The 288358-nt window shown below is 38.2% G+C and overlaps 2 protein-coding genes and 2 long non-coding RNA genes across 15 annotated transcripts; 2 read left to right on the plus strand and 2 right to left on the minus strand.

Moving 5' to 3' along the window:
- The first annotated feature begins 3654 nt into the window (after positions 1 to 3654).
- Positions 3655 to 47202, plus strand: LOC143694450 (uncharacterized). Its single transcript, XR_013182934.1, has 6 exons — positions 3655 to 3732; positions 24687 to 24804; positions 31666 to 31730; positions 35632 to 35891; positions 42791 to 42909; positions 47035 to 47202. It is a non-coding gene; the product is annotated as an uncharacterized LOC143694450 (long non-coding RNA).
- Positions 47203 to 47715: 513 nt separating this feature from the next.
- LOC143694493 (uncharacterized) lies at positions 47716 to 70731 on the plus strand. The gene is made up of 5 exons (XR_013182993.1): positions 47716 to 47853; positions 48824 to 48864; positions 60745 to 60805; positions 66516 to 66650; positions 70360 to 70731. It is a non-coding gene; the product is annotated as an uncharacterized LOC143694493 (long non-coding RNA).
- CALCRL (calcitonin receptor like receptor) lies at positions 49862 to 116421 on the minus strand. Of its 2 annotated transcripts, XM_077181132.1 has the most exons (15): positions 116107 to 116421; positions 115495 to 115599; positions 115241 to 115377; positions 79575 to 79674; positions 78422 to 78566; positions 76853 to 76963; positions 75823 to 75935; positions 73651 to 73742; positions 68483 to 68609; positions 66943 to 67096; positions 65708 to 65768; positions 65532 to 65598; positions 59857 to 60075; positions 59464 to 59505; positions 49862 to 53659 (listed from the first exon to the last, which is right to left on the minus strand). In XM_077181132.1, the coding sequence occupies exons 4-15, from the start codon at positions 79623 to 79625 to the stop codon at positions 53444 to 53446; spliced, it is 1398 nt and encodes a 465-aa protein (XP_077037247.1). In that variant the 5' UTR covers positions 79626 to 79674; positions 115241 to 115377; positions 115495 to 115599; positions 116107 to 116421; the 3' UTR covers positions 49862 to 53443. The 2 variants fall into 2 exon arrangements, with proteins under 2 accessions (XP_077037247.1, XP_077037246.1); XM_077181131.1 differs by lacking the exons at positions 115241 to 115377; positions 115495 to 115599; positions 116107 to 116421 and adding an exon at positions 112214 to 113177.
- Positions 116422 to 117864: 1443 nt separating this feature from the next.
- On the minus strand, positions 117865 to 239061 carry TFPI (tissue factor pathway inhibitor). 11 transcript variants are annotated; one of them, XM_077181134.1, is made up of 13 exons: positions 197618 to 197713; positions 195420 to 195569; positions 183465 to 183556; positions 175415 to 175530; positions 175043 to 175149; positions 142377 to 142496; positions 134920 to 135120; positions 129597 to 129635; positions 126107 to 126295; positions 124874 to 125032; positions 124313 to 124408; positions 118586 to 118768; positions 117865 to 118226 (listed from the first exon to the last, which is right to left on the minus strand). In XM_077181134.1, exons 4-13 carry the CDS (start codon positions 175420 to 175422, stop codon positions 118114 to 118116), a joined length of 1215 nt encoding a protein of 404 aa, XP_077037249.1. In that variant the 5' UTR covers positions 175423 to 175530; positions 183465 to 183556; positions 195420 to 195569; positions 197618 to 197713; the 3' UTR covers positions 117865 to 118113. The 11 variants fall into 11 exon arrangements, with proteins under 11 accessions (XP_077037249.1, XP_077037250.1, XP_077037252.1 ...); XM_077181135.1 differs by lacking the exons at positions 195420 to 195569; positions 197618 to 197713 and adding an exon at positions 238979 to 239061 and having other exon boundaries at positions 175415 to 177640; XM_077181137.1 differs by lacking the exons at positions 183465 to 183556; positions 195420 to 195569; positions 197618 to 197713 and having other exon boundaries at positions 118548 to 118768; positions 175415 to 178464.
- Between the last annotated feature and the right edge of the window lie 49297 nt (positions 239062 to 288358).

Raw genomic sequence — 288358 nt, forward strand, 5'->3', positions numbered from 1 at the left:
TAGGACTTTATCCTGTTTTCATTGAGATAACAGAAATTCCTGTTGATCTCAAGTGTTTCCCAGTGTGTTTCCACAGTGCTTGTAGGAATATTTTTGTAGCCTAAGACAAGTTGTTTTCCATAGAGAGGAATGTGTTTTATCTGTGACTTCACACATGGAAGCATTTCATGATGTATTTGTAGATTGATTGAGAGTAGGTATTGACAAAAAGAGGCAGATAGATTCAGGCCATTAGAATATGATTCCCAGAGCTTCAAACAGTTGAACTCTGTTCCTGATGGTGATTTCAGGAGCTGTCAGACTGCCTGCTCTCTGTGCTGTACCAAGCAGTTTAAATCATTACACAGTATTTATCAACAAGGATCTCTTCACAGGGAAAATAACACTTTCTCAGAACACTGTGAACCTTACAATATCTTTACAGGCACTCTTTTTGAAATGCATCTTTCAAATAAAACTAAGAAAAATAAAATGGCAACCTGGAGATTCTCCATAACTTGAAAATGTCAGGTATAATTTCACATGTTTACACATTCTGCATCTCTTTTTGTCAAGCATCAAAGCTTTGATACTAATAGAATAACCCCACTGTCAGTGTAACTTACCAGTAACAATTTTGGAAAAAAAATGTGGATAGTAATAAATTTTAAAAACCTGTTTCTGCAGCTTCTGAGGAATCTGTAATTCCTCTTTGTCCTCCTAGGCAGGAATGGAATGTATAATGAAAGAATATAGAAGACTTTTCCAGAACAGAGGTTATTGAAGTGAGCCTTAAAATTAATTATTTCATTCATTAGCACTGCTTCACATTAGTTGGAAAACTGGTACCTTAAGAAAAAAAGCCTTTTGTGATTCTGCTGTGAACTCTAATGCCTTTTAATATAAATGTGAAATGCTGCATCTAAGAAGCAGCATCTGATCCTAATCCTCCTTGAAATCATCTGCCTGTGACCTGCTGCTTTATTATCTCAGAGGACAGCTAGGAAGAAAATATCAGAGTAAGGAATGGGAAATGTAAAGCTTTGCTGGCAGGATAAGCCTGAGGCTTATTGATGACCTCTGCCTTTTCATTCAGGCTCTGAGCTGAAAGTTTCAGTTCCTAAGAAAATACATATGTTTCTAAAACACTTCTTGAAAATATTTTTTTTCTGAAATTGAAGCATTTCCTTCCCATGTTTGCACTGTTCCCTCTCATAGAAAATCAACTGGTCAGGTAAGTACTTTTCCTCAGAGCCAGATTTAATATTAATCAGAGGAAAGCATGGTTCTGTGAGCTCAGCTGGGTTACCTGGGCTCATTTCGTGCCAGGCCTGCAGCAGTACTTTGCCTTATGCTTCATTTTATCACAAAGGTTTGTCCAAAAATATTCACTTCTTATTTTTCTTTGCTGCTTCAAATTAAAAAAAAAAAAAAGCCTCCATGAGCTGGATGAAAGGGGAAAAGTTTTTTAAACCACTTCTTCTTAATTATTTTAATGGAAATCCTTATAGTAGACAGTAGGGAGAAACTGGGTTCTCTCATCTGCCTTTTTTCCTAGAGCATTTCCCAATATATGGGCAATTAATACTGCAAATTAATACTTCATTTCCTCATCCTATAGGCCAAATATGAACAGTGGTGCCACAAGTCTTTTTTGATAGTACCACTGTTAGACAGCAGAGCTTTTTTATCTTTAAATTTCAGAAGAGGGGCACCAGATATCACTGAGGGGACAGTGTAGTTTTGATGAAACTCCTCTAACATCTTAATTTTGGAGGTTTAGTCATCTTGTTTCATAGCCATTGTGCCTGGGGGTTTGGAAATACATCTCTGTGTCACCTGTTACACTGAAGTCATTGTCTCACAGGTGCCAGTGTGCTGACCTAAGGCTTTATTCAAGGCTGGAGTTAGAGAATAAATGTTGCATACTTGTCTGTTATCTGTCTCATGTTTCTGTAGTGATGAGACTTGGAGACATTTAGTACTCAGGGAGGTCACCTGTGGCTGCCCTGATGTTTAGAATACCTCTGAGGCAGTCTCATGATGACTTTTGCATTATTGTTATTAGCAAAAGCAAACAAAAAATTGTACTGCTATGAAGCTGAATGAATATTAAAGGCATATTTAATCACAGGTTAACATTTAAGAGTACAGCTAACTGTTGAGAGCCTGTGGTTGTGCAGTTCTGGTTGGGAATTCAGCAGGATTTCTAGAATTATTTTTTTCTGCCAAAATCAGACATACACCGAACACCACCTCTCTCAAGATATTGCACTGCTGATACTGTTTGGATCCAGTAAATGTGAAAAGTATGGTGAAGTAACACTCAACAGCACTTCTGTACCTTGCTGTCTTTTGGGATTCCTCAGTCTCACTCAGACTGAGTTGATTTCTCCAGATAGGGAAAATTATTACTATCAGAAAAGGATGAGATACTGGTGTATTTTTCTGTGCCCCAAAACCTGGTCTTATGGGAATTTGGTTTGAATATTTATTCTTTGGCCTCTTGGCTTGGTACTTTTCCCTGTGAAATTGAATTTGCAGTTGATAAATCTTTCAGAGATCCAAACAACAACCTAAAGTTTCAACAAACTTAGTATCTAATTTAGCAGTTGCAATCTTGAAAGGCACAACAAAGTATTAAGGATTTATCTTTCAGACCACAGCTTTATAATACCCTGACCATAATGTTCAACAGTAAATAAAAAAAAAATTTAAAAAACCAACAAAAAAAGAAAAAACCAACAAAAAACTTGCTGTAGGCATTATCTTTCTGAAGCTGATTTCTGACAAGATGTTTTGTTATTAATGCTCTGTTTGGAGAATTTTCTGTTACATCAGTTTGACTTGGATTTGAACTGAGTTCCAGAGGTGAATATTCAGTGCTGCAAAGTGAGTGCTCCACCCAATGCACTGATTATTCAGGTTCAAGAGATTTCTTTTCCAAATTTTCCACCCAATGTGTAGGGACAGAACACTGGGGATGACACAACTACTTTCTGTATTTGTGGGAACTGTTGCTATGAGCAGATCTTAGTCCCATATGTAATGTTTCATTTTCAGAAAACAAAAAAAACTAACAACTCTTCACACACCACCCAAATAACAAAGAATTATTTATGACTGGGGTTATCAAGGTATCAAATTTTCTTAAATGATTTTAAAACAAAGTAACTTGAAGATGTTAATTTATTTGATAACATGTACAAATGCTCTCATCTCAGACTGAGCCCTCACAGCAAAAAAAAGTTGGTCCTATAAACTCACATAATTCCTGCTTTATCTGACAGATTTAGTAGCCAGAGTAAGAGAAATTTCCTTTTCTCTCAGTACTTAATCCTCAGATCATGGTTGTGAAGTTGTGTCATTGTCAAAACTTTGAACCCAGCTAAGCAAAATGCTGAATTATAGGAATCTTAAATCTAAATTTGTGTCAGGTCCAGGTGAGTTTAGCTGAGTAAAGTGAAGTCTTGAATCTGTGGATTATGCAGCCTTGGAGGTGGGCAAAACCCAGCCAGACAAGGCCCTGGACAGCATACTCTGTTTATGTTGCTTTTATGGGACTATTGAACTTAAATGAACTTCATAAGTCCTTTCCAACCTCAACCATTCTGTACATCTGTGTGTGTTTTTTTTTTTTTCTGCATAATTAAATTATTATTTTTCCCTTCACAGGAATATGTGAAATTACATGTGATCCTTGCACTGTGCATCTGGTGTTATGCATAAAAGAAATGTGACAGAGATGGAAAAGTAAGTGAAAATTTCATTGGTAAAACATGGTAACATTTTACCGTCCAACTGCTTTACCTTCACAGTTCCCATGTCCAAGATATTTGAGGTGATATCCTCTCAGAGGGGCCTTTATAGAGACATACTTGCATGAAGGCCGCAATTCCTCTTTTCATACACCCTATTTTAACATGCTTAGCCTTGAACCTGAAATACTGCCCTAAAAACATAATTAGTGACTTACCTTTGTACAAAAGGAGAGCCTGTAGAGATGCCCTTGGAAATTGCAATAATGGACAAGTCTTTTAGTAATGCTTTGGAAAGCAAAAGTGTGCTAATAGAGGGTGCTATTTGCTAATTGTCATAATTGGTCTAATTTTGTTCGTTATTTAATACTAAATCCAGGAGGAATAGAACAAAATGGTTGATGCATGTAATTGATGGACCTGAACCTAAGCATTTAAGTTGTCTGAATATAATGTTTTATTGTGAGATCTTGATGTTAGTATTTTTTTTAAGAATTCTGTTATTAAAAGTTTGACAAGTTACCTTGTGAGTTGGCTGTCTCAGTGGAAACACTGTGACCTGTATAAACATTATTAAAAGAGGGAAATGACAGATTCTCACTAGTCACTAATGACAATAATTTAAATATTCCTTCACAATGTGTCTTTTGGCCACTGGTGTAATTTTAATCTTGGGATATCCTTCACTCTTCTTTCTGCATGTGTTTTAAATGGTCTCTTCAGTTGAAGTTTACTTTAGCACTGCATCGATTAAATGGCCATTAAAAGTAAGAGTTGCACTTAGGTATTGGAATAATTATTTTTAAAACAATAATTGCTTGTCTTTAGATTCAGCTAAATATTAATTTTCATCATGCCTCTTCTAGAAGTGTCACTGAAATAAGAAACATATTTCATGGTGTTTTGCTTTTTTTTAATTTTATTTTTCTAAAACTCCCCCATTCCAAGCTCCTATTTTCAGTATCAGACTGTGGGCAAAATGAGAGCAGTACCAGAACTCATGAGGTAAGACAAATAGACTATTCAGAAGTATTTTGAATTTATTTTTGATGCCTGGATTTTCAGGATTAATGTTTAATGTAACCCTCTTGCTTCTGAGTCTTGTGTGGGTTTGGTTGGGCTTTGCATGAGAGGTTTGCACAGATAAAGAGTGAGGGTTTGCACTGATTCTTAGATAAAGGTGGTGTTCCTGAGCTAAGCTTAAATTTCTACCACCAGGGACTGACTGGTGTGGAATAGGGCTGAGAAATGTCTCTTCTAATTGGAATGAGAAAAGTCTAAGGAGTTGAAACACAGAAGTTAGGAAGAGGTGCCTTTCTTCAGTTTTTCATTAGTTTCTGAAATGTCTGATATATTTCTCTTCAGATTACTTATAAATGGGGAAACATGGAGACAAATTTAAATAAAGTTACTACAGAATTTTCAGCCTGTTGCAACAGATTAAGCTCAGACCTTTGCCCAAGAAGTTCTGCCAAAGAGTGCCTGAGGCTTTGCTCAGGGAAATATTGGCTGATGCCAGCAACAGCAGAGTGGTGGGAGGCAAAAGTTAAAGAGAGTGGGGAAAAGGCAAGTTATCCCTGCAAAATCTCTTACAATAACATCCTACAGATCACACTCCCCCACCAGAGCCTGGAGCTCTGAGTGCATCTTCTTGGTATCCTTACCCAAAGTGAGTATAGTGAGGCAAATGAGGATACTTGGAGGGAAGGAGTTACAGGAAAAGAAATATATAGCTGGCTGGGGTGGGCTCCTCTAGGTTTGATACCAACTGCTGAAACCTGACAAAAAGTGTGAAATAACAATTAACAGACAAGTTGGTTTCTTTCCATCCCATAACTGCAAAGAAAAGTGACAGCTTGAGGCTTCACTTTCCTTGTGTTGCTTAAGATGGCAAGAATTTTTGCTGGTCTCTTGATAAGTCAGTTTTCAAATGCACTTAATGCTTTCCCTTTTTCTAGTATATTAAAGAAGGTGGGCAATCAAGGAAGGAATGAATTGTGCCCTATATCCTGTGTCTGTAGAACACATCTAAAATACACTTTGAGGAATATAAACCACCTAAAATTCAAAGTGAAACTAGCAGTTTCACTGGAATTGGACAGTTGGACCAAGATGGGTTGTGTGGGAGAGAAGGAACAGTTCTTTTGATCAGACTTCACTATATCTTTTAATTTACATAATCTAGTATTTTCCAGATTACAGCAGAAAGTGTGTGTGTATATATATATATAACTATATGGTTATATAGTATTTTTCAGATATTTTCCAGGTATAACTGAATGGTTTCAGCTCTACATTTTGTTAATCATATTTTATTATTTGTTGTGTGTGGAGTCATTGTCTCTTATGCTGCTGCTAATGTCTCTCGTGGTTAATTTCAGAAGTGATCTTTGAATGACTTCTGATCTTGTAGTAAAATCCTCAGGTGCAGGTGCTGCTCTGGTCACTGATGTGACTCATGGGGCTGAGCTCCCTGATTCATATCAACATTCCTGGTGGTGACTGCTCATGGTGGGATGGACTGCTTGATAAGGGAGCAGGTATGGGATTTAAGCAGCCTTAGTTAGTTGAGGCATGGCTGATTTGTTGATGCCATGGCATGACTCTTCCAACCTGTGTCGAAACTTGAGCCTCAGACACATGTATTTCATAAACAATCTCAACCTTCTGTTTTCTGCTTCCATGGAAGTTCTTCAAATGAAAGTGAATATCCCTAGACACACGTCCAAAATATTACATCCTATTCTCCTAGCATCCTGTTTTTGACAGTATCAGAAGTGTTTTGTTCTTAATGTAGATGAATAAGTTTCCTGCATAGAGACAGCCTCCATGAATAGAATATTTTTATTGCCTATCTCATTTGCTTTGTAATAGATCATAAGACCAGTGGGTCTATACCTTTGGTCGTGCTAATTTGCTAGTAAAAATGGTTTACTGGGTTACTGAGTAATAAGAATGTCTGAAAAAATAACTTCAAAAAGTGCTTTCTTGTACAGAGTTGTGATAATTTATGCATAGTTGTATATACTGGTTTTCTGCTTTGACTATTTTAAGTTACTTGTATAGTTTCCTCTTAGTTTGCAAAAATCAGCCACTCTTACTAAGAACCAAAATTAGCCATTCTTACCAAGAACCAAACTTGAATCCTTCAGATACTTAAAGCTGAACCCACCAAGTCAGAGGTAGAAAGCTGTAAGTTGTTTGCTGTTAGTGTGTCAGAAATGATATGGTTATATAAATAAAATTGGCTATCAGCTACTAAACTGAGTTCTGAATTGCTGATCCATGAGCCTCTTCTACTCACAACACTTGAGTTTAAAAATATTTTAAGAGAATCCCTAAATGCTTCTTTCTGCTTTAACTACTTGCCATTGCTTTTGACTTTTGGATCATTAACTGTCCTTTACAATGACCTTTGCTTATTGGTGAACAGGAATGGGCAATAGAGCTTCCCATGGACTTTTAAAGAGCATTTTTGAAATCAGATCAAAAGTTAATGATTTATAAAGCTAAGTCATATGAGTGATATTCACAATGGAGAAGAATCAGGGAGTTCTTTACATTTTAGAACCTTTAAGTCCTTACCTTGTATAGGTTATGTATATAAAAAGCTGAGAAACTCCTACAGCTGAACTGAACAATAAGGAACTTATCTCTTAATCTTCAGCTCAGCTATCAGTTTGTGATGAAATTAAAAATATTCTTTGACCAGCACCAGAATTTTACCAGTATCTATAGATAACTTATTTTGCTCGGCATTCTGAATCACAAGGAAATATTTCTTTTGTTTTAATTTTCTTGAATAAAAAAATATTCTTAAGCCATAATTATACTTGCTCCTTCAGCATGGGGAATCCTCACTATTGAGAAGAATGCTTGTTTCATCTTCTGCCTGACATGCACCAAAGGAAAAACTAAATCAGAGGTTTCATATGCTTTGAAATATTTCTGTCAGTGTGACAGTCAATCTACCTGGAGCACTGTCATGTCATGGGTCTTCTTTAGGTTGATACTTCATCTAGAATGCATTTTTAAAAAAAAATTAATCTTAATATTCTAGATATAACTCAAGATGAATATATATATAGAGAGAACTGAATATATACATAAAAAGTGCGGGGCATTTGTATGTGTGGAATACATCAGTTTTGAGGATTTAAAAAAGAAAAAATGCATCTAGAAAACTATAAGAGTAAAATCAGACTACAAAGGTACATTATTTATCCTCCCCAATAATAAGAAAAATTTTATCAGTAAATGTGCTTATTTAAGTCTGATTATAACATGGGAAATTCAAGGTCATGTCAAGCTTAGTGCTAAAAATGGAAATGTGAGAGGAGCCATTTCCTTCATGTTTTGTGTTTTGTTTTTTCCCCAACATGGAGTTTTTTAGAAAAATATATTTTCACATGTACTGTAATGCATGTCAGGTCATTTTGAGGTCATAAATGAAGATAAAACTATCATTATAGTAGGCATATCAAATACAAAGATTGGTCTCACTAGGTTTTTATACTTGTGTCTAGAAGTTCTAGTTCAAAAAGAGCCAAAGGGAAATGGCAGGGGGGGAAGAGGCTATATTAGCATTTTTAGGACTCAGTGAAACATAGAAGTCTCCACTGTTCTGGATTTGGTGTCTGAGAGCCCTTCCTTTAGAATTGCAGAGCGGTTGAGGTTGCAAGAGACCTGTTGAGATTACTTGGTTACATGTCCCTATTCATAACGCAAAGATTATTTTTTACCTTTTCTTTTATATAACTTTCATGTATCCTCAGTATTCTTAGCATGCATACTTGTTATTTGTTAAGTCTGATAATTTAGCATTCTCCTGGTATTCTTTTAGACCAGGAGACCAAACATCCTAAAGGCCTCCTAGTAGGAGGCTGGAAAACCCTACACTAACTTGGGAAACCAAGGTTCTCTCTAGAACATATCCTGTAAACCAGAGATTTGGCACATCCGGGGGGAATTCCATTGATGGGGGAATGTCCTGCCATTCATCCAGGCCTCCCATTGGGGCACCCTTGTTAGATCTGCTAATTTGTGAGGTCTATAAGTTGTAGAGGTGATCTATCGTGTGCATGCATTGCGGTGCATCCCACCTTGGCCAAGAGTTGCATCAAGAAGGACCCTTGTTAAAATCCTGAGATAAAAAACTCCTTATCCCTTAACCATGTTTGGCTCTCAATTTTTTAAGACCAGGGAAAGGCATCACTCAGAAGCATCATCAACCAGAGCAAGTTGTGCAGGGCCAGCCCCTCTTTGTGTCGAAGGATAGAGACTATAAACTCTCTGAGCAGCCTGTTCCAGTGTTCCGGTGGCTGAAAATAAGGAACTAAATCTAAATGAAATACTGGGAGCTGGTCTATCATCTGTGACTCTCTTGACAAAGAACATAGATTCTGCACCACTCAGCACATATTTGTAGCAAAGCTCTGTTAGTTTTGCAGTTGAACAGTACGGTGTAGATCAAGCAGTGTATGGCAAATATATGCAGCCAGTAGACTGGCCTAAGTTAAATTGTTTTACAAGCAGCCATTTGTAGCCCTTGCATCAATGATAAATTCAGTATTTAAGTATTGTTTGAACAATATTTCTGGGTTTTTAAAAATTTTTCATCCTGCTCCAGCTTGGCCTTGCTTTACTAGCTACAGGAAGTTGAATTCAATTTCCCAAAAGCACCCGATTTTGCTGTTTATTTGTACTTAGTCATTATGTGAACTTTCCAAGTATCTTGAGATTACACAGTTGTACTATAAACACGGGAACTGGTTTTGTTAAGCTTTAATATTTTGTCCTGATATGATAGGAGATGAGAAGTCCTTAATGTGTGACTGCTGTGGGGCTCACTTGTGTGGCCCCAGACAGAAAGAGGGTTGGAATGTCCCAGGGGAGGGCCTTGGCCTGGGAAAGCTTTGGGTGGCTCTGCTCAAGAAGAGCTTGAGTTGTTGCTGTGCACTTGAGCTCACCTGGCACAGCCTGGGGAAAAGCAGGGAGCAGGGAAGAAAGGGCACTTGTCCACCCTGTGGGGACTGGCACACGGCAGGCAAATCATGGCAGTGATTTGATAAAGATCCAGCAATCTCCATCTCTCTCTCCCCTCATTCCTCCCTTCTCCTTCAGCAGAAAAATGGGAAGTGTGTAGGGCTTTGTGTCACTTCTAGGAAGAAACTCACCCTTTGTTGTCAGAGCTGTGGTAACACACTTCAGGGATGGGTTTTGGAAGATATTATTGCTCCAAAGACAGTACAGATCTGAAGGCACTGAGTCTTTTTTATGGTTGTTCTTCCCTCTGGCTATAAATGTAATAGAAAGTAATTGAAACTAAACCAAATCCCATTTTGATTTTACGGCGTAAGGGATGCACAACTTCAGTGTTTGTGTTACGCATGCAAAAATTACACTGGGATATTAAAAAAAAAAGAAAAAGCAACTTCATGATTTAATTTAAGTGCATTTTTAACAGCATGTGCTTTTTGGTCAGCACACTCTGGTTTAGATAAACACTGTGCTGGCAAATAGTGAGTGACAAGGAGTGGCCAGTTAGCATTTAGCATGTAATCACTGAATGAGTCATGAAACCAATATTGTAATTATGCCACTATGAGATCAGGTTTGCAAAGCCCCACATTTGCAAATATACAAACCAGTGACTGAGAAGGTTTGTTGTTTGTTTGGTTTGTTTTTTTTCAAGATAAATGATTTTGAAAAAAGGCCCCTGCAAAATAAATTAGTCACAGCAAACTGGGAGATAAAATTCAAGTTCTGCAGGTGATAGATTTGTTAACTGTTAGTTTTGTAGGTGTTATGTGAAACAATGAGACATACCTGTTGTATTTTGTGGTTAAAATATGTTACTAAGGTTGTAATGTCAAGCTAGGATTTTCCACCAGTTTGTGCCATCCTGGTAGAGGAGAAATTTCAGAAATCTCATATATGTGTAATTGGTCTCTTCTTTCCCTGGGGAAAATCCCTTAATGGTAATAGCCAACAAGGCTTATGACATGGTTGTATATGCTGTCAGCCTGCAGTATAGAATTACAAATGAGAAGGACAAAAGGATGTATTTAAAGGACTAGTGAGCAGAGGAAGGGACAATTGAGCCCCTCAGGACTGTGAGGCCTCAGTGGCCTCTCTGGAATGGTGGTTCAAGAATATTCAATCAGGATTTGATCACCCTTAGCATGGCGGTTTTATAATCACAGATCATCACACTGGGTGCAATGCCCTAAGAAAGGTCCCAGAAGAATAGCTGACTGTCTCCAGACTGAAGAATAATCTAAAATCCTGAATATTTGGAAAGAGATGTTTGCTGTTCTGACCTGAAACTTTATTTTTGGGTCTCTGTATATTTAGGAGAGCGTTTGACATGTATTTTGATTTTACTTCAAATGGGACATGCCTTTTCAGAATCCAATTCTGATTAAATTTCTATAACTTAGAATAGAATGCTAAAGATGAAAATAGAAGTATATAGATGCAAATAGAAGGAAAAAGTAAAGGTCTCCTTATTCATCCTCCTATTATTATCCAAATTTTTAAAAAAAAACAACTTATAGTGGTGAGGGGGTGGATTTAAAACCTTCACCCCACTAACATTTCAGTTTAATTTATTATATGTAAGCAAATCTCTGAATTTCTAAAATATGCCCATTCTGTGCTAGTTATTGCCAATGCACGTTTCAATATTTAGTAATCCAAATGTGTAAAAAAGCTGTTGGAGCTTTTAAAAAAAACTCTGAAAATCCATTTACACCTAATTTTAATTTGGTAGGGCTTCTCTGTACCTAACTCTTATCCCTGGAGGGTATAAGTGAGATGGAGAATAGTTAAATAGCAAGCACAAATGTTAGATGTGAAATAAAATTAGGTATTCAGATTTAATCCTTCTTTTTATGTTTGGTTGAATGAAAGTTATGTCTGTTTACAAAGAAGCAATTAGTTCTTGAGGACTACTTATTCCCCTCATTAAATCATATTTGTCAAAACAGAATCATTTACATAGTAATTAATTTTAATACAGCTTATCGTGGGCTCTTATTTTGGTTGAGAAATAGGCCCCCGGAGCAGATGTGCTCTTGCTGAGAAAAAAAACTCCTTTTGGAACCACAACTAAGGCACATGTGGAAAAAATAATGTAGAAAAGACTCACAAAACAATTGTTATTTAATAAATCCTTTGACTAATTTGTTTTGAAATATATGAAGAGCAAGTTCACCAGCTGCATCTTTGCTTGTTTAATCAAGGGTTTCATGGCCTCTTGGCTGACAGGTCAAGTGCCTATTTTTTCTTTATCTTAATTCAGAAAAGCCCAAAAACCTCATACCAAGCAAGAACTTGCTGTTAGAAAAGTGACTTATATGCTTGGAGAAGTGTCTGCATCACATTATTTGTAACTTGTGGTTGTATTTCATGACTGATGATTAATTGCATAGACAAGGGGTTATCAAAGGAAGCAGTAAATCAAGGAACAGTAGTTTTTGTTTCTTTTCCAAAAATTACATAAATTGCATATCATTGGAAATGCTGGCATAGTTATGCATTGGTTGCAGACATTAAAACCTCAGTTACTGAGCACAGTTTTTGAAGATTATGATCCCAAGAGCTGCCATTATATCTGCCATTTGGAATAAATAGATCAGTTCCTGTCGTGGTGAAAGGTTTCAAACCAGGAGGAGTTCATCAAGGAAGGCATTCAGAAGCAGACTGTAGAATCACACCAGTTTGTCTGGGGCAAGCCATTATTTAAGGAATAGTTGATTGGTAAATATGAAATTATGTGGTCAAAAATAACAAGCTTGCAGTGATTTTTGCAAAAAGGCTGTACAGTAAACATCCCCCTGCAGTTTCTGGGGAAGCAGAAGGACAAAAGAGGTGCTCCAGTGAGTAGGAGACAGAGTGAAAAGGCTTCTCCAGCATCAGTGCCTCAGTAATCCAGCCTACTTTGTTCTTCTGGGCTGGGTTCTGTATCACATGTGCTAGAAGCCAACAGCTATGAAAGCAACTTAACTCTTTTGCGTCCCTCTTTGGTCAACTGATTCCCTTTCTTACCCTGTGAGGAAGTGCCTCACAGTGCCACATTTTCTGACACAATTAACCCCATCCTGTGATCCAGCCAGAGGCAGAAAGCAAGTCTGTTTCCTGGTTTGGGACTGATTTTTATTCTGCTGCCTGGCCCTCTTCTTGCCCAGAGTGGAGAGCTTGGCTTTCCAGCACATCAGCTGATTTATGCCACGTGCTTAAAGTTGGAAATTAGAACTGTCATTCTTCACTGCTCGATTTTTACTCTCCAGGAATCTCATTTCAGAGAAAGAAACTATTATTTCTTGTGCGTTTTCCATCCTAGTTTGAAATAATAAGGACGTCAGAATGTGAACAATAGAGACTTTTGTCTGGTTCAAAACATCCTTTGTATAGACATGTCATGACAATCTGAAATTTCCTCTTCCAGTTTATGAAATTTCCCTTTTGTTCCTAAGGAATATTAGGACTCCTCCTTTCCCTATAATAAGAAGAAAGAAAAAAATAGCTCTGCTGTCGAAATATTTTGAGATGTTCTAGTTGTGAAGTGATCCAGAGAACATCAAGGCAGTCATTTACTTGGCTAGGAAGGCAAAGAAAAATAAATAAAATGACTGTAGCAACAAATAAAAACTCATGAGCAAGCCTTTCCCAAGATAATTCCTAGCTCATAATCCTCTCTGTGAAAGGAGAGGCTCGTTTGCTGAAAGAGAAATGCTAGGCTGGGCAGCCTCACATGCAGCCTAATAATTTATGAATATTGCCTTTACACTTCAAGTAAATATTTAGAACAAGTCTTCTTAAAATTCATACTGAGACTTAGGAAAAGAGCTAAATACATAATTTTATTTCTTAATTATTTCTAACATTTTTACTCATCATATTATAAAATTTTGGAAGTTTTTTCTTGTCTGGATTTTAGTTTTGTTGTTCTAACATGTTTTAAGCTATTTTGAAATGTGGAATACTGTCAAGTTGATTGTTTTTCAAAAGATGTTTTACACTTGACTATAAAATGATAATAATGGATCACATGGAACTGAGCAAACCATAGAACTCATCTCAGAATATTTTTATCCAGGCTACAACAGAAGACAATTATTGGGATGTGAATATAATCTGGAATTTAGTGGAATATTCAGTTGAACCAACTTTCTCATTAACTTGGAAATGTTCAAATAGCTTATTTCAATCACTTGCTTTTAGAGCTGAAGAGGCAAATACATTAGTGTTTTTCAAATCAATTCTCATGAACATGTTTGCTCTGCATGTAAATGAATGAGCTACTTTGCTTAAAAGTCTTTAAAAATATCTAATCCTGGGAAGCTGGAGCCTGTAATTTTCTGTATACCAGCTTTAATAATGATGAATCAATTCTGGCTCTGGTGAAGCAGCTTGTCTTATGTAAGCAAGATATCTTAATATAAACAGCTCACTTTTCTGATTAAAGTAATTATTGAATCAAAGCCAAGGCAATTGTTTCAAATATGTTGCAGTTCTGCTCTTGTGTGCTGCTCAGAATCAATGCAGCAGAGCACTGAAATATACTTACCAATGAATTCTCAAAAGAATTTGGAGGCTGCCTAGAGAATCCTTATATGTATCAGGACATTTGGACAGAAGTTTTGTTTGCAAGTTACCTTCTTCCTTTGCTGGTTACCTTTGGTTCCTTGGGGCAGAGATCCTGGAGGGCCATGCAGCAAGAAAGTTTCCTGCTGCCTGCTCCAGGTATAATTCTGTCTCTTTGGAGGACATGCAGAGCAAACTGCAACACTTCAGGTAAAATTTCCTCAGGTGCTGAATGCAGACAATTTGGTAGGAAAACATCCTGTGAGGGATGGAAAAAAATTGGCTGTTGTTCCTCTTCAAAACCAGCCAGGTAATAGGCACAGGATCCCAGCAAAGGGATACCTTTAAAATGATGGGAAGAGAAGGCCAAGGACACTGATGGACCAATCTTTTTCACTGCTCTGTTTAATTTGTACAGCAATAGAAAACTATGCCTCTCCACACAAGAAACAAAACAACTTGCTCCTTGACAACAGAAATCAGCCTCTCCCAAAGCACACTGCTAGTTCAGAAATTGACACCCAACAGCAGCATGTGCAATTAACTCATACATTTTCAGATTTATAGGCAATATTGAAAGAGATCAAGAGTCTTAAAACAAGTCATATGTAGAAAAAGCAAGCATGTTCACAAGAAAGGAGGGTTTAGTCTTTGAAATACCCAGACATTTTCTGTCATTCATTAATCCTCCTTTTTTGATAGCAGCAGTCTAAAAACACTTCTTTCCAGTTGCACATAGGCAGGCTTATGTAGATTGTGCTTTTTATGGCATAACTGGAATAAGAAATTATCTTAAAGATCTTTGCCATCATTTGAATATCATATATGCTTACTGCTGAAAGCCCATTGAAGGCAATAGTAAGTATCCTGGCTTTCAGTATGCAAGTAATATCATCAGGGATGGTCTGGAACACAGGAGGGTAAAGATACTAAAGTAAGAGATAAGTGTAGCAAACCACGACATCTGGTAGCTGACAAGGGAAAAAATAATAGCAAAATTAAATGCAAATTAGGAACAGCAAGGAACAATGAAATAGCTTATGAGTAATGATTTCTCCATTCACTTGTCTCTACAGTGCAAGACTTGCTGGGATTTTTTTCTGTTGGAACACACTTTTTCTTGTTACAGAAGTAAAACTACAGGTATTCAGCCATGGAAATGTGTTAGTGATCAATGTGCCCTAAATGCTAGCCCACAGAGAATAGCAAATGTATGTCTGGTTCTTGTGGGCTCTGTTGCCTGTGCATCCTCATGCAGGGTGGATGACAGGTCATAGTTAACCTGCATAGCTGCAGTAAAGCTGGCTTCATCACCTCTTAATTTAATTGAATCTGAGATCTCTTCACAGCATTTGGAGAAATCTGAAGAAACATTATTTCTTCACAGCTCAGATTCAGCCAGATTTCTCCGAGAACAGAGTGACCGTGTGAATGTTACCAAAGTGACGAATGAGAACAGCGTGCTTGAAATGTCATTGGATGTTTAATATGAGAACTGAAGTGTGAAAATCAGCACAGGAGTGGGTGCTCTAATGCACCTGCACAGCCCTGCCAGGGTAGAGATGGGTATCATGTTGTTCTGTGAGGTTTCAGAGACTGCAGCTCTGTGTTGGCAGTGCCGAGCAACTTGGGAAAAGCCATATCTGCTGTCCTGGTTCAAACGGGTCATTATTATCCACGAACAAATATGTAGCTGACAATTTGTGATTGCTAAGCTTCCTTTCAGTTATGCTTTTGGCCTGCATCCTAAAGACACTACATTACCAGTGCAGAAATGGAAATCTTGGGGATTGTTTTAAGTGCTGAAGAATCCCTCCCTTAACTTACTTCCTCCTTTATCAGAGGCACAGCTGATTAGATAGGAAGGCCTGCTGGCTGGCGCCTTCCCATCCCCTTTGTTTTTGTACCTCACTGCTCTGTGCTGCTGGGTCATCATCCTATTCATTTTTCATGACCTTACCTCATTACACCCTTTCCAATTGCAGCTTGTTTCTCTGACCTTGAAGTCCTACAGGCTGATCCAAAAGATCTAGGACTGTGTTTTTAAGTTACTTTCTGGAAAGGCTGGAAACATGATGACATTTTTCAGCAAAGAAGCTTGTTTGTATGTGTACACTTTTACTTGTGTATTTTTTTACTGTTTTATGATGTAGTATTTGGCTCAGTGCTGTAGACTTCTTTTGCAGCCTACTAGCACCTTCATGAATTCTGGTGTTGAAGGATTTTTGTTTACAAACATCTTATACTTGGTAAATGTTTATAAAAACAAGTGGATAATCAACAAATATTGTGGGACTATCTGTCTCTATTTCACAGGTTTTTAGTCCCACTGCTTTGTTGCTTGTTTCTATATTGACTTTGTATGTTTCTGCCCATCTGAAAATCATACTGCTGGAAATCAGAGCAGTTTTTGGGTTAAGGTAGAAGGACAGTAGTCATGTGAAATAGGGATAGAGATATTTGTTTTATTCTGTGTGTGGCTCCACTTTCTAGTTATAATGACAATACTTTGAATCATAATAACATGATAATCATAATATCATAACGATAATGTGAATCATCATAACATCATAATGAGTAGTAGAGTACCTAATAATAAAAATGCTTTGAATAAAACCTTGCTGCTCAGTGTGCATTAAAAAAATATGCTCAAAAATGAATTCCAATATATTTGAAAGTAAGAACTTTCATTTAGAAGCATGTAGAATTCTAGAATCATTTAAAACTTGGCTTCTGTTAATTGTAGCTTTACTTTCATGTGGTGGTTTTAAAGGTGAAACTTGTTATCTAGAAGGACATGGTTCTTAAAAAAAAAGTAGATGGGTGCAGACTTTTGACACGAAAAGAAGTTCTGAGAAAGGCATTTTCTGGGGTTCAGTTACTCTAGAATAAAACACAGGAATTCATTTTAACAGAAAAATTAACTGCAGTCCAACCTAATATTTATGCCCATTAGTCTTTATAGTGTAAAATTGTTAAATATTAGTATATCCTATATATCAACTTTGTTTCTTAACATAATATTGGCTCTTATTACAGTACATGTGCTAAGTACCTGCTGGCCCCAAAAGATTCAATTCCACTGACTCAGAGGTTTTGTTACTGCAGCTGCAAAACATTGCTTGACCTGTAGCTAAGGCACAAATATAAAATTACAGGCAGAATATTGAAGAGAATTTAGGGTTAACAAAAATAACTGCTACTAAAGCTGAAAGGAAGTTTGTCTCCTATTTCAGCTGAAATGTAAAAAGTGTCTTATCAACAGCTTTTGAAAATCTCTCTGGAAAGATGAAAAGAAAATTATTTAAAAGAAATGGAATTGTATGTTCTGTCAACCCCTCATTTTTTTCCTTTTCATCAAGTCTAATAGGTTTTTCAAGTTGCAAAACAACAAAAGCTTTGGTTCATTAAGTGCCTTCAGTTCAAGGTCCTTCACTGACTGCCTAGGCACTGTTGCAGGCTCCTACTAATTAAGCATGTAAAGAACATGTGATTTGTGCTTAGAAAGTATTTTTTACAATTAATTAAGGCAATCCTATAAAAAAGTGTACTATTTCTAGCAGGGGATCTCACTTTTTGAAATGTTGGCTAACTAAGGGAAATGAGTAATGTTTGATAAATCTAATTCTTATCCATTTTTGCAAAAATGATGTAAAAAATATACCTCTTTCTTTAACTTCTCTTATAACACTTGATTTGGTGTAAGCCAAGCTTATGCTGAAGCAAGAGATGGTGTCTGCTTTAATGTTATCAAAGCTTTATTTCTTGTAATGACATTGTAGAGAAGGAAAGAGGCTAAAAATGAGCAATTACCTACTGCTTAAGATGCTGTGCCACGGCAGCCACTGCACCAAGGGATAATCCAAACAAAGGCTTCCTCAGCATTCCCGGAAACTGCTCCCATTGTTCTTGCTCTGCTGCTGATGTCAGGTGATGATCATTGGCACTAAGGCTTGTCAGGATGAACATTTTCAAGAGCCCCACATTTGTAAGAGACTGGAAGGTCGTAAGAAAATCCAAAGTTTTGAGGATTTTCTCACACAGTCCCCAGCATGGCTGAGCACATCTCTTGGGCAATCAGAATTAAGACTAGGTTTGATCTCTGCAGGAGACATAAATGCTAGGCCTAAGTAAAGTGGGCTGGACATTTGCAACAGTGAGACCTGAGAGTAACTTCCTTTAAGTGAGTGGGCTGTAAAAATATGACTTACTCCCACAGACTGATTTTGTTTTAATGAAAGCAAAGTTTATTTCCCATAAAATGTTAATGTTTTGCCCAAGTTTCTATGTTTGTTAATGCCCAGTTCAGCCAGCTGCAATAGAACTGAAGATGCTGCTCAAAACCCAGCAGTCAGGGGCACTTCCTTCTCTCTTAAGTGTGGAACACATGTGGTTGATGGGATGGTTGGGGTGCCTGAGACTTGGTGTCTGCATTAATGCTCCTGCTTTCATTCTTTGGTGTAATGAATGTCTTTTCATTTTATCTAAAATAGAATAATTTCTTCAGGAGGGATTGCATCTTTGAGTGTGTACTGCAGAGTATAAGAATCTCCTGTAGGAGACCAACAGCTCGAGAGGATTATTTTATTGAAATATTTGTTCTGACTCATGTGCTGAGAGACACTGACCTGAGGTCCCAAATATTCTGCCTGTGCCATTTGATCTTTGAGTTGTAATGTGCAAGGTGAACACCAACACTTTGCTTTCAGTTTTTAAAATAGTTTTGTGAAATTACTTCCTCAAAATGAGACACATTTCAACACTTTCCCTACACTCCTCCTCTCCTTTCTTCCCTCCTTTCTCTCTTCTCTCTCATTTTCTTTACATCTTTCTTTATATTCAGCAAATAAAAATCAAACACATTAATATTTTCAGTTAAATTTTTGGCCTTTTAGCATTTATATTCAGCTGTTAGATTATTGTGAGAAGTTGGATATAAGTAATATTTATGAATATATTATACATACCCGTAGTGAATAGTTAATTTAATAAAGGCAGGCATTGTAGGCAGAGTTACCCATCTCTTCTATTGCGTCATTTATATTTTTATATTATTTTATAGTCTGTTTCCACCAATAAAAGTGGTCACTGCTACACAGTACAAATTGTCTATTGTTCAGATTTTAGGCACTACAAGATTTGATTGATTAATTTAATTGAAATGCATGAAACTAACAACATAAAAATGTTGTTTGCTTTTCAGCATTAGATGCTTAATTAGTGATTTGGCAGATAGGACAAGTAGGGAGGGTATTTCCTGATGGTGGATAATTCATTAAGTTGAGTGCCAACAGAAAATCTAAAATCCCTTAACTGCCATTAATTAATTACCAGGAAATACCTGGCTCGGGTGGAGGGGGTCATTAGGCTTGTATTCCACGTAAAACTGTGAAAGGTGAAAAGAAATCAAAATAACACAGGCAGTGCATTGTGCAAAGCCAGTGGAGAGCCCCAGCAGTGTCCAGTCACCGGGGCTGTGCAGTGACACAAATGGGCTACCACGTCTGTCCTGTGACCGGCACAGCTCAGACACACAGAACCAGAAATCGTGGTGCCTTTGGGTTCAGTGTGCACTGCTGTGACCATGATTGGTGCTTGGAGCAGGGCAGTGCTTTTATATTCATATTTAAGAACAGTTAGGCTTGTTAATACCTCAGAGAAAAGGCTTCTTGAATGGTCTAGGAATGCTTAGGCAGTGGCTTCTCCCCTAACACACATTCACACATGTTCAGGATATCATGTTGCTGAAGTGTGTCTCTGAGGTTTCTTCTTTTATGTTACAGTCTACAGGTGCTCATTTAGTACTGTAAATTGCTTTACTAATGGAGACAATAGGTAGTCCTTGGTAACAAATCATGTATTATTTTCCAATATATCAAAGGAAAAGGGAGGAAAACCCAATTTCCTCCTACCCCCCCCAACACTCCCTTTCCTGAGATGTCTATGTAATTATTAACCAAGAGAAGTCTTGTTTTTCATTGAAATAGAATCTCTAGTCTGAGGTGTGGTGAACGTGTGATTTGGAGACTTCATGACTGTGGAATACATTTATTTCTGCTCACACAAGTCAAAGTGAGAGGAGGACCAAGCCCAGAGAGGCAGCTTTAGTTTCCTTCTAATGAGCACAGTCATCCTTCTGATAACAATAAACACAGGTAAATAAAATTGGGAACTGCTGCTATTTTCTATCATCTCAAACTCTATCAAGATTTTTCTTTTCTTTTGTGGATGGTTTATTGACTACCTGAGCATTTCAAAGTAGGTTACAATTTGCAATTTTTAAATTTTTTTATTGGTTAATGTTATAATTGTCAGAGGAGATTTCCTCTCCCTTCTTCCCTCCTTCAACAGCAATTGGGAGTTATGTTTGGAAGGTACTCACATGCATGTAATCAAAGTTCAGTATTTCAGGTGCTTTGGGAGCACAAACCTATTTCAAGTTAGAGTAATAAAAGTTACTAAAGAGAAAAAACATAATCCCTAACATATTTCATATCAGGAGACAGTATATATGCAGTTATACTGATAAATTTCTTTCCAATTTTTAAATTTCCCATTAGTGTGTACAAACTTGCCTTAAATACAACAAATCCTGGAGTGTAATTAAGACAACAGAAACAGAGACATTCTAAATACTCAGGATTTTCACCTAAGTTTTTATTTCATAAAAATGGAGTTTGGTGAGGGTTTTGTGAGCTCAGTTTGTGTACACAAAGACTCTTAGAAGTAGATTTGACAGAACATTTGAATTTACTTTACCCAAGGAACGTTTCCACCACTTTTCTTCACCAGGCTGTGCAATAATTTTTTTCCACATCCTGACAGCATCAACACCTGGTGGGTGAGCCCTGCAATTTTTCCATCATTGGATTTTCAAGAGAATATGTGTGGCAGAGATAGGAAAATCCCTTTAGGCAGAAGGTGGAAACTCAAATGGGACTGAGAAAGAAAGGGGGAACTGTAGGAAGTGTACAGCAAAGAAGTTCATTTCCTTATATTTGTTAAATGAGTGAGTTCCCACACATTCATTTTGGCCAGACTTGTGTTACAATTTTAAGTACCCTTGAGAATCAGCTGATACCAGGCTTAGATAACTTATTGAGCCACTTTGCCTTTTCTTTAATAAAATAAATCAGATTTTTTTTTCCCCCAGGATGCTGTGTCTCAGCAAAATTTTAATGCCTTTAGGAAGAATAGGAATTCTAATGTATCTTAAAAACCCCTGCCATGGTTATTCAATGGCTAGTTGTTTAAATTTAAACAGTGTTCCCATGGGACAGGAAAAAACTGCTGATAAGAAACAATGCCGTCTAATGGTAAAGATCTTATGATTGTGATCATTCTATTAATTCATGTACTTTCATAATAGAACAAGATATCTTGTACTTATAAATGAGAGGTGGATATTACTGCATAAACTAAATACAATGCCTTTCAAGCTCTTTGTTTAGAGGCTGTCTAAATAAACAGCTCAAATCCCTCTATCACTGAGATGAGTGGTGGAACTTCAAAGGCAGAAAGAACATGCCCACTTTATCTGATCTAGCAGAGATACAATGGGACAATGACTACAAGAACATTTCTGTTTTTTTCAGATGTAAACCTAAGGACAAGAAAAGAATGTATTTTATTGCTCTGTTTTCCCTGTGGGACACACCTAGGAAATATTACAGTGTACTTATTTTTCTAAAGTGAAGATGAAATTGCAGATTATCTCTGCAACCAGATGCCATTCAAAAGACCCAGCTCTGTCTTTCCAGCTAGACAACTAAATTATATTTCTGCTGTAAAAGCTAATATCATATGGCTTAAAACTCAGAGCTGCTGATAGCCTTGTCCTAATCTTAGAATCACCAAAGTGGTTGACATAAAGCAGTTATTAGAAAACTTGATTTTTTGATGGAAACTACCTTTAGAAGTTCATATGGAGAGTAATTGCTATACATTCTTCATGAGGAAAACTGACCAAATATTTGCAATTTATTTGTTTCCTAGAAAATGTAGAGAGGGTTTCAATGCCGCTGGAAATCAAAAATAATTAATTGTTCTACTTAACTCAAGGCAATGTATTATGTTATGCATTACAGAAAAATAAATCCCCCAAGTTTCTTGTAGGTAGTAAATTATTTTTTTAATAATTCCTTGTTCGAAGTTGCTTGGCTCTAGTCACAATAGTGACTAGTATGTTGTGCCCTGATTACTTGATTCCAACAAAAATGGCCTTAAGGTTTGCCAGCAGAAGTTCTGATTAGAAGATGTCCTTAAGTTTGTAAATAATGATTTTACTGTGACATAAAAAACCTATTTTGAGGGTGTGAGGCTCTGAGGATGGAAGAGGTGTGTAGAAAGACATGTTTTGTAGCTCACAGCTACTGTTAGAGCAGGAGGAGTCCTTGCTGAGGCAATACACTGCAGAAGGCCCTGAAATTGCTAATGGGAATCTTGGAATTAGAGTTCTTACAGATTCCTTTGCTTGTCTTAGCATTTTATTTCATTATTGCACACTGAGGCTTACTAGGAAATTAGATAATATGTGGATTTTATTTATTATACTCATTGTAATGCAATTAAGTCTTTATGATTCAGCCTGCAAATATAATGTGGGGGGTTTTATGGGAAATTTCAGTTCAGCTTCCCCATGTAAGTGTGTGGGAGGAATATGAGAACATTATTTCATTTTTTTATATCTACTCTTATTCAGTACCTTTCCCATCATGTTGATTTTGTACATTCAATTGTACATTTGGTGCAAATTGCCCTGGCACTTAAATGAGTCTGTGGATATGAAGTTTTTAAGCCCTTTTTTATTTAAACATACCTTTGCTAAGAATCTTTATTAAGATTTTTCAGCTTTGACTTTCTCTTCACCAGTACCACCTGCTTTTCTATTTATTCTCTAGCACAAATGACAATAAATGCAGCAGAATGCTTGCTTTTTTAATAGTTGGTAAAGGACACAAAGTATATCTTTAAAATAAAAGCATTTTTATGAAACTTAATTTCATGCCAATGCTTCAATGTCTATCTAATACCGGGAGCTCCTACACCTATTAAAGACCAGAGAATAAGAATAATTATACTTTTAAAATAATTGACTTCCCATCTCGGGTCTTTAAATTTACCCATTATCTCTTCTCCACTGTAGGCCTGTGCTGATATATATATATATATATGTGTGTAAACATACATGTGTATATATACATGAATATATATATATATAAAATAATGCAGGTAGACAGAGCAGTGTGTGTTGTGTATATCCAAGGCAATGTAGGGTGGAGCAAATGTGAAGTTTGTTTTAATGTAGCTCATTCTAGTGCCAAATCTCAGCTGATAGTTGTTCTTCAGATTTTGTCATTTTTATTGGAATCTGTAGTGCTAGCAATCAGAACACACTGGGGATATTTCTATGAAAAACATTTTTATCTTCAGCACCTTTACTAGTGCTGAAAGACATGAGGCTGCACCCAGCTGGAGTTTCAGATCTTGGGGTGCTTGCAGAGTTGGAAGTGATGGGTTGTGTTGTTTTCATCAGTAAACCAGACAACCTGAACAAACATATCATTTGCACATGTTGTCAAGACAATGTCAAGGCATAATTCTGGGTACCAAAAGAAAATAATATAATACTTTATGAAATTCAATTCAGCCAACCATTTTAATGAATGGTACTATTGTTATACATTTTTAATGTATAAAATACTAATTTCTAAAAAACAAGGTTTCTGTGGCTTGAAATAATTTGCTGTTCTACAAATTAAATATGTTTTTCATTACTCTGCCTTTTTTGCTGACTTCCAATTCCACTGTCTTTTTCATCTACTATTCTTAACTCTTGTCTGAAGGAACTCTGCTTGCTTTAAAGACAATTGTAATTGTCTGGTATTACTTCTGACTTTTAAACAAAGCCAAGCAGTAGCCTTTCTCCTTCCAAAACACCATTGTATTTATTTTATGACAAATGATATGTATTAACAAAACTTCAGGACTAATCTGGAGCTCTATTACACGGGATTATGGGGTTGCATATGCATGTCAAAGTTAATCTCACTGGAAATAAAACAAGCAGAAGTAAGTCTTCACATCTCTAAATTAGCCTTTTAGCTCAAAGTAAAAAAGTTACAATATATTTCTGAGGAGATAAAAAGATTGAGACTTGCTTTTAGTACTAACTTACATGTGCAAGGGCTAGAGTGATCATGGCATAGTTCTGCCTGAGAGTTAAATTCTCAAAGTAGACTCTAGCCATAAGGACAACCTCCCACAAAATAAAAACATCTTGAAGAAATGAAAAAATGAAAGCCAAATGTCAGAAATTAGGAAAAAACCATTTAATTTCTGATTCCTAACTTTTGTTAGGTGCCCACTGTGTTGAAAGTGAGGAAGAAGCTGCTCTGAACTGTGGACATTCTGGAGCTGGACACAGAAACCTGTCACTTGTGTCAATGTGCAAACCCCTCTCGTTTCAGCAACAAAAGTGAGTATTTCCTACCTCAGCTTGAAATTGGAATGACTTGACTCCATATAGTTTAAATAGCATAGAAACTATCATGTTCTTGATGTTATTTGGTTTGTTCTGGCTTTACAAAACATCAGTAGCAGCTCTTCATCCCAAACTAGATCCTAAACTTTTTCTCCTTGATAATATTTCTGTTTCTAAATAACGAATCACTTATTCAGAACACAGAGACTTCCATTAAGGTGTGACAGTTGTTGTGTAATTGGAGAGCACCACTTCTCAGGTATTTTGACAAACACATGCAAGGTATGTGACTGAACTTAAATGAGAACCTGTGGAAATCTTTGCTTTTGGGGCAGGCTCCTTCTTGCTATGAAAAGGATCTGCAGCATTCCCTGATGATCTCCCAGCTGATAAATGTCCCATCCTATTGCCCATGTTTTCTTGTTTTACTTCATCAGTTATGTCACTCTTCGACGCTTTTCCTATTGCATTCTCATCATCACTTTCTTATCTCTTTCCACATTTGTTTCCTTGTGCCATTGCCTCATTCAGTACATTACATTCTCCAAGTTCCTTGACAGCTTCTAGATTGATTTCTCTTTTTTTCTTCTACGCAAAGGTTTTGTTTAGCCTTTGATTTATTTTCCTCTTGTACCAGTTCCTTTCCTGCAATTTCAGTTGTACAGCCCTCTTGCAGTGGTCTTAACAATTCTCTGCCTTTAATGGCTTGCACAAAATTAGGATTTTTCAGTCACTTTCTGGGATTTTGTATTCCTCTGTTTCTAGCATTTCTTATTACATCTGGACTTAAAATCATGTTAACCTCAGCTGCAATTGATTCAGCAGGACAAGCATGAGTTTTAACTATACTAAGTTTTAAATATACCAAGGGAATCAATCTAATCAAAACTTCTTTTTCAAATTATTTCTCCAGCAAAGTTTTTCTGCATCCTGCTTCAGTCTATCTTTCTCCACTAACACACACCCATATATGCTTTGCCCTTCTTAAACTGCTTTTTATAATTTCTGTACTTCATAGAGAAAAAGAGGAGAGTTTCCCATGCCACTTGTACTTTTAGCATAAATTATTGTCACTGGGTAGTTTTTGAGATTGCCCAAAGCATGTATAGATCGTGTGCTAAAAACAAGGGAAGAAATATTTCCCCCATGAAATTCTGTTGATCTCTGGAGAATTACTTTGAACTCTTGTTTCAGAAAATCTTTCTTTCCACTGTTCTAAGTTATATATTAACATTGTAATTTTTCTAGGCTTACTAGAAGTTCATTTGACTATTTTCATCATTTCAATGTTAAAGGAATTTTTCACATTAAAGATTAGGAAAAAAGCATATTTGGTCCAACCAAATATGTGAAAATATAGCAACATTTGTGTTTATTTTTACTATTGTGAAAATCCTACTATTTGAGAAAAAATTTCCTGAAATTAATGAATTATTCAAAGTAAATAAAACTTTAAGAAGATGCAGGTTTTGTTTGACTTGTGACCAAAATAAAGGGAAATCGTTTTCATTCAGAACTGCTTATTGCAGCAGTTTACTATCAGTGAGGTAAATATTTTACATTTTCTACAGCCTTAAAAATAACACAGCATGATTAATATTAATATAGTGTACTTTTCCATTAAAATATCATTTATAAAGCAAATTATATTTTATGATGATGTTAGATGATATTATGACCTTCTCCTTCATTAGGAAGGCTGAGGAAATTATTTAGAATTTATAATGTAGGTTTAAATTCAAATAATATTGTCAACTTTCTTATGATGGATAAAAACTTACATTTTAAACTGGAATTGCAGAGAGAAGTTAATTTGCAGAACTGAGTGGTGCTGCAACATTAAACCAATCTGTACCTACTGCCTGAAACTTCCTAAACAGAACAGACCAAGTTTTATGGATATCTTTTGTTTCTTTAATTTTTTAAATATCATGGCATTTGTTCCTATTTTTTTTTAAATCTAAATGTAGAGCAGGTGAAAAGGCAATGCAGAAGCTGGGGAGAGAGTTAAATCTTCTTTCTAGTTGCAGACACAGAATTTAATCTGTGGAAGGAACAGTTCCTTCCTTTGCCTTTTCATGCTCTGTTTCCTCACTCTGGAGACTTACTAGACCAGACCAGTCATGGTCTAAAAATGACATTAAATTTGGAATCTCTACTAGAGTTCACCGAGTTATCCTGAGGTACAGCTGTTTATTAGAAAATGTGCTGCTCTCAAAGTCTTCATTGCATTAGGTAGAATGAATTCTTTTTCCCCAGAATTAGATTTTTCTTCTGAAGTATTTATTGTACTCTGGTTTTGTGGTTCTTGGTTTGTATTCAAAGTTTTGGAAGAGAAGCTAATGATTTTATTGCTACAGAAAACAAATTCCAACAATTTTTATGCAACCATTGTTTTTGGATTTGTGGCTGATTTTAGCTTTTGTCATTTTTTCCTTTCTGATTGAATTTTCCCAGTGTGAGACAGACACTATACAGTAAGCTATAACTGCAAATCCCAGGGAAAGGCAGGGGCAATAAGGGATAAACACAGTATCCTGTTAGGAAACAGTGCTTCATAGACAAAACCCTCCTTCTCCTAGATTGATATTGGACAGAGAAAATTTGTTGTGCTTATATTTAAGACCAGTTTTTAGCAGGCCAGTTCACTTTTTCCTGCACTGGGCTGTATCTTATCATTTTATGTGCTGATCTCATCTCGATTCCTATTTAATATTTTATGTGTGGCAGTGAAGTCACATCAGCAGTGCTTAAATTGGCACGAGAGGACAAAAGTCAAATCTTCCCTGCTCCAAGCTGTAGTCCCTAAAGACAAGAATTTTGTGCCCTGTGAGGCAGGAGCCTTGTTCAGTCACAGAGCAGGGAAGGTATAGGTTGGATAGGAGGAAAAAAATTTTCACTGAAAAAATACTCAAGTACTGTAATGCTCTTCCCAGGGAGGTGGTAGAATCACCATCTCTGGATGAGTTTATAAAAAGATTGGATATGGCACTTGGTGCTATAGCCTAGTTGAGGTGTTAGGGCACAGGTTGGACTCGATGATCTTAGAGGTCACTTCCAACCTCCTGATTCTGTGATTCTGGCTCAGTAGGACAGCAGAGCAAGCAGTAAAATATAAACTAAAGTCAGGCCAAATGCACCCTGAAAATCCCAGTTGTGAAGGTTGACCCTGTTTTCTTCACCAAAAATAAAACTTGCCTGTGTGCTTGTGCAGTGTGAGAAACTGAGTGAATGTTCTCACAACAGAGGGACCAACATGAGCCCTTTTTCCTGCCTGAAAGCCACAATCTGTGTGCGTGGCTTTGTGCTGAAGCCTTGCAGGGCTAATCCTTGACGGCAGTGTCTGGCCCAGAATACAGATCAGGTGCTGCTCCACTGCTTTGGCTTTGCTTGTGGGCAGTGTGTCAGCTGTAAAAAGAGCTGATGTATACACCTCTACTAATCCCCTCAACAAGGCTCTAATGAAATATCTTAATTGGAGCTTCCACTAATTTTAATCAGATTTCCCACTGGGAGTGTTAGCCCATGAAGACACCGGTATTTTTTGTGTGCTCAGTCTGATGTTCCTTAAGGCTACTGACAGGATCCATAGTGGAGATACATTAACTGCAAGCAGAATTAGGATTCCTATGTGTCCTGAGGGGTCCTCAATTCTTTACAGGTTCTCAGTGCAGGCAGGAAGGCTTTACTAGGGTTCACATGAAGCAAAAGTAGGCATGCTCTGGAGAAAAGCAGATGATGAAGACAATTCTGAGAATGTGTTCTTGAGTGAATACAACTTTGTGTTTGTTTGTAATATGTGTAATCATGAAGGGATTAAAAAAAGAGGCCTGAATGAGAGCTATTGTTAGCAAAAGAAAAACTCACTGCAGAATAGGAAAAAACAACTAAAGAACCAAAACAAAATAAGAAACAAAGGGTAAGCAGGTGCAGAAAAAGAAAAAAAAAAAAAAACAGTAGTTTATTTAAACATTTTAAATTTTGAAAGTAAATCTGTTTGCTCATTGTTCTGAAGAACCAAATCATAATTGCACTGATTTACTGTCCTCTTTGATGCTTTGGGCTGTCAAGTTGCAACAGAAAGTGAGTAATTTTGCTGATAAGAAGGAAATTTTTCTCTAAGTTTGAATTCTCTCCTTTTTCTTTTACCTGTTTTTATGGGTATCTATTTCTTTCTTATTTAGGCAGCTTTAGGGACTTTATTGGAAGTTTCAGCCTTAAAAATGAATACTGCAATGAATTCCATTGTCATTAGTAAAACAAGAAATCATGTAGAAAACCCCAACAAAATCCAAGGCACAGGGGAGTCAGACATACATATATAGTAGGAATGGGCTTCTGTCATGGTGAACTTATACTTGGAAGGGACCAAATAATAAGAGAAATGTTATTATCTCATTTAAGAATGTGGGATGAAGAGCAGAGCAATGATGTGACTTGACTAATGGTGTAGGTCTGAGCTGGGAACAGAATCCAGACTGCCTGACTCCCCATGCAGAGCATTAAACAGATTGCCTTTCACTCCTCCTTGAGAAATAACTGAGGGCTACCTGTCTAACAGCCTGGATTTGGTGAAACACACACTGTGTATTTGATTTAGTGAATTGTCTTTTACCATGATGATGGTATTTTCTAAAAGCATCCATAGCGAAACTCACTGATTATAAATGATTTATAGGTTCAGTGTCACTACTGTACAGTGTCACTACTGTTACAGTGTCACTACTGTAATGATATTTCTTTCTAAGCAAAGTGACTGTATCATGTCAGAAGACACTGGTGTTTATCTTTCAGGGAATAAGCACCAGAAAATGCTGCACAGGATTTCTGTTCTTCCTAAGCCACCCTTGTTAACATTTAACCCCAAAACACATGGTCTAAGTCAGAAGGAGCAAAAATAAATCTGCTGCCTCAAAACTTATTTAAAATATATATGCAAAATTCCATTTTTTTGGACTTAGCATTATCTAGTGTGTACTGCAGAGAACTCCTTTAAAACCAACCACAGTGATATAGCAGTGCATGTCCTAAAGAAATGTTCTTACAGTCTACCTCTATAAAATCCATTCTTCATTTGTAAATTAGAATCCCAGCCCTGCTGGAGGCTGAATTGGGTAGACTTTAGTCTGAGAGTTACACAAGTTGGTAAAAGGAAATTACCTAAAATGAAACCAATCAATGTTTAGAGCACAAAAAGGACTCACAAAAGAAAAGAAATATGTTGCTTAACTCCGTAGAAGGTGTGTAGAAGGGTGAATGGTACAATGTGTAGGAATGGGGGTTGAAGTGGAACTTTCTTTACTTAGTACAGTAACTGTGACAAAAGCTGGAGCTTGCACATTATGCATTCCCAGACATGTCCCTGAGCTATCTTTAATGAATGCTCTTCTCATTAATTTAAATGCTGCGAACATGCAGCTAGCAATAAGATAATTGAAGTAGTTCTTAATTTAGAAGCAGGCTCTCTGGTTATTCCACATGAAGAAGCAGAGCTATAAATTGTTAAATTCAAGGCAGAGATATGAATTTTCAGAGATGCATTCAACAGCACTGGGTAGGGGAAGAAAAGAGAAATGCTTGCTGCTCTTTAAAGGAGGAAAGTGACCACAGGTTTGAAGGACTATAAATTTATTTTCCTAAGGCTTACTGTCCTCCAGCAGAGACTTCATCTCCATGGTAATTAAAGCTTCTGGGGCAAGAGCTCTCTTTTTGTTTTCTCCTTGCACAGCACTAAGGGCAAAAAAGTTCTGGAGCAATAAATTGAGGGACCACAGTAATTCACTAGGAAGAACATTGGGGAGACTATAACATTAATGCAGGTAATATATCATTTCAAGGGCATTATAGCAAAGGAGAAAAATTCCTTCTTTCTTCTGCTGGTGAATTCAGGAACTTTTCATATTTGTTACTAGGACACCTGCCACCCAAAACTTGGCTTTGTGCAGAGGGTTACCTCTCTCCTCATTCATTTGAACAGTTTCACTGGATTCAATCCTGACTTTACTGTCAGTTATCTCTAATTTCAATTTTAGCAGACATGTGAGAGTGACCCAGCATTGTAAAGCAGCTCATGTTGAAATATTTTTCTGTAAAAACTTTCAGATGTAGGGAAGTTCAGAGGCTTTAATCTGAAACCATAAAACCTGCCTGCTTCCTTACTGGAGGTTGCACCAAAGCATTATGAACTGAAGGTTAGAACTTCTACCTCTATGGAAGCTGAATTTAGCTGGCTTTGCTATTGTGGCATTTTATGTCAATCTTGTAGAGAAATGATTGAATAGGAATTAATTGTGAAAAATTTTGAAATATTTTAGCAGAGTATTTTATCACTTCTTCAGAAGAAGTGATGTGAACATGTAAGGTCTGATAATGAATTTCTACCTCTGTGCATCAAAATCAACAGTGTAGTGACCTCTTTAAAAATGTTTAAAATTAGAACAACTCTGGATTTTCTTTGATTTAAAAACAAGAAAAATCCCCATACTACTGTAATTTGTTTTTCTAATAAAGCAGGAAAAATACTTCAATTTAAATATTGTTTGATGTAAAATAACTGAATTTCAGCAAATCTGGCTTCTAGCCTGGCTTTGTATGACCATATTTGTCTAATACAAATTATGCAAAATTTAATATTGTACTGGAACGGCATTCTTAATTGTATAGTTCGTTGCGTCTAAGAAAAAATCCAAAATTTAAAAAAAAAATGGAAAAAGTCATATTTAATGTCATTAGTTTAATATCCAAGTGTAACAAGCCTATGGATAATAAACTGATATTTTAACGTACTGGGAAGCTCTTAGCCTGTACCTAAATCTGTACCTAAATCTGTTTCAGAATGTTCTGTTTTTTCTTTAGGAGTCTGCTTCCTCAGCTGCTGTCAGGAAGGCACTGCTGCCTGAACACTGTGTGTGCATGTGCAGGTGGGTACAACCCTGACCATTTAAATACAACTCTAAAGCTTTTCTTACAATGTGAGGGTAAGGAAGAGGAGAGAGACTTTTCTGTGCTCTTTAATGTTACTGCCATGAAACAATCTTCACACACCCTTCTGGCCATCCCTCATGGTGCTGGCTGGCACTGGGAGCAGAAGTCACCCTGTGGTAGCAGGAGTTCCACTCAGTGCTTGGCTGGAGGCTTGGTTGTGGAGAACAGTAGATGTGGAACAAGGTTCTCAGCAGGTAACAGGAGGGAGGAGACAATCAGGGTGTTAGAGCTGAGTCCTGGCTGGTTTGAAGAGGGAGAATGTGGGACACCTCTTTGAAAAACAGATGTAAAGACTATTTTGCAAACCACTCTCTGTGGTTTGAGCCAGGGTGCTGCCAGTTAGGAGCTCTCCCTCCTGCCTGCCCACTGTGTAGAAATTAGACCACAGTAGGAATCTATTTGCAGTACTTGGATTTTGATGAAGTTTCTTATGTTCTATTTTCCCCCTGTTCCATCAGCTCTCTCTCAAAGATATTTTCTCTGTTATTTAAGAATGGATGTTTTTGTTGTTTAGGATTATTCACTGAAAACTTACATTGATTTATAAGACTTGAAAATTATAAAAATGATAAAAATAAAACCTCAGGGTTCAAGTCTGCTATTCCAAGTGAGATTAATCTCTTATATATATCTATAGCAACCTAACATGAGCAGGAGTCACCTGTGAAATTTTTGCTTTCCTTCTTTTTCTTATTTTTAAACAATTCTCTTCTTTTCAGCAGCACATAAATGCCTTTAAATTTTATAATTTTAACTTGTCTTGGAGATTATTTGAAAAGTCTCCTGGATATACACAACTCATGCAGTGGGGCATTGAGCTGCTGCTGTAAAAATTAAAGGACTGAAGAAATCACAACAGTCATAGAATTCCCAGTCTTTTTGGTGAATGATTCAAAGGAAATCACTGTGATTATAATTCAAACCCACAGTGATTAATTCTCAGATTTTTTTTGAGATAATATTGTTAGCAATTTTCTCATTCTGGTGCGTCAAAATGTCTGACAATGGGTAACATAAACAGCAATACAAGAAATAACCAACCCACTTTAGCTTTCTTGAGTGTATTTGAGAGCACAGCTCCTGACCAACTGTCCAAAATCTCTTGTTTTCCACCGGGGTTTTTCTAAACAAATCTCTTTTCTCTCAGCATTTGATGCCACTTTTAGCTACTCCAACACTCAGGTTCCTCATCTGAGTCCTGTTCTCCCCAAATATATAGTAACTATTTAAACAGTAAATTAACACATTTATTAATGGATTACATGCTTTGGTGGCAGTGCATGAGATCCTGTAATTCTGTTGTTGTACCTTACTTCTTCTTTCCCTTACTCTTTATTAATTGGATCAACTAAGATTATAAATTCTTCTTTTATTCTTATCAGGAAAAATAAATTGATCTGTGGAATTTGTTGCTTAATAAATACTCAGGAGAATCAGTAAAAAGATTTTTTTTTTCCCTAAGAATTCTATTTTGGGCAGTTTTGAGTTTTCAAAAACATAAGAATCATCTGGTTCCTGGAAAAGTCTTGCAAATTTCTTCTTCAGCAAACAGGCAAAGTTTGCACAAAATAAAAACACTTTTGACAAAGAGAAATGAGTCCCAAAGTTAAATTCCAACATTTGAGAAGTGCATATTTTTAATATAACAATTCTGCTGTGAAAGCAAGTGGTGAAATTGGAGTTTAGAAACCATGGTGTTTTTCACAGCATTCCTGGCTTCCCTTTCACTTTACAGCTGGCTTCCAGTTGATTTAGTATTTCACATCAAGCATATTTCTAAATGAATTCTGAAGAAAGACTTGGGAATTGTCAGTTGATGGAAGATCAGTCTTCATCATATAAAATTAAATTTTCCTCTTTAAGTAGGATAGCAAATGAAAATTCACCTTGACTTTTGTTTAGTTAGACCTATGGCTAGGGAACAATTCACCTAAAGTCTTTAAAAATCCACAATTCAGTTGCTAAAAAGTCCATCTAGCAAACCCTACTGGCTTTTGTCAAAAAATGTGCTGAGAGCTTTATATGGCACATAAAGCCCTATTTTTCTGTGGGATAACTTTACTACCACAGTTACTAAGAGCTCACGAATGTTCACAGGCTCATCCCCAAGGTTACAGCAAAGGAGAGACTTTTCAGACATTGCTCAGTGCTATGGGTACATTCTTGGTCATCCTTTGACAGAAACAGTTCGTGCTTAATTTGGGTCTCATGACATATTGAGCAGTACATATATTTAGAATTAAATCCTTTGGAATCGCCATGTAAATATAAAAGGGTTAATGTAAGGCACTAACTCTGGCCTTTCACATGTTGGTTGGTAAAATCCACTGATCAGTACCTTTGAACCAAACCTTTTAAAGACACTTCCCTGAACATTCCAAAGCAATCTATGTTTGCACTGAAGGAGGTATTCTACACAGAAGAAAGTATTTTGGTGTGTTTCATGTCCTGGTGTTTATGCACACTGTGATCATTTTGGCCACAAACAATGTTTCCACTAACTGTGAAAGGAATGTGCAATTTATGCTGTGATACATCCTCACTCAGAGTGTCCATCATAAAATCCAAGTGTTGAGGGTTGAGCATTCCAACTGAGGAGAGTTTCTTCTCTCTTCTCAGCACTCAGTGCTGTTGCTTTGTGCTACTGTGGGGCATCAGAGCTCTGTGCTGGCTGTTTTTTATTTCTTTATTTTCTTTTTTTTTAAGAGAGGGTGGTGTTTGGGGGAAGTTTGTTTTCTGTTAAAAGTGTAAATCCTTCGGTGTAGCAGCAGTGCCTCTCCAGATTGCTCCTGCAGTTAGTCCTGATCCTTTATGGAGTTTTGAATATTGCAGAGTAAAAAGAAATCATTATATTAAATAATCTACTTGTTCAAGCACCAATTATCACTCTTAAGGTGGAGTTTTGTGTGAGAGTTCAGTCTGGGTGAAAAAAGATGGAACAATGAAAAGCACATCATCTCTTAGTGCAGCCAAATATTTGTAAACTGAAGTTGCTGAGCGTGTAAGTGGTAACAGTCATCTTGCAAACAGATGGGACAGTCCTGTGTTTGTGAACTTTTGCCCCAGGAAGAAAGAGGGTAAAGGAAAGAGGAGAAAGTACAAGAAATGCTTAGTAATTATTACTTATTTCACAGTATTACCTTGCAATGATTGTTTTGCTCAGGCATATGTGTATAATATTCATGGAAATGGTCTCAGAGTAATTCAGATATCACATGTAGGTGTAATTTTGAAAATTGCCACTGGATGTTTGTGTCATTTTTGGGTTGGTTCCTTTTTCTTAGTCACAGTACACAGTGTGACAGAGTGGTTACTAGACTATTCATGATGTCATAGATTAAACTGCATTCTATAAACAGAAATTTACACCCTGTACTTTCAACTGAATGGAAAAATCATTTAAAATTTGCCATAAAGAGTCTGCACTTTCTATATGTTAAAATCTACTTTGCATTCTTAGTAAATTAAATTCATAAGGTTTGTGAAGGTGTCTTAGAGTGGTCTGAAATTTAGATGAGAAGATAATGAATTCAAGGGTAATCATTTTTCCGTGCAGTGATGTTAAGTGCTCATCTGCTTTAAAGCATGAACTTGGTTGCAGAATATTTTAACTTTTGATGGTTTAGAATTCCCTGTGCACCTTGGCTGCCATTAATGCAGGATGTTGGTTTTCATTGGTAGAGTTTTTTTATATCCTGTTTCATACACAGTGAAATCATTAAGACTTCCACATGCGGTTAGGAAGGAAATTCTTTCTACAGAGGTTTGTACATGAAATCTATTGGTGGGTTTGTTCATTCCCTTATGTTCTCTGAAATATGCTTTATTACTTTGCAGCACCCTAACAGGGTCATCCTCTCTCTAAAACTCCATTGACACCATCCCCCAACCACTGCAAGCTGCCCACAGGCTTTCACCGTAACCCCTGAGGCACAGCCAGAACAGGGCAGCTGGGGATGACCTGAAATTAGTGCTAAAGGCAGAGACACTTCTACATTCAAATCCTCCAGCTTCCAGTACCAAGCTGGTCAGGTCCAGGACACAGCCCATGAAAGAAGCTGGAACAGCCTTTCCATCCTTCAGAGTAATCACCAAAAGTAAGTGCTATTTTAGGATAAGGCTTAATAACTTCACTTTGGGTGCTGCTGCCTCTTCCAGGGTTCAGTTTCCAGTACCAAACTCAGTGCCTGTGCTTGCTTCCATGCACTGTTTGATATCAGGTCCACTATACCAAATAGCATGAATATTGTAGGTTTTCCAAGAGCTTTATGCATAAAATTTTTTATGTTAGTGAAACCAGCTCCTTCATGGAATATCAGTTTTTTAGTTCTGGAAAACACTTGTTTAGTAGGCAATAATATGTATAAAAACTGTTGAGTCCTAATCATTTAGGGGCTTTTGTGACCAATGACCCCTAGTTGTTTTCACTGCAGCCTGATGCCATGGAGAGCCCCTCTCATGTTTGTGTTTTCATTAACAAAACCCCACATTTACGCTGTGAAGATTTCCAGCATTGCAGATTGCAATGAGAATGAAATATGTTGTTGCTGTACTGTGTCAAATACAAACAGCCCCTCCATGGAGCATTCTGCTCATGTGGATACCCTCTTCAAGTACTTCATGGCAAAGTCTGGTCACTTGTTCAGAAAAGGTAAGTTTAAAGAAGTTTAATTTGTGTAATCAGGCTCAGACTTTGGGGCTAAAGGCACTCAGGTAACCACTGAAACATTTTTAGCAGGAAAAGGGCCAAGAGGGTGGGAGGTTTGGTAAAGAACATTTGTAAATCTTATTACTTCCACTCTAGAATTCCAGCAGCACAAAAGTTGTTAATTTAAGGGTGCTGCCAGTAAAGGATAGACAACTTTTAAGGATTAGATTAATTATCAGTCCTAATTGTGTAGCTAAGAACTCTAATAGGCAGAAACAGAACAATTTCTAGTCAGCAGAACTTCTCAGAAAGTTTTCAAGCTTGTTGCTCTAAATTAAATGAGCATTTTTCAAATGCAACCAAATGTTCTGAATTAAGGTCATAACATTGAGAAAGTAGTAACTAGAAAAGTGGAACAAAGAAAGCTGCTTTCTATGGCTTGGTTTCTTATAGAAGAAAAAGCACTGATTACAAAGGGTCGTTGACATGGTGGCAGGACATGAAAGAACTGCATTAAGCATTGGAGCTACTTTCAATAACACAGCTGGAATGACTTTAATAGAACTCTCAAAAAAGTTTTTTGGGATATTTGGAACGTGCATTTCCTCTTGATTTAAGGTATATTAAAAGGTTCTGTAAATATATTCAGTACTGCTTAGACTTATAGTCTATAGATAGCATAACAGAACTCTTTAATTTCCATGGGAATATTCTTATGCTTATTTCATTGTGAGTTTCAGATGAAAGTTTGTGTTTCTTGGGGTTTTCATAAACAGATGGTTTAAAACTTTTTTAATGAAAATACAGTGTAAAAGCTGCTCATGTGAGCACTTGATTCTGGGAAAGAAAATAAAAACAAAGGTTGAGGTTTAAGATAGTGTTAAGATCTTTGACAGTGGTTTCTTATAAACGACTTTACCTTTTTGAATGTAGAAATATGAATGCTATAAGAAATTCATAATCTTTTTATTGGGCTGGTACATATTGTTTAAAAGTACACAACATATGTTGGTTTAGTATAATACTGCACCAGTTGTGACTGGCCATGACTGGGTTATTCAAGCTCTCTCATTCATTTTAGCCAATTAGTTTGGCTGCTTATCAGGAAGTGACTTCAGTAAGGAAGCACAGTAATTCAATTATCAAGCACTCCTTTTCTTACCCTTCCAAGAAAATGCATATGAACTCAATGTAAGAAAAACATTTATTTGCAGCTTCTTGTCTGTGATAACTCATTATGTTACATGCAGCATGATTCACCCCAGAATGCTTATCTGTCATGGAGGGTGGGAGGAGGAGAGTGAAAAATTCTAACATGACCTAAAATGTATCATTGCCTTGTAGGCAGTGAGACCATTTCCAGGAGGAATAGCTCAGTTATCTGTTTGGAGGAAATTCCTTCAGCCCCTGGGCCTTTTACCCTTTGCTCCTGATCACTTTGAGACAAGCAATTAGAAAATCTCCAGCTTAGGAACCATTCTGCCCTCGGGGCAGCTCCTGCTCTTTGTGAAAAACTCAATTTGGATTGCTGAAATTGTAACGTGTCCTCTGAATATTGTTGTTAATACATTTTAAGAAACTGAAATAATTATAAGGATTGGAGAGTGTTCAGAGCATTTCACAGTGACTGGTCAAAGTTCACACTCTTTTGCTCTCAGTGAGAAGGAAAAAATTAATATAAGACTAAATTCACAGCATTGCATGACAGGCAACTGAATTATCACTCCTAAGAGAAAATCTAGCTTTGGAGAAAACTTCAGATGGCTGTGAGATATTTTTTTATGGTCTTTACCGTCTTAATTTCACACATATAAATTCACAAAAAAGAACTATCCATACATTAGGTTGGAAAAGTCCAGTGTTAAATTCAGCTGTATTTTTATTCAGGAAGACAAGACATCTTCACTCTGCTTTGAGTGCTGTGCATGGCTTCAACATGCAACTACCTGATGGAAGATCACCATTTGTATTGCAAAAGTTGGAAAGAACTTCTCATTTTTTTAATATCAATTTATAGCAGAGGGACCCTCTCGTGTTTTTTGTGGTTCAGAGTACATAACCTCTCCAATGTGCTTTTCATGCATGCTCAGCAATGGGCCAGCAAGGTGTGTGAAGTAGCCATGCTGCAGGTAACATGAAGAAAGCTGTAAGCTGAGCCTAGAACTCCTGGGTCCACAGCTGGACATTGATCATTCTGGGCAGAAATACAGACAAACAAGAATGGGCACTTAGTTGTAGGAGAGAACAAATTTATCCAGAGGGCTGTGTTGTATGAACAGATTTAAAACAATTACATAAGTAAGAAAGGGAAGATTTTCCCTTGTGTAAAACTAGGATTTGAAAGATGGTATGTCAGATATCTTTCCAACAGTTAGTGGTTTTTTGTACGAATTTAAAGAAACAGGCAGAATACCAATTTGTGTCTTTTTGGACTCTCTCTTGCAGCAGGCTGTGATTTGCCAACTTCTCCACTTCAGATACGTTTGCCCTGTGTTCACCACCATGAGAGTGTGGGGATTTATTCAGGAACCTGAAAGAGGAAACAGATAACTGCAGAGGCTCAGGCCAACACTGGCAAGAAGCAGGAATGTCAGTCCACAGTGTGGGTTCTCTTCTTACTTTTTCTACCTCTGTTGGGGTCAGGATTGAAGGCACTGGAGACGATGGTTCATGTTCACACTCAGGTGCTTATTGTTCTTATCAGTGTCACAGCCTCACAGCCTTATTAAGTCTTTGATTAGCAAGGCATAAAATGCCTATCTCTTGCTACAAGGTCTTTTAAGGCTTAACTATCCAATTAAGAAATGACACCTAAATTATCTTCTCTTTTAATCCAATAACTGATCACTTGAAGCCCGCAGTGTGGACTTTTCTGTCCAATTACAAAATATCACCCAAACCCATGAAGAAGAAGGAAGAAGAAGGTAAAGAACAACCGTCTCCACCCTAAAACCTCTGTCTTGCTTCATATTTATTACTATATTCTAAAACCCCAAACTCTAAGTTTCCCACCCTGTGATATTACACACTTCTAACCAACTACACACCCATAATCCCAATGCTATCAATCTATTTTGGAACCCCTCTCTACAGCCCAAGGTCAAATGCGGTGCTCTCCTGTGAGTCTGCACCCCCCAGCACAGAAAGCTCAAAATTCTCAGCATCCAGGGTTCCACCAGGTAGCTAAAGGATTTGGTGTTACTGAATATCAGGATCTGGGGAAAGAGGTGACCCTGCAGGTTTGTGACCCTGCAGATTTCTGAGCATGCAGATTTGCAGGTTTCTGAGTGTGGAGATTTGCAGATTTCTGAGTGTGCAGATTTCTGAGCATGCAGATTTGCAGATGTCTGAGTGTGCAGGTTTCTGAGTGTGCAGGTTTCTGAGCATGCAGATTTGCAGATTTCTGAGTGTGCAGATTTTGAGTGTGTAGATTTCTAAGTATGCAGATTTGCAGGTTTCAGGGCATGTAGGTTTCTGAGCATGCAGATTTGCAGATTCCTGAGTGTGCAGATTTCTGAGGGTGCAGATTTTGAGTGTGTAGATTTCTAAGTGTGCAGATTTGCAGGTTTCTGAGCATGCAGATTTGGGAGTCTGCAGATTTGCAGGCATCTGAGTGTGCAGATGTCTGAGTGTGCAGATTTGCAGATTTGTGAGCATGCAGATTTCAGATTTCTGAGCATGCAGATTTCTGAGCATGCAGATTTCTTTACATGCAGATTTGCAGGTTTCTCAGCATGCCGATTTCTCAGCATGCAGATTTGCAGATTTCTCAGCATGCAGGTTTCTCAGCATGCAAATTTCTCATCATGCAGATTTCTGAGCATGCAGATTTCTTTACATGCAGATTTGCAGGTTTCTCAGCATGCCGATTTCTCAGCATGCAGATTTGCAGATTTCTCAGCATGCAGATTTCTCAGCATACAGATTTCTCAGCATGCAGATTTCTCAGCATGCAGATTTCTTTACAAGCAGATTTGCAGGTTTCTCAGCATGCAGATTTGTGGCGGTCCCAGCGGTGTCGCTGCCCCGGCTGCCGGCGCAGTGGTTCCCTTGGAAGGGAGCCCTGGTGGAGGTTTGTGCCCAAGGGAGCTGCATGAATCAGCAATCTGCCACTGCTGCTTTGGAGGGATGAGAGCTGGGCCGAGCTCCTGGTGAGCAGGCTGAGTGGTTTTGTTACTGGGACAACAGGGGTAAACTTCAGCTGTGTGCAGGCCTTTCCAAGGAGAATACTGGCACAGTCCAGCTGGGAGCAGAACTGGACTCGTGCAGCCTGTGCATCACAGACACGAACAAATCTTAGTGCTGTTGTGATCAGATGGAGAAAAATATTTGTAATCTAATTAGCTTGGGCTGGGGGAAGGAAAGTCTGGAGTCATGGACAAGCCACATTGTTTGAAATTGTCTGAAAAGACAAAAAAAAATTCTTCTGCAAAAATTATCTTGGCAAATTCCTCTCATTTCCAAGAGCAGACAGATGAGTGTTTTAGATATAAAGCATGACTCACAAATTGAATATAAACCTGGAATGTTTTAAGGATTTGAATGTACTGACTAAAAGGACAAAGCCCAAAGCATCTCTGCTTTGAGTGACATCAGAAAACATGACAAAAACCTGAAGCTTTCTTATTTTGCCCCAAATATGAATAGCATATTATTTTTTTTTTAAATCTAGGATTATTGTTCAAGGTAAGAAGATACAAAATAATATTAAAGATATTAAGTCAGTGTGCTGTTATCTCTTGAAATGTATTTAAAGTGAGAGAAGGCAAGATTAGATTAGATATTAGGAAGAAATATCCAATCCTTAGATTAGATATTAGGAAGAGAAGCTGTGGCTGCCCCATCCCTGTGGGCACTACAGGAGGCACAGAGGAGCCTCAGAGCTGACTCAACACCGCTGTTCCAGGCTGCTCCTAAAGCTCCAACAGGCCGCTGGAAGGAAGGAAGGGCAGGAAGCAGCTCCAGGCAGAGCCTCTGGAAGCTGAAGGAGGCAGCTGGAGTTTGTGTTAGAGCAGATCTGAGTTCTAGACAGGACCGTGTTGTTATCAGGGAGAGCCACACTGCAAGGCAGGGAACTAAAAACTGGGCTCTGCACCAGTAATTGGTGATGAGAGTAGATTTAATCCACTGTGCTTGAAATGATGCTGTGTGTTGACAAAAGGAAAATGTTAGGGATGAAAAAACCCTATATATATAGGTCTAAATGGCATATGACATATATTGGGCTAAATGACAAGACCAGAGAGAAAAAAATATGATAAATTTTAGCATTTCACAGTTTTGCTTTTCACATTCTGTATTTTGGATGTACAAAATATTTTGATTTTCTGTTCTGTATTTTATCCTAGCCTTTTCAAAATAATGAACCTTTTCCTTACAAAACAAATTCTTAATGAAAAATTTCTACTTGTTGTAAAAGTAAACAATTATTTCCTTCACTATTTCCTTAATATTTGGAAACTATAATTCTGTAAAGAATTTTAAAAAAAGGTGGTTGGCTGATTTTCTTAGAGGGGAGTTTAGTTACTGTATTTCATGGTAGAAATGGAGTTTAGTCTGTAGCATTTGTTTTATTGCCAATGTCTGTGCTTTTGTGCGTTTACAAAATGCACGTTCACCCACTCACACAGATCTTGAGTGAGACAGTTCTTGAAGGCTTATAAGCTTTCTCTACCACCTTTTTTTTTCATTCTTTCAAGATATCTTCAGTGTCTTTGCCTAGAAAAACTATATTTGTGACTCTTTGCTGAATTGTGGGCCATACCAGGTATGGAGGCATGTGGTAAGTGGACAACAGTAATTTTTGACACAAAATTATTAAACAAGGACCTAATACTAGAAGATGCTGATTTACAGATTCAAAATATTCCCTGGGCTGCTGGAGAGCTTTGTTTTACTTCCCCATTTGCTACTGATGGGACAACTGTGCTTGGGTGTCTGCCAGAGTACATATTCCAGAAAAAAGTACTTCATGGTTTAAAATATTTTCTTCCAACAGAAATAAAGCAATTTAAGTAAAAAACTCCACAGACCTATTTTTATTCTGGAGGAAGAGTGTTCTCAATGGGAGTAGCTAGTCTGGAATAGCTATTGTGCTAAACTGCCAGTGTATGAAGGGAGCACTTGCTGATGGGTACTGCTACAGATTTAAAAAACAAACCAAAATAATAAAAATTAAATTAGCTGCTGAAAAGGACATCTTGGCTCTTAGAACAGAGCCAAGATAGACCCAAAGCAAGCAAGATAGCTAAATAAAATAAGTATTTAAACAATAAAAGATCAGAATATGTTTGGCCCTGTTCAAATTCACAGGAGAAGTGAAGGTCTCAAGGAGCTTTTCTCTTGCAGATGTTCCTGTATGGCTTACGGGAAAGAAGAGAATAATCCAGTGTCAGCTAAAAAGGGAGCCCTGAACAAGTTTACTTCCAGGATGGCTGGGTGCTCAGAGACCTGCACTGAACTGACAGGTAAAAGTGGCTCTTGTCATGAGAGCTCAGCTCCTGCTCTCTGAGCTCTGGCAGGGCAGACGCAGCTCTGCGAGGCTGGGTGTGCCTGGGGCTCACAGCTCCTTGGCAGTGCAGCCTTCAGAGGCACTCAGGCTCATCTGCAGGTGAATTCACTCTGAGCCTCAAAGCAGAGTGCTGGGATTTTACTGACACATCCTTGGAGAGGCTAAAATATTGTCATTTCCCATCACATGACCATGCTGAGTATTTACAGATAAGAAAGGGAGCTAGCAAAAATATAGTGACAAGATCAAAGCAAATGGGGAGAAGAAAATTCTTTCTTGCTGAATTTTCTGTCATCACTAAAATGAGAACATGTTGTTCTCACCATGCATTTGTTAGTGAGAGGATCTTCCTGTTCTCAATTTTTAAACAGTTATTTACACTTCACATGAGGAAAAGTCTGTTGGGCCTTTGTCTGCAGTCAAAAGAACATACTAGATGATATTTCATGTATCTTTAGTATGTCCTTTGAACTGCCTTGTTTAAAAAATGGAGTATAAAAATGGTGATACAGAAATGCCTGCCAGCATCCTCCTTTAAATTTAAACATCTCTCTTATGCAAGGAAATGTAATTTTGGACCTGTAATTATCACACAGTGCAGATAATGCACTGGTCAAAATCACACTAGGTCTAGAAAAGGAGATTCACTGCAATACCCTGCTGATGATGGCAATGAGGCAGCAGTGATAAAAACCCTCTAATCTTAGCAACAAGGGACCCATTTTTGCTGGGTACCCCTGTGTTCTCTCCTATTGTGCCCTAAAGCCAGATGTACATGTAATGATTTCAGTACATCACATCTCTCAGTTCATTGTGGGCCTGAGAACATAACGCAAAAGCCAGGAAAAGGTGGTAATTTCAGTGTCAGTTTTCTAAAGGCATCATTAACTTGATTCTTTCATTGTGTATTTTAATGTACTTCAGAGCACATTTTCTCCCTTTGTTGTAATTCACATTCTCCTGTAGATGTCAATTATTTGAGACTTGAAGGAAATTTTGATTCTCTAAGTGTTCCTTGCTAAACGCACAGCATGTCCATCAGAGTGCACGGCTACCTTGCCCTTGATTAGAGGACACACCCCTATCAAGAGTTTTAAAACCTGATGGTTTTCCTGGCTGTAGGTGATAGTGCACTTTCAGAGGCTGCTTCAAATAAGTGCTGTAAAAGAAATGTATAGGACTTCAGCAAAGATATGGACAGAGCCCATACAGGAGAGTTAGAATGAACAGAGAGTCAGCTGGTCAAATGCAAAATAAGTGGAAAAACCACAGATTCTGACTCATTCTGCATTTGACCAGCTGACTTCACTTGTGGTTGTTAAGAAAAACAGTAATTTTCTTCTTCCCAGTAATTTTTAAGAAGCTGGTGAATGGAACATGCCAAAAGTGTTCCATGGGCAGACTGCATGGATACTGCTGGTTTGTGAAAATGATAACAGTGCTAGTTCAAGGAGTCGTGGAAGCAAGCAGGGAAAATTTGCTTCTTAAGTTTTACTTATTTAATGGTGCACACCCACCTGTATTTAACCCAAACTCACACTAGTCCTCTGCGATTTAGTTAGTTGCAGTTCAGAGGGAACCACTACTAGCCTTTTTATTCTATAGATTACTGCTTTCAGATGCAACCAAGGGAGACTTTATTCAGAAAGAATTTTCAACCTTTAAAAAGCTCATGCTCAGTTCAGGACTGTTAGGATGGTCTGGATGTCTTATCCAAACTGCTCCACTTAAGTCTATGGGAACTTTCCTATCTAGCCTAGACAAAAGAGATAGTATTTAATTCTACAGTAAATACCTCAGACAGTAAGTCTTGCTTTAACAAAATAAGAATGATTTCTTTGTCTTGGCACTCATTGTTGGGAACTGGGCTGGATGGCTAAGGAATTCATTGTGTAGAATCACTGTAGATAAGGCCAGATGATATCATGTTGAGCATAAAAGAAGGGAAATTAAAAAAAGAGAAGGTAAAAGAGATGTGTGGAGTTGCTGTCCCTTCCTTTCTGCTAAGTGGGTTGTGTCCACTGCTGCTAATGGAGGAAGCCCCAGGCTTAATTTTTTTTTTTTTTTTCCTCTCATCAGCATGTCTGTGTCTGGAAAACCAGTGGGCATTGTCTGCAACTAGATGGGTGTGCAATTTGTCTTTATTCTAAACTGCAATTCTTTTACAAGGACAGAAGAGAGACTGTTTTTGGAATTCTTCAATCAGAGACAGCCCCCTTCTGTACAAGCATCTCTTTTATTCACTTTCTCTTTGGTTTGTGCTTTTTTTTGTTTGGTTGGTTTGTTTTGTTTGTTTTTGTAACACTGCTCTATAAGCTTTGCATGCTAATGCTGTCTCTGGTCAGAACCACAGAATGTTCTGGGCTGGAAGGGACCCACAAGGACCATTGGGTCCAACTCTAAAGGGAATGGTCTGAGCAGGGATTGAGCCCATGACCTTGGTGTTATTTGCTCTCAGTGTGCTCTGTATTTCAGTAATTCTATGCTTTATTTATTTTATGCTTCTGCTGCATTGGGAACAGGATAAATTCCTAGATTTGCCTGGCTTTCAATTTGCAGCCATCACTGCATTAGGAACAGTTGGGGATTCCTGCTCCCATCAGTTGTTTCAGCAGCACTAAAAGGCAAAAGCAAGGAGTGCTTGAGGAGAAAGTCAGCTCAGCAGGGAGAGTCCAGCCAGAAGCCAGCTCTGTGCATTCTTCCCTGCAGGAAGGAGCAATGCCAGTTACTCTCAGTGCCAGAACAACTTTGCCTGGCAAATGAGTGAGGTAAAGGCTCTCTGAGGCTGCACTTCCTTCACCCCTGTGCCATGAAACTCAGGGAGTGCTGGTGACTGCCCCCCTGCACTGCTCCTGCACAGCTGGGAAAGGATGCTGGGCTGGAGCAGTTTCCATCTCCAGTTTCCATCTTTGGGGATGGCTGGTGGAAAGGAAAGCATCTTGCAGAACACAGATTACTGCTGGGGCCTGGCCTTTGGTGAATACTAAGAAATGGGAGGAAGATTTTATTTGAAATAATAAAAATCATGGCAGTGCTGGAGAAATACTGAGACCTGAGGTGCTGGGACAGGCAGTAAGGTGTAAAACTCAAAATTTTTTGCTGGAATTTAAAGTATATTTTACCACTTTAAATGCTTGTACTTCTAAAAAAACCCTCACTTTACGTGGCTTAAAAGATAAAAATCTTTTTCCATTATATAATGAAAACATAATTATATAATGAAAACATAATTATAAGTAGTGCTGTTGTTGTCTGCAACAAAAACACATTTAGAGAGTTTTGCTACTAGCATGTTTCTATTTTTGCTTTCAATATTTTCATTATTTCTGTGAAAGCTTCCTGATTGAACCTTCTTCTCTCAGAATTTTTTACACATGAATTGCAGATCATTCTAATAAGCTTTTTAATTACAGCTAGAGAAGACTATTTAGAGCACTCCTGACTGTTAGAAACAAGTCCATGTGGGGAAAAATAAGAGGTAATTAGTTTTACATGAAAAATAGCTGCTGTCATTTTCCACTGACAGAAGGAAAGGAAAACAATTTTTACACCTCATACCAAATGCACACTTGGACTGGAAAGGACTGTTTGGCTCAGAGTCCATACCTTGAATTTATCTGAAATTTAACTAGTTGTACTACAGGTATTTGCTATGAAAATTTCGAAGGCCTTGATATTCTAACTTTCTAAATTCTTGTAGCAAGTCATCATCTTGCATCATCTGGATAAAGAGTATCCCAGTTATGTTAAAATAGAGATGCTTTTTGTAAGAAGGCATTTTGAAGGCATTGATATTCTAACTTTCTAAATTCTTACAGCAAGCCCATTGCATCATCTGGATAAAGAGTATCCCAGTTATGTTAAATAGAGATGCTTTTTGTAAGAGGGTTGGAAATATGAAAATCAAGGCATTGTCAGTGCACTGTGCTATAACCCAATGGAATAGTATAAAAAAATAATAAACTAGTAAAATAAATAGTGAAAAAAATAGTAGAATAGTATAAATAAAGAAATAATGAACTTGAGGAATTTTCAGGTCGTCTCAGACCGAGAGCTCTTGCTGTGAATTTTCTTGTTGCAGATCCTGAAGTATCTCTGGTGGCTGAATGCCTGCAGGCTCTGGAAGCAAACCCTGGAGTAAGGAAATTTTTACTGCAATCAACTGCCTAAACTATGCCAGAAGGAGCCAGTGCTTGAGGACAGCTGCTGGAGGGCAGTTGGCATCCCAGGATGGGAGTTCCTGGTGAGGATCAGGTCAGGTATGGGCCCTGCTCTGTGGCTGCAGATCCCTCCAGGACACCCTGCCAAATGCACTTTGGGGATCTCTACTAAGTGTGCAGTATCTGCCTCCTGTTCAAGGTTAGCTAAGGAAAATGGGATTGAGGATTTGTGTTCCTAGCTCTTCTCTAATGTTTCAGGTCTACATCCAGGGCAGTGTAAGGGACAAAGTCATTATAATTTCTCTAAGTCTATAAATATGTGGTTTGAAAGGCAGGAACGCTCTGCTTTGAAAACTTTTATACCACATTAAAAAAATAGGCACAGAACAGTTTATTCTGCTTTTTGTCCCCTTTGCTCTAATGCCCTCATATCTAGCAATGTTTTTTTATCATCACCATATTTATTGTGTTAACTCTCTGATAGATATTACTGTTTAGTGCAATCTATTTTTTGTAGCATCTAAATATTGTTCCCTACTTATCCAGTATTTTGTTTTCTTTAATATTTATATGCAAAGGTACTGGAGATAAATGGAACAAAATGGAACAGCTGTCTATGGACTTCACTGTGTCAGACACCAGCACTTTACAGTGATCCCTGTCCAATGCATGGAGAGCCTTTGGGAGAAGTTTCTCTGCTACAGGCAAATGTTTGTCACCTTTCATTTGCAAATATCAAGGTAAGGAACCAAGCAAATACATGAATACTTGTGTTCAAGCCTGTTTTCTCCTTTGATAATTTGTGCATGGCTTATGATTATGTATTTGCTGTACAGCTTTGGGATTCCCTGCTGGACTCTGCCCCAAGCACTGGCCAAGGGCCCACTGGCTCCAAACCAGTTCTCTGCATAGAAGGGTTTGCTCCTGGCTCCTTCACAGGGAAGAACTCAATTTAGATTGCCTGAATCCACCAATAAAACTTGGATTCTCCAGACAGCACCAATACCTCTGGGCACTTTTTCCCTTGTGGTAATTTTTCATTTTGATACTGATTGTGAAATCTGAATTTCCAGGAAAGATCATTCATCTTAAATCAGGAATTAACAATAGTGTGCAAGCACTTTTCAGAAAACTGGCTTTAATTTTTTTTGTATTTGTAGTTAAGCTTCAAAGGAATTAGCAATAATCATATGATCTTTTCTCTTTCTAAGAGTTTGTATTTAGAGTGGTGAATCTTATTGAGGGGAAGAAAACTTTGAAGTAGTCATTAGAAGCAGTGGCTGAAAATATATTTAATATTTAGGGGGCAGTGATAAAACTGAATTTAATTTAAAAAGAATCTTGTATGTTATTTGCCTCAAATGAAGCATGAACTCCATGTGGATGAATTGGAATTGTTCATTTAGGGAGTATGGTTTAAAAGATGTTAAAGAGCTCCAGCTGTAGGGTGATTGATAGATAATTGTAATTATAAACAGGGGTCTGTCACTGCTGCACTTGCAGTCAGACTCACTTTGGAATGGATTTCTAGTTCACAATGAATTTTTTATTTTGTTGGCACATGGATGTTCAGAGTCAGATCATTTTAAAAAGCTAAAACTTTGGTTTAGAACTGTGACTTTAATGGTGACTGCCACAACAAGAATGTGCAAGAAACACTATTGGAATAATTGGAATATTTTCAAAGGCAGTAATCTTTGTATCTTGCAGAGAGTGGAACTGGATTCTGTGCCAATATTGATGGGATATTGGTAAGTTTGTTTGAATATCTTATGCTTCCTCTTTTAAAATTATATAGAAAGTGCAAGGATCACAGTTTAGTCTGGAGGAGTTAGTCTGCTGGGTTTAATTTTGCTTTTTAATTGCTATTGGGAACCTGCATATACTACACTGGAAAATGCTACTGTAACTGTCATTTATGTTCCTTTTCTACTGCTGTGTGTGAGTTACAAAAAAAATGTAAGGAGAAACTTTTGGATTTACTTCTTCTCTACAATTAATTGTATAACAGTACAGAATAATTGTTAAATGGACCAGTTTTAACTCTGTACCTACAGGGAATCAGTAAGGGGGAATATTGGTAGAGAACTGAAGGAACAGACATAACTTAGAGTCTGTAACAATTTCCACTGCCTGACATTTGGTTCCAGGAACTGAGAATCAGAAAAACCTACCTGCAATTACAGGTAGGAGTCATGAAGTGAGGCAGGAGATTGTGCATTTCTTGGATGGATATTGGCTCTTTAAATAGGGATAACAGGCACACAGCAGTATTAACACCCAGTATTTAAGATCCCCTGGTGTTGTTCAATATTCCTTGGGTTTTTTATTTGAGCTCAGGTTTGCTTATCTACTTCCTCCTCAACTGAGGAGATTAAGAAGACAGACACACCCAATTTAGTCTCTGCTGTTAGTTCCTGATGAAACAGACATTTGGGCTTAATGTAAGTAAGTATTAACAACTTTTTATTTAAAGGTGGATTAAGAAGACAAGAAATAGGAATATTAAACTTTCAGGTAAATAATTTTATGTCCAGTCATCTTATATTACCTGTACAAACTTCCTCCAGAAACTCAGCTCTCTAGTATTAAATATAAGTATTGAAAAACACTTTAAAGCACAACAATTGTTAGTAACTCTATGTAATTACTTTCTCCCTGGGTTAATGTTTAACTAGCACAGAGTTAAGACATCTGTGAAAGCCAATTTAGATCAGCTTTGTTATATTACAGCACAAGAGAGATGAATAAATTGAGTAATATTTTATTGATCAGAAACAATACTTTTCTCAGCAATTAAAATGCATGATTCATATGAACAAGGTGAAAATGAAACATCCAAAAAAATAACTTCACATTTTTTCCATTTTCTTCTTAGTGTAAGCAATAAATACAATGCCATAGCTTCTATTAATCTTATTTACATAGTACAATAAATGAATGTTGCCTGGTTGCCAGCCCAAATGTTCCTTGACATCAAAAGGAGTACATGTTGCAGCATTTCTACAGCCAAATACTCCTGTAGATCACCACCATGAAAAACTGAATAACATAAATGCCAACATTAAAAAACCAACTGAGGGACCCTGCAATGCAGCCATTTATTAATTGAAGACAGTAGCATTAAAAATAGACATTTTCTCTCATTGAATCATAACATGCTGGTGTTACAGATAAAAAATATAAGACAACTATTGCTGTAGCCCTGGTAGATTGATACAAGAAATCCTCACTAAATTAAAAAAAAAAGAAACAGCAAATAATAACAGGTACTAAACAAATAATAATCTGCATGTTCAAAGGAATCTCACAGCCCCACCAAAAGAGATTTTCCTTCCATCCCAGAGAAGACAGCCATGGACTACAACATTCTGTAAAGTAGAAGAGAGCCATGAGAAATCAGCATAAAAATTTGATTTTAACTTATGGTGACAGAAAAACATTTTAAGAATCAGACCCTTCTCCTAGCTATGTAGAAACTGAAAAAAGGTGAGGTAGGAAGACAAAATAAGTAATTGGTATTTTCCAATGCAAATTAGAAAACAGATTATCTAACCTCAGCAGGAGAAGGGAATACAGCTCTGCTATACCATGTGACCCTTCACAGCCAGAAAGATTTTCTTGCACCTCCAGCTGGCTGTATTTCTTTTCCAAAGTGAAAATGGGGGGGTGTGTGCCTAGAAGGAAGATGTGATTGTCCACCTAGAATTAGGGTTCTTTCTGAATAAAACCAATTTTCCCTCGTAAATTATAATTACACATTTCTCTAATAGAAATATATATTAAATGACAAAATCTGTAGTCTGTTAAATTTGAACTGCCTCTCTGAGATTGAAGCTTAATTAAAGTCTAATACTGTATCACACTCTAAACCAACATCTATGTGTTAATTACAGCAACAATCCACCAGGTACCATGAAATAATTGTCTAGTAATGTGCCAAAAATGGTTTACAGCACATTGCAATGGACAGACACCTGTCTGGGCTTTGAGTCTCAGCGGTACCTGCAGATTGTGCAAAGGGAACTCAAGACAGAATTATACCAGCTGATGATCTGGTCCCACAAATGTAAAGCTGCTACACTGGAGCAGGGCTCTTCTGCACCACTGATATCTTCAGAACATGGCACAAATGTTAAGTAACACTACAAAGATCAGCAAGCAGAGTTGTAAATAACCTCTAGTCATGTTGTAGCAGACATTGTTACTGTCACTCTTAAAATTTAAGAGACTGTGACATCTGATTGCCAGATCTCACACTACTCTACACAATCCAACAGATTCTTCAAATCATCTCCATCAACTGACCAACCAGCCCTGCAGAAAAGGAGAAATCTTCATTTGTGCATCCTAGCTGAAATTCTATATTGTGAAACAATATCATTAATAAAACACTTCCTATGTTCAATTTCCAGACATAAGAACTGTAAAAAAAAAGAAAGGTGCAAGTGGTAGGACCTTGCAATGTCCTCCTAATGTTTTCTTTGTAAGTACAAAGCATTAAACTCCTTATGAAGTCACAAAGTAATAAACACTGAAAATTACCTAGACACTTTTGAAGCATAGAGAAAAGCTACTGACAAAAATGTTTAAATGTCAAAGTCAAGGTGGCTTGTATACAATAATTTTGTATGCAAAATTATTTCAAACTGGTCTCAGAAAGAACTGTCTTCCAATTTTTTGACTGGACTACATGCATCAGAAATATGTTCATTAGCAAAACAGTCTGTTACAGTTCCAGCATCTACTTTTTCTTCTGCCTAATTTTGGTTTTTCAAGTAGATTTATCTGCAAATGAAATGTATAAAATTTTTTCTTACATTTTTAATTTTCAGTGAACTCACCTCGTTTCATGCCCTCATTCTTGAGCATTTTTGTCATTTCACTTAACAAAACTACTATTTCTTTAAAGCATAAAGATTTAAGAAAAATATAAGTTTCTATAAAGATACATTTTCTCAAGACCTTCCTGACAACCTCCTAGTTTTCAGTGAGACCTTTATGCACCAGCCAAACCCAAGAAACAACAGATAAAGTACTGTTCTTAGCTAATTAACTGAGATAGAGATTCAGAATCAACCAATCCAAAATAATATCAAAATTCTCAACCCATAAAGTTTTGAACCTTTGTAATACAAAACTTATACTGGATTTTCCAGATAATGAGAATAACTAACATTAGTTTGCTTGGTTAGTCTGAGTCTTATACTGGCTTTAAAGGTAGTATAACATGTGCACTGTGCTCAGTCTTGCACGCTCACCTCAGACAGCAGAAACAGCCACAAAATTAACCAAAACTTTGCCCCAAGAATGAAGGAATAAGTTATCAAGCATATGGCCAGAGAAATACATAAAAATAAAATCAGAACAATGCCACAAGGAATTCTGTACATGATCTTCTCCAGTTGAGTAAATTCCTTAAGCACACAGTGAGGTTCCACCAGCTGCAGTTACTACGAGTGTCTGGAGGGACTTACAGTGACTCAGGTTACTCCTTTGCTCTCTGGCAGTGAGGCCTCATCAGTCTTGTCTTTGTTAAATCCAGAAGAAACTTCCATACAATTCAGGAGAAGGAGATACTTCTGAATATCCTGAAATAGCTTCAATAGAATTGCTCAAATCTTGGTGCAAGATAGTACATTGCAGTACAGAAGTACATGAAGGCTCACACTGGAAGTGGTGTCTCTGTGCTTGGTGTAAAACAGTGGGAAGAAAACAAACTGGCCAAACCAAAGCAAAACATCAATCTCTTTAACCAAAACAGCAGTATCTATCTTTGAATCTGTTACCTCAGACTACCTGTCAGGATTTTTGACAGCCAAATGAATACTGGACCAAAAAAAGAACCTGGAAAACTTCTTGCTATTATTGCACCTACTTAAACCATTTTGCTTTGCTCTATTTTAGGTTGAATTAAGACAACAGAGTACGGTATTTACACTCTAAGATTCTATAGGCAAAAGAAGTGGCTTCAACACAGCACAGTCTTATACAAACTTCCAAGAAAATAAGAAATCCTTCATTGATTCCCTTTGTACAAAAATTTGCCAACTTTGTCTACACAGTAGAAACTGAAGAGGCAAAGTTTTTATCCTTGTATAAATGCACATACATATATAGATATATATGCACAGATGTCCATACTGTATAGATACACAAACACAAACAGCAGTATATATGCACGTGTGTACACACACACACACACACATACACATGAGAAACGTGTCGGTTTAGGAGAAGAACATACCCCAAGGTAGCTGAGATCTTCTGGCCATGAAGTCACTGGATCAGCTGTGGATTGGCACAGGGCATGGGAGAGGGGGCAGCCCCTCAGCCATAGAGCTTCTCAGTCTTGAGACTGTCCATGTCGTGGTAGCCCTTGCCGTTGAGGTGCTCGCTGGCGCAGTCGTGGCCGTAGCCGTAGCCCTGCACGTCGCTGATGGTGGACACGGTGTAGGAGGCCGTGCGCATGGCGTCCGAGTGGCTGAAGCTGTGCTCAAACTGGATCTTGTACTGGTTCCAGTGCCTCCTCAGCACTGCCTGCACCTGTGCCCCCACACAAAGCAAAATGCACGTAAACCACGGCTCAGGGGCTTGGTCGTTTGGCTCTTTGTTCTTTGTCTCAGCAAATGGGGCAGCAAGGCTCAGAAATCCTGGGCAAGGATACCTACCTACATGCCATTTAGCACTTGAGGCATTCTGAATTATTCACCACTTAGGTAAGCACAATTTTTCAGCAAATTTGGTGTGAAGTAATGGCACTTTACAATTGTAGTGTACTAGCTGCTCAGACAAAGCATAGGTTACAGGAGGAACAGCAGCCACACAATTTTCTGCTTCCTCCCCTGGGAACTGCAATCCAGTATAGGACTCTGCAATCCAGACTGGAAACAGAGGTAAAAAAGGTAATTTCTTTTCATCCTTATTTTCAAAAGGCCATATCCTCAGTATCTTTAAATTAATTTACTCTCAACAAACCATAATTTACATTTGCTGTAATCATTACATGATTTTAGCACGGGTCGGTCTTTTGGCATAAGTCATTACATGATTTTGGTCACAGGTCAGTCTTTCCCAATTTCTGACCATACCTTAAGCAAATGACAAGAAGGACAAATTCCTGAACTCCACATTTCTAGCAGAGTTAAAAATAAAGCTGATAAAATAGCTGAAGGCCCCATTGGTTTACATGTCTCCACTGAAAGGATGTGATGTTTGTCATGGCCTTCCTCCCCTCTAATATGGTTAAACACCTGTGCAGAGTGGAGCCATGAAGTGTCACATTCATGAAATTCCCACAGAATTAGTCTTTCAGGGCAGATGCCAAGTGGGGAATGCTAACAATGGTAATAGCTCCCATTGTTGCTTTTTCAAACATTTTTCTACCTTAAAAAACTGCCTACAGGTCATGAATATTTAATTTCCTTTTCAGCCAAACTTTGTACAGAAAGCAGTCCTATCTGCTAACCAGTGAACAGTGACTGCCCCAGTTAATTGTTGATATTGTGGATAAATATTTTTAGGATTTTCCATATGTCTTCAGGGTTTATGTTTGTTTTCCATTTCCCTCACACAATGGCTCCTTTTGTCTAATTTTACTCTGGCTTTAATCATGAAAAATAAAAATAAATACAAGAAAAGGGATGTAGTTTTTAGACTTCCTGCAGTCTGGTATCAGAAACCTCTGTTTAAAGGAGGACTTCATTATTCTCAAATCCTTCACAAGGAAATGTTAGAGTAAGGAAAGAAGTATCAACCAATTAACATTACAAATTAGCATTTTAGGGCAAAGGAAGTGCTTTCTTACTGTTCATAAAAACTTTCTAATCCACTCCAAACATCTAAACACAAATCTTCAAACACTGAGAAATCAATTATCTTAATAATTTTGAGTTTCAGATCTTACTGCTTTTCATATCAAAATTGTGTACTTCTTCAGAGCCTAAAGGCTGAGTTCTGGTTTCAGCATGGGAAGTTTTTGATTAATCAGTATATGTATTGCATAGAACCTTAGAATAGAGCAAATAGAGAACCTTAAGTCTTTGCACAATTTGAATCCATCTCCTGTAATCTATCATAAAGCCAAGACAAGGAGCATATTCAAAATTCCAGCTTTTCCAAGAGGGAAGTTTGGAATTTAGTTTGGAATCAATCAATCAGTGTTCATCACTAAGCTATGTGATATTTGCTCTCCTTTCACAGCTATTTCAATAAGTTCAGAGTTTGAATGTAGACACACATGCAAAAAATTACACATTGAGCAATTTTCACTTTAGACAAGACAGACTGGAAGTGGGGAGAATGCCAGCAACTGGAACTAAATGGCTTAACAAGGTCAAAGAAGTCTCTTGGCAGAGCTGGGAGATTAACTAGGCTTGCCAAATTACACACTCCACTCCTCTCTCACACTTCTCCTGCTTCCTTCAGTAACAACTGTTCATCTTATTTTTGCTTGTTAATAGCATTGGTTAACCAATCCTAAAGCATTCCATAGCTCCTGAGAGCCACCAGCATCCCTGCAAGACAAGTGTCTTGGGGCTAGTGCCAGGGAAAAGCAGTCCAGCTGCCCCATGCCAGGGACAGAGCTGTAAAAGGGTTTCCTGCATGGGCAAAGAGCATTTCCTCTCTGCCTGCCCCAGTGCCCATCATGCTCTCTCCATGCATTTCTGACTGAGCCCCTATTCCTGGCATTCTTCCCAAAGCCTCTCCATTACTGCTGAATCAGGACTGCACCCCTGCCCTGCTGGTGTGTCTCTTCTTGGAGGGTCTTGCATCCTTTCATCTGCTGTGAGAGGCTTTCAGTCTTCTCTAACCTTCCAATCATTTACAGAAAAAGATGGGGAAAATCACACTCTGTTTAACAACATGTGTGTCTGCTCACAAAGTGAGAATAGAACTTTTACCACTTTCTCCTCAGCTTTGAGCAGTGACACAGAGCTGTAAATTCAGCTCAGGAGGGGCAGAACTTTGTAAATTTGTTTCAAGAAAGGATATTAAGGAAAGCATTTAATGAAAAAATATTGTAATAATATAATTGTGTTTCTCAGTCATTAATAGAGATGCTGGTCCCAGCTGGAAGAGTCTTTCTTTCTTTCTCACCTTATAACTAAATAATGGCTGGATTTGATGAGTTTGCAGGAAGGACTCCTTCCAGTCAGCCCTATAACACTGGTAGCTTGATGCTGGATACCAGACAAATTAAACAGCTCAGTAGCCAACCAGGAAAAAAAAAACCAAACCAAACCACAACACAGCCTCATCTATCTCATCTATTGTACAACAGATTGTATAACCTTGCAAACCTGAGAATATGATCTTCATGGCAACATTTCTATGGAGCAGAAGGGAAATGAAGGGAAAAAAGCAAACAAACCCCACAAGGTTTACAGAGACCATGTAGGTCATTACAGCATCTGCTATTAAAATTTCAACAGGAACCTTCCTACTGGTTGATCAGAGATCTGGGACAAGCTTCTCCTCTGAGCACAGCCTGTATGACCCCAAAAGCCACTCCAGGCCATCTGAAGCTGGCAAACCTGATGTGTTGAGAGCATCTCACTGTGGGCTGCTGGCCCATGAGCAGACTGGCTGTGAGTGTCCTTGGGGAAGCCCTGCCACAGAGAATCCAAGCTGAAGGGCTTGCACATCCACCCTGGCTGGAGGAGCTCTGTGGCCAGCAGCTGCAGTGCCTGCAAGAACTGGATTTGACAGGCCATCCCTGGCTGCTCTGCTCAGCAAACTGGAGATGTTCCTTGGCTACAGCCCGCAGCACATACCAGCTATTTTTCTTACACTTCTTAATTCATCTTCACTGAAGTTCTATCCTAGCAGATCACTTCCTTTCACTTTTTAGCCAGAAGTGTCTTGCTTGAACAGGATTTAGCTGCTGATATCTGGTACACACTAAAATGTACAGTAACAGGCTAAGACTTAGAAAGAAACTAGTGCTTTTAGCATTTTTTAATTGCTAATACCCCCAGCCTGCAGTCCCACTTGCTGGGGCTGGAACCTTTTAGGAGAAAAAGGAGAAAAAGGAAAGACATTTTTTCTGTGCTGGGCATTTTCCCCTACCTACATTCTCCCTCTTTGCATTTCCTTACTGATACAGTTGTTCATAAAGCACTAAGTCCTTTCTTGAGCAAGGTGTACTGAAAATAATTTTTAAAAAAGCAAATAGTGATCACTGAATCCAAAAGGGGTTTAAAAAGAATAAATTTCCACTCTCTAGAGAGCAAATACAGACATATATTTTTAACTTAGTCAAGGTCTATGGTCTAAAAACTGAACTCCTAAATTAATAAATGTTAAAATACCTACATCTTCCTTTAAATATTATTCTGCCAGTAGATATTCAAGCAGTGATTCACTTATTAGCATTTGTAGGAGTTGTGGAAGAGCTCATCTTTTACCACTGATGAGCCCATGGTGAATTAAGGGCATGACTCAGGTTTGGTTTTTCTTACACAGCAGAATAGGATATGTTAAAAAATATGAGTTTGTAACAATGAAATATTAACAGCTACAGGAATAGATTCCAAAATCAATCATAATTTAAAATTAAAAACAGCCTTGGAAGAGGCACAAGGATGAAGATAGAACTGAGAAGTGGACAGTATTTTTTCATAAAAACTACAGAAATTTCACGGTTTTCCACCCCTCCTCAATTTTCTGCTGGAGCAGAAAAAAGTTATTTTTTTCAAAATACCTGTTTTTAGAAGGCATTCTGAACTATACTATGGCATTGTGAAGGCATCCTGAGTGAGGGCAAGTGATCAGATCCAATCCAGAACACTTAATGATGTTCTTGTTTTGAAATAAATGTATGAGTAGAGACTTGAACCTGCATCTAGTCTATGGTAAAATCAGATCAAAGCCCCTCCCCCAGACAAAGCCTATCTTCATCTTTTCTGGCTTCTTGGCAAAAAAAAAAAAAATAAATCAGTGAGACTCATGCATTTGGGTGGGGGGACGCACAAGGACACACAAATAAACTTTCAAAGCCCATGGTAGTCTCATTGCAATTCTGTCAGCTTTGGACTTGGGAAGAGAAGGAAGGGCAATCTACACTAATCAATTCTAGCATTAGTGAAATATTTACCTTTGAGTAAAAATTATGGCCTAATAACACTATAGAACCATACTGACACCATTTTAGAACATCTGATAAAAAACCCTAAGGTTTCAGTCTGAGGAAAACATCTGGTTACTCCCAAATTTCTGCTTACATCCTACACTGTAACCACACTAAATGTAGAACAAATGAGCAAACAGATGTGTAGGAATAAGTATAGGACTGTAATTGTTCCTCTGCCAAAAGTGTTGGCAAATTACCAGTTAGTTCTTTTGGTGGGGGTAGTTTTGTTCATTTGTTTGGGGTTGCTGAGATTTTTTTTTGCAAACAAGAGCAACATTAACAATTTCAGATATATTTTTTTAGCCTTCCCACTACTTTGATCTCTGACACTAAGCCTCTGAAAGTGTACTCTCTACAGCCTGGGGCAAGAGTTTCTACATGAAAGTCACCCTGTGCACTCCAGGGACCTTGAGCTAGCCAAAATAACAGCAAAGCTTGTTAGCTTCAATAGGATCAATACCATCTATTGCTGACACCTGGCACAATCCTCTAATTTCAGAATGAGGTCTGTCCTTGGAACTGGCTGATCATGGTGCCTTAAACACGCACTTGTGACCCACACAAATTCCTGCTACAAGTGCACCAAGCTGTTAAGGTCTGACTGTTGCTTTTCACTTGTGCTAAAAAACACTTTTCCAAACCTCAGCCTAAAATTTTCCCAGAGAGCTTCATAAAACAATCCCAGACTCATAGAAGGAGTTTGGTTGGAAGAAACCTTAGTGACCATCTAATTCCAGCCCCCTGCCACGGGGTACAGCCATACCCCAGCCCAGCAACACCTGTGCAGTGTGGTCCTGTTCCTGCTACAGAAGGACCAAGCAGTGATTCTCCAGGATAACATCTGTACAGTTTCCAACACAGACAAATACACCTTCTGGGTTTTTCCAGACCAAAAAAGCCTTCTGGGTGTTGAACTGCTTTTCAGTGTTATGATATCTATCTGGACTTTATAGCAAAGTAACAACTTTCTTCAATTTCTTAATCAAGACAAATGTGTATAGGTCAGCACCCAAGAATCAGTCCTAACACACTTAATGGTGCCGTGAATGATCCCACAGTCCTTTCCAAGCTCTGCTCTTGGCATCCTGATACTTTGCTTTCTTATTTTAATTTAGACATAAAATTAAAAACTAAAAAGAAAATACTACCACCTCCTCAATTGCTGAAACAAAAAAAAGAAAAAATATTATAGATATAGTAAAAGCTGTTACTCTACCTCGCCATTGAAGAAGCAGAAAATTGTAGCCACCAGTAGACCCTGTAAAATAAAACCAAAGATTTTGCTTTAATTCATATGCATATGGGCTATTTCAAGTGTGAGATAATTAAAGGTTTCTGATAAAATTCAGATATAGATAGCACAGCAATGCAGGACAAATCTAAACACGATGAACTACTTCTAAAAACAGACCACTAAAAACATGGGGCCATCTTTCTGCCACGATGTTTCCTTCCTTTGAAAACTGGAAGGCAAATACATGAAAATCCAGCATACCGAGAAATCAAAGACTACTTTAAAAACTGCAATAACACAACCATTTCTCTTTTATTTGATTGCCATGCCAGCTGCTCTGAGCTGAGGGGAGGCAGGGCTGCGTGCTGCTCCCACCTGGTAGTGCATGAGGATGTGCATGACGTAGTCGTACACCTCCTCGGCGATGCGGCCCTCGGGTCGCCACGGGAACAGCACAAACTCGATGCCAAGGAGGGGCACAAGAATCAGGGTGGCTCTCACTGCCTTCATGTACAGGTTGGACTCAGCCTTGTGGGTGTCTTTCAGCTTGGTTATGAGAACACGAACGATGTTCAGCAGGAAGAAAAGGTTCACCTGTCGGAAAAGGAAACGACACTGAGAAAGAGGTCTGGAAAATAATCCCACACACTGACTTGTGAGACTGGAAACCAGACAACACAAACTCACACTGCTTGTATAATCACCCTGTGATTATACAAGAGATATCAGATAAACATCTTTGAAAGCACCTTAAAGTAAGTGAGATGTGGCTCTAACTTCCACTATCCACACCCATTCCTCAAACTCTCTAAGCAAAGTACCTGCCAGTGGTAATAACCCACACACCTTTCTCTCTGATGCCAGTAACAGTGCATGGGTGAAGGATTGATTCTTTTCAAGTTGGTCAAGAAAGAAGGATGATGCTTTTCCCTCCTTGCATTTAAATATGGTTCTTCAAAAAGCTACTTTTTATTTTTCAAATGTGAATTCAGTAAATTTATAGAGAAGGTAAAATCAGAATAATAATAAAAAAAATCACCAAAATGCTGCTACAAGGAGCTGTATATTCCTCTAGCCAAACATTGGGTTTGGCATTCTTACAGTAGCCAATGGTTGGATCTTTTATTCTTTCAGCAGAGCTGCCCATGGGGCAAGCACTGAGATGATGCTCTATGTCACTCCCTTGCACTACTGAACTTGTTTATTTCCATAGCTACTAAGGCTTTGTTTTGTTAGAAATGGTCTATCTCTGTTTTTTTCCAGGTTTGACCAGGAAAAAGAATCCCAAACTATCATTATGAGCAAGCACAAAACAGATACACAGGTATGAGTATGGATACACACAGACACACCCCAGGGATGAGGCACCAGAGCCTCAGCAGCCCTGGTGATGATCCCAGCCCACCCTCATCTCCTGTGCAGCCCCTGGTGGGAGCTGCAGGCAGATGAGAGCCTGGGAGCTGAGCCAGTCCCTGCCCTTATCCCAGGCACAGACAGACAGAGGTGCTCTGGGGAGCTGCTATGGAAGGGACTGATGCTTTGTCTTTGCTCCTATCTCTGCCTCCATAGGATTGTCTGCCCTTGCCAACAGCTAGAGACAAAAGGGGGTAGGGGAAGAAGCTGGCAGGCAGACAGACAAATCCCTTCTAAAACACATCAGAATTCCTGGTCTAGGAGGAATTCTCTGTCTTGCTATAGCACAAGTGCAAGCAGGGAAGGCATTTCAGACCATGGCTGTCACGCTCCACCGCCCTGGCAGAATTCTTTCTGTCAGTTCAGGCTTTCAGAATAAATAGCTGTGTGCTATTATAGCAACATGGTCCTTTACAGATATGGGATGTTATTTATATTCTACTTACATGCTATTTAAATAACTCTAACAGGAAGCTGTTTTACATAGGAAACTACTGCATGAAGTTCTCCTGGAAGCCTCCAGCTACCTTTAAGCTTTGTTTAAACAGCCAAGGTCTTCTGATTCTTTCTCGAGGGATTTATTTAGATTTTATGTAGCCCACGATCCCTATCCAACTTCCTATAGTACATGCAGACAATGAGTCCTTCCTCCATTTCTAAATTTAATCCTTCTCAAATCTACTTGTTCAACATTAACACATCTCAAACACTGAATTTTCTCTCCTCTCATGTTTTGGTAGCATGGCCAATTCCTATAACACTGTTCTTAAGTGCTAACTGAGGATGAAAGCTGCAGCAGCCAGGCATAAATAGCAGCACCCAATGAGCTGTTTCTTTTACAATATGCACAGAGTTTTTCTATTTGTTTCACCCACCAAAACTAAAATGCACAAAATTAAGCATGCAAAGAGTTTGCAAATAGCAAAAAGGGAGGAGGCAAAGCAGAGGGCAGAGCTGAATAAAAGAGGATGAATGTCAGTACAAGTATGTAGCACCAATTTTGATGAATATCTCTTCTGTCAGAAAATAAGAGCGAGATCAGGATGAACTGAATTTTTAATTCAAGTGATGAAAGTAGCTCCTGGTTTTAAGTAAGGTGCTGAGTAGATTTTTGCATTTAAGCAAAAGTAGGGCAGTGGAACTCCTTGTATGCACATTATCATCAAAGTGACTGTGATGGTTTGGAAAAGCCCAAAGGAGATCTGTTGTGCTATCTGCACAATGAACACAGAGTGAAATAGCAACAGCTCCACAGTAACCTGAAAATTGAACAAGGCAACTGAGCAAAAATAGAAACAAAGGCAGAGAAGGCAATCCTAACACAAAAAATTGTGTTGCTGCCTATACTGGAAACTCAGGAGCATTTAGGGTCTGGCTTGAGAGTGGCAGTGAACTGAAGCAGAGTTCCTAAATCAGTAGGGGCTGCAGTTTTTCAATTAAACTCTCCTCATGTCCCTGATATTTCTACTTTTCTCCATGCTGAGTTTGCACTTAGTATAGTAATCCTTGTAGTTTAAATTCTGTTTCAATTCTTCCTAGGAGGATATAAACAGGTGATTCTCACTCAAGGCACTCAGATATTTTTAGATATGAGTTGGTAGCCACTGCCTGGCTTTTAGTACAGTTGTTCAGCTCCATATCTTTGCCTGCTTGGACACAATTGAGCATTCAGCTTCTAAACTCCTAAGCCTATCACGGAGTTCAGCTTAAAGTCATTAAACACAAGGACATGAAAGACAGGGGAGCACCTGAGCTTCATTCTAGCACACCTTCACTCAGAACTTGCATCTGTAGTGGTCAGTCAGACTGCAACACCAATAGATAACATTATTGCAGGGAGAAAGGAACATCCCTGTGACAACATTTATATAAAAAGTGGCATAGCTAAGTAATCCAGTGGCACCCAAACAAAGAAAACCACAAGAGCATTGGCACTTTACATGGAAATCACTACTGGTTTCACTGAAGTGCAAACCAATTCCTTTTCCCTCCCCCCTCAATTTTGATCAATATTTGTCTAGCATGCAAACTAACACCACCCTCTGCTGTCTCATTCCCACTCTGTTTCTTTAATTGTGATTGCTTAGGCAGACAGTTGTAATTTAATGGTCAGTTGAAGACAATTCCAATCAAAGTGCAACCTATGTCTGCTCCTGTTTCTTTGGCAGAAGAACTGACCACAGTTACGTAACAACAGGGACCATAAAAGCAGCGTTGTTTTTAACTTTATGTAATTGTAGGATTTTCAGTGGTGTACAAGAGTTAAATTCCCATTGGTTTCTGCCAATTCTCCCTGGCACCCACTTGACAGTCCCCTTCACTTTCTTTGAGATCTGCTCCTGCAAATAGAAACAGTGTCTTCCCCCTCGTTATCTAATTTGCAGTTTAATGTTGTTGCTTAAATGTCTACTAAAGCAGGTCATGCTTAGTAAAGTGTGGAAATTGTATCTGGCAAGCAAGCTGCTTAAGCAAATGAGGGTTCTGTTCACAAAGCCTAAACACATGCATTTAATCTAACATCTTTAGCCCTGCCTTGTCTTTTTTGAATTGAAACAAAAAAAATCTTTTTTTTGCTTCCAGAAAGGAAAGCAACTCCTTTAAAGTACTTTCACATTACAGGCAAGATGTACAGTTTAATCAGTCATTCCTAGATGATTTTCAAATAAATTTACTCATTGTACTGAGGCAAGAAAAATACAAGAGAAACACTTTTAGTTCGGTCAGGAAAAATATAGGAATATCAGGTGAACAAAGTTGTAAATTGCAAAGAGGATGGACAAAGACTCTGTCCAGACCAACCCCACGGAGATGATTATTATGCCTCCAGTAAAATCAAAGAACATTCTGAATGTGGCCTTGGGACTTGGTCATTTGGGATGGATCCAGAGCATTTGAATCCCACAGGAGTCTGGCCACTTTCAGTGTGATTTTGTGGAGGCCACTGCTTAGAAGGCTGAAAAAATGACCTTACATCCTAAAATGAGGTCACTTCATGGAAGATAGTACAGTCTTCTATAGCTTTTGCACAAATTTTTACGTTGCTATTTAAAGCAAATTCTAATACAAATTATTGTTCAGCTTGAAAGAGTTTTACTTAAGTGATGTATCTGTGACTAGACACCAGAACAATGGGAGCAACAATCCACCACAAAACCCCTATACTTTTCTGTGAAAACAGGTTTCCTCTTCTGTGTAAAGCAGAGAGAATAAAAACTGAAAGGATCTAGAACTGGGTCTAAGTTTACAGATTAGAACACAGCTGATCCTTACATGAACAGATAGAGCAGACCTGTCTGACAGGACAAGAGATTACCAGCAATAATTCACACCCCAAGGGTCACAGCTCTCCATAACTCCATGGGCATTGCTCTGGCTGCCTAGACAGAGGGGCTCAGGTGTGTCATGGTATTACCACAGTCTTCAAAATTTAATTTCACTAGTTAATTTCACTGTGAATGAAAAAGGGATTCACAAGAATACCAGGATTTATGCAATGGTCTTCTGAGAGAATCCTCCATGCACTGAATGCCCTCCAAAGGTATTCATTAACAAGTTAACTGAAGGGCAAAGTGTAGATCAGAAACTGGAATTATTTCCATAAAGTTAGGAAGGAATTTCCATAAAGGTTTTTTATTCCTAATCAACTTCTTTTTGTGAACTGAAAAGTGGGGAGCAAAGTCAGCACCCATGGACCCAGGAGTTTGGCCAGATCAGCTTGAGGTTTCTGCTTCAATAACACAAATGACTGTCATACACAGTCAGGGGCTAATCACATATGGAATGCTTCTATGCTAATTATGTTAATTATGATAGTTGTTTAAGTGCACACCTATTTCTATTTAGCAACAACCCCCTGCCTGAATTCCATAGGGTAAATCCAGTCCTAGTGCAACTGACCAACAAGATTGATTTTTATGCAGTAATGTCCTCAGTTACTCACCCAGAATTTCATTTAGTAGTGAACACTGAATAGAGCTGGCACTGACTTGGGGTGTCAGGCAGAACACCATGCTCTGAGATTTCCTGAGCACTCCAGAAACAGAGGAGCTGCAGTACCCCAGTGGCCAAAGCAGACAGTGCCAAATTAGTATCAAACAGGGCTGCCACAGGTACTGGCAGAACCATTTGCACTGGTTGTCTCACAATCACCTGCTGTGATTTCTCTCCATCCCATATTCCCAGCCACAGTCAGTCCTGGCACCCAAAGCCCTTCTCCCTGAACCTCAGACAGTCTGGTGTCTGCTTGGCCACAGCTCAGTGACACAGTGAGGCTCCTAGCAAGGTCCACCTGGCAATTAGTCTGGCCATGAGAAACATTCTCAGCTAAAGGAAGGATTTTAAATTCCCCTCCAGTACTCCAGGAAAGGTTTAGTCCTTCTTTGTCTCTAACATTTAAGTGGAATAATAATCAACATTGCAAACCCTGAGTTTCTCCAAGGACCAGAAGCACAGATCCTTAATAAGGCCAAGACTTCTTGTACCTTGTGTGTCTGAGGCACCTGCTGGGTTAAGCAGCAGACTCACAAGTGACAGTGACCTCTAAATTTTAGCTTAAGGCTCTTACCTTTGTAAGCTCATCAAGAGCAGCCAGAAAAACAAACACAAGAAAACAAAAATATTATTTAGAAAATGCTTACCAAGAGAGCAGCACAAATAGGGCCATGGATGATGTAAAGCAGATGAGTGTCAGAGCTGATCCAACAACTACAGCAAACAAACAGGAAAAGAAAAAAAAAAGCATTTATTAGCTTTGTTGGGTTTTTTTCCTTAAAGAAAATATAAAAATTTTGCAAAGCAAGCTGAAGCTACTTACTTGTCATTATAATATAAGCTTCTTGCAACAGCATGTATACAGGCAGGGATCAGTGGAAAACCTGTGAGAAAAAAACCAGCATTTTCTTCATTAGTAAAAAACTGGTTAATAACTAAGCAAACTTGCATGTTTTGTAGGAATCTTCTGTATTTTCTCCTCACCCAAACTATAGACCTGCAGAGAAAATAAACTAACATGGACCAATTTAAACATTCTGAGGGCTGTGTGAAACCTTATTCCCACCGACTTGCCAAGAAATCCACAGCAACACACAGGAAAGGCAAATCAACTTTTTAGAATACAACAAGTGATCTTCATTAACAGATGCTTTTCAGGCTGCAAACTGCAGTTACAGCAAATAGGAAGGTAATATTAAAATGGTGGTTGCATGCATGAGCACAGCTTTAACAGTGGTGAGCATGTTCTCACTGGTATGAGGATGAAGTATCAACACTTTGCTGTATTCAAAAAAAACTTTGAAATTAGACTCAGGAAATTAGGCCAAATGGAAAAAAAAATTAAAACGAATAAGCAAATTAGTAATCTGGGACCCTTGACACTGGTGGTGCCTGATCTTCAGGAGCTGCTGAGCACCTGTGAGCTTCCAGCTGTGCCTGCAGTGGGACAGTGGCCCAGGTACCCATCACAGTGGAGCTGGGTGTGCCAGTGCAGGGAGGCTGCCAGAGCCTTCACTTTCACTTTGTGAACAAGCCCTTGTGCACTATCTGAGGTGAGTAGGCTTGGCTTGTTGGTTTTGACACTGATACTACTCGAGACGTTCAGTTACAGCTGTTCTGTGTTTGCTTAGTGAACAATACAGGTCAAATGGAAGTGCTGGAAAAATAAATCCTCGGCCATCTCCAACTCAGCTCTGACCCTCCACCCTCGGCACGGCGAGACTTCTCTGAAAACAAACATTCACTCCTGAATAAACATCTCTGAGGTGAGGGACAATGAATAATTACTTCTTAAGATCTTTTTTGTAATAGGAGACTATTTTCTCTATACAAAGGAGGAGTCACTTCCTGACTGCAGAAATGCATAATCTTTCTCTCTCAGCAGAGGTACACACAACTTCCTACATTAATATTTCTAAGCTTGCTAAAATGCTACAGACAAAGAATTGGGGTGTGCCATGGTCACTCAAAGCTGCAGCTCAGAGAGGCAAAGGTAGGGGTGTTTGAAGGAAGAAGAGGCTGCATTGAGCTGAAAATGCACAAGGTGAAATCACATACCCCAGCCAAGAAGGTAATACCACATCAAGTGCTGCTTCTCAGCAAAAACAGCCACCACAATCAGTGTGTGCAGGTAAATGCCTTCACACAGCATCCAAAAGTAGTTGCAACCCATCAGGTACAGGTAGATGAACTGTGACACTTTGCAACTAACCTGCAGGAAAAAAAGAGCAGAGTATGACAGAAATTTTTGATTTGCAGAAATCTCAGAGCTTCATTTGCAAAGTGGAAAAAAATACCACTGGAAATAATGTTTATTCTGCTTTTCAATACAATTACATATTTATTTACTTTTTGGAATAGAATTTTCATGACATTGCAATCCCCTACTTTATGGTGACATAAAACTAATATCTGAGTCTGGATTTTTATTATTCCAACAAGAGGACCCTGAGATCCTCCAGTGTGACAGAATGCTGCTATGATATTTTGCCTTATTGCAAACATTGCCACACTTAACCATTCCAAATCCTTAAATTATCTGATAGTAACCTCACAAGAAATGTACTTTGATGTGGGTAATCCCCTCTCAGTTTACCCATCACAACATATAACTACCCCAGAGAACAATTCATGTTTTTAGAATGCTTACAATACCTCCAGTTTTAACCTACTCCTAACTGCACATTGGGACTGAGAGCTCACAGTAGGTTTTGGAGAAGCTTGGCATTTATTATTTCTACTTAGCTTCGTTCAAAATATATTCTACAGTTCAAATGCTATAAAATAATTTTTTGGGAAGTCTAAAATTTGAGGTTGTGAATGAGGAGCAACAGTTAACTTGCAGATTTGGTCACATTAAATCCTTTTTTCCCCCTCCTTCCAATATCGCTGACTGTTTGATTGTTCTATTTCTGCCACTTGGCTTAAAACAAACCAAAACCCAATATTGTTTTACCATTTTCTGCTACCTAACTCACTTGATGATGATAATTAGCAGCTATCTCAGGTATGTTTTCCAGCACATTGATGACTGCTTCTACAGGAGAAAAGGAAATTATCTTTTTATTCAATTCAGCTTCTGCAGTTTTTAACCTAACTTCCACAGAATTAAGATTTATCTCCCATGTCTAAATAACAATAAAGCTAGAGCTAGGGATTTCTTTATGTAATTCATATTTAGAATATTTTGTTGCAAAAATATTCTTAATTTAACTGAAGATGGCCAAGTTAAAGCCATAAGAAATTAGAAGACAGATCCAAAACACCTTGCAAAACCTTTTTTCCTGCCCTTCCTTGGTGAACTCAGCTGTCAGCCTCCCTGAACCTTATACTCTCACAATAAAACACCACCATCTAGAATAGGCTTTCCTGCAGTTGTTTCAGGGCAGAAGCCATTCTGTGAAGCTGGGAAAAGGCATCCAGTGAGCTCAGTCCCACTTTTACCATTCCACAGCCTGCAAAGTGCAGCGTGCCAGGCACTGTGAGACATCTGCTGCACAGAGCATTCCATCAGCTGAGCACTCCCACCTCTGCTGCTGCACTCTCTGAGCCACTCACCTACAAACAGACAGACTTTGCCAAACACACTTTCACTTACTGGGTTGGTTGCAACTAATTCCTGGTTGTTGGCAACGGCCGTCAGTGAAATTATGGTTACAACAGAGTTGCAAACAAAAGAGAAAAACAGATTTTTATGCAGGGTAATCCTTTGGCAACTCAAGCTCCTGGAAAAGAGAAACAAGAACAAATGAGTACATGGGAGGACAACTATGTGTACTTGGGGACAACTCTGACATTTGGAAATGTTAGAGCTCTTGATTTTACTAACAAGTCCTACATCAACCCTTTCTTTATGTCCAGAGCAAATTTAATACAGCAAAAGGAAAAAGAAAGTACATTTAGATTCCAATATGCTTATAGTTATGCTTATAGTGGCCAGCTGAAAATTATTTAAATGCTGATAATAATTTTCAGAAGATTTACTTTTCTTTTGGTTAGTACCTGAAGAATTTCCCAATTACCTATCACACCTGTGCTTGATGAAGCTGTCTTACCCTGTTTCCATTTACCCAAATCTGTTCAGACCTTTTGAGAGTAATTCCTGTTTCTCACATCCTTGTCATTTTTCTTCCTTCAGCCCAAAGTTAGAGAAGTATCTAAATAAGCAAAGTAATGCAAATCTCCCCCTGACTTTTGTGTATAACTAAGTTATAAACAATTTATAGGACATAATTATAAAATCCCTAGAGAACTGCATTTAATTGAGGTAATTTCTAAAATTTGCTTTTAATCTTGCAATAAAATGAAAGAGAGAATATCTCTGGAAGATAAACAAAAAAAACCCCCAAACAAACAGATATTCAAATATATCAAAGAATGTTGAACTTAGGTGCAGCAACTTTCTGTTTTCCTGCCATTCTAGAGGAAGCAGGAATAACTTAGTGTAATCAAGGAGGAGGGACTGCTTCTCATTCAAGTTTTTCAGTGAATTCCTGGGTTGTTTCAGAGACAGCACTGCGTTGCTGCAGAGTCCCCACACCTGCCTGTCTCCAGGTAATGGCCAGAGAGATGGAGTGCAGCTGATTGACCCTTGGGAATGACCAAGTGCGGGAGAAAATCTACCACTTACACACATGCCACTGAGAGAAATCAGAAATGCATTCAAAAGGGCAGCAGGGGACATGTCTAAACTGTCACCCAAGGGAAAAAAAAAATAAATCAAGTTTTCTGGCCTCTTCAAATAGCTTGCCTGGAAAAAAAGATAAAGGAGGGACATTGCTGATTAATTTTTAATTTGAGAGGACAGAAGGGAGACCTTTACACTTTTTCAGAGAGATGCAGATATGGAATCCTCACAAAGGCAGGAGGAGTATATTGACAGATGAAACAACAACCAAGGTGCCCCAAAATAAAAAAAAAGGACAGCCCCATAAGCCTGGCCACAGGGCAGACCTTGGCTGCCTCCTTGCAGCTCTCACAAGGGCAGGGTACAAAGCACCCAGAGACGCCTGCACTGAGCTCATGGTACTCACTGTGCAAGCCCTGAGACAGACAGTCCAAGCCCATGGCACTAAAAACAGGGGAAGGAAAAGGAAACCCCTCTAGAAACCAGTGCTGCCATTTAACAGGGACCTACAGGAAACTTTGGTTGCCACGTGTCATTTGGCCGAAGAAAACACAAAAGAAAAAGTTTCAAAATATGGAAAACGGGGTTGCATATGAGTTTGAGGAAAAAATATATTCCATCAGGCTCTTTAAGATTTTATTTGAGTCTTGTTTTAATGCCCCAAAAGGATAAAATTTAATTATTATAACATGTAGGGTCTTACATTCTTTGCAAATGTATTTTTCTATGTTTTTTTTTCCCCCCTGTATGTTTTATATATGAAAAGAGAGACAATGCTAGATTCCAGCGAAGGGCTTTGTGTAAACAAGTCCTGAACAGCTCTGGAATTCTGTCTGCTTATTGTTAAGGCTCAAGGCTCAGGCGAGGAAGAGCACGTACAGCTAATGGGGCCATCGCTCCGGGTCATCCCGCAGCTGTTCCTGTTGAATATTCACACACACCCATCCACACCCACCTCCACCCATGCATGAAAGGACTGAGAGGATCACCGGACAAGGAACAGAAAGCAAGACTGATGACATTTAAAAACTAAGAATGTTTTTGGTAATAAAAAGATTTTTCCTAAGCTTCCCCACCCTCTCTCTTCTGTTATCCTTCCTATAGTCCTTTATTCTCACTGTTTTTCTTAATGACATAATATCCTTTAATCACTTAATTCTCATGTTTATGATCTAAGTACATTTGAATGACAAACCCCTCAAATTAAATCTCAAATAAAAAGAGACTTCCTACTATATTATCTATTTCCCCTCTTTTTTATTTTTATTTTTTTACTCCTGTATATCTTGGGAACTAGGGAACAATTAATTTCTCCAAAAGAAAAAAGGGTGACATTTTCAAATGTCACCTAAGTGGGTTTGAGATCTAAGTTTTTAAGGTATTTCAATACTGCAAAACTCAACCAGTGAGATCCACGTAAGCACCTAAGGGGAATTATCAGTTCAGATGACATTAACTGAGTGATTTAGGTAGCTCTGTCTCCATAACAATCCAATAATCAGTGTTTTGCCCACTCTCTCTTTAATACGCTGCTGCTCTCCTGTGTGAATGCTGTCATGGGATTTGATATGACACCTGATCAAAAACTCCATTGTTTCAGGTGGGTTTGTTTGTTGGGGTTTTTTTTGTCTGCTTTGATTTTTAGGTGGGGGCACTTTTGAAAGTGCAGCTCCCTTTTATCCTAAATCACTGCTTTTTAAATTATTCTCTTGCCTCATTTTTCATTCTTTATGGCAACCAAGCAATTATTTTCACATTTGCATCACGTGCATGATCTCGAGTATGTTACAGAATGACAAAGCAGAGACACTGCAAGGAGTTACTTTTCTGTCTCATAGATGAGTTTTCAGAGATGTTCAGAGTTCCAAGCTTATGACCCATCTCATTCTGTTAAATCAAGAACTCCAATGCACTTGGGGAACACAAGTCACAAGCTGGACAAGTATTTCCAAGGAGAAAATTTTATGAAGAAAAAATAAAACTTAAAATGCAGAAAAATTTTAGTCCTAAAAAATAATTCAAATCCCAAACAGTTTATATTTCCTTTGAGGAAAAGTTCCAAATTCCTAGTCAGATCTAAAGATACCCTAATGATCAGAAATCCAGAAAATGTTGTCTGGAAACTGTCAGTTGACTTACAGATTAAATGTTTTGGAAATTCAAAGACACCCCCCACAATAGGAAAAAAAAAAAGTCCACCTGTTAAAGCTATGAATAATTATCCAAGCCTTAGCTGATACATAATACATCCTGGTATTAATCTAGGTCCTTAAATACCCTTCTGCTACTAAAAATACTTTATAGGAACTGTACATCCCAAGAGAACAGCTTGTAGAGGACTTTCTTTAGCTTCCTTTGAATTTTGTAATTTCCTTTTCCATCCCAACATAACCACAGTCTAGAAAATGTGGTTTGTGGGTCTGGATTCATTCCATGTGGTTCTCTGAGGATGGATGATCCTGCTCCCAGGGAAGAAAATCCCTGGATGGTGAGACAAACATGACACAGGATGGCAGCACAGCAGACCACCTGCTTTTGCTCTAAGTGCCACAAGCAAAGATGAAATTACTTTGGTTTTCATATTATGGTATAGAAAAATCATGCTTAACTCTCTGTGAACTTATAAAATCATCTCCTACTCCAAATCCTTTTCTTTTTCCATGTGTTAAAGCATTTTTCCTGTCACATCAGATATTTAGTCTGCTAAACTTTGTCACATATATTGCAATAGTACTGTCCATTTCTGTGCAAAATCAAAGCTCTTATAATGACTCAGAGCCATTTCACACATTCAGTTTGTGGAAGGAAAGTGAATTTGGAAAGGAGAAGCATTGTTTTTACAGATAATACAAAAAGAAAGTGATTGAAAACCAATTATTTGTGTTTTCCTCATGAAACCAGATCAGAAAAAACTGAAATGCCATCTTGAATACTGGATTTTCAAAGGAAAGGCTACGAAGTTGAAACCCTCCTGTTTATGGGGGATTTGCAGAAATGCTGTTGAAGCCTGGGGAAATAATGCACAGCTAGAGTGGAAGCACTGCCTTCAGAGAAAGCTAAAAAGAACTTTTGTTGTTTTTTTTTTTTTTAAATCAGCTATCAGCTGCCTCCACCTAATCAAAGCCCACAGCATGAGAAGAGCAGCATCCACGGGCACTGGCAGTACCTGCTATTGCTATTTAAATGTCAGGAGGAAATGGAGGCAGGCAGCAGGGGCAGGAGAGTGTGAGGAGCAGATGTGCAGTGCCAAGGAGAAGGTGTTTATGAAATGATTAAAGCAGGCTGACAAGGGCAGCCTGCTCTGGCCACAGCAGCAGCTGGCACAGGGAACAACTTGTCTTTCTCAGCTCTGCCCATGTGGCAACACTCCTGGGTTCACCTTTCCACCAGGCCTCAGCAGCTTCTTAAAGGAAGAAGAAAAGAAAAGGAGTCTTTCATAGGGAAGCAAAGAAAGTTCACCAGATATGAAGTAATAAGACTAATTTTAAAAGGCCTGTGTATTGTATTATGAGCTGTTGGGACAATGGTGACACTGCTCAATCTTCCTTTCAAGAAGGTGACATAATTGTTAGTCAGCAGATGACAAGCCTGTCATACACAATACTGTGAATCAAAAAATGGGATTATTGTTATTATTCCCATTTCTACTGTAGTTCTCAGCCTTACTTCCCTTACAGTTGTCATATTTTGTGAGTACCACTTTGGAATGTTACTGTACCTAGCAAATGTCATCACTATTTTGGTTTCCACTTGCTCTTTAGTCCAGTTGATGCTTGGCATAACACAGAATCATAGAACATCCGGACTTGGAAGAGACCCACAAGGATCACTGTGTCCAATTCCCAGTATCATACTGTCATTTGTCACTAAAGAAATCCAGACATCAAAAACCCAAAATGAACAAACCTTTTCCTATTTCCAATATATTCTACAGGTTTTGGCTTGCAGGTTTTTGATTTTAGATTTCTGAGAAAAGAAACCTGCATTTTTGTTACAATATAAAGTCCAATGGCAAACCTACATACTGGCTTTCTTCACCTTCCTGCTCCATCTAATTTTATTTGGATGGCTGGTGTTCCAAAGCACTGAACCACTGTGGCAACCACTGGGATTTGATGATGGATTTTAAATGTACTTACTTAAAATAAAAGAATATGCCAAGAGAAATCAGAAGTGATGCAATTGAAAGTCCATGTCCGATGATGGCCAAGTAATACAGGTTCAGAGCAGTCTGCAACACAATAACAAAGCCAAGTGATTCTGACAGAGCTACTGCTGATAAAGCACATATTTATACATCTCTTCTTGCAAAGTGACTATAGTACTGATAAGGAAAAGACAAACAAAACAAAACCCATTTCAGGTAATGATGGAACAAGTCTTTTCTCAGCATTTAAAGACTCTTCCTTCAAAGTGAGCTATGATTATGGTACTGGAAATTCAGTTTTTATTGAGCATTTCAGGAAGGGCATGAAAAAAATTGACAATGACTCAAAAATAGTGAAGACTATTATGTTAAATAGTCATAATTATGTTTCAATATTATGTTATGTTAAATAAGCCTGCTGCCTAATTATGGAATTATGAAAATCTGGGTAGGTACAAAAGGTAAAAAAAAAAGAACTGGTGATTTAATATTTGGAATATGTTCATGTTATCATTAATTCTTGTAGCTAATATATTAATTAACTAATTAGTTTTATCAGAACACAACAAACCTTTGCTCTTAGTCATGGAATCTGTCTTGCAGAAAAACCCTTGCTGCGTTAAATGTAAGGGTATCATTTGGCACATGAGGAAATGAAGATTTTCAGGTTGAACCTTATACTCTCACAATAAAGCACAATTTTGGGTTCCATAGGAAGAGTTAGAGCACGCATCCAAGTGCTCACCTACTGCAAACTCTGTGCATCCCCTGAACTTATCATTCCAAGTTAGAAGAGAGTAATTGCAGCTTGCTATATATACTGATTTTTGAGATTAACAAAAAAGATAAAAAGATTAGAGGTAAAGCTTTAAGTAGGCTGTAATATGACACAAGGGTAACTCTTGATGTGCACTAGAAATTTTCAAACTACAATTATTTTTTTAAATGAGATAGCTTCCTTAAAAAAACAAACCAAGCATCAATGCAATAGGTATAAATGGAACTTATTGTGAAATTTGAAAAGCAAACAATTTGTGAGTGAGAAAAATCGAGCGTTACCCCAAAATGCTAAAATTTGAGATGTATAAATGACAACAGCCATTCTAGGACAGGTCCATATCCTGTATCACCCCCTCACTCAGTGGCCAACCTAGGCAGAGGTGCATTGTCAGGACTTAGAGACTGCCCCACACTTTAGAACGGGCACAAGAGCGTGGCACAGCAGGGAGCACTGCTGAGGGCAGTAAAAATGAGAATTAACAAAGCACAACAGCCCCAGTTACTGTGCAGTGTCCCACCCACCTTCCAGGCACACTGAGGAGAAAATGCTGCTGCTGAGCAAAACAACACACAACTGCAGCAAAGCTGTCCTTGGAGCTGTTAGTCCATACAGTGGCTTCAGATTTGCAACAGAGTTGAAATATGCTGGCAAAACAGCCTGAGGGGAACTACCTCACTATTCATAAAAGGGGATTGTCATACATCTGCTCCTTTCTGAGTAATATCCTCCATTCTCAGCACAGTATTAGTAAGAATCAATGAATTATGGCAATTCTGCTAATAGAATAAAACTGCCATTACCAAAATCAAAGTCTCATGATTTGAGAAAAAGCAATAATAAAGTGCCTTATCCTCTGTAACCATCTTTTGCCCAATATGGTTTTTAGGTAAGAACCCTAAGTCATTTCAAGAGCAATGGTGCAGGCAGTTAGAAACTATTACAGGTCAGATTTCTTGACACAGTCTGCTACTAGTGAACCCTTTAAAACATGAGGTTCAAATTAATTTAAAGCCTCTCCTAGTCTGTGGTTTGTACTCCTGGTTCTTGGGAATTCACACTTTCAATTTACTGCTTCTTCCCATGACTGAATGTTTCATAAACATAAGGAATATTAGTGGACACAGAGTTGGGGAATGGTAAGCAATTTTGCCCATTGTATCCTCACATATCACAAAGTAACTCTAAGAGGTCATTAGAGATTTAGTTTTTCTTTTTCTAAATCTTTTAATGGATGGGCATGTTCAAGATAAACTGAAGTCTATAGAAAGAGCATCTATACACAGACCCACACAAGTACAGAGCCTACTTTTGATATATAGAAACTTATGAAGATTCTCAGTTCAGTTTCTTGATGTGAGTACCATGCACTCGTTCCTCTCCTACCTTCACTTTTTCATGAGTATAGCTATTGCACTGAGTGTAGTTTGTCCAGGTCCTGTTGCTTTCTGGGTGTCTGAACCAATTCCCATTTGGATCACAGATCTTCGTAACTTTTTCTGCAATCAAAGTTGACGGAACGAAAAACAAAAGAAGAAAAGTGAAAGAAAAACACAACAGTCAGCACTGAAATTCTCTTTCCTGATGCCAAGCATTTAATAAAGATTGGCAAACACATGACAGCTTTATTAATATGACTAGAGAGACTTTGCTTGTTACTATGAATTCTGAGAAACTTGAGGCCGTTGCTTTTGCTTGGCAAGGGCGACCGATGATGTGATTCTCCTTAAGAAAACAAATAGATTTTCCTTCTCCAATCCATTAAGTATCAAAATACATTGAACTAACTGTTAGAGAACTACCAGATGAAGTGACAAAAATATTTAAATGGCTTGCTTAATATCTAAGATGGAAACTGAAGTCTAATATCCTACCACTATAAATTAGTATTGGACAGGCGGGAAAACATAAATAGCAAAACTGCTCAAAGAACCCAACTGGAAAATTGCTGGAAACACAATGATTTCTATCATCAAATAGAGCATGAAAAGACCCTGGGAAATACAGAGAAATCCGTGACATTTTCCACATGCTCACAAAGCTTTGCCCACAGAAATAGGAAATGATTCAAAGTGGGAGAAACTCTTTGTCAACTTCAACTGTTAAACTGAGGTAAAGCAGTAAAGTTGTATTTCTTCTTGTCTGAGAGAAAAGCTCATCTCTAAGAAGAAAAAAGTGTGATCTAACTTAAATTCTGACTGCCTAATCTACAGAATCCCTCAGGGACACTTATTTTCTTTTCTCAGCTGTAACTTGTCCATTTTCTATGAGATAGAAGGAAAATGCAAATAATGAATCTTGAGTTTCTGAAATCCTGGAGCATTAATGACTTGAGTGAGGCAAACAAGAGACATCAAGCCCCCAGACTCTAATTTCAGTGAGAAATACATTGCTGTAGTAGTCCATGCACTCATACCTGATGGGTTGAAATCCTGAAAGTAGTCAGGACAACGCTGCACCGACACGGTTCCAGCAGCAACATCACTCCAGCACAACCAGCCATCCCAGGTCCTGTTGCAGTACGGACCTGCAAACAGAGAGAGACCTGGGAATCAAGAAGTAACTCTTGCTGCAGAATGGTCTTTCAAAGGTAAGATGTAGGATTGGGTAAGGTAGGTTTGCAGCAATGGGGAAAAAAAGAGAAAAGATTTGGCTGGTGGTTGATTAAAACTTCACTTAACAGAGATAGCAGTTCCTTATACATACATTTCTTTGAATACATTTCAAAATCTTCTATCCTTCAGCTTGAAATGGCTTACATCTACAACAGGCAAACCTCAGATCTAGAACATGGTGGGCAAAAAAATTGATTCATACTCAATAATGTACCTTAGCCAAGAACCTCACTCTTTGAAAGACAGCTTTACTGAATTTTACTACATTTTGGATGTACACCAAGCCTGTACATATGTTTGCTTGTTCACAGAAAACACAGAAGGCAGGAGAAAGCAGCCCCAGCTGCTCTGCCTCAGGCTGGGCTGAGCCTGCAGCAGCCACTGTGGAAAACACTTCCCTAAGTGCCCAGGAACAGGGAATCCAGTGTCCCTCAAGAGCCTGTTCCAATGCCTCATTGCCTACACACATTTCAACATCGAAATAAACCTCCTTGAGAATGAGCTGGCATTTTACAAACAGCTTCTTTCCGAAAAGTCAATGACGCAGTCATTCTGGTGCCTCCCCACAAATTTCACGATGTTTTTATTATCTCGCTGCAGTTTTCTTTTAAGGGCTGATTAATGTCTCCATCTCAAAGGCTGCAGCTCTCTAACATCGTGTAATTCCTCCTCATCTGAAGATTTTCCAATTTGTGCAGATCCTTCTGAAGCTGTGAGGGCCCCTTATGCTGTGGGCATGAGCTTACACTGCCATGTCTGTATCCATTCCTGACCTCCAGGCACTCAGCTCCTCCAAAGAAACATTTCAGAAGAAAAAATCTCTTTGTAGAAGAACCCAATTTCACCTTTCCTTGACTCAAAGGCCACTCAGCATTTCCAGACGCTTCCAAGTGAATACAGCAGCAGGTGGAGTGGCTGAGGTCAGCTCTGAGTGACTTATCAGGAAAAGCAGTAATGACACCAGCACAACCCTCAGAGCAAGGAAACTGTGTGGATTAAGGTACTTACAATTTTTAAAGGCTGATGTGACCAGGCAGACAGAGGTATAAAAAGAGCATGAAATGAAATAAGGTGGTAAGATTAATTAGTCATGATTTTTAATGTAGATATCTACTTAAATTAACATTTTCTTATTTCATCAGAAAGAAAAGCTTTGTGTTCTATCTGAAGTGGTGCTATGGGCAGATAGTATAACATATAACTTCATGCATCCCAAAGTGATGTTTATAAAAAATTGAGAAAATAATGTTAAAACCTGAAAAAAAATTGCTAGCAAGGTAAGAAATGAATATAACCAAAGGACCCTGAATTACTGTAATAATATCTGTTGACAACTTATTAGTAAAGCCTGATGAGAAAGCAATCTCTACCTTCTTTCTTGTGAATAGGGTCTTGCATGATCTTCTGGTAGCATTCATACTGTGCTGTCATGATTTTATTCCGTGTAACACTCAGCTGGGCAAAGTCCATTGTGGAGTTCTGCTGTCCCTCAGCTGGAGAAGCAGTGGCAAAAAACTAAGAGGAAAAACACCTCTTTTAGCAAACCACAAGTACAAGCTGCAACATAAACTTTTTCAACATCAATCTTTTCAAATACTGTACGTGAAATATTATTTTACCGAAAGAGAGTGATCTTTAAATCTTATTACTGACAATATGATTTTATGTTTTTCTGGCAATTCTTACTACTGAATCTTGATAAACATCTCCTGAATGAGCATAGGGTAGGAACAACTGGCAAGATTGGTAAATAAGAATGGCAACGTGCATAGAAAGCATTGAGATAGTCAGAAGCATATGAACAACTTTTCTAAAACCCAGTGAAATATATCAAAGTTTAGTCTAAAAGACACTTCAGTCAGGCCCAAAATGATCCTTTACAAAAAATGATCTTCCATATATTTTTTGCACTGAAGCATTTAGCTTGTCCAGAGCTATTTGGTTTCTCTGTAGTCAGGTGAACCGTGAAGTCAACCCTCAGAACAGAAAATGTTATTCAAAAGACAAGACATACACTTTGATAGTTATTAAAATTAAAAATTTAAAAAATCTTAGGAAAGTTGATCTTGACCAAAACCTGAACCTTTTAAGTGCATTTTTAATAGTAATTAAATATTTTATGGGAAGCTACTAAGCTTCACAGAAAAACAAGGCTGCAGATTGAAATACTGTACCAGTGCTGTACAAGGGATAAAATTTCAGTTTCTGAGGGTGTCTCTGAATCTCAGTTGTCTCCTCCTGCTCTTCCTGGGGTCTGCAGGGTACTGCCTCTGTGTCACTTGTCCACTGCTACTGTTCTGAGCCAGCAGAGAATATGCTGGATTCAGCACAGGTAAAAACTCTTTCTGTTCCTTTGCCAACGGAATTTAACAGATAACAGAAGATAGATAAAGATCCTGTTGTGCAGGAGCTACATCTGAACACAAGATTAGCTCTTTCTGTGCTTCCATGTTAATAATTTCTGTGGTACCCTCTACAGGGTTGTTAAAGCTGGAAGTGATTTTAAAAATTCATAAGACTCACCACAGTAACCAATGAGAAGAGCAGCAAAAATGTGATCCAGATTTTTGCCATTTTTATATCTGGTGCAGTCAATCTTATGTTGTAGCTGAATGAACTCAAACTGCAATAGGAGAAAAGAAAAAGGAAAGAAATTTAGGAGTTAATGAAAGCCAACACTGATAAAAGAGTTTCACATTTTATTTCTGAACTAATTGATGGAGGTGCTCTCCATTTCTATTCATGCACAGTGATGCCATGTGAAATACACAGGGATGCACCAAAACAAGGCACTCAGTTCCTCCAGTGCCTCAACCAACACCTTCAGAGGGCTTGTACCAGCCCCAGACACAAACTGCACTCTGGCCATCTCTGCCTTTGGGAGCCCACAGCAAACTGCACGTTGGCTCCCTAAAATACACTCAGGCTTTCAAACACACACATTTATTTCCCATTTTACTCCCATTTCCTCCTGATAGTTAATTTTGCCATTTCTGGAATAACTGATCTAGTGAGAAGCCACTTCATCCTGAACTTCCAGCTTTGCAAGGGTGATAGTAGCAATGCAAGAATTCATTGTGAGCTGTAAAATAGTTTCTGTATCTGCAGAATCTGTAGTTTCTTTACCTGTCATTAGAAGAAAACACAAATACCCAAGCCAGGTATGACCACCTTACACTGCAAACTCTTCCTGGAATTGATTCTTGAAGTGAAAAATTCTCCCAAAGCATAAAATATACACAATTATTTATGAAGCATGTAAATCATGCATTCAGTGTAACCCTGCCATAACAACTGCCTCAAAAGGAAGGGAAATGTCAATGAATTTTGTCTTTTAATATTTCAGTGTCCTGAGAAGATGACAAAGCTGAGTCTGGAACTGAGATAAGACCTTTTCTTCTGATTGCATCGTGGCAAAGCTCAGTTTAGTTATTACAACTGCACATTTCAAAAATCCAAGTATCTCACTGCAGCAGCATTATGAAAAGCAATAGCATGTGCATGAGCTTAGCTCCCTGGTACAGATGAATGCACTGCAGCTCTCAGAATGTGGTGAAAGACACAATCCTTGCACACCAGCCCAGAGACCCCACTGCCAGAGAGCATACAGAGGGCAGTGGGTGCTGTGCCACACACAAACCTGCACCCTGGCCAAGCCATATCCCCCTCACAGCACCCCTGCTCTGCCTCTGGAAGTTCTCCCTTCCTGCAGTGATGTGCTGTGAGAGAATGGGGGAGGACAAACAATTGGCTGTACACTGGCAGGCAGAGGTTATGGTACAAAAAGCTCATTTCAACCCTGCCCCGGTCACAAAAAGCAAACATTCAACATCAAACTCTTCTGCTTTTATGCTGGGACTGGGTCCTCCTAGTACAACTATAGTACAATAAACAGCTTCTTGCAGGACATAAGAACTACTAAATATGAAGTTATTGCTGTTTATTGCACAGCCTGCTGCAAAGACAAGAAATGTGCTGTAAAATCAGCTGTGCCTGTTTAACCCAGACTGATGTTGTATCCATAATCTTCCTTCTATTTTTACCAGTGGCATGCAATCCTGGAACACTGCTGCAAATTGCACAGGTGAGGCTCTGAAATTCAAATCTGAAGGATCTTAAAACACTTAGAGGAAAACCAATTAGCATATATGAAATATATCCTTGGTTTGAGCTACTAATTGCCTGGAAAATCCACATGATAAGAACTAAAGTGACTAGATAATTTTAAAGACCTTGATCTGCTAGCTAAAGAAAAATTTAAATACCTTTGTGCAGTGACTAAGGCTTGACTAAAACCAGATATCTAAAATATATCTAAATTAACAGAAGGGCAATATGAGCTCAGTTCTGCATGAAAACTGGGGCAAGTGTGATTAATTCAAACTTATCACATGTTTCATTCATTTAAAGCTGTGTCTGTTTTCCTAGGGGGAAAAAACCCTGACCTTCTAAGGAAATTGGAATTAATAACTTACTGTAAAGTAATTCACCAATATTTTCTCTCCCAAGTATGACAAAGCACATCTGTGCAGGGTTAAAACCCACAAGTGATGAACACAGGCCAAGCCAAGAGATGAACCACGACTAGAAAATAGCAACAATAATTTTGTGTATGTTTTTCTATACATGTATACAAGAGTACAAAATAATTTTCTCTACAATAGTCCCAAAAATCCTTACGCTAAAACAAATGTTGGATGAAAAATTTAAAATGCATGTTTGCATATTGCTCTCACTTAGCCTTGCTTATTTTAATTTATCTAGAAGATACAACATCATATAAACAAAGGCAGAAATGATCTGCTTTGATTCAGAGTCCAAGTTTATTTCTGTTTCCCAATATCAAAAGTCATCTCTTAGCTCAGCTCCTTTAATGGTCCAAGTCTTTTCATACCTAGTAGTTCTGCAGACATTTCCCATCAACTGCTCCAGTATCTGCTGCTAAATTATTAACTCTTCCCAGGAGATAAAATGTCAAGTCAAGCCTATAATGCACTCTGTGCTTTCCACTCATTCCTCTCAGTTGCTAACATATAGAGAGGAAAAAAAAAACAACCCCAACCACTGCCTTTTTCTAAACATCACTGCTTATGGACTTAATTACAAAATGCAGGAGGAAGGTCCTTCAGATGCCTGTTTGAACTGCAGGAAAGCATCTCTTGCATCACTACATGAATTCATTCACGCAACATTTATTCCAGTTAGTCTGGACAAGACCTTTCCAAGGAAAATGAAGAACTTTCTTAGGGATGGACAGAAATATATTCCATTGAGTGAGGCAGGAAGCCAGTACTGCTAAGTCAGGCTGCTTTTATTAATCATCTGCTCTGATGAGACACAAACCAAGACTAATTCTCTGGAAGTTCCTTCCCTCTCAAAGCTGGGAGGTATTAGGCACACAAGAAATTAATAGTAAAAAGAGACCATTCTTAGGGTTCCTCAAATAATGATGCTTCCTCAGCTGTTCTGCTGTTGTAAATCTGACAAGTCCATCATGGGGCAGAGAAAAGAATTGTATTGGATTGAGATTAACCTGAGTGTCCTGAATGAATCCACTCAGTGACAGTGGGAATCTGCACAAAAGCCAGCAGGGCTGGGATTTACAAGGCAGGTATTGACTGAAACTGAGTCTGACAGTCCTCTGGCTGAAGTATTTTCCCACTAAAAGGCATCGTGAGAGAGAATAGAATGGGGAATTGTAACAGTAAATCAGATCTTCCTGATCTTTGAAATATCATTTTTATTTCTGGTGCATGTTTGTGCATTTAGTGAAGACTGGGATAAATTAAACAAAGCAAAACAACAACAAAAAAGGAGCTGCCAGTAATGATACTGCCAAGGCCTAGGCTGTGTTTGTCACTGATTGCAGTGACACCTACTGAAGAACAAGGAATTAAAAAGGAACTGCAAACTGGACTTAGCCAAAATAGTCACTGGTATAGCTTTAACAGATGTTCCCATTTCTCTTCCTCCTGCTTTCTCTACAGAGCCATCCTGCCTCATCAGCTGTTTCTACTTTTAACTTTTCCCCATCCTCCCAGGAGTAAGTGGCACCCTTGCTGAGCCCCAGACACTTCCCCTTTCAACCATATAGTAAAAGGGTTAAAAAAAGCAGTCATTAAAAAGAAAAAAAAAAATCATTTTTTGAACTTGAAAACCACCACATTTTGTAAAAAACAAAAAACACAGGCAGCTTCCACCTCAAGCAGTTCTCAAATCTGACTTCAAGTGAGACTGCAACTCTGTGGGAGTGGGACAGGAGGGAGAGCCTACTTATGGCACTGCAGGCCTGTCCAAAAATGCCCCAACATTTTTCACTAATTGGTAATCTGTCATTTGCCCAGAAGCCAACAACACAACCATTCCCAATGACAACAAGGAAAAAGCCACAAAACTTGTGCAGTGTAAATTATTTACCTTGCAGCGTGCTGTAGCCTTGTAACACCGGACTTGAACATGTTTGCATACAGATATATAACCTTCATCTGAAAATGGGTCAGGATGGGTGTTTTCTTGACACTTTGCTACTTCTGGTTCTTTTTGGAGGCAGGCCTACAACTTAAAGTATTTAAAACCTCAGGAAGTGTTTGGTTGTTTCATCCCAGCATAAAGGCAAAACCAACAAGATGGAAAATGCCCAATACTTTTCAAAGTGTCCCTAATTTGAATTTCTGTTCAAACTGTACTGGTAATAAAACAACTCCCCCAAACCAACAAAACTAGTAGCCTCAAATGAAATTCCAGATAGAGCCTCCACATATTCACTCACATAAACCTTCTGGGAAATACTTCTCTGACTAAAAGGGCTTCACAAGTGGGCAGCAGCAGCCAAGCAATAACACACACCGGGATCCACTGAGTCCTGGACTGCAAAATCTCCACACTTACATTAGAGAACAATGCAAGGCAGTTTGGAAATCTTTCTATTTGGGTAATCTGCCTTTTTTCTGAGAGAATCACTTCTGCCAGGATTTGAACAAACTGCTCAATGGTATCCCATAATTGCTCACAGCTGTATGTGTGGGAATTACTCCATTCTCCTGATAATTATGGAGCTTTAAAGTAAAGGTAAATAAAATACAACATTCTCCCTCATGAAACACAAACATTCTTTCTCTACCTTTCTTTCCAGGAGTTTCCCTAGGAAGAAGTTGTGGCACAATGGCATTTACTGTCTTCTTGGGGACTAAAAGAAATAAAGAGACACAGTGGCACATCCCAAATTATCCCTGAGTTATTCTACAGCACCTTCCCTGTGCAGGTGGCAGCTCAGCTCAGCAGGAGAAAGTCCTCCCTGTTTAATTCCTGGGCCATGGCTGTGCTGGGCTCATGGTGCAGGTCTGTGCAAGCAGGAAATTTGGACTGGCTCACTGAGATGTTTCACATCTTGCATTCTCTTTATTAGCACAATTTTTGCTTTTGTTTTTGCATGGCTCTGGCTGCATGTCAGAGGCCTCACAGAGATTGCAGAACCATCTGCATATGAGATTACACAGATTAAATTACTCCTGGGTGCTTCTTCCCATGAATAGCTTTTGGCAGCCATTCAGATAAGTTTTGTCACCTGCACCCAACAGAAATTACTAGCAGTAATTGGCAACACTCATGGCCAGTTCCAATAACACCTAAAGTAGTATGAACCTATGACTGAGTGATGGTGGTGCTAGTTTTCCTCTATTTTCTAACACTTCTTTTGGGCAGTTCACAGGTGTGGATGACGCTGCAAGTTATTCTGAGGAGGTCCAGGCAAAATCCAAACCAACCAAAAAAAACCAACAAAAACCTGAGCAAAAAGTGCCACCACAACAAAGCTCTCCAAATAAGATTTTGGAGGAGGGAATGTCTACAAGATTCTTCCCCTGGCATATTCTGCAACTCCTGCCCTTGGTCAACCTTAGTCCTCTCCACACAGCAGACTGCAGAGCAGATTTTTTGTGGTTTTATCCATCACACCAATTTTGGCTCCTTAAAACAGGATTTCCACTGATAAAAACAGTAAGAGTATTTCCTCCTTGATTTTACATTTGAAGAGTCTTCTCTTGGCCCTTGTGCTTTCCATTCCATCCCTATAAATTATGAAGGCTCTGTCCCTCCTTGTCCAATATGATGAACTTCTTACTGACTTCAGGACATAGGAAGCCAGGAGTAGAGATGGTGCAATGCCATGTGGAAGAATGGCCAGGACTCACTGAGGGTCACTTTTACAAGCCATCAGGGTATCTAACCCTGCCAAAGAAATGCAGCATAGGAATTTTAAAAATATTGATGCAAAGTAAAATTATTTGTCTCTCCTGAGGAACTAGTTGTTAAAGGAAGGCAAGAGAGGTTCTGGCAAAATAAAATCTTTACCAAGAGACTGCTGGGGCTTTGCTGTCAAGAGATGCAACTGTGATTTCCAACAGTTTATAGTTCTTAATGCCTCCAGTTTCCAGTGCTATTTGACTACTATTGTGTAAGCACATTGTTATCCTTACTTTACAAGCTTAACCCTTTTCACCCCATAGCCCTAACCCAGCTGTATCTTGTGCCTAAAATCCATCAGTATAGCCACATATGCTGCCAGGCATAACTCACCATGTTCACTTCAGAGTTCTGGGAGGCACAGCACTGAAATTCCAGAGCAATCACTCAAGCACAAAGCAGTTTTAAAGGGAGGCTGCTCTGCTGAATGAAGTTATCTGTAAAAATCCACTATCAAACATCCTAGAAACAGCTATTAACAGAAAGGAAGAATAATTTACTATGGCAGAATAGTAAATTAATAAATTCTAATAGCTGATGGATAGAATTAATAAATTCTAATAAATTCTAATTAATAAATTCTAATAGCTGATCAAAGTGATGTAGTTTTGGCACTTCTCTTTTATAATTTTAAAAACTGTATTATATGCCTGTCATAGTAATTTTAAAAATGGGTTGAAATATATCCAAGTAAACTTCCCTGAAATTTTACTTCTTCCAAAACAACTGCTGTAATGTGGCATGGATGTTCCAATTAACATGCTATTTTAAGTAAAAGAGAATAAATAAAAAAATGTTCATTAGTTCTTTTCCATAGATTTCATGCTATGAACAAGCTGGAGAGCTCCCACCTTGTTACTAGGTATGCAAGTATTGTTACCTAGATACATTTATATATGGATGATACTCTTAGCCATAGGATTTAATTTTAAGGAGTCCTGGCAGAAGCAGAGGGATGCACTCAATGAGCCTCATGGTCCCTTTCAACATCAGAAACCCCACAATATATGTGAAAAACACAGTATAGTCCTCCAAAGAAAATTTCTCCCCCTTCAAGCAAAATTATTTCTGTTTTGAACTAAAGCAAAGGCAGCATGAATTTATGAATTCATCAGACAGACCTTGGGGCTTGTGCAACACCCCAGGTTGAGATGCTGCAGTGGGGTTTCTTCCCAGCCACTGCTGTTTCAAAGCTGCAGAGCTACTGCTGCTCTGTGTGCCCCTTTCAGGCAGTGCCTTTTTTATCTGAATGACTCTGCTTGATGCTGTTTACCAAGTAATGGTCCAAAAGGGATCCAAAGGTTTCTTTGTGAAAATGTTTACGACATGAAGTAATTTTCTCAACTGGCTGAGTTTTAAAAGTTTTTTTGTTATTTCTTCATTGACACATGCTAATTTTACAAGAACAGTATTGCCACAGTTCAAAGACTTTTCCCAAGGTCAGAACAAGGCAATGGGAAAATGGGCTAAGCAAAATGTACCAGGACTTTTGTTTTTTTCAGTTTGCCACTCAGGCTTTTTCTCATTGGCCCCAGCCCAGTTTGGCAGCTGAGCACATCCTATGAAACTCACAGGTTTTACACCAGTTTCCTTTGAATTCACATTTAGAATCTAAATGTGAATTCAGTAAACTTAGAATTTAGAAGTGTGAATATTTATGCATAAATATATTCTCATTCAGTTCTAAGCAAAGCGATAAAGTTTGAAAATTTGATTTTTTAATGCAGTTGTTAATTTTCAGGTGGACTGCGGCACAGCAGCAGCTCAGAGCAGGATGGGGAGGGAGCAGGTGGCCAGGAAAGGGAACTGCTTTTGCCAGGATAAACAAAGTGCTGGTGCAGCCACTGCATCAGAACTGGTGTCCCAGCTTTGGGTTCACCTTTGGTCAATGACTTGACCAGCACTGAGGAACAAAGTGCAGCAATAAAGTCTTCATGGAAACGTCAGAAGCACTATAGTCTTCTGACTTTGTGTTGCACTTCTTTCTTTTACTTAAAAATCCCAAACAACAACAACAAAACAAAACCCAAAAACACAGGACAGACAAGTAAAATATCCCCAAGGCAGCTTTCACTGGCAATAATTTTAGTCTGGCTAAGGATGAAACTTCAGATGGAAAGTTCATGCCAAATATTTAAATTTTCTCTTATTAGATATTTCTGATGCATTTAATAGTCCAAAAACCTTCAGGTAAATTTAAGGCAGCTTTAGAAAAATTCCGTTTGGTGTACTTATTTAAAACAAAATAAACCACCAGCTACTTCAAAGCCTTTACCAGGTCAAGCTAAGTCACCACAGTTCAGAACATTTCCTCTTAAATATAAAATTTCACATGCCAGAAGTCAAAAGTGCAAGCTCTGGAACATTTCACCCTTTGAATATTAGACAATACATGTTATACTGTGCTAAATTATCAAAACTTCTAATCCATCCTGTAGAAAAGCCAAGAACAAGCAGCAACCAAAACCAAACTTTTGAATTCTAGTGGTGTGCAGCTTGCCTCCTTTGCCTTAATTAGATACAGATATTCCCCATCTTTCCTATGTCTTTGCATCACTAAAATGTCAATTTAACAGCAAATGGTTTAAGCTGGGCTCACACAGGCTGTAAAGGAGTCTGTGAGACTCAAGAAAGTTAAACCACAGGTAGTTAATCTCAACAGTATGGAAGGAAATTACCTTCTGCATCCTTTTCTATGCCTGCATATTGGTATGTGCACCTGTTGAAGTCCACACAGAGGAGGGCAAAGGCTTGGGAATGATCTCTAAGGGAAGAAATGATGGATGCATATCCCCAAAGGGCAAACTAAGAACACAACAACAACAACAAAGCTTTTCTCTTTACATTTAGAACCAGAGCCTTCCTTTGTATCATTTATACAGGGAGATATTGCTCTTTCTCCTCACAGACTAACTGCAGAAAATCATCTTAAGGCAGCCATAAAGTGGGCAGTGATAGAAGGTTTTCCCATCCTCTGCCCACATTTCCTTCTGAGATATTGCTAAAGCAAATGGTATTTTGCATTAACATTATTTTCTGTCAATCAGAGTTAACATTAGCTTTGCCAAACTGAGAGAAGTATTACCCATGGTTGTTTCTAAGCCTTCTAAATGGGAATTACCTTCAGCTCCATCCACACCCACAGGAAAATCAACTTAAGCAAAACTCTGACACAGGCTGAAGCATCCAGGAGAAAGAAACACTTGGCCAGAGATGTTGTCAGTTTAAAAGTCAAATAAAGGACCAGGGCAAGTAAGTAACCAGCTTAACAAAATGAGATCCTTGGGACAGATGCAAACTGCTACCCAGTGGCTGCAGTAACCCCTCTCAGCCTATCTCATCCTGATCTGGACACAGAGGGCAAAAAATAACTGGCACCAGTATAAATAAACTTGAGACTCAGCTTGTTTTGCTACATACAATCCCCCAAAGGGCATTTATGACTGTTTGGACAGGCAATGCCATTTTCAACCACCTAGAACATTGCTGAGTGTTGATCTTTATGAACTATCATTGTCAACGTGCACTTACTTTTAAAAGAGTAATTTATTTTTTCCTGAGCTTAGTCTTTTAGTCTAAGTAGAAATCTTTAGCACTAAGCAGAAATCTTTAGCACTAACTGAAATAATACATTTCTATATCTTTTCTGAAATATCACTTAGGCAAAATTTCTTCTACCTGAAATTGCATATAATCCTTACCCAAAAATAGGAAGCTAAGCCTTTTCTAATTTTCAAATTTTTCCAGCAATTGCATCTTGAAGCCTTAATTCACATTTTGAAATACTAGAGAGCAACCATGCTGAAAACTGGACAGGCACCAGCCTATATACTTCAGCAGACACCCTGTTCCATTTCCATGCTGTGAACAGGGAAGTGACCCTGTGCCACTGAAACAATCCTGCTTGCAGAGCTTCTGCTGCTGTGCAAAGCCTGAACTAGCAGGAGCAGCGGCTGGGGGAGCTGAAGATTTGTCTGGCACAGTCTGACAGCCACAGCCACACATGTGGGGGCCAGCACGGCCCTCCCTGCCATGCCTGGAGCCACGGGCAGCGCCACATCCCTCGCTTGTGCTGGCCCTGTGTGCCTGGCTCTGCTCAGGCACATCCCGTCTGCATCCCACACTATCACAGAAATCCCTCTGCTCCTGCCAGGCACAGCTTCACAGACAGTGCCAGCTGCAATCTGTAGGAAGCAGTGTGAATGTTTCCATGAATTCAGTCGAAGATCATATGCTCAGGGTGTGGCCGTGGGAAAGACCAGTGTATCTTACACACGGTCCCTGAAGTGCAATTAGTGTTCCTTTAATTGCAAACAGACTTTTCCATATCCTTTTGCAGTATTCCGCCCTCTCTTACCTGAATGAAAACCAAAATAAAATGCTGTGGATGTTAAAAATGGTACATAAATCAGACACAAAAATCTCTGCCTTGATAAAGTGGAGTCTCACTTGGACAAGACTATGAAATACTACATATCAAATGTAATAAAACATTACAAGTTTATAATAGTTTGTAATAAAACATTACAATGTAGCTATTACAGGCACTATAGCTGCAGCAAAGGAAAGTGCATCAAGCACAGCAATTCTGGTCATGAATTGCATATAAATTTTATTTGCACACAAATGTTTACATTTAAGCACATTTTCTCCCCTCCAGATGTAATATTAACAATAATATAAAAGGCAGGAAATGTAATGGAAAAATCTCAGTTTTAAGCTTGTCAAAATTGCAAGCAAATGAAAATATTCCCTGCAAGCGTGGAAAATATTATATGGCTTTAAATAGGTGCCCATATTTTCTGCATAATCACATCCTGCATTTATTTTCCTTGAGAAAAATAAACCTCACAGAAGCCTCAGACCGATTTCACACTCCAGAAAAAAAATCCTTGGCAAAAACCAAATCCATGGAATTTGATGGGAAGCTTTTATAAGGATGTCTACCCAAATTAAGTTAAAAAAGAATCATTTGGGTTTGTACTTGTACAGAGCAGATCCTGCCATCCTTAAGTCAGTGTCTCAGATACCAGTGCAGAACTCACAGGCATTAGTTTGGCTTTGATGCACAGCTGGGACATCAAACTTGCAGGCATTACTTCCCTCAGACTGAGGTACCAAAAGTCACTAAGACATGCACTTGGAATGCATTTTTAATTTTTTTTCCCTGTATTTTTTAACTGAATAAGACACCTCAAAGGCTCACCCATTGCATGCACCTGCAGAAACCCTGGACTTGCACCCCTCAACTGCGACCCTCTCAAAGCTCTATTTGTGTATCCTGTCCCACAGAGCATGTGAAAATTCAAGTTCATCTTGCTGAGAAATTCTGCTCACAGCTGCTTGCTTGGCAGAGATTTGGCTGGGGAGGGAAGGGACAGAGGGAGGGAGGAGGGAGAGACAATTTTCCAAGCAATGGGGAAAAACAGTTCAGAACTTTCATCATCAATGGCCTTGACATTGCTGGAGCCAACGGAAACAACATCACCCGAGCGAGGGAACCATTCACAAATAAAACATCTCCTGCATTTATTTCTATCGTGGTAGCTTATGCCAAGCTTCCTTTGGTGAAATCCAGATTTCTCCTGCACTGGCTTCCTCCTGCTGTTGAGAGAGCAGGATATTTGCTGAAACAGGCAGGTGATGAATGAGATATTCTCAATTAATTGGCATATATGCTGGAGAGAGAATGGTGTTCTCTTCTGAAGCTCTAAGCACAACTGGCTGTGTGTTTTTCCAAAGGAGATGACAGGATTTCTGTACTGAATTCTAACTGGATACAAGTCTTGCTGGCAGGTGAATTCCCTAACAGGTACATCTCTTACTGACCCTGTCAGAGATTTTATGGAAGCAAAAATGCCTGGCAATTGATAAAAGCCCTACACCACACCAAGAACAGGTAACATTTCATGAGGTAACTTCTCATTGCTGTAATTCCTCCAGGATTCCAAAAGAAATACAAATTTTCAGGAATGAAGCCTGGTTGGTTTCCTCCCCAACCAGTAAACACATTTCCCTTTCTCAAGAGAGCATTAGAAAACAAGAACTGCACAAGTCTATTTGATTAGCACTCAGTGATGAGTATAGGGTACAGAAATCACAAAATCATTTTTATTCTTGGTGTTCCCTTGTCATATCCCGAGCCTTTACTGACTCTGCAGTGCCAAACACTTCCTGAACATCATTCCAAGCCTAGTGGCATTTTAATGATTACATTAGTCCTTCCAGATATCATATAAATGTTTTATAGAGCAGGAAGAAAAGTACTTTTGGCTTTGTCTAAGCCAAGAATGGATTACATAAAAACCCTGATTAAGAAGGACACTGAAAACTTTATGTGTATTTGGGTTTTCTATTCTAAAAGACATCATTTCCCAACTATTAATTCAGTAAGATGCTGAGATTTCAGAAAGCACTATTTGCAACCACCAGAATAAGTAAATCCACACTCATGTCACTGCCACCAGACAACTCCTATCTTTGTAATCATTGTTGATCCTCAGGCTGCTTCATTACACCACTTTACAAAGCTTTGGAGAGCAGAAGGAGATTTTTGATGAGTGTTTTTAAGGAGCAGAGAACTTTAAATCTGGAGTGGCCACCACCCAGAGATCTGAACTCTGAACCCCGCTTGGCTGGTGATCTCTGAGGGTCAGACTTCACATGAAATACGAGATCTGTTGGGAATCAGACTACCAAACTGATGGGAAGTCCAGCCTAATCCAAATGTGGAAGCCAAGTCAGCTACTGAAAACACATAATGCTACCAGTAGAATCATTATCCTGTGAAGAAAATGGTTTCAATTCTAGCAAGAAAATCATAAAAAATAGCCCTTCAATGCAGTTTTTCCTGTAAGGTCAAAGAGAAGCACTAGAAAAGAATATAAAGGAAAGACAAGAGCAAGAGAATTAAAAAAAAAACCCTGATCCTAAATCAAAGAGTTGAGAGTCATTTGATATATTCAGTAAGGGCTCTTTGAAAGAATTCTTGAGGCATGTGTGGCACTTACAGACATATCTGTTGTGGGTGGTATTTTAACCAGCCTCATGTCTGACAGACAGTCTGTGGAATATAAATAAATTTGAGCTTCTAATAGAGATATAATTTTCACTCTCTGTAGGAGTGAATACCAGTGCAAAGTGCAGTGTGTTTAGGATCAGTCCACTTGGACTTACAGTTTTTGAGAAGCCTACAAAAACTGACAGTTTTGAAGGCCATAAGTAATAAAACTTTTAGTGTGCTGGAGGAAAAAAAAAAAGGAAGAAAGGAATTTAAGCAATTTGCCCACCACCACTTTGCACACTGTGCCACAGCTGAGGTTTAAATATCCATTCAGCAATTAGCAATCGATTTATCATTCATTTCTGTTGGGATTGTCATCAGAAGGACTGCAAGCAGAGAGTAAAATTCCTTGGGTTAAGAGAAAACCCAGAGAAATGAAAAGTCAGGAAAATATAAACCAATATTTCTGCTAGTAAATAACCAGTCATTTATCATCTACACCGGTTTTTCACCTGGAGTTGTGCAGTACTGCCTCTGAGAACCAAACTGGTACAGCTTCCCATCATGTTCCACCTGCAATTCCAGCTCCCAGCTGCAGGGTGGAGATTGCCTACTAAGAGGAATTGGAAATCTCTTTTACACAAAATCACAAAGCAATCACAGCTCTGAAGCAGGCCACCCTGACAGGGGACAAGAATGTTAAGGAAGGACAGGAACCATGAGAAAATTGCTTGTCAGAGAATGTATTCCTAGACAAAAATGTGAAAAAACACTACAATGCAGAAATAGAATACAACTCACCTTAAAATAGCATGAGTAATATGTTAGTGCTAGGTATCCATTTAACACCACAGTACATTCAAAATCCAGCACCTGATAATTACCATTAGTGAGGATCAATTAAAAAGTCTGCAGACATCAGAGTCAAGCCTTCACTTAGATTTTGAAACACTCAAACTAAAGGTGATTTTGAACAACTGTACAGTCCTTTTAGTTGGGGAAATTTATACACAGTGGTCAAAGTACACCAAGGAATTCTCAAATCCCTGCACTCCAAACAAAACAGAGGAACTGAATGGGTGTTAACTTCGGAAGCTAAATTGAGCTTTTTAAGTCCCAGCACCATCAACTATTTTGCTTTCCAAAAAATACCCCAGAGACACCCACAACACATGGTGCTGCATGTGGAAATGGACCTGCCCAGCTAATCAGGATCACCCTTTGTATTTTTAATCGACCTTTTACAATAGCAAAAGGTGATCAACACATGCAAATATTGCAGAGAGCACAAAACCATTAGAAATAAACCTATGTCTCTCATTTTTCTTGCTCAAATCTGCAGGTGGGGTGTTTGAGACCAAAAGAGTCTCTAGTACAGCCTCCATTTACACCATGGTTGCACTCAGTTGTAGCTGCACACATTTGCCAATGCTGCCCCTCACCAGGGTGGGTCAGGAGACAGATGAAAGGCTAAATTCCCTGCCTGCCACAGAGCTTCCTGTACCCTCTGAGATGCCCTGAGGGTGTCCGAGACACTTGCCAAACCTGGCCCTGATGGATCTGCTGCATCCTGATGGACTGAGCCAGGCCTGGTGGGTTTCCCAGGAAGCAGCAGGTGCCTGAGTGCTTGCTGGGTCATCCCATCCAACCCTACACATGCAACACTACAAACCCTTCTCCTACAAAAAGCTGACCTGAAGGAACAGAAATAATAATAATAATTTTTTAAAAAGAGCCCCTCCTAACCAAACCCACACCAAAAAAAAAAAAGAGAAAAAAAAAATTAAAATTTGATGAAGAATAAAAAAAACCAAAACCCACAGCATGTTTGCATTCTGTTCAGTTTCACTGAAGTCACTGAGTCATTACATGCCCAGAGCAGAACCAAACAAGTCAGAAACAAAGGTCCTGAGGAAAGGGGGTCACACACACTGGGCCACCTCCAAGGACTGCAAATAAAGGGCACCTTGCTAAGCACAACTTTTAGAGAAAGCCCAGAAAGAGCCAGGAGAGCAGGATGAAAACTTTTGGTGAGCTCCCACCACAGAGCTGCCAGCATCTGGAAAACAACTGGAGCAGTCCTGCAGTGACTGCAGAGTCCCAGCCCCAGGACAGATGGGCACTGGGGGCTGCCCTTACTCTGTCCCGTTTACACAGCCCTTTCTGCAGGAAACAGCTCCTCCCAGGGCTGAAGGGACCCAAGAGTCAAGTGATCTTGAGTACAGAGAGGAGGTGGAGGAAAGGGTGGTATTCTTTCCCATCAAAGATCATTTTTTACTTAAATATCATTCCCTGTTGAACTTAGACTCCTGTTTCTGAGGCTGTAATTGACACTGATGGGCTTTGCCAAGCAGCCCTAAAAACAGCAGCTCTGAAGGTATAACCTTACAAAGGCAGTACAGGAGCCCCTTTCCCTGCTTCCCAAGGGAGCTCAAAGAAATTTAGCTTTGTAGAGACAACATTTGGCAAAGAGATTTATATACTTAAGGAGAAATGCTATTCTGCACTGAAATAAGACCAGGCTGTGAATCCAGATAGTCCCTTGAACAATTAATAAGTTCTCTCAAGTGTTTTCACCACGTCTGGAAGAGCTGAGAAACTCAAACAGAACATGCACTATAAATAAATAAATAATTAGATAAATAAATAAAGTGGATCCACATTGCTCTGTGAGGTTTAAGTTTTGCTCAAGGTCTCTTCCATGGGCCTTTAGGTGATGGTTCAGCTGGAAATTAAGGGCCCAAGAGATTTTTGTGAAAGCAGAAAGGGATACCCTGAGTCGCAGCCCAACAATGCAGCTTCCAACAGCCAGGACTGGGTGGACTGTGTTAGGAACATCCCTCATGGAACCTCCTGATAATTCCACTTTAGCTATTAAAGCTGTTCTGTTTATGAAAGATAATACACTTTAAGCGATGGATTTTCTATGACTTTTAATTACTTCTTATTTCTCAATTCAGGTAGTGAGCTTTGAAAGGTACACTGTGTAATTCTAATATATTTATTGGGAGAAACAATTTCCACAATTTGCACAATTTAGGCTGTGGAAAGTATTTCTAACTTCACTTTCATCTGTATTTGACCTCGACTAGTGTAACTTGAAATTTTCTTTATGACAGTCTGTTCTAGGCTTCGAGGCAAAAAAAAAAATTCCAAACCCAAAACAAAACAAGACAAAAACCCCACCCAGTTTGTATTAAACTCAAACCTATGCATCTCCTGCTGTTTTCTACCATAAAATAGCTCAAATGCATTTCTCTCAGCAGCATCCCCTCTCCTGCAGGACTGTGACAGAGTGGAGACGATCACCGTGGGACTGCACTGGTTTCTTGGCAGAAGTGGTTATGACGTACTTGCTGCTCCATCCTAAGGTTTGTCAGCATTCCTTGTCCCAGCTGGATCTACACCCCAGAGGGACAACTGAGGAATTATTGCAGTATCTGAGCTGTGGGTTTCAGACTCAGCTGCATTTATGTCCAAGGGATGAAATGCTTCAGTAACTTCTGTGTTATTGCACATTATTCAATTCCTATTTCTACTGAAGCCCATAAAAATAAGAAAGCAGAACTGCCTAAATTATAAAACTCTAAAATTTCTAAAGGCAAACCTTTACACTCTTAAGACAAATTTATGTCCCATGCAACAGTCAAAGAGCTATGAACTGTTTAAAACTGTGAAACACTCTAAGTTGTCTCATTTTTGGTACACCTGGCAGTTAATTTGAATTAAGGTATTTTAATTTAGCTGCAGAGACAGACTTGTTGAGACAACTACAAATATGAGTCTTCACACATTTTTCATTCTCCCTGGGCTACTTCTCACAGCTTGATGGCACATTGGGAACCAACTGCTCCATGGCATTTCTGCAGGGTTACTCCCCTGAAGTGCCTTGTGGCTTGTCAGCCCTCCCTGCCCAGAAGAAACCTGGGTGTGATCCTGGCTCTTCCCTGATAACCTTCTTCATTGCAGAAACTGTCATTTTATTTCATTTATTCTTTCCATACTTCATTGGCCTTTGCACTATCATGAGGCAAAACACAGTCACTGAAATGTAACTAACTTATTGAGGGCATCAAAAATTATTAAAATGCACAATGCTTGATGCTGACATTATTAATCCAATTTCTTGTGGATGAAGGAAGAAGGACAATTCGAGTAGGTGGTGAGTATTGATCCTGCCCTCAATAACCCAGATGTTCAAAGTGTCTTTGTGCACAGTTCCTCACCATTCCTGCAGAAGTGAAGTTGTACTCTTAGCAAATGCTTAGGGGGCAATTAAGAATTTTGTCACTGACAAAATGTTGTCACTTTGACAAAATCTGAGTCCATTTGAGCCACAAGTTTAGTAAAGTAAAAAAGAAAGTTAGGGAGTTGTTGTTGATCAAGACTTCAAACAAAACACAAGCATGCCTTCCTTTCTGTGCTAATTCTAGGAGGAGAAGGAAGTCAACACAATTAATGGCTGATAATTATAAAAATACTGTGTTACTTTATATAGTGCAGCATATGGCTTCCATAAACACTAAAGATGTCACATTGCACTCCTTTCAGACGAGTCTGGATAATATTATATACTATCTTTATTAGCTAAATGTGTAGTTAGATTTAAGATATGTGAATCTCAGAGTACTAAGTAGTTCCCAAGACCATTAAGGAGAAATTATTTTTTCTGTTAGCAAGTCATTGAAAAATAAATTCAGTTTCTTAAGGTATATATAGAAATTAAAAGCAGGATACTAAAGCTCACTGGTCTATGTCTGATTCAAGATGAGAAATCCAATGTCCTGAACATAAAGGTTGCAATTCAATTACACCTGTGAAACAACGTTAAGTATTCTAAAATAAATGAAAAGCATGAATTGCATTACGAAAATATAATATCCTGACCCCTGAAATATTCTGATCCCTGAAAACAACATGTCACTGCTAACAAATCAAAAACATCTGTTTCCACAACATTAATTGGTCCTAAGAGCAATTTGTTGTGGAGACAAATTCTGAAAAACTTAAGAGAAAAAAATCATCAGGATGGGACAGAAGATAACAATGGGGAAAGAGCTCAATCCCAGTATCTGGAAAAAAACTGGCACATTTTCTCCAGCTCATTGGAAACCTGGCACATTTGTCAGTTTTACAACATTCTCCAGCTACAGCTGCAAGGTACAAATATGCACAGGACATGGTATGAACGTAGAGCATGATCATATACAGACCCCTTGGAACCATTCAAGCCTGAAAATTTCTGGCCCTTATGTTAAAAAAAGTTACCTAATAGCCACTTAAAATTTGTAAAAGCTAAACTACTTACTCAGTTAGGTGCAATAGCCAACTCACAAATTAGGAGCAAAGGAAAACAAAATCAAGTTTATCAGCAAATACAACCACTTTTGACTTGAGACCAGATTATTAGTAGCAAGTCCTCTGTGACCTGATTTATTTTAGAGACACGTGGTTTCCATATGCTGTTTCTACTGTTGCAGATCTGCAGACTGGGACATAAAAATTCTGTACAAATTTATAGTAGGTGGGGTGAGATGGTGCTGAGGCTGGTGCCCAAAGACTGGGAATGGATCAACAAATTCAGCTCCTCAAAAAACAAGCTGCAATCAAATCCATATCTGGATAAACCAAGTAGCCTTCTGTATATTTAATGTTCTTGCAAGCCCCATCATATTGTGAACAGAGTGCACAGAGCCACAATAATTTATCTAATAAGAGCAATTTGAAACTAAGCTTAATAATGTTTGCTGAATTAAGGCTGATAGGAAGGTGCTAGTACAAAAACACTTACCAGTTTACCAAGAGCTGGATTTCCCCCCTCAGAAGTGAATATACTTTCCTGTCTCACCCAATGCAGGAATATTGTTAACACTTCTTCATGAGCCACTGCAACAGTATGTAGGTGCTAGAAAAATGCATTTTCTCCCCAGAAAAACACCTGCAAGTAAATAACGATAAATTCTAAAAGAGCACCCTAAACTGTTCTGTAGCCACAAGTTATGCTGACCAATGCTCTCCCTCCCTCACATTCATCACATAGATAAAGGTTTCCTCCTAAAAGGCTAATTAATTTAAACTTACTTACCAGATTATCAAACTTTATTTAAGGAGAGTATGGATGCCAATAAATAAATACAATTTAAACCATACATATCTTATTAGTTTACCTATTACAGAATGCAGGAGCCATAAATAGGAGTCAGCACTGGAAAACATCTATTTGTCCACACAGGTAATGTGTGGCAAATGTGTTTTTCTTTGAGTGATTATGTTTACTGATTCATATCAGTGAAAGATGACAAACATTTCCAGTGAGCTCAATCCTACTTCCCTGAGAAGAAAACAAAAACAAGGAGCAGCACCAGCTGCTTGGCAGGGCTGTGCTGGAATGATAACATGGTCTCAGGGTGCTCTTGCTCAGGCCATGGAATTAATTACTGGTGAGTAATTAACTCAGTCACAGCACTGACAGTTGCTTCACCTTGCCCAGCCTGTTTTGCTCGTGGTGCTCACTGCCTCCATGCAGAGCTTTCCAGAATTAGTTCTGCATGCAGTGCACATCTTGAGCAACATTAGAACTAAGGAGTGGACCCTGTCAGACTATGAAATATGTACATCTAGAAAAGATTTGTGGACAAGGAAAATCTGATATACCACTAGCATAAAACTTTGCACTATATCTACCTGAAACTAAATTGTAAACCCCATTTTATATAATAATACCCACCCACTAATTCAAGTGAATCTTCATTAGCGATCCAGTTATAATTAGAAAATTAGTATGAACTGGTTCTATAGTTCATTCTGCAGAACTTTCATCACTCTCCAATTTAAGAGATTCTTGTTCATAAGATTACGCTTGTTTATAAGAGAATGGAAAATGATAAATCTGAATTTAAAAAAAAAAACAAAAAACAACATTAACATCGGAAGGGGACAAAGAAAGAAACAAAAGTCCTTTTATACAAAGTGATAAAGGAAGAATAGCAACCAAAAGAAAAAAATTCAACCCAAAAGCCAAAAAAGAAAACCAACAAAACCACACACCCAACAAAGCCACACCACATCAAAGAAAGTCAACCACAAGCTCCGCTGTAACTGTGTGATTGTGTAGATTTCTACACTTCCTCGGATAATGTTCCAGAGTTGTTGGAAATCTGGACAGGACTCTCATGAGAACAGACTTTCTGATGATATTTTAGATACTCCCAGGTTATAAGCCTGCCAGAAAAAATGCAAGAGCAGCCTTTTTCCATAGTAGTTTTGTACTTGGATTCACACTGCGGCAAAAGAGGAGGAACTGCAGAGATGTGTAAACTTAGACAGGGAACAGTCACAAAACCCTCCATTTTCCTGACCAGGGCACAATATGGTACAGAATTTTAGGGGAGATGCAAGAGAAGTCTGATTTAATTCAACTCACTTCAGCCTTTTCCAGTTTTGAAAAAAGTATTAATTGATGTTGCTTAAAACAAACGCCTGACAGGACTCACAGTGCTATTCAGTTTGTTACCAAATGGTTTTCTAATGAAGAGCAAGGATTCCTGTGCTGAGCACTGTGCTGTGAGCTGAACAGGAAGGATTCCTGCAGCTTACAGATATGGCTGGTAAATAAAACAGGATGTTGCAAAGGTTACCTTCCTCACACAAAACAAGGAAAATACTGAAATTGTTGGAAGACTGAGAAAAGGGATCTTCCACCAGCAACAACAGTAACATGCTCACTACATTTTGGAGGGGGGAAAAAAGCAATGTAACAACTGATTTTCTGTTACTCCTTAATGCTGGCAACAAAACTAGAGGCAGTTTCATTCCTGAAAATAAAAACATAACCACAACTTCCACACATGTATCATGCACTTCTTTGCAAGAGATGCAACACAGAATCAGGCATTGTGAAAACCATGCTCTAGTGCAGTCAAGACAAAATAAGTTAAAAGGTCTTCTGGGAGAGGAGATTCCTGGCTCAAACATCTTTGTGTAATTGACATAGGTTTGCTTCTTTGACTTTGTTTTATTACAACAGATACGCTCTGTTTTTATGGGGAGAGAACAGTAAGTTCCTCCAGAGTGTTGCAGAAAAGTGGAAATCCTTTAACTAGACATTTGTGGATACAGACAGCTTTGAAATGCAGCTTTGCAAAGCCCACGACTCTTGGAGCACAGGAAGAGGAATGAAGACACATTCGGTTATTACACAGAGATTCTGGCAGATGAAGAGTCAATAGCATCTGAGGAACACAAAGCAGAATGAAAATAATTACTTCCATCTCTTGGGGTATTTACCTTTTCAGCTGGGAAAAAAGGTCTGGATATTAACAAATTCCCAGGAGCAGCACTGGTTTGTCTTTGAAAGCTCAGGTTCTGCAAAGTGGGGCAGGAAGGGCAGCTGAATCTCTTCAAACAGAGAAGTTGCCAGATAAATTGGTGCCCTTCCTGTTAAGCCAAGAGGGCCCCAAACACACAGAATCCATATGACCCATGACATCATCAAACACTGGAAGTTGTTAACCAAACGCCCAACGTCAGGAAACAACTATCTGTCTGTGACAAACTGAGTTCTTCCCTCTCTCTGGGACTGCAACTAATTTCTTTTCTATCAAAGTTTGTTTACAACCTTTCTCTCTCTTCTCTCATCAAAAGAAGCATTTTCAGCACTCACTTGCAGGTTTCCCCTCTGGAAACCCAAAAGAAATTGGTTTTAACCTGCTTTGTGGTCACCTTACCGGAATGATATTTACCAAAAAAAACTAGTGCTCTTTGAAATGGTCACCCTCTAGGAAAACTGATGAAAAAAATCACCACCTGTAATCCTTCTGTCATGCTCAATGCTCTGAGTATATAAATGTTTGTTTAAAAAGGTTACCAATGGATTCTGGAAATCCACGTGTATTTCTTGGAGCTTTTAAAGTTCAATAAAACTGCTTGCATTCATCCACGTAAGATCATGTGGTCTTTTAGAAGGAACACCTTAACTATTGTTCTGCAGTTAATTGAGACAGAAATACTGTTGATTGGCAGTAATTAGTTTCTTCATTTTTACACTAAAAGCAGTGCACACAGCCTTTCCTATACTAAGTCATACATCAATTTTTTTTTTAAACAGATACAAGTAACATTAGTAAATAACTACTGAGCACCCTCTGTATCTCACCTTTTAAAAGTAGGAGTGCTGTGCACCCAGTGTACAAGAAATTTAGCATCACATACTTACTTTTCAATATTTCCTGGTCATCCCTAGTTTTTTCCCCCCTCATTTTTAACTGCTTCTAAAGGATTTGCAAACCTTTGTGTGGCATTCACATGCTCTGAACATAATACCTTCGACCCAGGGTTTTTTTCTGCTGGGAAGCTGAAAGGCAGCGAGAGGCCCCAGAGAAAAAGGAAAACAATTCTTATCTCATTTGCTTCTCCTGTGTTGTGCTCATGTGGAATGTGTTTGGAGATTGCTTACCCACAGGTGATAGCTTGATTGGACTCCAGTGTGAGTTGTTTTGACTCATTGGCCAATTGGGGCCAAGCTGTGTCAGGACTCTGGAAAGAGTCACCAGTTTTCAATTATTATCTTTTTAGCATTCAGTAAGTATCCTTTCTGTATTCTTTAGTATCGTATAGTATTCTTTAATATAAAATAGTATAATAAAGTAATAAATGAGCCTTCTGAGAACATGGAGGCAGATGCATCATTCCCTCCCCTCATCAGGGTTGCCTGCATTTACAATACCTTTGGCCTTGCTTCGTGCTGTGAGCATCATCCACACAGTCTCACTAAGATGTGGACCCTGTAAGCGTGCTCCTTGTAACCTGAAGGATTTTGTAGGATTGAAGACTCAAAAGGAGTCAGAGAGCCGAAGAACAGTGATTGGTCTCTAACGAGCCATTTGTCAAACTGGACAAAAGCTGTACAGCTTACCAAAGCTTTCAAGGAGCAGCATTAATTCTGGTGTCCCCCGCTGTCACCTCGTGCCCGTGGATATATCCCTTGTTCCCCTGCAGGAAGGTCCCTGCCGCGGCTGGCTCGCGTGCAAAGGCGCAGCCACAGCCACGCCGAGGGATCCTCGGCTGCCAGACTTCCCCTCTCAGCCCTGCTAACCTCAGCCCTGACCTGCAGTACCCTCAGTTTTCCATTCCTCAGCCTCTCTTACGCAAATATAGCCCAGGATTCCAAATTGGGCTGTGTTTATTCCAGGAACACAAAGACAACCGTTTTCACAGCTAAGAAAGTGACGCGTCTTGATAAAAAATTGAGACGTTTTCATACAATGCCGAAAACAAATACAGTTTTCATCACCATCCCAAATCCCTGTGGACTGGTTTCTAGTCTATTCTACTAATTCCTGGATCCCTATGCCAAATTCATGTCTTCCCAAGTTTGACTGAATCCTGTCTTGCTTGAGCTCCTTATTTCACATTAGCTGGGAACCTTCTCCAATGTTTCCAACTGTGCCCATTAGCAGGTGTCTTTCAGGCAGAAAGTTAATTCAACTGCACACAGAAACACTCCACAATTGTTGCTTCAACTAGATGCTATTTTTCATCTTTGCCTTTCAAATAAAACTGAACTGATCTGGATTCCAAGTGTTGCAAACCATGGAGAATAGCCTATATGTCAAAAAAGCACCGCTGCAAATAAGCTGCTTTCCTTTCAAAATTCAAAAGCAACATATTTTTCTTTTAAATTATATACCTAAGTTTTCCAATTCAATAGCCCCATCACAAGATTCTGTGGTATCATTTTGCTAAGTATGTTAAGGTTAATTTGCAGTTTGATGGTGAAAAACTTCCTTTTGTCTTTCCTTTTTCAATGATGATAAATAATTACCCCATACTTTAAAAATCCATACATTTATCATAAATATTGCAAAGCAGCTTTCCACAGAGCTATTAGAAAAAAAAACTTCATTTCATCAAATTGACCTTTTCTAGAAAATGAACAGTTCAGAGCCTTACAACACCAATTAATAATAGGGTGCTGACAAATAAAACAAGCTGGTAAATATGAATCTTGTTCATAACAAGATTGCACAAGAAAATATACTGCAATGACCCTGTCCGAACATCCTGTAATAGCCCATTGTTCCTCTCTATTACTGTCATTCAGCAGTTTTTTTTAATAGCGGATGCGTGGCAGCGGAGGAACCAAGGCAACGTGGGACTGCACCTGCACAAATCCTGCCCCTCCTGGAGGTGAGGAGACAGCCCTGGCACTCCTGGATGCTGCTCACTGCATGTGGAGATCTGCACAACCACCCCACATCTCTGCAGAACTCGAATGAGACAAAAATATTCAGCTGTAAGCGTCTGAATGGTTTGTAAACTGAGAAGAGAGCAGAATCCTTTTACCTGTCAAGGGTAAATTACAGGAACAACAGGAATTAATAGTGGAAAAATCATAAATTGAGAGATCGTGGAGTCTTTCGGACAATACACTGTGGAGAAACAGGAGGTGTCCTGTTCCACAGATGAAGAGGAAAGGTGGTAATAAAGATCTTCCAAGTGTGGGAAGTGGGTATCTCACCTGCTCTCTGTGTGAGGAAAGATGAGCTAACTGAGCACTGCAGCTACTGACACCTTCACTAGACCGCGGACTGAAACCCAAGCATCTGGTTTTGCTGTCTAATTAAAACCCTGAATAGAAAACTGATTTCGTAACTATTCTGTGAATTCATGTCACAGATAAGCAGTGGTTTCTCACCAGTTAAAGGAATCTTGCTGTTTATCAAAGTCTGACTGACCACAGGACACCTGATTGAGCCCTGTCTCTGCAGCAAGAGTCATGCTAAAGGCAACATCATTCCATTTACTGATTTGTTCAGTTCACTTGCCTAAGAAAACAACATTTTAAGGTTCAGACTTTTTTTTTTCCCTTTGTGCATTTCTTATTCCTTCCATCACTTTGTCTTCCTTGCTACCAGGCTTCATTGTTTTACTGTTAATTAGTGCTCAAGGAAGGAGGAGTTGGACACTGTCCTGCTTAAAATCTGTTAATGTTTAGAAATAGAAAAGCTCAGAATTCTATGAAACACAAGGGATAAAGAAGTTGTAAAAATAAAACAAAACAAACCTCTGGCTTAACAATTTCCACATTCCTGTTTGGTGTAAAGCTATTTTTGAACACTTTGGTTTGGCACATGTGCATTCCCTGAGGAAGCTGAGTTATCACCCATAACTCTGTCATGCCAGTTGGTCTTCACTGGACAATATAAACTTCTCTTCCCTTGCCTATGCTGACTTAGAAAGGGGTTTGGTCCCTAAAATCTGCTTTGAACCAGGGCTCTTTTGGTGCTGTGTACCCTGGAGGTGTCAGCAGCCACTGCCATGCTCCGGTGCCCCAGTGCCCCCACAAAGACAGCACAAGTATTTTGCCAGCCTTCCAACAAACCCTGAATTACTGCCACGTCCTTCACTGGTCTGTAATGTGACTCTAGGAAAAGCTTAGCATGTCGGCAGACTATTTTATCCCTGCAGCCCTAAATAAAAAGTGTCCAGTTAAACTACATTGTCTGAATTCTCCCCCTGGATTGCATGCACAGTTTTCAGAAGAGGGATCTTCTGCGGAGAAAGAGTTCTACTTGTGCAAACTCTTCTGAAATAACTGAGGGAGAAAAAGGAGAAGAAAACCTAGGCCCAGCAGCTATCCCAGTGGATCATGCTGAAAGGTTAAAAACATCTGAGTGACTTTCCTAGGTACTCTCTAAATGCTAATATAGCACATCCAGCACACAGGGTTGGGGGAACAAAAGGCTCTGAAAGGACCATGCTGTGACTTCCATAATCAACCCAATAATGACACTTTAAAGAGTTGAAGATGGACCAAGATCACCTCCTTTAGTCAGAAATCAAGAATTTCCAGAATGAGAAACTAAAAATAATTTCAAATGAATACGACTGTACTCCAGACAGAATTGTTTGAGCTTCCAGTTGTAACCATTACTCCTGTTTTAGATAAAACCTACAATGTGACAGCAAATAAATATGAAACAAAAATCTGTTTTCACCGTTGTGTAATCTGTGGCAACGTTAATTGCACTTAGGACATAACACACAGAAAATTACATCTGATATAATCTTTCACACCTTCTCTAGGGAAAAACGATGGAGGGTGAGATCCTTAGGTTCTGTAGGACGAGGAGAAGACTGCAATAGCAGAGTTTAACTTGATGGGAATTCTTACTCTTATTTGCATATTGCTTTCTAAAGTTCTTCTTTTCTAGGACTATAATTTCCCGTTTGTTTTCAGCAGAAAGGCTTTCATTTCCTGACACACACACACACACAATTAACAGATTAAAACCATTTTTTTAAATCCCTCTTTACCCACTTCTTCTAAAACTGGAGAGGAAAAAGAAAAAAAGACACCAAAAAACCAAACCAAAACAAAGGAAAAAAACAAACCCTCCCCCGCAAGCCCCACACTGGGCTGGCACGAACACAACCACAAGAAAGGCAGCAGCTCAGCTCAGCGTTTAAGTGCCTACTTAGCATGTGCTTTCTTCCCAGCTGCTGCCAGCCACACACAAACCCAGCGCAGCCCCGGTGGCCCTCCGCGCATTTTAATGCAATAAACAACACTTTTAGTAAAGAATGAAGAATGTGCAGGGGTGGCCACGCAGAGAGGACTTGAATAGCGCTCAGGAAAGAGCCTTAATTTGGCTTTCCTGAGCTTGCTGAAGCTAACTTTTTGCCCAGAACACAGTGAATCAGTGCTGAAGAGGTTCCCCATGGCGATGTTATGGTACAAGGAAGATGACTCTGAAGTTCAACAGGGTCGTTTATGGAAAGGGCTCCCAGCCCCACCTTCCCCTTCCAAGAAACTGGACGTGTGAAGACAGACATTTCTTTGAGAGGAAGGATAAGGCAGAGGTTAATTTCATCTGCATGAGGCAGCATAGGATAAGCTGTTGGAAATACTGTCAGGCCACGTTCTTAATGCCTGGCAAAGTGACTCACTCGGAGTCATCACAGGAAAGGAAGTTGAATAGAATCAAAAACGGAACAGGATGGGGGCTTAAACAGGAGAAAGAAGTGAGAGAAAGGAAACTGGATTGTTTAAAGTAGGCTGAGGTTACAAGTTCTAGAATGAGATTATTTTTAAAATACATATATAAAATATGTATCTGCAAAAATATATACGCATATATAAAAATACATGAAGGTATATGCATGTATTTGTAAAAAAAGCTTCTTTCCATTTAAAGAGAGACTTGCATTTGTGGATTGCCTTCCAAAGATGCCTGCTGAGGTATTTGTTTCTGTTTAAGGTGGAAATAAAATGGTCTGGGAAATAAACAACAATCTCCTCTAGAAACCCATACATTTTTAAGGATCACATTCCTATTCCACACAATATGTAACTCTCAGAATATGGAGCTCCACACTCACATAAAAATCCACCACAATACAACATCCCTACATCATTCCCTAAAGAAACACTGAGCAATACACTAGTCTTTCTTTTTTTTTCCCCACACCAAAAAAATTCAACTTTGACTTTTACTCGAAACTCTGCGACACACGGCAAAGTTTCTCTTCTCCAAACTTTTTTACTGTGACACTTTGGATGATGAGCCACCTCACATATCCATTTCAGGTAAGTCAAACACAAACCGTATGCAGACTGTCTCAACACGTAAGCCACTTGCAGAAGCACCTCCTTGACTTCATCCCAACTGAAAACACATCACTCATGCAAGAGAACGTTCACCAACAAAAAGAACAATTTTGCTCCCCAAAGAAGATAATAAAAACATTTTTCTAATATCATCAAGGCAATGTTGAACTGAGTCACAGCTCTTTATGTTTCAGCCACGTCACCTGTGGGTACAAGTTCTGACTGTCCTTTTTCGTGTTCAAGGGGACACACAGAAAGATGAATAGACACATTAAATCATATAACTAAAAAAAACCAAATTTCAGACATAAGGAGGCATGCCTGGTCAAAAAATTATTCTGGAAAAACGAATTAGAATAAATATTTCTAAATTCTTCTTTAAAAGATTATCTCTGTTTGTGTAATATTTCTTATTTAATCCCCAGAGTGACACCTGCTGGATTTCACTAACTGAAACTAAAGGGCAGATATTGCCATTATACAGAATATCTCAGGATAATAATTGCAAAAATGTGCCATTTTAGTAATAAAAGGCTGTGGAGTAGAATATTTTCCCTCCATTTAGGGTACTAAATAAACACATGGCTGCAACCGTAGAAAAAAGGAAGTATAGTGTCCAAAAGTCTTACTCATTTCTGAAAAGTAAATTTTTAAACTTCTATCTAGGAAGGATTCTAGGACATAACATTTGGTGACAAATTATATTATTTCTGAAAATACTGATATGGAAAAAATACTTTTAAATCCTAAAACAAATTAGTTTGGGTATAACACAAATGTTCTCAGTACATCCTTTGTTTTACTTTAACGAAACTCTAAAATACTCTACCAGAATTGCCAGTACTGGGATAACATAAAATTTATGCCTTGTTTGGCAAGGTTTTACCACTGTAATGGGGGAGGAAAAAAGTAAGGAGAAAATCTAAATGGTAATTCCAAGAGTGATGCTTTGTGCCCATGCAGACATTCAAGGCAGTGCAGTTTTCAAGCTGAGAATATCAAAGAATAGTTGGAAAAGATGATGCAGTTTTTAAGAACCTAAGATATTCAGCCTAAACATTCAGTAAACAGTGTATGAGTTAGGTGTAGGTGCTTTGAACATAGTAATTAAAAGAAAAAAAATTACTAATTTCTGTGGTTGGCTCCCTGTTCATGGTGTTACAGGGGAAGTCAGATGGGTATTGGCTTCATTAAACAAAATCATCACTAACTTTTGGGGGGATATTTTTCCAAATGTAGCCTGTATGTCCCAGACATAAAACCAAAAATTCAACATTGTTTTATTTTCTAAAATCCAGTCAGAATGGTGAGCTACAACTTAAAAATGGCCAAAACTGCCAGAAGAGGCTTGAGTGACACTTAGGATATACTAAAAGGTAACAGCCTCAGACACGCATGCCAATTTACCACAAGAGTCTGATTTCTTTTCTTGAAGGAAGAACATGACTCCTCTCCTGGAAAGTCTTTTTTGGAGCATTAGAACAAGTTAAGTGCATTTCAAATGCATGTTTCCAAAGAAAAGCAACTCGAAATAGATGACTTTAGGACAGCATATACTGCAGAAATGATTGAAAGTGTTTGCACAGAGCTAGAGCAGAAAAAGGATGACTTTGCTGGGAAAATGTAAACAGTATAAACAAACTTGGGAGACTGAAGCATGAGAGACAACTGTTAAAACTTTAAAAATGTGAAAGTTTAGCCTTTCAGCTCTGCCCAGATTCTAAAATAGAACAAAAAGTGTAGCTAAAGAGAAATGGTCTCATGGAACCCAATTTCATAAGACCTTCTATTTTACCACACTGGCTGTGGAATTCTCCATTAAGGTAACAGGTAAGAAAAAGGCTGTTTTCTGCTGCTCTTTGTGCAAGTTGCTTGCACTGAAAACATCAGAACTGCTAACGTGAATACAAAAAGTAAAAATAACAGGTTGTGTCCACATACAGAAAGCTTTCTCTGTTTTATTTCAAACATTAGAAAGATGCAGCATTCAGATGTATGCAATTCAGAATATTAGCACATGTGATTCCCAGTTTTCCAAACAAAGGATAAGGTCTAGAGTGAATTTTCCTTTGAAAGTTTCTTTGTAAATTTAGGTTCTCTCTTTAATTGCTGCATTGGCAATAATGGAAGTCAGCATGAAATAGACCTGCATGCATTGTATGCAGAAATAATATACCAAATATGTTATTATATGTCTAATACACATAAACACATATTAAACCACACCTATTTTACTGCCTAAAAGTTATTTGTTAGCCAACTCACATCTGTTTTGATGGTAGCAGTATTCATTACTTCCTCAACACAGCAGTACCAAAGATATAGTTAATTCCAGAGCTCTGGAATTTTGCTACACCAAACACTGAAAATACTTCCCAGGGACAGAGCAGTTCCACGAGCAAGTGAAGGCTGTTTTCAATAAGTTTTCAATAAAGCTTGGCTGGGGAAAACTGCTGCACATGGAACTCGGTGACAGCGCTGCCCAGGAGCAGAGGTGGCCAGGGCTCTGAGGTGAGGCAAATGCTCTGTGTGTGTGTGTGTGTGCCACAGGGGTGGCAGCTGGGCAGCAGCACTGAAGGGATTTTGGTACCAAGGCAAGAACACCGTAAACACAGTGGCAACAGATGGGAACAGCTTCTAAAGGAGAAATCCTGCTTTGTTTTTTCCTAACTGTAGGCTTGGACTTTCCTCAGTGGCTTTAATAGATAGCTTATGCCCAACATTTACTACAGCAGTGGCTAGATACGCTTATTTTAAATGTCACTGAATACATGTTATTATTAAAAATGTATCAGGATAAAACATATAATTTCTTCCAAATGACCACAAACCCATTTTAATTGCATGACTGCATGGCTTCATGGACTTCTGTGGGACCAATCCTACCCAGCTCCAGCACAAGCCAGGAATGCTACTGGACAAAGATGATTATCTCAAATGCACAGAATATAGCAGCAAGTTAGAAATTATCTATGGGTGTCAAAGGAAATTTTTAGTGTGCTTTCTTACCTCAGTTTTATTCTTAATTCTATCCTGGTCTATAATCTGAACAGCAATTCCCAGCTAGCCCATGGAACAATCCTGTATAAGTGCCTTTACTGACCCAGGTAAGGCATCGGTCACCCAGAGAGACATATCCAGATCTGGTTTTCAACTGATCACATGCATGATCTGTTTTTCAGATCATCTTTTTCAACTGAAGTGCTCAAAAATTACACAAATTACCAAAAAAAAAAAAACCCTCAAAACCCAGCTGCCAACAGACAGCAGAATGTGCATGCCTGGATGGATGACCATCTATGTATAATTCCTTCAAAAGAAAAATACCCACATTTAGGAATGTCTTGCCCTTTGACAGTCGGTGGAAAAGTTCCCACAGGCTCTCAGTGGGCCAGGATTTCAACAGTTGTGTTCTAGCAAGAAAAGCCTATTCAAAGGGACAAGTGCTACATCTCTTAACACAGAGAAAGGCTCCAGCTGATCAGAAATTCAGGGTGCAGTAACATTTGAAGTTGAAAGGACACACATAATGCAATTCTTGGACCTGCAATCTATCTTAGATAGCCAGGTACTTCATTTTGTCCAGTGGAAAGTTCAGTCCCACTGTTCTATATCAATGCCCTGACTGTCTCTGCTTTAACCTGCAAACAACATAGATTCTGCCACCCAGCCTGCAACCATGCACATGCCTGCCACATCCCCTGTGGGCACACACGCTTCAACCTACACCAGCTGCTTGTGAAGAACAACAAATAAGAATCTAAATCATTTAGCTGGTGTACTTCTAAACACAGTTGATCCCACTGCACTGATCATTAAAATGACATAAGCACCTTTTGTGTGAAGTGCCATCTCCATTGACTTAGTGTCACCTAGTGCCTTTTGTGTGGAAGATTTCCAAAGTTGGATGAAGACTTTGGGATTGCTCCTTTATGCAGTGAAATAGATGAGAGTTTAAGCAAACTAGAGAAGAAAACACCATGCTAATGCAGATTATTATTCTTAATTAAGAATTTCAGACAGTACCACAGCGTGTTAAAACAAACACATGTTTTCAGATGTGGTCTTCTATTGATCTAGATCTAGAGTGCCTTCTTCCAGTGCAGCAAGAGGAGCTCAGATTCAGAGCACATCCCTGAACAGGTTTCAGCTGTTAGAAGCATTATCAGTGCAAGGGAAGGACAAGATCCCCAGCAGGCACAGGAAGACTGGGAAAACTGCATTGGCACAATTGTAAGAGCAGCAAAGTCCATTCCCAAGGCAACTGGAATAAGTTTATTAAGGCAAAGAGGAAAAAAACAAACCTCAGTTATTTTTATAATTATTTCATTCTCTTCCCTTATAAACTGCATGGATAACTGAAGGACTCGTTGTAGATCTTATCCAGGTGTGATTTATAGCCTAACAAGATTTATTTCTGGTTCTATGGCTCCACTGCTTACACACACGAGCAAATGACTAGAATTGGCAATCTCAGCACTGCAACCGCGTTTGTAAAACCAGAGGGTATCACATCTGTTTTGGAAAGCTTGAGGAGTGGCAAGACTTCTATCTGCCTATCAGCAGGCACTCGAAGGCACGGAATCACACACTTGCCACCATTCAGTAGTTTCTCGAGGAAAGGAAAAGTGGGCAATCAGCTGTCAATAAATCAGCTCGGTGTTCGCGGTTAAAAACCTCAAACAGCAACACGCCGGCACGCGTACAGGCTTCAGAGCAACCCAACTTTTCCTCAACCAAACAGAAAGCCCAAACAAAACAGTAGCTTTATCTTTTAAGTTGTGTAATTACAACACAAAACCTAATTATGAAACAACTCAAGTACGACCTCTTTCTGGTACAGTAAGTTTAGAGAAATACTCCGAGTAAGCAAACCTACACCACTTTATCACTTAATTCAGCCTCTATTGAAAGAGCTGCAGTTGTACTTGAATTAGTCTTAAGGACCCTTTTCAAGCCAATGAGCCTCTAATTCTCTCCAGATGCAAAGAGAAATTTGGTTGAGGTTTCAGGCAGAATCTTTACAGCGCGGGCATTCTATCTATCTATATCTATCTATGTGTCTATCTATCTATCTATCTATCTATCCTACCGTGCATAGACGATAACAAAACCAGTTATAAAATCAGCTCAACACCTCGCTCGCTAAAACTAAAGGAAGGTTTTCCTCGGAGCCCGTGCCGGCGCGGATTCCGCATCCAACGCCGAGGCTGAAAAGCCAGAGCACACACACACAGACCCACACACGCGTGGCTCCGCTGCGCTCGGGTGGCACCGAGGGTGAAGAAACAATGAAACCGCACTCACCAGCCGGGCTCCTGCTGCCAGCGCGCTTCCAGATACAGCTGTGCGGAGCTGTCTTGGATAAAACTGAGCGCGGAGCTGTCTCAGATAAAGCTGTGTGCGGATCTGTTTCAGATAAAGCTGAGCGGAGCTGTCTCGGTGTGCGGATCTGTCTCAGTGTGCGGAGCTCTCTCAGATAAAGCTGAGCGCGGAGCTGTCTCGGTGTGCGGAGCTCTCTCAGATAAAGCTGTGCGGAGCTGTCTCAGACGAAGCGCGTCCGGTGCCTCCCTATCCAGCGGAGCGCGGTGTGTGTATTCCCGAGCGGGGCTGGGCTGTCCCTCCCGGCGGAGCTGCGGGAGCGCCGGGAGCGTGTCCGAGGGCAGCGCGGAGCGGCGGCGGCAGCAGCGAAACATCAGAGCTTCCTGTTACATCACCGACCCCGCCTGCGGCCGCCTGGAGTTACTTTTCTCTCCCGAATGGCATGTCCCGGGGAAGCCGGGCTCCCGGGGCATCCCAGCCCCGGCGCTGCCATCTGCTCCCGGCCTCTGCCCGCACCTGGCCCCGGAGCGGCTTCGCTCGCCCGCCCGCCCGGGCTCCCGGCCGGCGCTCGCCAAACACTCACTGCCCTGCTGGTGAGGAGACGAGCACGGGACCTGTCCTTTCACGTATCGAGCCACTGAGATTCGTCCTCCTCCTCCAGGCAGACCCATAGAAACAGATTCGTTTGGACCTTTATTCAAGGGGCACTCGAGAGCTGCTTTCCTCCTCAGTGAGCCTGACCTGAGCCAGCACCTCTGCCAGCGGCTGCATGGCACCCCATACCCTAAGGGCTGAAAAGCTCTGCACAGAAATAGCTTTATTCCTCAGATGGAAAGCAGCTGCAAAGGTCGGATCCGAATTCATTTACAGTACCACTATCTTTTTCTTGGGTACAAAGCAATGCATTAAAGAAATAAGTCTTTGAAGTATCAGGAGTAGGAAAAAAAGCAACAGGAACATTGTTACTGCTATCTCTATGCTATCTTTTTCTAAACACTGGTGATTTGAAAGCACAAGTATGAATGGTTTGAAAACTGCCATGAGAGAGGACAAAACAAAATGAGTAGCAGTCTTTCTACAAGAAAGAATGACTTTCTTTCTTGAAAGAATATTCAAAGAATATTGTACCAGAAACTAAAAATGTTTTTATACAATCAATTCCAGCACTATAGACCAAATCTGTGCCTTCTAAACTAATAATGAGTTACTGTATGCACAGAAGAACACTATGCTGAAGAAATGGGGAGTTCATGGAGCATCAAACTCAAATTATATGAACACCTGTAACACCAGTACTCCTTAGGGAACACCACAAGAGCCTCCCAAAAGCCACATTGTGACAAGGATCTATCAAAACTATATGACTAAATTTGCTCATAAAACAACAGAAAATATTTTGTTTGCTTCTTGCTACCTGTCACTTATCCACTTTTTTTTTTTTTTCCCCCAGCAGAATCATTTGTGGAACACAGTGAACTGAATGAAAGAGTTTACCTGGGTATTGAAAACATTTTCCTCAAGAAGGAAAACAGCAAGAAATACAAAGCTAAGGGGGGAAACCCCCATAAAACAAACAAAAAAAACTTCAAACAAAACCCAGTCCCAATCCAGGGTCAGGAAAAATTGAAAGAGGGAAAAGAGGGCCAGGAATACTTTAAATCCAAATGGCCCCTAGACAATGAAATTTTTGAAATCCCACTGCAGGGTTACCAAAAAAGCAGGCTTGGATACTCATTTGGCACATGTGCTTCTAGGATCTCACATCAACAGGAGAATGTTTGAGTTTTATAATCAGTGAAGAACTAAGGACTGGCACTCTAAACCTCTAGGCAATGTAAACACATATAAACTGGGGATTAGCTCTGATTCTGAACAGTGATGGAAATTAACTTCTCTAAATGAGTGGTGTCATCTCAGGTACAGGAATTTCATCAGGAGTGATCCTGGCAGCATTGCTTTAGACAAATTCGGTCTAGGTTGTAGATTGCAACAAGGTACATTACACACTCTAGTTCAGAGAATAATCCATGTATCCCAGCCAGGCTCACAGCTCCAAGACAGGCACCTGAATTAGCTAGACACATATTACAGAGGCCCTGTTTGATTTGGCTGATCAAACTCAGTGGAGTTTTGTGTGAGCGTTTTGGTGGATTTTTTTTTTCACTTGGTTGCTTGCTCTGGGGGGTTTTGGGGTTTATTTTTACAAAGTTTTACATTCTACTGATTTAGGTAACATTAAAACTTACTTACTTGTACTCTACTGAGACCTCTCAGCTGGTGCAGTTTGCACTTCTGAACGCGGTGCCTCCCCTGCAGCTCCCCATCCCCTGGCTGCGAGGAGCGTAAATCACACCCTACAGGCTGCCCTGCTTGCTGACAGCGAAGAAGGGAGCAGTTCAAAGGGACCTAAATATGCCAAGCTACCTGCACTGGGAGCAAAGAAAGCTTAAAAGCGAGAAAAGAGAGTAAACCCAGGGAATTCCCCCTTTTCCATCAGAGCCAGCCCGCCCGGCGCTCGCCGCGCCGCCGGCGCCCTCTCGCGGCCACCCGGGGCATAAACACAGGCGCGGAAGTGGCGCACGAGGATTTACCCCCTTAATTAATTCAGGAATTAATTAATGCAGGAATTAATTGATTCAGGAATTAATTACCCTGCATGAACACCCCGCAACGACACGCGTACAACCCTGCTTTACCTGAACCTCGCTCTTTCTTTGAAGAAACACTGAAACAACCGGTAACCCTTAGGTCCCCGTCGCTACGTTTCAGAAGGTAGAAGCTAGAAAGATGAAGACTTGCTCAAAATGTAAATAAAAAACTATCAGTTTTGAAAGAATTAGTGGATTGGAGATGCAGGGAGAAATGCAAAAGTAAAACTGAAGCAGGAGGGAGAAAATAAAAAGGAGAAAAAGGAGGGCATAGCAGTAAAATCGTGAGAAAAAAATTGAACTAAATTAAATTATTTCTCAAATATATTTTGTTTTACCATGTGCATGGATTAAGGGCACATACCAAGTTATTGCAGGTCAGATGAGGTATAGAAACTCAAACCTCTGTGAAACTGCTTCAGCTTGTTGGCTGTTTTCATACAGCATGGGAGAAATTTCACAGCACTCTGCATTTCCTCTCCAAAGCAACTGGAGAAAATTCTGGAATGAAATGACTGGATGAATGGACTCTAGTCAAGTGGAACTGTACAGTCACTCTAATACCTTAGCACAGCCTCATGTTCTGACTGCTTCAGCATTGTGGCACCTGATCCATACCTTTTCCTGTGTGGTGCCTCAACTCTGCCCCTGCTCATCCTTTAGTTGTCTTTGGGAAATGCGTAGATCTTTTTTTTCTTAGTCTTGCATTTCATAGCTCTGCAGCTATGGGAGGTACAGGAGCAAAGAGAAGTGACTGAAGCAGAAGGGCACAAAAGAAACTTCTTGTTATGTTGAAGATCGTATCACACTGCTGTTTGGACTTTTTATGGGAAAAAATAGCTCTATGTACTGTAGAGCTAAACAAAACCAGAAACAGCTGGATGGCTGGTGTGGTGGCCAAACTGAGTGCACACACAGCTGAGAGCAGCCTGCACTCTCTGATCAAATCCTGATTATAATCAGGTTTTTACAGTCTGTGACACTGCAGCCTTGATTCTCATTGCACTAAGCAACAAGCCTGACAGATGAATCACTGTGAAATGTTTTCTTAGTCAGTTGAAACAGAGCAACTCTTGAGATGCTAGTGGTACAAATTCCCTTCTGTCTCAACAATGACACAACAGAGACCTCACTGGATCCCTTAATTGCTGTTATTACAGAATGTACCACAGCAGCACAAGAAGTTTCCTCAGTACAGTGTGAGTGGGGTAGGAGAGGATGGAAGAGTACCTGTCAGTCCTGTCCTAGCTACAGCAGTCCTGGAGGAGCCTCACAGTCCTGGGAGCAACTGATCCCTCTCAGGGAGGAGACCCTGTAGGTTGGCAGTAGAGCTCAGCAAGAGGGAAGCTTATAAAGTGGAGAGCAGCCACACAGACAGGGTTCTGCTGGGACTGAAAGGATGATTTTTTTCCCTACAATTTTTTTCCCCTGTGGGTTTTGTAGGTGTTGAGTCCCGGCAGCCAGGCACAAGTTGCTGGAACAAGAGGAAACCTGAAGGAGAGAGACTGTCATGAAATGACACAGGAATCACAAGACAATCTGCATACAAATGCATCTTTTCTTTCCTATCCTTCTATACCTATTGTCTCATATGAATACATTCTGTTTTAGAAAGTTCATCATTCCAGTTTGTAGTCTAATCAATCTCACAAAGCTTACAAATCCTTTTCCCTGTTCTTGGTGGGAATTTTCCTTGTCTTTTACCTGAAAGCCATAGATGTTTTAGTTTAATGCAGTCACTTCAGCTCTGCCTCCCTTTGAGGTACATCATGTAATCTAGAAATACAATAGAAGTTGTAATACTGGCAGCCCATGGGAAATGGTTACAGCTAAGAGTGGAAGATCAGATATTTTACTGGCTTGATCATAAGATACAGACATTTGTGCCCTCACCTGCATCCCTTGGCCAGGCAGACACAAGCAGCAGGGTAACCATGGCATAAGAGCAAATCCTGACCCTCCCACCCCAAATGTGCCTAAATCCCCTGGCCCTGGGGAGGCCACATGACCTGCTGTGCTCAGGCAGGTGCCATGGGACAAATGGAGAGGTCTGGGAGCAGTTTAATCCATGGGTTCTCCACTTATCTGCAGGGAGGGATTCCAGCTGGTCTGAGTATTTCCCTTACTGCTCTGCTCCTGTGCTGGGCACCCACACCTACACACTCCACTCCTGGTGCAGGAAGGGCAGCAAAACCTGGAGAGAAAGGGCAGAGTGAGGAACCAGAACAGGAAGACGGCAAATTGAAACTGAAACCAGGGGAACAAAATGTGCCAAATTAATTCTGTGGAGTTTATAGGTGCCCTGGCAGAACTGCACTTCATTTATGTGGTTGTTGCAGTGGTAGTCTGTGGTGCTCAGACATTTTACATGACAAGGCTCTTCAAAAGTGCTCTCTGCTGTACACTCCTGTTCCTTGAGAATCTTTCAAATCACAATTAATGCATCCTAGATTGAAAGAGCCATGAAAGGACTTAAGCACCAGGAAACAGATTTGGATAAAATTTCAGTATAAAAATCTGATCTTACTTATCCCCTCCATTCTGGTATTTAGAATGCATAATTTTTTAACAATTTCTGCAGTAAAGCTTAGCCATGAGTCTAGATCAGTAACAAGGATAAGAATCAACGACCACAACACATAAAATTTTAAATCTTTCCAAAAATTTACCACTCTGCTTTACATCTTTACAGCTCTAACACTCCCTTTATGGATTTTCGTGGGTTAATTCTGATTTCATATTCATTTTACAGTACTGTAATTATATGCACTTCAATGGAGTTAAATCTAGGCCCGCACAACCTAAAATAAATCTGATTAAAACAAATCCAGTGCCTATTTCCTTTTTATAGCAATACACCTATCTTTTAATCGATGATTGAAACAATCATGCTTGACTAGTGATTATTCTTTCACAAGTATTGTGCTTTCTTTAGTATAAAAATAGAATTCAAAAAGAATAAGGTAAGAAATCTGAATTTTCTCTGCATTTTAACCATTCACTCACACAGTTTATTGTCCTGCTGAAGCTCTGACAATTATATACAAGCAAACAGCAATTTAAAAGGCTTTAGCAAAGTAAGAGGTAATGTTCATTAACATGATTGAGGAATACATAAAAAAATATAAGCAGCTTAGTAATATATAATCAAAATAATCAGTAAATATATTTTAATGGTGTACACTGAAGGTTTTCATTCACAGGTGAAGAGCAGTTTACATCACATTTCCATAAAAATCAAAGTTGCATTGCTTCAGGGATGATTTCCATGTCCAGTGCCTTTACTGGCTGTTTCTTTCTTTTTTTCTTGATTCGTATTAATCTTCTTTCACCTTTTCTGTTATTGAATCCTAAAGGTAAAATTAACAAAGTAACATTAGAAGACACCCAAGATTATCAGAAGTAAGAGACAAGGCTCGTTTCAATTAATCTTAAAAAAAAAAAGAAAAAAAACATTGTCTTACCTAAAATCTTCATATGCCTGACCAATGCCAAGCTGTCTTTTTGCTGTCCTTTTACACTGCACTTACTGTCCCTCCTTCTCTCTCTAGCTCTGTATCTCTCCTGATTTCCATTCTCACTTTCCTGAGACTTCCAGCTGTTACATTTGACCAGTCCAATCCTTACTACCAAAAGTGGCAAGAGAAGGTTTTGACCCGCACAATATTTACCTCTGAGCCATAGCTGGGGGCAGTAGCACTTCCCATACCTTTCTTGCAGATCCTCAAACACGACTTCCTGGAGATGAAATTATTCTCATTCCCACCACAACCGCTGTAGCTAAAGGGGCGACACCTTCCAGTCGAGAAGTTGTAGAAAAATCTCAATTCTTTGGCTCTGCAAAGCCCTCTGTCCATGGGGGTCATGCACAAGGAAGGGAGAGCAGGGGGTTCTGGAAGTACCAAGAAAAACAAGGTGAGACAACACAGCAGTGCTTCAGTTTTATGTCAATATTATTTGAAATTTTTTGCTGTCAAATTGAATTCTGCTCCCCTGAAAATCCAAGATACTCGGCATAAGCATCTTTTATGGTTACAAAAAAAAATAGCACAGTAAAATGCCATCCTGTCTTTGGATTGCCAGCAAAAGCTTACCTGAAAGCTATTCCTTTACTTGTGTTGTTAGTGATAAAATTGCCATTTCTGCCATAGGAGAGAGCACAGAAATGCATTTTGAGGAGTTTCAAGTGAAGCATTTGTAGAAAGTGACGTGAAATAAATAAACGTGGACAGCTTTAACAATTATGGTAACTATTTCTAATAATGAATGGAGCAAATCACTGCTAGACATTCTGGAATCAAGGAGAAGGTAAAAGTACCCAGCATTTCCAGTGTAAGATTCAGTACCTCAGTGCTGAGTTTGTTGAATGACTACAGAAAACTTGACCTGAGTAACAGGGTCTGTCAGCAGCCATTGAGCAGTTATAAAACACTAGCTTGCTACTTGCAGAGTAAAAACAGCACTGAATGTGAAGAACAAGTGCACAAATTAATGGAGATGCTGGTGTGTTAGTGCTGCTGGCAGGATTTTACCATTCCAAGGAGAGGCTGGTGGTTTGCTCCTTCAGGGTGGCTGCAAGGGAGAACTGAAACACTGGAGGATGAACCTGGGGTAGCCAAAGGACCTGGGCACTGGAACAAGTTCAAGAAGCAAATCCATGCCAGGATTCCCAAACCTGGAAGAACGCCATCATCTATCACCCAAGAGTGACTGATACACAAAATAGGAACTGGTAAAATTGCTGCACAGGCTGCAAGGAGCTGAATGGGAGCCATTACATCACCAGTTAGGTGGGACCCAAAAGAGTCCCATTTTTCCTCAGGAAGCAGCAGAACTGGGTGCATAAATGCAATAAATGAATGCACAAATGCACATGTGAAGCCAGTCAAATGGAACTCTTGAAGATGCAAAGCCACACAGAAGGAGTTCAGTGGAAAAACAAAGTAAAAATTTGAGGAAATCATTCAGTTTAGAGCAAAGCTGAAGACATCCTGTGGTGACAAAAGTGGGAAGCAAATGAGCTGCTGAAAGCAAGAAGTAACGCATTAAAAACCTGGGCAATGCAGGAGGCTGACAAAATATCCAAAAAGCACATGCTACATTTTAGGTGTCTTACATATGGTACAGCTGCTAAAAAAAAGATTCATCTGAAATGTATAATTGCTGAACAGTTGTGGTGAAAAAGTACAAAAAATTGCTGGGAAAGAAATAGAATGGTGTGTTAGCAACATTATACTATTAAAAAAATTCTGAAATTTAAAACCCAAGTAATGGGTTACTTTTTTGAGATAGACTAAGTTAGTTTCAAGTTATAAAATGAGAACCTCAACCTCTCTTCATAATTGCAAGACCAAATTTCACTCTGGGTCCAGAGTAGAAGTCCACAATGTGAAAAAAAATCTATATTAAACTTACATTTTTTTTTATAATGAAGATGGTAGTTAAATAAACTAAGGCAATGCTTTTGGTACTGCTCTGAGAACTGTTGAGCCTGGAACTAATTTCATCTCTCTCTAGCTGGAGAGGAGGTTAGTTCCCAAAGCATATGTTCAGCATAGCTTGCCTATTTAAACCTGCTAATTTCTGAGCCTACAAAGAACAGAGCAGAAAGGCTTGCCAGTGAGCAAAGGGCCAAACAGCACAGGCTTGTTAATTATAACAGAATTCAAGTACACACCTTCTAATGTAAATTACTTATCTGCCATGTAGGATTCTCCAGGGAGTCCACAGTCCCCTCAGGAAGGAGTTCCCAATGACTGCAAGATTTGGGGGAACCATGGAGCCAGTGATGAGGTCAACAAGGACTGCCTGTGCATGTACAGTGCACCAGAGAGCCAGGTGCTATTCAGAATCCCTCTTGTATTCTTCCCAAAAATTATGTTATTCCTTGCCTATATCATTTTCAGATAAATGCCCCAAATACCAAACACTGTTCCTTGTTTATCTTCAAAATACCTGCATGTTCTTCACTCACAGAAGCAACCAGCCTGTGAAGAAAACCTCTTAATTTTGCCACCTGGAGCCATTTTTTCCAACAAAACAGTATTTTAAAATAAAACTAAATAACTTATCATAATTTCCTCTATGCTGAAGATCATAAAAATTATGAATTTTTGATTGATTACTAAAAGAAATTACTTCAGGTAAGCAGAAAACATTCTCTGTGTCATGCCCAGTGTGTCTATTGGCAGGACAATGTGAAAGCCTGTGAGGCAGTGTGTAAACCATGTCACCAGGACATTACAGCAGGTGAGTGGTCTCTGTTCAGCTCCAGTTCCTAATGCTGTATTTATGGATGTGATGGAACAGAAAATGGAACTGTAATGTCTATTATTGAGTTTCTCTCCCAAATGTTTCTATTTTAAAACCCCATTTTTCTGAGAGTTGTTGAAAAGTTTTCTCTCCTGCTTTTTTAATGAAGAAGGAAAGAAAATGAAAGAAGCAAAAGTCCCACAAGCCACAAAACCACATTAGAAAGTAGGGGTACACACTGTATGGTTTAAGATTCAGTTTCTACCATACAGCCCTTTATTGAATCCCATCCCTCTGAGGTATAAACAGATGACATGATCATAATCTCTGAAAAATCAGAGATTAATCATAAACTCAGAATCTCTGGAAAATGCACATCCAGATACAGACTCACATTTATCAGAAAGAACCCCAACTCTGCATTGCAACAATAATCCTTATCCCTCAGGCCTTGCAGGGCTTGTGTGACAACAGACTGCTAATTATTCACACTAGAAAACAAGTTTGAAATTATCTTGGGAGGAAAGGGAATGCAGTGAGCACTATTTCTCCCCAGACACAAGCGTGTGACATTCATGAAGCTTCAGGTTTATTGCCAGATTTTCAATACCTGCAGACTTCAGCTCCTCATTTCTGGTTACAGCAAAGCGAAAATAAAAGAATCTTCAAGTGGACAGGCTATTACAAAAATAATGAGTCATCTGCACTTGACAGTAATCCACAGGTATAAATTGGTGCAGATCCATTAAAGCAAATAGAACTGTGCCAATTTATATCAGCAAAAGATGACCCTGACTCTGTACTCACAGGACCTGCATCCTTGTGCTATTCCAAATTCGCTGAGCTGAAATTTGACTTCTGATCCTGTCTCCCACTCAAATCTCCCAAATCAAATGTAGGTATAGTGCTTGCAATTTTCTACCATAGATCACGATTCTTAGCCTCACTCTCTCTTAGTTTGCAGAGAGAAAAAGTTATTATAGATGTTTCAGCAGAGTGAGGCCAGAGCAATCTTCAATCTCTGCAGAAAGTTCTTTGCTAAGAGTGCTAGAAACTTCATGTCTGTATCCATGGTTTGCTTTATTTGGCCATAGAACAGTTTAATCTTCTGAAGATCAACAACTATATTGTAAGTCTAAAAGCCTGATATTATTACAGAGTTACACATACCAAAAAAACTTTTTTTTCTTAAAATCAAGATGAAATAGCATGTCAGTTGTAAGGTGAGGTATTTTATAAGAGACAACTCCTTGTAATTTTTTTTAGTGTAAATTAACTAAATTACATTTCATTTTTTAAAAGGTCTTTGGAAAAGATATATAGCCAGGCCAATATAGATAGCAAATAGATATTACTGGCAGATTAATTTGCCTGTGCTTGAGGAGATGGACATCAGCCACTCCATCCCAAACAGTTCACCCTGATCCTCACCTAATATGTGAAGTCAAATTCTTGTCCCTCACAGAAAGCTACAGACAATTACCCTGCACGTTTGTGTGACCTTTCTCTGCCTTGGAGCTTCACTTTACAGCTGCGTCTCCAGAAAGAGCAGCAATGGAGACAATGTTCTCCATGCCACTGTGGAGAAATCAGCTGTCAGCTTTGGCCTTCCCCTCTAGTGGGATTGCCAAAATCACCTGATTTTAGCCCATTCCAGCAGCCTGAAGGGTACAAGCTGATAAACAGAGCAGGAACAGGAGGCTGCATGAGGCAGACAAGGGCAAGACAAAGGTCACACAATTAGGAAGAATCTGTTGGGTCTTCAGACTTGGCACTGAAATTCTCTGGTCCTTCCATGGTGTGCTTCTCACCCAACCCATCTGCTACACTGACTCTTTGTTCCATCAATCTTTAGTTCTCTTTCTCTTACCCTCAAAGTCTGCTGTGCAGGAAAATTCCCTGTTGCTGACACAATCAAAACCCCTTCAATTTCCTCTGAGAAAACATAGTGAAGCATGCTCCTTTCCTGGTATAGGTTAGCTGTTTGGAGGATTATTCATACTATGACTAAAAACCTTCAGGGAATGTGCTTGCCCCTTAATGCCCCTAGACTTATTACCAGACCTGATGTAATTCACATAGTTTTCAGTAAAATAGGCTGCCAAAAGCTTTACTGTTTTATATGCATTCATTTAAATTACAAAGTTCATTGATGCTTTGCATGTGGTAGACAACACAACTGAACAGAAACTTACATCAAACCAGCAGTGCTTGAAGATTACAGTGCAGGCAAAAAACAGGGTACAACACACACTCATGCTTTATTGGGCACTCCATTCTAAGCAAAGAGCACAGGAATGCCACCTACACACCTGTTATCTACAGAACATATGAAATGCAAAAACCTTAGCGAGTCATCACTCAGTCCTCAGAAGTGCAAGCAAGTGCAAAAGCAAAAAAACCAACATAAATACTTGGTGAGAATGCTCAGGCTCTTTCCAACTGTTTGTTGCTTCCTCTTGCACAACTGTGGATCATAAAAATGACATACTTCAAATTCAATCACCCTGTACAGTGTGAGCAAGCAGCAGCCACCTACAGAGGACAGTGTCCAGCTGCTGATACTGTCAAAGCTTATCCCTCCTCAATAAAGGTCCAGAGTCCCATCTGCATTACAGTACATAGTGCAAAAATACCTTGGAGAGACATTTTAAATTAATGAAATTAAAATTAATTACATTAGTGAAAGCATTTAAAATTAATTCATACCCACTGTGATTATACTCAACCCAAAAGTGAGTTTAATATGGTGACAGTGAAAATACAAACATTTTGCTATTAAATATATTACACTATGCTATGTTCTAAAATCCAAATGTTGTTCTTTTTTAATGGATGAAGGGAATTGAAATCAATTCCCTATTATATCCTCACAAAAATATTAATTTAGACTGAAAGAATTATGCAGCACTGCTTTTGCTCTTTTTTTTTTTGCTCCGTATTAATCAGGCCTTTGGGAAGTGCACACTTTTTAAAGAGAGTGGTCAGTCTTCCACTTGCTGATATTTATGAAAGATCCATAAGTTGTAACACATTCTTTTGCTTTGGCTTTCTCTGCTTATCAAATCCTTTGGCAAAGATCAAACCCATTCTTTAGTCTCAGGTATGTCAGAAAATGGGTTGAAATGGAAATGCAATCCATATAAAAGACTGAGAGCTAAGAACTGCAAAAGCTAATTCTTACCAAAAAAGATGGGGAACTGGTTGGGCTCCTCCTCCTTTGGGGAACTACTGTTCAGGGTGTTGGACTTCTCATTTGGAGCAGCTGGCAGTGCATTACCTAAAAGAAAAAAATAGAGACAGTGGGTGTGAAAGATTCAAGGGTGGGATATGTAGACACATCCAAGCTCTGTAAATCAGCTGTGATTGGTACCTGCTGGCCCTGCTAAACCTCACTGCTGATGCCAGTTGCCAAGCAACAACTCTAAGGCCCAAAGGCTCAGGAAAGTCAGGCTGCTGAAACAACTCTGCAATGAGTTCCTTTTTCTTCCTTAATTTTACTGTGTAAAATTTAGATTGTACACAGCTTGGTAAGGGTATTTTTATATTGCCAGCAGACATTCTAACCTTTGCAATTGTAAGCCTTTTGCAAAATAAGTATTGCTGGTAAGAAAGCTACTTTTAATGTCAAAGACTTCCCTGTGCTCAGGTATTTCCAGTGACATACAAATAAATGGGGAAAAACCAGTGCACGAACCAAGGAGCAACAAAGTGTTGATTATAAACAGCAGAAGCAAATTCTTACCAAAAATCCCAGGAGTCTGGCTGGGTGGTTCTGTTGGGGAACTGCTGTTCACAGTGCTGGGATGCTCTTCTGCTGGGGAACTGCTGTTCACAGTCCTGGGATGCTCTTCTGCTGGGGAACTGCTGTTCACAGTGCTGGGATGCTCTTCAGCTGTAACAGCTGGCAATAAATTTGTTAAATTTAAAAAAATAGTGAAAACTGCTAAGAAAAAACAAACAAAAACTGGTATAGATTCAATATATCAAAAAATAAAAAGCTTTAACCTATTTAGACCACGGCAACCCTCTCTTCTTGGGTGTTCATGCAAATTTACATGAAGGTGTTATTTTAGACTAAAGTCATGAAAAAGAATATTCTGCAGCTTTTAGTCAGAAGGTACAAGTGGAATCACAGCCCAGGAAGAAATGCTTCAGCAAAATTAGGGAAACTGCACATGGCTCTAAATTTATAATTTAAAAAAATCTTTAGAAAGAAGCAGAGTGGGTCTTTTCTACTCTAAGTGTGAATAAGCTCGAGTTCCCGTTGCCAAAATGACAGCTTATGAAATAGTGCTGGAAAAAGGCCCACTAGACACAAGCAAGATAAAAAGGTCTGGAGGCTCTTGGTGGGAAAATGTATTCACATTATGAATAAAATGAGGCACTTGGTGAAGGGAGAGGAGCTCTGAACATCTCTGTATGTCCTGATGTAGAACAACTTGTTGGAATGAGCAGGACAAGGAAGAAAATGACTGGTCTGTGGTCAGTCTGAGTGGCTTTGGTAGCCTAAGCTGCACAGCCAAGTCATTCCCAAGGGACACACAGGTGTTCCAGGAATCTTGGTTGCAAGCTAGCAATACACAGTGAGTTAAAAATCCCTGTATGGGCACCTCTTGTCATTACAAGACTTGGTTTGAAAGGAGTATATGCAGACCTATGGGTTAAAAACATACAGAAGTGTTTTATGGTATTATAAAGCCAAATAAACGGCAGATTTTAGGTTAGCTGCCATGAGAAAAGCAAAAATGTAGGAGTCATGTAACATTCCTTAAATAGTACCTACCAACTTTTTACTCCATGCTTTAAATTTTGGTACTTTCATTTAAAAATACGTATAATTACTGTAAATTCCATGTATAAATTACTGCCACCTCAGGGCACCCTAAATTGCCTTTTTTTCCATGCAAAATACCTTCAAAACACACCGGTTTTTATACAAGTGTAAAACAAAGAGCGATTAAAACCATCAACTCACAGTTGTCTTGGCAGGTATTCTGGCACTCCTCCAAACTCCTGAAGTTGTTCTGGTTTCCTAGGCACCCACCATACTTGAATGCCTCGCACAATTTTGTCTCTTTGTTGTAGAAGTACCTGGTAAAATACCCTCGGCAGACCCCGGGCTCTTGGGCGTGGAAGCAGAAGTCAGGCTGTCCTAGAAACAATGCTGAACAGGGTGGGGGAAGAAAGAAACTGAAATGCATCCCAAGACAACAGCAGATCTGGAGGAAGTTTGCTAAATAAACCTGTGACTTTGGGCTAAAGGCCATCTGTAAAATAACTACTGCTTTTTTGTGCTGTTTTTCTTCTAGATTTAATTATAATCATATTTAATTGAATAATTATATGAATAAACTGTTAAATACACTAAATATTATAATAATTAGTAAATAAAATTATACATATAATTATTAAATATTAGATACATTGTATCATAATATATTATTTAATTATAGTAAATATTTAATTTATTTTATTCTTTATTTAATTATTTATATTTACACTGGAACATTATAGGGGTATTTATTGCTCTGTTCAAGTAGCCACTAAACTACATCTTGAAAAATGTCAGCTAATGAGTCCTTAAAAATTCCAAAACATAGAGGCTCTAAGTTGAAAATTAGTTTTTATTCTGATTTTAAAGAAGACCTGAACATCAACTGGATCACTTGCACCTCAGTACACATCCTTGTTATTTATGTTTCCCTCAATGTTAAGACAAAGCAATTCTCAAATAGAAGAAAAGAGGAAGGAGTTTTAAAATAGAACAGAAAAAATATCTAGCAGTGCAGTTTGTCTAGGGCAGTTTATCCTTGTAAAAGGATACTGGAAACAGGGAACAGAGCAGCTATCCTACATAATTTCAGTCCTACCTCTGAGTTTGCAATCAGTAACTACAATATCAACCAAGGACAAGTTAACAAATAAATATTGCATAATTTGACTGAATATCACAGCATGATATCACATCCTTTGGCAGGGAAGAAAAAAACAGCCATATGACAATCCCCAGAAGTCAACTCCTCACCATATTCAGTTTTTTTTTAAAATAGCACGCTTAAAATCATGGTAACAATACAGAAATAGATGTGGAGGAATTCTCAGATTCTTGCTAACAGATATTTAGAATTATGATTCTTGTCTGAGCTGACTTGCTGAGAAAAGTCTACTTAACCATCATATAAGAAAACCTAGCAGGTGTAACATATAAATGCCTTCCTTAGCTGTGAAAATTCACAAAATATTGAGACTAAAATGGTGTGCAGCCAGCTGTCATTAATATATATATATGTGAAACAATTACTTTGAAACTCCTAACATTTTAGAAGTAGGTTATCAACTTGCAAAGAAGTTAATCCTGTAACACCTATTTTAGGTAGGTACATGTTCAAATTCATTGCTAGAACAAGATGATTATTAAAGGCTATTGATGCACATGTTGAATTTATACAAAATATTATAATAGCTCATAACAAGTGTTTTTCTAAGAATTGGCAATATAATGCATTTCAATTTTTATAATGCTTAATGAACAGAAAAAAATAATTTTCAGAGATCAGATGCAAAATTAAATCACTAAAATATTCTTGAATAAAGCAACCAAATCAACTGTTTATAGCATTCCTGAATGGCTTAATTTTGATTCTTCATTACAAATTTCATTCTCTGACAGTGAGTGTAATCCACAGCCAGGTGCTTCACCCTCTCTCACTATGCAAAGGGAGCACCTGTTGATGTGCACAAATTCAGAAAGCTAAGCCCACACAGAGAAATAAATTTGAGAAATATGTGGGAAATTTGAGAAATATGTGAGAAACACAAGGCCTGTGCTGTGCTTTCAGCTGGAAACAGAGGTGAGGCAGGTGCCCAGACAGGGAGAGGCAGGGCTCCACCAGGTGTACCTGTTCCATCTCCTAGGAGCTCACAGACAACAGGAGCCACAGAAAAAATTCTCACCTCAAACATTGCACAATACCATGAAATAACACAAAGGGATTATTAGATAGATATTAACTGAAAAAGGAAGGCAGGTAAACATAAGGGTGTGCAAAGTAGGCTGCAGGATTATGACAGAGTCTTAAAAACAGATGTCTTTAATTTAGAATAGTCTTATATTAAAATGATTCTTGTAGGTTCTTGCAAATGAAATTAAGTCCAAATTAGCTGAGTTCATGGCTAACTTTTATAGCTACTTTTGAAGAGAGAGTTCATGAAGGCAATATAATCCTAACCACACAAACCAGTACTGTACTGCTAAATGCCACATCTTTCTCTAAAGGCTCAATATTCCAAACTACATTAGTGGAAGCAACAGTGCATGTGCAATAATGCTGATGACAGCCATGGGCTGAATTTTACAGGATGTGTTCTGGTTTGTCATTAAAAGCAGGGAATTAGGGTCAGCCCTTAAAGGCAGTAGTGCCAAAGTCTGCAGCATGTGTGGAAAATCAACCTTAGTAGCTTCCACATATAATCACAATTTTAAAAAATGCATTAAGAAGATAAAATACAGTAGAAAACGGGAAAAGAAAACCATCATCTCATATGAAAATATTCCAAATACCATTCTGCAAAGATAGGTGACTTGATTATAATCTATTTCAAAATGTATGTGCAAATGTTTGCATTTCTGCAAGTTGCTAGCACACTCATTCAGGAAGTGCTGAGTGGAAGGAGGGATGAAGAGGAGGAAGCAGAAAAAGAGGAGCTGACTTGTGACAAAGTGTACTCAAGTCTGTGTTTTGGGAGCCCTGGCTGCCCACAGTGGGCCCCATCCAGGTGAGTCTCCAATGTGCAAAGGGGAAGGGTAGGGTAAGTCTTCACAAGCTCTACTCGGTGTTAAAGTGAAATATTCTCGTTAGGAACATCAGTTTTCTCAACAGACCAACAGTGTTCCAGTAAGGGACTCCCAATACTTTAGCACTGGCTATTTTGGAAGTCTGGGATATCAGGAATTTAAAGTTCTGTTAAAAGTCTGTCCCTCCAGGAATGGGAAACTTGCTCCTCTGTTTGATTTGCAATTAGGACATCTGCCCTAACCTCTGGTAGCTCCTCCACAGACAATGCTTAAAGAGTTCTGTTTCAGACCAATTTTTTCCCACTTTTCTAAAAGTAAAGAGGCATGAGTACAAAGCATTTAGCTTGTTCTCAAAATACATTATAATAGCTCCCCGTCGTGGCTAATTATACCATGCTTGAATCTCTGCTGAGTTTCTCTTTTTACAGAAAAAAGAGAAATTATGTATTTATTTTGTGAAGAAGAGATTGCAGCTACCATCTTCAGTGACCACAACTGTCCTCAAACTCTTTGATGAAGACAGAAGAAGATTCAGCCTAAGAGCTCATTTTAAACTGACATTGCTTTTTTTGTTAGAAGATAAATTATGTATTGTTCTGAGCTAACAAAAGAAGAAAATACGTGTCCTTATTGTGTAGAGAACCTTAAATTATGATGTAAATATCGTTACCTTTCTTATTTTTTGCTAATGCCATCTTCTGAGGAAATTCTGCAAGATAAATAAAAATAAAAGTATTTAGCAAAAGCATACATTTTAAGTCTCACCTGTGATACCAGTGTGTTTTGCAGTGACAGTGAGCAATGAGAAGCAAGAAAACAGAATTTCTTCCTTTTCCTTTTTCTCTTTATTCAGGAAGTAGCACAGAAGTTCATTGTAGTGAACTGAAGTATTATTTCCCTTGTATAGGAAGACCTGCTGTATTGGAAACTTGACAATATAGCAAGTACTGAAATCAAATTATGCCAATTTAGAATTGAAAAGGGAAATTACCCCTTACTACTGGATCCAGGATCCTGCATCATGCAATCTCACTCCTCAAAAGAGGAGTAATTAATTAGCAGACTAACAACCCGACTGCTGTAGCTACTAATACTGCTCATAGCTGTGGAGCTGGCTGAGGGAGACAGCAGGACTTGCCTCATCCCACCCAACTCCCTCTGCTCTGCCATCTAGGAGTGAAGCTTTCCTCCTCCAGTTAATGATATTAATTAACTGCAACTGGCCAAGTGTCCCCAGGTATCCCAGGGGGCTGGAGATGAAAACTTGGTCTGCATGGTTCTCTCCGTGCACGATCCGCAGCAAAGTTGTTATTGTCATTTTTAATGCAGGAGCCTGGGTTTTATCGTATCAGCTCAAGGAACTGGGTATCTTAATTCAACCCCAAATTCCTTTTTTAGAGATTGAAAACAAACCTTCTCCTTGTAGGAGACTGTCTAATCATAAAACTGCAAAGGAGTCCAAGGGCAGAGCAGACTGTACAATGTCTGAGAAAGGCCGACAATATTTTGACAGCTGAGAGAAAGGTGGCCAGCAGCTTCTGGACTCTGCCTTAGTCACCTTATTTGCATTGCTTCATAATTCTTGTTTTGTACTTTACTGCCCTTTTGTATCATAATTCTATCCTAGTTTTCTCTGGAAACGTGCTGATATTATATTTTCAAAGCATATCTATTGGGTAGAAATTCTGTCATGACACATTTTTCCTTCCACCTCTGGGACAATGCAGCTGTTACCCTTTAAAAAATATTAAAGGCATGGCACGCACTTCAGAGTGATGTAGCATTTCTTTGAACAGGTTTCCAGTATTTCCTATTAGTAGGAGGCTTGGCCCTCAGCATTTAAACCCATGACCTAAACGCGGACACGCACGTCAGGCCATTCCACTAATCTCACTCAGCTGTCCCCTTCGGGGCAAAATCAGCAATCATACTTTGGCATGTGATCTCCCCTCTTCTGGCAGAGAAAAGGAAAATTTCATTGTGACTTGATACAGGCCTAGAATATCTTAATCTTAGTACCATGTCAACACTGTTTTTGCTTCTGGTTTCAGTCAAAAATCCAAATCCACATCTGAGTTGGTTTTTTTTGTAAACAAAGTGTATTCTTTAGTAGATCCACTCTAAATAATAGACATTAGAATTGCCATTGTGACCAGAAGCATTTATCAGAGCAGGTATTTTCCCATAATAGCAAGCTTAAGTAGCATAAAATTTATATTCATGGCCTTGAAAATTAAGGTCTTAGTGTGAGTGATGACATTTGGGACTATACTCATATCCAGCAAATAATAGAGCCTATAGGCAAATTCCCCTTAGAAAGTACGTTTTCATTCCCTGAAGTTGTGAGTACTGGGCACAAGAAACAAAAAATACAGCTGATTTCTAGGAAGTTTGATTCAGAAGTACTCATCTTGAATCTGAGCATTGTCTTGGAGAGCCTTAGAGTGGCCAGAACACAGCTGGGCTCTCTCAACTCTGTTGTACTGACATCAATCAGTTCTGCCTGGTAGCTTATTGATTCCAAACTGTTAAAAAGTTATCCTGATCTGCTAAGTCCCTCATGCTGGCTCATTTATTCATGTATTTGTGCTGAATATTGAAAATCAAGAACTTTGATTGCATTAATTCTTTTGAACTTCTACATACTTTAGGTAGCTGCTCTTGAGGTTATTTTTAACAATACTGGCCTTCACATTCTTCAAAGTGATTGTTTAGTATTTCAGATTTTTCTTTATTTCTAAGCACTTTTATGCCACTCATACTCTCTCTTCAGACTCATTTCTACAGTCACTAAATAGTGATCTCCTACAGAAATAAGTACTGGAAATTTAAGTAAGATAAATACAATTATATACTACAATACTGCACAGACCGAGTTAGAGTTAACAACAATTCACAGAATTATACAGGGTTTTGCTGCATTATGTTAGCAAAAGGGATTAATTTAAGGGTTTGCTTTGCTTTATGCCTGATGGTCTGCAGCACACTGTAGGTAACACCAAATCATTTTATCTGCTCTTATCCATTCAGAGAATACAGAGATCGCGAGCCTTTGTTTCTCCTCTACCTCCAAGCAGATCCAGCTCTTGGAGAGTCTTGTATCACTGTTACTCACAGAAAAGTGTTCATGGGCTGAGTACCAAGATGGAGACACTAAGCCAGTTCTCATTTTAAAAACCTTTCAGTTTTATACTATAGAGTTATGCCAAATATATGCCAGTACAGGATTTGGTCTAGAAGATCTGTTCCAGATGCAACATGTGTGTCAGAATCAAAGTAACACTGGGTCCCTTCCAACTCAGCTTATTCTCCGAAAACAGCAGCATCAGATGGAAGAAATAATGTGATAAATCTTCACTCATGACACCTGATTATGACTTTTGGACACTTAATTCCAAATTCTGCATCTATCAGGCCAGCCTTTTCCTTTTTATTTCTCTGTCCTAGCCTTTAAACTGAAATCAAGGTCATCAGCCCAGCCTTTTCCTTTTTATTCCTCTGTCCTAGCCTTTAAGCTGAAATTGAGGCCAAACACTCAAAATTTCCTGTGACAGGAAGTGCCAAGTTTTGGATGAGATTCTGACAGGTGCAAATAACCCCACTGCAAGCATGGTAAAGATTCTGTGGGTCCTGCTGAAACCCCAAACCAAATACTAGCTGGAAACCACCAAGAGCCAGCCTGGTGTCAAAGAGCACCTAATTCACATCCTAGACTCCAGGTCTTTCTGAAACTGAGTGCTATTCAAGGAAACAATAATTTTCAATTTTTCATCTTGAAAAACTTTACTTTTTAAACTTGGTGGAGTCATAACTAGAAACAGATTCATGATCTGTAATGAATTCCTTCTTTCTTTGATTTTCTGCCCAGAAATGAGATCTGCTCCCATACAATAGTCTGTAAGGAAGATTTTAAAGCCTATGACTTCAATTCTATCTCACTTTGGTTTTTTTTTAAACTCAGGTATGATGAATCAAAGGCACAAATAATATATTTTGGAGAAGCTTTTATCCTTGCCAATTGCTAAAATACCAAATACAGGTAAATGAGCACCAAAATAGTAATCTGCACTTCTAGAAGTATCTGAAACTTGAACATAAATAGAAATTCATTAGGTCCTTTCCCTTTCCAGCCACTTCAGGAAGATTCTGCTTAAGATCCATTTCAGATCTTAGGACAGAGGTTCCTGAAATTTGTGTGTGCTTGAATGTAGGGCAAAATGTTTTTCTTCATGTCATCCTTTTTTCTTTTGACTTGAAATGCTGGATTATGTTATTTAGTAACTAAAGAATTGTGATTTCCACATACCTCTTTCTTGATGGGATGCCATTTTAAGAATTAATATTATTTTACTATAATCACCACTGTGTTTACCCATGTATTGCACCTGAAAACAGAGCAAGGCTGTGACTGATCCTTCCCACTTCTTCCCTGGAGCACCTCTGGTCTCTGAGGCTTATTAGTAGGATCTATCCAGAAACCATCAAAAGATAAGTTTCCAATTAATCCTTAGAGTAAAATGTACTGGAAAATTTTCACCCCCTTAAAAACTGGAGTAAGATTTTTGACTGCCACCTGTTCTTAGTGAAACTCTGTAGTGTTTTGTTTTGGGTTTTTTTTTTTTTCATTCTGCTAGAGAGAGCTTTATAAGCATACAGTTGTTTAAAAGCAAAACTTAACTGAACAGAAATTATGGTGGCACCAGCAGATCAGAAAAATAGATCTGAAAGGTAAATAATATCTTGAGTTAATACGTGGTGAGTAAATAAAACGTGTGAAGTCTCCTCTTGGGAAAGACCAAAGGCGTCGAGGCCAGGGATGCTTTCAAGGTATATGGAAATGGCTCACTAACATTTGTAGATTGATAAAATTAGAGGCATTAAAACTAACAAACATTCTTGAAATACTCCTTTGGGTAATGTGCAACCAGCTCCAGCCATTATTGTAACATTGCAGTGGGAGACAGATACTTACTTTGAGATTTCTAAATAAATTTAGCAACAAGATGCAGAGTAATTTTGATCAGGAAATACAGATGTGCTAAAAAGCAGACAATGCAACAGATTTAAAGCCTGATCTAAACACTATGTAGACACAAATTCTGGAAGGGATGGAAAAAATAGGTAAGAAACATTTACATTTGTTGCCAGACAAAACCTGAAGCTATAAATTACTTTGTCACATATGGCAATCAGCTTTGGTCAGAAAACCCAAATAGGAGCTTCTGAAATCAATTTTCTAATCCAAAATTTCTCAGAGGTATTTTTTGTAACCCATAAGAACTTGCTGTGCTTGCAAGTGGCCTATGCTAATCCTAGAAGATACAAGTCTTCTAATTTTCATCCAGTTTTGTGAGGAATGTGTACAATGCTGAAAACCATAATTACAAGGATGAATTTTAATAGCAAAACCAACATTCACAAAGCCCTTGGTGCACATTGTGCTGTGTATCATATGTTAGATCTCATTTTCTTTTTTTCCAATGATTAACCAAGGAGGATTCAATGAAACAAAGTTAAAAATTGGCTAGCATTTTTAATGAGAATTATCTACTACTGTAGTAGCAATTATGCTGAAACAGAGAAGATGGCCAAAATTTTGGACAATTCTACCAGCTTCTCAAGTAAAGGACAAACCTGGGTTAGACATTCCAAAAGCAATAAAGAATAGCTGTTTGCTACCCACCAGCTTAGCCCAGCCTCAGAATCAATTTCTCTTAAGAACTCATCCAAAACAGGGCTCTAGCTAGAAAATAAGATTCCTTGCCTTGGTGTTTCTATTCCAGAGGTACACTACAAAACCTACCTGTCTTTCCACACCATGTAAAATAATTCAGATGACTACAACCTACTTGGGAACATAATTAGAGGAATCGTATTTCTGTCATAATAGGAATTGAAGAGAGCTTCTACTTCCCAAATTGAAGTGGTTTGTGAATGAGACATAACAGCTGCAAATGAAGGCTTGGTAGGAGGGTGAGAGAATGGGTACTGGCCTTTTGGCACACACTTCTCCTGGCATTCCTCCAGCGTCAGGAAGTTGTTCTCATTGCCATGGCATCCACCATACTCAAACACCTCGCACTTGCGGCTCTTGATGCTGAAGAAATATCGGATGTGGATGGCTTTGCACGGGCCCTCGTCTGCTTTCATGGCACAGAAGGAGTGCACCAGCTTCAGTGGTGGCAAACCAGCACCTGGAGCACCGAGGAGAAGCAGAAGAGCTGAGTTAGTTTGCTGCACACTGCAGGGTCTAACTCCCAGATGGGGTTGCTTGTGTGTTCTTCTAGAGAGGCACTGCAGAGCTCCCAGCACACTGAACAGATGTAAAAAGAAAAACATCATCTGCATTGGAACACAGATTCCATTCGATCAATTCAAACGTGTGGCTTCAATTTTCCACCAAAACAGCTCACAGTATAAACTTCAACTCCTCATCACAAACCTCTAAACAGTTATGGAGCGTGGCCGAGTCACAGGAGCTGGGGTGCAACGCTGAATAACAAAAACACACAAAGACACAAAGACCACCAGGGCAAAAAGGTTTCCTTGGGCTCTCTTCCATGCACTGCTCCCAGAGAACTTGGCTCGTAAAGGAGCTGCCAGGGAACAGTGTGGGATGGCCAGAGGCCTGCAGAGGGCATCCCTCTCCTGTCAGATGGCACTTCACTGGGACACAAACCCTGCTGGCACCACTGACAGGCACCAGACTCCTTTTCCTTTCATCTCACCGTTCTTGCATTACAGCTTTCAACAGCAAACAGCTAGAAAGTCAAGGCAAAACAAGACTGAACGCTTTCAAATTGTGTCATTTCTGTCTTTCAATATATATGAGGTCAGGGAGTGTTCCATATAAATTTCCATAGGCATTGTGAAGAACACTACCAAAGTTTCACCCTGCCAATGTCTATAAAGAAATTCTGACCAACAATCCAGTTCCTGATACTGTTCCCTTACAAATATATCAAATATATGGTTTACTTTTTTTTTCTCTTTTAGTTTTCCAAGGCAGTATTTTACCCTAGAGGGTTCTGAAAGCTCTGTAGAGCTTGTGGGCATGCCATAGGAGCCAGAAGAACAGCTCTAAAGTTTTTCATTCATTCATCCTACAGCTAATTAGAACATTGATGTCTCAGAACTTACATGCAAACATGCAAAACATCTGTGCTCTTTGCAGTGGCCCAGGAAGGAGACAAAAGAAAAAAGAAGAGAAGAGTTTACATGATCACATAATCATTACAGACTCCTACTCTTACTAGTTTAAATTTCCAGTTTTAATTAAAAGAATCCATGAAAATCAGTCTTTATGACATGGTTAAAAGGGACCTTGTGTACTTACTACCCACCTGCTCTGTGGATATCTAATTTTAGCATCTACAATTGACCTTATTATACAATTCTTGAATTAAATTCTAAGAGCTGAGATAAATCCTCAGAAGTACTGAGGTCCATGGAAGTTTACTTATTTTATTGCATTTGATTATAACTATCAAACTTACAGAAAAGAAATAAATTTCAGCACTGAAATCTTTTCAAGAATAGCATTTAAGTCCTCAAAAAACTAACAACCTCTATTACATGATTACTGCCAACAGAACAATCGTAGCACACAATCAGATTTTCCAAAGGTGGACCATTTGGTGTTAAAATACATATAAAAAAGGACTAATTTCAAAATTCTATTTAAATATTCAGTCCCCAAAATTGTTCGTAAATTAAGCCATATTGGTGAAAGTACATTTTCAGATTTTGAAGTTGGGTATATAGATTTGAAAATATTATTGAAGACCATACAATAGGAAATATTGATGAAATAAACTTACTAATTATAAGAGATGTTACATTTGGTAAACTTGCTGTGAAGCTCAGCCTGCTGAACAAGATTTTTAGAATGTTTTTTCTTTCTGGTTTCATTAACTGTGTCTTCCTGAGTCCATAACATCTTAGTATTTAGAAGTCAAATTAAATGCCAAGTTGGACTTCAAAGGCTCTAAAGTTCTCCAAAAGGCATGGGAATCCTTTGGAAGCGACTTAAAAAGGCTCAACTTAAAAAGTTGAGAGGATCCTGCATTGCAAAATGAAATTTTGGATTTCCCCTGCTCAGTACCAGGGAAAGAAATGCCTTAAAAACACCAACATTTTCAGTAAGTTATGAACTCACTCCTGAAATGTTAAAATCAAACACTCAGAGCTCCACAGAAACCAATCCAACTCAGATGTGGTGAGGGTTTATGAACACGTCATTTTCTTGGCACCCAGAAATGAGATCCCCTCTGTGACCCCTGCCAGTGACCCAGTTCAGTCTACAAGAGGTTGTGAAAACTGACCAGGTTTCCTAACCACTGACATTTCAGACCCACAGTTATGTCAGCTCGTTTTCTTGCTGCATTGCACCACCCCAGTGTGGTGGGCTATCCAAACAAAAACAGCATGCAAGCATTGTTGCAAAACTACACCAAGAGGATGAACAAAGGGCTTAGCAGAGTTCATCCTGGGAACTTTCTGCTCTCCACTCCTAGCCCGCTTCCCATCAGACCCACGGAACAAAATCATTGTTTTGGTTACCTCCTAAGGCCTTTCCCCTGCAGTCACAGGGATGCTGCTAACCACTGTCAGATGTCCTGACATCTGCTGAGAACATAATGACTAACTGTGTCACACTTCTTGGCAATCACTCAGTTTCCTAGGAATGCTAGAAAGCTGCCATAGTTTGAGCAAAATCTGTACCCTGTCAAAGCCCCAGGGGCCAAACCCTCCAACTCCAAACAGTAACCAAGTGACTCTGAAGAAAGAGGTCTCCAAGGGATTGGTCGGAACTGAATCATTCTTCTGTCTGGAAACAGTGAAAGAATTCTTCCCCATTATTTTACACCTGGGAGCACTTAACTCACACAGATGATATAAAGTTAGCTTTCCTTCTCAGATTAGAGCAGCAGATGAGAAGGCAAACAGGAGTATTTGCCCACAGACACACATCTGCCTGTACTTGTTCCATTTGTGGAATATAACTTGACAAAAGTACTTCCTAGTGTAAGGACTCATCCTCTGCTCTTGAACAGTGGGACAAAGTGCTATTACATTTTAGGTGTGAAAGGCATAGGATATGACATTTAGTGAAGATGTCTGTCAGGAAAGTCAGTGAAAATTCCTCAGCAGAAACAGAGGAAGATAACACTTGAATGAATGTTAATGGAGTTTCTCATCCAAGTGAAGTAAAGTTCCAAGCAATCTGAAACAGTCAGCTCTAGGATTTCACTACTCTTTGTGTAAGACAGCCCTTTTTTTTGGTAATATGCTGCCTGAATATTCTTTATTAAATACTAAATTTTTACTTAATGCATAGACAAAATAATTAAACCCATATATATACACACATGGTAAATCAGTTTCAACTTTCCAATTCACCATCTGTGTCTTGCAATTCAAGGCTGCTGCAGGAGAGAAGGTTGTTTCCTATACTCTCCAGCTTGATTGTGGGCTCTCCAAGTTCAGTTGCTTCCCTGGCTGCTTGAAGCCCTGGTGGTGCAGCAGCTGCCCTGCACTCACTGCATCACTTCTGTAACCCAAACCTCTGCCTACTCTCTTTTTATTGGAAGATTTTGTCTCCTCTTAATTATCTCCATGCTAAATAAACTCCTTTCTTCTCATCTTTTTGTTGGCCTTGCTTTCTAATCCTCTCATAACTCTTATTTCAATGATTCCTATTGGTCAGGATTCCTGGTAAAATGTGCTGCTGTGAGCTCAATATAATCCTCTACCTGACACATTACTAGTGGCAAATAGAGTGGAATAATTATCCTTTGGTTTTTTCCTTAATCCATCACAAAATCACTTGCCTTTTGACATTGATTTTAATACTAATCACTTTAACATTGAATTAATTTTGTAACACCCTGTAACTTCCATTGACCTTCCAGCAAATAGAACCTTGTTATACAGGTGCTTCAACATTAATATTCCATCTTGTATTTATGATTGCATTAATTCTCCTTCTTAAGTATAGCACATTGCATGTGTCATTTTAAAAATTAATTTAAGCTCTCATGTTAGATCTGGTTCTGTTGGATATTTATTACTCATCCAATTTAGACACCTGGTCCAGATACATAAAGAATTCCTGTATAATTATAGGACTGTACTAGCCTAGACCAAGACATTTTGTTATAAATACATTAAATAATGACTACAGCTGATGTTCACTGTCACACAGAAGTAACTTTTTAATGCAATGGCTTCCTTACATTAGCTGCATGAGCACTGAACACCCATTGCTCTGTTTAACAGCCACTGCACTCCCCAGTCTGCGTTAAGACCAAAGCGCCCTGAATGAAATGGCTGACAGTGACAATGAGCTCCTTGCAGGTATTTTTTGCCATTCCTTTCTTCCTCCAGTCCTTCAGCCTTCCTGCTTTTTGCATCTGTCAAACAAGATGGGGCCAGGACTGTTCCTATACAGCACAGCCATTCTCACCTTTGTTGTCACTCTCATGGCAACTTTTGCCACTCGAGGGGACACCACTCCTCATTGCAGTGCAGTCATTTCACTGAGAGAGCTTTAATAAGCTGCAGCCAGCCCTGATGCAGCCCTGAGCACAGGTGATCCAGGCAAGGCCCTGTTATCACTTCACTAGAAAGCAGGGCAGTGCTACAAAAGCAGGAGTGGTGAATGAGGCCTCTAATCCTCTTACATCAGTACGAGTGAAAACAATACCTTTCCTCTGGATGTAGGCATAACAAAAGACTCTAATTTGGCTTTCAGACTCTTGTGGATAATCTGCAAGGCTGCTTGATAAAAAAGACTTCCCTTTAATTAGGAAAATGAACTGATTTCTATACTGCACCTGAAGCACAATTAGTATGAAAGGTAAGCGTTATGGAGGAGTTGCTTTTCAGAACAGAGATATGAATTGGGAGAATAAAGATCACAAGTATTTCTGAATTTTTATGTAAAAATACTTTGTTTTAGTTTGCTTAGGTTATGTGTTCTTAACTTTATGAGAATTTCCATGGTTATCCTTAATTATAAAGATATGCTGTCATCTTTCCAGCCTTCCTTGGCAATGTCTCCCTTTGATAAGTGGTATCAATACTAAGCACCTTGTCACTAATGAATAGCTGTTTCTTTTCTCTCAATCTTTGTCAGTTTGACAGCTTCCCACCCACACACTGTTCAGTGCTCTTCCTACCCTGTGTTTCCTACATTTTTTTATAGGCAGGCACATTTATTCTTGGCAAGCTTTCACATATGAATAAAAAGCACATTCAATTTGTGAGTCATTTTCTTCAGGCTTTGGAACATCAGCTACAGTGCTGCCTACCACATAAGGGATGAATGAACAATATGCATAACCTGGTTATTTTTATACTTCATTTTTGTTATTACACTTATCTATTGATGGAAAAATGACAGATTTTGTTGGAAGAGAACAAATTAAAAATATTTTTATTACATTCTGCTTGACCCTGCAATCTTGATTATTACTGTAATTAAAATAGACAAAAGCCCACTTCTTAAATTCACAAAGCACTTATACTCCATGTGATCCAAAAGTATGACATTAAAAATAATGGAAGCACAGAATTAATTTTATCCTTTAATACCTGAAATTTATGGAATGCTGGGGTAAAATGCCATTGCTTTATAATCATCTAACTTCAAAAACAAATGTTATCAATGATATTGCAGCCCACAAAATTTCAACACTTAAAGTCTGAGTCCAGAAGTTAAATCTTGAGAAACCACAAATAAAATTTTAATTAACAACAATCTAAATATTTAGTGAAAACAGTACAGCAAAAGCTTTTTTATTGTAAACACTACAACCGAGTCCTCAGTAGTCACAAAAACAGGATCCTAGTTTAATAGCTAAGCCTCACATCTGATGGGTTTTTACTTCAGAATTAAAGCCAGAAGTTCAGAATTGTTTCTCTTGCTAAATCAGTTAGTGGTCACATAATCCTAAGTAACCAGTTGCAAAATAACCAGTGAAAAATAATCCTCAGTAAAATGACTATTTAATTTCCTTGAGATTATTTACTTATTTTCTTTATAAACAAAGGAAATAGAGGAAAAAAATTAAGCCATCAGATTTTTTGTTATGGTGACAAAGTGTGCAAGCTGGTTTGGCCTTCACAACCTACAAGCCTGGCTAAGAATTTATACTGCACTAAGAGTTGTGGGGCAAAGATAAATGTGGCTTTGCCCTCAAACAAAAAGGGCATTTTTGTACTTCAGAGTTTAAAAGAAACAATTTATTCTGCATGAACCAGTCTTTACTACACAGCCATTCTAGTCATACACTTAACCTGGAACAGCACATATATTAAATTTTAGTGACTAATTGTGACACAGTCCTGTCTTAGTATAGCCATGACTATGCACAACTACTATTTCTGTCTCAAAGAACACTGCTGCCAAAGTCTGATAGAGAGAAATAATCTGGATGGAAATAGGACAAAACATAACAAAAAGGTTCCCCTTAGCTGCACTTTCATTTGTGCTTCAAAATCAGACTTGTCAAACAAAAGCATCCACTTCAGAGTCCTCTGCAACTTGGGGAAGTGATCAGAGTTTCAAGTCACTTCCTCAAAGGAAAAAGTAATATTTTAGTGTGGCCCCAGCAGTGTATTTTTCCCTCATCTTTCTCAGAATTGTTTGGGAAGAAGTTGAAATATCCTTCACAACGATAGCCAGTCTAGAATTCTGATAGATCTTAATTTCAGTGAAGTAAACAATGATCTTAGCACGGTGAAAAATCAAGAACATCCCAATTTCTAACAGTCACACTGCTTTTCTAACAAAAATTTTCAGCTAGTGAGTTTTTAGTCATAGAATTGTAGAATATCCAGAGCTGGAAGGAATTAACAAGGATCAAGTCCAATTCCTTTATTTATTCAGTGATATCAAATCACTTGGGCAATACAAAGACCTTCCTTAAGGCCCAGAAAAACTACCAGGACAGTAATTGTATCATCTTTAAATCCAACTTTGAAAATTAACTGTGACTCAAGAGATCTGTGCATGGAACAGAGCAACATCAATCTACAATGGTATTAATCATATTTTTGCTTTTTCTGTGTGAGGAAATAAAGCCTGAGTAACCCGCTCTATGTTTCCTTGCCTGAACATTGAGCTTTTCCATGCTGCTAGAGCAGAGCTTTAAAGGAATCATCTTGACATCTAACCCAGTGTTTGATTAGGATTAGATGCTGCAAATAGCTTGGTAAACAGAAGCCCCAGCAGAAGGCAATTTTGCTAAAGCTTAATAGATAATTATAAGCATCTCTCTCCTAGTTAGACACCATTTTTAGCTGAGTCCCAATTTCAAACGTTTCCCACAAAAGTTCTCAAGTACAGAATTACACCTGCAGTGCATTTTAACATAGTGGGTGTTGTTGTTTGAGTGTTTGGTTTTTGTTGGTTGAGTTTTAGGTGTTTTCTAGGATCTCTTACCCACAACATGCTCTTCTTTGCTGCCATCCAGCTCAGCAGTTGCGTGCTCGGCGATACAGAAGAGCAGCAAGATAAAGGGTGAAGGTGAGGAACGTCCCTTCTTTCTTCCCTTCATTTCTCCTGTGTAACATAAAAGTGAGAATTGACAAATTCAGTCAGATTCCTTGAGCATTCTGCAAAAGCTATTAGCAGGGCAGTGCACAGCCCTGTGGGCAGACACACAAACTGGGAGCTTTGGGGATAATGTGAGCTCTTTTAGCATAAACCTCTTGTCAGCACAATGAAACACAAGACAAGGATTGCAAGTCTCCTGTCCCATCTCCAATCCAGGTTAGAGGCACTGCTACTGTTTTCAATCTAAGCCCCAGCTGAAATCACCTCCTGGAACACATCCTGACAGAAAATATAACACTTGGTACTTTTAATGTCCTGATGCTAATTGCGCGATTAGCGTTGCTTGCCAAGTCAAATCATTCCAAGTTTTACTCCATCTGCAGAACCTAGATTCATTACCACAACATTTTCAAACAAATGTTTAATCATTTTATAATTAGCAGGCTCCCAAATTACTAAATACCATTTCAGAGGAATCAGTGAACTTTTTTGCAGCACAGGCTTCAGTGCCTTCAGCAGGATTTTCTATCTTGTACATCTCTTTAATTCTGAGAACCTCACCTCTGAACTTAAGTTCAGAGCTATTATTTTTCACTTTGAAGCAGTGCAATCACTGACAGAAGAAAAACACTTTTATCCCATGGTAGCTGTCATGCTGAGGTTGCTAAAGACGAGGTTATGCACGCACACATGAAATTAACTTCAGAAAACTTTTGCTTTAACTTTTTTAGAAATACATATTTTCCAACTAACTAAAAGTTCCTTGAGGATCTCTGGATGTTAATTAGAAAATAGACCCAATGTCTTCTTTGTTACCAACAGATCAATTCCCTATTCATAATAGGGAATAGAAGGGAGTTCCCTACCCTCTTCTCTTAAAGTACAGTACTGAATTTCTTTTTGCTATGTTAATTAATATTAAGTAAATAAAACTTAAAATCTAAGGGCTAGGAAGTTTCTAACCTTCAGACACTCTTTGGTCTTGAGTGTTTCTGTTTACATGCCTGTGAAGACAGAGTGGTCTTCACCAAATCAGGGCCACAATTCTCATTTCTCTCTAGAAAACTTGCCAATTTTTCCCTCTTGCATACTCAGTGTTTTCCCAGCTTGCAGCATGTAATAAAAAGGAAATTAATTCTTAAAAATAACTGGCTGAAATCATGAACAGCACTAACTGTTTAGGTATTATATATTTAGGTAATTTTTAATTTGACAATGCCCTTTAGAAGGCTTCAGTATATAATGTAGGGAAAACTACTGAGAGTTCTTCCTTTTTTATCTTTTTTTTTTTTTAATAATGGAACAAAAGTTTTGGTTTTAAAGGAATTTCTTTTTTAGCCAGAAAATATGACCATGGTAAATTCCACATCATAATTCATTCCTGCCAAAACAAACAAAAAATTTCATGTCTTTGATTCCTTCTAGACTCAATTATTTAGCCTAACTTCTTCAGGAACAAATAAAAGGCTTTATCCACATACAGTTTGGCAAAACATTTTGCAAACTAATATAGATCCCATTTTGTGCTTTTAATCATGATTTTAAAATCTTTCCTCAAAACTATTTTTTAATTCTGTGAACAAATTAAGAAATTATTGTTTTTCTAGCAGAGATAGAATAACCTCTCCTGGATTAGAAACCAATGCACAAGTTTTGAAATAGTCCCTAAATGGAAAAAATGAGCAAGAGCTAGAGTATTTTTCAAAGAAATAAAATTAGCATTTTTTATCATAATTCTAACTGGAACTCCAGTTTTACAATCCTTTATAGACAAAGTTTTTTAATACCTGACCTTGGAGGAATTATGCATTTTTATCCAAATGTTAAAAAAAAAAAAGGTTACAACAAATCTTTTAATTCACCCCTAATAAGAAGTCTAGTCATGCTTTAAAATGGACAGTAACTCTGTACATGGCAACCTGAAGTTGTCCAAGTGTCCAAGATTGTCTTTGTAATTTGAGAGACATCTGATTTGTGATGTTAGTTTGACATCAGCTGAAATTAAAATAAATCCACAACTAATAAAGATGATATGGGGAGAAACATTAAGTAAAACAATTCAAAGAACTGCACAGACAATTATTGTTACAATATAAAAAATTTGGTGATCATTTGACATTGTCTAGGTCACTTAAAGCAAAAATACCATCAAATATTCAGATTGGATACTTAGATATAAAGTAATAACTTTCAAACTGCCTGGTTCCAGTGAGGTCACTGGAATAAAAAGTTACAAAACACATTTATAGTTTTTGAATTACATGGGAAAGAGCAAATTCCTAGCACATTGTTTTTCTTAGAAGTAATCATTGGCCCAATTGTGGCTCTTCATAAAGGAACTTGCTAATTATCCACAGCCTCAGTAACCCATGGATTAATTCCATGTTTGTCCCTGAGCCCTCATTTTCCATGTTTGAGTTTTTCCAAACATGCCATCAAAACTCTCACTAGTTCAGCAAAACTCTATTTGAATTTGAGTTTTTATCACTCAAACTGAAGCCTTGGTTCCTTCTTCCAGGAATCCACAGAGTATAGATTTACACTGCAAAATTTAGTAATCTGTTTTTAGTCAGTTATCCCATATTCTCAAAAGCTTTTCCCCAAGCAGAACACAGGCAATCAGGCAGAAATGGAAATCCTTAATAAGTTCCTATTTTCTTTTCCATTTGGAAATAGAATTGTGTGTATCATGAGCTACCATCCAGCATTGTCACTGTGTGTTTATGAGGACAAATGACTGCATTTGTACAGAGAACAAAACCCTTCCCAGGGTACAGTATTTCCATTCTTCCACTCAACTCCTACATTTCCCTTAAAAGGAAGGGTCAGAAGTGTGTCAAAAGCTGGGCATGTCCATGCTTGGGCCAGCTCCCAACAGGAACGATGCGGGCTGTGCAGCAGCATATCTGCCTTGCTGCAAAGCCTCCTGAGCAAACACAACCTCCTTTATCTCCCTGCTATCCTTCCCAGCAGGCCACACAGTCCCAGAACATTGGGTCAGGTTTGGGTGGAGGTTGGCTGAAGGTTTTGGTAATAAAATGCTTAAATCCTTCCATAGTCTAATTATTTCTTATTATTCCTGAAGGAAGAATGAAATCCCAGATCAAAGCGTACTTGGCACTGGATTTTCAATTAAAACCCAAACCCTCTAGAAAAAGTCCAGGTTTTCTGACTGGATGTTCAGCTGCCCAGTAACAGAACTTTAAAGCTGTAAGCTTCTTATGATACTGGTATAATTTTTTTATATTTTTTAAAGCACTCTGATTTTTTTTTTTTTTTTGTTTTTGTTGTAATTGTATGGAGTGAAAAATTCAAAATACTTAAACTATCATATCTGGCTAGTAAAATGTCAAATGCACACAATGGTGAAAAACTGTGTGTCATGAGAAAAATAGGAAATGTTTCAATTTTAAATAGGTAATGTTTACCTGTCTGATTATTTCAGCCACATTCTGAAAACTTCTGAGAGCAAGTAAAACCTTTTCCTTCAGAATGATTCTAGCTTAGGACAGCCAGGTGTCAGTCCAGCATTAATATTCTCCATCATGGTGTCATTAATGTATATTTCATACAGACAATTCCTAAGGAACTGGCATTCTACTGCTCCCAAACTCCCCCACCTTTTAATGAGACATTTTATAACAGACAACAAGAATTTTACTTGACAAAGAAGATCAAAGGTCGGTGGATAATAATTGGCACTGATTTATTGACTGATTTAATTAAACGCTTTCATTTGGTGCCATTAGCTTCCCTCAGGCTGAAACACAGGTAGCCAAGGCAGACCACAAGCAATCAAGGAAGCTCCCAGTTACAGACCTTCACTACCTGGCCTTATAGCCAAGACTTTTTCCTCCAAAACAAAAATAGAAGGAAGCTCTCAAGATGTTTTTTGCCAAAACCAGAAAAGTATAAAACTGAGTATCTTGTTCATGCAGTTTTCAGCCTTTGGAGATAGGACTTTTTTTTTTTTTTTTTAACCTAGCAGTCTCTTCAACACCAATTTTTCTAGTTCCCTGAATGTTTAGTCACAACCCTTTTTTTTTTTTCCAGTGTAGCATTTATCTCTAACACGCTAACTGGAAAAAGAAAAATAAAACTAACATTTCCCATAGTAGCCAAAAAAAGACATCCTTAGAAAAAGACCTAAAGTGACATTGCAATGATGGTAAAAGTGACTCATTCACACTGACAGCCCAGGAAACAGAAACACACACACACAAAAAGGCAGAGGATATAATTAAGTAGAGGAATTAATAGCAGAAGGTAGGATGTGCATGGCCAGAGGTCCATTTTAGCACGGCCTAAAATGAGGGATTAAAAGGCCTAACTAGACAGGATGATAGCACTTCTGATATAAAAGCAGACCCTTTTCAGGTCACTGTAGTTCAGAGGCATTGCCTTTGCCCTCTGATATCCTGCACTGCCTCCTAGGACTTGTGTGACACAGGTCTCATCAGTCTTCTCTGCAGCATTGTGTCCCAGCTGGCAGAGTCAGTGTTCTCTTTAAAATTATTTTATTACATGTGCTGGTCTGGAGCTGTTTTCCCATTCCCTCAGCTGTAAATATGAAGAATGGAGTGAGCAGGAATTCCACCACCTCTGTTCTGATGGTGGTACCTGAGTCAGTGTTGAGCTGTCAATTAAACTGACTGCCACCAGAGCCTTGTGCTGGCACAGCAGCTTTCAAAGTTCAGGAGTGCACTGTGAATCATGAGCATGCAAATATTAAATATGACTGAAAGCAAAAGCTATGGCAATCCCACCTCCCATGCCAAATTATCTCCCTTTTTCTGTGCCCTGCTGTGGCAGCTTTCAGTCTGTGTCAGTCCTGGCACCAGGGACTCCATGTGCTTCCTCCAAGAACTTCAAATTCCTTCTTGTCATGAAAGAGAATTTTTGTTGGTTACCTACCTTTCACCATTTAGCTTAAATGCTTTGCTGCTGCACTATTCTAGTCTCTGAAATTACCTAGTGAGAACTGGAAAGTGAAGTGAAAACTGGGAACTATGGAGAAAATTTGGAAAAAACTAATGTTTTTATTAGTTTTTATGCTAAAAAGTTGTATAACCTGATGTCACTGATTCAGATTTAAATTCCCACCTTCTTTCTGCTTTTATGAAGGTTATAAATGCTGCTTTTCCAGAAGATGTGATAAAATAATTGAAAGTAAAAACCTTGTCATATTTTGAAATGGAAATATAAAATAATAAGTTTATTAATAAACCCAGCACAAGGAGTCCCTTCTTCCTTATATGTCTGTGGACCTCTTACCTTTTCATTTTCCTTGTTAGCTTCTTTCACTCTTGCTTTAAAACTGCTTTCCATTTTCCCAACTTAGGTCCAGGACCTATTTTTTCCCTTCTGCTGGTCTGTTCACATCTGACACTAGGTACTTCTGCCATCATGTCTCCACTCACCTTCTCTTGTGACACAGCTCCAGACCTTAAACTCCTCGTCCCCCGAGTTCTCCTTCTTGCCTGGCTCAGTCAGGTGTCCCATCCATGGTATCCATGACCCAAGAGCAGGGAACTGGATATAATCAGCTAGGCAGGGCTGTAGTGACAGTAACCCTTGCCTACAGAAGCCTGTAAACAATTTTCCTGACTCCCCGACCAAGCAGTGCAGAGCACCTGATGCAACAGATAAAGGGAATTATAACTTCTGAAATTAGGACTGATTTATTAAAATAACTGCACTTTTCACAGGACCACTGGGTTTGTCTGCAGCAAATCACATAACTATCTCATTTTCATTTTGATATGGCTTTCAAGAGGGAAAAGAAATCTTTTGCTCCTATCAAAATATTTTTACATGTGGACTAAAGCAATAACTTGCTTACATAATTTCATAAATTTTAATAAAAAAAACAACCCCACTACACTCGGGCCTGAAGTGCTCAGACAGAAACTACCCGTTGGTAGCAAAAATATTGGCCATCTGATCTTATTTTCAAACAGGGAATGCTTTCAGTATCCTAATAAAAACCACACCAGAGCACAGGATCCACTAGCAAAACAAACAAGCAGCAGTATTAGTTACATCTAAGCACTATAAAGTGTCTAACCTGGTTTTTTTTCCTAGCAGTTTGGACTGGAAAAGTCCAGCCCATGTGTTCAAGTCTTAGCTGTCCTTATGGATAAACAGAAGTGAATTTAGATGTCAATTAACTTAGCACAATCTGCTTTTCTAGTGGGAAGAGGAATTTCAGCACTGTATTATACATAGGTAATCCAGTGGTGTGTAATTTCCCATTTGCACACACTCACAGGCAGGCACAGGAGGAAACTGCTGCCACAGTGATGCCTCTTGTGACTGGTTTTGCTCATACTCATCCACCTTTTGTAACCTCACCATCACATCAATCACATTTTCACACATACAGAGGTTCAAAACCCAAATTTCCCTGCTCTGTCAGGCAAGTTGAGCTCACCTGCTCTGGCTTCCCAGCTGGAGACACCACAGACACTTTTCCTGCAGTGGATTTGTGATGGTCACACAGGTTAGAAATGCTGAAACTGCCTTCAGTGGGAATCACCCAGGACTCAGCCTACAGCCACTTCAAACCAACATGAAATAACAATGCCATCAAAAGAAAGGATTGTATTCCCTTCATCTCCCACAGTGCCAGCTCCTCTGGACATAGAGCAAATGCCAACATGCTTCCTTGACCTTCATAAAAACAATACCAACTGAGTGCTTCCTTTACATAAAATCTGTATTTCTAACTTGCTGCAACTACTCTTTTCAATGTAGCTACATTAAAATCAGTTCCCTTGGAATGCTTTGTTTTCTGAAGGAAGGTTCAATTTTCTGAAAGAAAGTTGAACTTTCTTGTGATCCAACTCCTACCCTAGAGTAAGCCTAGTTTTAATTTCTCACTAAACTGTAAATCTAATTACCTTATTCAGAGCTTCACTCAGTTATTCAGCAGGGAAGGTGGCAGCAATACTAAGGATGGGAAATAAATATCTGTATTAACAGCACAGGAAGTAATTAAGAAACTGAACAGAGTTGTGAGAGAAAATGAAAAGGATCAAAATAAATCTATTTTGCTGTGAAGTAACTACAAGGGGAAAGGAATTATACAATTCTCCATATGGTTTTGCTTCATTCTGTCCCCAGGGGTACTCTGTCCCCATTGTAAAGTTAAATTGGTTTCATAAGACAAACACACAGAAGTGAGTAATTTGTCCCTGTTTTTAAAGACAGTTTTTCTCTGGTTTCAGTGTGAAGAACAACTGCAGATAGGTAAGAGCCCATCAGCCTCTCCTGACTCTCCAGAGAGAAAATATGACTGTTCAGAATGCAGCCCAAACAAACAACACCAGTAACTAATGGAATTTGACAGATTTTAAACACTTTGCTCCACAATTGAGATATGACAGTCATGTAAACCTCTATGCTATTGAGTTCTACTGATATTCCTTTTTTTTTAATTTAAAAATTTATTTTCTTTTCCCTATACAAATGTTTTGAGTCCTTCTGGCAGACATTCTCAGAATGAACTGAATGACAACAAAATCATGAAAGTAAAAAAGCACTTAAAGCAGATATCACCTTATCTTACAATGCAGACTAAAATTACTGCCAGAATCACCTTTTTAAAGTAAATGTAGATATTAAAGTAACTTTCCAGAATGTGAAAGATTGTGGAACGGTATTTTTTTTCCCCAGAGGAGATTTTTTTTTTTTTTCAGAAACAATCTTAATCCCACTGATATATCAGTGGGAAAAGTCTGTGTTCTGTGCCCTAAAAGTGATCCAAGGTGCACAGAATCAGAATAGCATAAAAAATACCAGTGCTCCTGTGCTGGTGAACACCTGGGTACCAGGGTCTGCTTCTGTTCATGCACTTGGAAGAGTTATTTGAGAAACAGAGAGTCCTTGCAGGTAGAACTGGAGCTGAGTAATTCTCCTTGTCTAACTGTGGATCTGGACATATTCTGAGTCTACCAGGATGCTCCTTCTTTTACACCCTTGCTTTGTTTCTGAGATCACTTTTCCTCCTATTTATTGAAATTTCCTCTTCCCAGAAAACTGCCTCCTTTTTGAGTGCTGTCCCTCACTTCCCTTTAGATCTAAAATAGACACCAAAGAGTCAAAGTTTTACCATTGGGCTTTCAAAATTGCTCTCCAATGAGATTAGGAATAAATAGAAATTTAATGGCATTGAGTTTATCTGTCTTGAGTCAGAAACCTAAAACTCTAATTCAGCACTTAAAATATTACTAAATTAATAACAATTAAGTTTTCATGAGCAATATTAGTGGGCACTGCACTAAAAAGTTAATGCTCCTTAAATGTCACAGAGCTACACCAGAGAGCTGAAATGCTTTAAAACTCAAAAATTACAAACTTGGCAATGCACAATGTGAGGACAAACACACAGATTACTGAAAGGCAATTTAAAGGGCACTCTGTGACTCTCTGGCATAAAAGTCATAAAATTTTCAAATAAATGGATTCATCAAGCAATTGGCCACATGACTGCTTTTTAATGAACCATTTCCCTTGGGCATTATCTGACAGGAGAAAAGGCCAGAGCAGGATGTGCTTTAATCACCTTTACCTCCTCAGCTGTGTTCTGTGTACACTACACCCAAAGTAAACTTGATTATAATTCTCATATTATATTCAGCTTAAAGAATAATTCAGAGGAATCTGCTGTGCATACAGATACTTGCTGCCTTCACAGACAGTAATAAATGTCTCTTGGTGAAATTAAATAATGGGCAGAAGGTTCCAAAGGGCAAAGGCTGACAGCTTTGCCCAAGTAGGTGCCTGGCAATTCCTCCAGCACGCCCTTGCTGTCCCTATCTGCACTGACAGCTGCGCTTCCTGTCTCTGCCCATAAGACACTCAGGAAGGAAGGTTTATATCTTTACATGTTTCCCATGACACTTTCATGGCTAATTCCTGGAGCACTGAGTCAGACTGACCATCCACACACTCCTCCCCCAATCCAAATTGCTGTTTTACTCCCTACCTCTAATTTCCCATTGTCATGGACTTTTTCCTCATTAAAATTGCAATTTTCTTAACATATTAGCCAATTCTAGAAATATTTTAAAATACAGGCTAGTATTACTTCTCTGTTTTGCACAGTTACTAAAAATGAAGTTTGCATCAATTATTCTAAGTAAAATATTACAAAAGTCTCCAAAAATATTCTGTTTTTTTGGAGTGCAGCGTGTTTGTTACACTGATACGACTGGATGCCTCATTCACTAGTTTCTTGCAAATTTCAAATATACTGTGAGTGAAATTGGCTTCTGTCTTAACAGCTTAATTTGATTCTCCTAAAATCTTCCTGTACTTCTCAAAATATGAATTGCTTCAGAAGTTGGGTGCCTCAGACTGATTTGAAACAGCCTGGCAGACCACTCTGCTTGAATCGAGCCTCTCTTACATGCACCGTAAAAAAGCAAAAACTTTTCTTCAAACTCAACCTATTGATCAGAATTAGCTTGTTCAGATTTAGGATAGCTTCCTTTCCAAGAACCGACTTAGAGCTTAAAATACCTGAGACTGAGATTATGGCAACCAAATGTTAGTTGTATTAACCATGCAAGTATATTCATTATCCTGCTGTTTCAAATCTGCAGAGGAAAAGAAGTCTCTCCCTTTTTGCAGCACTCTTTGCTGGACTTTGACTCTAAACATCTGACGACTGCATCTAAAGAAAAGCCACTAGCTGAGAGTGCTTTCGACAGCTAAAGGAAGAATAATTACTCCGTTAAAACCGAAAGTCTGTTGCAAAGTACTCACCCAACTCCTAGCAACAGCTCTTGAAGAAAGAGGGAATTCCTGAATCAGAGCTGAGTGTGATCCTCCCCTAGCGATCCACGTTGGAGGGGTGTGGTGTGGAGCTGCACAGGCAGGGCTGAGAGCTGATATCTGCCCGCTGCGGGCTCCTGCCTGCCTGCCTGCCGGGGGATGGATCGCTCAGCTGCCGCAGCTCGGTTTGGAGCCGCAGTTCCGACACGGGCTGGCTCCGGGCAGCGGGCAGAGATCCCCGGGTAGGAGCGGCGGGAATGCTTCCCCTTGGGAGCTCCATCTGCCCGGGGCTGGGAGCAGCCGCTTGCCAAACAGCACGGGATGAAATGAAGCGCACCTTGACACAGGGAGGGACTGTGAGACGATTCAGACGCTGTCTCTGGCAGGCTCTGACACGGCCCGTGAGGATGCCCTGTTATTCCCTGCGAGTTTAAGGGAGGCGGCGTGATGGACTGCAGCATTTTATCCTTTATAAACGAAGCCACGCTGCTCACCCGGCTGTCTGGAGCTGTTCACAACAGCTATTCTGCCTGCAGCTGCAACATCCCATCTATTTAAACATCACACCAGTACGTGCTAAAACTCGAGTTTTAGGTCATTAAGAGTACCATGGCTGATGATAGGGATGGGGACCCTCAGGGACCTTCTAAGTTGTGCATATAGAGACACACATCCAGAATCTCAGTCTTGGACACACAGGATGGGAACTTCCCAGGTAAGGAATTAAACAGTAAGAGACATAGATAGCAGCTGAAGCACAATAACCTGCACAGTCAGTAGCTGTAACTCATTTCAATTATTTCTGGGCAAAGACAAACAGGTAGTTAAATCACTTTCATTGAAGGCTATGTTCAGCTGTTCATCACCATCCTGAAACAGACTGGCAGTTTGTCCTGGCCAGTTAATGGATTAACTACCTCTGACACAAACAGAAGGGCTCCTGGCAGCTCCTTGGATCTCCTGGCTGTTGTTCCTGACTGTAAAAATGTCTGTAATACTTTTCAGAGCAAAGCCAGTAGCCAGCTGAGTCTACTTACTATTAACTGGGTCAATAATCAGATGGATTAACTGTCCTGAAATGGAGTAGAAGCACTCCCAAAGTAAAGGGACAGTTCAAATGCTGGGGGCCAGGTTCTACCCTGCAGTTACTAATTACCAGCTCAGATAAAGCAAGAGGCAAGCCAGCTACAGAGGTCAGTGAAAAGGAAATGGGCATTCTGTCATTTGTGTCACACCACAGCAAATGAAAATCATTGTGTTAAGAATTAGTGTCTATCAGTGCTATCCATAAATCTATTTGAGGGTCACAAGAAAGATAGTCCAAAGCAGATGCACTAAAATTACACCATGACTTAAAGAAATGTCTGTACATCTACAATAGAAACAAAACTCAATAGATTTCAAAAAATGTACATACTTCTCTGCTTTGATAATGCACCTAGATGGATGAACAATCTGTGAGGATTGTTTCAAACCTGCTCCACTCTACAAGAAATTGCCAAAGAAACTTTCTTTAGTTTTAGTTGTACTGGATGCTGAATAGTCTGAAATTACAAGTCCATGCAAATTTATTTCAACTCTTGGGATCGGGCCTGGCCATAATTTCAAGAAAATTTTTTTGTTGCTGTTTTAATGAGCTTTTTTTTTTTTAATGAACACCCACAAAAAAAAAATCATAGTTTGATGTTAACTCACTTAGACAGTCTTTTTCTCACAAGACTGTATTCAGGTAACTCAAAGGAATTCTGAATGATATAGTCCACACAGAGATGCAAAAATAAAAGGGAAAAGCTACAGTTTAAAACACATTTGACATCTTATTTTTAAATAAGGGAAGAAAAACATATAAAGAAAAGTACTTTAAATAACATATAAGAGAATGAAACCCTTATTTTGATTAAAAGTTAGACTAAAAATGTCTTTGGAAAATACTAAAATGGGATGAGAGTAAAAATGCCACCATGTGCTCAAGGAATGCATACTCAAAAGAAAAATTCCAAGAAAACGATTTCATTTTCAGATAAGCAGTTTTGCTTTCTATTCTGTTGATGCCTCTCCAGCTCCCACATGCAGTCCTCCTAATTTAGTTGCCAGGAATTAATTCAGTTGTCCTTCTAATTTAGTTTGTGTTATAACTACAACATAAAAAGTTTCAGTTGAAACTGGAATAAGATTTTGAAGATGAAAACAAAACTGATTTGAACCTTTAGTGTGATCAGAGAATTCCAGTCAGCTCTGACCTGGCCTAGACAATCACACTAATCCCTGGTTTGCCCTGAAGCCTGCTGATAACTCTTGTCTGTCCACAGTGGAAGACGTCCCTACCTGAGGAGGTACGAATTAGCAGATAGATACAATAGTTCAGCTAGAGTCAACTAAAGCAGAGGTGCCATGAAAAAGATTGTTTTTATATACTTGCAGTACTCAGTACTTGGCTCCGAAGAGTCCAAAGCTGAGGTGATTAGAATTTAGTCTTCTGAAAGTGCATAGAATTATTCCCAACAAGGTGGGAGATGAGGGAATTAGAAAAGGAAGGTCTGTACAAGAGGTCAGCATCATTACAAGCCTGATGAACAAACAGACTCTGCTTAAAAAGACACACTGCCAGCTGCCCTCTGACCACAGAAAAATCCCTTTACTCCATGTTGTCAGCTGGGAGCTCTCACAATGAAGCTGCTTCTGGTGACAGCCTCACTCTTTCCAAGAGCCAGAACAGGAGCAATGTGCAATGCCAGAAAAACCCCTAGCCTGGAGCTCTGTCTTGACTGCTGGCCTGCACAAGGTAGGCGAGGATGACAACACTAGTGCTGAAAGTCTTGTCATGTGCAAAATGCTTCCAAGCCTACTTTTCTACCACAGAGTGGCAAGCTGGCTTTACACTGACAGCACTGTTAGTGCCAGTAGGAAATGGAAGGTAAGAACTAATAACTACCCTAAAAGCTGTAGAGGACTGGGGCAGGAGCACCGTCCCCTGCAATGTCTGTTACCAGTTTGGGTTGGTGCTCATGCTGACTGAAAGGGATGGAGGGAAAGACAGTGAACAACAAATACAAGTTTTCCTAACCTGTACATTTTTATTTGTATATAGCGCATGGGTTTTTAGGAGAATATGTTATACTCCACCATAGCCCTAAGTATATGCTGTTCAGAAATTAAAATTACGCACAAACATCCAATCTTGTAATTGTTTTACTGTGCCAGAACAGAGCTAAAGCAACACAAAATTATTTTATAAATTTTGTTTGTGCAGATATAATAAAATTAATATTTTAAGTTCTATCACTTCTGAAGCAAGATTCGCTATGTCACACAGTTGAGAAAACACAAAGGTTTACATAAGCTGTTCCTCAAACAGCTGTTCCTCGGTGAGGGTGTGACATTGCTCGAGCTTTAACAACACAAAGTCTGTGATGTCTTGTTGCCCTCTAGCGATGCCACTTGATTTTCCCACTGCTTCGGTCTACAAATTTCCTCAGAGCTGAGAGCTGTCTGCCTCCTGCTCCAACAAAACTGAGTCATAACTTAATTCTCCTACCGGTGCTAGGAGATGGGACGGCACGGGCCTTTCTGAATCCTCATAAGGATAAGGAACCTGAGATCAATCTGGCAGGAGAACCACAACCAGCACAGCTGGCTCAGCCCAGAGAGCCTAAAAGTGAGAGCCAAGAAGTGGCAGTCACTGTCACCACAGCCACACAAAATCCTAGCTAGCTTCTAAAGGGGGACATAGAGAAAGAGAGGAACATAGCTTAATTTCCTTTCAGTATGAGTTTCACAAATGGCTCTATTACTGGTTTACACTTGTTCCATTATAGTGGTCTCTGCAGTACTAAATATTTCAATGCTTACTAAAAACACATGAATGGAAGTGAAAGTGAAAGATCTTCCTTTAGTGAAAGCAAGATCAGAATCCAGCAGCTGTCACTTGAAGAGCTGTCTCTCTGATGCACTCCTCCACTCTTATTGTTTCTTTCCTGTAACTTTCTGATCTTATTTAAAAACCATGGCTATCTCAAGGGTTTTCTAAAGACTGAAACTGAAATGAACATAGAAGGTGACTATTTTTCCTGAAAGCAGAACATTGAGATAATACAATGAGGACAAAAATTCAGGCTTTGTTTCTATCCTCACTCCAAACTAGTGATAACTAAGTAACACATACCATTACTACTGGAAATGTAGTATGTAAACATCTTTAAAATATATTTTAGACATCTAAATATTTAAACATCTTTAAAAGGGAGAATCTTCAACACTTAACATCCAAATTTATTTTTGCTGGGGTTTTTTCTTGGGGTTTTGTGCTTTGAAAGTCAAATCTTTAACAGGGCTATCAAAGGTAAATTGGGTAAGTGGACTATCCTAATGTGCTTTTTTTCGTCAGGGGTGAGAAGAGAAAAGGAACTGAGTGATGGATGAGAGGAAAGTGATTATCAGATCAAATTATTACTAGTTGAAAATCTTCCCAAGCTGAGCTACCCAACCTGTTTGAGCAGCAGCAAGGAATACATTCAGCATCTGCCTTTCTGATTTCTAAGCCCAGCTGTCTTATGGCGAGCAGTCAGTTCTCTTGAAATTAAATTTCTGCTTTGCCCAGCAGAAGTACAGAGGTTCTGCTGTCAGCTGGTGCTGTTGTTCTTTTTCCTGAAAGAAGTTGAGCTTATAAAATTTTCCTTCCACCAAATCCAGGGCTTAAAAAAAACCCAAAAGGGCTCTCCTTCTATTAGGCAGAACACTATGTCATCTTATACCCTATAGAAACCCAGTATAAGTATACCACCAGAATATAACATTGCATTTGTTGACACCAGATGAATCAGGGATTAAACACCCAGCGTATTTAATAATCTGAATATTGTTTAGAACAAGCAGGGAGAAGCAATGTAACCCTAAGGATTTAATTTCTCTTATTTTCCTGTATCACAATCAAACTACTGCCTCTTGGTAGAAGACAGATGTGAGAAACTTTCCCATTTCATGTTTCCATCTGGGCAGCTATTTCCCTTGTAATTCTTTTAATTCATTTTTCTGTGCATTTCTTTTTGCTTATGACCTTATATAACTCATATACCTTTTTTTTAGCTCATCAGTTTCTTAAGAGTAAAATGTGGGCAGCTTGGAGCATGCTTTGAAGTTGAAATCCTAAAAAATTAGTTCCCATTACCCATTACTACCTTTTTTAAAAGCCCACAGATAAGCTACTTCTGTAGTTCAATTACAGGAACCAAAGTACAGCAGACATCATGTGACATTTGGAATAACGTGGAGATTTTCAAGACTCCTACCCAATGAAAAAAAAAAAGGATAAGTAAGGAAGTAGCGGGTCAGGTCAGAATCAAATGCCACTCAGTTTTAGAGCCAGCAGCTTTATGAAGTGGGAATTTCATTAAACCTCACAATATCTTCAACCAAAACAGAGAAAATGATGTCTTATGTAAAAGGACAGTGAGCATTTTATTACCTTCCCTACAAAAGGCAGGTTTCTTATTTCTTTTTGGTCTTTTTATTTCATTTATTTGAAAAATCGAAAGAACTTTCCACCATACAGCTGCATTTAGATCTGAGGTAGATCACATCTGCAGCAAAACAGAGTAGAAGTGTTACCTACTGAATTCTGTTAAATAATAAAAAAGGGGGCATGATTAGGCTCATGGAACAAATTGCCTCACTGGATAAAGCACTTGTTTTAAAATAATATATTCCTTGTTAGGCTCAGCAAATGCCTACTTCTGAAACAGATATGGATTAATTCAACACATCATTTTTCTTGATTACCTATTTATCATGCTGTTCATTCTCCCATGGCATTTCCAATTATCCTCTTAATCATTCCAGTGTTGCACTAAAGATCTTAGCAAACAAACATCCCTTTCCTTCCATGTCCTTTAGTGCTCATTCCAAATGCAGCCTGAGCCCAGGACTGGCTGCCTCAGTCACTGGATGTCACTGTTGCAGCACTGAGAGCTTTGGTGTTCTATGTGGAAACAGCCAGAACCTACATATGTATTTATGCATTCTTTATTACTACTATTATTGGTTTGCATTCCTGATCAGGCTGAAGTCAGTGTGAGTTTTATTGTAAGTTAAATATTTATAAATATTCAGGCCTGAGGATAATTTCTGCTTTCAGGGGAAAATATTCCATTAAACTTTTAAAAATCTTTCCTCTTAAATTTGTGTGCCCATTTTTATTTCCACTGCTCTGATGAGAGATTTATTTCTGTGTATCTTTTTATGTATGCACAGTACACATATTCCTGCCATTACTTCTATATACATACCCACACCATACCAGAATAATATACTTATTTATGAATACAGATGAAATTGATATAACATTTCCTTAATCATTCAAAAATAATTCCAGGTAGGTTCACATAAGCTGTAAATTTAAATGATTGACTATTGCATTATCTAAAATACCTATCTCTTGCTTTAACAAAACTGAGCAAAGGCTAAATAGTACAAGAAACACAACTCTACATGCTCAGAATGTTGAAAATTGACTAACTTCAGCATGTATATAAGCAGCTTACATTGTCAGAGACTCCTTATATGGGTTTTTCCAACCCTCCTTGAAATGTATTCTAGCAGCACCAAAATCACCAATTAGAGATATACTCTGACAGTATTATTTAGCTGTTTCTAACTCTTGGTTAAATGAAACAAATTGAAACTAAACAGAGTGTGCTTTTAGATAGAAAACCACAACACAAGCAGAGCTTCCCATTCATTGGACTTTCTACTGGATGCTCAGAAAGCTGTGAGCATGCCTGTGTTTTATCTTGGCATAGGGTGAAGAGAAGTGAAAGTTATTTTCTTTTCAGAGGATGTGACTGGGAGGCACTAGTCACAGTTGCTCCTCCAGGCTGCACCCAGGCCACCTTGTGTGTCATTTTGGGTTTTGCACCGTGCCAGTTTCCCCCAGGCTGAGCCTTCCCCTGCAGGGTGGCTGGTGAATAAATCAGGTGCAGGAGACGCACAAGCCGTGCCATAAGGAGCAGCAGCAGGAGTCCCACAGAACATTTTCAGGGAAGTATTTTAAGGGTTTGGTTAAGTGAAGGAGGTGGCAACTGAGGACACCACCACGTGCTGCCAGCTCTGGGGAGCCTGGGCAGCCCGTGACAGGCATTTCCTGGCAGACAGAGCTGGACCCAGCCCCTGCTGCCCCAGGGCCAGACCTGCTGCCTTCTGCTCCCCCCGCCCCACCGTGGTACCCTGGTGCCTCCCAGCACCCCTGCCCCACTTGTCATTTCTGCTCCATCACCTCCTGCCTGCTCATGCTCCAGACACAGGAAGGCAACCCAGGCACACAAGCAGGAAACCTGTTTTCCAATCTGCTAAAATCCAAAATAAAGCATTACCGACTACTGTGATAAAGACCTGCCCTTCCTGAGGCTGGCTGCTGCCTCCTCAGACCACTGACTTGCAGTCTTCCATTTGGAGAGGAAAAGGCTTCTCTAGGAATCACAGAGACAGCAACGTCCTTTGGAAAACACCACCCAAACTTTGTCTCTTATCAGTTGCTATCCAGTATCTAAGACAGCATCTCTAAGCAAAACAAACATTTCAACATTTCAGAAGAAGTCATTAGACAGCTAAACCCAGCCACTTGTTCCTGTGAGAGTTACTGCAGTGCACATGCTCACCAGGGAACAGCTCTTTACACAGTGCTTACTGCTGGTTTTTGTAATTTTTATAGATGGGGCAACTGAGAGGTGTTTTGAAAGATTTTATTCCATTAGCAGTCTCGATGAAGAGTGAGACACGAGAAATGTAAAACTCAACGCCATTCTATCAGAAGCTAACTTATTTCTTTGGTTATAACACTTTATAAAATGTTTTTTAGCCTATTAGCTTTTACTACACAATGCTGCTATTACTTAATAATAGCATAAATGATTTACTTCCTAAATCAACACACCTTATTCTCAATATTTACATACAAATATCCAAAACTGCATAAACTTTCTATCAAGTTCTAAAAATTCTTTACAAATCCATTTCTCACAGCTTACAAATCTCAGAACAATTGCCTGTCCTTTATCAAGTTCCTGCCCTCCAAGAAACTGGAAACAATTTGTGTTTCACAGATGACAGAGCACCAATCCATCTTCAGCAAAGCTTATATTGCCTAGCAGTGAGAAAAAGATTTTACTCTTTTAGTATTTAATATTATTTTTCTGGTAATAGAAAATAATAAATAATGAGATTGGACACGTGGAAGAAGACGAAACACCAGATTGCACTTCAAAAAAGGGACAAGTACTGGATTAGAAATGAATGAAAAAAAAAATCCTGTTTGAAGTCCCAAACTATTCAATCAAGAGAAGACTGTGCCAAACATGGAATACTCTGTACACTGTGGTATTGAAACTTTTATGACATGATAAAAGTTGTGTGTCACAGGTCCTGTCAGACTGCTCCAGGTGGGAAAGCCCTTTCCAACTCATTAGGCAAGAGCCACCTTAGATGACTGATATCCATCAAATTAGTCAGTGGTAAAATCATTTCCTCCTTTCTTCAGAAACAAAATTACTGTGAGGAAGATGCTGGATTCAAAACATCTCTTCCATGCAACTGTTTCATGGCAAACACCCCAAACAACAGCAAACCAAAACAGATCCTTGGCAAGATCACCTCCCCCAGGAGACAGAAAATGGAACATAATGCCTTCCACAGGAGTTTTGCATTTTGGTTTCAAAACAAAGAGTAAACATCCGGAATGCTGAGCAGCCAAAGTCTCTCAAGTGTGTGCCTCACTCTAAACATAACTCTGGAATAAGGCAGCGCTTTTGAAAGGAGAACAACACAACAGGTTGCTGCAGAGGAATTTCCTGATGCTGCATTCTTGTCTCCTGCAGCAAGTTCAGACATGTTGCTCTGCTCAGTAACTGGATGAATGAAGCAATTTAAGCTGTATCCACAGCAGTGCTCTAACAGAAATGAGCTAATGATGGCTCTCATGCTGGGTTTACTCAGAGTGCTACCAGAGGATAAATCAGAAAGACTCTGAGAAGTCAGGAGGACTGAGAACAATGCAATGATCCTGCTAGAATTAGAAGAAAGAAACCCAGTATTTAAGGTGTTTCCTGGGTGCTAAGTGCATCCTTAGTAAAGCAGAGTTTAACAGGACTGTTCAGAATGCTTACAAAAGCTGTATTCACAACATATGGAAGTCTGTGTGGCTCCTATGGGAAAATCCAAACAGTTATAGTAAAATCCTAATTTGCTGAGTGGCAAATTTTTAACTGGCAAGAATCTCTCACTGCAATATTCTCATCATCTTTCCTGAATTAGCCTGTTTTAATAAGAAAACAGGCAGCGAAGGAGGATTTTCCATAAACCTTGTGTGCTATTGGTAAAAGAAGATTAAGAATTACTCAATATTTTTCTTTGATCCTCTGCAATCTATTTCTAGCACTATACAAATCTCCACTAGATTCTGGCAGAACCCTGTCAGCTTATTTGATTACTTTCCAGCCTGGGAGATAGCTGGGGTGATATTTTTTGCTTGCTTACACCACAGGGTAAGAAAATTTGCCCAGAGCTAAGACATTGTAATACACACACCCTGCTCTAATGCACAGATAACTCTTCTAATAGACACATAAATTTCTTTGACAGATACCCCTCACAAAAACAAGCTACAATTGCTGGCACTTATGTTTCAAAGAAGCTTTTAATACAAGCTACTTGCAGTAAATCAAGCACAGAAACAGTTTCTTCTCAATAGCTAAATACTAGCTGAACACAGATTTTTTACAATCAGAGTGCTGTGTTGGAACACATTCAATTAAAGATGCTTAAATATTCCCCCCAACAGATTTTATTCCTCCAATTCTATTTTAAAAATTTGTTGCTTTTTGGAGAAAAAGCTGCTATATAGATACAAGGTGTTCATGGGGGCTTTTCATCCTATCAAGATATTCACATATTATTTGACCAAATTAATTTTTTTCCTTTAAATGCTTTGTAACAATAATAAAAACAACAAAAGTAATAAATAGAAGCAGCACCTTACTTTGATGCTAGATGCAAAAGAAAGCATGCAATTAATAGATGGATTTAAATATTTCCAATTTAAAATATTTTGAGGAACATCTACAGTAGATAGATCCTTCCCCTGCCACCCTGCAGTTCTGGAATACACTGGTTAGATTCCAGCCAGGAATGGAAACTAAGACAAGAACTATATATGCAGAAGGACAGGTTGTGATTACCAGCTTCCTTTAAAAAGGCTCTGTTCATTCAGTTGTTCCTTCCAGGTTTATTTTACAATGAGTTGTAATAGCACACAGAGTATTTCCTACTCGGTCAGGACAGAGGATGTCAAGTTTTGAGGTTAAATTATTTCACAAGAGTGACAAATGGTAAACTTCTCTCTTATTTTTAGTGTCCTTACTACTGAACTGACAAAAATAGAAGTATGGTAGCTTTGTAAGCAAAAGAGGCTTGAAGAGATTACGGACCCAGACTAGGGTTGGAATTGTTCATACCCTGAAATGCAAGGAGAAAATAAAGTTTTCCAGGACTTGTTCCACAGAATATGAAGTAATACATATACAGGCAAAAGTATTTTTAAATTTCTGGATGTTTCTTTGTTTCTATTACTGTAGTGAAGGGAACAGATGATAGGGTCAAAAATAACAAGAAAGCCAAGTTGAGTATCTTTCAGAGTTATCAGTTACTCATGAGAAAAAAGAAATTATTCATGAGAATGTGTACTATTATAATTAACCATTTCCAACATAGGCATCTTGGAATTTACTATAGAATTTTCTTTCTTACACAATGACCATTGATTAAATTAGTGCTCTTAATCAGGATACAAATTGGGGCTTTTTTGGTTGGGTTTGTATGCTTTAGTTTACTTTTTTTCATATTATGTCAACATTGTAGAAATAAATGAAGAATACAGGCATTATCACTGTTTTGTTCCATTTAAAACAGAAAGATCTTATGGGTTTCTCAACTTTGCTTTTTGGATACAAACTGTAAGCAGGTGGACAGACCAGCTGGAAAACAGAAGGAAAAGAAAAAATAGAAAGTTTTAATTGCTCCAAACAAGAGACACTTATTTAAACATGAATCCCTGGGGTGGCTTTGTAAGTATTTCTGGGGGGAAAAAATCATGCTAAAATATGTATTCCCTCAGTAAAGAGGATTTTTTCTGAAACTAAAGTTCTTTTTGCAAAACATAGATGATTCATATCATTGAAAGAAAGTCCTTTGATTTTTAAAGGGAATACTCATTTTTCTGACCAAAATATCATTCTCAACTATCAATGCTTTTCTCACAAGAGACAGCTGAAAAATTTTAACCCGAATACTTGTGTGAGTAACAAACTACCAGCTCTTTCTGCTTATGAAATTAAGGAGTGTTGATTAATCAATTAATGATCTATTGTCAAGACCTGGCATAGCTCTAAGGCCTATCGAGGCTCAGGTGCTTGAAACACCAAACATGGAAAGAGTTTCTTGGTGGCTCGTTGCTGCTCTTTAGTGAAAATGGTTAAAGTTAACAATATTCCATTTGATTACTTGTTGCTGATTTCTCAGGATCATTTGTGACTTAGGTATAGTTTTTACTGCTATCAAAGAGGGAAGATGGCATTTATTCCTTTGCTGTGTCCAACTCCTCCTTGTGCCTGTGAAATCCAAGGAAGTTCCTTCAGCTCTGCAGTAACCAGCAGGGCTGGTTATAAACCAAATAAACCAAGCCTGGAGCTCTCCCCCAGCTCACAGATGGACCTTGATGTTTTATACCAATGCCTGTGCTGTGCCTGCACAGATCCCATTTACTTTTCATTTCAACACCACCTCGAAAGCAGACAGCATGCTCAGTGCAGCGTTATCAGCCCCAACACAATCTACACATCTGAGGTTAAACAGAACAACATGTTTCTGGATGGAAATAGGATTGGTGATTTGTTTACCCACTGTAGGATATGTGAAGATTGTTTTGTTCACATGCTTGGATTTTCTAAAATATAAGGATTCAAACAAACAAAAAACAAACTCGCAAAAACACCCCTCAGCAAATAAAACCTCATAACACCAGCTGCCAACTGTTTTTACCACTTAGAGGTGACACAGAAAATATTCCCTGTATGTGGTACCAAGCAATGGCTGTGGGGATAAAAGTCAATCCTCCAGTGAGTATATTTTTGTACAGTAAAGAACCACATTAATTCTCTGGTATTACAGTGGCTACTTGTGAGAACATGTCTTCTCCTCCAAAATAAGCAGACTTGAAACAAAGTGGAAAGCTCAATAATTACCACCTCCCAGTTGGAGATACTCCAACGTCCTCTGGCACATCTGCAAGTGTTTGGCTCTGGCAGATTTTGGAAGTCCACTGCTCAGAAAAGCAGTTTAACCACTAGAGGGGGAGGAAGCATTCCCAAGGGTTCAGCTGTGTCACTGCATGGCCACCGTGTGATGCATTACAGTTTTGTTGCACGTGCTCATTAATTTCCATTTCTTCACTTGCTTTTTCTATACCTTCTTGGAATAACACATTAATTGAATTGCAGAGATGTTTCAGTAACCTGAACCATACAGAAACCTGTGAGGTTCAACTTCTCTGTGCACAAGGGATTCCTGTTAATCTCAAAGCCTAAAGTATGCAGAAGCTTTAGCCAGGATTTAGAATACAATTTTTCTTTGTAGGATGACACAAATAACACAACCTGATAAGAAACTATGCTTTACTTATTGCTGTTGGTATTAGCTTTAAGGCCTTGAAAACAAAAACCAGAACCTGAAAACTGGGTATCTTTGCAGACCTCAGTAGTAAAGAACTCACATATTTGCTCTGCTTGGATTTCTGGAGTACTCAATAATATATTTACTGCTTTAAAAAGCTTCCCAGGGGAACTTCTGTACCTCTTTAGAAATACAACAGTTACTCCTTTGGTCAGTATCACCAGAAAATTCTATAAACATTTATCTCACAGTCCTAAATTTGTCTCTACATTTGTGTTGTTATTAAAGTCATTGCAATACAGTCAATGCTTTTTACACAGAGCAGTTTCCTATCTGAACAAATGCTTCTGATTATAAAGACTTGATCTTTGGAATATGCCGCGAGAAAACATGAAGCACATGTCATGACTAATTACAAAACGATGTCAAATTATAATTCATGGCTCTTGAAAGCACACACAAACACACAAAGCCCCCACATATGGAGCATCCACTAGGTCAATCACTTAAATCACTTCAAAAGAAGAAAATAATTTCTTAGTCTAACAGCAGTGAATCCTACTGTACAGAATAAAAGAGGGTTTTTTTCCAGCATATTTTTAGTCAAATTTCTGTTCCAAAATGATGATTTAAATCCAAGACAACAGAAAGAAAACTCTAAATGAATGGTGCAGCTAATGGAGATAGAAGCCCTTTTTGTCTTGCAGGATCAATCCACAGGTCACCTCTCAATTTGCCTGCACATCTGGTAGCTGACAAAGGCTTTATTGTTCCCATTAAAGAGAGAAACCTCTTGGTAGAATGACCTTTTTCTAACTGTTCCTACCCATGGTTTTGCATCTACAGGAGATTAAGAAATAAATACCTGAATGGAATCTTTTTTATTTTGTATGAGGTGCTCTGCTCATCCACGGCTGCTGGACTAAAAGCAGAAAACCTGCCCCAAAATGTATGAGCATATCGTATGGCATAACTTATTTTCTTAGGATAAGAAAGAGCTGAAAGATTTCAACCTATGTGCTACAAAAGAAGGTCAATGATGGCTTGAATTCAAGCTACTTCCAACTCACCACTGAAACATAAAAGGGGATCAAGGAACAAGTTTTCCTAGCTGCTGAGTGCTCAACCTCTTCCAGCCCAGTCACTGTAATTTTTGACTAGTTTTTATTTTGTTTATTTGTTCAGGTTTCTAAGTCTGAGTTATAGCCATAAAGGCTCTTTGTCTGGAGGTAAACCAGGTGATACACAGAGTAAACTTCTAGAAAAGACACATCTCTGTGAACAATCTAAGCAAAAAGAAATACTATAACAGAAAAAAAAGGGTCTGCAGCAGTCTATTTTAAGAAGCAACAAATTAAGTGAATCATTTAATTAGAATCCATTTTCATTTCTTGATGTTTCTTTTTTTTTCAAAATGAGCTGTTAAAGCATTCCATGCTTCCAGGGATAATGCAGGGGCTTTCAGAAACTGCGTATCAATTTAGGGCTTTTGAATTCCAGACCTAATTAAGATTAACTTCTGCAAGATAGAGTTATTTAACAAGCTATAGAACAAGTTATCCTGTCTGTTAATACAATACAAAGTTTTATAAGACAAAATAAATCAGAGAGAGAAAATAAGAAAATAACCATTGATAAGAGGGTAAGTAGAAATTATAGCCTCTGGGGAATTAAGAAGTTAGCCCTTCAAGCATTATCTGCTGCTGTGAAAATACAGAACAGACTTATATTGCATGAACAGGATTTGAAAGTAAGAACTGTACCACAGGCTCTCAATCACTGTGAAATATGCAAATTGAAGTCATTATTAAGCAATTTTATTCATAGACAGGACGTGATGCAGATGGAGCTAAGCCCAAAGCAAGGCAACTCAACTCTGCTGCTGTGCAGAGGGTGAGCCCTTGCACTGCTTTCAGCATTCCTGGTTAGAAACACCAATTTGATGGCCAAGGAGTGAAATCACTTGGAGCCCCCACAGCTCTGAAGCCAAGCGAGGAGGCTTTCAGTGATATAGTCCTGGGGAACTGCAGCACAGCTTCAGGAAACTTGCTTTTTGATTGGACCAGTATGTTATTCCTTTCCACAAGCTCCCCAAGGTTATAAAACACACATTCTATTCCAGAAGCACAGAGCAGGGGAGCAGGGCCATTTTCCCCAACTGGCTTTTCTTACAAAGCATGTTTGGAACAACGTGCTCACATTGCTGGCTGGATGTCAAGAACCACATTCTTCACACACAACCACACTATAAGGTAATTTCTTTAGCTCCTTGCTGGCTCTTCCACATAATCTAAGTAAAAATACTGGAAACTTCAGCAGACATTACATTTATGAAGCAAAGTCTTTCTGGTTCTTGCTTGTCACCATTAATGAGAGCAAACTCCTCTAATCACTGTTGTAGCAGCTTTGCTGGCCAGAAACCAACTTACTTCTCTCTGACCTTAAAATCGTGTATGTTTTAATTGTTTGGCATTTCATTATAGATAACGAGCCCCAGTGACCCTCAAAGAGTGATTAGACAAGCACCATTGCTTGCCATGATCTGAGGAAAGGGCAGGCACTGACAAACCCTGCAGAAATAGAGCTAAAGCTCACTAAGAGGGAGTGTGAATCTATGGCAGTTTATGGCTCCTGAAGCACCAAAGCCATGAGGAGCTCCACAACAGAAATATCATCTTTCAAGTCTTACTCATGCCAAGGCATTAAAGCAGGAGCAGAACAGAAGATTTCCTGCCCAAGGCTCCAGCATTGCTCTTCCTCAGTCTTGGACTGCAGCCCAAGGTTTATAACCTGGGTCTGATCCTGCCAGGCTCCTCACTGGGACCCTCCCCACTCCACCCACAGCAACATCTGCTCTTAACTACACACTGGAGAGCTTGAGCAAAAGGACTACTTCTGGTTTGGGCTGCAGAAGTGTCATAGACTCTTTCTGGACAATAATATCTTTTTTAAACTGTTCTTGGAGAGATCACTTAACTTCTCATTGTCACTGTATTTATTTATTAAAAATAAACAAAATCACAACAAGCAGGGGCTGCCAATCCCTCTTTTAGATTTTTCATGTTTTTGTTTCTTCCTTTCTCCACTGTCTCTTCAATGCCTTCCCAATTCAAAAGATAGTGTAGCAAAGCATTTTTTTTGTCCAAAGGCAAATATAAAGCACAATACAAGAACAATATCTGTACAATTGTAAAGATATCTGCAGAAACAAATGGTGTCTCTGTTACAGAAAGCTGCAGGAACAGCTAATATAACTAAATATCACTTACTACAAAACACAAAGATCTGCCAGTGATGTTTCCTCCTATCATCTGCCACCAGTCTTGTTCACTGTCATAAAAGGCACAATTCCTTCTATGGTCCTGACAAATTACCTTTCTACTGCCTATAGTGCTTGACTAGGAAGAACAAACACTTCTGTCCTCTTCTTTGCAACCATTACAGACAGAATAAAAAAAAACACACAGAAAAAAACCATAAAACCTAACACAAGCCCTCTGTTTAAACTGTATGTAAATTTAAGGTTGTGCATAAAACACTAAAATGAAATTCAGGGGGCATTGGCATAATGGGACACTTGGCCTTCAGAGATCTCATGCATTTGTGATTTCTGAGATATTTTCTCTGGGAAAACCAGGCAACCTGAGTAAGAACTCAGGTTATATCTCATATCTTCTCTTTTTCAAAAGGCCAGTAATGCTGCCACTCTTGCCCAATTCAAAAACCTGAATCATTCCTCGTAAAGAGACACTGGATCAAAAAATGTACCAGGTACTTATAAATCTTAGCCATATTTGATTAAGTTAAACAATGAAGGCAGATTCTTTAGTTTTAATCAATAAAAACACTTCCTAAAGTACAGAAAACCCACCTGTGAATCCAGAGAAAATCTGACATTATTAAAAACCTTCAATTTTTCTCCCAGTCTTTTGTTACATTAAAAGACAAAACCTGCAAAACTCACACTATTTGTGAAAACTGCATCTCATGAAGCTTCCTCTCATGGCCTCTGATCATGCAGTTTCATACTAAATATTCCTTCAGTCAAACAAATTTAATGTCATAGCATATCTCATATGTATTACATAGCATGCTACTATATTTTTGAGCCAAGGTTAAAGATGAAAAATGTAACAGCAGCTATGCAATTGTCACAAACAACCTCACTTTCAATTAATGCAGAACCCATTTGTGAATCCTGCCATTGAGCTAAATAGATTTCCTTTACATACCTATAGGTGGTGCTGAAATACAACTGTTACTTAAAAAAGCAACAATCACAAAGTAACTGTAGCACAGCTGCTCACTAAGATGGGTTCTACTCCTGGCTGTGCAGATTCACCCCAGGGAAACACAGCTGAATCACAATTTGAGTGCATTACTGGTGTTTTCCTCAGGTACTTAACAGATTTCCCTCACATGGCCATGATGCCTTAGAACCAAGACTAGTGGCAAAAAATGAGGCTTTTTTTTTTTTTAATTGATGGAAATACCCCATAAAAACACCAGGGCCTGTGGACACATAGCTGTCCTGACCATGGCATAACTAGAAAGGAAAAGAAACATAAACATGTTTGGCCAAGAATTTCCCTTTCAGGTTGCACAGTTCACCCTGATAATGACAAATTTTGCCATTCAGTATAAATAATGACAATGAAGCTGCTAATAGTTGTCTGGGCATCAGCCCAGTTTGCTGAAATGAAGCAGAACTAACTGGCTTCTCCACAAACATATAATGGAAAAGAACAAATTTTTTGCCAGGCATAATTAACATGTGGTAACATGATAATCAGCACCAGATGAATCCATACTTTCTGGTTTCAAAAAATACATAGTAATTCCACACTGGTGCTTATTAACAGAGAAACTGAAGTGCTAATGATTACAAACATAGTTTATGGTAAAAGTCATAGCTTGAGCCATTTCCTGTAATGCTAAAACTCAACAATTTCCAAATTGTATTCAACCTTGTAAAAGATGAAACAAGTTGCATTAATAAATTTAATATTTCTATATTTTTAAAACTATAAATAGTGCACAGTGAAAAAACATGGCATCGAAAATTTGGATAAATACTTAAATGCTTACAAAGTTTTTGAACAAAGGTTCATGCATATCACAGAAAACCACTGAATGAGATAAAACATGAAAGTTAAGAGAATACTTAGCCCCTGAACACATTGCTGTCCATTTTAAAAATGAAAACATGCAGAACACCACACTTCCTCTCCATCTTGCACCATAAGCTGCAAGTCACAGAAGTGTTTTTCCTCTGTTCATTACAAAACCCACAAAACACAGAAAACTATGCTCACCCCTCCAGTCTATCCCCTCAATTTTTCTCTCAACAAGAGGAAAAAAACCAAGACTGATACATTAGGTTCCTAAAATAATGGAAATAATTGTAAAAGCAGTATGAAATTTGATATTTATTCCTGCATTCCTTTAGTTGCCAATTTAAACTACTTTCAGAAAACAGGCAAACAAAAATAGCTTGCATGGGAAGTAGAGGTGTACATCACTACAAGATGTACATCACCCTTTCACTCAGCATGTTCTTTTGATTGAGATGTAATCCATGTTTTCTTTTCCCCCCCACCATCTTCCAGGCATTCCAGCTTCCTTGTAGCTAATTTGGGAGTTTAAACCCAGTGTGAAGTGACTCGGATGCAGTAAAGCAGTGCAGCACACACAGACAGGTTGAAAACAGGATATGAAATCCACAGAGACCGTGCTGCTGCTTCACAGCTAAGGCAGACTCTTGCTCTAGACATACAGGGATATTCAGGCCTAGTTTTGAAATTAAAATATAAACAAATAATTTTTTTCCAGGCCATCTCACTAAAAAAAGTTGCAAGCCTGCACAGGATGAACAACTCAATTATTTCCTTTGGAAAATCCTTCCCTATATATATCCTTCCCTCACCGACCTCTCCTAAGAGTTCTTTTTAATTTGAGGGCATTGTTAGTCTTCAATTTTGCTTCCTAATGTCTTCTCAGACTTGGGTCACATATTTTAGTAGGAAAAATTGGATTACAAATTGGTACTAGTAGAGAAAACTAATTCTTGTGAGAAACAAGAGAAGCAATGTTTGCCATCTATTTTCTGATCTTTGGCAAACTTCTGTAAACACAGAAGTGAGTCAAAAACTGATTTAAGTTGCTTAAAGAAGCTCCAAAAAGTGGAATTCCTTGGAATAAGAGCAGTTTTACTCTCCCTCAGCAAAAGGCTGACAGCATAAATCACACCTTGTAGTTAAAGTTATACTTAATTATAGCTCTATTAAGTAGTTTGATTACACAGCAAGTATTTAAACTAACATGAACAAGTCGTTAGATTAGATAAGGGAGCATTATTTGGCAACATTTTGATTAATTCAAGTTGTTAGGGAAAGGACTGGAAAACTTACAAGTATAGTGCTACAGAATAATATGACACAGATCAACCATTCCATAGGCAGACAGCAATGCATCCAAATGCAGGCACTTGTAATGATGTATTTGTATTGGGATTGTAGATCAATATTATCTCTAGAATCAGAAAATCTAAGTCAAAATTATTAAAAAAAAATAAAAATTCAAAACCCTACTGACTCAGAGTTGCAGTTGAACTTGACAGGTTCATTTTACAACATTACAGGCACGTTTCAAGATTGCTCCACTTGAAGGTTTAGTAAAGTAATCACAATGATCTGGTGGGTGATATGGTCATTCCTACCCACACAGGGTGAAAGATCCTTTGCAGGGGGGTGGCCACTGGGTGATCTTTCTCTCCAACCCAAACCATCCCATTCCAGGCTGGAAACCTGGCTCAATAATGTGTTTTATTAGTTTAGCAATAAGGCTACTCTGAGCTGGCAGCTACATTCCAAGTCCTCCCCCAAAAGTGAAATGCCCAAAGCCCTCATTTGGCCCATTCTGTGTGCACAGTCTCTGACAGGGGACTACATTTTGTACCTCCAGATATATTTAGGGTGGAAAAAGAAAAGAGCTGGCACATATGTAGCCATTAATCTGAGAAGCTGAGGGAGAACAAGACAGTAACTGCAACCAGATTTGAGCCATCAGCACTGAAGTTGAAGCTTTATCTAAACTCTTGTTGTTTTTCATGTTATAAAAGATGCAGTGATCTCATCTGTGAAATTCTCACTGCTGACAGCTCAGACAGGATATTCCATTGACTCCTTGCTTTTTCAATGTCCTCTGAACCTGCTTGCTAGTGGCAGGAATGTGGGACTGTCGCTTCCCTTGCCTGGTTTCTCTTCTCTTGGGGAACAACCTGCCTTTTCCTTCTAACAATGCAATACATTTTCTGCAGCCATGCTGCATTTCACAGCTCAAATGCTCATCAGTCTAAAAACTCCCTGCCTCCCAAAGCTGGACATCCTCCTACATCCCCCAGCCTCCCACACTCTGCTTTTTCCTGTTGTTTCCAGCAATCACATGCACCCTGCTGTCCTCACTCAACTCACTGATCTCAGTAAAGATAATCAACAGCCTTGTTCAAACAAAAGGGAGAGGATCACGTAGTGAGGTTTCAGCAGCATCACCTTAATTTTCCCTTTTTCACAGCACATCTAAATTGTCCATTTACCTTTAGCTAATTCTCAAATTTGCAAGCCCTCATCGCCACTATAAAAACCTTTAAAAACAAACACCTGTGTTTTAAATGCACTTACAGCTGAAAATGACCAGCAAACTTGCCTTTCTCACCTTCTTGTTTCCTCTTGTATAGTAAATACCCCAGTGGTTTTTGGAAGATTTTTTCTCCCTTATTGCTTTCAGAAATATCATGGAACTCTTCACTGCCTTTTCTGCACACCCCCACACTCCAGAGTCACTACATGATTACTATCAGCAATAAAAACCTAAATCCTACTCCTCCCATCAGCCCTCCTGCTACCCTGCCTACACACGGGCTGTTTATAGAAATCAGCTGCTCAATCAAGGAATCTCTATCAGCTGGTACAAAAGCTCTCTAAATGTGATACAACCATTGTGTATTTATTTAAAAAACCCCATGTTAACTAAGAGATATAAACGTTGTGCCATTTTTTCCCCAAGTTCACACTGCCTCACAATGTTATTCATGGCATGGGAGTTAAACTCTCATTCCTCAGGCAGGGGAGCACCAAAACTGACTGCAAGAAAAACAGACCACATTTCTACCAGAGGCTGCTTGACAATGAATCCTCTTAAACCATTCTACTAAGTCATTACAGAACAAAATAAGTGCTGCTCACTACAGAACAATTCTACCAAATTTAAAAATGGAATTTATTCATTAAGTTACAAGCTGGACAGATTTCACTCTTATCCAATGAATTAGTCTCAGACTAAAGTTTGAACTCTAGTTCAAACCAACTTATTGGGCACAATCCTGCCTGTTAATGGCAATGCAGCACAGCACAGCTGAAATTGAAATAGTCGTATTAATTATCATGGCATTATCTTAAAATACAAATAAAATTCTGCTCTCCAATTGTAACATACCTATTTTTCTTGAATAATGTTACTGCTGTGAACAAATAACTCTTTCCAATGCTTCTGTGCCCTTTCTCTGAAAAGCCTTGAAAAGGTTATTGTCAAAGAGACAATAGAACACCAAACCTCAGCAAGACAAAAAAATGTAGCCAGATAAAAGCTGGTGAAAAACGATATTTTTTTTCCTTTCTACTTTATAAATCCACGTTTTAGTCAGTCTGGCCAATTTTGATGCCTAATTCTGCAAAACACTAACATCCTAACTGGTTAAGATTCCATTAAGGGAGAGCAAAAGAAAGGACCAGTCCATACACTCAGGCCTTGGGGTTGGTCAGAAGTGATTAAGTCAATGTTTATCAATTTTTGTGTATTTTTATAGTGAGGGAAAAATAGGTAAAGACAAATGAGCAACCACTATGCAACACTTCTCCTTTAACAACTTTGTCCAGCACAATTCTTGAGAACTCTGCTAAGATAATCTGTAATTATCTAATCATTTCATCATCAGTAACCACAAAGAACAAGAGGAAGTTTAAGCAGCAATGCCTTTCACAGGCCAGACTGGAAGGAATGGGATTTTCATGGACTGCCTTGGAAACTGCACAGGAAAGAAAATCCTGAGCCTTAAACACATTGTCTCATCAATATTCTATGAATGGTTTTACTTCTTCTCTTGGAAAATAATAAATGCTTTGCTCTATTCTAATGATTAACTGGAATGCAATGCTCAGTTCTGCTAAACACACTCAGTATTCACATCTAGTCTCTCAGGACTAGGTAGAGAATAAAACCACCCCTTATATTGCATCTGATGGTAGAACTGAAATTTTCATTCCTTCTATAATTTCCCATTAACCCAGGCTGAGGTCAGACTGTTGTAGCACTGTGCTTATGAACACAAAAGTTATTCTATTTACTAGAAATGCTCCCTAAACCCTACTTAAAGTGGTTAAACTGTTCAAATATTCATGTGAGTTATTGTTCATTTTTCTTTTTTTTTTTATTATATTAATACTTAGACAAAAAGGTGTTCTCATACTCAGAAGCATTTTTTTTCTTACCTTCAAGGAGTTTACATATGTGGCAAACAGATGCTGCTACCCTAATTTACTCTTAACACACTGTGATGGTATCTAGAGAAGCACAGAGCAGACTTGTGTGGCTTCTACCATCCCTTATCTCTGCTGCAATTCATACTGTTCTGCTTTGCAATACCCGAGGAGCACTTTGGGATGCTGGCAGCTACTAATGAAAACATCTCTTTCCTCTTCCTCCTCCTGCCTCAGAAAAGCTAACAGCTTTCATGAGGTACAAAGCAGAAAACAAAACCATTGTTTCTGTAATCACTTCATTAATAACTCATTCCCAGCCACACACAGTTCTGCTTCCTCTCCTATCAGGATGCAGCAGATGCAACAACTCCAAATTATTCAAGAATTTGATTAGTTACTACCCTCATCAGCTGAGCCACTGAGCACAGTTAGCAAAGTCTGTCAGGGTGGAAAAGGGGCAGTAAAAGTAAGTTGCAGCCAACATTTGCAGTATTTCACAAAACCTTATTTCCATGCACACCTGACCTGAAAACGGGCACGGCACGTCTGGTTCCTGAGATTTCCATGGGCTTTTTCCCATCGGCTGTGGCTGTTCCAGCAGCTCCTCCACCAGCACGTGTTGAGTGATAACACTGAGGAAAGACAACAAATAAAGGCATGTGAGTAAATTATTAGTTTTTTCAGGTGCTTAGTAAAAAGTTGATGGCGATATTGGTGAATCACTCTTCGGCCCTGCTCCTTCCCACAGGACTGCGCTCACCTGGAGATTGCTGGGCTTCGAGCCGCCCTCGTTCTTAACTTAAACTAACAAAAAAAAAAAAAAACCAAAAAACAAACAAACAAACAAAAAAACCCCAATAAAAACACCCAAACGCACACAAAGAGCACAAACCGAACCTTTTCATCGGGAGATAAGCGCAGCAGGTCCCGCAGAACCCCGTTTGGAGGCGGCCGTGGGACTGATGGGGAGCGCCCCGGCCCCGCCTGCCTCACAAACCCCTCGCGCAGCTCACCTGCAATTAATCACCGCAATTAGCCCGGGGCCGGCCCGGCCCTGCCTTCTCTGGAGGGTGTGATGGTCCTCAAAGAGCAGGAAATATGGAAAAAAAGAAAAAAAAAAAAAAAGAAAAGAAAAAACCGAACCAGACACCTCTTTCTCACGGGATTAAGAGTCACTTTTCAAAGAATCAAGGTTTCAAATATCAGCACAAAACTGTTTTGAAACACAGTGGAAAAGAGGTTTTACACAGAATGAGAGAGCAGACTACAATTGCAGTCACCCCGCTCTGGATGTGGCTCAGTGATTTGTGGTGTTACTGCTTTCACCTGAGCGCCTGAGCCGCAATGGGCTCACCTGACAAGACATCAGCACCCCAACCAGCACACGCTTCTACTCCAAACACATCCCAGGTGACAGCACTTAGCACACTGGGCTGCAGCCCTCCACTGCCTGATAAACACTGGTGCTAATGGTAAAGTGCTCTGATAACTGGATTTCATACATTTCTTGGGGCTCTAGAAACACCTCATTATCTTCATCTTTGCAGTCAGTTTGTCTCCACTATGTAGGTGGAATTCTCACAATATGCTCTAATTGTTTGTAGTGTTCAAATACATTCTGATGCAAGCCAGCTCTGATTAGAAGCGGATTGGTGGAGGATTATTCCAGAGGTAGGTAAATACCACTCAGTAGAATTAATTTTATCCAGTGCTTGAACTACTACATTCATGTTTAAAATCCCTTTAGCACTTATTGCTTCCTCCACTTTTAACAGTGCCTAGGCTTGATTATTTCTCATGCTGTGAAGGATGATCCCCAAAATAATGGAGATGACATGAAGGAGACAATTACCTTGCTCACTTCTCTGTTTTTACCCTGCATCCTCTTGTCCAGTCTACAAAAAAAGATAACACTCACAGGTTCCTTGATCTTGAACAAAGGCTTGATTTCCATATTCACAAACAGAAATATTTTCAGATTGTTGAGAAGATTTTGGTGGGAATTTCTGTGGTTTACCTCCAGAAGCAGAGTTTGGGTGAGGCACTGAGGTACATCAGTGGGAAGAGCTGAAGGGTCTGGGTTTCCTCAGCAGAGTCCAGAAGAGTTTGCAGTGAGCAGAATGGTTTGAGCAGGAGGAGCTGAGGGACTACTACTGTGTTTGGGCAGGAAACAGTGAGTTATTCACAAGAGCATTTGGGGGACAGCTGGTACAAGTAGACACAAAGAGTGTGACAGCTGATTCACTGAGCAAAAAGGGCTGAAGAATCAGGTGAGAAATCCAGCAAACCCTTTGGGTGAAGGAGTAGCATGAAACAGAGAGCCCTTGAAGGAAGAGAAGTGTGTGGAGAAGCAAAAAGCTGAGGAAAATCTTCACTGAAAAGTTGAAAAAAGATGAAGGTTAGTGTGTGAGGGGCTAGGTCTAAGCTGGTAAGTGTATGAAGCAGGAGGCAGGATGAAGATCCCAGAAGGAAATGCCAAAGCAGCTTTCTTGACCACTGCTGACAGTTGCTCTGGGTGCTAAGTAAAATTCACTAGAGCTGAGTCAAGGGCTCTACCTCATGATTTGAGACAGGTTAGAATAAAATAGCATTGCATCAAGGAAAGAAAACAATCTTCACAGACTTTACAAGACCACCTGGGAACAAGAGTTTTGAATTACATTTAGAAAAGCAGTAATTCCTAAAAAATTGAGAAAGCAAGTCTTAAGCTCCCAAGTTAAACCTTTTTATTATTTTGTATCCTTACAGCACAAGAACAAATATGGGACTGAGACTGAGAGGAAATGTTCAAGAAAACAGAGCAAAGAAGTAGAAAGAAGGTTGGTACTCAGGACCTGAGGAGCCCTTTGAAGGCCAAAGCAGTGTGGACAGCTTTGTTAGGGTGAGAGATGCCTCCTTTTTGTGCCTTGGTTTTTGCTGCTTTAGTGAGCAGCACAGAAGGAAGACTCTGGAAGGATGGAAGAAATTAATTTGTATTTTTCCTTCTGGTACCATCACTTCTCCAGTCCTAGAAAATTTGATCAGAGTCATGGACCTCTGTTCTCTGCCTTGTTCCTGGTCAGAAGATGAAGCCCTGCCCTGGGGACTCTGCAGCTGCTCCCAAGGGTGAAGGAGTGGAAAACACTGTATAAGCAATAAGAAAAATATCTTGATGGTAATAATTATGTGTTCAAAAACAACAACAAAAAAAAATTCAAGCAAGTGTTTCTGGCAGTAATGCACCTGTATAATGGATTCCTGATTTATTTACCATACCTGCTACTCACTTTCAGCTCTAGCAGGAATCAATAATCCTTCACACACAGACTCCAGACAAATTCTCCTCTCAGGGACCACATTCATAACTAGTATTTGTTTACAGTCATATTATAGAAATGTGAGTAAAATATATTATGGCACTCTGCATGAAGCCTGTAGGCCACATAAAACAAGTATAACTTTCAGTGGTGTCACTTCCCATAACTCAGGCTCTGAAAAGCATGACAAGATTCATCAATTCTTGTTAGTCCCAGTGTTAAATAATGTATGAACATATGAATAAACAAACCAAAGAAAAAAATCCAGGTTAGTTTAGTACATGCAAAGTACACAGAGTCCTAAGAGCTTTATTAGTTTATTTTCTTTATAAAATCTTACTCAGTGTGGGTGCACTCTGTTTCCCTCATGGAAACCAGTGGCATAATGTAATTATTTTCAGTCTGGCCAGCAGTTTAATGAAAATTATGCTACCAACCTGGGTTTACATCCAGTATAATCCCCCTGTTTAATTGGAGGGTGCTTTTCCTGTGTTTTTTTAAACATCTACAAAGAAATGCAGGGAGGAGTATTAATGATATCTGCAGTACTAGGGGAGTTACCAACACTTTCCTTCCTTCAAATCCAATTGCAAGTTTGAGTCCATAGTCTTAACATTCTGCTTCTTAAAATCTGTTGGGTATCTTGAGAGGTATCCAAGGAATCCCTAAATGGTATTACAACCAGGAAAGATTATCAGCCTCCAGCATTTTGATCTGGAGCATAACAGTCATTTTGTTTCCATTAGATATCACAATATCACAAAACCAAATTGTTTAAAAGCCACTAAACTCAATCAGCCCACACATTATTCCAAATCTGAAAAAATCTATGTAGTTTCATGCTAATGAAATGCTGATATCTTTGTAGAAACAGTACTGTGGAAATAAAGGTAAAAGAATGCTGCAATGGGACCCAGACTGGTACTACAATGTAAGGGCTATTTACTGGTAAAACACTAATAATGCCACATGGAAAAGAGTGAAGAAAACCCACATTTTTAATTTACTTATCCTCTTCTATATGCACAGAGCTCACCATCAGAACAGTTTGATCAGAGTATAATGGAAATAAATATATTTTATTCATTCACCAAGCATTTCCTAATTATGTGATACTGTCACTAAGCTGGCTGCTTTTGCTGTGTTTGCTAGTTTTAATTTCACACAAAGAATAATAAATACAAATGGTCTCTTTCATATTCCTTCTCAGCATTGTTTGGATATTACTGCTTTTACTCTGAGAATGTTATCTCTTTGAAGAGAATGCTTGTGCCATTCATATATTTCACTGGAAGAAAGATGAGTTAATGTTATTATAAAATTACTTTGGCATGTGCTGTAAAAACAAGATCATCTAATTTTGTGATAAATGCAATCTACAAAATGGGAAGAGATAGAACTGTCTATTTTCATATCATGCTTTGAAACAGGAATGAAAACAATACTCAAAGATGCTAGACTTTCAGTTTTAAGGAATAGGACTTCTCTGTCTGTGAAGATGATGGAGGAGAAGAACCACCCTGTTTTCACAGTACTCCTCATTTTTGTCCAATTGATTTCATAGAACTATTGATAACCCTTTAATTGTTATTGATCTCCTGTATAATTGGACTATCTATATGAAGGATGAAATTACAGCTGTTGCAGTATTATTCACCAAGTCATTTCCCCAGATTTTTTATTTGGCAGCATGAGTTCTTGAGATACACAATTCCTTCATTAATTGCTCTTTTTTTTTTACCCTTCCATTTTCCTTGACTTTATTAGGTGATGCTCAGATTGAAGGAAGCCACTTCCTAAGGGCTCATCCCACCAGCTGACCAGTTCTCTTCCTTTATTGACTTTTTCTGAAACACCCCCACAGAGGAGGCCCTGTAACTGCTGATTTTGAGGTGTTTCTTGGTTCCATACAAAACCCTTTGAGATTATGTGGAACTAAGAGCAGCTGATGGTGACAGAGCTTAAGAAAACTTGCATTAAAAGTTTGTTGTGCATTGGTAAGCTCATAAAAAAAAAAAATCTTCTGTAGAGTTTTAATCCAAGATTGAACGACAATCTATTAGGGTACATATTTTGAATAACTTTTTAAATACCATAATGCTGTTATAACTTGAAATGCTTAAGTAACTTTCTGACAGTTGCAGAGAAATGCAGTATAATGAGTACAAATTGATGTGGCTTTGAATTTATTTGGTGGAAAACAACACCGTGTAAAAATTTCATTTTCTAACGTGATTATCAGCTACTAAATACCTAGTTGAAGTGAATAATTTAAATTAGGAAAAATGGATAGGTCAAATTTGTGCAAAACTGTTTATCTGGTATAACCTGAAATCTGCCTAGACTGAAGTAAACCTGTATTTATGCTGCATGAAAACAGAAGTAGCCATCTCACTTTCCACAATTAGAGATAAGAATGATCTTTTAAGGTCCGCTCCAATGACCATAATTCATGATAAAGGGAAAGTTCCTCTCTTGTTGTAATGGAAAACTATTTACTTCAAAACAAAAGCCAAGAAAGTGAATTATTTTATTTTGTTTCAAGATGGTAGATAATGCAGTGAGTAAATCATTATTGTGGTACTCAGGATGACATCACAGACTTATTAACTGAGATCATAACTATTTTGTGTAGGTTAAGACACATTTTCTACATTTTGGGGTTTTTTTGACACAATGAAGATAATTTAAACTTCCTAATTTTTTACTGTATAATTTGGATAACTAAATTAAATATTCTACTAAGGAAAATTATAGTAATAACATAAAGGCTGTTATATCTGCATTAAATTTATAGAGGATATGGTGAATTCAGATAGTGTGGCTACCCTAAGAGAGAGACTTTTCCTAATCTTCCATGAAATCATATTGTAAATTCTCAAGAGCACTTTCTGCTCCTAGCCCAGTGAGTAGAATAAATACTTTGCTCAACTGCTCCTAACCTTGAATATTTCCATTGATTGTGTATTGGTTGAAATACTTTTAATAAACACAAACCACTTCATTGTGTATTAAATTCTGTCCAGTTCATAAATGGCTAGAAGTGAGCACAGGGACATGGAACAGAAAGGATGTGGAGTAAAAAGACTGACTTAGTGATAAGAAGCATTACATGAGAACCAGGTTACATAAGAAAGGAAATAAATCTATGCATCAATTTTGTCTATTTATTAGAGCATGCATCTGTGTTCTGTAACAGAACTAAAATTGGAGGTGAGGGAAGAAAAGTAAAGCATGTTATTAGACAAAGTTTAGTGGAAATAAGCTGCAGAAACAGACTAAGTCATAAAATGTCTCCAGGTCTACTAAGGCTAATTTTAGGGTTTTCAGTAGCTTCTTCACTGCTTAAAGTTCACCTTAATATTTTCTCCCTGCCAACCTCTTCCCAGAGCAAATGTTTTTATGGGCTTCTTAATAGTACCAGCAATTGTTGATCCTGGCACAGAGACAAAGGAACAATAGATATTTTAGTGGTTTCCATTGCCATAACCACCTGCTCCCTATCTTTGTTGGCAATGACTAATTAAAAACAAAAAAAGGAAAACACTGACTCAAACTAGAGAGTTTCAGTTTCTTAAGTAATTTGCCTTCAATACGGCAGTAACAGAACATCTCCATGTGTGGAGATCAATGCTTTAACAGAAAGAAAAGAAAAAGAGCAGGAAAAAGATCAATAATTCATAGATCTTGCTACCACTTTGTTGCCCCAGCTTGTGCTATATACAAACAGGTCAAGCACTGCTTGTTACTACTTGTTGTATTAAACCACAGCAAGTTCTCTTCAACAGACCTTGCAATTTCTGGGACTCTTCTTCACTTACAATTGAACCATTTTGATAATAAGACAAAGAATATAACCAAATTAAGGGCAGGAAACAAACACAGTAGAATTATGTCTTACATGAGAACACCCTGGTTAAAAAAATAATATATAAAAATGAATATATAATAATTATAATAATAAATATAATAATAATAAAATAATATATAAAAATAAATTTAAAAATCATATTTATTGTAATTATAAGGAATATGTAGTTACTTGTTTCTTAATTTGCTATCCATAATGAATAGAAGAAAACAACTTCAGAAATTTTTTCTTATGGGATAGGTAGCCAAAGCAGATTCACCTCCTGTGAACAGATTCAAAAGTAAAGTGATCCCCTAATTCATAAAGAGAAGAAATAGCCAGTCAGAATAAAAATTATAGACTTTTTTTTATATCCATGTGAGGAAAAAACTAGAATTTACTGAATACTTTTTCCACTCAGAGTCTATTTCAACAAGACATGACTGATACTATCAAGATGAGAATGCAATAACAAACAAACAACCCTTTTCCCTTTTAAAAGAGTTTCTTCTCAAGTATCTACATTTTTGCAAAATTCAATCCAAAATGAATTCTTCTAAAGTATCTACAAGCATTTAATGGGCATCTGCGGGACAACCATTTTAGTATCTTGATGAGAAACACATAGTTAAAAACTCTGGTCATGCACCAACAGCTCCTCCTTCAAGCCACTCAGCCTTTTACCTTTATTATGTTGAAACTGTCTGGAAAAATAATTCATTTATAGACTACCATATGCCCTGTGACTGCTTATATCCAATACAAGATGATTCCCCAGATAGGTAAATGCCAGGCTTTTTTTTGGCAACAGACCGAAAAGCCTCAGCTTTCTGCTTCACCAAAAATTGAATATTCTGCATTGTTATGCAAAAACCTTAATCAAACATTAATGTGATCAAAGCATCTTTGCTGGTTTTGAAGTGGATTCAGGGAATGGTTATGTGATGATTAGTATGATTTATCCTTGAGAAACTCTTTCAGATTAGGAAAGGAAAAGGCAGTTACTGCTGAGGCAGTAACTTGGAAGTCACAAAGAAAACAAAATGTAACAGGGCTTGGGTTTGTTCATGCTTTAATCTTTTATGGCTCAATTACTAAACCTGTGCTCCCAAGGAGCTCTCATTACCTGAGAGCAATAAATTTCTCTAAGCAGAGGTAACACACACTGTAACAAATTTAAACACCCTTTGTCACAAACATATGCTGAGCCTCCAGCACTACTTTCCATATGAGTTTTCCTTGCTTTGTTTCAGCAGTTTCCTGAAACTGGTTCATTCATCTCTTGAGAGCTGAAGACTTGCATGCATTTTAATAACGGTAGTTCTGATAATGCCTTTTTGCAGTTTAAGCCCAAACACAAGATACTACAGAAAGAAAATATACAGAATATCATAGAAATACAAAATGTTCTTACTGCTATCATGGTACTGTTTGTTTCCTCACTAAAATATGCAAAGCTTAGAAGTACAGAACCAGTTAGATAGAAGGCAAAGTAGCTAATCAGTAGATAATAAGGAAATTTACTCTTTAGCATCCTAGTTACTAAAGAAAAAAAATTTTTTTGGCCATAGAAACCATTCCTTAGCATTTAGATTATAACTGATCTCTTTTATACATGGGATGGTTTCCAGAAAAATTTAAGCAACTGGGGAGTCATTTCAATTCGATGACCTTATACATTATATACTTCTCCTCTCCCATTCCTTTGTCTACCAGCACCAGCAGCTCAAGGAATGTGCATTTTCATTTCTTTCAGTATCTCTGTTTGTGAAGAATGGCATTTATTTCAGAAACTACTTACAGATAAAGCTGAGGCAGCTCAACCAAAATAATGCCAGAAATGAACACAGGCACACGTTTGACAGCAACAAATAACTCAGGTCCGAGTTTCACCTAAAAATAAAAATTGAAATATAGTTCACTTTAATGAATGACTCATTAGTGATTGTGAGATCTGTACTTCCCATTTTGCCACTAATTTATTGAATTACTGTAGCTGAATTTTCAATTTTACTGCTGCTGTTTACCCATATTTTTCTCCTCTTTCTCATTCCCATTTATTTAAGACTACAACGGCTCTTAATGTGGTGTAGCCTGAATTCTCAAAACTATAAAGCTTCCAGTCACTCTTTAGTACTGTAATAATTTTTTAGAGGAAAAAAAAAAATTTAAATGGATTTCAATTTTCCCTCTCATTTGTCTCAGTGATCTTTTTGACTCCTGACTGATTTATTCTTGGGCCAAAATATTGGGTTTGTGTCTGTGACGTGAACTAAATATGGTTACTAATAAAAAGAATTTAAAGAAACACTTCAAAAACCAAATCAGTTCACTGACACAGCATAAAATACCACATTCCAGTCTCAACAACTGTTTTGCATTTCTAGATACATTCTCTACTTGTATTAGAATATTGTAGTTCTCATTTTCTATCTCAAACTTTTAAATAACCTTCTCAAGAAGTGCTAAATTTTGTTAGTTTCACCATGAGTTTCATCTGAGATACAGATAAGGTAAAAAAAGTGATCAAGGTATCAGGAAAAATTTTCACCATTATACTTCCAAATAAGTTATATGTGATAATCACACAGACATCCTTATTTTTCAGGGATTCGGACCAGAAAATTCCCCTGGGTGCTGAGAGGTGATAGAAGGTTGTGTCACTCATAAGGTCATATAAGATCCATATGAGTATATAATTTTTTTATTATCCTTGGGTAATTTTTTCCCTAGGTCTCTTCTCTCCTCCTCCCCCCATTAAATTTAATATTTATTGTTCTAATGGACAGTCCTGCTGGACATCATGGCATGAGGAAAGGTGGGTGTCACTGTTACTCTTAATCTATAATTACAAAGTAAGTAGCAGAATGAGGCATTCTGCTGACATTTCTTCCTAATTCTGAAAACCACTGATTTAGAACTACTTAAGGTAATGATGCTAATGGACATTCTTAGTGTAATTCATATTTCTGTTAGAAGGTGTTTTTTTTTTTTTTTTTCATTTCTTAGTTTCAGTGTTTCCATGATAACCCTCATTTAGGATTGGAAGGAGAAAATCTGTGATAATCAGAGCCAGTGGAACTAAACCTCATGCTCACAAGCAAAAGTAGAATATCAAATTCAAATTACTTTACCTTGGACAACATAGAGGGCAAAGCATTCTGTTTTTCATCACATTGCTCCTTTAAAGCTACTTTTTTGTAAACTTATGTAGCACCTGTGTACAATACACATTGGGCCTTATAAAATATTAATCACAGAACTTAATTTTTGCACAGTGATACTGATGAATGCAAACTAAGGTCAAATGTGACCATTCATCAGCTGTGTAAAATTCTGTTAACTGATTTACCTGAATAAAAAATTAAGAACCTGAAGACCAATTGGTTCAGTTTCAATAGAAGAACACAGAAAATGGTAACATAATGTCTCAAGATACTATTTCCTGTACTTGGCACACATATATTTTGGAAGGACAGAATGATTTCTGTCTGCATATCAGAACATGATTCACTGCTAAACTTCCTGACAGCTAATGCTATTCCATTTTATTGCAAAAAAATAACTGAAAATTAAAATCCATTTTATTGCAAAAAAATAACATGACTCCCTGTCATGTTAAAACTTTTTTAGATTTCATTTGCACCCTAATGGAGATCTAAAAAGTTAATTGCTCTAGTAATTGCAACCTTGATCAATAGGAAAAAAACTAAATCTGTCATTTACAAATGTTTTTCTTTATTATACAGCAAATTAAGTCATCTTGATGTTCTGGAAAGTGTCAATCTTTTGTTGCAAAGAAGAAACTAATGAAGTTTGCTTGTGGCTTTCAGATGGCAATTATACTGAAGTATTTAATGTATCAGAGCAATTATTTTCAGTTCTTCAAAGTTACTTATCATTTCTTTCTGTGAAATACTGCATTACAACATGAAAAAGGGGAGAATCTGAAATTAGAATAATGCTCTTTATTATTATCTTCAATCATAAGAGAAGAGTATCATCTTTTATGATTTTAAAAAACCCAAAAAGTTGAGGCTTTTTCCGAAGATCTCTGGACATCACTGACAAAGGTCTAAGAAGACAATTTTGAGGCAGTAGTGTGAGAGAGAACAAGTGAAACATTTAAGATGATCCCTGGGAATGTTTTACTAATGCTGAGATCTGCTAAATTCTAAAGAGTCTCCCTGAAGAAAAGGCTGCAGCCCATTCAACAAGAACTGATAGAATATCAACTCTTGAGAGCATATCACAACAAACAAGTCAATATTGAATGTAATGATGAAAATGCATCAGTGCTGTGTTTTTAAATATCTGAGAAAATAGAGAAATAAGCAGCCACTTGTGGCACACATCAGAGTTTCAAGGATGGATGCAGCAGATTGATCTGCATATCCGGAAATATTCACTGCTCCAAAATACTCCTGTGCTGGAAGACAAGAAAGTCTCAGTATAATTGATCCCAGCATAGCTTCCATAATTTTGTTTTGAAGAATCATTTCAGATGAATGATTTCAACAATCATTGCATTGGGTATTTTGCAATACAATCTATACTGCAAAATTTTATCTTTCAGTAAGTCTACACAGTCATTAACTTCACCCAGCTATTATACTATACTCTTTAATGTTCTATTTTCTGTAACAGAAATTTTCATTGAAAAGAAAAGTTTAATAAAAAACTTGAATTATCAAACTACATAAGCAATGTTGGAAAATCACCTTCCTAAAGAAGTTTGCCAATCTGTGGCAGTTAACTTCTACTTGTAAGAAAAGACAGAGGCCAGGTTCAAATGACCCTTGCAAGAAAGTGTTATTTCATGTAGAGCCATAAGAAGTGCATGACAAATACACACCAATGCAACATTATTGTGCTTAAGGGAAGACAGCCCTCTAACATGAACAATTATTTCTCTGGTGGTGATTTTCATTGGCCCTGAGGGATGGTTTTCTTTTAATTGCACCTAATGAGCTGGCTAGACTATCAGTTCTCTCATTTCCACACAAATTAGCTCTTGCATAACTAGAATACTGAGGGGATGAGAGAGAGCAGAAAACAGCTCCAATTTCCACATCACCAGAGCTATCAGAAAAATGCCAGCACTTCCATTTAGGAAAGCTTTTTTAAAAAGTGGAATTCTACTGTCAAATAGTACAAAAGCACTTTAATGGATGGTATCTCATGAGCACATTCCCAGATTTGTATGAAAAGAAAAAAAAAGGAAAAGGAAAGGTGAATGCACTTAAAATCATTTTAGATGCATTTCTAAGTTTCTGGGTGATATCTTACTGTCACTTCAAAGTAAGGCATTTCAATGATTGTCCCAGCACAGGGTTAATAACACAGAACCATATCCTCACATGATGAAGACTGTTCTAACTCCAGTGAAACTACTTTAAAAACAAGCAGAAGATCCGATCCTCCTTGAAAATACCCCAGAAGTCAGTGAGCCAGCACTATGACTATAAGTTGAGATAGAGAGTAAAAAAGTTTCCCTAGAATCACACAGAAAATGTAAGTAGCCATAGTTAGAATCCAAGTAATTTAAAATCTTACATCAACATCAGTGGCATCAAATTTAAGAGCTACCATTTCGTATAAAGATCAAGCAAAATCGTAATGACTGAAGAACAAGCCAAAAGTTCACACTGATCTCTCTTTGTTTTTCTGGAGAGTAAAATAAAACTTCATTAAACATAATGAAAACCACAAAAATTCTGTAAGCACATGAATTCACACTCCAAAAACTTCCTAAAAGACAATTTTCCCAGACGCAGACATCTCCAGATTCCCTCTTGTGTAGGATTTCAGCTCTGCTCAGCAGATCTTTTTTTGGCTGCTCCAACAGCGGCTTTGATGTGACAGTGCCTGTGGAAGACACTGATCCTGTGGGATGACAAGTGTCTTGTTTTAGTCAAGGGCTTGAGTGTGGTGTGTTGGGTGACTCTTGGTAAGAGTCTGATGTCATACTACAGGCAAATCTCTGTTCCTGTGCATTTTAACTTCTGTTCTTGTGCCTAAACACCCCTAAGATGATGAAAGCCTGTAAGTGAATTTATTATTTGTTACAGCTTTGCTTTTTGGTTAGGTGTCCCTTGACTCTACTGCTTGTATAATGTACTATGGCTTTTCAAGAGGCTGTTTTTACCCAAGTACCACTCAGCTGACTTAACTTCAGATCCAATAAATTGTGTGTTATTAGATGCTCCAGTGTTAAGGACACTGCAAAAGTGGTGATTTCAAGTAACACAATTACATTACAAGTAATTGTCCCTCTCACCATCCTATCTTCTAGTAATGAAGAGAAACAACATCAGAAATTCTGTTTATTATATTAAAATACTTTTTTTCCCCCCCAATCAGCATAAACAAATGTATGTATAGACTCGGGGGAGTAATTCTTGTTAGGTCACCAAAACCTTTCTCTTTTAATTGGTGTCATATGAAGACAAAACTTGGCATCAGTTGCCCACTGTTCATCCAAAGCAAGCATAACAACAATTAAAACATGCAAATTCCCCAAGAGTGAGATTTATATATTGAAATTACATTTAGCTCTGGACTTGGGAACAACTTTTTTATTGCTTTAGGATTGCATCTACAACTACTAAGAGACTTGGAGGGTTACATTCAACTTTTAAATCATGTACTTATACTGCAAAATAACCTCTATTTCTAGGATTTGCTTGATCCCTTTCAAATTTGGTTTTGTCTACTTTACAGTGTCTTTCTGTAAATAAGGATATAAAACCTCCTATACTTGAATTAAACACAGTTCCTTCCTCTATTTGATCATATAATCTTGTTTTTCTTAGAACCTGTGAAACAGAAAGCACTGATCATAACTTTGGACTAAAAATGTTCCTCTATTCAGCAGCTATCATTCACCAGTTCTGTGCAAAACATTACTGTAAGGGCTTCTTGCAAATTCACCAATCCCTGCTAACTGTTTATGGGAAACTGCAGGTTTTTAATGAGTGTGATTCAAGCTTTAGAGAAAATTGGTGCATTTACTCAGATATATTTAACAGCTAATGAATCAAATGGAAAAACATGTTAAAGTGATTGCACGTATGAAACACTGCACTAGAAAATAACAGAGGTCTCACTCTGAAGCTGATTTAACAGACAAAATACCCTTCACTAGCATAAGCAGAGATAAAATGGGATCAAACTGCATCTCTTCAATTTACCAGCTTTTAGAGGAAGTGGTGACATGGAGCTCACTGTCACAGAGATGATGAAACTTTCTGATTTCTGTACATAAAGTACATTATATATAGTGGAGAATATATACAGTGAAGTATATATGTTCTGGAGAAAGTGAGCACGAATTCATGGCAGGTCACAAGTCAGATTACACTGTTGAAGAACGGTGTCCCTATTGCCTTGGGTGGTGACCCATGACAGTGAGATCCCTGCCTGCCTCAGGTATGATAATGCCATATAAAAACTTGTCTCATAATCGTCTTAATTTATGTTGAAAAGTAGGAAAGTGAAAAATAAGATCTGTCCTAATTCAATAACATTTGCAATGCACTGCTTTGAATAGTATTCACCTGTGATATGACATTCAATAGATGACATTTTTGATACAGGAGGATACATTTCCTGCCTTGGACAAACTTCAGCTCAATCATTCTCAGCCAGAGATAGTGGCCTTGTAAGCTGGCATTCTTTGATGCATGTTTTCCTTCTGTGAATAAATCTGGGCTTTCAGAGTTTAATTACATGGCCTGTGTCAGACATTTTTCATTGTGCTCATTTATGTCTGGCAGTAGCAGTGCTGCTGCACAGCCCATCTGTGTGGGGTTAGGCAGCTCCTTTCTGAACAGGAATCCTGAATGTTTGGGTACTCTAAGGCAGAGGTCTTTTGTGAGCAGTTATGCCTCTCCTCTCTGAACATTTTGCAAGTACATTCACTTCAGGCACACTTATAGAAAAGCTCTTGTGAGAGATGCAAGCTCTGCAGTTCAAGCAAATTGTGAGTTATTGCCCCAGCTGTCCCCTTCAGGAACTCAGAAAGATTCAATACAGATACCCTCAAGAAGCTGTCATTGACTCTCCAGGAAAGGGTTAACTTCACTGGTCTCATGAAACCTGGCAGCTGACAGAAGACTCAAGAGGGAGGATGGACCTTGGTCTCTCCTTATTTTAATTAAAATATAAAAGTCACAGAATATCTTGCCTTCCTTTAAAGAACTTATCAAATTCATGGAGATATGATTCTCCCATGCATTCTAAAGTGTCTTTCTTTACAGCTCTTTCATTCATCCACATCTGAGCAAAATGTGCTTATTAAAAATCAAGCTGTCTAAAATACCTTATATAGCTCAGAACTGCAGAACAGAGCCCATCTGAAGAACTACATTTCTCAGAGCTGAACACTGTATTGATGCTTTTGCAAAAGACACAAAAGAAATTAAATGTCAGTTACTGAGAGACTGGAATTGATCAATATCATATATAATTGTACTTTCAAAATAAAAATAGGAAGAAAGTGCGCCTTCGATATTGGAGTTTGGGCTTCAAAAGAACTTATTATTAATAATGGAATTTTCTTTAAAAGTTGGTGTTATCTGTCACAGAGAACAGGCATACTAGATTAGGAAGCTTGCTAGCTCAACCCTGCTCTCAAACCACATAGACCTCCCCAGGTAAAGACCTGTGATGTTAAAGACCACCAGACTCCATTTGTTTGGATCTCTCACTAGCTGGATTCATAATGCATCTTGGTATTTCTTTGCATCTGAAAGGAAAGTAAGAGTTGATTCCTATTCACCTGCTCATCCTTCTATTGATAAAAAAATAACATGCATATGTTATCCAGACCTAATTAAAACTAATTTAAATTGTAATTTAGACCTGTGGGCGCTGTTCCACAGTATTTCTGCTTATTCATCCCCCTATAGGCATGGCCTTGATCATGAAATACACAGAGGAACCCTTCGAGAAATCCACTGGTGAGGAAAACTTGCAGCACTCTGTTGGTAAGGTTACCCCATGTCACAGCTCATTTCTGCAAGCCAAGCCTTGCTGTCTGTGAGAATGAAAAAAGAGGTTTTCAATTTGTAAGTAGTGCCATTTCCTTCAGCAGCTCCCAAGAGTAGCACTGTGTTGAGGAATGGCAAAGATCCTTCAGTGATATCAGGTACATGTATCTCAGCTGCTTTTGCTAGGGGAGAAGATGAATTTTGCCACACCTACTAGAACAAAAAGAAATGTTTCTTGCTCTTTTCAGTCTTTTTGTTAGAGATTAATCGATGCAGGTAACCAAGAGAGAGAAACAAAACCTGAATCACACTGAGAAAGAGTTTGTGAGGGAGCTAAAAGTGATCTCCACTTTAGAGTTCCTGGCCCATTTTTATGCACAGAGCCAATGTAAAAAGGCAGCTTCAGGGAGCATTGGAAATTATGGATGGTTCAGGCCTATCTACAGTTTTGCCTTTTCAAGGTATGACTTGATATTTTTGAAAATCAAGTTTTTGATATTCAAGTTTGAATATCAAGGGTTTCTTTGAAGATATTTTTTAATCGCTCAGAGTTTTGTAAAATTCTAGGCAGGTAAACTCCACTAAAGCTGCTGCTGGCACACAGATGCACACTTGTTGAATGGGAAGGCTTTCCATGAGTTTCCTAACTTGGTTTCAAGCGCTATTGTAAGAATTTATCTTGATCATAAATCTTTTTTCACTGATGGGAGGGGTGGTAGGAATCTGGTAGAATACCCACCCCTAGGGGGTCTTGAAGTTGGAGAAAATAGTAAGAGGTCTGTGATATGCAGAAATATTTTGAAGCATACAACTTGGGAGCACAATTTTTTACTTCTTCTCTCTCAAGAAGGTGAACAGCTAATTTTTATTGCCACTAGGTATCCAAAAGGACATCTGGTGTGCTCAGGAGCCAATGCAATCAGAAAGTGCTTTCCAAAGGGAGATGATCACTGTCTCCTTCTGTGATACGGAAAGGCAAAGTGGAACAATTGTTTTCTGCTACTTTTCAAAAATCACATATTTTTCAGCAGGCTGTTAGAAGTATGATTTAAGACATCAGCATCTTGTAAGGATTCAGCCTGAGAATTAAAATATATATTATTTAATACCCAGTTTATGCATTGAGATAGTGTTGTAAAAGATTAGCCAAAGAGGATTGAAAAGAGGTTAATTTACTACACACACAGCTTGGATTGCTAACAATAAATATGATTGATGAGGACTGGCTCATAAAGAAGCAGAGCTGCAGTCAGCATGGACCTTGTGATATAACTCAGCTTCTCCCAGGGGGGAATTCTGTCCTATTTCAGCCAAGCAGACTTTGAAAACTTTATGATAAAAGTCTTCCCTGTGCTGACTTTATTTTTCTCCACAATTCTTGTTTCAGATCACACAGATGTTTTTGGAAAAAAAAAAAACCAAAACAAAAAACCAAGAAAGTGAAACAACTTTTAAAACACAGTTGAATGATTCATTAAGGTATGTACATTCATTTTTAAATCCACATCGATTTCTTGAGAGCACTGAACTACAAAGGTTGTAATGAGGCAAAAAACTGTGTGAAAGTGATCAGAAATCTCCATGGCCACCACAGACTACTTCACACTCTAGAAGTTAGTGCTGACCTCTTAAAATAAGTTGCAAACTTTTCTAAAAACCGTTACAATTCAAGAATCTTTTCTTTTGAGTCAACATCAACAGCATATTCTGTTGAACTTGTGATTTATTTGTGCCAAGCAAAGCAATTCTCCTGTTATAACTCTTCACACACACCCAGACCCCATTACTGTAAGCAGAAAAATTAAAAATAGAAACAGAGTACTATCAGCAGAGAGCACAGGCCAAGGACCAGATGGTTAATTAAAAATAATTATGAAGATAAAACCAAATAATTTTATTTAAAATTATTAAAATATTATGATCAGGATAATTACTGGCATGTATTTGTACTACACTATATTATGCATTTTACTTGGGGTTGAAACCTCCATTCTATTTGGAGTCTTTCAGGTTTGGCTAATTTTAGGTGCTAATACTTGGGATATTTTGCAATCACCTGCAGAATGTGCTCCACAGGTAAAGAGATAGTAATTAAATTGGTTGGTTTTGTAGTTAATACAGAATTACACAACTCATTAGATGCTCAGTAATTGTATTTCACTTTATTTCTTTAGTGTTTTCTGAGGTCTCTGAGTTGAAATAATGTTATTGACACCCGAATCATGACTGCATCCCATGCACTAAAAACAGAATAAGTGCAAACATAGCAAAAAACTACCCAGGCTACTAAAGAAACTCAGACACCAAGGAAGTATACTTTTGTTTTCACTCTAACATTGGTTCAGAATTTAAGGTAAAGAGATACAAACAAAATGTAAAAAAAGATTGAAGAGATATTAATATTTCTTTGTTAGTCCTCAGAACTCAGCTCTGGCATTGGACTTGGCATCGAAACAGACTGGGGAAAGAAAACACAGTGTTTGCCAACACTACACTCAAGGATGCAGGCAGAATATGGCAAATAGAGAAATCTGAGTTTACCTATAAGCAGTTGCTCTTACAAGTTAAGATTAGGCCTAATTTAAAGTTGAGCAAGGATATAAATTGATTTACTGTAAGCAGAAACAAATGAGAAGTTGAATAAAGCTGGATGAAGTACCCCTTTGTAAAAACTAGGGAAAAAAACTATTGACTACTATTAAATGTTCCAGATAACAACCTACAAAGAGGTCAGGCAGGAAAATCCAGGGATCTGGCTCTAGAGAAAACCACAAGATTTAATAAAAATGGATTTTAGCAATCACTCAACTTCAATGCAAGACATAGAAGTAACATAATCAAAAGCCTGAAAGACCAGCTTTCACACTAGAGGATGAGAATCTGTAGTGAAGTTCTACAGCCTGTTTCTCAAAGGAACATGTACTGTGTGCAGTGAGACTGAGCAATATTGCTGAGAGACCATGAAAATGAAGTTCTAGCACTGCAAATGGACCTCTCTGTGTCATGGTTTTTCCTGTCTTGGTAGGGATTTCAGGAGCTGCTGTTCAAGCTCAAACCCACAAACACAGCCCAGCTGGTACAGAAGAGAACCACAGAATGTTCTGAGCTGGAAGGACACCCAGGGATCATCAAGTCCTTGATGAATGGCCCATACAGAGGGATCAAACCCACAAATTTTCTGTTAATAGCACCATGCTTTAACCACCTGAGCTAATCTCAGGGCCAGACTCTGGTGGGGATCTGTATGTACCAGTTAAATAAGTGTCCCATTTGAGGGGCACAGAGAAGTATTTTAGAGCAGTATTTATAAGGATCAGTTCGCGCAAACTATTTGCATCGTCTTGAGGTACTGGAAAAAGTTGTATAGAGCTGAAGAGCTGCAAGCCTGAGAAAAGCCTTAAGTCGTCAGGTTCATCTGCAGCACACAAGTGCTGAAACACTGCACTCAACTGGCTCATCAGCATCACCATGCAGCTCTCCATTTTGCAGCTTTAATTATTTATTTATATAATTAATTTATTTTAAGGCAGCCAGAGGTTTACTCTATGAGTTTGCCTAATAATACTGTCATTTCAGAGGAGACTTGTTTCTACTCTGCCTTAAGAGCTGCAAAACCTCAAAAAAAATATAAATACTTTAGGCTACAGAGAGTTCTTGCATCAATTTGAGCTGCTGACAGAACACACAAAACGTGCAAAAAACCTCTCAAGAAGAGAAGTAGATCAGACTCCTGAGAAATATTCAGGAAACTGGTTGGCCAGAGAAGCTGTGGCTGCTCCATCCCTGGAAGTGTTCAAGGCCAGGTTGGACGGGTTTGGAACAACCTGGGATAGCAGAAGGTGTCTCTGCCCATGGGCAGGGGGTTGGAACTGGAAGGGCTTTAAGGTCCTTTCCAAGCCAAGTCATTCTATAAAAAAAAGGCAGACTGGTGGCTAGAATAAAAACCAGTTCACCCATGTACCAAAACAGCAACTCCTTTCCTAATAGAGTTCTCTTATTTCTGAAAATATGTCAGCCTGGGATATTCTTAAATGAGTTCAAACTAGTACATAAGCAGACACAGCATTTATTCCAGTTCTCTGAAAATAGCACCACAGCTTAAATAAGAAATGTAGCACCTTATAATTCAGGAGTCAGAGAACAATATTTACACATGGTTAAGAAGAAAGAACCAGTCCCAAAGGAAACAAAAAAAGTCCATCAAATTCACAAGGGAGAATTTCTTTTGACTAAGGTGCAAGTTGGACAAATAAAATATAAGATAAATACCCCAATGTGCTGGTTTCATTCTTTCCTGTGATTGTGAAAACAGCTTATTCAGGAGTTTGAAAAAGGCTGTGTTCACACTGCCTGTCTGAAGGGCAAAGTTTGCTGTGTGGGCAGCTCTCACTTTTCAAGCTGAACTTTTCCCATGAAGTCAGTGAGAGCACATATCCCAAGTCTATCCCAAGAACACAAAACAACACAAAATATTAGGGTTTGCACATGAATTCAAACTTAGAAAAAAATGTTAAAAAAAGTGAATTTTTCAACATACAAAACATGTGTAAATAGTCATGCACAGAAAACAAACCATTCAAAGTATACAAAACAGCCATGATGCAAAAAGGCAATTTATGATTCTAAAAAGATCGTTTAGGATAGAAAACCTGCTTAATTTCAGCCTGCTATTCACCTCCCAGTGCCCAAACTGAAAAACATAGTTGTATATAGGAAAAATAGGTTAGTTTAAATGTATTTAAATGCAAACAAAACATACATACCAAATGAAATTCCAGAATCCCTGCTGGTATGACTCTCCCAGTCCCAAAACACCCTGTGAGACAACACTTTTTTCCTCCCATAAGCTCTGTGACTGTTTTAATTGTTGCTCCTTTAAGCTATTTGGGAAAAGAACACATTTTGTCTTGGTTCTGAAAAAAAATTTGATCCATTAATACACAAAGATTAAAATATCTGCTTTTTAAATTCAAATTATACAATTGCAGCATCTTCCCTGTGCTGTGAGCCAGCAAATCTCTCCCTGAAGTGCTTACATTTTTTGATCACAAAAGATAGACAGAATTATTCCCACAATGATTTTGAGAATGACTCTACAAACTTTCTGCATGAAATAAATGAGAATTCCCATCTTTCTGTTTACACTGATCTATTTTTTTCCTCATTTCCCTCTCTAAATAAGGAGACTATGCAGGCAAGTTGGATGATGTATTGCTGCACTTAAGCTTTCAAAATCCTTTAGCACTATTTTTTTTCTTCAGTTTTAAAGAGCAAATTTCTCTTCCAGATATGTGTTAGCAGCTTTTCCACAAGTCATATTCTTGAAATGGTGGTAAAATGTTTTTGCTATGGAGCATAAGTTTACAGAAGAGTTTTTTTTGCTTTGGAAATTTTTGATGCCCATGTACAACTGCAGTTTATGACACCAGTACAACTTGCTTACTGGAAATTCTGTATGTAACTGTGCCAGATATTGTGAAACCAATAGTTTGAAAATACATGTATTCATTAGTATAAAAATAACCTTTGAGTTTAGACTACCACACTTATATTCCATGCAGTTTTCCAAATAAATAGCAGTCTTTCCACACAGCACTTTAAACAGAAGGTATGAGTAAAAGCATAAAGTGGGCACAACAAAAAAATAATGGAGTTATTGACCAAATTTCAATCCGGAAAATGAGACTATTTGCAAATAAAGTGCACAAAGCTGTCCTTTTTTTACCTTGGATGAACTCAAGCACAAGTCCCTTTTTCTGCAACTTTGAGAGCTGAGAAAGATCTCTGAGGCAAGTACTTTATAATAATAAAATCCTCCATCACAAGCTTCCTTTTGAATAACCTCCTGGCATGTTCCTCCGTTGTAGTCGCTCCTTGTCTACTGAGCCCCAATTTTCTGAACAATAACTGAGGTTTCTCAAACAGCTCAGAAAACTGAAAGTGAGAGGAGAATTTAATGTCATGTTCCTGTCATCACAGTGGATCAGAAGAGCCTCATGGAGAAATAATACACAGCTCTCCCTTCAGTATCTGTGCCATAACTCCAAGTCTCTGAGGGCTGTGAACATCCAGCAGGGACCTGAAACTGGCAGGTGTCATATTTAATGTATGTGCAGTCACATTCCAAACAAATAACTACACTCCAGGAACAAGCTAATAACTCTTCTGAGTAAAAGAATCCAGATATGTGCTTTGGTCTGCAGAAGAGAGATTCCTTAAAAAGTCTGTCTGTACAGGCCACCCCTTCTGTTCAGACACTCAACCTTTCTACAAAATCATCAATCTTGTTTTTCACTGGGAATTCAGAGTCATACCAAGGGCAAGACTCTGCTGGTTTTGCTGTAAACAGAACTAATAATTTGATTTTTCCAATTAATTCAGCTGTGTTGAGGGCACTCTGTGCTGCAGCAGGCTGATGGATTCAGTGAGCTAGAGGAAGCTGGGGCTGCAGCTCACTTGCTGTGAAACCAGCACAGCAAGTTTGCACAGGGTTTGGATCTTGGGCTCATCTTGAACTACTGTGTCACTACAGGACACAAAAGGACACAAGTGCACACACTGCTGCTCTCAAGGTGCGGAAAAAAGGGAAGTTTATTTTCTGACTCCAACATTTATAGTGTTCCAAGAGTGACAGTGGATTGGAGGGTGAAAGTGCCATCTCTCCAATGACACTGGACAAACTAACAGTCTATCAAATTTCTCCTCTTGTATAAAAGAATGCAAAACAATAAGTTATTTACAGAAAGTGTGTAAGAAAGTTTGCTACAAGAATGTAAACATCAAAAAGCTTAAAAAATTCTTAAAAAATTAAAACAACACTACAGCTGCATATCAAGGGCTACATGGCAGCTAAGGGACACTGTGGGGGATACCCTACCACAACAAACAAACCAAAAATATTTGTTCCCTGAACGGTACCCAGGATTCCCTTTCTCTGTGGCCTTACTGCCTGTGTCCATACCTCGAGAAGCAGCAAACACCAGGTGGATGTGATCAAATCTCCACTCCATGAGATATGTTCCAGAGCTGCAGGAAACCTCAGGGTTGATTGCAAACCCTGGAAGACAGTCATTTTTTTAATAGCTTAAGGCAGACTGAAAGCTGTTATAGCTGAGCTATACCAAGAAAACAGTAAAACTTTAACATTTATTATCAAACCAGGTTAGAGTAATTTTTCATGTATTAAAAGACATATCCTATCTCTCCATGACAAGGTTACAAAAACTCTATAACATCTTAGTACTGATTAGTTAAGTCAAATAAAGTAATTTTAAACTTTGTTCTGTTAAATTTATGATATAGCCTTACATATAACCATTCCCACCTGATGGTTCTAAGGATTGTTTCTTGCATGTAGAGCAAAAATAATGCTTCTGAAACAAAATATAGCCAAGGTCTAAGGCTTAATGCTTTCTGACTGATTTCAGTGGTGTTCAACACATGACACTTTCCCTGTAATTGGTGTAAGCATAGGGCAAACTAATCAGAGCATTAAATCTCACTGGTAATAATCTAGGAAAATTCTTATCTACTTCACCTAAGAAAAGAATTATCAGTTTCCTGTTCTCTCTGTTTCTTTTAAAGGACATTAAGATGCTACTGATAATTTTGGTACAGAAAAAGGAATAAGCATACTGACATTTATTCCAGCAAATAAATATACCTGGTATCTGCTATGTTATGCCTGTAGATTTACCAGTTTAATTTTAATTTCTTAAGAAGTCATTGTTTTGCCTTTGTGCTCGGATATGATGCTGTGAAACAAAGTTATATCTGTGAATTTACTCAGCAAATCAACATCCTATATATTAATTTTTCTTGGCTAATCCACAGTGAGGATACAGCAGTCCTTTACTGACAGATGATATTATTAAATATTTAGCTCACACAGTAGATAATTGGAGTGTTTCTGCCACAAGTATTAATTTACTCATGCTGGTGATTCATGCTGATCCACATGAGAAAAACTGTAGCTAAATTCACACTTTAAGCCATAGGAATCAGCAGCTGAATCAGAAGATAGAAATTGCCATCTAACCCACACAGCTGCAGAGAGATGGAACACAGGCACCTAAACAATTCATCACATTGCCTTAATCCACAATTTAAATTTTTGTGCAATTCCTCTTGGGATGCACATTACATTGTTAGACTCTATCATGTTATTCCCCTTTTCAAATTCTAACTCTAAAAAGAATAGTGCATTACTTAAATTTAAAGTTAATTTAGGCTTTTTAAATAGAAGGTGTTTAGGTACTGATTTATAATTCTGCATATGACTGGTGTTTCATCTAACCTGGGGTGCTTGGAACAGGGATAAACTGGCAAAGGCTTCCCGTGCTATTAATCCACAGCAAAATCAGGCTATTGCCTAGGGGAAGACACTAGTCTAATGATATGCAAGTTCTTAAATGAGCTGGTTTCCATTAATATTTTGTAATAAACCAAACTCAAATTCTCCTACTTCAATTCACATTTACTCAGTCCCTTTATAGAATCCCATGTTATAGACTGAAGGTAGCTTGGAGAGCCGTGTCTAAGCACTATTAGAAAATGGAATGGATTTTAATTCTATAAAGCCACAACCCAAAAGCTTCAGCCTCTGCATGGTCTCATGCTCTCTATGGTATGGATGGATATGTGTGTTGGATCCCCAAAATCTACATCCCATTCCCTCTCCTCAGTTTTGTATTCAGCTGGAATAAATGCAGCAAGCATTTATAATAAAATAAATTCCACAAGAACACTTAGGCCATCTTTTTCTTTATAGTAGGAATGTAAATCTTTATCTGTCAAGAATATTGTTTTGAAAACTGGAGGCATCACAGATTAGGCAGGGCCATAGAATCTCTGCAAGCTCATGACAATAGGAACAAAGTCTCTTCACTTGACACACACTTTCATGGTGGTTGAACAGGCAACTGCAGTTTTGTGATTTGTTCAATTTTCATGGTATCTTATCCAGGAAGAATAGAAATAATACATGTGTACATTAATAGATTTAATAATTTTTCCTATTTCTCACTGTTTGCAGAAAAATATTGATATTTGGGTTACTTGGATACAGTTTCCACTAAAAACTAGGTTGGCATGAGGACTGTGGCAATCTCCCATATAAGAATTGTGGAATTGCACTGACATAGCAGCACAAAACTGACACTTGGATGGGAAGTGGAATTAGGAAAACACAAACAAAAAAAATTTCCTAGGATTTTTCTAAATGGATAACACGCCCTACAACTTGGCTATTTATAAGCTGTCTTTATTTTACTTGGAAGTTTCCCTGATACTCTCTTGCTGTTCAGACACTGGAAATAGTAATCCTGTAGAAATGACTGAGTGAAAACATGACTTGAGAGATTGCTTTACACAGAGATCCTGTGAGCACCTTGTCAGCTGTCCCCCTGTACACATATGGTACGAAACAAAAACAAACTCCTGCTTCCCCAGGTTCCTCCCTCTGTCAAACAGGTATCAGTTCAACATTCATCTGGGTTTCTTTCAGAGGGAAAGAAAAAACAAAACCTGTTTTAATTGTTTGGTCATCTGCCCTGTGGATGGTTTTTTCATCCTTTTCACACACATTCTGGAGTCATGGTTTGTGAACACTGCTAATCAACCCAACCACCAGCTGCCACTTTGGTTTCATCAGCAGGCTGATATACTGGGTTTGGGTAATCCTGTTTATGTATTGATCTCTCTCTTGAAGCTAACACTCCTCTGTCAAACAATCATGAACCTGATGTTTCAAATTTAAACAGCTGCAGAGTCATTAATTAAAAAGTAATGCATGGTAGTAATTTAAAATATGTGCTTGAATATTTATGTACCCCTCTGAACTAGAAAGTGAGTATACAGCACTCATTAACGGAGATTTAATTTAATTTGTCAATTTTTTCGAGTTAAACTTCACTAGATTAAAAACCAATGGTAAACAAGGAAAGAAACAGCTGCAGCTACAGCTGCTGCTTTGTAGCCACTTCAGTTTGGCTCTCCCCAACATGTACATGTAACTTATAAATCACATCAAAAGATACATTAAAAAATTAGAAGTTGTGCAAGTGTGGAGGAGGAAGAAGAGAGAGAGATGGCGCTTAGCAGGACATGAATTTCTTACCAATAAATTGTCATTTGAAAAACAGCAGGTGACAATGTAATAAAAATTGTGCAGAGAGCTGAAATGAATACAAATGCCAGGAATATACTGGAAGTGTCCAGCAGTTCTGCTCTGTAGTGAGTCTGCTTGACAACCATTGCTCTGCAGCAGGCATAAACTATTCAGCAGATTAAATATTTAACTGTGCATCACCATATCTCAGTCCTGGGCCCTTGTGAGCCCACCTTTTAGCAAGTTCTGAGGAAACACCATGGGGCCATTAATTGCCACCATGCTGGTGGCCCCAGCAGGACCAGAGCCTTGCACTGTGCAGCAGAATGTTTGCAGAAGTGTTGTGGTTGGCAGGGTTGGGTTCTCTTTGAACAGTGCCACCACTGAGCACAATTAGAAATAAAATACCACATATTTAGGAAAAAGGAGTATGAAGAGTGATGTGGTTTAAGGTCAACTGGAAATGTTTCACTGCAGTGGTTCATGCTGGAGCTTCTCAGAAAAACAAGCAGCAGCTCAAAGCAAATGGAATGGTTAAATGAGCAGCTCTGGAATGAGAGCCTGGGAGAAGCATTAATGTGCTGGAGATACATCACTCCCCATGTGTTTAATATCATGTGTGCCCAACACAACATGCCAAGGTGCCATCATATCAAGCACTTGGGTACCATGAAATCTCCAAGCACAGGATTGTGTACTATCAGACAGCTAAAACCCCATTTGATTTGTTCTAACTAGTAAAATCTTAACTTCTGAGAGAAACAGAATCCACAATCTGTTTAAAACAGAAAAGCTGTAATGCAAAATGAAGGAAAACCAGCGTTTTTAAGATCAAATGTAAAAAGGAAGAGATGCAGTCAAGAAAATAGATTCCCTTGGTTTCCTCCTTCAGAAGGAAAGTAAAACTTCCTACAAAAAAAGTGAGATTTAGTTATAGAATAAGGAGAAAAAATTAGAAAATATTTACTACAATAAATACAGCAGTCAGCTGTATTCAGTTTGAAAAGCCTGACTTGCTCTTGGCTCTATACTACAAGTGTGTTAATTGTTCCCTTTGGAGAGGAACCACCTTTATTGACAAAAAAAGTAAAATAGCTTTTGCATGTTTTGTACTACACTTGTTCTACAAACCCCCAGCAAAATACTTTTATTTTTCATACTTTTTAAACTGGACATGGAGACCCAAAAAAGAAAAAAATCTAATTCTTGCAGCAATTAATAATTGCAGATAGCTCTACACAAGCACAGCTCTGAGAACTACAACTCCCTCTGTGCTAAAGAAAAATATATAAGTAGAGCCTGGAAAAATTAAAATAATTATAATAACTAAAGAGTTACAGTAGTAAAATGTAGAACAAAGCTATGTTCTACAGTTGCAAAGCATAAGAACAAGTCATAAATGTAACTATATTAAGGCCCTATTCCTTTTTTAACCTAAGATAATTTAAAAGGCGTGGTGGGGGAGAAAGTATACATGAAATAATGCATTACTTAGGTAATTAATTCCTTTCTACAGATTTGTAGGCTGATGATATTAGATGCTAGAGTCAATTTCAGCAGAAAAATGCAGGTCAAGTATTTTGGCATGAGATTCATACTTTTTAATTTTCTGTCCAATCTACAATCCATGCAGTCTTGTATCATCAGCTTCCAGTAATTCTCTTTTCATCCTTTCCTGCAGTCTAAGTTTTTTTCTTGAAGTATTTGTTATAATATTACAGTTTTCAATAAACCAGACCAATAACTTCCTACCTCAGTAAATTTTTATCTAATACTATATCCAGTTTGATAGATTTATTTATTTTTTTTTTCCGAAGAGCAGTTTTATTGCAGTTTCAGTATTCTGGAATGGAATTTGTCTATCTCCTCTTCATCCCTATAATGACACTTAATTTCCTATTTTTCCTGATATGGTTATTTTCATTTCAGCAGTTATCCTGCCTCCATCCTTGTGCTCTATGTTATCACCCTGGCTGGAAACTGAGGTAATGTATTCCTCTAGTTCAGGCACAATATCTTGATCAGCTCCAATCTCACCCTTATTGTCCAAACATGAACTCATCATTTTATCTTATGACTAAAATATCATTCAATCAGTTTTAATTTCCCTCCTAAAATACAATTGTGTTTTTCTCTTGACAATTATTGCTTAATTCTGATAGTCCCTCAACCTTTAAGATCTAGCTTTCTATGGGATACATCTCCCTCTGTGGGCTGCTTGTAATTTTCCTTATGTCCTTTCTGAGACAGTAATTCCATTTATCAGTTCACTTTGCCCCTCAGGGAAAGTTCCCTTCAGGCAAAGTTCCTTTCCCTTCATTGCCTTCCCACTCCCTTCTGGAATACAATACAAAATGGGTTATTTTCAGTGCTATGCTCCCACCACAAATATTTGCCATGAGTCACTCATTGCAGTTGCAAAATCCCTCCAAGTTTCTTGACTGGACAACCGAATAATTCTAAAAGAGAAAAAGGAGAAATATGTAAAGTCTACTCCCTGAAATAATAACCAAACAAAAATAAAAGAATGATACCTCAATATCATCCATCACACAAAAAAATTACCATAACTTAGACAACATATATTTTTTAAAGAATACAGAGGAATAAAACATTGTGAGTTAACAATTCTGGGCTATATTTGGAAGGTTCAGTAATGAAAACTCTTTTGTTAAATAATGCTTTCTGTTTTTGCAAACAAGATTTCCCTTAAATTTTCCACTTTGTAGCAAAACAGTATTCAGATTAAAGTTGCTATAATGTTACTATGAGTTCTAAAAAGAAAATAACTTTCAAGGACAGGAATTTATCAATAAATAAGGATAGATGTTTGCATACCTTTCTTTTCCCAACTGTGCCAGCTCAAATAGTTTCTACAGACTAAACAGCTCCTCTTTCTCCCTGCATCAGGATAAAGACAGTGAATTGCACCTGGAAAGTTTCCCAAGTGTTCATTAGAATTGTTGCATTTTATATTAAGTAGAAATTTCTCTTTCAGAGAACAATCCTTGTGCAGGAGCTGTATCCTTATGGTGTCCATTAAGGAACACAACCAGCATCCATTGCACGTAAAATGAGAAAACCCCAATTTTTTGCCATGGCCTGCAGTGGAAGAGTCTCCTGACTAGGTGACTAGGTCAGGAGTATTCTCAGCCATACTGACTCTCCAAAGCTGCATCTTCAGAGCTCCACCTTTGTTATTTCACACTGGAGGAGTGCCTCTGCCCTTCCTACGTGGGGCCAAGAGCTCTGAACCATCACACACCTGATGCTGCAGCCAACTGTTTCTCCTGGCTGAAATCCTATATTTTACTTCCTCCAAATATCCCTCAGCTATTTGAATGTAACAGGGAGTTTATCTTAAAATTGAATCAGAGTTACCTTCTGCACAGAAGGTGCCATTTCAGTTTGAACTGATGGTCTTTCTAGTGAGTTTGTTGCTTGATCAAATTCCCAAGAGAAATTCAGCCAGGATGCACAAGAAATTTCACTGCGAGAAGATCTGGAGTAAGAGAAGTTTTGGTGAACATAATTTAGGTTGTACTGAATTTATGTTTTACTGTGAGCACTTTTAGGTCCTAGACTTCATTTTGTAGCAGATCTTCAGTATTTATTTCAGTTTTATCCAAGTACAAAACCTTGACTAGCACAGCAGGGGAACAGGTTGTTCAGGTTATTCATCCATTGCCATTTTCAACATCATGTTTGTGGCTTACATGCAATTCTGCACTACTAGACAAAATATTGCCCATACATTTTTAAAATAAACAGCAAAAGAAAATACCTAAATAAATATCAGAGGAAATTTCCTAAATAAATATCCAAGGACACTATCTAAATAAATACCCTATGAGTAAATGCAGGAGAATTCTATCAATTTTTTTAAATGTTGAACAGTTACCCCTAGGAATTGTAAGCTTTACTGGTCTCAAACCAAAGTACAAAACTGCCTCCTCCCTCCATTCTTGTCATTGTTCTAATAGAGAAACATGGTTTTTAGATTATGCCTTTCTGAAAAACCTCTCTTCAAGGTACACTGTTAGGGTGAGATGCCTTTACTAAGGAATTAACACCATGGAAAATCAGGTTAAATAAACCCCCAAAGATGTACCTACAATCGCTTTTGTTTCTTAGAGTTTGCAATCTTGCATTGCTAAATGAACACACAAAAATAAAACTAACTAGAAACAGAGATCAGCTTTCTATTATGAAATTATCTTTAAAGAGAAAAAACGATCACCAAAAAGAGAAGTGGGGAATTATACAGCAGAGATTTCTAGGCTATCGAAAATTTCCCCTTTCAGAAATCAGAATCTCCCTAAGCTTTTGGGCATTATTAATAAAGAGACATCAACCAGGCAAAATGCCTGCAGCCCTGGCAGCCCTGCTGCTACCTCAGAGCTCTTGAGCACCCTGCACCTGTTCAGCCCACCTTTGCACCTCGCCTGCTAATTTCAGCCACAACATATTTAGAAATTGTGCTAGAAAGAGCATTCCAGGGTGTTCTTCTCCTATTTATCACAAACAAATGCACCACTGGCTGGTCTTGAAATAAGATTTCATTTTCAAGATCTTATTTGAAAAGAAGTCTAATAAAATGCTGCACAGTGAGCCTCAGTTTAGATAGACTCTGCAGTAATGTTTGTATATGGAAATATCCTGTGCAGTCCTTAATAAATTTTCTGGTTTTGAGAATAGTTTTTTCCAATAGCCCTTCTGGAAATTTCAATTTTAGAATGGCACACTGAGAAATCCATGCCCCATCACATAACACTATTTTCAACATGTATTGGTAGAGACACACACACACAAACACACACACATACAATATATATATATGTTGTGTGTATTTCCACATATTTTCCAATATTCATAATATTGAATTATTTCTATTTGGAATGTTCTTTTCTTGGAGGCTTGCACAAAAGAAACAAACTTTAAAACCTGAAGTTCCCCTTCAAAAGATGTTTGTTTCTTAGAACAGATATACCCAAAATAGTTTTAAATATCTTAGCATTTACAGATGCTTTATGAAGTATTTAGGTAGAAAAATCAGAACTTGGCTCATGATTTACTTGCTCATCAATCTGACAACACCCACAGGGGAGGCTTGCAGTAGAGAACACAAGAGCACCACAACAATGCAAAATCCTGCTGGATTAGTTCATTTAATGCACATCAGCAGTTTAAGTTAAGCTAACTGACTTTACTGCAACTAAGCCACATTTACCACCTGTGAAATGAATTTGTCAGCTTCTGCTAGAGATCCTGAGCCATAATCTGAACCCAGAGAAGGAAAGCATAAGATAGTAACATTCTAAATCCACATTTTGAATGTTTGTATAGTCACCCTTTCTCTTACAATCACCTGCTCCCTCCATTCTACCCCCAAGTGCTAAAGGCCTCATTAAGTTGCAGGTAAGAACTTCCCCACTACCAGAATTTCTTGTCACTTTAAACCGGGTACTTTTTCTAACAACTAAATCCTAAAACATCATTTAGTCCATTAAAGATGCTCTGACCACAGGAGGGGCTGATTTACCAGCTCACTATAGAGTGGAGCTTCAGCAATACCCCTGGATTTTTACAGCTCTCTCACCAGTGCTCTGGTTGGGAATTGTGACCTAGAGGAAATGTTCCAGAAGGTCTTCAGGGTTATAGAGCACAAGAATTAAATCTCCAGCTGGTGTTACCAGGGCTGGAGATTTAAGGGCTTTTACCCACTCCAAGTACTGAAAAGACATCCTCTCAATAACATATAAATTCTTCAACACTAAGGATTGCCTGTTAAGGAGAAATTTACATGGAACACTTGTTTTCACCATATAACTCATGAATAAAAGAAGAGCAGAATGACTAACATGACTAACATTCAATCAATATTATAATTACCAGGGGTCAATTAGAGAGGTTTTGGCTATTAGTTTCAAACATTTCTTCTCTCAAATAAAGACCCTCCTAGTGACAGCATATCAATGCCAAATATCTAAAAAGAAATATCCCATAAAGATTGCCTTGCTTTTCAAAGCTGCTGTTTTTTCCTTCAAAATATACTGTAACTCAAATACCATAACATCTTTTCTTCTAAATATTACACGTATTTAAAATTAATTTTAAAATTTCATTTTTTTTCCTGAAATATATAGATTTTATAAAAATATCCTATAAAAACTACATCAAAATCCACTGAAAACACAGAACAGCATTCATATGTATGAAATTCTCAAATGCCTGTATATAGTTTCTATAAAATCTGATTTCATGGAATCTGTTGAAGAATAATTAGGGTAACATCCCTCAAATAAGAAGCTATGAATACAACTGATGGTGCTTTTAAGGAACTAAGCTTGACACTACTTAAATAATCAGAATTACATGTTTATTTCAGCATTTGAATTCTCTATTGTTTCTCCCTTTCTTGAGAGCATTATCATCTCAAAGCTAGAATACTATGAAAGAAAGAAATCCAGTTTAGACACTTGGCCCTTAGAGTTCGATTATCATTACATTCAGGCTGGTTAGTTTTCCACTAACAAATGCAAAGATAATGAAACTGAAGAAATGCAATTTATGGTGCAGCCCATAAATAAACCCCAATTTCCTCTTTAGTTCTTGAGAATATCTCCAGGAGTACATAATGATTTTCAGGTTTTAATTCCTACAAAGAATATCCAAAGAATAACGTTCTCACAGCCACAATGACATAACAGATTTTCAGTCCATACCAACTGTTACAGCACCACTGACAACACAAATGTTTATAGGGGGCACCCAAGAGTGTTAAATGGAAAAACACTGAATTTCATTGCCTCTCTCCTACAGCCTGACCTTCAGTCAGTTTGCAGAGGCAGCAACATGATACAATCCACAATACCATATGCTGCTTTATCTCTTAGTTTATTATTAAGTTACACTTTTAAAAGCTGAAAAAGCTTTTGATATAGATAAGCCACTGTTCCTGCTTCTGAAATTCAAGCATTTCCCTTTTAGACTCTTCTGGTTTTTCCATCCCATTCCAGTGTCTACTTCAACTTTTTAGCAAGGTGATTGTTTCCTGAGGACCTTAAGAGAAGACATTTCCTGCTCATATTCACGTGAATAGTTCATTAATATTCCTATGCCCTTCACAGAAAGTTGTTTTTATGTTCTAATCATCTTTCCAGAGACCAAAAACATAAACCAGGTCATTATGAGTTAATTCAAATCAATGTCCAATGACTTCCTAATTTTCATTTCACACTTGATAGCCTTAGTGTCAGCTTTTGGCAACAGTTCCACTGAAACATTCTTATCAGAATATTCTGGGAAGTTTTTTCATCCTTCTGAAACCATGCCTAATCAAGAGGGCAGCAGCATAAACACACACCATTTCATAGGAAAACGCCTGGAAGTTGGAACTGTCTTCAATTTAAACATCTCAGCTCTAAAGCTTCTCTAGGATTTATGCTGAGTAAATGCAGGACAGGAAAGTGTCAATAAAGATTCAGGCTTAAATTCCATTTGGAGCATACTTTTGGTTCTGTTTACTTGCAGGATGTGCTAAGGAACAGCAGCACCATGCAAAAAAAGGGATGCACTCTTGTAGCACAGACCATACAAGGACTTTAGGACTCCAAGTTTTAGTATGTACTGAAAAGAATTGTTCTTGTGGGTTTGGAATTAGTGCTTGAATAAAGGATTAGTGCACTCTGTCACTAAAGGATTTTATTTTCCTTCTGTTAAATTGGGCAGTAACGCTTCCCTTCCCAGAAGGATTTTAGTGATTAGTGAATGCCATACTCCTCAAACAAGCATGCACTATTCTATTTGGAAAGAATAAAATTCCATTTTGGTGGTGTTTCTTCTCTACAATCCTTATATTTAAAGGATATCTAACTACATCTTTCTTGATTTTAGTTTACTAAATAATGGTTGACTAAAAGAAATTACATTTTTGAGGTATACTTTCACTTTTATCTCCAGATTTAGAATATTACTTTGATTTTGGTCGGGGGGGGGGGGTTTGGTTGGTTGGTTGGCCATCCTCTTGATGATGCATAAACTCTGTGCTCTCAGATGGAGAATTTAAAATCCAGTGTTGTTTTCAGTGTTTAGACAACTTCTGCTAATCTAAAAGGTTGTCACAATTCTCTGAAGGCTGTACTAAAATTTCTTGGTTATTTCAAATATAACTCATACCTTTATATATTCCTTATTTTACAGCATTCCTACCCAAGTCACTTCTAAAACAAAGGAATAAACTTTGTTTTCATTAATCCTACCCTTAAATTTCTGGGCAAACCTTAAAATAATCAATTATGTCTGTCATTCCTAATTGGTTTCAGACTCACCTGTTTAAAAATGGTGGATTGGGATGGTTTGGATCTGGAGCCTCATTGGGGATTTTATTTTCCCTGAACATAAAGGGGGATTCTGTTGTATCTAGAAATCATCATGTTATTCCAAGGAGAAAAATTCATGATTTATTACATAATGATACCCAAGTAAGATGTTCATACAAATTTAATTACTGCTTACAAGCATAACATGAATCAGAGCATGGGTTTCATATTATTCTGCTGCTTGATTTTTTTCCTGTTTAAGCACCTATTATGCTACTAAATTTTGGACTCTTGTGGGATGAAGTTACACTAAAGCTCTACATAATTATTTTAATTCCGCTTTTACATTCTGTGGATTTTTTTCAGTCTCATTTGTTTCTTTTAGTCTGACACTCCTTACTTTTTAGATTGCTGCACTCCAACTACTACCACGTTACTGTGGAAACAAAGAGGTTTCTGTGTTTATAAAATTTTGAATCTTTCCTCTGTTCTGTGTAACTCTTTCTTTTCTGCTGTTTGAAATCTTGGAAATGAGATCTCATTATTAATTGCTAATTAATTTCAACATTAATCTGAAAAATACTTTGAGAAGTGCTTCACTGACTCATATGGATCTCTCATGGTATAGCCTCAAGGGCAGATATATAAATTAACAATATTAACATGAAGGTTATTTGATGCAAAAGTTTGGACACAACCATTGCAAATGTTATGTATTAATACTCTACTACTCAGATTTAAATTCAAGATCAGAGGCAGAAGAACTGAAAGATCACTTGAAAAGGCTCCAAGATGAAAGTACACAGCTGTCAAAAAAATACCCCTAATTCTGTTTAACATCAAATTCCACCCCCCTCTCCCCTCATCATTCTAAAATTAGGAAACCAGTGTGCAATGATGAATTAACCCTTTAGGTGGAATTCTATTTGAAAAACATGGAATAGGCCAAAGCATAACCTGCTGCTTTCTCTTAAAGAGTGAAATGCTTTGTAAAGTGTAGTTTAGTCTGAAGTTGTGTTTTGGTTGTGGTCACTGATACATATGCAAAGACCAACAAGTAAATCAAGATCATAACACCACCTGTCCAGGTCTCAATCCTGAACATATTTTAGGCAAATAAATTTCCAATCCCCCCTTTCCTCCCTAGAAAATTTACGTAACCCATCCATTAGCATTGGTCAAGACTTTACAGAAATATTGTTTTCAGTAAATTACTTGAATGAAGAGAGAGTTTTGGAGGGTTTTTTGCAAACAACAGAGTACATATAACGCAGAAATTAGAGAAATCAACTTTCTAAATATGATCACTCCCTATGATTTAAGTTCTCTCCATATATATGCTTTAGCAATTTTTTCTTTTGATTTACAGGCACACTTGATATGCTTCATATGCTCTGTAACCAAATTAACTTGGACTTCTTGGACATCTTGGACTTTCACATTTTTTCATAAAGCAGCTATTCCTAGTTCCTCTAAAGCATTTATAATAAATTTAAAGCCTAGCTCAGAGTTTCTAAGTGTATATTCCTGACTTCAGAGGGATGCATGAAGCCATACATACCTCAGAACACACTCTGCTTTAATTTAGATAGCTTTTGCTTATGGATCATATCCAATAGTGATGTTCAGGAAAAAAAATACCCACAAAAGAACCATGTACTTTAGAAACAATGGGAACCAAGTGAGATAAAAACAAATCATAGATTTACCCTTTTAAAATACATACACCAAGCTTTATGGTCAATAAATCACTATCATGGCTTTGAAAACTATTGTGTTAAATTAATGAAACATACATTTCTCTGTATGTGACATATGAAGAGGAAGTTTCTCTTCAGTGTAAAGGTTCTTCTGTCTGCTGCCTTAACTTTGTGGTAGTCTTTAAATAAGAGGTCGAGGTTTGGGTTCCATTGGATTTCCCTGTGAATTATAAGGCTGCAGCACAACAGTTGGCATTTAGGCCCCAAGATATCAATACTTCCATCAATGAGATTTGAAGCAAACAGTGCACGCACAAGAGATTTATTTATGTGAAAAACATTTTACAATAATTTAGTATATATAGAAGCTGTAATTATTTGAAGATTTTTCATTATAAAACCTCTGAAAGGTTTCGCTATGAAACCTTTCATGCTTCTAGAATGTGAAAAGTCCTCGCTTTCTTGTGCTCTGTGGATATGGAATTTTCAGGAGTGCTCTATGCTCATTTTCTCCCAGGCTGAGGAAGCAGATGGCTTAGATCTACTTTATAAAAATTTCAGTTCTCTGCTGCTTATTTCTCATTAGGTTTAGTATGGCAAAACTAGTACCACAAACTAGTACTGAAATGAGGAATTGCTTGAGAGAACTTTGCAGTCTGTGGAAAGATTCTCACTGCTGTGCTGCTAAAAAATTAATTTGATTCTTCATTAATTATAAGTGAACACATATCTTCTTTTAAACTATCATGACAACACAATAAAATGCTGTTTGGGATGAATAACAGCATAATACTGAATTTTTAAAACACCTCTTTTGAGAGTTCTGTAGGAGGGAATGTAAACTGTGATGGAACTGCCATATGGTGAGCTCTTAGTGCCAGCATTAACTGAATCCCCCAAAGCTGCACTTTGCTCTTAAACAATAGGGAGAAAAAAGGAAACCTGCTTGTATGGAGAAAGAAAAGCCAACACCAATTCATGTCAGAACTGATCTCAGCAGAACTTATCTATAGTGGTATCAAACCTTCTTTTCTAAGGAAACCATCCTTGAAAGTACTTGCTGTCCTGAGCATTAGGTCTGCACAGATGCTGTCAGGCAGTGAGGGATTTCCATCCTGCAGCCTCCAGTGCTTTTGCCTTGCTTGCAGCCCTTGCTGCTCCACTGCTTCTCTCCCCTAGCTAAGGAAACAGCACCTCAGCAACTCTTCCACAGAGGGCTCCCCCGGGCTCTGACCCTGCCATTTCCCTCTTTTTACTGTGAGCAGATTCTGCAAGGTCAGAAGTAAAGACACTCAGCCTCTCCCTTGCAGCACCACAAGTACAAAATCCATGCAAGAAACAGCATCAATTACATCTCTGCATATCTGGGATGCACTGATGTCCTGCAATGCATCACATGCTCCACAGAAACTTCCACATCCCACTGCAACACCACAGTTTGTAATACATGTCCTCTCAGATACCTGGCTGCAAAACAAGAGAGTTACTCATCCCCCATTAAACCTAACTGAGCAGAACAAGGTCCCTCTGAGCCTTTCTGGGCATGCAAGAAATTCAAATTATTCTTTGAAGGCCTGACCTTGCTGTCCCATTGAGCTATACAGAAGAATTTTGTTGACTCCAGAGGAGTTTTATCCAGCCCTTGATAAAACCATAGATTTCTTTTTTTCAGAATGTGTGGTTTGTTATTAATTGTTGCAGTGTTATGATGGTCCCCAGGACGAGGTGAGAGATGAGAATTGACTCCAAGTTCTCAGAAGGCTGATTTATTATTTTATGATATTATATTACATTAAAAGAAAATTCTGTACTAAAACTATACTAAAGAAAAAGGAGACATCAGAAGGCTAGAAAAGAACAAAGAATAAAAACTTGTGACAGAGGCAGCGAGCCCAACACAGCTGGACTGGGATTGGTCATTACATAAAAACAGTTCCACAGTTCCATTACATAAAAACAGTTCCAGACCACATTCCAAGAAATCAGTTATTTTTTTTTACATTTCTTTTCTGAGGCTTCTCAGGAGAAAATTCCTAGCGAAGGGATTTTTCATAAAATATGACAGTGACATAAATGTACCTGTTTTAGGTACTATCCTTAAATATATCTGCCACTGGGAACACTGAAACAAAAAATACTTGTAGTATTTCTAAAGCCTCAAGGTGGGCAAGTGCATTTAATTTTCCCCATGACAAAGTAGAATTCACCAGAACACCTTCAGCATTTTCAAGACGTGGGGCGATACAGGACTAATACCCTAAGAGAGTTCTCCCTGCAAAATCAATGTTTGCTTCAGATACACCAAGAAAAGAATCCATTCCTCTTTCTAATTTTCTTCAAATCAAAAGACTGTGAAGTACAGAAATCCTAAGTATTTTTAAAAAGAAAATTATCCTACTGCTATCTTATCCCTGTCTTATTTGTAATGAGAAAGCTATGTAATGAAAAACTGAAAATATACATTCTAAGATGATTTATACTTATTTGTTATAAGAATACAACAAATTTGTTATATTCAAATTTGTTCTTCATTTGTTTTACAGGGAAAATGAAGATAGTGCCATCTGCTCCAAAAAGCAGGACACTGAAAAGAAGTCTATTGGGCACACATTCAACACACACTAGACACTAATAAACAGCTCACAGATTCAAATATTTTAGTAAACCAGAAAAATATTGGATATTCCTTACTAGAGGATTCATTCATAGAATTTTTTTCAGCTTTGTATGCATGATAAAAATGTGGAGAAATATACCAAAAAATATTGAAATATTTCTCTTTAAACCAATCTTTTCTGGAGGAGAGGGGAAGACAAATTTCTTGAATAAAGGGAAAACAAAGCAAAACAAGCCTTACAAAAATTTTCAGAACTGTTTTCTTTAGCTTAAAAGGTAGTGAATTAAAGTTTAATTTGGACACCCAGTATCAAGCTTCATGAGTCCAATAAACTGAAATACAAAATATCTTGAGAAAAGCCACTCCAATGACATTTCTGTTTTGGCCTGAACCTGAGACAGAAAGTAGACAGAATTAGGCTATTTAATTCGATATTTCAGAATTTTCATGGAGTGTTGGTTTGGCATTAGGGGATCCTGTATGACAGGAAGGGTTTCATGCATCTGTATTCATTCCCAAGTTTTTTTCTGTATAATGCATCTGTCTTAACAAAAAGTCAGCCCTGGGAATGCCTGGAGACCTAGGAAATGAAATAAATTTCGTTTTATTCAGAAGAAGTAAATAAAAAGAGAGAAGAGTTTAGAAAACCTACTGTTGTGGGAAGGGTCAAGAAAAGCAGAAATGTCCTAAATATAAGAATCTTTTTGCCATTCACCAGACATTTGTGAGCTTGTGTCTTTAACAAATATTGATCTTTCCTTTCACATAAACAGCAATCAGTAGGCTAAATTAATTTTTTTCTCCAGATTTCTTTCTTGTTTTTGATGTGAGCATTCCCCACACAGAGTCTGTTCGAACAGAAATTTTCAGTTTCTCGGCCTCAGGGGCCTGTGACAGATGAACAGAGCCAGCCCCAGGGCAGATAGTTCTGCTCCCACAGTGCCAAACAGCTGGGAAAGCAGGGTTTTCCAAACTGTGTCTCAAAACCCATCTGGGAAGAGAGAATTCAAGCAGCATTACAAAGGAAAACAATAGAAATGAAAAGCAGGAACGATGGAAAGCAGTGACTCAGCTCCCTGGGCTAGGGCAGAGCATTGCAGGGTGGGGTTTCTCCATTGTGGTTCTCTCCCTGAGCCAGGAGCTGCTGACTTCTGCTACCTGCTGCTGATTTTCTGGAGATTTTCTAGCTCAGGGGACTAAGTGTGCACAAAATGACAAGAAATGACACCTGGTTTTGATGCTCCCGCTCAAAAAACACTCATGTCCTGACTAAATACTGCAGGGAGACATGGAAACCAAGATCTGGACTTTTGGATATTGTGTGAAATCCTGGTGGAAAGGAACAAGTGGTGTGGCCAGGAGGGCAGTACCCAAGCAGGAACTGTTCTGATTTTGGTGATGCAGAAGAGGACAGAGCTCAGTGCTCTGAGTGAAGTCCCTGGACTGTCACAGCCCCTTCTCCTGTCCCTGTTTGTACAACCACCAAATACAACCACCAAATTTCCAGAATTCATAACTCAGATAAACTTTGAGGGAAGGATAAATAGAGGCAATACTTGGAAACCAAAACTGAGAAAAGATTTCTGTAAACTACTTAACTGAAAACTACTGGGTATAGGATCACTCTAATTGAACAGAATTGCACAAGCTTGTTTCTTTTAGGAAAATAAGCTGCAATTCATAATAATTTCCAAATGCATTAAACAGCCAACACATTTCCCAAAGTGTTCATTCATTTTAGAAAGATCAGCAAACTATGGAGTGAAATCAATTAGGTACCCACCTTACAATATTTTAGGTTTTTTTTGCCACTGAGAATAACAGGCTATCAGTTATTAGGATTGTTTTTGTTTTTCTGTGTACAAAGTGATGAATACATTCTCAGAGTAGACTGCTCCACATTCTCATTGAAGTTATAGAAATAATAAGATTAACAAAACTGATGCTGGCACAAGATAACCAAGAGTTTTCTGTAAAAGATGTTTTTCATGTCCTGTTTTTCACTTTGAGAGTGTGCATACACTCAGGTATACATAGCAGCACTTGAGCCTCAGACACATATTTATTTTTAATTACTTTGATACAGCTCTGAATATTACAGACCTGCTGGATAAGAAATTGCAAATACTTGCCAAATCCCAGTGATTTAATCAGGAAGGAAGTTCAATCTCTGAATCAAGTGTATGACTATAAACAAAGTCTCCTCTTGATTTTAATGAAGAGAAAGAAATAAGTTCCTTCTCAGCTTCTATAAGCTTATACTGTATATTACCTTTCTCTAAACTATAACTCATGGTTGAACAGGGAAAATTTTGGTCCAATGTTCTTTTTAAATTTTTTTGAGTTTAAATCAAATCCCTTCAGCCTTTCAGTAATAGAAATGAAACAAAATATTTCAGGAAATGGTTCTTTCATTTTTATCTGTCAATAGCAAAACATTATGGGAAAAAAAGAAGCATTTGAAACTCAAATTTCTATCAATGGGAATTGCTCAAAATTTCAAAACAAGGGGAGAAAAGTGGAGAAAACCACTGGGATCTGCAAGTTTGGGATAAATACTGAAATACCAAATCAAATTTCTAGCTAATTCTGCTAAATTCATTGTGTCACTCTAGAGGCAAACTCTATATCCTGTTTCCCTGACACTGCAGTCAGTGGTTAAACACAAGAAGTAGTTCAGACTGAAAGCAATTTAAAAAGTAAAGTTCATTTGTCTTGTAAAATGCAAAGTTCAGTTCTCATAATTCAAATGGCTTCAGACAATGCTGGTGCCTTGTGCTTTCTGCAGGCCAGGAACAGATATAAAAGATTCTGTGGGCTGACTCTATTAATCATAACTTCTAAAGAAATTGAAAACACGCTTGAATATTCTGCTGCGATTCCCTGAATTCATTCTTCTGACAATTGTTTTTCTTGAGAAACCATTTATAAAGCTGTAATTATTCACAGTTGCATTTATTAAGTGAGTCTGGGGCTTTGCAATGGCTAGTGCTTTTTATCATTTTGTGATAACCATTGCACCATGTCATCAGGCATTGCTCAAAAGCAGAAGAGCCCTCTGCTCACAAAGACAGGAGCTAAATGTTCTTGACCCTGAAACACATAAAATAAATGGAGGACTGCTGCAAAATACTATACAAATACTCCAAGGAAAGCTCTGTATACTGTTTCTTTTTGTCCAAGTCACATCCTATTGATCCTATTGTCAATCCTGTTGACACAGAGATGTTTGGAGCCCACCCACCTGCTCAGTTTTTTCAGCAATTCATCAGTGAAAACACATTTCAGCATATCAGAGGCTCAAAGTATCATCACACACTGGCCTGAACATGATAATTGTGACTAAGGAGTGCCTTTGCTTTCACTAACTGGGGCTGGAAAAGATATTCAGCCCTAAAGAACTGCCTGCAAGTCCCTCCAGAGTGCAGAAAATCACCAGGACTCCTACAGCAACATTTCCATAGGGTGAAGCATTTACCTCCAGAGCTTGATAGCCCTTCTGTCATGATGCTGTGCCTTCACTGACATTTATTAAAATAGCATGCAATATCACCTCTTGTCTTAAAAATAATTTATTATGAAGCTAAAGTCTCTGCCAAGAGGCTTCAGGTTATCTTCAGCATATTTTTACAATAAATTTCTGAAGTAATGTATATGCAAGAAGTACTCTTGAGACACAAAAGCATAAAGAAAGCAAACAGCACCCATCTACCCCAGCTCAACACTGAGGCAAAGCACCCAGCCCTTTGGGCTCAGCACACTCCCAGAGGCCAGGAGGGGTTGGTTTGAGCACCCCTAGTGGGTACAGGAGCCAAGTCCCCTCCACTCCAGAACAGAGCTTTCATCCCAGATGTTCTGCTCTTCCTCCATCTGCACCTTCTTCAAAAGCAGGGCTCAACAACACCTACTTTGGAAGAAAGGAGATGAGCCTTCAAATAAGGGAGTCTTGCCAGAGGTGTGGGGTAAATACCCCCCCTCTTGCTGCTGGAGTGGAGGTGATGTCCCAGCAGGGCACTGAGTTTCCATCCCTCTGTATCCTTGCACAGGGAGCTGCCAGGACCCTCCTTGGGACAGACACCTGGCCCCAGGGGATCCCATCATGGGGTGCTGTCTGTCCCTCCACTGGGCCCTATGCAAGAAACTGGGAACAGACTGTGTTAAGGAGATTTCTTACTCATCCCATTTCATTAAGGTCATTTTTGTACACTGAAAAATGATCATTATGTAATTTAGATGCATTAACTTTTGGCTACAGTTCCAATGTCTCTGAAATGGAATGGTTACTGTGCTATGTATGAAGGGACAATTAACTCAGGTTAAGGAGCCAACTTGGCAGGTACAGCACATACAAAGGATGCATTTTTATTTTGAGGCTTGAGCAACACAGCAAATTCTCACTTGGCCAAAGGTGATCCTGTCAGATGACATCATGTCAGATAGCACTAAACAGCAATTGAATGTTCTGTGACAATGTTTAGCTACACTTGCATAGCAGCAAAAAGTCATCCCACAAATGGGAATGGGGTGAAGTTATCTGAGTGTGAGCAGGTGTCCTGGAGTGTAATTAGCACTTCACAGCCCTTTGTTCCTTCAGACTAATCTGCCCAGAATTAGCAACTTGTACTGGCACACTGCAGCTGCCATACCTATCAGCCCCAGATCATTCTCAGCTTTGGGACAGCTTCTTTCCTCTCTAGCAGACAAGTCAGGCTGAATTTTCTAATGGTTTCTGCTTTTCACATTTCTAAATAATTTGTAATACACATCACATCCCATTTCCCTTACCATTCTTTATAACCTATTTTGGAAGAGAGTAATCAAAGCCTCTTGTAGCAAATGTAGTTGAACATTCAAGATCTTGAACAGAGGGAGAGGAACAAAAAATAAATCTCAATTTATGGTCTAAATAAAGTTTCCCATCTAGACTCAATTCTTTTCCCATTTCAACCTTTATGTGAAAAGAAATAGGACTCATTTTGAAACATTTAAAGAGAGACACATGGGCCTCCGGATATTTTTTCCTGGATTCAACTCTGATAAGCCTATTACATATTGCCAAGCTAAGAGTCAAAACACAATTCCAATACACCTTTTAAAGCTACAGACTATGCCCTTTGATCTAAATCTCTAGGTTAAAGTGCCTTTAGAGATAATATTTAAGGTTTTGTTAACATCTTGCTAACCCTGTTCCCCAGGAAAAAAAAAAAACAAAAAAAACCCATAAAACACAGACCAAAGAAGAATGGATTGGTAAATTTGCTTTAGTAAGCATCAATCTATTTTTCAAGAGGAAAAAAAAAAGTGCAAGTTCTACTACAAGAGATCTGTCAGGGAAGAAAGAGGTTTTCTCTATCTCAGGAGGAGTTAGCAATGAGATTAAATGTAGAAATACAGGTCCATGTTTTAAAGCTAATATTGCATAGGAAAAAAAAGATTTAAAATATTACAGAAAGGAGATACTAGAGTTACCAAAAATAAACATGACAACAAAAGTCACCAGGAACACCTGGGAAATGTGTTCATCAGATTTCTCTCAATAAGGCTAGTGCTCAAAATGGAAATATTGCTTCCATTTTTTTCATGCCAAAATGTTTTGGTATTATTTTTGCTTCTGTTTAAATTTAACTGACTGGTTGAGAAGATACTGAAGAGTTGGCTCTTTTCTCTGTGCTGTGACCACAGCTTTGCTGAGAGTGAATTTGTCACGAGCTGTTGGGGATCTCAGAGCAAACCCTCCAGCTGCCACAGCAGGGTTTGGTGCCAGGCTGAACCTGAGAAATGGAAAGCAGCCTGAAATCTGCTCAGTTCCATTGAAAAACTGGACAAAACAACTCTGCTCAGTCTGTGCAGACTACAGGGTTTATCCCACTTGAACAACTTCCCTTTTCTGAGGTTACACTTCTTTGGGAGAAGATAGCTGGTGGTTGTTAAACCTTGAGTTCCACAAAAGAAAAACACTGAAATCCATCTCATAAAAGAGAAGGGAAATCATCTACTACTTTCAAGTAGCTATAAACCAGTGTGTGTTAGCAACTCACTAAGCCATTAAATAAACTTGTTCCCAGGCTTGAATTCCTCAAGGTCCCATTTAAAAGAAATTAGGAGCTTTTTATATGCAGAAAACTCTAAAGTGCATGCTAAAATAGTGTCTCAAAAATTATATAAATTCAGAAGTACTTGGTTGACTAAAACAGCTTTGCCAACAATCTGTTTATAAATGCATTGGTTGTTATTAGAAAGTACTAGAGCTATTACAAAAGTACACAAATGCATTAATAAATCACAGCAATTACACAGTGTTTTACATCTTTACAGTGCCATACAGAAGTGTAGTACACAAACACATTTCATTATTAGACTTTTATTGCTTAGTTAGATGCTTTTCCTCCCACTTTTGTGGCAAGCCTCACAACTGGATAGTCCCTCAGACTCATTCTCCTTTTTCCAGCTCACATTAAGCCACTTAGTTAAATAGGAAAGACATTTTCAGGCCAGGGCAGAAGTTTCTTTATAAAATAAGGAACTTCAAAATCTTAAAAACTAGAAATCCATTTCAGAGTGAAAATTATTAAATTTCCATTTGAGAAAAAAAAAAAATGCTCCAAACCTCTTCTACTAATGCCCAGAAGTTCCTTCAAAAGACTAAGTTCCTTCAAAACTTTTTTCAAGTTGTGTGCTTTGTGCTCATGACACGCAAAGAGCAGCTTTTTTACTATAACTCTTCTGAAGTGATCCATTTAACACACAGGATTGAAAAATATGAGGTGTCTATTGACAAGAAAGAAAAATTACACTGTTTAGCCTTTATTTATAACACACATTCTCTCAGACAGATGAATAGTAGGGGTTACATTCACTCAAGAAATATGTTTTCTGTCACTGGAATTTTCAGAGAATCTTAGGTCCATATAAGCACATTCTGGAAAAGATGAACCTTGTCCATGTTCTTAATCACATAAACAAAACTTGTTTTGAAATCATTTTACATGAAAAACCATCAGTTTCTCAGAAACTAACAGGAATCAAAGAACCCTTGACTCCAACTAGATGAGACATTTGGATTAGGCTCCATATGGGATTGCTCAATGGCAGCAAAGAAGAAGAGACAGCATAAACCTGGAGGAGAGCTCACTGCGGTTCTCAACCAGCTTGAGACAGAATAGGGTCAGAGCAGAGACCTCTGACAAAATGAATCTGGCTAAGAAAGTAGGAAACCTCCTAAGGGATCAGCATGAATGAATCTAGCCAAATAAGGGGTTTTCTTCCCAACTCTTTTGCTCTTTCCAATGCAAATTCTTGGCAAACAAAACCATACAAATCCAAACAGAATCATTTAAGAACAGCTGTGACATGTTTTGGTTTTTTTTACCTAGCCTACAAGCTGAAATAGAAGGGCTCTTTAGTATAAAGAACAACCAATATGAGATGAAATACTGACAACAAAGATGTTCATATTCAATGGAAAAACCATATATATTCTATCAGTCTCACTGAAATTCAAGTAGTTTGACTGTACCCTCTGGATTTGTAACTGTGATAGTGGAAGCAGCTCCAAATTTCACAACTAGGTGCCTTGGAATCAAAGGATGGAAATGTTTGGGTTTGGTTATTTGTTGTTTTTTGGGGTTTTTTTTTGTTTCCTCAAAACTTCTTTGTGTACAGCCCACACAGGCCCATCAATATACAAAATGTAAAATCAACCTCCATAAACTAAAGCACTGGGATAGCCTTAATAATATATCACCACCACCCCTCTTTTTCTCAGAAAACTCTGAGAGATGCTGAAGTATAGACCAAAATAGCTACAAGCTTGAACTTGATACAAATTTCATCATAACTGAGAATTCATTCTATTCCATGAAACAAGATTCCTGTAGAGTGTAATGGCATCATTTCAAAGAACATGAGAAAATAGGATTCCATTTCCCGTTTTATTGTAAATTGCCCACATGTAAAACCAGATCATATTCTCACAAACAGACCTATCTAGATAAATCTTTTTTGAATTTGTGAAGAGTAGACTGGAGCATTGGAGACAGCTATACAGAACTCCCTCAAAAACTCTCCTGAGATTCCAGACACAGACTATAGATGCTCTCACTTTTTTTTTGTTATACGTGTTTGATCAGTTTGGCTTTGATGACCCAAATGCTACAAAGCTTCCTGTCACATACTGGTAACAGCAGAAGTGGTTTGGAGTAGAGAAAAATACCTTTGCACAGCTACAGCAGCACCCAAGGTTTTTAAAATAGTTGTAGGTGTTTTCCCCCTAAGGCAGTAGGAGCTTACAGGCAATATCCCTTGCCTTCCCCATCTCTGACCCAACAGCAAATATTTGCAGTACTCCACTGATCTGAGTCCAAATATGAAGAAAACAAACCAATTCCCTTTAGTTAGTAAATGCTAATGCAATCAATCCCATCACCCTTTTATCTCATGGAAAAATGCACTGAATAAGCCTTATGCCATGACTACAAAGTGCCCAAGTTCATGACTGTCACATAACAAATTCCCTTTCCTGCTTCTAGCTAGAAGGAGTCTACTTATTGCAATTTAAGCGATCTTACTCTACCTGTCGTCTGCTGCTACATCAATCTTCCAGCTAAATTGTACTTCTGCTTAATTTGAAGAACTCCACAGGTGCTAGGGTAAGGAAGGCTTATTCATTCTAGAGGGACAAGATTGTCTGAGAAATTATGAAAGACACTAGGAAATGTTAAATGCTATCAAAAGAGTAAAGTGGAGGGTGGGGTAGGAGGAAGACTAAAAATAAAGGATGATAGAAAACCACATAAGGACTAGAGGACTGAAAAAAAGACTCAGAACTCCTTAAATCAATGCTTAGCCTGTGAGAAAGCAACTAACTGACTTGCTCCTTAAGGATTCCAGTTCCTACCCAGGGAGCTGTGCAGTGCTTTTCTAACACTTTTCCATGCAATCTTTCTCTTCCAAGTGCACTGCCAAGGCTTCATATTTTCACATTTCCAAGCCTCTGCTTAGGTGCACGCATTTGAAGTGGGCTGAAGGGAGAAGAAATCACTATCAAGTAATGAAAACATAAAAGCTACACCTCGAAGGTGACAGGTCATGCTTTGCTGAACACCAGAATATACTTAAATGGCTTTCAGCTCATACTAGAATCCACTTGCTTTAGTTTTAGCCATACCAGACCACAGCTACTGATTTTTGGAGTGCTTAGGCAAATAATGTGGCTGACAAGCTGAATATTAATCAAGACAATTAAATGACAAATATGATGGGAACATGCAAGTCTGAGTTGATGTTTCAGGCTGTGTATCTCTGATTTTGGAATGAATGCCCTAAGCTGAATAAACAATTTATATCTGCACTACTCCCAGTCAGAGACATCAAAACTCATTAATCCTTGTTAAGCAAAAAGAACCCTTCCTGTCAATTCCTTGCTTATGTTGAACAGCAAGTTCAGCAAAAGCATTATTGAGCATCCATGCACCTGTGCAATAGATTATAGAAGTAATTCCACTGCCTCTTACAAAAGGCAGTGACTTACAGCACAGCTGAGGTCAAGGAAAAAGCATACAGAGAAAAACATTAGAAGGCCCTTTGGAAAATATTGGATTTTTTTTTCCTGCTTAGAATTTTGGTAAATGCTTACCTTGCTCATATTATCTTGATAATTGCTAACCTGCATATTCTTCTTGATTCACACAGTAGTGTTTGTTCAAACTTGAGCACACCACAAGACACATGTTTTATCTGATAAACTCTGTGCTGAGTAATTGGACTGATGTTGGCCCTAATCCAGAGCTTTTCCATGATCTTCCTGAATCCTGCTCCTTTTATATTTAATTTAGCATAAAGTCTAGCACTGCATCTCAGCTGTCAGCAGCAAGGAAGAGCTGCAAGACAGAAAAAGGCAACCCCTTCACCCACCTGTGTGACACCTCCTGGTGCCAAGCTAAAGCAGCTTTTCCAGCACTGCCTGACAATGCAGGGAGAGCTTAGGTGGGACAAACTGCTCACTCTGAGCTGGAATGGGAGAGTATTGACAGCCCATACAAAACCAGGAGCAGGCTTAGTGTCTCAGTGGGGACATTGAGCAGGGCTCTGTGAGTGCTGTGTCAGCTCTCCCACACAAAGCACCCACACAGTTTCTCACAGCCAAATCACTTCACTGGGAATTAAAGAAGGAAGAGACACTCAGAAGATCAGTAATATTTAATAATGTGAGCAAGGGCTTTCAGATGCCAGTTCTTATTGGTATTTTTAGCCTGAATTTCTGATGAATTTTTCTGTTATTCCATCACCTCCTCTGACCTCCTTTTTGACCATAGCAAAGTGCAAAATATTAAAAATCACAAATTATGTGGGAAAGTGAGTAACACTGGCTCATGTTTGGATGTGAATTTAATTGAACATGAAGACACCAGAATTATGCATCTCTCTCATCAGTACCACTATGCTGAGAAAGAAGTGAAAAGTTTTCTGACAAAGGATTCCATGAAGCCAACACAAACAGTAGTGCTCATTCAGCCCCTAACTACATTGAAGAGAGGAAAAATACCAAAATGTCAATAAACTTTGAAATTACAAGCTTATCTACTGCTCTTTCAACTGTTTCTCTTTCCATAGCAGAACCCTATATGATGAAAGCTGTCTCAAAAAGCACATCCATGGAGGCAGTGAGCAGAGCAGCACACTTGACTGCAGCGAGGCAGCCCCAGGAGCAGCAGATTTGTCACTGCTTGCAGGGAGAGCTGAAAGCCCCTTGGTCACAGATGGCAGAGCACAAAGAGAGCAGCAGTGCTCTTGTCACCTCTGGGGGCAGCCCAAAATGTGCCCAGACTCACTCCCAGCAGCTCAGCTGGCAGGTGAACCCTGAGGTTTGTTCGTGCCTGTACAAGGCAGATACTCAATCCCAAATTGAGAATAATTGGATTAAAGCTAAATTGAATTTGAAATGCATCTATAATCCTCCTATTGCCAGCAGGAATTACCAAGGCACTCACATAGACTGCTGCTCTACTAATTGCTATGACATTGTCCAAGAACTGAAGGTAAAAACATTGGTAATGCTGATAAGAAGCATAGAAACCACTTGAGATTTAACTCATAGTAAAGAGTGGCAGTCTAAAACTCTTACTATCATGTAATCTCTTTTTGTTTAGATTTTTCTTTTCATAGAATATGCTCATTAATGTTCACAAGGTTTACAGTCAAGGTTTATGAACTTATTCTGCCACGTTCAACTTCTGATTTTTATTACTTCATGTCATTAAAAACAGTAGCCTTTTTTCTATCACAAAAGATAAGAACTGGGAAATACAGGAAAATACATAGAGAATAAAAAGGGTTATTTCAACCTGTTATGAACAATGTCGAGTAAAAGCCTAAATTTTATTGCAAAATTTTTTTAAAGCACTTTAATATGTTTAAGTGGCTAATGGATGCAGAGGTGAACAACCAATGCTGTGCTTCTCAAGCAAAATGAGGCACTTACATGGGAAGAATTTTTGCAATGGAAAGACAATTACTTTTTTTATATCCTCCTTGGAGCAGTAAGGTTACTCTAACAATCTTGAACACAGAAACCACTTGTTTTATCCTTTATTCCCTATTGAATTTAATTTGCTACATTTTGGCCTAAAGTAGCTAAAGAGGAAGGAATTTCACATACAAGTTTTCAAGCAAATTACTTCTGTGAAAAGAAATTTTCATAATGTCAGTAGTAAACTTCTTGGTTCATAAAAGCTTTCCAGGTCTCTATTTTTCAGTAAAAAGCAGTTTGAATTATAGGAAACTTCTGAAAAATGTAGATTTTCCATAGTACTTTGCAGTGAAGTATGAATTATTATCTATTATGCATTTGTGCTACATTCATCTTTGATATAAAACCAAATCACATATATATATATGTTCCTTCTCTTCCTGCATTTATATTTTTGACAGAAGATGAATGACCTCTTTCTTTCTAGTTCCACCTTTTATTCGTAATATTAAAGAAAATACATTAAAAAGCATGGTTGCATCTATTATTGGCTGTTTTCCTCTCTGTGAGATAGAAAATCATTATCACTCACATATGGAATGTCACAGGATGAAATTAAAGCTTCATAGTGAAAAAAACACAGGGAATTCACTTTTTCAGCCACCCAGATGAAAAGATTTTTCAATGCAATCAATTATTAGAAAGAGAGAGTTTGGAATATGGATCATTTCTAGTCAATTTCTAGCAAGAAATAGGAAACATATTATGGGTATAGGATATTGAGAAAAAACTGGGGGTTCAGCTCTCTGATATTTAATTCTCCTGAATTAGGCCCCCCTAAGGCTGCTCTATTTGGAATGTTTTTTTCAGTTTTGAATGACAAAGAAAGTTATTCCAGGGCTATAACTGAGGACAAAACCCTGTCCTCTAAACATTTATGCTTATAAATATGCTAATCTTGCTATCATTTTGCCTTAAAAGGCAGCAGCCTTTCCTTTACAGCTCCTGACACGCTTTGATGTGCTGCCCATTTAACTGGTTTAGATGGTATTTTAAACCAGAATTTAAGAGCATCAGACAACACTGTCACTGCCTTCAAAAAGAAGCTGTTGTTGCTGTAACCAAAGTTTAATAACCATGTGGGAGGGAGATGAGTTCAAAGCAGAGATGGGAAACCTGGGACCTCAGAAACATCTGGTGCCTTTTGCACAGGTTGTGGGAGTTAAATTGCACAGCACTTCAGAGAAACGATTCTATTTGCTTCAATATCCAAAGATAATGCAAGCCACAGAGGATGACAGGAAGGTCAGGGATCCTGATAAATCAAGTATTTAGAACAGTCTATCTCTGCCTACAGTACCCATCAAAAACTAACCAGAGCTCTTGGGCAGAAAAGGACAAGATGTTTTTCCAAGTGCAAGGATCACTTGCACTAAATAGCCCTGACAAGCAAATTTATTCCAGCATGAATATTTACAACATCTGCTTGTCTGAAAGCAACCAGTTTTAAGAAGAGGTAAATAAATCTTCAACTTAGTAAATGATATAGCTGGGAAGTTTTTTATTCCTTCAGTGAGAACCAAATCTGATCCAGGGACTAGTAGGGGGAAAGAGATCCTTTCCCTTGAGTTCAGGAAATTTTGGATTAGGCTCTTGATTCATTATTTTTTTTATTTTAAAATAATATCCAGTATTTAGAATTTTCCATGGTGCTTGGGAAGTATGATTCAAAGGTATAATAGAAAAACTAGTCTCTTCAGAGATAATGGCTAAAAAACTCCAAACACCTTTCCCCAAGTTACTCCTCTGTTACCAAAAACAATGAAAAAACCAAATTTTGTTAACAGATTACTCAAACCCAGCTTTGCATCTTGATCTTTGTTTCTAAAGAAAGAAAATTAATAACACTTGGGGCTTTCTATTTCTCCTACTGTGCCTTCTTCTCCTGTCCTACTAAAGCAAGTCAGAGTTGATAAGAAAAGCAGATAATACAGAGAAAAATCAAGAAGCTCTTCATATTTCTTTCACTCTCATGTTGGAGAGTTTATTATTTTCATAAAACCTCCCCCCCCCATTTGTGGGCCTCTCTTACAGGAACAAACATTCAGCCTCAGGCTCTCAAATAGGCCTCCAGAGAAGGAGCAATTCTCAGATTTGTTCCTCTCTCCCAACAGACAAAAGCTTTTTTATTTTTCTGATCATTCTTTATAGCAGTACTTGCATAACATGGCATTTTTGTCTCACTGACTGTCAGCTAGCACCAAGAAGCAGCCTTCTTTTTCCTGGCCACTTCTAAAGCCAAATGGATTATGCTCAGCCTCTCCAAATTAGCCTCTCAAACCTTATTCGTTGATTCTTTTGTTTCTAAGCTTTCATCTACAGGGAAATTTCACCTTTGGGAATTTAGTCCAACTGACCGAGCCAAGTATTCTTCATCATTAATTTATATTTCTGTTTCTGATTAAAAAACCACCACAGAAATCAGGTCTTCATAGGATGAATCCTCCCTTAAGCTCCAGGGCATTGAATGCCATGTGGTTTTATCACATCCTGACACTAACAGTCCTTTGAGGTGCATTTTACTGGGGAATAAAACCTGGTTAATTGTCTAGGTTTGATTACAACTCTGGATTGGGACCTTCACTTACAAAAGATTTGTCTAGAGGGAAACCTTTTCAGAATTGAAAATCTTGTGAAAAAATTAATTTTAACAATTTTCTAAAAACCTTAAAACTACATTTTCATAAATAATATTGTTAACAATGGATGAGCTACAGTATGAAGAGCTTGAGGAATGGATCCTTCCCAATTCTTCATTTTTTTGCCACTTTCAATCACCTGGGACTTCAGAACTATTTGAAAATAAATTTAATATTTTATTATTCCCCAAATTGCTTTCTGGAATTAGAAAAAAATAATTTGCCACATAATAAATCTAGATTTATTTTTTTTCTTATTTCATAGGCATTTAATAGCAAAAGCTCACAGAGAAGAAAACCGTCTGTGGCTTCCCTACATGAGGGAGATTTAGGTTGGTTATTGGAAAAGGCTCCTCACCCAGAGGGTTGTTGGGCATTGCACAGGCTGCCCAGGGAAGTGGTCAGAGCACCAAGCATGCCAGAGCTCCACAAACATCTGGGAGTTCTCAGGGAGAGGGAGTCATCCCTGGGGTGTCCTGTGCAGGGCCAGGAGTTGGACTCCATGACCCCTGTGGGTCCTTTCCAATCCAGCACAACACAGTAAATAAATTTCAAACAAAACGAAATAAAATAAAACCATCACATTAAATTCTTCAGGATGCTATCATGGTTTCAAATACCCAGAAGTTGTAAAAAAACAACTGCAATTTTTCTCATTATAATACCACAAATACCACATAAAAGTTTATATTAGTCCTCTGGTACAGGCATGGGAATGCAAGCACTTTATTATAGATGCAGTTCTCACTGCTCACAAAGCCCATTCCATGCCAGGGCTGTGAACTGGATGCCATGGCAGCCAAAGATTTATTCTCACACATACAACAGTTTGCACACAACATGATTAATAAGGTACAAGGAGGACTGATGTAGATCCAAATGGGTATCTACTTTATTTTTTGCTCCTTCCTACTTCAAACCAAAAATTACCATATGTTTAAAGTAATCTTAACTGTTGAAGAATTTTGTTTGTTTATTTTAAAGTTAAATGAATTAGAATTTAGGTTTCTTTCATTTTTCTTTACAGTTTCAGTTCACAAACAGCATTGCCACTTGGAGTTCCTGCAGTAATCCGTGAAGACTGTAACAGAAAGGGCAAAATAGAAACTAAGAGAAATTGGCTTTAACCCTAATTTATTCAATGGCTCATTCAATGGCTCATTCAATGAAACACCCACCAAGACACATCCATGGAAAAAAGGGTTCACCAAACCTTAGAGCTAGCCTGGGGATCTCCTCACTACAGAAAAAGGGTTACAGAAATATACGGTGAACTAGAGAAATTTTTTTTTAATTAAAAGCCTGAAAGAGTTTTCCAGAATAAGCCAGGGTTTATTTGTGTGTTTCAAATATGCTGCTGTACAAGAATAGCTGCAGATGCTTTGTCCTTACTGTGTTCCTTGCTTTTATCCTTAAATTTGATCTTGCATTGATCAATGTAAGGCATGGCAGTGACCAAAGGCATCAGGATGCTTCAAGGACAGACTTTATGGAACTAGAGGGAGATAACATGTAATAAATTTTATTCACATCACTGTATATGCTTTACATTTTTTCCAGTCAACAATTTCCATTCACACACCCCTGGCTGTAGGGAGAAGCAAAACCCTGTGACCAAATTCCTTGTTTTCTAAATATGAATGGCACTCTGTCATGGACTTGTGAAACCATAACTGTGACTGGTTTCTCTTTTTTTTTGTTTTTTGTGTAGAAATGCATTTGATTCCTGACCCTTAAGAAGGTAGTAAATGGTAAGAAACATTTCTCCATTTTATGTTACATCACAGGAGCCTGCTCCTACAAGGACAAATCCCTGTGTTCACTGCAGTTCAAACTCTGCACAGCACTTCCATCAAAACTGTCCAAAGCATGGCAGATCTGTTTTTATGTTAACCAGAAGCAAACAGGTTCAGGGTAGGTATGTATTGGACTTTCCTTAGGCCATGCTTTTTAATCCTTTGAAAATGTATTCACTGTCTTTTCCAAGCATTTTCAGCCAGCTGATATTACACTGACTGGCATTTTGCCTTCTCATGATGCCATATGCCAATTTCTGGAGACCATCATGCAAATTGCAAGAATTTAAATAATTTGTTACATCCTAAAAGCTGTAAGTCCCTTCTGTATGGCACTGTCATACAACTACCAGCTTGGCTGCCAGCTTGTTCTTGTTGATTTAGGAAGTTAGAAAAAAAGGTTAAACATGGATGCTAAAGAATTAGAATGATAACAAGTAAAATGAGATTATTACAATGACTGAAATTGAAAGGTAATGCAATTTTTTTGTCCATCACAGGCAGAGAAGTGACTTTTTAACCTTGAAAAATAAGTGAACACTTACACAGAAAGCAAAGGCTCCTATATTTACAAGGGCTGAAACCATACCATAGGCAAATACAAAACTAATTTTCACAAAATATCACAAGACTATCCACAATCCTATTTTGACAGTCTAAACTACTCCAAAAACTTTTAATCTAGTAGTTTCAGGAGTTTCTCTTCCCTGACCCCTTCCAATATTAAAAAATTACATTGCTGGGTTTTTTCTTGAATAAATACCTTTGTAACTAAACATCAAAATTCAGTTCCATTCACAGTTCTTATCCTGACTCTCAAATACATTTAGCTACACATAATAAAAAAAATCCAGCTTGTCTAGTATGGCAATGAATATCGTAAGGGAAATCATATATAAAAGAAGAAAAAAAAGCCATGAAATAAAGAAAACCCAAATCTTAGCACAGCTGATCCTGCAATGGACAGCAAGAGAGGAAACCATCAGGAATTTTATCCTGCTAAATGCCAGCATATTTCAATCACTTGTACATACAATCACCAGGCCTATGCTAAAGCAGCAAGCAAAGCATGAAATATAAAAATTGATCCTATCTAGAGCAGCAAATTCAGAGTAGTGGCTCTGCCCTGTTCTCCCCACCTCTCCTGCAGAACACATATTACCCATTTTAAAATAGTAACAGTATAAATACATCAATTCATTCACCCTCTTTGAACATTCTATGACCATTTCTGAGGGGAAAAATCAAACCCCTCTAAGTGGCCTGGCCCCAGCTCACTGCTCCGTGCACCCCACACAAGGGGGTGCTTAAGGTGAGATGGATTTAATACATTTGTTAAATAATATCCTAAAGCACACAAGGCAGCAATGTCAGAGAGGTAGATTTTTTTTTTTAAAAGGAAGTTGCATAGTAAGCCCAAGACATTTATGAAATGGATTTTAAACTCCTACTGAAAATGTATCTGCTGTCCGAAAACCAAAACAACATAAATGGAGGAACTCCTATGGGCTGTTTACTGATCCCAGATTTGCTCTAACAGTTCATCTCCCTGAAAGGCTCTTAGAGCAGCAGTAAGGGCAAAGCAGCTCTCTCTACATATTGACTCTGGGATAATGATACAAATTCAGCTGATAAATGGTAACACTTAACTTGCTATTGTCTGCATCCACTGGAGACTTAGTTATAGCTCTGAATATCTGCAGTAAATCACCATTTTGACTGGGGCACTGCTTCACATTGATCTTGGTGGGTTACTTTTGGGTTTTTATGTTTTAAATAAGCCCCTCATTTTGTAGCTAAACAGATAAATCATTGTTCACTGATATCAAGAAGCAGGTCACTGTAATAACCTGACATGAAAATAGGAGGGAAATATCCTTAATTACACCATTTATCCTGAGATACCATTCACTCCTGTCCTTGTGCAGTTCCTGCCCTGTGTTCTTGAGAGCAGCCAGCATTATTTCATAGTTTAGTTACTTTATTAGGTGCTTTCAAGCATCAATTGGTGAAGATATAGGTACAACTATACAATTCTGCCAACTCTTCAAAAACTATTCTCTAAATAACAAAAATCAGGAGTGTGTGACCTCAGCCTTTTCAAAGCACATAAGCAAAAAGAGACTAATAATAAACATTTGTGTGATATGGTAATAGGGATGGGATGCTAAGCATTAAGAACTCTGTTATCTTGATACTCTGATATCAGTACTTATCTAATCAAAAAACTCAGATTACTCACCCTGCTGAATTCTCTAAGGGTAACTTCTTGTCTGGCTAACATCTATCAGCAGAATAGATAAAGCAAGATTTGTATCAGACCCAAGTATTTCTAAATTCTAAGTCTCAGTCACTGAGGAGTTAAGGTCAGCTCCAGTGACTCTGTGTTTTGATTCCATAAGTGTCATAGTATAGACTGAATGGCAACAGTTCAATCCTAAATTGCCACTGAAGCAATGACACTATAAAATTCATTTATGACTGAAGAAGAGTAGAGATGCCAAGTGTCCATTTAGCACATTTGTTATCCAAAAAATGGTGGTGTCTATTCTATGCTTGAATACATTTCCTTAAGTGGCCTGCCTATTTCAGGGAATTGAATTTTAATTACTTTCTGATAGAAGATTATGAAACGTATTTAGACACAGAACTTAAATATATGTTTTAATATTTCCCTTTCACTAAGGAAATCAGTAAAAAGAGAATTGAAGGAATACTTTCCAAATAGTCTACCAATTTCAGGAATCACAATTTGAGTTACTAGGTTAAGTGTATCCTGAAGGAACTTGAACATTTAACCTAAAATCCAGCCAATATTATCTGAAGCATAAATAGCTGCTGTCTAGATTAGAGTAAACCAGCCTAAAGTTAAAAAAAGAGGGAAAAAGACCTGTTGGGCACCAATGGATGACTTTCTCTGATGAAAGATGCCAGTTGAATTCAAGGTGAATAAATGCATCTGGAAACTATTGCTTAGTCAAGTAAGATAACTCTGCAGTTCATAGGACAGGAACCCAGTGTGATTCATTAGTCACAGTGCAAAATAATGGATTCCACACAATTCCATTTCCCTCAATGGAACTGTTTGAGGATGAGGATATTCACCTTTTGGATCAAATAGAAAGCAGACTCTGCTCCAGCATGCTAAAGATGTTAGAGGGTGAATATTAATTACAGAGAACTGAAAGAGTCTGAAAAATATTTTCTCTGAGCTGTTTTAGGTGTAAACAGAAAACCAGGATTGGTGTTTTAAAATGATCAGCAAAGATAGCAACTACTTGTTTCTTCCCAGTGGCTGAGTAGTTTAAGAGCTCTTTTTGAGATGCAAGCCTGTGCAGAACTCTGTCCTCAGTCCAAGAGAATCAGAGCTGAAATCCTTCATTTTATAGTATTTTCCTAAATAGTAAATTACAGGACACAGCATTGAGCACCAGTCCCCATCACTGAGGGGTTTCCATTCCTCATCACAGTGTGAAATCAAGAAAGAAAAATCACTATCTGCATCCCCTAGCAAAGGCATAGCCTGGGTAAAGTGGAATACTTCAGCAAGAGAATTCACATAACCAACCTGACACTTGTCATGCCACACTGAAATTTTACCAGTGGGAACAATATCCAATTGTATGAAGTAGCACCAAAATCTTTATTGACTGTCCAACTATGAGTCCTGGAGACATTCACGCTTTATTTCTGTCCACCATGCTTATTTCAAAAAATACCTCCTTTTGGAACAAAGTCAGTCTGTAAATAAAAACATTATGCAGATTGTTGAAGGTGCATTGCTTTATGAATTCCTGTTGGGTTTTCTCATGGCATCTAAACTGCAGTGAACAGAATTAACTTGAATTATGGATTAATATGTGTATTTTGCTTCTGACACCTTTATTGAACTTGATAACAGCAGCACATGCTAGCTTTTCATTTCAACACCTTGTTACAGTAATTCTCCTGATTTATTTTGCTAACTGCCTTCAGATGTTGACTCAGACCATTCTCTCTTTTCATTACCAAATACAACAAGGAAAGGGAAATAATTCAAAAATAGAATACCATGCTGTTAAGATAGTTCCATCACAGGAACCATTCCTGATGAATTCTTTCCTACCTCACTTCTGCAATCAAAAATATAACCAACAATGTAGCTCAGTTTCAAAGGACCAAACCTGAATTCTAAAGTTTCTAAGGCTGAGTGAGGGGCTCTTTGCCTCCATGTTTTGCTTTTTGCATTACATAGAGAACAGAGAGCCCTGACCCTGAAGTGCTCAGCTGTACCTACTTACAGATTCACTATTGAATGCAGTACATATTGCAAAATTTAATCATGTATCAGAAAAAGCCAGCAGTGCTTCTCATGCCAAAATACTTCCCCACAAAATTGTGTTTCAGATTAAAAAAAAAGTCATTATCTTTGGGCAATGACATCTTCCCTAGCTGAATTGTGCCTCTCCTACAAAACCAAGCTGCCTCAGTGTCAGGATTACACAGAGGCAGAAGTGGATAAAACCCTGCTCCTGGTAAAATAGTCAGTGGAACAGTCGTGCCTCTAGTCTGGCTGCAGGAAAAGCAGGAAAATGTCAAGTGAATATGTCCAGTAGATAAAATTCAATGTGTTAACAGTGTTTCTAAATGCATAGAATTATTATGTGAATTAATGCCTTTCTGGCAAGTTGAAACAGCTGTCACTGAAAAAAAGTTTTTATCATGTGTAACATGATGAAACATAACAGAGGGAAAGCTAAAAACTCACTGTTCAGGTAGGTAAAGGTCATTTCTGGTACACTGCAGTCATGCAGTTACACTTCAGGAATGTAAGACAAAAACATGAACTCTGTATGCTAATGTACAAAAGGTGTGGAGAAAAATGCCTAATGCTCACAGCATTCCAGGGTATTAAAAACTAAAATAATATCAAAAATTTATTTATTAATTTTTTATTTATTAAAACTAAATCAAATTGCCTTTATCAGGTAAATATACTGAATTTTAAACTTGTTAGAATATGAGGAGAAATACTGATAGAAGTATAATCTAGGATTTAAACAAAGATATTTTTGGGGGGAGGCTGGGGAGGGCTCTCATTTGCAGAATGCCAGGGAGATATTTGGGAAGCAGTTTACCCTATGCTTCCCTGTCCTGTGAGCAGTTTTGTGTCCCAGGACAAAGCAATGGGAACTGGATAGGTTTACACAAAACCTGCCACCACCTAAAAGAGATGTGTGCGTGCCTGGGTATTACAGAATATTGGTTAAATAAGGACAGCTGTTGGATAAGTTTGCTCTCACCTATTAGATATTGAAATGCCTTAGCTTCAGTTTGATAAGATGACTTAAACCTGGATGGACTTTGAATTAGATCTTTACATAAAGAAATATTCTGATCATATCTAGTTTATAGCCTTCTACCAGAATAAAAGAACTAAGAAACATCCTCAGAACTATAAGAAAAAGAAGTACTCTTGCAGCACATTCTGAAAACTCTCATGCAGAAACTGTCCCATGAGTACATTGTTCCACCAGTCCGACATATCAGTTCATTTGCAGGTGATGATTTCTCACCAGAAATACATTTCAGCATTTCAACATTTTGAGACCTAATTTTTCATACAGCCAATCATGGATGTGGCGTTTACCTAGAGGAGAATTGAGGGTGGGTAAGGGGTGATATGTAATAATCTATAGCACATCTATAGATCATCTAAAGAGAAAAAGAATTGGTTTTGAGATAAAGTGGAAAAAAGGATTGTGTATGATGATTCATAATAGTAATGAACAAGTAAATTATAGACTCTACTAATGTGATCTGGATGAGATTTACACAACATATTTAAAGAAGAGGAACAGAGGTTGGTTTGGCAGTCTTCCTCAAGTTAGGCAGTTGAGGGTGAAAGGCTTTCCTTCCAGCCTTGGGCCATGGCCACAAAGTTCTTGCAGTCAACTGATGGCTCGTGGCTCCTGCAAAGGAGCCCAAGAGCCCCTGCCCTGATGCTGAAGAGCAGCTGCTGCCTGCACACAGCAGACATCCAGTGAATCCAAAGGCAGCAGGGACTCAGGAGCTGACCCCTCTGTGGTGTGGGGACATTGATGCCTGTGAGCTGGCACCCTGCTCACCTGGGCTGCAGTGTCACTGTGCACGAGGGTGGCACTGATGCTGCAGCCTCTGCTGTGCTGCAGCTTCCACTGGTGGCAGTGGCAGCAGGCTCTGGGAGCAGATTCCTGTCCTGCACCACACCAGCAGCACTCTTTGGGAACAAGGTCACCAGGCAGTTAAATGCCAGATTTAACAACCCATCGTTAAATTGTTCAGTTCAGAAATTGTTATATTTTAGCTCCTTGCTGACTTTCATAAGAACTGGAAGGACTCAGGAAAGATAAAAATGTGCAGACATAAATAAGAGACTGGTTGTGTTTGTTACAGCTAAGAATTTATCATGGTACACTAGGATAATTTCATCTGCAAAGAATATTGACAGAGACTTCCACAGAATTAATATTTCAAATCATTTCCTTGTTCCATCACCACTTCTCTGCATTTGCCACTCTCCCACATTTAATGTAGTAGTGCCAGTCTGTAGGAAAAGCTGCAGCTAATTTGTCAGTTGACCCTAATGAATGAAACAAATTATTCTATTTACTTGAGCAGCATTCTGATTCAACAGCAATTTTCTCAGCACAGCCATTTCACTGCAGTTCCAGTGCAGAGAAATATTTTCAGCCAATGTTTAGTCATTCTCACAAGTGTTATTAAACACTGTTAGTCATACACCAGCCATCCGTATCTTAAAGCATTCCAATCTTCTATTAAGAATTGAGTATATTACGGGGAAAGTCAGGGAAAAAATCAGCAGAAAATATCACTGAAAAATTCAAGACAGTCTATAAACTGATTAAGATTCCATAGAGTTAGCTTGGATAATATTTGAAATAAAATGTTTAAGACTATTGCATATTGTTTATATTTGACATTTGAGTATTTTCTGCAGTGATGTGCAGATAACATTCATTTATCCAAAATTGAATCATTACAAAACAAGACAAAGAATTAATGAATAAAAGCCTTAATACTTCACTCAGTTTATCATCATGAAAGCAGAAAGAGAATTTAAAGGGTAAATTCAAGATTAATTGCTTGAATGCCCTCATTAGAAAGAGTTTGTGGTAAATAGGTATCATAAAGTCACTGTTAGAAATTTGTTGCTGTTGTTTTTGTGCTGAACTAGATTTCTGATATTGTTGGGTACCTCTCTCATAATTCAGTATTTGACTGTTCTCTCTGCTATCTGATTAAGGTTTAAAAATTTAGGAATGATTAATGATTGGGATGTAAAATTTATACTTAACAAATTCCATCTCTTTCACAAGATCGTTATTCATATAAAACCTTTACATACATAACTTTGTTCTAATTTCAAGATACAGGCTTTTTTTTTCCCCAAAGTCTTTTTTAATCAAATAATTGTAGGCTGAAATAAACAGAGCTCAAACAGTGTTTCAAAACCACCTGTGCTTAGAAAGAAATAAAATTATCCCCAAATTAAATTAAAACAAAATTCATATGCAAGTATAGTCATGTGCATGCAGCATGTATAGAAATAGAAAAAAGCCTTTTTGCAAGATATCATTGCTGCTAAGCTGAAGCATGCAGTGCTTTTATGATAACATATTCTCTCCCACACATCAGTCCTGCTCTCCACACCCCTTCAGGCTACACAAAAACACCACCCTAATTCTGAGAGATGACACTCTACAAAACATTGTTCTGACTCCTACAGTTAGTTTGTCACTTTATTCATCTGACACCAAATTCTAGTGCCAACCTCGATGATGAGCACGTATGAATAGCTGAAAATGACTTGTGGGATGGGGAAATATGAGCAATAACTAAGGGGGAAATTCCAATTTCGTCTACTTCTAAATGACAGGTATTTGCAAGGTTGCCCTTGAGGGTGTATTCATCTCCTTTTAGACATACTGACTAGCATCACAGACCACTGCCACCGTTTGTTACTGGACAAAAGACTATCATTGAAAGCTTACATACTGCTGAAATTGTAGTTTCTGCCTCATCATTGTCTGACAACTCTGACAGGGGTTTTACAGAGGGCTTTGAAATCAAGCTTTCAATGGATTGCTCATGTCATATATACAGATGGATCCCTGAGAGCTGGCAACCACACAGCAGTCCCCTAACACAGGAACATATCTAAACTCAGGAACCTCAAAGCATTAGTAATTATTTAACATAACCCTGATGTTAATTATTAAAGCTGTCACGATGGCAAAACAACAATTTTCTACTAAAACAGCTGCAAAATTTACTCTGAAAGTGTTTGCACATGCAAAAATCATTTGTATACACCAATATGTACTTCAAGTTCATACCTGGAGTAGCCATAAAATATCATTTACAAGGTGTTTTAGACATCACCCTGCTACTGCTAAGATCCAACTCCAGACTCACCTGTGTGTTGTCATGACCTCTTCAGGGCAGCTGGTCACAAGGAGAGACAAGGGGCTCAATATGCAGATCCTGCAAATCCCTTAAACTTCTGATGCAAAAAACATGCAACAAAAATATCCAGAGGGGTAACACCCCTTAAACAGTTTTATCCCACTAAATTGTGGGGTTAGAGACAGATAATGGCATTTTGGGAATTAGGCAGAGAAGACCCTCTTTAGGAATCTCTGTTTAGGGCAGATATTTGGAGCAGGATTTATCCTTGCTTGCCATTGACCAATTAAAACACTTGCATTTTGGAATTCTGAAACTTTCTCTTGTTCTTCTAAGAATATGTTAAAGCACTTCTAATAAAAGATAATTGAAAATCTATCAACTCACTAAATAATTTCTTCTAACTACTTGGATTCAATTTTATTCTCATATTTCTTCAAATGTTTAAGAGTGTGACTAAGTCTGGGGAATAGCACAGCAATACTACTAAAATGCTTCAGTTTGAAAGAGTTATGGAAACTCCATCCAATATTATTGATAGTAATATGACAATTAATTTGAACAGCAGAGAGTAATCCAATTTGTGCTCTAAAGGAAAACTATTTGCATGGTACAGAAATACATGTACTTAAAAGAGCTGATGCCAGGAGAATTTAAAATTAAACTATCTTAATATATTACTGGTATATCACACCATTTAATGAGATTTATTATCAGATTTTCCTCCAAGAATGCTAAGTCAAATATTGGTATAGGCACCTTACTCATATCTTATTTATACATACTATTTGACACTAAGTATTTAATTTCACTTTCTTCCCCCAGACATGAATTTCCAATGATCCTTTGCCAGGAAACTCAGTTATTGCCATTCTCAACAAAGGCAGCTAATATAAACAGAATTAAATATTTATTTGCATTTGATTTCGTTTATTCTATATTTCTATTTTCTGGTAGGTAGTACATATTTAAATATGTCAGACTAAGTGAAAAATAAGAGAGGTTGACTGCATCACAGCCACTGGAAAACACTTAACTGTTTTTTCCCTTTATTGTTAAAGTACATTTTATGTAGCACCCATCACTAACCTTTTTATTGGCTTTAATAAATCAAACAAAAACACTTTCAGAAAATAACTTAGGAATGGAAAGGTAAACTTGATTACCTTATATATGTGAGACTGAAGCATTGCAAATCTTGTTCAGCTCTACAGCATAGAAGAAGCTCTTCTGTGTACATGCAACCTCTTCACCTAGAAAGCACAGGACAAAGCAACAAAATAAAAAAAAAGGTTTTGCAGTCCAGTTTTACAGTTTTAAGTTACTACATTTAAATAGTTCCAAAGTTCTGTCACAGAATTGTTGTCTGCTGTGCCTTTATCACAAACAGCTGTGACCCACATTAGGGCTCCAAGCAAAGGGAATGTTGGAGAGTTTAAAATCAGCTTAGAAACTAAGGACTGTTATCAGAAGCAACAGCCAGCATCACAACGGGCCATCACCTATTCATAGGAAAGAATAAAAATCAGATATTCTCAATCAACATGTTAACATGTAAATTTGTGTGGTAATCATGGCAAATATCCAGAGCTCTCCTCTTAGTCTGTACCAATTTCTGTAGCAGAATGAGGACAGGAACAGGTGTGAACTTCCTGCTGCGCTGTATATTAAAAAGTCAGCAAACCTGGTAAAAAGAACCCAATGCATTGAAAAGCATATTTTTGGTCCACGGGAATTAATTTCCTTCACCTGTTGACTTACAATTAAAGAAATCTTTGGGGCTTTTCCCCCTAAGGGGAGATCCATTTTCTTGCAATTCCCCACATACTTAGAGGGGGAAACTTATTTTTTCCAACCAAAAAACCTATTTTTAGTTCAAGGGCTTGCAGAGCTGACTTACAATATATTATAAAGTTGCCTGTGTGACATTTTCCATTTTGGACATTTAGATCTAGTGAATTCTGTAAACACACCTTTCATATTTTTTCTTTCTAATCATACCCATCATAGACTGTGAAGTTCTCAATTATCTTAAGAATTATGGGAAATTCTGTTATTTACTTTTCTAATTAATTTCTATTACCTATTTCTATTACCAGTCTATTTGGAAAATTTTTCATTTGGTATTCAGTTTGCCCCAGATGGAGTTGCTCATTTTACCTCTTGTTGTTTCCTCATCAACATGTTCTCTGCAATGATGGACTGCTCAGGCTGATCACTGACTCTGAAAGCTGCTGACTGCACACTCCTAGAGGTCCCTGTCACTTAGAAAAAGGTCCAGGCTTCCAACCCTATAAAATTTTCTTAGACAACCAAAAAAACACGCCAGCAACATACTTCCCCACTTTGCAGATGCAAAAACTGAAACAAAATTTGAAATACTTGATCTAGTTACAACAACAGACTTTAAAAAAGGTTTATAACCAAACCTGTTTTTAAATCTAGTCCACTAGCTGGACTTCATAATGTCAAAAGTTCAATTTATAGATAGCAAATATGTTCTGTGATGAGACATATTCAAGATGAGAAATAATGTGCACTGAGGCCATGGGAGTTTCCCCACTGATGCACCCAGCTCTTCATTATCCAGCAGCTGAAGATTCTAAAGCATATCTGACTATTTTTTCATTATTTCATCTTCTCCCCTTATGATCCCGATCTGGTGCCCACTGAATTCAAAAGAACCAGATCAATGGTTTCCTGGGGCTTTCCATCAGCTGCAGAACTGCGATAAGGCTCATTTCACAGAGCAGGCAGATGTCAGAGCAGGGAGAGAGGCAGCAGCACCCCAGCAGCCCTGCAGGAAGGAGGTGTGATGGGCTGGCTGAGGGGTCCTGCTGCCTTCAGCCCTTCCCCAGGTGAGCCAAACGCCAGGGCTCTCCTGCCCATCCCTACCTGCCCCTCCAGCAGGGCTTTTCCAGCCCTGCCTGCCTCCAGAGGAGGAAATGATGCTTTGTGCAGGCTGACATAGAACAGAGGCTGGGCAGAGTTAAAGAATAAAGTAGGGATTTATTTAAAGGCCTCAATGGATGCACCTTGGGCAGCACAAGAGCCCAGCCAGGGCTGCACCCAAGGTGAACCAAAATGGTCACCAAATGGACACCTGGTCATGGGGTCTCTCACTTTTATAAGTTCTGGTCCATTTACATATTGGAGTTCATTGTCCAATTACAGCTTTAGCCCATGAAGTCCCATTCTGCTTATCTCTCTTATGTCCACATTGTTTATGTTCTTGGGCCTGAATTTTGGATCATTTGTCCTTGGTCCCCAGCTAGAGAAGGAATTGTTTTGTCCCCCTACTCTGTGAAGAGAGCTCACCATCCCCTAATATTACATACTAAAGCAGCACAAGATCTGAAAAACATGAAAACTAAAACCTGAGCCATCAGAAAGATTGCTCTATTCTGTGCACAGACTTACCCTCATTAGAGACCATTTGATACTCCTCACAGCACTTTGAACAGCTGCTCTTCAGTGCCTACTATAAGGAGCAGCCCTACTGGCACTTGTAAGAGTATCACATATCAAATAGTATCCTTTGCACAGCAGCCTTTTTTCAGAGCTGAGAAAAAACATAGCAAGACAATGACATGAATAACCCTAAAACCAAAGAATTAGATTGAAAGAGTTACTTCATTCACCCAGGAATAACATACTGATGCTGTACATATGTTCAGTGTATAATTAAATGAATTTTTTGCCTTATCTATTTAATCATCAAAGTGCAGACTTTACATATAAAGCAAAATCAGAACTCAATATCTTCTCCCCCAGAGTGCTGAGCAAAAGAGCAGTTGTTATACATATTCATACAGCTGAGAATAGGCAATTCTTCGAATTCAAAACTGAAAACTTTCCTTTCTTGCCCTTTGGGCTCACAGCTGAGATAAATAACATGCATAGAAACAGAAACCACTGTTTCCAGTCTTGAAAAGCTCCATCCATTTCAAAAAGGAAAAGTTGGTGACATAACTGCAAGGAAACCCAAATAATCACCCCCTGATGATGTACTTTAGCATAAATCACAGATTTTAAAAAGGATTTTGATAGCTAAGGTTAAACTGTCAGTCTTGATTCCAAAAATACAGAAATGTATTGAATAGATTGATAAATTAGCACTAGAATCTATAACCCTAATGACAATGAGCTTTTTGAAATATCAAAAGAAATCTAATTCAGTATGTGTTTGACAGAACTAGCCTTTCAATAGAAATTACTGAAGTTCAGTTTGGAACCATAAACACTGAAATATATACAAGTTAATTGCACAACATTCATGTTCAAAACTTCTTTTAGAAATGGTAAATCATGTATATATTCATGCTTTACAACAGGATTAAAATTCAATTCTAGCATAACACTATCCTTTATTGGTTTAAAATGTTTCTTGGAGAAGTCTGATAATTGCTATTAATTAAAAATTTGAAGATAGGTAAACCCTTATTAAAATTTAGTCAAAATTGAAGCTTCAATTCATGTTTCTATCACAATTACTTAACTGATTTCAGTAGAGCTCCCTAAATGTACATTGCTTAGTTAGGATTAATTCTGCACTCCAACTGGTGCAAAACGTACAGTCTAGAGAGAAACAAAAAGTTTCTATTTATCTAACAGAGAGCATAGAAAACTACTCACTCTGCTTGCTCTTGGATTTGATCCTGGTTCCTCACTCTCATCAAAGAGAGACTTCCTCTAAAGGCAGGGGATAAAACTCCTTCCTCACTGAGGTCAGTGAAGACAGAGTTTTTAATGAAATACTTTCCTCTCAACTAATGAAGTCCCCAGGCAGCACAAAGATAAAAAAGGGAATAATCAGTTTCAACTGCATCTTTACTGCTTTCAGTCCACAGCTAAACGTAAAAACATTTTACAAAAGCACTAAGTTCCACTGTAAAATTAAGTAGTAAGTTTATTCTGGCCCAAGTCAAAAGCAGAATAAATTGCTCAGTGTAGACATGCCTGTAACACTAATACTGTTTATTCTGGAACCTTCCTAACATCCACGGCCTTTAACAGGACCTGGTGCTTTTCACTGACCATACACAACTGGGTTAATTTTTTTCCAATTCCCCTTTTTATCAAGGCTCTGCTAACATAAGGGTTATTCCATAGTCTCTTTGGATTTAATTGAAAACATTTCTTGGAGTGATCTAACACATTCCATCCCCTAGCAACTAAATTAACAATTACTTAACTAACTTAAAAGACTGTCCCATAAGGCCATAACTGGGACAGGGAAAAACATTGGTATTCTGCAGTGGCACCCAGGAACTCTTGGTCCTTTCCCTGATGGTGACATTCCTGCAAAGGCAGTACCTGGCACAGTGGCTTCCTGGCGCGTGTGCAGTGTCGGAAATAACGTGACGGGATTGCTCTGCTCTCCCTCCTTTGCTGCAGCTATGACAAAGGGGCTGCTGCTGCTGTGGATGCAAATGAGGCCACAAGGACAAACAGCACCACTTAACCTCACTGAAAAACTTCTCATGCTTCCCTGCATAATGTCCTGTTTGCCTCAGGAGTGAATCAGGCTCCTTGCAAAACACAGCATCACTGAGCACAGCTGAAAATTTTGTTAGCTTGGGAAGAAACAGCTGTGGTTGTGACCCAGGTGCCACTGCTTATACACACCCAGGCAAACAGCAAGAGAACCAACAGCTGGAACAGTTCAAGTATAGCCTGTACTATTGCTAGTGTAATTAAAGCAGCAGTACAGGAAACTAAGGCACAAACTGCACGAGTCCCTTGAATTGCCTGTCACATTAGACACTCCAGAGAAGAAACTTGATAAAGCTTCAAGGACATAAAAGGGTATATTCTACAAAGGCCACCTAAACCTCATTGACATAATATCACATTGCATGTACTGCACACAAGAAACAAAGCACCAATAACCTCTAATCCACACAAAGGACTTATTGTGAAAGCACTTTCAGGCAGACTAGTTTGACAAAACCAGGCTGCACAGTCAACCTTTTCAAAGCTGTGTAGGAGATATGGATTTTCATTTCTATTTAGATACATGTACTAAACTTATTGAAGTTTTGCTTAACTGGGAAAAAAAAAAAATCACATCCACCTGCTGCAAGATGGAACATAATGTCAGACAGCAAAAGGGCAATAAAAAGCATCAGAAGAGAGACAAGATCTGGGTGATAAAACCACAACTTGGAGTATTTCTTCCCTCAGAACAATGCTATAGCTATTCTATACACCCTAAATTAGGCAATAAGATGATTGACCTTGACAAGAATTAACTAGAGCATAGAGTAACATTTTGTGAAATAAAAATTTACAGCAACAGCCTAAGACATGGTTCAGAAAAGAGACCTTGGCAGGCAGTCCCAAGGGTGCTGCACTACTCAGTACCAGCAGGGAGGTGATGTGGCAGAAACTGGGAAACATCACAGCAGAAAACGTAAAAGTTAATTTAAAAAGGGTTGGATTACTTTGTCTGCCAATACACCAAATCCATGTCTGCTCTCATGAAGTGGCCTTTAAAGTGAACTCCAGCCTGGGCCAGAAGATTTGGTAGATATCAGTCTCCATGTGCAAGAAGCAACAAACAGTGCTGCAAAATAAGATAACTGTAGTGGAGAGAAATGAAAACCCAACTTCCCAGCCTACCCCTCAGGGCTACCAAAATGCAGCAGCTTCATAGACCCATCATTTAAAGAGTTACTCTACCCTGGAACTCCAAAATCAGAAGGGTCAAGATAAGACTGGGAGTGGTGCAAACTCCACAACCAGACTATTTAAAGCCCAAATAAAATAGGCACAGGGATCCCTTGGAGGAAGCCCTTCTGCATTGAAGATTTTAAAAGGATGAACAAATAGAACCCTCAGGCCACCTCTGCCTTTGATGCTGAGCAAAGAGTGGCATGCATAAATTTGTGATGTATTTGCCCTTGTTTCTTATTGAAGTTGCTTAATGATAACAGTATATTTCAGTCTCTCATCTGCTAGAAAAATGCTGATCATTTTTGTATTTATTTCCTAAATTGAATCCAGAAGTTGTGAAAGATGCAAGATTGATTTCACTGTGTTTGCCAGCTGCTGAGAAGGCAGCAGGACTTCAGCCAACCCAGAGGACTAATTCCACTGCTTATTGCTCTAGATAAACACCCAGAGCAGAGCCCTCTGCTCTCCCAGCCATAAGTCAATCACAAGAGTCAGAAGGCAGTTTGCTCTTTGCTAGACTAATAGCCTGGCAATTATAAGCACACTTCATTTCTTGCTAGACATCCCATTTTTTTCCCATGGATGCACCTTGTTCAGAGTGCAGCCCAGCAGCTTTCACATCTTCATTTCCATTCCTAGGAAGGCAAACAGGAGTCCTTGCAGAGGTGTTTTGTTTAAAGAGTTTTTCCTTAGGGGAAACCTGCCCATCACTGCCTGTGTGCACATCTTTCTATCATCATTTTTAATGGGCTGCATCAACTCTGCCTGCTTTTCTGCACCTGATTAACTGCTTTACAGACTATGACACCTTAATAACCAACCACAGACAATGAAATACAGCCAGTCCACAGCCACGATGGAATGCACAGCTTGATATTTTAGTGTCATGGATGTTTTTCTGTGTGAGCCTTGGAAAAAAAGCAGAGACTTTATGATGTCTCCCAGAAATATTTACCTAAGAGGGTAGAAAACAACAATATTGTTACACCAAGGGCTTTCTAGGGCATCACTGGTATTTACAGGGCAGTCCATGATGCAAGAAGATTGTTTCTGAATAAGTCACATCAACACAATAATGAATTTAGATGTAAAATCTGGCAACCAGGCAAGATTTCTTGAACAATCTTATTGGTGCCTTTAAGCCTCAGCTGCCTGCAAAGTTCAGCTGTATTTTAATGGAGTCTGAGAAAAATTTTTGCAGATTCAACAAAATTGGAAAAAAATATACTTTAGACAAGTGAGAGATATAGAATGACCAAAGAGACATAACAGTCAAATAATTCAGTATAAAAAACATGTTACAAGAAATCATGTGTAGAGATAATAATCTGAAAATATATAAATAATGCAAAGGTATTTCTATATTTTAGGCATATAGAGCATAAATAGGATCTTCTGAACAATCCAAAAAAGCATCAATAGATATTTTTGACAGGTAAAAAATTGTTCTACTTACATTTTCTGGGGGTTTTTTGTTTAATATTCAAAGCTTTGTTAATTTGAGTTTTATAGTCAGACTTCTCCCCTTTTTTCTTCTTCAAGACTTTTTCATTTCAGTGAACCAGCTAACTTGATATTTCATGCACTGTGGGCTGTCTGGCAAGAAACTGAACATTTTTGTCTACTTCAGCCACATAATCTAGGTCAGTGGCTCAAGATCCAAAGAAACATTACAGGTGCTCTATTATTTCCCTCTCACTCCACTATATAAAACTGAAAGCATAGTAAATTCTGATTTCTGAGCTCAGAAATGGCATATACCAATTACCTGTCCAAACACAGACAGCAAAACACTGATGGCCCTAAAAAAAATAATCTCAGCCTTCCACCTGAGGCAGCAGAGTTAGAAAGCACAAAGCATAGCTCTGGCAGTGACAGGAATCACCAGAAACACAGCCCAACAGCCACAATTAACAAACTTTATTTGGTTCTGACACCCTTGAAAATGCCTGATTCCAAGTGGTTTCTTCCCTCTGTTAACTAGCAGGGGATCACATACCTGCAGATACACATCTATTGATGCCCCCCCCAATCTATTTATTTCTGGATTTCAGTAAACAAAAGCTATGGTAGTAAAGAAATTAGCAACTTCAGCTAAAAGGTCAACATTTTGAAGGAAAAAATGTCAAACAGATTGTGATTTCATTGGAGAGAGCCAACTAAACTGTTGACTCTACAGCTGTAAAAATGATGCCATCTAGTTTTGTTCCATCCAGAGTGCTCCCAAAAACATTGTGAGAACTCAGCCCTGCAGAATGAATAAAGAGAATGAAGCTCCAAGTCTCAGCCCTTCAGGATACTGCAACCACTCAGAATTAAACTCAATCCTCAGCTCTGATTGCTCAAAAGGTCCAGGATGCTGCTTGTAAAGGACATGTGGGTTATTACAGGTAAACATTTTGGTAAAATAAGGCCAAGCTAAGCACTTTTATTCCCAGTATAATACCTCCCAATACCAACCAGAGCTACCACTGCACTCATGAATCCTGGATGCAAAAGGATTGAAACAATAGAACACAGAGGAACTCCCTAACACAGATACTTAAATTGCTCAGGAACAACAAAAAATGATATAACTATGCTAGAGGTGTGAAATTATTTATATAACTTTGGCTTTTTACACAGAAATATTGCTTGCCTATAGCAGTAACCCAAGGTATGGCTGCAGTTTCAGCTGCAGAAGTTTTTGTGTTCTTTTATTGATTTTAAAATTGCCTGCCACATGGCCTAGAAAAAATAATTTGTAGCCTACAGTACTATGGATAAACAAGTATGATTTGTCCCATGGGTAAATAAACGCATTTGTACCCAACCTCTCTGCTCCTCTTGGCCTCCTGTTTGGTAGTAATGTGATGGTGATGATGATACAAAGCACTTGGATATCTTGTTCTGATTTGAGCTGTCTCCCTAGCTAAATTCAAAACCAAGTGAAGGAATTTGCTCGTTCATTTTGCTGAGCAACAGGGAAAGGGTCAATCTCCTCCAAGCAGAAATTCAACTTTGCAACTCATAATTAAATTGCTGCAGAGAGAGTCTTAGCCACAAAAAGGCTCAACTTAAAAAAAAAAGCTTTCTGTTTGCAGGTATCACAGGAGTCTGACTGGAAAGATTCTACACCTTTCCCTTTACTCTAAAGTAGTAAGCTTTAATTAACAATTATTTCTTGGCTTAGAGCAGCTTGTACAAGCTGTGGCAAAATATTCTTCATTTTGTTTTACAAGCATTTACTTTCACTTCAAGTAACACCTACTTGAAAGTGCATCTTCAAAACTGAACTGTATTTTCCAATACTGAAAGGTAACAGTTACATTAACAAAAATTCATAAGCAACCATGCTGTTACTGTGTGAATATTAACAGGTCTTTGTTTGAATTCCTACCTCAACTTTAATTACTTAGGTGTGGAGAGGTATATATACACAAATATTTTCCTGGTATCCCATTCCCCAGTCCAGTTGTAGTTCTATTGAAAACTCATCTCTCAGATCAACTTCAAGTTAGTAAAATATTTAAGCTAACTAGGTCTGCCAGAAATCTCATTAATCCACAGAAATGAAAAACATCTTCCTGAATTAGTACCCAACTCTGCAAGCACAATCTAATGCAAGACTGATTTTCAAAGGATGGGTGTTTATCAAGACATCTTTGCAGTGGGTTGCTAACTAGGTTTTTGCCATCTTTCACATGAAAATGTTATTTTAATTATGAATTATCTTCTGATTTAACATTTTCCTTTAATTGGCAAATATTTGTAGCAATTAACTCCTCCAGATTGCCTCAGACAGTGTGAGTCATGTCTTCCCTTGGGGATTTAACAATTACATAACTCTGCTCATCCATACCACCACATATAACACCTGGATGTCAACTTGCTGGAAGTGTTTCTATCCTTATAAATAATGCAACATCCTAATGCTGCTAATTATGACATGTACATAATTTACTGCTCCCTAAGGGCAACAGAAATTTCTCTCTTCTACAGAAGACATAATATTAGTTTTTCTAGTGTTATTTTTGAGGGGAATTATCTCAGAGCAGGAAAGTGGCTGGAATTCTTCTCTTCCTGCTTATGTTACACTTCCATAAATGTAGTGGGAATTTTCTGCAATTGTCTTATTTAGAACAATATTCAAAACTCCCACTCCTCAGTAAACATTTGTGCTTCCAAGTGAATTGGTATGCAAAGAATTTTCAAGGGCATGTTTGGCAATTTCTGCCTTTGACACCCCAAATTCACCAAGAGAATTTTAGTAGAACAAAATATAATGGTTACGTTCAGGTTTTTGGTTTTGAGTCTTGTTTTTCCTTTTTAGTAATCCAAAAATTGGTGTACATTGAATCAGATCTGAGGAGATGCTTCAAAGATCTAGATGACAAATTAAGTTTAGTAGATTCATTATTAAGAAAAAAAAAATCAATATAGTAGGCTCATGTTGGTATTACACAGTTTGAGAGAAGTAGGCACAGTAAGTTGCAAGGAATTAGCAGTTTAAGATTTTCATTAACCAGTAAGAAACTGAGGCATGTTCAGTTTTCAATATGCAACCTGAGAAATGTGGAAAAAAAAAAATCTGACTCTTGATAAATAACTGTTTAACTTATTTCTCATCCACTACTAAAGGCTTCAATACTACAATAAACTCTAATTTTTTCAATTTTATATGAATACCTAATGTAAAAATGAGAATATAAGTTTTCTAGAATCCAAGTAGGCACATTTCCAGTAAGCTAATATGACAATCTAGCACTTCTTTGGTTAGAAAATCTACTGCAGTAAAAAATTCTGCAATTATTTCATGCCAGCTTTTCCTTACAGAAAGGTGAGAAACCAAGACAAAGAACAGCTTGAAATAAAGTTAATGAAGAAAAAAACCAAGGTTTACAAAGTAGTCGGTTTTTTTCCCCCAGAAAAATCACTATTACCTCCTCTGAACCCTGAGGAGCTTTTTGAATATATGCTTACTTTTGGAAAATGTCACTGAAAATTAATTTCTGCTGCAGCTAAATAGGAATATTTTCATCAAATTTGCCTAATTTTCTCACTATTACCACAAAAATTTGCCTTCCCCCCCTTTACTTCCTGAGAATTTCATCAATTTAGTCTTTTAGGAATAGTTTTGGGAAAGTAACAGAGATAAAGTGAGGGAAAGACAAAGATAGTCACCGAAGCTTTTTAAACAAAGCTTCAGTCCTTATAATATTTACTGAAAAATAAATGACTTTTAAAGAGCTTTTACAGCATAAATATCACAATATTTGCAGTTCTAAACATCCAAACAAAGATGGTATTTCATCTTAGCTAAGCTGCTTTGTATATAAAAAGCTTTGGTGACTCTCTTTGTCTCATCCTCACTTTATGTTTTTCTGAATGTTGATGGGTTTAGCAGCCTATTGTTTCTCATCAATAACTATTAGAAAATACACTCTTTTCAGGGCATGTGAAGTTTTCTTCCAAGCTAAGAATTCTCAGTTTTAGTCAGATTTTCTGTAGTGAAAGCACTCTTACAACACCCTCTACACATTCAAGTTTCTGTATTTTCCAAGCCACAGAGTAGGGGTTTATTAAACTCAAATACTGCATTTCTCCTATGTGAAATCCACAGGCAGATCCCCACTCTTTGGTCTTTTTTTTGCTACTGATTTCTACAAGAGAACTACATTTCAAACTCCAAGTATGCTCTTCAACCAGCAATTAAACTGAAAGAGATTTAAGGACTTAAAAATATATAAAAATTCCTTCTGTCTCTTGCTCAAAAGACCTATAGGACACTTGATTTATTTCTGACAGTATCATGGTAATACCATTAGGCACAAAATACAGCAAAAAATGGGAGGGAGCTCACCTATGGTCCAAACAAAATTGTCTCATAATGTTTAAAATCAAAATTAATGCACTAATCATTTATGGCTCACAGGTATGGAGACCTTGAAATTACCTCAATAAAGAAATGTTGAAGACAGTCTTAATTATAAAATGCATCAAGAAGAAATTTTAAGAGCAGAAGGAAAGGTCAAGACAATTAATTTTATTGGATTTTCTCACTGATTGTTGTTAGATAGAAATCAAGTGATTCAGCACACCAACACTGCTGTTTATACATCCTTTCATATACCAAAAGATCAGAAGTTGCTCACGAAAAGGAATCTTTAGAGCCCTTCATTTAGAATTATCATCTACCACAAGCATGACTGTCCATTTGGACAGGCTTTACTATTTCTTCAATTAAATCTCCTTTCCCCATGCTAAATGAAATCAATGTCAATCAATTATTGTGTCAGACCAGGATGAGGAGACTGAGGGCAGAGCTGCTTCTTCATTTCTGGGATTAGTACAGCACAACTCCAAGTCTTTCCTGACACAACATTTATAAGTACTTCTCTTTGCAATTATATTCCCAGCTTGTTCAGTGAAATTGATTTTAAGCTAAATAATTACTTCAGACAAAGTCACAGATTTCTCCACTCTGACTGATACAGAGAGGCAGCTGAACAGGAGGCATTAATAAATTTGTGAACTACTTTGAACAAATTACACATATTGTTACAAGGGAGATTTACAGAAACAGCAGATCTAATTAAGTGCTTCATAAAGCAAAACATAGGGCAGATGTCAAACTGATAAACCAGGTTTTATTAGGTGTTATTCTGATGAGTTTTTACTTCTGTTAAGAAATATTTTCACCCTACATGACAATATTGAGCTATCCAATGGTTTCTAACATTTGAGCAAGATGAAATCTGTAAACCTCTCATTTTGCAATTATGTGCTGAGTGAATTGAAATTCAGTTAAATATAATTCTTAACTCAGAAGCAATGTCAGAAAATTGTGTAATTTGTTTCATCTCGTCCTACTCCATGCATAAGCATGATAGGTGTCTTTTCTAAAAGCAGGATAGCATCTATGGAGTATATTTACAGGCAAAATCTTTTACCTAGAAGCACAGAGAAAAGTTAGAGAATACATCTAGAGAAACACATTTTTATAATTATTTTATGAGTGAGCAGGTCAGCATTTTCCCACCTCTAGTATCTACCCTATTTTAATAGTATATATTTTTATACATCTATAAAATATTTCTATGTGCATTCATGTACCATGGAGAGGATCAAAAAGGAATCCCAAACAAACTGTTTTGTAATATTTCCACTGAAAGAAGGACAGAGGCATACTGGACTTGGATAAAAAAAAACCAAAGAAAATCATGGAGAGGCTAATTAAGGTCTTAACTGAATAAGATTGTTTATGTGACAGCAAAACTGTGCCTTGATAGCCATTCACAAAAGCCTGCAGCAGGTAAATATATTTTAGGAGAAGATAACAAAAAGTGCCTTGGGAAGGGATGAATTGGAATAAAGTAATGAAGTAAGAAAACAGAAAATATACGTTATCAGAATAAGAAGAGATATCACTACAAACCCTTCAGAATAACTTTCTCACCTAGAAAGACTTAATTTTTCTGTGCTGGAGAGCTGAGTTCATCTGTAAAGGTAATACTATTCCTTTCCAGCTCGATGGCAAAGCTAAGGAATATATTTTCCTGAGGTTACTTTACTGGTAAAGTCAGCATTGCACTTGCTTTGCATTACCTTTAAAATGACTCTCCCACTGAGAGTCTGACTTTCCATTCAGGAAAACCTTCAAAGAGAGTACCCAAGAAAATGACTGCTGGCTTGAGAACAAGAAAAAAATTAAAAGGATTTCACGATCCAAATGATATTGTAGGAACAAGAGTTAGCATTCAGGGTAGAGATGGCTGGTGAAAGAACAAAGTCAATAGGATTATAACCCATCCCCTGCCCATTTCACCATTGATTTGGGACAGCCACAGAGAGAAAAGGAAGATACTGAAAGCATCACAAAAGCAGAAGTCAGCAGATCTTACAAAGACAAATATAAGTTTTAAGTAGAGCACCACTGATCTGTATCATTGATTTTTCTGCCAGCATCTGCATATCCCAAAGGGCAGCCCAAGCATGAAAGGAAAAAGCATGCTAAATAAAGGAAAGGATGAGTTGGGTGCTGAACCTCAGCCTTCTACTGGGGAAATGAAGCCCAGACACCTTGTTCTATCAGAAAAGGTAAGGAAAAGAAAGATTTGATGTTTTCATCACTAAATGTTTACTCTGTAGAACAGCACAACAGCCCCAGTGTGCTGCTGTGACTCCAGCCAGGCTGGAAATACTTGGGCAATGTCAGTGAGGCAATGTCACCTTTCTGTGCCAAGAGCCATGCCCAGGCTTGTCCCAGGGGACCATCCCTCCTGCTGCTGGCTTCCCTTCCAGTGCAAAGGGCAGCTCCATGCCCTGGGAGCCTGCTTCAGGCCATGGAGAGGCCCTGGCTTCCTACAGAGCCTGCATAATACATGCAAATCAGTACCTGCATTAATCAACAGTAATTAGATGGTGTAAATGAAACCAAGGCTCTGGCAGCTGCACTGCCGTGTGGGTGAGTGTCCTGTCAGGCTCTGTCACCTCTGCTGGTCACATTGGGCTGTGTGGGCAGGGCAACCACCCACAGCAGATGGAAATTCAGCATTATGTTCCCATTCTATTACCTACATTGAAGCTTTCTAGGGCTGCAAATAAGGGGAAACCAAGTAAGTTTCTGATCCCTTTAGATCAGAAAGTGTAATAAATGAAACCATGTTTCATATGCCCATTTCCCCTGGATCACCTTGCATTGTTTTGCTTTCACGCTGTGATAGAGTACATCTTTTCTGCCCCATTTCATCTTTACTCCAAAGGCATACAACAGGAAGCAATTCTACATAGTTCTTAGCTGGGCAAGCTTTGGGTTTTTCACCTTCCAGCTGGGCTGGAGTGGAAAAGCTGGCACTGGCTGCATCACAGCTGCAATGGGGGCCAATTCAGGAGGGTTTCAGCTGATTTTTGTGTTACTCAATGGCATTTTGGGGCTCCAATTTTAAAAAATAAAATTATCTTATCTTGCACACTTATGCTTTCTATTGCCTCATGTCTTCTACTGTCTTCATGAAGGTGAATGGAGGGAAGATTTTGGGGATGGGCATAATCTACAGACATACTGGAGCTCTGCCACTAGAAATCTGAAGGTCGTACAGAGATCCACACAAGCTCCCTTCTATGTGCTTATCAAGTTATTTAATCAAGCAAAAGCCATTTCCCCTAATTTTAAAACAGAGAAATGGATTTATTTTATTTGTATTCCAAGTTGGTTGAAGCTAAAAATATTTATATTGAAAGAGATTTATTGGACAAAAACCAGACTTCCAGCCAGATAATGGCATAAAACATGAACTTTACAGTAAAGACAACAAGCCATTTAAAATTCTTACTCCATAGAATTCAGTAGCATTCAGAAGGATTCAAAGATTTAGGCTCACTCATTACTTTGACTTCTGGCCTAAGTAATTCTGACTCCATAGTTCAACAAATTAGGTCAATGAAAAGTAATTCCAGTGAGTTCTGAATCAAATCTATTAGAACAGAAGGCACTTAAAACTCCATATGAATGGCATAGGAATTTGAAGCAAAGAGAAGTACTGTGACCTTATATTGAAAGCCACAGTCCAGAACATGGTCCCTAAAAGAAAAAAACCAACAACTATACTCATTAAGAAAAAACAACCCCCCCCCATCCTCTAAACATCAGGATATCTTGTTTTGTGCTTTCTACTACATATTATGAAATTTAGAGGCAATAGATTTCTCTAATTTTTCAACAGAATGCAAAAGATTTTTTAAAGTTATTAAATACCTTCCAACAGTCTTTTACCTCATGACTGGGTTGCAGGATTCAGTCTCCCACAGGTAAACAACTCCAAAAATAAATTATTCCTCTAATACTTCCACACCTTCTAGAAATGCCCAGAAGGCAGCAAAGAAACCCAGCTCCTTGTGCTGACTTGTCATAAAGCACCCAGGTTATTTCTCTGTATTGTGCTGTTATTGTTTCTATTTTACTCTGAAGAATAAGAAAAACCCTTTTATTTGCCATTTGTTCTAAATCTGTAAGATTTTGCTGTCAGTGGTAAAGAGTAATAAGGCTTCAATGGTATCACTCCTCCCCTAACTCTGAAAGTGTCAGATCTGCTGTGCCTTAAAAAAATCAAGGAAAAGAAAATCTGGAAGTGACAATTTGCACTGAAACCAGATGATAACTCTTAGCAGCACATAGTATTCCCTTTTCAAAAATAATTTTGCAGGGCTTGTCATAATGATCTTCAGAAGACTTTAATGTTGTTGATGCTCATTTGGAAACCAGGACTGAGTTCCAGACAGGAACTTTACAGCACAGCAGCTCCAGGTTTCCTAAAATCAAATGCTCACTGGATTCCCAGACAATTTTCAGTTTGTGGAGGAGGCAGCTCACACATTAAGTGACTTGTGAAGGGGCAAATGTTAATCTCATTTTACCCATCTTTTCACTCAGGAAATTATTTCTCTTTTGGCAATCAGCAGTGCCAAACAGATATGGATGACTAATGATGAAGGTCATTTGCTGAACACTGTTCCTTTCTGAAGGAGACATTCATTTCTCAGCTGCCATTGACAAAATCAGGAAATTTTGTACACCAGGCAGAATTTTAAGAAACAATGGATTTTTCTTCTTATAAAGACAGTTCCTTATTTTTAGTCTGTAATTCCAAATGTACAGTCACAAACATTTCCACAAACCTAAGTGCAAGCACAGGTAATGAATTAACACTTAATAGCTTAGCTGTCATGGATTTAATTCTTCAGTTATAATGATTTATTTGGTGAAATCACCTCAGTCTATTTTACTTCTTTCTTGATAAGAAAAGAAGTTTTATATAGGTATCAAACGATCATTAATAAAATAATTCTAGGGAAATTTTTACAGCTGTGTCCTTATATAAAATGGCAGTTGTAGTTCAGTGAACTCTAATCATTCTAATTACCTCAGTGAGAAGCTGGTTTGAAAATACAATTTGCCTACAGTAAAGGAATCAAGTATGACAAACCTAAGGTAGAATTAGTAATTACAATGTTGGGATTTATCCCCAGCCAGCCACTAAGCCCCACACAGCTGTTCACTCCCTGCCCTGGCAGGGTGGGGGAGACAGAAGGGTAAAAGCAAGAAAACTCATGGGTTGAGGTAAGAGCAGCTTAATAATTGAAACAATAATTAAGAAACAAACCAAAAACCCAAAACAACAAATTGTTACAAAAAGGAAAAAATGCAAAGACAGGAATAAAATCCAAGAAAGGCAAGTGATGCAAATAAAAACCAAATATTTGGCTGATGCCCAGCCAGCCCCCAGGCAGCAGCCCACGTTCCCCACAGCTGATACACTGAGCATGAAGCCACATGGTCTGGGATGTCCCTTGGGTCAGCTGGGGTCAGCTGTCCAGCTGTGTCCCCTCCCAGCTCCCTGTGCACCTCCAGGCTCCTTGCTGGCAGCACGGGGTGAGCAGCAGAAAGGGCCTTGACTGTGCAATCCCTGCTCAGCAATAACACAAACACTGCTGCATTATCAAAACTGTTTCCAGCCTAACTGCAAACCACAGCTCCACACCAGCTACTGTGAAGAAAATTAACTATTTCAGCCAAAATCAGTACAGTAAATCAGTTTATTCTTTCCAAGAGGTGCTGCAACTTTTGAAAGGTAGAACTGTGCCTTTACACCCAGGCACAGAGACTCAGAGAAGAAAAGGCTTAGCCATTCTATCTAATTATAAGCTTCATTTTTGTTAATGGCATCCTCTTGTCAGATGCTTAATAGGAAGTTTTTTTTTGCAACTTGCAAACTGTACAGTACACAAAAAAGAGAAGAGACTTCCACTATAATCATGCAACAGTCTTACACACAGTTAAACTTATTTTTTTCAAATAAGAATAAAACATGACAGATGTTTTAAAGCAGTCTGTTATAGCTGCTAGACACGGTGTATCACAGGTTGTCACCTTCCCAGCTCAAAGGCAGAGACTGACACAGCATTTTGGGACTCTGACATGGCCTGGAGGCTGAGCTGTGTTCCTCACAGCAGAGCATCCCCCAAAGCCCTGTAACTGAAGCTCTTACAGGCATCTGGATGTGCTCCAGTGATTCCTTTGGCCCCAGCTTCTCCACACTTTTTTTTTTTTTTTTTGCAATGCACAGACAGTGCTGGCTCTGCATGGCTGTGTGTATACAGCTTTGCACGTGGCTGGGACCCCATCCCAAACAGGCCACAGCTGTTTCTTCTCTGCCTCATCCAATGCAAAATGGAAAAGAAAAGATCAGACTAAAGTGGTTTTGATCATAAAGCAGCTATGCATCACAACTATGATGAAAACAATCTGGTTGTCAGTTGTTTCAGTGTTTACTCAGAAAATAAAACATAACAAAAAGAGCTGTGAATCAATTCAGTCTCAATTTATGGTTACACACTGTCCTTTTCCCGGAATGGATTGCACTGCTATAAGCTAAATAATAAGCACATAAAATAATCACAGAGCTCCATTTGCCCTGGCTGATACTTCTGTGGAACTATCGAAGTAGCAACATATTATCCCACAGGAAAGACATGATCACAGATTAGAAAAATGCCTCAGAAGAAAGCAGATTTCTATGCTAAGGCTGCTGTGATTTACCAGTAACCATTCAGTGAGAAGATTCCTCAAATTGTATCACTGTGAAAGAGAAAAATACCTTTTGAGAGCCTGTGCAGCACCTTTAAATTTCCCAAATACTAAAAAAAAAAACCCACTAACACAAAGTTTTCCAACCATTGCATGCAAAAAGAAAATTAAAATAAGATTGATTACTTCAAAAATAATTTCATATTGTCCTGGTACAGTCCATTCAGATCATATCTAAGATGGTTTATAAATTTACTATTAAATGCAATAATGATTCAATATTATAATACAATAACTTTTTTCTATAAATGCACACCTAAATATCAGTTTAACAATGTAATATCAATGTCCATAAAAAAGGTCATAGTGAAAAGAACCATTTTGGATATTTGAAAAATCCCATTGTTTGTGCATGTCCAGTGATTCAGAAAGAAATCCTGTGTGCATAGATGGCCATCAGATAACTCTACAGAGCTGGGGTTTTATGCTGAGAGAAGGAAACAAAGGAAAATGTGGAACATGGAGTCTCCCTACTAGTTTTGTTACCTGTTTCTTAAATACAGAACATTTACTTGGAACATTCTAGCTTCAACCCAGATTTTAAGTACAATTTTCTCTTTCATCATCTGCTGGAGTTCACAAATCCTGACATCTCACCCTGTAATTAACAATTGGATCTAGCTTGCCTTGTGCTTTTTTTGCTTTGCTGAATTGACAGCTTTTGAACCAGCTCTGCAGGGTAGCTTGAGGCTCTAGGGCAGAGAACACAGACAAAGAAAAAGTAACAGAATTAACAAAACAGGAATAGAGTGGGAGAAACATAGTAGTGGTAGTGAGAGCATGGGAGAAAGGAAAAAGAGCTGTTCCATCAAATCAGGTGGCTGCTAGTCCCACTTTGATTCACAGTAGAGGACAGAAAGCACTTCATGGTACTGATGTCCATAAGTGAATTTAAAAGGAGTGATGAAGCATCCTCCTCCACAGAAGTTATAAATTCTGCTCATCCCTGAAACAGCTACATTGCTATTCACGTCAATGCTCTAAGCAGTAGAGTGCAAGTCTGAAAGAAGCAGCTTGGTGAATATTTTGATGAGGCGGGGACTAGGAAAATTGAATGCCATGAACTACAGAAGCTAATTCCAATTTCAACTATATCCTAGCTCTCATTAAAATACAAACTGACGAAATAATTTGGTGCTGCTGTGACACATTGAGATTGAGGTTGAGAGCGTTAAAATGGCTGGAGTACCCTAGCAGTAAAATTTACAATTAAATCTAAAGATTTGGGAGGAGGGGAAGCGCCTTTTGCTCTTGAAAAAGAAAAACATCTGAGGGGGAATGGTCTCAGTGATAACCCCTCAAAAGAGCAAGAACAGAGCTGATAACACTCTTGACTCAGTATTTCACTCTATGGTCACCCACCACACACCACAGTCCCTGCCAGGGAACTCTACCAGGGAATTTTAATTGACACTCAAGGCCAGTGTGCTGCCTGGAGCAAGTTACCACAAAATATCTCTTTTCATAATTCTTAATATCAACTTATTAAACAGAAATAGTTTAATACTTTTTTCATAAATAATTACTGTTCTGACATACAATATCTGAAGAAGCTGTTTATGTTTACCCTTACCTTTCCTGCATATAAATCCTGGTGGAAATATCACCAAGCAAAGCAGTGGAGAGGGGCACTGATGGTGCCCAGCCAGACACTGAGGTGTGGCACAGGAGCCCCATCTGAGGCAAAGAACAAACCATTTTCAGCTCTTGCTGAAGGTCTCAGGTCTATGCTCACAACCAAATATTCTTTTTGTATTTACACTGCCTCTATTACAGCATCCTTGCAACATAACCAAGTTGTAAACCATATATTTCACATTAAAGCCATAAAAAAGCATTTCTACTTTGAGAAGTATTCAAATTTAAACAAAGCTCTTGGCTATTTTGTTCAGGTTCTGCTTACTTTCAAGCATTTCAGTATCACTTCTGACAGGAAATAAGACTTAACATCTGAAGCAGACATTTCTTCTGGATTGTTTGCAAAAATTTGTAGATCATAGCAGACCATAATGTTAAAGCATAATATTTATTTGGTGAAAGCATGACAAAACTGACATGTAACACTTAATTGTAAATGTATTAAAACATCCCCTTTAGTTGGGCTCAATCTAATAATTCATTTTAATGGTCCAGTTATTAATAGCAATGCCAGCTGAATCATTAAAGGCAGAAGATGGACATAAAGGACACATGAGCTTCCTTGGAGGTGCTGTGCCAGCAAAGTGCACAGAACCTACAGAGTCAGCATTACACAGAGCAGCTCTGTCAGGGCTGACCTGTACAGCCTGCATTTTATGGCCTGTTTAGGTTCTGGGGACTGTCTCATCCACATACCCTCTGTGACTGAGTCCCACTGTAGGCAAACTTGGAAGTTTTTCAAAGAAACAGTAGAAAGACAGTAAAAAGCACAATAAGGGAAATTACGACAGACAAAACCTTGCTGCCATTCAGAGCAATCTCTGAAACTTTTCTCACTTGATTTGTTAAGCATCTGTCTAGTTCTGTTGTTATTATACTGTACCACCAACTTAAATTTATCTCTGTCAGATTTTAAACAGCACCTGGAGTGCAATTATGTGCCTCATGATGCCTTCGCAGCAAGAAGGGAATTCATTTGACATTTACAACTCGTCCTTATGGGATTTTACAAGGGCAGGGTGTTACAAGGAAAAGTGAACAAACAAACAAAAAACCTAACCAAACAAAAAAAGGAGTACTCAAGTTAAAGTTCAAGCAATTAACACAGTTCACCATTAATACATAATTATAAAGCAAGAATACAATCACATATATTGTATAGCCTGAATTCTAGGTAAAAAGTTCAGTTAAGAATGAATATTTTATTCTACTTATGCCAGACATCTTGTTTGTATGAGTAAAGGCATAGAAAGGAAGACAACCTACCCAACTTCAAAAAACCCAATGGATCATCACACCCTTTGTGATCTTAGAGAGAAAAATAGAAGTGTATCAACAAAAATCACCGTTCTCAAAACCCAGCATATAATCAATGACTTTTTGGGCATTGGTTTGTTTTTAAATTGTTGCCCCTCTATCTCTGAGTTACAAGAAGTCTTTCCAACTCCAAAAATGCAGAAAAACAAATCATCTTGGCTGCTGTAGTCAAAGCCACACAAAGAACAGATTCACAAAGTCTTTAGAGAAGCAAGAAAAAGCAACTGAACACTTTTATTGATCAAAAGAGGGCCACTGGAACAAAGGTGCACACAATGTCTAGTTAATAATAGAACAACTAGTAATTATAAAAGAATGAATACTGGCCCCACAAGCCCCAGCTGGTGAAAAGGCTGTGTCATGGCACAGCCCATGCCATGGAAATCAGGTTTAAAAAGGAAAGCTTTTGATCTAAATTCCAATATTATTCAGTGACAATACCAACAAAAGCTGAACTGTTCCTCTCATGCCTGGTGGTGGTTTGAGTTCTGCAGAAACTTTCAGGAGGCAGTGAGGAGGCACAAACTAAGCAAAAAGCTTTGGTGACATTTCAACACATGCTGAACTTCAAGCAGAATCCCAGAAATGAACCTCATTAATAAGAGTGCTGCAAAGTCCACAAGTGATGCAAGAGCCTCCAGAGCACAGATGTAGGGCTCCAAAAGTCGTGTAGCTCAGTGCGTAAAAATCTACTCATCTGTTTAGAAAACCTTCCACAATACTGATGGCCTCCACTGCCAATATGACAGAGCCCTTAACCTGCATCAGTATTTGAATATTCAAATAAAGGATCAGAACCCATCCTCTGGAATAACATATACAATGTCTGTATGAGAATAATTAGATATTCTATTTGTGTCATCCTGTAGTTTCAAACCATGCAAGGTACCTTCCAGGAGTAGGATTTATCATCTACCTGCACTGTACTTGGAAAGGAGAGGAAAAAGGACTTCTTTCCTACAAAAGAGCACAGTACCTAAAGGAGAACTACAGCTGAGGGAGTCTTAGGCAAAGAACTGGAGATGAATGACTCTGTAGGGTGCTGGATTGCTTACACAGTTATATTAACAATGCCAAGCTGACAAACCCACCCTGACAGTGCATCAGGTATTCACTGCCTGTTCAAGCAAGAGCCCAGCTCCTGCAGAAAACATCCCAGAAATGTTACAAACACCGAGTACTCAGACAAATTACATCAATTCCCCTTGTGGGGAACACAAAGCTTTTAGCCATCAATACTGAATGCAGTGCTGGAAGCTTTGTAAATCTCCTCTGCCCTGCCTTATCCCTGGCACTAATTAATCTCAGTGGAATTTTGTAAAATGGTGAGAGCAGTAACTGTAAAATCACATTTAACAACCATTTCCAAACTGGCACGGGTTACTTCCCCAGCCATTGCATTTTAAGAAACCCCAAGTGAATTAAGAAACCCTCAATGCAAACTGACAGGCATCAGGATGTCACACCACGGAAACCAAAACTCTCCAAACCCCAGAGGGGCTCCATGGAACAGGGATGGGGGTAAAGGGAAATTGTTTGGGGTTTTTTTGGCTGGTGGGGTGTTTCTCTTGACAGATCTCCTTCCAAACAGGTGTTCAATGTTTCCTTTTGAAATAAGGCAGAATATTACACCTGTACTACAGCAGGACTGTGGAATAGAAGAGGAAAAGCAATGATTGATGGGCAAGCAATGCCCATGATTTGGGAGTTTTTAACTGACATAATTTAAAAATTATTTTCATTTTTTACTAAGTATTGCCTCAAATTACTATTACAAGAGACATAAGGCTCATTTAAGGGATAATTCTCATTACCACAGCTAGAGAATGCAACCACCTTACATTATTTAAATCATAGCACAAACAATATTAATACATAAGCAAATAGATATAATTTAAATATTTGTACAGGAAAAGAAATAAAATCATATTCCAGCATTTTTAGAGCACACAACCAAATATATTATCATATTTTGATTGAAATTGCTATTAGTAAATTAACAGACTTTTTTCAGCTTCCATATTACTTCAGAACAGCTAAGTTACTGTGAGGTGATGAGCTTGCATGATCTGATTCCTTCAGATCATGCAAGTTCATCACCATAAAATATGGTACAGTCACATCTACAGCAGGAAAAAATGAAGGAAAAAACCTAAAAGAGCTTGGTACAAAAAGGCCAGAAACACAGAGTGCAGATATCTATGAATTGTATAAAAATTACCTTTTCCAGTCTCCTCACCTTAAAATTTGACATTGGAGAACACTGTATAGTTGCAAATCATGCATAAAGTTAAACACAGAGACAGGGAGTCTCAGGAGTCTGTAAATTACAAGCAGTGAACAAAAAGCAGACTGTAGTGGGATTCTCCTCAGGCATAATCTCAATTTTGCTAGCATTTTAAAGGACAGCTTGAGCTATCACTTCAGAGGTTCAGCTTTGGCTGTAATAAAGGGTAATTAACTTGTGCCATCCTGACACATCTGTGCCATAACTATCTCTGCACAGATCAACAAATAAATATTGGCAGAACCTCAACATAAAACCTATTTACAAAAATCTGTAAAATCAGTTTTAAATAATGAAACAAAAAAATCTTCCAATAGTTTTAAAAAGGAGGTCAAAATAGGCAGTGATCATAAACATTAACAGTACATGGCATGACCTTGATTTCATTTCAATCCAAATTGTCTCAATGGAAATTAAGAAAACACTTTAATCTGTTTGCAAGAATTTAAGTAACACCAACTAATTGCTTTCATTTGTAACTTGAAATATATTCGGGTAGAGGCAAACACATAGACATATATATTTAAATCAGAGCTTCTGAAATACTTCAAAATTGAGCTTTTGATTTAAAATGCTTTGAAAGCACTTTACCACCCCCAGCTCTGCCTGAGTAGTATTGCCAGTGCTGACAAGCAACATGGATAGCACCTATCCAAAACCTAAGCAACAATTCTGGTATTTTATGAAATCAAAATGGTGGTATTTATAAAAACATAAATACTGAGCTTTATAGTTAAGTGTCTTCTCTTTCCTCCTGTTACTGTGGGATTTACAGTGGTCCAGAAGAGTAAGGTGGTCTTTCTTTAGGAGCAATGTCAGATTTGGTATTGCAACACCAGCCTTCAAATCTTTATACTGCAATTTCTACTTGCAACAGAAGCCTAGGAAAAAGAGAGCAATGCTTTTCAGCAGCTTTTTTTCACTGGCTAAATTGACTTCTCTATGTGTTTTAATAGCAAAGAAACAAATACTAACCACTTAAAGCTCTTGTTACACATATATATCTAGATCCCTGTCATTATAATTGTTATTCTGTAAGGTTATCACGTTCCTGCTGCACTTGTGTTTATAGAGAGGCCAAGTCTCCCCTGACTCAGGTTTGTAGTTGCATGGCAAAGAATTCTTGTATTATGGGTCTTTATAGTAGGACAAAGATCCCCTCCTGGGCTTCATACCGTAATTCACTTACACTACATAGAGATCTCAGTGCCTTATCTACTTCAGTTACAATGTCAGAATCCAATGTTATTGGGTCTTGTGATTATATTAGTGTCATTTAAATTAGCATCTGCTTGCAGTTACCCCTGGCTGAAATTAACAAGTGACAATAGTATTTTTGCTTTCTTTGTATAAGAAACAATGCCACCATGACAAGCTTTACTGCTTTTCCATGTTTTAAACTTCATACCCATGAGACTATGGGCAAGATAAGGCAAAACTGATTTAAAGTCATGCATGCTATAAATACACAGTTCTCTGTACAAAGAACCTTGTTCTAAGTGATAAAATCCCATACAAGAAGCATTTGAAGAGATAATGCAACATGGCTCTATGGAGGGATTTCTATGGATTTTTTTTTTCCCCATCCACCTTTTCTATATCTTCTGTGAAAGTCACAACCCCGAATTTTGGAAAAAATTCAATGGCAATCAATGGAATTCAATGGAACAGTCAAAACATTGCAAAAATCAGCTCCCCATCATGCAGCCTGGTCCTAGCAATAAAGCCAACTAACTACTCCCTGGTACAGTATTTGAGGAGAGAGCTGCACATTTATTGTCCACTGGTAATTAGCTGAATCACAGTGCTACACACCATGAAAACCCATCCACTTCATCATCTAATTTCACCAGGCTAAAGGAAAGCCAACTCAGTCAATAGTGATGCACACGAGTTATAAAGTGTGTAATTAATTTTTTGTTCATGGCTATAAATCTTCTGGTTTCAAATAATTGACTCTTGTCAATGGGACAAATGGCAGATATGCTTGTGACAAAAATTCTAACTTAAAGATGTAAAATCTCCACCAGCAACTCAAACATTCTTTCAAACTTGTCAAATTTTATGCATTTTCAAAACCATTCAACGTAATTTTGTAATTAATGGTATTTGTCCAAACTCCCCTATAGATAAAGCTATGCTAAAAAGTGTTTCTTCTCCACTTCATCTTCCCAGGCCAGCACACATCATTTCTATTGCTCTCCTGAGTCCCTTACACTGTCTTCACCAATATAAAACAAATGGAAATAAGCCACATCAAAAATCTATACTTAGTCCACTGAAGTAATAAATAGTCTTTACATTCTTCTGGATGTTTTCTCATTATACCTGCTGTTGGGGAAAACCTTTGTCATACAAATTTATGGGCACATTAGGTATAATAATTCTGGTTTGTATTTTATCTCTGCAGAAACACTATTAGGAGCTGTTCTAGTCATCTGAGTGCAATAAAACAGTTATGCTTTTAATACATCTTATTTGCCTATGAAAAGCTTTTAGCAAGATAACCACAGGCTTCTTTTTATCAGCATATTAACATTTAATGTGTGTTTGGACTCAGGGCCTGTGTGTTTGTTTAAAGCAAGATTATGACATTAAGATTTCTGAACTCTCCAACAGTGTCAGCAGGGAGCAGTTAAAACATGACTGACATGAGATTGTGTCAGTCACAGCCTTACCTAAGTTTGCTTTTTCTGAAAGACATTCACTGAAAGACTTACAACAGATGGTGCTTGCTTCTGCTTGCCCTGAAGAAAGTAAATTCTAAAGTTCAAAGGGAAACATCTCCATGTTCAAGCATCACTAATAGTATCCTAAAAGTGTTCTTTTATTTCAGTCAAGGTGAAACAGGAGCAAAGACCTGCTGTTTACAGCTTAAAACTAGGTTAACTTTAAACTGGGTTCTTTTGCCTGGAGGAAGGAGATGAAGAGTCCAGGCTGGCAGATCTGGGTTAGCAGTCTTCTGCAGGGGGCTGCCTGTTAAAACAGGAGCAAGGTGTGTTCTCCCACTGACACTGCTGTGGGCAGGGTGCATGTGCACTCAGGGAAACTAGATTTAGCCCACAAAATAAGTGTGCAGCAGGTTAAACACTAGGATAAATACGTGCAGTAGTACCCAGCTCTGTAGGGACACCTGCAGCCAATGTATTCTCAGGGTAGCAAAGCATTTGCATGCTGAGATTTACTGTGTCAAGCACTTCCAAGAAATGCAAGTTGACTTGAGGCACACAGCTTAGCTCCATTTGAGAGGAAGGCAGCAGAGCTGGGAAATTGCAGGTGGTTCAGTCTAAATCAACTTAAATTCAAACATTTTGCAAATACTGACTGTATTTCTTTTTCATTGGCAATCACAGCTGTTACCAATTGATTGTGCAGAGTACACATACACATGAAGCTAATTTTTTGCTGAAAACAGTCCTTAAGGAAAACACTAGATAAAATATGAAATGTATATTAGTAAGAATACATATAAACTAGTTAGTTTAAACTTGGGGAAGTTAGTATAGTATAAACTTTGGGAAGATTGACTAAATTAGGCCTAAGCAGTCTCAGAACAGAACTTCTGACAGGCTAGCTATTTTCTGTACCTGAGATAGTGCTGCAACATCAGCTAAAAAGAACATTTCAGCTAGATGAATGAGATTTGAAAATAAATTCAGTCATAACCAAACTCATTTTGTCTCATATTGCCTTCCAAAGACTTAATATGCACTGCCTGTTCCAGTCACAAAAATTAGAAAGTTTAGCTTCATTAAGGTAAAGCTGCAACTGTTTATAAACAGACAGTAGCTATAGACCTGTCAAACAAAATTGATTTGAATAGAAGGGAACTACTCAGCCTTTCTAATCCTAATTTTGGTAGGCAAGTTCAAAATATCATCACAAACCATCACATCAGTAAACTTATGACCACAGAAAAAACAGCTGAATACATTAGGGCAACTGAAAACAATTCCATTCACATAAAATTTTATGTGCAAATCTGGACCTGCAGACATGAGAATTAGAACATGGGTGGCACACAATCCTATTCATTTCCTTTTTTTTTAATATGTCTACACTGATTAAAGTGAGTATTTGCTGAAATGACTGTTCTAGAACAATAACTACCAGCAATGGAACAAGCACAAAATCCCATTCTGATTTGTCACATCTTTAAAAGGCAAATTTTCCTATGACATTACAGTAGAAATTTAAAAGCTATCAGGGAAAGGCAGGGGGAAAAAATTGTTTTCACAAATAACGGATTTAATGCTTTTTCCTTCTATTTTAAAAAGACATTTCATTCTTCATCAATGACAATTACATTTAAGAAAATAAATTCATTCCTTAATTGTGCATTTCTAGTCTAATAGCAGAAGCCAATATCCTGATTAATATTACATGAACAGTTCCATTATCAACTCAAGCTGACTGAAAAAATAAACCCCTTCATAATGCCTGTTTCCAAGTCCAGTGTGCTCCCCTTTTTTCCTGTAACCACTTTTTCCTTAACCCAAAGCTTTCAGTGTTTCCCTTCCAGAGCCTGCCCAAGAGCAGAGCAGTGCATGCAGACCTGAAGGTTCTTTCCCTGGCTGGAGAGCTCTGATCACCTGCAGGAACAAGAGACTGAGACTGCCAGAGCTGCTTTGCATGAAGCTGCACAAGAACATTTGCTAAAGTCTGACCCCTATGATCAGTCCTTAGTATCCTGATACTTTTCTTTTCCTCCAGTTTTATTAGATCTTAGATAATGGATTCTATTGATGAATGACTCCTCTACTTATTTGAATACTAACCTCTTAGTCACTCTGAGCTCAGCTCAAGTTGTAAAATGCCTCCAAAGACGTTCTATATATTGCAGAGATACATTCAGTTTCTCATAGAAGGTCTACATAAAATTTTGATTTATACAGCTGAAATGAGTAACAAAATCCCATGCAGAAGTAGAGGTATTTGCTGGACTTCTGATACAATTTTTTTTTTCCTACTGAATAGTCTACAGCAGTTAGGTGAATTTGTGAATTACAACTTCTATTAATTAATCTTCTAACTAATTTTTCATTTACATCAAAGAAATGCTGTCCTTTTTTTTTGTACTTTTCCCAGAATGGGAGAAAAATGGAACAATCGGTCTTGAAGTACTGTGGTAAAATTAATATCTTCCTTGCACATATATTTCTTAATAGCTTTTTTTATTCTGCAATAATATAAAATATTTTACTTTCACTGCACTTCTCAATTTTATTACTGATGCCCTGAAACATTTTTTTCAATGAAAAGACAACTTTTTTTACAAGAAAAATCTACCAATATGTTTATGCTGTTTGCAGACCCCATCTTTTCTCCTTCAACCATGTAAATTGAGGGAAATACTTGGATTTAGTTTGCTTTAACCTGTTTCTAAAGACTCTAATTTTGTTTTTCGTATCTTTTTGAGAAGCCTGATGATGCTCATTCCCAAACAAGTGAAGTGATGTTGTATGTGGTAAATTGTCAAAGGAAGAAATTTTTTTAAAATCTGTAAGCACTGGAAGTACACATATTGCAGGCTTCATGAAGCAATGTGCCAGGCATTTTACATGCAGCAGACAGCAAGACACCTCACTTGGTACTATTTTTCATGTTCTTTATTTTTTTGAAAATTAGGACCAAAATTGTGTCTATCTGTCTTTCACTGCCTCTGGTAGCTTTGGATAGGCCAAGGAGCTGCAGAGCTTCCTGACAGTGACTGATGGAAGTGCTGACACCTCTGACAGTCAGACCATGCACCTATTACTTTTCTGTTGTTTTTCCTGCCACAGAGTGCTTTTATGGCTTTCATCTTTGCACAGCTCATCTCTTCATAGTTTAATGATGCATTTCCTGTATTTCTCATGAGAGTTAAAGTTCCACATTCAATCTCTTCCCATTTTGCCTTCAAACTTTTCCGACTAGAGTGCCTTCCTTATGTTTTTTGCTACATTCTTACAAAGTACAGCTTCTACAGAAAATATTTCTCATGTTTAGAACTATGAGTTGTAGCAGTTGAATTAGAGGCAGTCCAACACAACCTGTTCGACCAATAAAAATCCCAGACTCCAACCAACAGGTAAAACTCTCTCCCTGCAAGCTCAGGTCCCAGGACTGCCTGCCTCTTCAGATGGAGGACAGCTCACCATAAGCTCCTTCAAGGGGAGCTGCCCCAACCCTGTCACTACAGATAAAATAGACTTGCTAGTACTGCACCTGCTCAGCAAAGTGAAAATTCACTGAATAATTTCTCTTTCACGCTTTCCAGGCAGCTTTAAGAGGAGAAATATTTGCTGGAATCAAAGATTTGAGAACTGCAGCAATGCTGAAGGGATGGGAAGAGATTGACAGCCAAAAGCAGGCACAAGTAGCAACAGGCAAAGGTTCATCCAAACCACAGGACTTCACTGTTCTCTGTATGTGATGAATCCACTCCTGGTGTTGCAGTCAAAACCGCAGGGTCTACCTAAGGCTGAGTTCTGTCCCAAAACTTCTAAAGATATTTATGCACCTTATTCTTCTTTCAGTAGAAATGCAGGAACCAATACTAATACCTTTCAATACTATGAGTTAAACAAGTGCTTAAAAACTTGGCCTTTGAGTATTCAAGGTTTCCTACCAAAAAACCCAAACACCCAAAAAAGCAAAAAAACCCATCAAAAAACATTATGAACATAGATAGAGAAATCAACTTTCTTTATATGCCAAGGGCCTCATTAGTAAGTGACAGAAGCATTATAAAAATGGCATGAGCAGTTTCAAAGATTGGGGAATCACACAGATGAAGGCTGAAATGGTGTTAAGTTGACAAAAACAAGTCACTTCCAACAGGCCCATTCCAATCACATCATGTCCTGAAAACATCAAACTGAATGCAACTGAGAAGTGAGAAAATGATAGCAGCATTTTCAGAGTTTAAATCCAATTTTTCCACATGAGGTGAAACTAAATCAGGAATAAAATGAAGTCATGGCTGAAAGAGGTAATTTGTAAAGCAAAATTATGGCTGGTACATTCAGAGTTGATTTTTTTTTCTCTGTAAAAACCCTAAAACATGCCAAATTGTTAAGGAACAAGTTAAATGCATCTGAACACACCTGAAGAAATCTTTTAATTAAAATTTTGACAATAGGCACTGCAACATGAAAGAATTATGACAGAGCCAGGTACCTCCTGAGTCTGTACTTGCTCCAAGCCTTTGTTGAATACCTGCCACATGATCTTGCTGCAGTGCTGAAACCATAAGGATTGAAAATGATGCAGAGACAGTATCTCTAGAGCAAGTTTCATTCAGGGTGAGGAGGACAGCTGGACCACACCAAACTTTCCAGAGTAATGGAATGAATCCAGCACTTTCACCTGCTGACTCCACACAGGCTATGCTGGCATCAAGGCACACAACTCTTGTGCTGCAGGTGTGATTTCATGAAGGTAACTGGGAAGGTGTTAGGTTATATTGAAAGAAATTCAACAAAATGCTTCTCAGTACAGAGATTACATAAATCAGCAACCCCACTATATGACCTGGAGATCCTACAAACAATTACTGCTATTAACCCTTGCAGTAGCCAAACAAAACAGCACACAGTGAAATTCTTTGAAGCACTGCTGATGGACTTCATTTTTCAAGGCATTCCTCAATATTTTACTCAGCTTTTTCAGAATAAAATAATGCTGATTGAGGTCAGCCAGCACAAATTTAAAGCTACCCATAACACTGTTCTAAGGTCATAGAAGATATATGTATGATGTAGAAGGTTTTATTTGCCCATAACTTCAGAGAAAGACCTATACTTTTAGCATCCTGTTTGTGCATTTGCAGAAATTAGAAGTTCCACACTTATTTGGGATGGAAAAGTTGAGTAACAATTCGAATCAGTTCCATTTAATATTCTTAACACCTGTTCAGTATTTTAGAGCACATTGTGTATTACCAAGTATGTCATTAAAGCTCATGGAATAATCCATATCAGATTGATAAAGCCAGACCACCCTGGGTTTTTAGAAAAAAATTTATAATAGAAATGGCACTTAGAAAACAAATTGTCTGTGTTGTGGAACACAGAACCCAAAAGAATAAGGGATCAAATTTTGACTATGTAACAAAAGTTATCCAAATTTGCTGGACTGTAGCATAAAAAAAAAGTACCTAAAGAAATGGCCTGGAACCTGAGAAAGAAGGACAAAACTAGAACAGGAAAAGGGAAAAAGCACAGCAAACCTCTCACTGAAAAGTTAAAGTGCTTCCTCCTGCATACTATTTTTGGAACAGGCAAAGATGAGAAGATGAACATCGTATCCAAGTGAATAATCACGTATCCTACATCGAGACAAAGTGCCTGATCTTAAGAGCACTTGTACTGATTAACTCCTGTGTATAACTGAAAGCAAATGACAGTATTCTCCAGTCAGTGTCAATAAAATTGGGAAGGAAAAACTGCAGGCAATTGAGTCAATTAATCCTGGAATAAATCTGCTCATATCTCTGCAATCCAAACTGAGTAACTTTTTACACTCGTTCTCATGTAAGTAAATGGAAAAGTAATAGACATGAATTAAACATTCTCATTTCACAGTGCTAAGCGTTCACCCATCACCCATGAAGCTCATTCCTCATCCCTTGGGCATCAATTGCAGCAGTGCCTGCTTAATAAATGAGCACCAATTATTCAGAATTATTAAGAAATGTACTCAGCACGTACTCCCCTCTTTCACATACATCCAAGAGAGCAGAGCAACAGCCTGGCATGCAAACTATCAAGGCATAGGCAATCACAACAAATAAATGAACTTAAAGAAACAACAGTGCTAGTAACTATCCTTAGTCCTGACTACACTGTTTGGGTTCTTTTTAAGAAATATAGTCTCAGAGCTAGAAAAATATCCTCAGAAGTTGTATTACAAAAAAAAAAAATCAATAAAATTACTGCTGCTCCAATGTGTAACTTTTCCATAAAACATGCAAACATGCATATAATATCTCTTTTTCAGACAGTTGTTATATGGAACTACAAAATCAATATTTGGAATTAATTATTCTTATACTTTTTATAGTATTTCTTTGCACTACTTAAAATGAAAACAGCTTCAATTCTAAGACCTAACTAATAAAACAACTATACTATCCCCAACCCCACTGAACTTCCCAAGCACATGCTGCACAGCAAAAGGTATGGAAAAGATAATAAAATGTTGACTCAGGAATGCTTTTTAATGAAGAAAACCTCTTGGCCTCCACTAGTTTTTAATTGTGTTCAAGCTTCCCCTCCATTGTTTTATTTCTGGATAATTTCCCACAACAAGCTTATAATGTTCTTCATTTAAATATTTAATATTTGCTGATCATTTGGCTAATCTACACCAAGACTGAATAAAGTTTCAGTTTTCAGTCTACATTGAATCAAGTCAATCAGACATCTTTTTAAGCAGTGAATACAGATTTTATTCATCTGGTAAGTTATTATTCATTCCTGTAAGGAATACTTTTGTTTCAAGGAATTTTGAAAGGAGCCTTAGTTCTGGGGTCAAAAAAGCAATTCAAATCCTCTCTCTCCTGTTTTTCTCTCCTTGAGCGTGTCATTTTGCAAATGGAAAGGTTAATTCACACACATGCCTGTGCACTATGCAGGAATTGATCTAACAAAACCCATCTGAACCAATTTACAAACTCAGATTCCCAGGCATCTAGTTATTACTCTCTTATAAAGCAGTGACTAACTCTAAGGCAGCAAGTTCCTGAATCACAAATCTCTGGAATCTGCCAATGTTCCCTCTAGAAAGACTGGAAATTATTCTGTGCTTTTTTTCTCCTGCCTCTTCTCCAAACATCTGTTACTGGCCCTTGTCAGAGAAAGGATATTGAGCAAAATAGACCCAGCAGGACTCTTGTCATGTTATTTGTCATTCAGATTTATGATTGATTTATCTTCACTACTTGAATATTAATTTTGATTCAATTTTAAATATCCACACATAATCAACATTGTGAAAGACAAATTTCATTTTTACAATGACAATATTTTTGCTTTTGATGCCTTTTTCTGCTAATGCAGTGCATTTGCACATAAATGGAAATCTAAGTTCAAAACAAAGACTAGTCAAAATGGCTCATTAAAGACACTATCACTATTCAAATTCTGTCTGATTTCCCTCTGAAGAGACACTCATCTCACAACTAATCAAAGGTGTTGGCACAATTTCATGATGCTTTCTTGTTCAATTGAATTATATTATCTCCAGAGTTTCTTCAACCACAGAGGACTTTGTGGTTCAATTTTAATTTTTAAACGGGTCTTCATTTTCCATCATTCTATCCTTCCTGAATTGATTCAGCTTCTCACTTTTTCATTTCTTTGTTTTTCAGCTGTCCCTACTCCTAACAAACATTTTCAAATCATCATTTCCTGAGCAGATCTCCAGAAGATTGTGGGGTATTTAAACCACACAGCCCTTTTCTGAAAAACCACAATGTTATACATCCATTACTCAAAGAGCTGACAACACAGTACCACCTCTGGGAGGCTTTTGAGCTCTGAACTGTATCATTTCTATAGCATAAAAATACTGCAGTTACACTGCTACCATGGCCTGCAGGGGTTTGGTCAGAATTAATTTGACCATGACTATAGATGCTGATATTATTTTGTAATGCTAATTTAAGAAACATTTTAAGGATTAGAAGAAAGAATTGACAGCACCACTTGGTATATTTTATTTCTGGGCACTCTTACAATTTTCCTGCCTGAGAATTAAAAAAAAAAAATCAGATCAGAGTGATATATTCTAAGGTAATTAATGACATTAATAAATCCATGCAGACAGCTATTACAGGCAGATAATGATGGCACATAAAGGGAAAGCTTTCTTCACACATCACAGCAAACAATGCTATTTGCTGTTCTCCTGTAGCACACTGCTGTGTCCCATATGGTATAATGGCACACAACTCTTCTGTTGCTTTCCTTACACTCCTTTATTATTCCCCTCCCAGGTTTTCCTACTTTTATCTGACCAGGAGTTGCATTAGTGCCCTGAACAGAGTGCCACAAGCAAACCAGGCTGTCTCTCACAGCAAATGCCCAAAAATTCAGAAATGTACAGTTTTTAGTATTTGAAATTCAGAGAGATATTCAGCTGGAATTTAAATTTCAATTCAGCTGGAAACATTTTCAAAGTCATAAGCTTCCAAAATACAATACTCTCTCATTTAGGCATCTCCTCATATGACTGCTGAGGAGGCTCATCAGACAACAAGCTACACTGTAAATCCTATTGCTCTCAAGAGGACTGCAGTTCCATGACTAGTTTAGATGTCTCTTACAACTGATTAAAATTAGCATTTAAAATACACACACAGGGAGTATTTTCTGAAAACTAATAGTCAGATTAAGGCTTTGTCTTGGTCTGCATTTCCAAGTTTTACTGATGAAGCTGCACCTGTTCAATTCAAATCACATATACTGCTCAGCAGGTTTTGCCTTCATCAGAATTTCTGATATAGACAATTTCCCTACAGAAGTGTTATTTTGCCTGATTAGTATTTGGGATGTTCTGATGGCATTTGCTCCATCTACACAAGAGGAATAACAGAGTTTGGCTCCAACTGCATCTGCATCCATAGCTGCCTACATAAGACGGTCCAGCCTGTGCTTCTGATTAGTCTGGCTCATAAAAGGTAATTAAATGGTTCAGGAGTCCTTCCCAACCCATCTAGAATTTGTGCTGAGTTCCAGACAGGTAAACATAAGGCCAGACAACTTAAATTTCAGAAAAATGCAGTGGAAGTTCTGTGGCATCATTCAAAGCCTGCCATTGGAGCTTGCCAGCAGATATCCTGCACTGTGTCTACGGCACGCTCCAGCTACACTTTCAGTAGTGCAGATAGGCGTGTGTAAACAACCCCTAGAGCAGAGGACATATTCCAGAACAGGGACAAAACTACCCTGTAGGAGCCACAGCATCTACTGGCTAAAAAATTACATGACTGTTATGCAGTTGGTACAGCACAGGGCATAGTGAGCCTGCTGCTCTCACACATTCCACATTGTCTGCTCAATTCCAGCACACATCTCCTTTCCCTATCACATTCCTGACAAGAGACTATAGGATAAAAATGACTCTGGGCAATTTTATTGACTTGTGGATTTGTATTCCTGTGACAATGTTCCTCTAAGTGGCATCATGTTTATAATCACTTTTACTTTGATCTTTCTGAATATTAATTAGAATTACTTCTCTCTCTTCATCATGTCTCTTTTGGCCAGTGCAAAACCAAAAATCAGCAGGGGGTGGGGAGTGCAGCAGGAGGTTAAGTGAAATGCAGCAAACATGAAACATTCTGCAAAATCTTGCAAGTGTGAATCGATTCATACAATACCCTGATGAGCAAGAGACATGTTATCCCATTTTATGGGAGTCTGAGACACAATTTAAGTGACTTGCCTAAAGCCAGAACTGGCAGACTGGGGATTAGAGGTCCCGTCTCCCATTCTCTTCCATTTACTATTCTGATTTATACCTGCAAGAGGGAGGCATAGCCTGACTCAAGAAATAGCATTAAAGAAAAAGCCAAAGAAATTCCAGTGCCAGAATATAACACATGTTTTACCTTGCAGAAGATGATAAAAAATGTTGAAGCAACAACTTAGACTTTCACAGTTGAAAAATTTTGGGGTTTTTTTTGCAAAATGATGCCAAACAAAGCCTCTGTCAAATACCTAAGTTCAGTGTAAAAATCAGACTTAAATTTTTATACAGAGATCTGAAACATATGACATCATTGAAAGACTAGAAAACTGCATGCAAAATGGAAGTTTGGCTAGAGTGTACAAGTTCTGAGAAGGCAGTGTTGGATATTTCTTGAAGCTGGTAGTCCCTGCATCGCTCAGCATTTGTTGTTTGCTATCTGCTCTTATCTGATATTAGTAGAGAAAACAAGGATGCAAGTACCTGAAAAGACTGCAGCTGAGTTTCCTTGAACCATGTTCAGGAAAAGCAGTGAAGGGGATCAGGGCATCTGATTTTTTACCCACACTATTTCGTAGTATCTCCTTATAATTTCTAAGTCAACTGCAAATAAGTTAATAGTTCAGTTTCACAATATAGCAGTTCTAAGTCATTTTCCCCAAGCTACCATAAAACGCTTTTTAAAGATTGGAGAAAGCAAATCAAAGATACAACTTCACCATCCCAAAATAAGGTACATTAGTACTGAATGCAGTATGCTAAGCTAACAATAATCTGATTCTGTTCCCATTTTACTCTCCCCTCTTCTCCACTGCCCCCAAATCTTTCTGGTTTTGTCTGAAAAACTACAGAAAAGCTCCTAAGAGAAGCCACGGCCTTAGAAAAACCAAGAAATTTTGTCAATAAAGTTAAAAGAAAATAAAGTGAAAATTTTCTGTTAAGTTTAACAAATATGTACAAGCCCCAGAACACTCCTTTTTTCAGTACAAGTTACTACATCCCAAATCTTACCTTCTGGAGGCTTCTATTTGACTTGTTCCTAGACTCAGAACTTATTCTGGCATGGTCAGACCTCAGAGAAAAGAGGAGGGTGTGTCCCAACTAGGAACACAGCAGCATTCTCACGAAGTTGGCACATTTACAGAGAGAAGGAATTAAGCAGCACATGGCTAAAAGAAGAAAGATTCAGGAGGAAAGAAAGAGTCTCCAGGGAAGAGCAAAACTAGAAATCAAACACACCTGTTGTGTTATTCCTTCCCAGTATCCATGTCTGGAAATGAAAATTATTTTCCAAATAACTTCATTAAACTAAAAGCTTGTGTTCCACAACATTTGTCCTTAAAATCCCCATTATTTTGCCAAACACTTCAAACTTATCTTGGGCAGCTTTCTTGACATCTCTTCATCCTATCCAGTAAAGTGGTGCCTTCTCCAGCTGACCAGCCAAGGGCTGATGGCCACAGCAAGGAGCAACATGGGGACTGCAGGCTGCTACAAGTGACAGGAGAGAGGCTCTGCTGCAGGGGAAAAGACCCAGTTCCTGTCATCATAGAGAATGGAAGATAGCAAGATCCCTTTCTTCAAAAGCCTGCAAGATTTTCTCTAAATTAAGAAATTAAAAGGTGGAATATTTTGAGTATTTTTGTAGCTGCTGATGCTCTAACTCAACTTTCTTCCCAAAAGAAAGGAAGAAACATAACTAATATAAGTTATGGTTCTTAACTGCCTCAGGAACAATTTGATCTGCAAAGAAAATGGCCTGCAATAAACCCAGAACCCACCGGAGACTGAACAGCATTCCAAGGAGAGGAAATGAGTGATCCATTTTGCATTTACAAGCTACATCCTGAAGTAATCATTAGAAGTTTTTTTTTTTTTGCATCTTTTGAACAAACCAGTCATTGATATAAAAAGCTCTGCAGGAAAAAATGTTAAGTGCCTGCTAAGCTCAAGAGACAAGAGAAGGAAAAAAAGGGGATTTTCCTCCATGAAATTAAACATGCCTTTGCTCCCCAAAGATGGGAGAGCTTCCAAGAGACCGGGTGTTACACAGACTATTTCCAACTGAGTTGCACTCCTGCCATAACCGCAAAATCACATGAAATTAACTCTTCATATACGAACTTGAAGTTTCATTCCCCTTACTCCTCAGAAAGCCAGATTCCAGTTGTTCCACAAGACAAGAGGTAATTTGCAATAAACATTCAGCCTGCTCCAAAGAACTGGCTGGCAGTGCATTTTGTGTTTAAGGAGCACCACCAAATATTATGAAAGCAGCATCTGCCAACACTTTATGTAGTGCAGTCTGCATTCCAGTACCCACATAGCTCATACACAATGTTTAGTGTCAGGCTTCACCATCAGTTGGAAAATAACTTGTCCAAATAAATTCTGTCTTTCAAGTATGGTTTTCCCAGAACTTCTAAGCATCTTTGGTAAAAGAAAGACTTCTACTGCTTCTTTTATGAGCAGAAAAAGCATTTTAAGTAGAGACAGTGATATGAAGGCAGGCAAACATTCCACCGAGCTACAGAACACATCACATGGAAATATAGTCCTGCACCAATAAGCCTAGCACATTTTTTAACTAAAAAGCAGTAAAAGAAACAACAATGAAACTGTTGAAATAGTCAATGAAAATCTCCTGAAATCATTGCAGAGGAAAAAAAAGGCAATATTTTCATTTCTTTTATGATGTTTCTAGTTCAGTATTTTACATGGAGTAGAGGTTGGGAAATGTGAAATTGAATGTACTTCTACTCATTAAAGAAAATTTGAGAGACAGACCTACAAGTTCAGCTAAGCACAGAAGTTGAGAGAGTGAGTGTGATTTTTTTTTAATACCTCACAATAAAAACACATGGCCTAGACACATACAATATGATGAGACAGAAGTTCCCTAATGCTCAAATTAGCATGTTCACACTGTGTGAGTTTTCACTAACAGCACTTACTAACAACACTTCTGCTCTGATGAAACATAAGTTCTTACTTGCTGAAATTAAAAACATTTTCATTAATATTTCCACTTAGCGCAAGTTATTAGTGCTGCATTAAGGCAAAGGACAGGGCATGAAGTGCAGTAGGACATCAATACAATTCAGAGATCACTGGCCATGACACAGCAATCAATATACAACATGCCAAAGAAGCTGCTTTTTATTTCCATAGCATCTGACATGTCTCCCTACAGGGAAATGTGCTCAAGCACAAACAGAAACACCCCCCTCTCTCTCATGCATTTACAAATTTCATTCAAAGTGACAGTCAAGTCATTCCTATCGTACTTCATCTTCCTCAGCTTCATCTTCAAACAATGTGCTCCTTGTAAACCACTCCGACAATCACAGGGAATTAATTTTTTGGTGCATTAACATCTGCTCTTCCTTTCTTCAGTTTGATCCTAGCCTCAAACTACAGACTGTAGTGTCATTGCCACAGTGGGTTTATGAGTCAAATTAAAAGGCTTCCCCCATTTCCTGCTGAAAAAATATTTACACAAGTTTTGCTGTATTCCCATGTATAAAGTTAAGGTTTCCCAAACATATTCAAGGGAGCAGGTTTGCAATAAATAGTGTATAGGTTTTAAGCTAGAGGAATCCTCTCTATTCCCCAAAATTTCTTAGCTAGGATTTCAGGAACCCAGCATTATTCTGGAAGTTGTTTTTATTTACTTTTTTGTTCAAAAATGAACTAGGATTGCAAAATTGCATCAGTCACTGTCACAGGACATTCAAATTCCTTTGCTAAGACTGGACTAGCAAGCCAGCTGCTTTTATTTCATACCAGTGCCTGGAAATACAGTTGTTGTAGGTCTGCTATTGTGCCTGCAGAAGAGCAGCCCAACAATCCCAAATACTTCAAACATAGCTGGGTAAAGTCTCTGAGAAAAGGCATCAGAAAGCCAAAACAGGTGATAAACTTTTGAAAACTCTGCCCAAAAGTAATTTAATATCCAGAAAGGGAAACAGCTAAAAAGGAGCAGCTCTATGAGATACAGCTGCAATAGAACTTTTGGAGGTTTTTTTTAACTCTTGCTAATCCAGTCAGTGACCCAAACATCAGGCTAGGTTCCTTTGGTTTATTCATCAGAGATACATTGTAGTTCAGCAGTCAGCAGCAATGATCACACACAGACTGAGGAGAGACGGAAAAGGGAAAACAGAAAAAATATTAAAAGTAAAAATGTAGGGTGAATATCAGTTTTTCTGAATAAATACTTGTCCACTAAGGTATGGGTAGTTTTAAAAATAAATGCATAAAGAGACAACATGCATTAAGCTGCTTTTCTGACTTCAAGACATCCTCACTTGTACATTATGAAGTCTACCCTCCACAGCCTGTTTTTGTAACCTAGCAAAGGCTTCACTTCAAGAGCCTCCAACAGCATTAATCAAGGAGGTTTCTTTAGCAGAAAACTACTAGGTGTTCTTGGAGCCTAACAAATATAAGTCAAAGGTAGAGACATCTTCACAGATGTCACAGACATCTTCACACCATACTTCCTTTACATTTTATCCCACAGGCCCCCTGTTCATGTTGGTCACCTTAAAGGATTAATTGTTGCATAAAGAATAAACTGAACATTGAATAAGGAATTGTACAGCAAAGAGAGAAAAACCAAAGCAGAAATATGTACACAGACCACCCTTCACTGAGGCAGAATTACATCCTGTGCTGACCAAATGTGCAGAGGGTATTATCAACATCAAAGCAATCAAGGACATGGTCTTGCTTTTCCAATTGCTCTTGTGGTTTTGTACTGACATACATTTTTCTGTTAGGAATCCACCAATCTAACTAGCTTTCATCAAGCAGTCATAGCTAATATTCACATATATGATATTTACTGCTAACCAGACTTAAGGCCATTGATCTTGCATAAAGCAATTTTTGCTCAGAAAATCAATCTTAGTGAAATTTGCAGATCACATCTCAGAGGAACAACCACTCTGCATAATACTGCTACAGCCAGTACTTGTGATTGAACCATCCTGACATACATGTCTACAATTTCTCTGCCTTCCTTCTTCTGCTAGATTTATTCACACAAGAGCCTCAAGCATCCTTATTAATATATCAATATATTGTAAGTGGACAAGTGCATATTCATCGACATGAATAAGATATAGGAAACAAATCCCTGTTCTTACATTAAAGTGTAAACCAAAACTTCAAACACAAATTCAAACATACATTCCTGTGTGAAACATTTAAGTAGTATGCCAAACATCAATGATGAAAGCATTTCCATAAAACTGCTTTAGTTATTTACAGAAGACTCAAGTCTTTGATCTGAAAAGGATGCACTTTCCCTGAGAAATGATTCATACATTGAACCACGTATGCAACACAACTATTTGCTTCTCAACACAAAAACATAAATAGTACTCTGTTTCCTTTATGAGTAGCTGTGAGAAAATCTTTGAAGGGACTCTCCTTGAAATAAAATAGGCATGGAGATAAACAGAATTAGCAAATGGGTTTGCTTTGGGGAAGTTAAATCACAGTTGGAAAAAAGTCACGTACAAAATCTCACACGAAAAGAGGCTTGCTGGATGAAGGTTTGTTCTTTGGTGCAATCAGCATACCAATATTTGTGGAGGTTTCCACCCTGATGTCTCTAACTGCAGCCCTCTACTACCTGAGGAGTACCTATTACAATGGCACTTCCCTGCAAGGTGTCAGAGATCACAGTCTCACACAGGACTGCTGGAACAGCAGCTGCATATTTTCCTCTTAGTTTAAACTTCAAGGAAATATAGACATCGATATAACCCACAGCACACAAATTATAACATTCATTTTAGAGCATAACCATTCCTGTCTCAACCACTCCAGCTGGAATTTAGCTTTTTTAAACCCCTGCCACTCTTTCCATGTCCTTTTGATTACATTGTATTAATCTACTCTTCAATAATTATTTTCATTTTCTGATTATACAAACTGATACAGTATTTGAGACAGTTTGCATTTCTGATCAAGAGCAGAAAGGGGTTAGGACAAAGAAAACATGTAACCATAAAATAAATAAATAAACAAATGAAAGTTGATGCTTTACTCACTACCAAATTAGTCAAAACAAAAAATTGAATGCTAGCAAGAGACATCTAAATTCTTACAGATTTCACAATAGTCATCTTCACTGAAAACAATGTTCTGTTCTTTAAGTTAACTCCACAACAAGTTAACTTTTAAAAGCAGCATTTAAAAATGCATTCCTGATGTACAATGTCAGAACAAAATAAGAACTTGCTATTTTTATTGGTCTCCCCTACTGAAGGGAAAAGAAAAAAATAAGATCTCAACACCTATTTATACTGGCTAATTCTACTAATAGTGAAGAAAGCACAGATACTTTTTCTGACCTGGTGACCCACAAAGTATTTAAAATATAGAGATCTGTAGGTAAGAGGGAGAGGTCAGTGTTATGCAGCCAGCACTACCCAGTTCCTGGAAATGCTTGTGAGAAGAGAAGACCAGGCAGACCAGGGTCTGGTCTCTCCAAGAGCTTCAACATTCTCACAAATTTCATCTTTTTCAATGGGTATCCTGATGAGGTCTGTTAGATTGAATCTTTCCATGGAGCAAAAATGAAGAATAACTTCTATTAAGCCATTCAATTCCTACAAACTGCAGAAATTAGCACAGTGGCTATATTCCATTTTCCACCTAACATTTACAGGGTTTTTCAACACATGAGGGTCAAGTGCACTCATAAGTGCAGTTTAATTACTTCCAAATCAATATCCACACAAAAGTCATAGGGGATTCCAAGTTTTAAATGTGCTTATGAGATAACTAAGAAAAAGAAAGAATAGGCAGTAATCTGAAGTAACACCAGGGCTATAATTGTCAAATACAAATGGAAAAAGAAATGAAATGACACTATTTCTCTCTCTACCCAGCAGTACCTAGCAATCAATCCCTCTGTCCACAAGCTTCAGATATGATTTTATTCGATACACCCCAAGACAAAGGAGTTTCATCAGACTGCATAATGTCTCCAAAGCAGTTTAAAGATACATATACAGTCCTTACCTCAGGGACACAACCAAGATACTGCAGGAGTTTCCATCCCATTCCAATCACAAGAGTTGTGTGGCACAGAACTTGCCTGGCTTATTCCCTCCCAGGATGAGCACTGCAATTCCAGGGCTACTCAGCAGCACTACAAAGCTACCTCAGGGCTGAAGGCAGGCCTCATTAATAAGAAAAACATTAAGTTTTGCAATCATACACAATTTGGTGGTACTAGGTATACAGTCCCATTTTCAACTGAAACAATAAATGACCTATGCTAAGTCAACTTCTCCAAAATCTAAGACTATACTTTGAAACAACATCTCCCCTCAGGTGAGCAAGAAAAACACCCAACCTACAACAAAAAAACCCTTTCAGCTTATCTCTGCTCTACTCTTTCTAAAGACCTTAATTTTTACAACATGACATTGCCCATAAAGGTGACAAGGGTCTGAATCACATGTGGCTAAAACTGGTTTCTGTTGTAGTTGTGAAGCTGAGTGTGAAACAAAGCTGGTCATGAGCTACAGCTTAACCCCAAAACAATTCACATAACACCCTGCACAAAGCAAAGATGTCAGTGCTATCTGCTAAATCCTGACCAAACTAGAACATCAGACAGCTAAAACTTTAGTTGCAATCCTTATTCTAAGGATTTATTTAAATGTTCATACGTTCATTTTGTTGGGTTTTTTTTTTAATCCTGAAATACAAGGCAATGACCTTAATCTCTAAAACAGGACAATAAGTGTGAAAAAGCCCCACCGGAGCATGCAGGAAGTTGCATTGAAAGAAATTAACATCATCCTGCTCAAACCTGATTTAGAGAGAGACCTGCCCTTTCCAGAGCTTTTGGAGCTTTCTCATGGTTTACATATTATAGGATCCAAATAGTGTTTATGCTAACTTATCATCTGCCTAGAACGGTGTCATAGCATTTACAAATATTTTTTTGCCCAAGTCCATTTTAATTATAATCACCAATGAGAAAATCTGGAATACCAGTGCAAAATTTTTAGGTTTCTACTGAGATTTAACTGGCTGAACTGCTTGCTTCAGAAGTTATTACAGCTATGACTTCATTTGCATTCCACTCTTGGGTAAATGGGAAACATGGAAAACTTTATATGAAGTCAGCAAGATTCTTCTATTTTCAACAACACATTATAATTGCTGAGCAAAATGCAATAAAAGTAAAAAAAAATAATGAAAAATAACTGTCTTATGTTAATTTCACAGGCAGATAGCATGTTGGCTGAATGATTTACTCATTTTGGTGAGATTTGAGGTGCATTTGCCCCATACACAGAGAACATCAGCTCTCTCTATACCACTGAACACACCTGACAGCTTGCTTTCCCTTTCTCTATTAACAATAGCCTTGAAATTTGCTTCTTAAAATGGGATCATACTTCAAAGACTTTTCAGTAATATTAGAAAGACAAGGAAAATTACTTTCAGTTAAATAAGTACTAGATAAAATATGTAGTTACACTGAAATGAATAAGTACAATACTCAAAGTATATTTAGACCAGCAGTGATCACATTTGGTTCAATATTTTAATGGGTTTGTATTAGAGTAAAACATGCTGAGGTGATAAGTTTGAATTGTTAATATAATTTTTTACCTTGCAGGTAGTAAGACTTTTCACTATGATGCTTTACAAGTATTTATCTTGTATTAAATATGGCTTTGTTATGTATTCAATGCCACTACTCTAAGCAGTGATTTAAGTAGGCAAACCTAGCTAAAATTTTTGCCACTAGCAGCAGTTAGTATTAGACACCAAAAATGCTAAAACTCACAGGTCCTACAGGTTAGTAGCCATATGAAAGCCTGTACAAACTAAGCAAAAAAATGATGGAGTTGTTAAAATAAAGTGTTCGGTCAAATTTTGCTCATGGAGTTGTTAAACTAAAGTGGTCACTCCAATTTTTTCTATGCTAAGGGGGATTTTTTTTGTACTGTGATACCATGGAAATACACATTCATAAGCTTCCCTTATCTGGCTGTCCACAAAGCTTCCAATAAAGTGCAACCATTAGAGACATGATAAGATCTGAAGCTGCTCCAGGTAAATTTTCAAATACTTTAGGAGGCTATTTGATGATTATCCATCCAACAAGTAGACTGAAAGCAAGAGAAAAATGGACTGGTAGTACATTCAGTGAAATAGATTTCTAGGTTAAGAAAAGAAGTCTCCCAGAATCCATGGATGCTCAGTGTTTACTGGAAGAGCAGAGACTCCTGTAGATAGTAGATAGAAGTAATTACCATCTGCACAGTGCCAGCCCCTGTCACTCTTTTGTCTCACTTGGAGATGGCTTAGAGCAAAGCTGGCTGCTGTGTACCTGCAGCTCAGAGGGGGTGGCTGTGGAGGCATCTAGGCACAAATGACTACTCCCTACTGGGATAATTCCCCTCAGGGGCTCTGGTGACTGCAACCCCAGTCAGGTCACACTGGGACCAACCCCTGTCAGTGCTGTCTCTGCTTTTATAGACACAGCTGTGACTGATGGAGACAATGCTCTGAAATTCACTGCATTTTAGGGCATTTTCCTGTGATTCTTAAGTGAACACAATTCTAAGATTAATTATTTAAGAGTTAAAAGGAGAGAACAAGCTGTGTCCTTATTCCTCTAAACTATGATTGCCACAGTGGGCAGCATTAAAGAAATCTTATGTTTATATGGGTACATCAGCTGGCAAATACTTCCAAAGACATCAAAAAACTTATATATCAAACTAGAGATCAGAGGTTTATTTAATCAGCTAAAAAGAATCCAAAGAGAAAAAGAGCCTTTTTCTTCCCCCACAGTAGCTGTCACATTCCTCATTTGGAATATCTACTGCTGTAAATGAACGCTTTGTTAAGCAAAGCAGTAGTTGGTCTGAAAATTGTGGCATGACAGAAGATCAGGCATTATGTGTCAGAAACAGAGTTCATTGTTATCTGCTTATCTAGCAATCAGTAATTCCTTTTATCTACAGCACAAAACTATTCCTAACATGAACCTTCTGCTGTCACTTACAGCACAGTTAGCAGTATGGAAGTATTTTGCAATTAAACCCACTTGCTCTGATCTTACACATATTAGTAGCCGTAGGTGAAAGAAGATGGACTTGGCTCTTACTACTGTCATTATCTTAAAAAAAACCAAAAAAACAAAGAATAAAATCATATAGACATGCAAAGAAAAATAAGGACTCTTCTTTAGGCAACTGCTTAATTCCTTTTAATTGCAATTGCCTAAAAATAACTCTAAGCCCCATATGGCACTTAAAACTGGTCCAGAGGAATCAGCTTAAATCACCCATTCAAACTCCAAGACAGGTGTACAGCTTTCCCATTCCTAACAAAGGCTCTTAAGCAAGGATTGTGCCAGTGCTAAAGCTGTGAAATCTGTACACTCATCTCTTCAGCACACAGGAGCACTTGGTGACACTAATATTTTACATGATTAATACTAACAGGGAAGAGGGCAAAGGTCCTTGAGTTAAATTGTTTACAGTAGCCACAAAAGCAATGTTGACAGCTTTTTTTATTATTTTTTCCCCCATCAAATTTACATCTTCTACTTGGAGGTGTGTATTTGGTAGTCAAAAGGCAGACTCCTGTCATCAGAACAACTTTGATTGTCGGCACTGGTGTTGTTTGGTTTCAAATCTGATAGAATTAGTTCTTCAGAATCTGCCAAGGTTTAGGGGCTTGTAACATTCTCAATGAGCCCATAACAGTTAAAAATTCCCAAGTTTGTTGGATTATGTTAACATGTATAACATTACACAGCATCTCTAGGCACCACAAGAGGATCAAGTACTAAGAAGGATTTTGAAGGTAAATATTGAGAAGAATTCCTGGCTACTCCAAAAAGAGGCACAGGAAAAAGAAAGGAAAAACCACAGAAGTACAAGAATCCCAAAAAACCCAGTGAAACATGGTAAAATAAGACTGGGAAGCTGGCTTTAGAGTTATCACAGGGAAGTAGCAGCCTAAAGAAGAATCCTGGTACTGAGAGGTTAAAGTGCAGAAAACTCCAACAAATCAAAAAGCTCTAACAGCATGAAACTTTATATTACTGTCTTTTTTAACAATATTTCTTTTGGTAATTCAATGACAAGAATATTTTTGGCATGTTAGATGGAACACCATTTAATTTCAACAATTAATGCAGATGAGATCACATATCTTCTACAATCATATTTTGGAACCCAAAATTCAGAATTATTTCTATTTATTCTGATTTATTTCATGCTTATGCTGAATTTAAAAAAATCAGCTTTAACACAAGGGTATATTAAAAGAACAAAATAATAAATAAAAAATGATGCTCTTGACAAAGAGCACTTTCTTGGATACTGCATCTATTTAAAGATACAAATTAAAGAGGTGAGTCTGAAAGAGATTTTGTTGAACTTGTTAAAAACAGATTTGTCAGCTTACAAAAATGCCTTCTGCTGTTCCTCACAGAAAGATCCGACAGGTACACTTAATAGGGTTTTGTTTTCCAAAGTCTGCACGAATCAGTGACTTCAACAGAACTGCTATTCTTTCTTAATTGCATAATTAATTACTGCAATTCCAAATATTTAGTTTAATGAGGTTCAGGAAAGATTCCACTATTTGCACAGAGGAAATGAGCACAGACTTTGCACCTAACAAACATTTAACTGAAGTAGTTTCACCAAGAGACACTTCCATTTACTCATTACAAAGAATAAGAGATTGTGTCACAATTTGAGAAAAGTAATTGGGGGATGGATGTGAAGGGTGGGGAAATCAAGTAAAGAAACCCATCACTACTCTGCTTTAGAGCACGCATTTAAAGATAGTTTACCAACTCTCAGGAGTTTTTCCACATCTTGTCTCGGCTTTCATTCATGTCCTTTAAGAAAAATATTGTCTACATTCTTACCAATTTTCTATATCTTCTTCACCTATTCACATGCGTATCCGAACATTACAGTTGATTCCTTAAATATAGGTAGAACACCATTAATAATTAAGTGTACGCTTAAGACTTCAAATAAATCAGGACTTATAGGCTCAGAGCTGATTATTCTTCACAAAATCTCTGTGGATTAAGTTAAATCACATTAGAATCTAGGGATAGCATTTGGGAGCTCGTGTAGAGGACTGCACAGTAAAGCATCTAAATAAGAGAACTTATTTCTAGAAGGAAAAAAAAAAAAAGCAGCCCAATTTCTGGTGAGATACAAAAGAAAAAAAACAATTTAGTCATAATAAGAGGGGACACTGCTCTTAGATTGTTTAGATTGCCCTTGTTGGGATTTTATAACAGCAGACACAGTAGCACAAGTACCCAGCAATGCACATACTCACTTAAGAGGCATGTCCAGGGTAGAGATGGACACCAAATGCCCTACATTCAAAGCAGTATTAACAATCAGTTAATATTAACAATATTAATGTGAACAAGTAGTTATTAAGGGCATAGAACTCATGGTAATCGGAGAGAAGTACCCGCAAAAATTAAATAAGTGCAGGGTTGTGTGTGCATTTTACAAGGGGTCAATTCCAACTAGAGCCTGGGCAAAGCAACTACCCAAAATTCCTTAAAGTACTCCTAAACCCATTAAACCTGTTCTTACAATCAACATCAAGTAGCTTTCCAGAAAAAGAAATCTTTGAAAACATATCCAAGAAAACTTGCCCACACTACCAACTGATACATAATACCCCATAGAGGTAGCCAATCTGCAAATATATTCAATGCTTAGCAGGGGAAAACAATTTGGCATATGTTTCTATTAAAAAATCTTTATTATTTCTATGATTATTCTCCACTTTATCACCAAATCAAATTTTTTTTCATACATAAAGCAGAATTTCAATACCCTGAGTACTTGTTTATCTTAATTTTCATTATAAGTATTGAATTATTCTGACATTTGTCTACATTGATGTCCCTCCATTGCTAAATGGAATAAAACAGGAAGCAGAAAAGCTGCTGTAACTCTTGCTGTAATGTCAGTGTAGACAGTGACTGCAATTTGGGATGAAATAGCGTGCCAAAAATTTAACTCACTTATAAAACCCCTGACAGATAAATCAGGGCTTGGGCCATTTTAACTGTGATCACAGAAATTTATGGTCATGAAGTCTTGAAGCAAAATATAATTTATTTAATCAGGGATAAGTTCATTCAGATAATTGTCATAATCATCAGACCCTGAAGAGAAAACAAAGCTGAGGTTCAGTATCAGCTGATATTATATGAAGACTTAAACAGAGAAAAGCTGTTAGAATATCAACACCATATAAAGCATCTTATCTCCTAGTTAAGACAAAATGGACTCACATATGAGTAATAAGGTCTTGAACTCTGGTAAAATCTATCTAAATAAGTGCTAAAAATGGCAAGAGGCTAGCTGTTCCCATCCAAGCTGCCTCTGAAAGCTCCACTTGATACTTCACAGAATATCCAGGATTTAAAATGGAAAAAATGTACCATGTTTGTGCTCATGTTTTTCCTGCCAGAATATTCTTGTAGGAGCA

Source organism: Agelaius phoeniceus, chromosome 7, assembly GCF_051311805.1.
Source record: "Agelaius phoeniceus isolate bAgePho1 chromosome 7, bAgePho1.hap1, whole genome shotgun sequence".
In the NCBI taxonomy this organism is placed as follows: domain Eukaryota; kingdom Metazoa; phylum Chordata; class Aves; order Passeriformes; family Icteridae; genus Agelaius; species Agelaius phoeniceus.

What these genes read in the sequence shown, in the direction of transcription:
- CALCRL (XM_077181132.1), bottom strand. Translation starts at nt 79,625, where the DNA reads ATGGCAAAAATCTGGATCACATTTTTGCTGCTCTTCTCATTGGTTACT. An exon ending in ATACTCATGAAAAAGTGAAG is followed by an intron (nt 73,743 to 75,822) that starts GTAGGAGAGGAA and finishes ATTGTGTTGCAG; the next exon opens with ACTGCTCTGAACCTGTATTA. An exon ending in GGCATATTCTTTTATTTTAA is followed by an intron (nt 68,610 to 73,650) that starts GTAAGTACATTT and finishes TCTCTTTTCCAG; the next exon opens with GAGCTTGAGTTGCCAAAGGA.
- TFPI (XM_077181135.1), bottom strand. An exon ending in CGTGCCGTGCCCGTTTTCAG is followed by an intron (nt 142,497 to 175,042) that starts GTCAGGTGTGCA and finishes TATGTTACACAG; the next exon opens with GAGAAATGAAGGGAAGAAAG. An exon ending in CCAGTTCCCCATCTTTTTTG is followed by an intron (nt 118,769 to 124,312) that starts GTAAGAATTAGC and finishes TGGTACTTCCAG; the next exon opens with AACCCCCTGCTCTCCCTTCC.